This window comes from Crocodylus siamensis, chromosome 3 (assembly GCF_052110815.1).
Source record: "Crocodylus siamensis isolate JL-2025a chromosome 3, ASM5211081v1, whole genome shotgun sequence".
NCBI classification, from domain to species: Eukaryota; Metazoa; Chordata; order Crocodylia; family Crocodylidae; genus Crocodylus; species Crocodylus siamensis.
The window spans coordinates 243,434,111-243,722,468 of record NC_143397.1 but is presented as its reverse complement, the minus strand read 5'-3'; the positions used below and the strand labels follow the sequence as shown (position 1 = coordinate 243,722,468).

At 46.5% G+C, this 288,358-nt stretch overlaps 1 long non-coding RNA gene across 5 annotated transcripts; it reads right to left on the bottom strand.

Annotated features, from left to right (window-relative positions):
• Positions 1 to 56,502: 56,502 nt before the first annotated feature.
• On the bottom strand, positions 56,503 to 277,125 carry LOC149869631 (uncharacterized). Of its 5 annotated transcripts, none has more exons than XR_016441504.1 (7): positions 276,956 to 277,125; positions 217,554 to 217,926; positions 216,672 to 216,763; positions 121,486 to 121,788; positions 119,160 to 119,286; positions 94,799 to 95,314; positions 56,503 to 65,140 (listed from the first exon to the last, which is right to left on the bottom strand). It is a non-coding gene; the product is annotated as an uncharacterized LOC149869631 (long non-coding RNA). The 5 variants fall into 5 exon arrangements; XR_016441501.1 differs by lacking the exon at positions 119,160 to 119,286 and adding an exon at positions 140,967 to 141,092 and having other exon boundaries at positions 56,504 to 65,140; XR_016441500.1 differs by lacking the exon at positions 119,160 to 119,286 and having other exon boundaries at positions 56,504 to 65,140.
• Positions 277,126 to 288,358: the final 11,233 nt, after the last annotated feature.

Below are 288,358 nucleotides of genomic sequence, written 5' to 3'. Positions count from 1 at the left end.
TCTCATAGTACTTAGGGTCCGAAGGGACTTAAACAGATCATCAGGTCCAACCCCCAGACCTGGGCAGGAACAGGTGCTGGGATCTTATAACCCCAGCCAAATATCTATCCAGCCTCATCTTGACTCTTGAGTTCAAGTATCCACATTATTTATTTGCGTTTTCATAGCATTTAGTAGCCTCAGTCATCAACCTGGATGTTGACAGTGTACAAACACAGAACAACGTGCCCCAAACTGTTAACAATCTCAGTATATTCATATGCCAATTCCTTTGTCACTCAGGATCTATATAAGTATCATCTGGATCTGCCTCTGCTTAGCAGTCCATTCTCCCAAGAATTCCTTTATCTGGCTTTTACTTCTATGGTAGCTACTTCCTCCATGACTTCTCCTTTGTTTTTTTTGCCAAAGCCTAGTTGGAAAGGATGACCATTCAATACCTGAACTGGTTTAGGATTGTTACTGGGACATCCTTCTCATTTTCCCCTGCCATGAAATAAACTATACTGCATTTTTAAGGCAATTGCTGTTTTAACAAAAGTATTATGAAAAGAAGTTTTCCATTTGCCTTTGTTGCATGCAGGTCTTATTATTAATCCTGGACTTCAGGGATCCATTTTTCTTTCTGATATTTGTTTTTTTGACCTACATCAAGCAGGTATCCAATTTACACCTGAGTAATTACTGCACATTAACGCACGTGCCTTAATGAGCTTTAACACCTATACATGTACACACCAGCCTATTCCCACTTACTGCACAGTAAATTTAAGCCAGCATAAACGCATGTGTAGACATGCCCAGCAATTAAGTTTTACTGTAAACACTGCCCCTTCCCACTTCAAAGCTCTTCACACTGATGAAACTTTGCAACATTTCCAAGAGGTGGGTAAGAAAGATTCCAGTATTACAGAGGAAGAAAGAAAGGCAGAGAGGACAAATAGCTTGATTAAGGTTTCTGACACCAGCAGTGCCAGATGAGTGAAATCAAGATGTACCTGTCTCCTATTCCTGTGAGTCTATGGAAAACTAAAGGAGTTTAGCTGACATATGAGTGAAAATGACTCACATAAACTCATTTTTCAACAACACTTAACACCCACTGCAGACAAAGATAGTTGTTATCATTTTCAACTCATGTACATTAGCTAAGACGCAAGGATTTTTGGGGGGTGATATCTTTTGTTGGACCAGCTGTATCATTGAAAAGCTCTTGGGTTCTTCTCAACCTGAGAAAGGGTACTGTGGCACCCAAAACCTATCTGTGTCCTTCCCAACTATACTGTTGGTCTACTAAGGGATCTACCTCACAAAAAATCCTTGCCCCTTATATTTTTCCTGGACCACACCAGCCCAACACTACCACATACATTAGCTAACACATTTGCTAAATGCATTTTCCTTTCCTAGTTCAGAAATGCTCGCTCAACCCAGAGCGCCTTCCTTCTCCCCAAGTAAAACCCGTCCTTGACAAGTTATTGCTAAATAGATGTTTCTGTTTTGATACATGGTGTCTGTTCATCAACTCACAATACACACATACAGCATAATTTATAATGTGCTCTTAGGTCACATATAGTTTAGCTCTTTGTCCTTTAAGAAAGTTGAAATTGGTTTATACTGAAATTTAAATCTGATTGGGAAAAGACTATCTATATCTATAGATATCTATCTATCTATCTATATATAAAGATAGATACATATACATATATCGTCTATATATATATATAGAGAGAGAGAGAGAGACTATATATGCACACATACTCTAAACCATAGTACATTAAGAGAGCATTAAACTGCCTTTAATTAGGGAACTTGGATTGTGAATCAGTATTATCCTGTGGCTAGTCAGGCTGCATAGATTATAGCTGGAAGTCAGTATCCTCTCACAATTCTTTTTCCCTTCTCTTTCTTTTTTTTTTTCCTTCCAGATATTTGGTGGTGTCAGTTGTTTGGATTGGCATAAACCTAGAGTAACATAATGGTGACTCAGGCCTTGTTTTTGAGGCCTATATTCATCTGGGATAGTGGTCCCCAATCTTTGCTGTCCCCACGTGTCAAATCCCATACATTTCCTGAGACTTCAAGCAACATCTGTCTCCCAAGCAACATGCTTCCCTTGAGCCAGAGTTGAATTCTGATCAACCACATACACTGTAAGGAGTGTCCTTGCCACCTAATTATTGCCTATTTTGAGCCAGAGTTAGGGACTCCTGCTCCAGCATTTTGTATTACAATTTATGCCTCTACACAGCAAGTATTAAAGCAATACCCAAAGTCAGACTGCTTTTGCTCTGCTTATTTGCAATGGGTGTGTAAATGGCTATGCAAGGCAAAAGACAACAAATCAGACCTATGACACCACCTATGTGAAGAGTCCTAGGGAGAAATATAGTTTTCTTTTTTGACCATTCTTCTAAATATTTGTGAGTCACTTTGAAAGCAGAAGTTGTCATTTCAACTGTGAATGGAAAGAAGAACAAGCTGGTTGGTATTAATACAAAGACTCAGTATCTCCATTTGGGATAGAGATTTGATACAGACTGTAGCGTAACATGCTGATTTCTTTTTTTACGAACAAATGCATGAGAGATGCATGCAGTTCTCACACATGTCTCAAAAGCCAGATAGCTGGTTATAAGAGCAACTAGCCCACTGCATAAAATGTAAAGAGGAAGGAAAGGTTCATCTTGAGATGCAATGACATCAAGAGAGATTCTGCAGCGACTGAAGAAGCAGTGATGGTTGTTAATGAGAGAAGAGGAGTCATGATCTTTCAAATTATGCTGGGAAATCAGACAGGTTCTCAAGCTACTGAATGTGACAGACTGCATTTGAAGAAAGTAACGGTACATCCACTAGGACCTAAAAAAACAAATAAGTAAAACAAAGTTGGACAACTCTGTGTTTAGAAGTGAGAAAAGCCTAGTGGAAAGGTTGAACCATTTTACTTCATCTCATCTCTATCTGACTTCCAGGATAAAGGATACCCTTACAGGGGTTGCATAGGTTTCTGGTATGATCTGGAAAGATGCTAATAATCTGGATTCCTCTTTTAGGATGAACCATATAAGGACAAAACTAGAAGTTTATCAGGGGTGACCACCAGTATCTGGGGGAACGTTTGTTTTCCAGAGCGCCCCAAAGGATGACAAGGTCAAATGGTTATAAACTCCTGCAAGACCGTTTCAGGCTGGACATAAGGAAGAATTTCTTTATTGTCTGAGCCCCCAAGGTCTCGAACAGCCTGCCATCAGAGGTGGCTCAAGCACCTACATTGAACACCTTCAAGAGCAAATTGGATGCTATGACCCCAGCTGACTTCCTGCCTTTTGGGCAGGGACTGGACTCGATGATCTTTTGATCCCTTCCAGCCGTAACGTCTATGAATCTATGAAATCCATGAAACAGTAATCTTTTTTCTTCCAAAATTTGAGATTTCAAATTTTCTCATTCCACATCAGGATAAACCTGAGATCTTCTGAAGTTTTTCACAAGAAGAGAGAGACCAACCACCTCAAAATAGCCAATAATTAGGTGGCAAGGACACTTCTTACACTGTATGTGGTTGGCCAAAATTCAAATCTCTGCCTAAGTCAGGCCAGTGACCTACGCCTCTATCTCCCACATTTGGCAGTTAAAAAGCACGACCTCAAAATTAAAGATTCATGGATTTGGTAGTACTACAATTGGAACCAATGGGAGACTGGGAACTTCATGGAGTGAAGAAAGGTGGTGCAGGTGGAATCTTGTGAGATATATTTGGATCGGTCAACAAATAGCATCCAACCAAAAGCACGCCAAACACATAGCGTTCAAAGAAGATGAGGGACAACTGGCTGAGCAGATGGAGAAGTGAACGGGAAGGGATGCACAGGCACATGAGGTATGTTTAGCAGAACAACAGAGATACAAGTTAAAGAGCCGTTAAAATAAGGCAGATAAGGAAAGGATGTGAAACAGTTATGAAACAGGACTCACGCTGGAAGGGCACAGTTAGGAGGTGACTCAGGGAAAGGTCAGAGGCTCTCAGCTGTAAACAGATTTCATAGATATTAAATAAATGCCAGATAGTTCCAACAGAAAATAAGGAACTAGTAATGGTGAGAGGAGATGCACACAAGAGAGGCAGGTTTCAACATTGTGGCCATAACCAAATCAAAGGGAGGAAGTGAAAAACTAAAGAAGATACATGTTTAGGGAGAATGAATGCAAACCAGAGAAAAGCAGGGGTATAGTTAAAGCCATGTTCCGGTTGAGATTTTAGCCCAGCAAAATTCATAGTTAAAATTTTTGCAGGAACAGCTGGCCTCATTGAGACTACAGAACATGACATATATACCATCTTGGCAGTCAGCAAATAATAAAGCCAGACTCTTCCGCCTTCAGGACTTGCCTGCTCGCAGCATTTGAACAGAGATGTCTGTATGGGTAAAAAATGGACTTGTATCCATGCAAGCACCTTTATTTCAGTGTAGCTGTAGCCAAACTAGAGGGTTGCATCAGATACAGCAATTCTGAAGGGTTTTATCTGTTCATCACCTAAGTACACCCCAGCCCTAAGAGCTGCAGTCTCAGCAACTTGGCCTACTGAGCCAGATCCCTTAGTAAGTGGCTTAAAAGGGACCCAGATCCTCTTTGGATCAGGCACAGATGGGAGCATCTGAAGCACACGCATAACAGTGGGAAACATTTGGGCCCTGCACCTGTTTTGTAAAGCATGCTGTCTGCAATGCTAAGACTGCTCCAACTGGGCTCATAGCAGTAAAATATAACTTGAATTAGTCTGGTTATTAATAGAGCTAATATCAGTTCAGCACAAACAGCTTCAGCCTGCACTGGGTTAGTGTCAATGGGCACAGACAGTTGAACAACAACACCGCATTAATGTGTACCAACAGCTTTTCAAAATCTCCCAGTATTCACTGCTTCTGGGAGCTGTGCCAGGAACCATGGGATACTTCCCCAGAGGGTATTGCAACTAGAAGGGTTTAATATAGAAGCAGACCCAGATTGCTACAGTTCACAACATGAGTCAGCCTAGCGAATACCATCCTGTCCTGAACCATCGTGTACCAGCTCCTAAATTGACACAACGCTTGATCTTAACAAACCTGTCACAAATCATTAACAGCGAGCAATGTAATATGCCAGTTAGCAAATACTTATCGTACCAATGTTAGCTAACCAGAAAGGAGTCCCAGCTTGGAAAATGTTGACGACATGAATCCTCAGCTTGGGAATGCTGCTTAGTAAATCAGGCTTTATTTCTTATTAAGACTGACAGCCTTACACACCGAGGGTGTAAATCAGCAGAGTCCCACTGATTTCAACAGAATGACAGAAATTGACCCCACTTGAAGATCTGCTGCCCAACAGGAAAGTACTGAAATTCAAGTTATAATCACCATTCTAATAAAGCAACATGGCCTGATGTGTGAGGAATAAGTAACGTTTGTGACAAGCCAATTGAGAAATGCACCACCAGCTAATTAATCTTATCTTAGAGCAGGGGAGGGCAACTTATTCATTAGCAAAGGGATGGAAGAAAACACTATTTATTATAGAATCACAGAAGGGCTGGAGGGTCCCTCTAGTCCAAGTCCTTGCTCAAGGCAGGATCATCGCTGTCTAAACCATTCCAGTCAAGTGTTTGTCTAGCTTGTTGGATGGATGCGGTTGATTATTTTATTTTATTTTTTTGTAACAAGACGACACGGTTGGCTCAAATTCAGCTCATTGTCCATTGTAACCCCCAGGTCCTTTCTGCAGTACTGCAGTTTAGCCAGTCATTCCCCAGTATTTGTGCATGCAATTATTCTGTCTCAAGTGCAGGATTTTATATTTGCCCTTACCAAATTTAATTTAATTAATTTGGACCATATCTCTCATTTCTCCTACCTTTCAGGCTCCTTCTGACTTATAAAACTGTACATCTGTTCCCTCCGTTCTGTCCCCAGAAACCCAGCTACCCTTCCCATAGCAGTTTATCATCCTACTAACCTCTTTCAACACACTTAATTTTTCTGCACCAGAAAAAATTATCCAAGTTCTTGAACCACTTTTCTTCTTTAATTCCAATTGGTTGCTTTATCTCCTGATCTGTGAAAGTTGAGACCGTGCATTTATTTTTATCCCACCTTAGGTAGTTACAGATGACATCCCACTAAAATCCCAGTCATAATCCAATTATTCAGATGTCTGTCATTCCAAATTCTCCCACAACCCTCATTTCAATTAAAAACCCGCACAGAGATTTACCCTTTCTATGTTGAATTAGGAAACAGCTTTGTCTTTTTTTATCACAGGCATTTTTCAGAAAAGTGGATCTTGGTGGAAAGGGAAAGACTCTCTAGCAGTGGTTTTCAACCCATGGTCCACAGACCCATGGGGGTTTGCAGACTATGTCTGAGGGGTCCACAAAAGATGACTATGATCGAACAAAAGTATGCGAATACCCACATTTACAGTTCCTAGGGGGTCCGCACCTGCATTCAAACTTTGTTAGGGGTCCACAAATGACAAAAGGTTGAAAACCGCTGGTCTATAGGAGTAGTGGTTTCTGTTTCTATCAAAACGTCAAATGTGCCAAGTAGGGAAAAAGCACAAGGCTGATTAATCTAAAGAGTTCGGGGAACCAGCTGATGGATTGCCCACCCTCAGCGGGCTTTGTGACTACCTGACGTCCCCATTGCAGAACGAAGGACTCCATCGACCCCCACAAAGGAGTGGTCCCGTGTTCCACCCAAGCAGGGTGTCCTGGTTGAAAAGCCTGACCCTGCAGCCTCTGCTGGGATGAAAAGCCAGAGTGATGCTGATGCGATTATTCGTATAGGTGAAGCACTGCAGAATTTAACCCTAGAACTGCACCGTTTGACAGGAGAGCATTTCCCCTCTGTTTTTCATTGCTTTTAAAATGCAGGAGAGCTTCAGAGCTACAGCAATTATTGTTAAGGAAAGCAGGACATAAAATAAAGTGTTATGGCCTTTAAAAGAGCTGGATCTGCTTTACCTTTCAAGAGTAGGGCATAAAATTCTCCATGCAAATGAATAAATATAAATGCAAATATAACGTATGCCAGCAAAAGCTGTTTTTCTCCGTGTGCAAAGGAGGCATTAATGATACTTATGCTCCTCCCACGTAAATCCTGCTCGGTATTTTGGGAGGCTTTGGAGCAGTGGTTGAGGGTGTAATCCATTTATTTACTTTCCAAGTGGGAGGCAGGAGGGAGTGGCCTCATTTGTATGTGGCTTATGATCTGACAGGGATATATTCCATACCCTCAGTTTGTTTCAATGGTAATCAGTTTTTCTCCTGGTAATGGAAGGACCATGGCCTAAAAGGCTTACCCCTAGTCCTCTACTCAACTTCCCTTGTTGAGGTAGATATGAAGGGGCAGTTAAATGTCCTCGGCAAACAAAAGCTAGCATGCAGGTACAAGACACATACACGCCTGTGTTTACTCAGTGATACAGAGGGCAGCTGAAAGGCAGAAATTCCTAGTTTAGACCCTAGTCATGCTGTGAACTCCCATGAGGGAAGATCTGCATGAATCTCCAGCCAATGGTGCTCCAGGCAGGTGCCAGAGTCTTTATGGTTTGAGCTCACTGTAGGATTGTGGCCTTTGTTAATACTACAATTGCCTGGGGAAGTGTTTGATTCAGTTTGCTAGAGTTGAGACAGCATCAGAATAAAAGCATCAAGCATCCAGTTAGGTTTAGCTATGCATTACAATGAGATCGTTGGATTTTAGCAAGAAAAGAACATGGAACTGATCAAGTTGTGGAAAGGAGAGAGAGAACGGAGGAAAGAAATAAGAGCTAAAAGAGTGTGTGCTCATGGATTCTGCATGTTATGTCCAATGAACTAATACCAGGAGGATACATACAATGAACAATGAAGCAACAGGAGCAACAAAGCTACGTGAAGTATAAAGGTCTATCAGGTACACCAGAGCGACAGGATTTAACGACAGGCACCAAGTGATAAAACAAAAAGGCAAAACAAAACTTTGGTGAAGTTATTTTACAAAACAACACCATCCAAGAGAAGCCAAGAGTTCAACATAGGAGACAAGGTAAACCATGCAAAGGATAGCACACGTGCTTTATTAGCAGAAGAGGGAGGTGTTAACAAAAGTTACCGATGGACCTAAATTTAAAGACTATAATTTTGTTGCGGTGCTGACCATGGAAGCAGATATTTTCCAAAGGTCAGAAAGGTCAGAAAAGACGAGAACAAAAAATCAAATTCACCAGGGACTCAAATCAAGCAATGGACTTCATGCCAGTATTTTGAAGAGTGGAAAAGTCTCTATGAAAAGGCTTGAGAAAAAGAATAGGTCAGAAAAGAGCCTGGCTTCTAAAAGTTGTGACGGCCTTGACTTCAGCAAAAAAACACCAGATACAACAACCTGAAGCCATATAAGGCTGACGTTTAACAAAGCATTATAAAAGGGACTTTCTAGAAAGGGAGATGGCAGAGTTGGAAACCACAGGCAGTTTACTGACACTTCAGGGAAACTATACATTATTAAACAAGACTTTTGTGGAGAAGACAGAAAGGTGTATGGATGTAAACGCTTGTCTTTGTAAAAGGCAATGTATCAGGTGCCGACAAACATGACAGTTTGTTGCATGATCTGACACTGAACGCACTCTAGTTGTGCACTGACAGAAGTGCATAGCTGCAGAGTGCTTTAAAAATGTCCGATCACTCAAAAAATCTGAACCCTCATTGTATGAGCGTTCAGATGAAGGCACTCCAAAGCGGAGCACCTTTGTCTATCGGCATGGCAGGGAGCAGGACTCAGCTGATGCAGCCAAGCCCCACTCCCCATGCTGTCTTAGTAATGGGAAGTGGGGAAGGGAGCAGAGGGAGCTTGTTTTGGGGGTTGCCCAGCCAGTGCTGGAGGGTGGGGTGGGTGGGTTGGAGCCCCCCCACACCTCAGGGGGTTTCCAATCCACCCACCCTCCAGTGCTGGCTGGGCAACCCCCAGAATGAGCTCCCTCTGCTCCTTTCCCTCCCCCCATACTGAAAACAGTACCAGGGCTTGGAGAGGGGAGGGGTATTGCTAGGGGAGAATGGCAGCAAAGATGCAGCTGCTGTAAGCTGAAGTTCATCTCCCAACCCCCAGGACCCAACAGCAAATGTCTGTTGGATCATAAGGATAGCTGTAAATCATGGCACTTCCTGTGAAGTGCCATGACTTACAGTGTGGAGCTGCAATTCTGTCTGCATCCAGTAAGGGCAATAGAGAAGCCCCACAAAGATTAGTAATTATTTTCTGAAATGTACCTAGCAACCCATCAGGTTTGCTGATATGCTAAGCCTGTGGGGAAACCATGCAGAGGTACAGGATGATACTACCATATTAACAATACTATAGCAAAACAAGACTATGACATATAAATATAGACTTTTCACCTAAAGGATATTATTTATGGCAGACCGCCTGTGCCTTCTCAGACCATCACTGAATGTAGCGGGCTCCACCAAGCTAGACAGGAAAAGGCTGTCACTGTCTCTCAAAGAAGCATGTAGTGGATAGTTGCATAGCCAGTCAATGGTAAATGCTAACCAGAACAGAGATGAAGAGGTTGGAGGAGTAATAAGGAAAGCTCTCACAGAACTTCCAGCAGATTTTAAGCAAGTAGTACAGGAATATTATTCACTGGCAAGCTATGGAGTCCAAGGATCACTATGATTACCTAGTGTGACTTCATGCGTACCAAAGCCCATGGAGTCTCATGCTACATCAGACTCTTTAATTCTGGCTAGGTTTGAGCATCTGTTTTAGAAAGACATCCAACTTTGACTTGGGGGCTCCAAGGATATAACTTCAGAACACAAAGCAGTGTCAAGTAGAAAAGCTCTAAATGGCTGGGGACACAAGGCATGCCTCCATAAGTTGTCCAATTGTTAATTTCACTCACTATAAAAAAGAAAATAAGGCAATAAATAGGGCACAAGTTGTTTAGTGTGAGTGAAGCCCCATATGCCTTTGTCTGCTAGACTGAAGAGGTTCCACACTGTTATAGATCTTCGAACCATGGTGTCTCATCTTAATTCCCTTTTCCCAAGTCCTAGTAAAGGGGATAGTCAAGGACAGGATCAACATGGCTTCAGCTACCAGTAATCAAGACCATACAAGAATCTGTAATTCAACCTATGTATACACTCAACGAGTCACTTTGCTCTTTTCCTGCTTTCTTTCTCCTGGACTTCCAAAAAAAGTGAGGAATGGTAGAAAGAAAGAGAATGAAAGACAGCATTTTTTCTCATTGGCAGGGCCAGATTAACGCATGGGCAAACTAGGCACATGCGTAGGCCCCTAAGTGAAGAAGGAACCCAGTTGTGCTTATTTTACATATTATAATTATTGAGTGAAAAGGGTAATATAAATATACATTATTAAGTAGGGACCTGTGAGTTTGTTTGCCTAGGGCCCACTAAAGAGTTAATCTGGCTCTGCTCATTGTGGAAAATTAGGAGGAGAAAAGAATATGACAAAGAAATGGCCTGCTATTTATTTACCCTTGTAGCACTTCCCTGCCTAATAGCACAAAGCCGTTCAAATGCACTGGAAAATGTGGGCCCCAATAAAAAAAAACCTGTGAAGTCAGGCAACAAGCAGTCGATGTTCCATTACCACATGATCCTCCTTCAGGTTACAGAAGAAAATGGCTAAAAGTCATATGATGCTTACGCAGAACCTTCTGGAGATGCCTGGTTTTATTTTTGTTACAAGCAAATATTGTCCTGGTTGCAAAACATTTATTGCCAGAAAATACATTTGTCCATTTTCACAGAGGAAAAAGATTAAATGACTAAGCTGGAAAATTCAACTTAGCATCAGCTGACCTGTACATTTTATTTTCTATTGATCGACCTTTGCTCTGCAGCATTCCTTCTCCCCATCTAAAGAACTGAAGCAGAGTCTAGCATTTCTTAGAACTGAGTATGTTGTCAATGATAATCACAGACTCGTGGAAATGTAGGCCTGGAAAGGTATCTCAGGAGGCCATCTATTTTAATGCATCCCCCCTCAACCCTGTTGTGAAGCAGAATCGAGTCTATTTAGGCCACCCCAAACAATTCCCAATAATATATACCTCAAAGGTCTCTTGATCCTGAGCAACTATTACAAAGGCATGTGGAAGGGTTGTGAAAACAGAGCCTGGATAATGCACATTTTAAAGCCATTCTGCTTTTCAAGAGTTGTAGCAACTGCATAGTAGATTCTACGTCTTAGGGACTATTCTCAGCTCTTCCAGATGATCAGCTCCAGAGGCCCAGAAGGAAAAAGAAAATGACTGTGCTTCACTAGTGCGGATGCCTCCAGTATGTGCTAGCTTCCCACAGGCATACAGCAATCATAACCTATCCTTCTTTCCTTCTAGTTCAGCAGTCCTGAGTTCAAGTGCCCCTACTCAAACTCAGGCAATATCTCATCCTATTCTCCACCCCATAAAAAAGCCATCACACTTTTTTGTACTCTTATTGTTATGACTTGGCTCTTGACCATTTTTGCCACTTCACTCTGGTTCAGTATAACTTAAGTAGGGTAAAGTGGTCACAAAACTAATACTTCACATCAGACACATCAGGGAGCAGACAGAATAACCTTTCCATTCAGTAGTTTCTAAAACTTCCTGAAGAACACAGGGCTTTCCTGTGATCATAAACTAATGCTATTTTAATTTCCTCATTTGTATTCAGTTATTCCTTTTGCTCTGGGAAGGTTGCCAGCTGAAGCACTGAATACTTAGTGGGGTAATTAGAGAACGAAGCAACACCAAGAAGAAAAGAAATAAACAAAAAAAGAAGTCTTTATAGAACATGTAGAAGGATAAAGTTGAAGAGCAAGGGCAGGGACTCATGTGCACCCAATAAAAATCCCACACCCTTTGTGATCTATCTCTACCAAACTGACACCCCCTGTCAAAAGAACTCACTTCTCCTGATAAGTTGGAGAAAGGTTTGTTTGTGGAGTGGGCGGGATGGACTCATGACCTGTTTGCTGAAGCAACAAAGGCTCTTCAAAAAAGAAAAAAAGAAGAAAAAAAAAGCCAATGTCTGATAGGTTTTGGCCATCAGCAAACAACCTGTTCAAAATAAGCAAATAACCAGAAATCTCCATCAATGAGCTGCCAACTCAGAGTTCCTTTTGGTCCTGGGTAACAACTCCTGCCCCCCTGTCTCCACATTTCTTTCCAAGGCTCAGTGTCCTTTTTTCCCCAACAAGCCTTCCAATATTCCAGTCATTTGTACTATTTTTACTTTCATTGACATCTCACTGTCATTATTGCTACGTGCAATCTCCTGGATGCCATTTTTAAACACTAGCTTTAGAACTGTGAAGTGATGAGTCATCTCTAGCAACCCTGGCCCAGACCCTCAAGGATGCCTACCTCCTGTTGAAGTCATTGGGAAATCAGTGGGGCGGACACCTAGAGCCCTTTGGGAATCTGGGCCTCATATTTGAAACAGGCTAGGTTTCACATATGCTTTTATACCAATAGTATGGCCAGCAAAGACTGCCTTTTCACCAAAAACTAAGAAAGGTTTCCTCTGAGGAATGGAGGTTTCAGATTGAACTGGAACTCAATACAGCCAAGATGATCAACAATGGCAGAGATTTACTACCTATACTATAGTATAGGTAGTAATAGTCAGTCTATATAAAATTTATTTAATAATCAATACCTAATCATCTACGCTTTTATACATTGGTCATCGCTGTACTGAAGGCCTACCTCGGCCCAATTCCCAGACACTAGTATCTATAGTACAAAGCCACTACAGTGGCCTGATCTAGGCACTGCTGAAATCACCACTAGCCTTCCCATGAAGTCCACTGTGTCCTGATTGTCTTTTGGTCATCTCAGCAGGAATGCAATAGGTATGAACAACCCTCCCACATCTATAGGTGAGAGTTGAAGCCTATTGGCAGGACACAGAAGGAAGAACCCTGCACATATATTTCCCATTTTTATCCATCAAAGAAATACAGGACCAGATTTGGTCTCCAGGGTCACAGAAACACGGGGTCATCTGCAGCCCTACTGGAACTTCTTTTTGGTTTGGTGCTATGAGACATGACGGTTTTACCCTACAGAGAATGAGCCCTCATCCTTTTGTAATAATGAATGGTATGTTTGATATGGAAAAAAATAGGTAGGACCTCTTTTTTTTTTTTTACTTTGAAATTCACGTGTGAATTTTCAGCGCCATACCAAGCACTGCTGAGAGGCTGTCAGCTGAAACAAAAGGCTAGAGCACTAGGACAGCTTTCTAAATGGGACACGTCTTACTAAAGGGGTGTGCCTCAGCTCTGGTCTTGCCATACAACAACAGGGCAGAGAAGGGGAGTCTTAATTAAGGCCAACTCTACATGCCCTTAGTATCTTCACCAGTTCTACCTTCCAAATGGGACTAGAGGAAGGCTTAACTGAGACCCTGTGGGTCAAGCTCCAAGGAGGGTGGGGGAGAGGGATGTGGTGGTAGGGGTTTACTGCAGGCCAACACATCAGGAGGAAGAGCTGGATCTGGAATTCTCCAGGCAGCTGGGGGAGGCCGTGCGTGCAAAGGATGTTGTGGTCATGGGTGATATGAACTACCCTGACATCAACTGGGAGGAGCAGTTGGCCAGGTCTAGCCACTCACAAAGGTTCCTGGCATGCGTACAGGACCTACCAGGAGGTACTTGTCCCCACTAGGGGAAATGCCATAGTGGATCTGGTGTTAGCCTCTGGGGATGACCTGGTGGGGGAGGTGCTAGTACAAGGGAGGCTAGGGGACAGTGATCATGAAATGATCCAGTTTGCTATTCAGAGAAAGGTGGGGAGGGTAACTAGCACAGCGCAAGGGTAACTAGCACAGCGCAAATGCTTGACTTTAGGAAAGCCAACTTCGATGTGCTCAGGGCAGTAGTCAGGGAGGCACTTGGAGCCCAGGGGGTAGCTAGTATGGGGGTCCAGGAAAGGAGGTCCTTCCTCAAGGAGGCTATCCTTGGGGCACAGCAGGACGTAATTCCTCTGCGCAGGAAGGTGGGAAAAGGGTCCAAGAAACCTTTATGGCTGAGTGTGGATATCCAGGCTGGCCTAAGGGCAAAGAAAAAAGCATACTGGCGATGGAAGCAGGGGGCAGGGACAAAGGAGGAGTACACCTCCCTGGCCTGAGCTTGTAGGGATTTGGTGAGGAAGGCTAAAGCAGCACTAAAGCAAGTCCCCTGACTGTTAGTTCAGACCTAGTTAAGGATTATCTGGAAGGCTTAGAGGTGTCCAAGTCGGTGGGCCTGGATGACCTTCATCCGTGGGTGCTGAGGGAATTGGCTGGTGTCATTGCAGAGCCATTGGCATGGCTGTTTAAGGACTCCTGGTGCTTGGGCCAAGTCCCTGAGGACTGGAAAAGGGCCAGTGTGATCCCTATTTTCAAGAAGGGGAGGAAGGAAGAGCCTGGCAACTACAGGCCAGTCAGCTTCACCTCTATCCTGGGGAAGGTCTTTGAAAAAATTATCAAGGGCCACATTTGTGAGAGCCCTGCAGGGGAAGTGATGTTGAGGGGTAACCAGCGTGCGTTCGTGCAGGGCCGATCCTGCCTGACTAACCTGGTCTCTTTCTATGACCAGGTAACAAAGAGCTTAGATGTGAAGGAGGAAGTCGATGTCATCTTCTTGGACTTCCAGGAGGTCTTCGACACAGTGTCCCACCCAATTCTGGTGGGCAAGCTGAGGGACTGCAGCATTGATGAATGCACTGTCACATGGGTGGCAAACTGGCTCCAGGGGCGCACCCAGAGGGTGGTGGTGGACGGGTCGATGTCGACCTGGGGGGGTGTGGGCAGCGGAGCCCCCCAGGGCTCGGTCCTTGGGCTGGTGCTGTTCAATATCTTCATTAGCGACCTGGACGAGGGTGTGGAGAGCACCCTGTTCAAGTTCACTGATGACACCAAGCTGCGGGGTAAAGTGAATACACCGGCAGGCAGGGACTGCATCCAGGCAGACCTGGATAGGTTGGAGAAGTGGGCGGATCTGAACAGGATGCGGTTCAACAAGGACAAGTGCAGGGTGCTGCACCTGGGGAGAGGGAACCAGCATGATGGTTATAGGCTAGGGGCTGACCCTCTCGGCAGCACAGAGGCAGAGAGAGATCTTGGAGTCAGGATTGACTCCAGGACAAATATGAGTTGCCAATGTGAATGAAGCAATAGGCAGAGCCAACCGCACCTTGTCATGCATCAACAGGGGCATCACTAACAGGTCCAGAGAGGTCTTGCTCCCCCTCTATGCGGTGCTGGTCAGGCCGCAGCTGGAGTCCTGTGTCCAGTTCTGGGCGCTGCACTTCAAGAGGGACGTGGAGAACCTGGAGAGGGTCCAGAGGAGGCCACTCGTATGGTTGGGGGCCTCTGTGGCCAGCCCTATGAGGAGAGGCTGAGGGACCTGAATCTCTTCAGTCTCCGCAAGAGGAGACTGAGGGGGGACCTTGTGGCTGCCTACAACCTTATCAGGGGCCACCAGCAGGGACGTGGGGAAAGTCTGTTCACCAGGGCCCCCCTTGGAGTCACCAGGAACAATGGCCACAAGCTGAGGGAGGATAGGTTTAGGTTAGATATTAGGAAGAACTACTTCACGGTAAGGGTGGCCAGAGCCTGGAATAGGCTTCCCAGAGAAGTGGTGCTCTCACCTTCCCTGGAGATCGTCAAGAGGAGACTGGACAGGCACCTGGCTGCGGTCTTATGACCTTTCCCGCCCCCAGTGCTCCTTCCTGCCCATGGCAGGGGGTCGGACTAGATGATCTGTTTAGGTCCCTTCCCACTCAGTGATTCTATGATCAAACAGACCAGCAACTTGCAACCAACCTTACTGTCAGCAAAAGCAGTTTTAGTCTTATGAATAACATCCAAAGTAAAGCCCAGATCCAATTCCACCTACCAGAAATTCACCCATAGCTGCTCATGAAAAAAAAAAATCCCATCTCACCTCTGGCTGGTTATCCCAGGATTGTTCTCCAGCCTTGAATGTTTCTGTCCTGTCGGGATACAACTGACGCAGACAGCAAACTGACAGCAGCAGTGATTTCAGTGTAAAGTAAAGTGGGGAAGAAAAGGAGAGCCCAGCTGCCCTTTAGCCCTAAAGCCTAGTGATAAGTGCCCAGGAAGCAGAAGACTTCACTTGAAGCCCCTTCCATTTGAGAAGATTTGAATCTGCATTTTCCTGAAAAGTACTGTCACCATCAGGGTGTAGGCTGAAGCTGGCCCGCTGGGCAACCAGAAGTGACAGACTCACAAGGCCTGAACAAGAGGGAACATGTCTTCAGCCTAGTGAGATGGGCATCCCCTGCAAGGGAGGGTGGCAGCTTGCATCCCGAGTCCTGCTCCTAATGCTGCCTGTGCATTTTGCCTTGAAGAGTCACTGTATTAAATGACTTCCAAGCCTTCAAAGCACAGGTTTGGCCACAGTGTTTTAAAGCAATTCAAGTGCACACCCTAACCAGATTGCAGGTTTTCATTCTTTTGTCTTTCCTGCCTCCAGCTCACTCCCTAAAATTATCTCACAATCTCTCAAAGTGCTCTTAAAGCAGTGCATTTATAGACGCGCCACGGTCAATCTGCTCATACAGTTCCATTTCCTTTGTTTGCTTCGCCCCATCCATAAATCGTTTTGCATTAATTTAAATCTCTTCCCCTTTGGTACTAACCTTTAGTGTTATCTCAGAACTAAGAATGCAATCAGAAACAGACCTAAAATGGGATGTGAATGGTATACATCGCCATAGTTTAGTGAAGCAATGCTGTATAACATCAGTGGAAGCCCAGACCCAGGACAGTCTAGTTTGTTTTTGAATAAATAAAGTGATCAGAAAGACCAAACAGTTTCATCCCTTCCCTCCTAATGACACACTTTTCTGCAAATCTGATCAGCCTATATCTCAAGATCTCTCTGCATGGCACAAGCCAGCATGATGCAGAAATGCTTAAATTACTCTGCATCTCTGCTAGATTAACTCAAGCCAAAACTGTATTAAAACAGTGATACCACAGCTAGAATGGGTGTCTCTACACCACACTTCAGAAAGGCACACCCTCAGTCTCCTAATCTATGAAATGGGAATAAACCTGATTCATCAATGGCTATTGTGCAAGTTAATTCCTATGTGCATTCAGTGCTCTGTGAAGAGAGGAATCCCTGCTCAAGAATGAAGCCATGCTATCATCACAAGCTCTTGACCTGGATTTTTAAGCCTTTTAGCTCTGCTGCTCATTCCCATTGTGGCAGACTTTTCATTTGCAGAACCAACTGAGTGGTTTCCCAACAAAAGTGCCAGTACATTTGCTATGCAAAAAAGCCACCACATATGCTGTTACTATGGCAGGGTTTACAGACATTAATTGCCTCCCCTATTTGATCTGCCTGTATTGTATGGCTGTTTTAGAGGCATTTCCCAATTTTATCCAAACCGTCTTCCATCCTCTATACCCAGAAGGCTTCTCAAGCATGCCTTCCTGCAGGAATGTAACAAAAGCCCCAGGGCAGACAGGCAGGCATAGACATTCCCGGAAAACAGTTTTCTACTATTTGATCTTGCACTTCTGACTTCCACAATCCACCTTCTGTGCTCCCCAGCAGGGTGCCAAAGTCACAACCATATACAATGCATTGTTCTCCCAAGCACAGCTCTGCCCTGGCAAATGGCACGTCCATCTGTTAGAAATGGTATTTCGCTCCCACTTTTTCTTCCTCATTCAAGCCAGTCCTTGCAAATTTATTCCCCTTTTACAGCTTATTCCTTTCTCCGCTTCAGTCTGGTCGCATTGTTATTGCCTTTATTGTGAATTTAAGTTATGAGCTCCTTGGGCTAACACCACATTTTTGTGGAACCTATCAAATGCCATGCACTCTTTTGTCATATCATTAACAATTTCACCTCCATCATTTCCACTCAGATGGACTAAGAGACAGATCCTTAGCGGCTGTAAGTGAATAGAGCTCTCCTATGCAGCATTAATCCACTCCACAGAGGCTGCCAATCTGACTCTGAATAGTTGGCCCTCTTCTCCACTGATTTACACCAGACTGGCATAAATGTGTCAATACAAGTTACTGCAGATTCTTCCCTTATCACTTCAATCCCTTTTAAGCACCACTGTGCAATATAGTTAGGTGCTGTTAAGCAGTTGCCTCATTGTCACTCCAGAGCTGGCTGCATTTCTCTGGTGGGTGAGCGTAGCAGGGCACTAAGGTGCCTGCTACTGACAAACAGCAATATGGGCTCAGCTGCCAGTCACCAGGGCAGCACAGGTGTGGGTTGCTGAGACAACCAGTCTGGTCAGCTGACCAGAAGGGGGCAGGGCCTGGCCTATATAAACAGCCTAGGCGGAGACCAGAGCCAGTTCCCCTCTGGCAGTGAGGAAGGTGGAGCTCTGTTGGAGCAAGCAGGGCAAGTAGAGCAGAGCAGCCTCATGGTCTGAGTGGTTTCTGCACGAGGACACTGGGTGGAGGAGACCCTAGTAGGGATATGAAGGAAGGTTAGCCAGTCTGGCTTGGAATTTATGTTGGAACGCAGGAGCGGTAGTTTTCTGTTTTGTTGTTGTGTAACACCGGAGGACCGGATGAGGCTGTAGGGGTGGAGGAGGCCTCATAGGAGCTCCCCAGTAGTGTAGGGGTTCCCGGCGCTGGAGAGGGCGCTGCATATTGGGGTGTCCCGGCCCCAGTGTGGGCGCAGGCGAGAAGCCCCAGTGGGGCGTAGGACCTGAGAACGGGGTCTGCGGGCCAGGCATGGCTACGGCCACCTGAGCCTCGACTGCAGGGGATTGCGAGGCAAGGCCCCAGTGCGAGCTACGGGAGCCGCGGGGAGATGGGCCCCAGTGCGGGCTATGGGAGCCACGGGAGAAGCCAGGAGGCACCCGCAAGGGCACAGGCAGGCAACAGAGACGAGTCCAGGGACCCGTGAGGGCACGGGGACTGTGGGACTCACATGCAGCCCTAGAGGTTAGAGTGCACCAGGCAACTAGACAGAGCCAAGATGCATCAAGGCACTGTGCCAAGGAGGGTTAGAAAGGCAGCCTCCCTTTAACATATTACCATCAAAGACATGGCGGGCGAGATAGTGAGGGTGCATTAAACCCAATTTGGCACGGTAGGTAGGGGGCACTAGGGGAGTTCACGGCACCCCTAGGTCGCGCCCTGTCACAGTGAGGTGATTCTTGGGGAATGCTTTGAATCTCTCTCTGCAAAGAGACTTATGAGCCTGCACAGTGCAGATTGGAGACTGTTAGCACCACTCAGATTCATATCACTTTTAAAAATACATGTATTTCAGCTCTGCTACCTGGTTCTCCTAAGTGAGTCCACGGCAGGAATTTATACACAAATGTAATGGAGCATGCCTTCCTTCAGAAACTTGCCCCAAAATATACACAGCAGTGCCTGCTAGTCTGACAGTATTAGGTACTCACTGGGCACATCTACATGAGATACTACATCACCATAGCAACCTGCTATGGTGGCATAGTGCCAGTGGGCAAAAACTGTGATGCTGCAGCTACGTCACCATAGTGATGTACTCCCTCACTGTAGCGCAAAGCTACAGCAATGTAGTGGCTAAAAATAATTGTGCATTGCCGGCATGGCACTGTAACAGCTGTTACTGCACCGTCCTTTAGTCCTTCTTAAAGGAAGTGCTAAATGACAGCACAGTAACAAAGGAGCCATAGGGGCATATGTAGATGTGTCCACTGATTCATCACCACTTTGGGTGGTACTTTGTCTTCTTGGTTAATCATAAATATCCATAGTATTGTGCTACTTGTGTGAAGTTTTACTCATCCTATGCATGACCCCCCTTACGCTAAAAATCAGGTTACTATCTATTTCAGGAAACTCACGTCTGATTTCAGAAGGCCTATGTCTACCCAATGTATATCTGGAGGCCATGCCCTTGGTGTAAATAACACTAAGCCACCCAGCCACAGTATCTGATGGGCTTTGTCTTCATTGCCTAAACTGATAGTGTTTGTAGAGAGGAATAACTAATGCACATTATCTCTCTTCTTGTAAAATCTAATGAAGACCTTGGAACTTGGTATCTGCTCAGATTTTACAAGGAGGCACCTGACACGAATTAGGTATTTGCTGTAAAACAAACATGACTTTCTTGCAGCAGTCAGAGCCTTTGGGTTTCTCCAGTTTGCTGCCATAGGGCTACACAGTAGGGTTTAAAAGGTGACTTTTTATCACATGTTACAATCCTAACGATGAGAAGACATCGTTCGGTTGTCACATATGTTAGCACGTCAAACAGAGCCTATAGTTCACCTCAAACTGCTAACACATGAAAACTACCATTGGTTTTCATAGGATTTTGCTCGCTGTTCTTCATCATGTCTTAGCTCACCTATGGCAAGAATTTTTTGTACACAGTATAGACAAGCCTACAGGAATGTCCTGCTGTATGCTTTGCCTGTGTCTGAATGAACCAAGAACAGCTTAAATAGCTGCATTAAAGAGTCCATACCTGGGTGCCATAAGCAAATGAAAAGCTCACCAGGGCAGTTTTTCCCTATCCTGAAGGTTGGTGTGACCAGAGAGAGGGAGTCATGCTCATTCATTGCTTGGCCGTACCTACAATTCTTTCTATTTCACCATAAGGGAGGAAGGAGGACCCAGGAAACGATAGGCCCGTTAGTCTTACCTCGATCCTGGGCAAGCTTTTTGACAGAATTATCCTGGTGCATGTCCACAAGGGGCCAGCAGGGGAGATTATGCTTAGGGGCAACCAACATGGGTTCATTAGAGGCAGGTCCTGTCAGACCAACCTGGTGGCCTTCTATGACCAGGTCACAAAATCCTTAGACACCAGGGTAGCAGTGGAGGTAGTCTTTCTGGACTTTAGGAAGGCCTTCAACACTGTCTCTCACCCCATTCTCATTAAAAACTTAGGGGTCTGTGACATCAACACCTACACAGTCAGATGGGTCACTAGTTGGCTGGAGGGCCGTACCCAGAGAGTGGTGGCAGATGAGTCATTTTCGACCTGGAGGGATGTGGGCAGTGGGGTCCTCCAGGGCTTGGTCCTCGGGCCTGCACTGTTCAATGTCTTCATCAGCGACTTGGACAGGGGGGTAAAAAGCACCCTGTTCAAATTCACAGATGACACTAAGATATGGGGGGATGTGGACATGCTAGAAGGGAAGAATAGGCTACAATCGGACCTAGACAGGTTACAGAGGTGGGCAGATGAGAATAGGATGGGATTCAACACTAAGAAGTGCAAGGTGCTGCACCTGGGGCGGGAGAACCAGCAGCAGACCTACAGGCTGGGGAACTCCCTTCTCGTCAGTGCAGGGGCAGAGAAGGATCTTGGAGTCATTACTGATGCCAAAATGAACATGGACCAACAGTGTGGGGAGGTGGTCAGGAAGGCCAACCGCACCTTGTCATGCATGTCAGGCAGGTCCAAGGAGGTGATCCTCCCCCTCTATACGACACTGGTCAGGCCACAGCTGGAGTACTGCATCCAGTTCTGGGTGCCATATTTCAAGAGGGATGCGGACAACATGGAGAGGGTCCAGAGGAGGCCACTTGCATGATCAGGGGGCAGCAGGGCAGGCCCTATGAGGAGAGGCTACGGGACCTGAACCTGTTCAGCTTCCACAAGAGAAGGCTGAGGGGGGATCTAGTGACCTGGTACAAACTAGTCAGAGGGGACCAGCAGGCACTGGGGGAGTCCCTGTTCCCCTGAGCGCTACCAGGAATGACTAGAAATAAAGGTCACAAGCTGGCAGAGGGTAGATTCAGACTAGACATCAGGAGGCGCTACTTCACGGTCAGGGCGGCTAGGAACTGGAACCAACTTCCAAGAGAAGTGATGCTGGCTCCTACCCTGGGGGTCTTTAAGAGGAGGCTGGATGAACACTCTCCTGCCATGGCAAGGGGTCAGACTTGATGATCTGCTCAGGTCCCTTCCGACCCTACTAACTATGAAACTATAATGCAGGTTAACAATGGCTCATCTCACACAAAGTAGTCAAGACAGTACGTGTGTGTGTGCGTGTGTGTGTGCGTGTGTGTGAGATCCCTTTACAATCAGGTCTATCACCACCTGGACACGGGAGACGTGGTAGACGTTATATACCTAGACTTCCAAAAGGCGTTTGATGTAGTATCCCACATATCCTTGTGGGAAAACTGGAAGATTGCAGACTCAACTGCTCAACAGTGATCAGGTGGAAAATTGGCTGCATGGTTTGACCTAAAGAGTTCTCATGAACAGATCTGTGTCATCCTGGCACGAAGTGGCCAGTGGTGTCCCACAGGGGTCCATGCTTGGACCGGTGCTTTTCAATATCTTTATCAATGATTTGGATGGGGGACTGAAAAGCTCACTGGCCAAGTTTGCAGATGCCACCAAGTTATGGGGCAGTGTGGTCACGCCAGATGATAGGTTGCACACACAGGAGGACCTGGACAAGTTCAAGACTTGAGCAAACTGGAACCAGATGAAGTTTAACACTTCCACGTGTAAGGTGCTCCATCTGGGCCCAAACAACCCTCAACATACATATAGGATTGGTGGTGACAGCTTGACTTGCACCACAGCCGAAAGAGACCTAGGGGTAATGCTTGACCATCGTATGAATATGAGGCATCAATGCGGGGCGGTGGTCAGCAGGGCAAACAACACGCTGCCATACATCAACCGATGTATCTCATGAAAAACTAAGGAAGTGATACTCCTTCTCTACTCAGCGCTGGTGAGACTGCAGTTGGAGTACTGCATCTAGTTCTGGGCGCTGCATTTCAATAAGGATGTAGAAAAGCTTGAGAGGGTCCAGAAAAGAGCAACCTGTGTGATCTGGGACTTGCAAGGCAAGTCATACGAGCACAGGCTGAGGGACCTGGGCCTCTTTAGCCTAAAGAAAAGAAGGTTAAGAGGGGACTTGATAGTGGCTTACTGCTACATCAGAGGAACACACCAGGAGCTTTGTGAACAACTGTTCACTAGGGCACCCCTGGGGAAGACCAGGACTGATGGATATAAACTCCTGGAAGGCCACTTCAGGCTTAATACCAGGAAAAACTCCTTCACAATCAGGGTGTCCAGACTGTGGAATAAGCTCCCTCCAGAGGTGGTGCAGTCACCTACCCTGGAGGTTTTCAAAAGAAGACTAGACAGTCACCTCGCTGGGGTCACCTAACCCCAGTTGTATTCCTGCCTAGTGGAGGGGCTGGACCCGATGACCTGCAAGGTCCCTTCCAGCCCCTATCTATCTATCTACACACACATCAGTCTATATCCCAGTTATGAATGCTGGGTAATGTTATTAAATGTCCTCAAAATCTCATGTTGCAATGTGTAGTGAGTTCAAGGACTGACAGTAGCCCTGACATCACTTCAGAGAGGACTTAAGATAATAGAGGGCCGGTGCATAGTCAGACTAAGGGAAATTTAGGAGTACATAAACTCTGAGTAAGAGACCGGAAAAGAGCAGCTTAATATGCATGCAGCTGGAATATTTTACCAGGACTGTAAGGTCTGGCATCATCTGAAACTTTGCTGGCATAGCAGTACACTGATATAGCATGTAACAATGAGTGAACCAGACTTATTAAAACAAGCCCTTTAAAGGACTGCTGGTGGAAAATTAGTAAATTTTTAAAACCCTGTTTTCACCAACTTGAAATATGGTTTTTCCGATCCTATCTGCAGTTTTGTATAAACAGGACGTTCTGCGAGTGCCTGTTTGTACTGGAATGGGTGTTTGGAATGCCTGAACGATGGGGACCTGATATAACTTACCATTTCAAGTGAAGACGCTACAATGAAGTAACCTATGTCACTTTCATAAAGCGCTAAATTACCATGATTAGCTTCCACTTACCACAGCGCGTGCGCGCACACACACTCGGTTATCATGGAACAACTGATGCACACCCAGAAAAAATGGATCTTTGTAAGTACCGATAGAAAAATGAGTGCTCATATTAGATACTAATAAAGATCATATTAGATAAACTTAATTCAGTTTAGTAAGTAGAATGAGATTTAGCAGTAGAAGTTTTTTTTCCCCAGGTTTATGCCAGTAAAGCTATACTGGTGCGAGATAGTCAATATAACTAAAGTACTTATTATAGGATAACTATTCTAGGTTATACCAGAGTTCAACAATTTTTCCTTCTACACAACAGGCCACAACCCTGTTCCGCTCATTATGTGGAAAAGGTTAACATTGAAAGACAACGTTGCTTTAAAGTATTTGTCTGATTTTAAAAAATGCCATTTGCTTGTTGCAGCAAAAAACAGTCTTCTTCTGTCAAGGTAGAAGAAATTCCCCCTTTAGCAATGAAGACATAGCTTTAAGGAGTTATCTCCAGGACCACCAAACATCTTTGCTAGAGGTGATCATGAACAAATGGTTGAAGGCTCTGATTGTACCCAGTAGGTACTTAGATGAATAAACCTAGTATGAATTAAACTCATTTCTTCCACTCCTGTTGACCAACAAAGAAAGTGCCACCACAGACAAGTTACTGGCAGCCACTGGCATTTTAAAACCAGGGTGGATGACCTCTCTTGGCACTAGGCCCACTGCCTCCCCCATTTGCGATGGGCAATAACATTCAACGCTCAGGCCAAACCAGTGCGCTTTGTGTGGGTTAAAGAAGTTGTCAAACAAAACCAAAGATCTGCCCTTCATGCTTTGAGAGCTAAATAAATATTTGTTCAGTATAAGAATCTCCTTAATACAAATGCGTGAAGGTGGAGAGATTCCTAAAGCTCTCTAAAGCCGCATCCTGAGACCCGCTCTGTAGTAAGTGTCCTTACTCAATAGGCCCCAAACCCACAGCCATCCCAGACCAGGTCCTCTGCTTCTCCTGTACATGCAGTTGGGCACCCCTCCACCCAAGGCTCATGAGTGAAACTGGGCAAACCTTTTCAGCCCAGCCTTTTTTTTTAATCAAAAAATGGTATTTTAAGGTTACCAAAACCTTTTGGCTAGGGACAGACATTGAACATAAACTGGTTTAAGTAATCAGGAACTGGTTTAAACCTGTAATAAAACATACGTTTAGCGCACATAAACCAGTTTCAAAATGGCTGAAACTGGTTTAAGGTAAACCTGGTTGAATGTAGTATCAGACTTAAGTGACTTGGGTCAAACTGGTTTATGCAATGTCTGTCCCAGACCCCCTTCCTGCTTTAAGTTAAACCAGAGTCCCCCAGCATCCCACATGCTTTGTAGGCCTGGACTGGGCTGGGCTATGCTCTCTGCTCCAAAGAACAGGCTCCCCTCTGCTCCCTAGCTAGAGCTCCAGCAGAGACTGCAGGCACAGCAGAGTCTGCCTAGCTTTCCCCTGCCCCCCCCCACTTGCTTTTCAAGCAGGAAATCCCATCCTCCCTCCCTCCCATCTCCCCCAGCCCCCAGCCCCATGGATGCTAGGCATGTGGTATGCAAGCTAATGCTGAGGGGTGGGTGTGTGTGCATCCAAAGGCAGACAGAAAGTGTCAGCTTAGGGCTTTTTGGAGCTAATCAACAGATCAGCTTGTCCCTCCATTCCTTCCTGGAAAAAGCTGTTTAAGAAGAGCTTGAACTAATGAGAGAGGCTTTTGTTTTGTTGATGGGTTATCAGCTCCCTGCTGACTCCCTTGCCTGTCAGGTTTGCAGACAGTATGAAGAAGCAGGGAGAGGGAAAAATGTGGGATGGTGCAGGCAGGGCAGGGGTTTATATCCCTCCCTAATCAGGACTTGCCCATACCCCTCCTCAGCTCAGCCTTGTGGTAGGGAAGAGAGGGCTGCTATAGCACCCCCTGGAAATGTGCCTGCATTTCCTCCATCCAGAAGAAATGTTGATGCAGTTGCAAACTGATTCAATCTCAGCAGGTTAGACTAACTTGCAAAGATTGAATCAATTCATGCTCAGGCTTTTTGAATGTCTATCCCTAGCCCTGGTGACCCAGGGCTGATTGTCACTGAACTGTGCTGTCTGAAAAAGAAAAGCCCAAAATACTGAAATATTTTGCATCACCATCTCAAAATGTTGCATTATGGTAGTTTTGATTGTTTGAAATGACCTTTTGCTAAAACATGGACTTTGATTGTATTTAAAAAGTCACAAAAATATTCCAAAAAAAGCAAATGGAAGGAAATGCCTGGATGTCTTGTTTGAGGCAAAATATTTCTTTTCTTTTCTTTTTTGATTCACCAAAATATTCTAGAAATGTTTAGAGTCAACTCAAAACAAAATATTAATGTGATTTTTGAGAGGACAATCAGACCGCCCAAAGATCCATCGTGCAGGTCTTCTCACAAACAGTCTGACACTAAACTGAAACCTGGATTCCTCTTCATGGCTCCTCCCAGGCTTCCTCAGGCCCTAAACAGCCTGCGCTTCCCCTAAAGTTCCCACCTCTCTCCCCAGCTCTTCATACACTTCCCTCCTTCATTTAGGCTATTCAGCCATAGGTGCCATTCCACATCCTGTCCCTTGCTCACTCTCTAATTAAGCTCTCCCAAATATTTTATGATGAGAGACTGAGCAGTCACTGCCAGTCCAGGTTTACTTGCCCAGAAGAACGTCCTATCCAGCAACTACTATTTCTAACCAGAAAAAAACCCAACTACCTGTATACCCTTTCATTTCCTAGAATTCCTTGCTACTTCCCTAATTCCCCTACTTTCCTAAAACCAGAAACATGTTATGTTGGGCCTATAGCTTCCCTCAAAGTAACAGCACCATTTTATAATAGCATAGACGTGTCCCGAGCAGAATTATACAGCAACAGCCAAAAGTACCTGCACCAGCCTGAAGCTCTCCAAACTCCTACCTCTGCTATCAGCCTAGCACATAAAACCATAGGAGGCAAAAAGTGTGCCAGAAAGTGGCCAGAAAGCCGTGGAAACTACTGAAAGGAAGTTCTTCAAGCAGATTTGCCAACATGCATGGCAAGAGAGATGGATTAATGTGTTACAGAGTTTCACAGAGAGAACAAATACAAGCCAAATAATATTAACTCTCTTTAAATGCTTGTTAAAAAAAATGCACAGCATGAAATACATTCAAGCTGATGACCTTTCCCAGCTAGAAAATAAAAGGGAATATTTTACCATCATTATTTTAATTATTACTAGTACTAGGAAGATGTGTTGAGTCAACCACTTTGTATGTTGTTTTGTGTCACTTCTGGTGACAAAAAGGTTTGTTCTTTAAGTAAGGGTATTTAAAGGGCATTTTCAGCCATTGGGATGGGTGCGTGTACGTCACACCCAAATTATAGAGAGGGTAACTACAGCCCTAAGAAGATCTTACATTTTAGTAGAGAGAGGTTGTTAGCTGTCTTAGAAATAAGACAGAAGGCAGGGCATGGTAGCACCTAATAGACTGATTAATTTAGAGATGCATAAGCCTCATCATAGGCAACAGCTCACTTCATCAATTTTATCTGCTGCATCTCTGAGTTAGTCTAAGGTGCAACTCTACCCTCCCTTCTGTCTTATATTTAAGTAAGTGCCTCAGATGGAGAACAGAGTATATTACCCTTTAAAAAAAAGTTTAAGATAACATTTGTAGCTGACTAGAGAACATGAGGGCACAAGTGCGTACTACATTAGTTGGTGAGCCAATTCCAGACAACAGAATATAAAATTACTGCACCCGTATTTCCTGGTGACATTTTCCACACACTGAAAACACTAACGCGTGGTGATCTAAATCCCAAGGAACTGGGTAAATAATGGGGAGTGGATCAGACTACAAGATTTGGATTATAAATATTCTAATGTTAATGGGTATTTATCTCCCATTATAAAAATAGGGGCTCTTGGGTCTGGACACCACAAAATTTGGCGGTGTTCATACTCGGGGGTTTTGGTTGGGGCTCATCTCCAGTAGCGCTAGCCCATCTTCAGCAAACGAGGAAACTGAAACAGAGCAATGCATTCACTTTCCAAAAGCTAAGGAGGGAACAAGGATCAAGTCTCAGCTCATAATCCTCTGCTATATCTATTAAGCCGTGCATCTTTTCTGCTCTTAACTAGTGTATCTGTAAAAACCAATATCAGAGAAGAGCTGGTACAGCAAGCAAACATGCTTAGCTGGCCTACCCAGCAAAAAAAAAAAAAAAAATCCACTAAGAAAAGGGCTGTGTGGTACATGCAGAGATTTAGTCTAATGGCAGCTTCTGAAGCTTATAGTCATGGGACTGCTGTGTGCAACAAGTGTTTGAAGTTGCTTAACTTTCATTACATCTCTGCTCTGATTTAATTAGTAAACATCTTCAAAGGGAAACGAGTGACTGCACAGACAAAGTACACAAACACTGCTGCTCTCCCATGAGTAAATAAATGGTTAAAGGGCAATATTCTGACTGTATGAAACTTTGGGGCCAGTCTACCTGGAGCGCAGAACCCAACAGGACAATCATTTGCATCGCTAAGTTATTTCCGTGCTTATCTTCATGCATTTCAGAAGGGCCGCTGTAGTCGGGGCCGCTGTAGTCGGCTCCACTCAAATAAGCATTCTTATTCTGAAGAAGCGCCTCTACAGATTCACACAGAAACACATTCCTGCATCACAGCTGAACTAGTTATTTCACTTCATTTCCCCACATAAGCAAGCTATTTGTCATTGCTTAACATGGACTTCTGAATACCAGTGCCTCACAGCTTATTAAGTAGTCCTGAATGCTTTTATACTGCTTCAGAGTGCAGAATGTCTACATCTACTTGTGAGCAGTGAATTTGGGGAAGAGGGTTTGATTACCTATAATATATGCCTCGATTCTGCATACGGCTTTGTGCTGGGAGAAGCTCCTTGCCAGCTTAGAGCTGCTGATGAAAAGTTTTTGAATGGCCACTTGACTTGCATAGACCTCATCACAGGAGCAGAGCCTTCGGCCCAGATTTTTACCAATAGCTTTCAAATCTGGCCCAGAAAAACACAACCACATTGTTCAATTCCTGATTATCATTCTGATCACAGTACCGGTGTGTATTTCATTTAAAATAAAGGAATTCTGTTTTTATTATTAGTTCCAATGGTATCCATGTTTTTTGTTGCACCGTGTTTTGCGACAAAAAAAACATAACAGTCAGATCTTTCCCTGAAGATCTTGGCTGTGGGTATGAACAGGCTTTCATTCCTAGTGTGGACATTTTTGAGAAATGTCCACTACTAGAAATCTTTCCAGGAGTGGGATCAACTGCCCTCTCCCTTCCCTGCGCCTCCTCTCTTTTTCCGCAGATGGGGGCGACTCCTGTCTGGAGAAGGAGTGAGGAGCAGCGGTCCTGGAGGGGGGAAGACTCCCCACGCGGCTCCACAGCAGTCCCACTTCAGTTGGAAAAGCTGGGTAGGTGCATCTGTAATGCAATTTTCAAATAAACTTAAAGATCCATCAGATCTGCACATAGACCATTCAAGCAACCACAAGACATTTCAGGATCTCTCAAATAGGGATGATTTGCAAATTAATCATCCCCCATGAAGACAATGTTAGTAGACAAAAAATAGAATAATAGAAATCCAAATACCTCTTCTTTTTCTGGTCTGACTTTCAAACTCTGTTTTACATGAACTTGAACCACATTGCTGGTGCGTGATCTGGAGGCTGGTTATTAGGACTGTAATTAAACATCACTCCCACATCTGGTCTTTTTTTTTTTCCAAGAAGAGGAGACAGAGGGCAGACATTTTATGATAAAAAGTATTATAAGAAATAAACTTTCCCAGAAAGTTTAATATTTTTTCATGCTGTCTGGTTCTTCAATGAACAGTTAATAATTGAGAGGGGGTGGGGATGTTTAACTTACTCCTTCCAGAACAAAACTCCCTCCTCTGCAAAATCTAGGTTTTAAACATCAAAACATGAAAATATTTTGAAAACTGAAAAGTTTGGAAGCTTTATTTTTTTCTGTGAAACATTAAAACACTTCAATGAAAATAAGATGGATATATAATGTGCATGTGTGTATTACACACAAATACGTGTGTGTGTGTGTGTGTGTGTTGTGTGTTCATTAAGTTTTTTAGCATAGGGTCAGGATCACAAATGCAATTCATGAAATCACTCAGCAGCAAGCGGAAAATGTTTTCTGAGTTGGAAAATCAGATTGAACGATGTATTCTGGAAGATGGCGATTATGCTGAGGTCTAGAAATTTGAGCCATATTGTGTTAAAACAATGAATTATGCTTTCGATCAATGTTTACAGTTTGCTTCTATCATGCATACATCCAAAGCTATTAAAGTTTACAAGTGCACAAGGATGTTATAAACACCCTGTGTATATATCCATATCTATCTATAGATATAAGTAGAAATAAAAACATAGCTATATAGACATAGATATATAATATTAAAGGATTTTTTGGTAGGAAGCCCTTACCACTTCCCTAACTGCTCTATTCTTTCTCTTGACCATACTGTATTTCTCTAACATACTGAGCAGAGCCCAAGAACAGCGCTGATGTACAAGAATAATAAAGTCGGAGTAATAAAGTTGGTGGATATACAAGTTAGCTCTTGGGTCTCTGAATGGAAGAACCAATAACTTTAGGCCAACATGAACTTCCCTACAATATTATTTTGTTTAAGAGTTAATAACCTGCTTTCAGAATGTAAAAAGGGCTAGCAACCAGTTCAGCCTAGAACAAAAGCTTTGCTATTTACTCTGCTTTATAAAAGGGGTCTCCTGTCTCTATAACTAACTCTCGGCTCCATTTGCTGGGGAAGCAGGCAGGTGTAAAAGAAGTTCATGTTTAACCTTGCTGGGTTTGAAAGCTGGGTCCTGAAGTTTATCAGCTCACAGGGCCGTGAAGGGAGGAGGAAAGGCAGAGAATGGGATTGAGTCAAAGCCTTACTTAGAGTTAGCACAGTCCACTGGCGCTAATAAACAAACATTGCCAGACATCAAAAGGAAGTAAGTAAATCTGGGAAGGTTTAGTCCAAACAATGGAAGGGCAAACTAAGCGAGTTGGGGTGGGCAGCTCTGCTGGTGACATTGAGATGTTAACCTTTGCTTAGAGCCACTTGGCATGGCAGAAAATAAACTTGCTTAAACCACCAAATTTTCCCTACTTTCTATCCATAATCATAATTCAGCCTGGCTACCCTCCGAATTTCACCCAGACTTGCATAAAACTCAGCCTACACTCACCAGATTTGCAGAGACGGATAAACATAACACAAGTTTCACTGAAATCCCAACTCCAGCAAATCTCACGCAGCCCTTATGCAGGAAATGGACTATGGCGTCTCATGCTAGGGGCCATGAAATACGACTCTTCACTACTAGATTTCTGGTAGGTCCTATACTTCCCATGGATCCACACTGCACCGAGAGCCTGACTGCGGCACATGATGCCTTTGTCCCTTACAGGCTTCAGCGCCGGCTAGGGGGTGGGAGCCAAACTTTTTGTCACCTGTCCACAAATCAGTGCCCCACACTCTCTGAGCGCCGTTCCAAGACCTTTCATCTGTCTGGCTGGCTTCTCTGCTTCCTGCTGCCTGCCCTGTCTAATGCTATTTTGCCTGTCCTGTCCCCTCCCTGGTCTGCTGCGTGCCAAACCCAGGGGCTGCCCATGCCATTTGTGGCACACATACCACAGGTTGCCCACTCCTGAGCTAGAGCAACCCGTGTGCGTGGGATCCCTGCGGGTTATCTAGCTCTCACTGAAGTCCATGCTGTTGTGTCTTCCCTGCACCGACTGCAATAGCTCCCACTACCTTTAGGAAGCAAAAGCCTGGCAAGCAAAAATCACGCTTGCTGTTTCAAGACATTTAGATCAGCCCCGTTCCCTTTCTTGTCAGAGACACTGCAGTTTTTTCCACTATTGGTAGTGCTGCAGTACTGCCCAGAAACTGCAACCTAGACCAAGGTCCCGTTGTGTTTGGCACCATACATCCACCCAGTCACACTGTTTCTTCCCAGATGAACTGGCAGCCTACTCTTCACAGGGGCAAAAGGAAGGAAACCTCTATTTTACCTGAACTGAAACACAGAGGGATTCAGTGAATAGTGCAGAATCGCACAGGAGATCCCTTCGCAGGAGCTCTGCAGTTGAGCCAGATCTCTCAAGCCCTGTGCCTTAGACACAAATCTTTTCTTCTTCCCTGTAATAACTTAAGCATCCTTCTTTGGATGACTCAAAAGCAGCGTCTCCTCAGGGTAGCAGCACATTTTAGGGTAGAAAATGGAAAGAAAGGAAAAGAACTGGAAGGATCATGGAGGACCCCAAAAAACACATCACACGGAGCGATTCCTAGACACAAGGTCACAACCAATTTCAATGGGCAAGTTCTGTAGGTCATTGTTACATAACTGCCCATACATCCCTGCCCTCTACCCCCCCGCCTCCAGCCTCAGCATTTTTTTCCCCTTTAACAGCTACCTACGTTCCTCTATTGAAGCTGCAAGAGCACATTTTGTTCCTGTAGTCCTTTTAAAAAGTGATATGTTTAAAAAAAAAAAGTGATATGTTTTGAAAAAAAAAAAAAGCAATGTGTTTTAAAAAAATGGAGGTTTGCAATGCATTATGTATGATGCTGTTTAAATTCACACCTCCACAAATGCGGAACAGATAACTGAAAAGAACTATAAACTGAGCCAAAACTAAAGCTCATATCTTTCCAGAAAGCCAGGGCTGGCAGATCTGTAAGAGCCTGCTTTCTGCAGCAGTGCAGGTTGTTTCTGGGCTAGGATGAAGACTAGCGAGCCAAGAAGGCCTCAGTGCTCTGTGATTATAAACCTATTTTTCCTTTTTGTTATTCCTGCTCTGTTTGGCATCTCATCAACTCCCATCTGCTGCTAAGAATGGGGAGACAGAATGTGTTATCTGAAATGAAATGGAGATTCGATCCAAATACCAAATTTCCTGGGGTTTGTTTGCTGAAAGAACGGCAGACTGCTTTGAATGGTGTCACCTTGCTGCTCTGCAAATCACGTTCTGCAGCATCCCCCTGTAAGGCAAGGTGATGTGACAGGCACAACGCTGTGCCAGTGCTGCCTTGATTTGGACTGTGCGCCTATTCTTATTTCAAGTAGTCTTCTGCCACATCAATGGGGCTGTCTCCCATTCAGTTAATATAATGGTCTAGCAGGGCTCTCTGAATGTGTTGCCCTGCTGACAGTAGAAAACGAGAACCCGGAAGTCACTTTGTAGCTTTTTTGGTAAATAGCTCATACTTATTTAACTCATTTTCTTATTTAGCCTAGGGATTTTTTGCATCAACTTAAACACTGCTCATCTCTGACTAAGGAGTATGATTAACTGCCATTCTTAAAGTAGAAAAGGACTGTAGAGAGCTGTATCAGGATCTAGACGTGGTTTAAGGTGGGACATTCAGTCATGCTAAAAGGCAGAATCTGATACAAGCTTTGTATTGGACATCGCTGAATTTTTGCTAGCAATTTAGAGAGATTTCATCATCAAATGGCAAATCTCCGAAAATGTACTGTTTAAGAGGATAGAATAGTATCCTCTTCCCCATCAAAAAACCCAGCCATTGAAAGAGAAACTTCTGCTGCCTTAGGAAAAAATACTCCAAGAAAGACTATTTTTATTGTCTCTTGCCCATATATGAATCAATACCATTCCCCTTCCTGTTCTGGATCAAAACTAAAACCAGATGCTAGGTGTGAATCCAGGAAACCCAATGCAGAACATGCACACGTTGACATTTCTTGGACATTCAGGTTGGAACGTCTTATTTTCTGGGCTATTTGTTTCTATAACACCTCTGAGCATTTGAGGACAGTATTCAAGACATCATAGCTCAACTGCCCCAAGCAAGGCCAGAACTGGTGAGTCCACAAAACTATACGAGCACGGACAACCAGGATAGAGGAGCAAGTGCTGGGGCAAGCCCAGAGCAGCTACACGAGCTTCAGACTGGAGCATGCCAGAGGACTTTCATAGGCAGGGTATGCTGGGCCCCACCACTGCAGTGGTATAGAAAAACCCTTATCAAAGTGTCTACATGGGCATTCAAGACACTTGCTTTAAAGAGGTAGGCTTTAAAGACTTCCTCTTTGCTAGGAGTGTTCACTTCTCCCTTTCACCTACAAACAAACTCATTTTCCATAATGTGTGTGCTTTCCTCCCCCAGTTTGTCACTTGTTCTTCCCCAAATAAGTGACAATAACCCCTAAACTGAACTCAGCATAGCAGACAGTGCTGAGGAAACCAAAAAATTCTGGGTCCTTTCCTTTTAAGGGACACACTATTTCTGTCATTGAACCCAACATAGTTTCCTTCAATGTAATGTCATAAAGCTGACTCACATTCAGTTTGTCATTTGCTAAAATCCCCTGTTCCACCATCCATCATACTCTTATTATCTAAGCGGCCTTGTCCCGTTTCCTCTTTGTGGGGAGACAGGCATATCTATTTAAACAGTTTTACAATAGCAATCAGTTGTGTAACAAATTTAGCATGACCAGTCTAGAAGGTATTCATAATTATTATTTAAATTGCTGAACTCAAAGAGGTGGTCAAAACCTTTCTGAAATTCAAAATTTGAGTAATATTTCATTTAGGAAGGGAGATTTAAAAAAATAAAATAAAATCACTGAAATTTTTCCTATCCAACTCCAGCACCTGCCAATGTCACAAAATACAGGGAGACACAGCTACGGGGTGACAATCTAACTCTTCAGAAATAAGCCAAAATAGGAGAAGACGAACATGCTGCTCTTATACATTTGTATTTTAATATAGCCAGTGGCTCCAGTCAAAAATCAGGGCCTCAGCATACTAGATATCACAATTACTAATATAACTACTAATATAACCTCCCAGAAGTTTATGGCATGTGAGCACAGTGACTGGAGCGTTGATGAGGTCAGGTATTCCTAGCTCCATAATGGCATTTGGAGTGTGCATCTTTTGAGCCTGAGCCAATACTCATGCAAGTCAAGGAAAAGATTCCCACTAACATCTGGGAGTATTGGGTCAGGTTCTTAGACCACAGAGCTATTTGACAGCTGCAGTGGGTTGCTGTGGATGCATTTACACATGCAATTAATTCAGAGCAATATACTCCAGTTAAGTTTGAGCTGGAGAAAGCTACTCTCCGGTGCAGCATCTACATGTGTACCCAAGACAGCAGCAATTTGAGTCAGGGCAGAGCAATTTATATCAGGGCTGGTCAGCCCTGGGCTCTGGGTGGTGGTGTTGGGTGGCAGAAGGGCTGGCTGGGGTGTGAGGGTGCTAAAAGTTCAGGGTCGTATGGCTAGGAGGCAGGCAGGAGTCTGGCCCTCAGCTGTCTGGGAGCAATTTATGCCCACAGTCAGTGTCTACATGTGCGTTTAATCACAGTAAATGACCCCCATGTAAGATAGTACTGTCCCTACTACCTTACTGTGACATAAATTAATTTACTGCGTTCTGAGGCTGTCTCATGTGTAGACAGTGACGCTTTATGCTGCAGCTAATTAGTCTACTCTGCAGTAAAGCACATGTGTAGACACAGCCAGTGTGTAGCTGGCTTTATTGGTACTTAATTACAGCAGAGACTGCAAACATGGGTCCCTAAGAAGTCGGTGCAATTATAAATATAGCATTTGCCTTTCTACAGTGATGACAAAAGTCGTAGAGCAGGGGTGGGCAATTATTTTGGGTGGAGGGCTGCTTACTGAGTTTTGGCAAGCCATTAAGGGCCGCATGACAGGCAGGCCAGGGCAGATAAATATTCATTTTTTAGGAACCCTGCGGGCCAGATAGAATAGCCTGTCAGGCCACACCTGGCCCCCGGGCTGCATTTTGCCCACCCCTGTGGTAGAAACATTTTCTCCCTATCTGCAACTATATTTGGGGAGACAGTGCTTGTAGATTATGGTGTTCCTTGTTAAATAATGAAAGACTCTAACCTCCCAAGTGTACTAGTTATTGAAATTGGTTTGGTGAAAAAAAGCTGTAACTAGGAGCCACCAAAAGGCAAAACTTGTTCTTCATTATGCCTTTCTACTTGAGATGAGTAACTCTCCAAAAAGTCCATCTGAGACAGAGCATCCACATATTGATCTAGAGACATCTGATTTGTCAGACTTCATGAGATCATCTTGCAAATCTTTCAAGAATAAGCTAATCTGATGCCGTCTATTTTCAGATGCTTTGTAATTTTAGGAGGAAATGAACGTGACACTCCCGAGGAATGTGATCCAAACTCCACTGAAAGCAGTGGAAAGAGTCCCATTTGTTCCGGTAGACTTTGGACCAGGCCCTGGGCATCTGTAGTCTAAAGAAAATAAAAGCAGCACAGTGAGCATAAAGCTATTTTTGAGCCACTGTCACATGCATAAACAAGTCTGAATGCAATGAAGCTAAGGGAAGGCTGGGTAATAAAGGTATTTCCAGAAGATTTCCTTACAAGCTTGCCTTTGTTCTTCTGATTTACTGACTTTGGGCTGATAGCCATGTCCTTGCTAGAAAAAGTATACCCTGCAGCCCTAGGCTGCTATCTGAGGCAAGGGGAGCTTTGGAAATAAGACTAACCACTTTAGCCAAAGCAAGAGCAGGCACTTAGCACACTGGTAGGCACCAAGACTGGATCTTACTGGGCAATACAGGAGACTGTGATACTTCACAAACACAGAGGGGCTGAGCTTGGTCATAATACCTGAAGGGGAAGAATTGTGTGGGACACCAAGATGCTCCACGACACGGTGCTGATGATTCAGGAGGTATATTGTTTCATCATCCAGAAAGATGCAATACCTGAATACGATCCGAGGGGAATCAGTGGTCTGCTGCAAGTACTGCATGTTCACGAAAGATTGCATTAGATTATTAATAAAAATGTGGGATGTAAAGGCCTGAATCTCTGTATCAGTCTGAAGCAGCGCCGTAAGTTTTACTGGGGGCCCTGAGGAGTCATGAATTTTCAGGCCAGAAGAAGACATTTTGATCAATTAATCTGCCTTCTTGCATAATACCAGCATAGACTTCTACCTGCTCTTTCTACTAAATCAGAAAAAGTTGCTCAAAATAACAATAAAAATGCTATAATTACAATGTGGAGCAACAGCCAGAAGTAAAGAAGGATTTTCATTGGAAAAAATGAATGTGAGTCTTTAAAGAAAAAAGAAAAAAAAGCAGAAGAATCAGCTTTAGGATCAGCCCCTCTGTGACTCTTCTCTTGACTAATGTTGCTCTCGTACTTGGGACATAAGTCTGCACTGAATAGTCTAAAATGTTTCTGTTTAGCATAGAGCTCTTTTTTTCCCCTACTCTTGCCCAAGAACCACAAAAAATATTTTCCTGGAATGGCCAGTTCCAGTATAACTATAAATTAAAGACAAACTATCCCTATACTGAGGCCCTGTTCAAGAGCCACATCGAAATATGTGTCTCCCCCACATTTAAAAAGTGCACATATGCCTCATGCTAAGAAAAACTGAGATCTGTAAGCAGCTGTGTGTTTTGTGTTTCACTGAAAAAACAGGTTTCGTCTGTGGCTTCTGAGAGGTGGTCTTCTCTAAACAAGGGAACATACTTTCCCAGGAAGAGGAGGAGACTGGTCCTGGAAAGCTCTGGTGGTGAATTAATTACCCTGCTTTCTAGTTTAAGAGGAATGTTGTGCTGGTTCAGGCGCTAAACGATAAAGGGAAATACAGATTGACCCTGATAGCAACGCTGGTTTCTTGCACACGCTTTTCATCTTTAAAACCTGAAATGATGCTGGCTGGGAAGAAAAACATTTCCAAGGGGGTAGCCAAGGCCTTACACTCATCCTCCCATAGAGGCATGAGCCTGCCATTTATCATATTACTGTTTTTTCTCTAAACCTGGAGGTGTACAGTGCAAGTCTGCTAAGAAAGCAATGTAGACAGCTTAGACAGCAGGGGCCAGATCCTACTCCAGCTAAGTGGCACATAAGCCTCTAAATGCAATCCTATTCCACTCTGCTTGAGTCCTAGAAAAAATGTTGTAATGCACGTTCACTTTAGCCTTAAGACTAAATTACAAAAAATGTCAAGGAAAAGGAGGACCCAGTTTCCAGGGATACGTGCCCAGGTACCACTTAGATGTCTAACGCGTGAAATCATTGAGGCCCTTGGGCACCAGGCTGGATCCTAAGTCAAGGGGAGATTTTCCCATTGGTTCAATAGGGCCAGGGTCTCACTCTGGGCTAAAAGGGTGGCCAACTCATTTTCATTGTAGACTCAGTCTAGATTTGGAACTAAGCTCCTCCACACACCAAAGCCTTCATTTGCAAAGGATGATTTTCCCCAATTACGCTGAAGCAATGTACTTGGAACCGCAGGGAGAGGCTATTCGTTGTTTAACCTTAAGCACTGACTACAGTAACGTTCAGTATTAGAGCCTGATTTTGTACCTACAAAAAGGCATGTACCAGTGAAAGAAAGGAAGTGCTACACTAGGAAACTAAAAAGACTGGCATTTTCCTTCCCTTTGATCTCCCCAATCTATGTTTTCTTATGTCATTTGCAGGGTGGAAAAAAATAAGATTATTTTATTTTATTTTTCAAATCAGGAAAACAATGTTGTTATTGGAATCTGGATAACGGTAGAGCTCAAACGCTCAGGAAAGCTCTTTCCACCCTGTCTGAGCAAAGTCTACCAACTGATACCTCCTCTCTTTTCTTTTTAGCTCATTGTCATGACTGGCAAGGCATCCACATCATCCGTGGCTTCAGCACTGCCTGGGATTAAAAGAAACCATAGAAAAGTAGGGCTGGAAGGGACCAGAGGTCACCTAGTCCAACCCCCTGCCTGAGGCAGGATCATCCCTACCCAAACCATCCTATACAAATCCATTGTCTGACCTCTAAGCAAAACTATGCAGTCAACCCTGACACAACCACACGACATAACACCCTAACCTGCTACAGGTAAAGCAGGCGACCACAGTGGCCAACATCCTGCGGCTGCAAAGGTAATTACAATACACTTAAGAGACCCAAGGAAAAGGGCTATTCCCAAACATTTTGTAGGCAGCCTCAAAGGCTTAGGCGTGAGATTAGGAGTTCATAGCTCAAAATGGTCTTCTGCAGTTTGGTTTGCCCTCCCCACACTAGAGCAGAAATCACTGCTGAGATATCTTAAGACACCATGCTACACTACCTTGAGCATTAGAGACTTGGGGCTTGTCACCTCAGATCCACATGCTCTCTTGTTTCCCAAAGGCCTGAAAGACACCCCGCTGACCTCAGTCCATTGCAGCATGACAGCAGAGAATGATCCTGGACAAAGTATGTTTTACGGAGGGCTGAAAGGAATCAGGCTACGCCATTATCTACCCATCTGTAGACATGTCACAACATAAAAATCCATCTGCTCAGGGAAGGACAAGAGCTGCCATGATGCAGCAGCCAAATTGATATTTTCAGAAGTCTATTGCAGCTTCTGAATGTGAGTCACACTAAAGCCCCTCTATGCAATGGTGGCAGGGAGAATCATGATTATATTATAGCCACTTTGAAGCCCTCTTACACTGGCAGGGAATGGGGTTAATGGAGCGCTCAGTTCATCAGGTTTACCAACACGAATCCCATTGCTCCTCAAGGCTAAGGACAGACATTACATATAAACTAATTTAAGTGATCAGGAATCGGTTTAAACCTGTAATAGAACAGACATTCAGTGCACATCAACCAGTCTGAAAATGGCTGAAACAGGTGTGAGATAAACCTGGTTGAATATAGTATTAGACTTAATGGATTTGGGTCAAACTGGCTTATGCAATGTCTGTCCCGCACCCCTTCCTGGTTTAAGTTAAATCAGAGGCCCCCAGCATCCCGGCATGCTCTCTGAACTGGGTGCCCCCCCTGCCCTCTGCTTGCTGGCTGGAGCTCCAGCACAGCCTTTCAAGCACAGCAGGGTCTGTCTGGCTTCCCTGTGCCCCCCACCCTCCCCACCACTCACTGCTTAAGCAGGTATCCCTTCCTCCTCTCTCCCACAGCATGGACTATAGCCAGCATGTGGTATGCTACCTAATGCTGAGAGGTGTCTGTGTAAGGCAAACAGGACAGTATCCGCTTAGGGCTTTTTGGAGCTAATCAACAGGACATCAACAATGTCCCTCCATTCCTTTTTTAGAAAAAGCTGTTTAAGAAGAGATTGAGCTAATGAGCGAGACTTTGTTTTCCGATGAGTTGCTAAATGCTAATGACAGAGCTGATAAATGCTGTTATCAAGAAGCAGGGTGGGGGGAACCCCTCCCTAATCAGAGCATCTGCTGGGGCCTGGCCCTTCCCTGCCTCAGATCAGCACTGTGAAGGGGAGGGAGGGCTGCTGTAGCACCCCCCTCCCCCCCCAGCTTCTAGCCTGAGCCACTGGAGGCATGTGCCTGCATTTTTTCAGTCCAGAGGGGATGTCTGTATGGTTACAAACTGATTCAGCCTAGGCAGGTTATACTAACCTGCAAAGATTTAATCAATTCAGGCTCAGGCTTTTTGAATGTCTGTCCCTAGCCCAAATGTACAGGCAAGATGAGGACATGTTTGTATCCAGGGAGCAGTACCACTTCTTCTACTGCTACAGACTTATAATGGCACTTCAGAGAATCCTATGTGGTTTCCACACCGAAGAACCCAGCTGCACACTAAATTTACGCTCAGTTGTTTTGATAATGCCATGGCCGTTCATAGAAAGGACAAAAAACTGTGTTATAATCACATTACTGAGTCAAGCAACAGCTCTGATCTTTAGAGAATGTTAATCTTGCTACTGATCTATTTTCCATTATTGCTATGTGCACAACCAAGACCAAAATGGGGCACAACATGGAGAGGTTATTTTGGCCTACATGTTAAAAAGTGAGTTGAGCTGCTTGAGTTGAGGCACATCAGAGGCCTGCTAAGTACCTATTCTTTGTGGGGGGGTGGGGGAAATCAGTCCCTTTAAAGGTGTCTCAAGCCGGGCCTCTCCAAAAGTGATGAATCACATTTAAAAATGTAGGCTGTACATCAATCTGATTGATTTCCCCACCCTAGTATATACCCTGCTTTAGATAGAAACCTTTGTAGAAGCTTCACAACATCCTGAGAGGGAGGATAAATGTTACTATCCTTAAGTAATGCAGGTTATCCTCCAAAGCACAAAAAATTCCAATCATTTGCTCAAGTTTACATAGGAAGTCAGCCTTTGAGCTGAGGACAGGACCCAGAAGAGCTGGCTCTCAGTCCAGTGCTCTGACCACTGAACACAGCTCTGGCCTGTGAGACCCTTTTTCTCCGAGCATTACCAGATTCCTGTACGTGTTTGCAAACCACTACTTACATATTTTAAAAAGTTACCACATAGCCCCAGACTGGAAGCGACTGGCTAATTCTGTACGCATTTTTTAAAGCCATTATGGAAGTCCTCCCATTCTGGGGACATACTGATTGAGACTCCCAGCACACGTAAGTAGCATTGCTTAATCCCAGCTCTGTATTTAAGACATACACATAAACACAAGCACACATACACACATGTACATGTGAGCTAAGTCAACATACCTGCATTGTTGTGAAGCCAAACTCCACATTTTCAAAGCATCAGGCTTCCTGAAGGGGCTGTAAGTCCCAAGTGATGCTCAGACCTCCCAGCATGAGAGCCTGAGGCTGCTAGGCTGTTTTGTGGCCACATGAATTTTGCCAGCTGATTTCCAAGCCGCTTGGTTGCAATGAGTGCTTTTATACATCCTGTTTAGCCTCTTCCTTTCTTCTGGCATCACTAACCCAAGGACAGGATCTGGAAGAATGCAAACCTTGAGGGGGGTTTTTTCCCCTCAAATAATTGAAACATGTTTGATTGGGGCAATTTGGGGTATTTGTTTCTATCCTTGATTGTACATTTTAGCACAAACACCCTGTAAGCCACTAGTCAGATCCACCAGCAACGCAGTCCAAATACAGTTCAGATACTTGAGTCAAGTTCCATATCCCTTCCCTCAGGGGTGATATGATTAAATCACTAGAGATGGAAAAGGCTCAAAGTAATGCAAAATGCTTAGGAACAGAGCTCTTCCTGCTACCTTGGGAAGAGGGAAGGAAAGAACAACCCGTTTCCACACATTGATCTCTTCCTAGCTCCTTTGGTCTGTTCCCACCCAAGGGCAGGAAGATTTATATCTAGTTACATGGTCATTTCTGGTCATTCGCCCTAAACCTACAGCACCCAGTTTTAAAGGGCCATAGTAGGATCTCTAGGATTCACACATGAGCTCCACAACCAAGATAGCATGAGTGCTTTAGCCACATAAATTATAGGTTCCTCAAGGGTGCTGCCTTGTACTTTAGTGGAAGTAGTTCACAGGATATGGCCTGGATATGGAGGAATAGCTGCAAGGGGACTTGCATAGAAACCACTGTACAGCAGGAAATTAATAGCCCTGGTTATAGCCAGGACATCAGTAGAACGTATTCTAGATTTTCAACTAAGCTCAAGGGAGTTAGGTGCCACTGAAGGGCAGTCAGTTTGCTCAGACATACCCCAAAGCACTGTATTCAGCATGCAGAGCCACTTCCATTGAAAAACAATCACTAGTCTGGTGATATAATCAGCCACCTGTCAGACAGTAGCTCAGGAGTTAAAACATTTGCTAAGAAAATGGGAGCTTTGGGTTCTAGGTCCTCCTCAACCTAAGGAGATGCAGACTGTCTCCTGCTTTCTGGGCTAGTGCTTGTACCACTAGGCTATTACACATCAGGAAGGCAGCAAACCCACCAGGACATGCATCAGTCCATTTAAGTCTTAAGTTTAGGCAGGTGTTGAAGCTGGTGAATTCCGGGCTTCACATGGGCACCTGACTCAGGGCTGCAAGAGAGTCCCCAAGTCCTGCTGAGAGGCAGGATTTCAGAATTTCCTATTGGCTGGCATCTCCCCAGCCAGCTTATTCAGTCCCATTCCTTGGCACTTAACTCTCACCATGCAAAGCAGGAGTGGCTAACGTATGGCACATGTTCCATAAGTGGCACAGTCAGCCTCCCTGTATGGCACCCAGCAGGCTGGGGAGGGGACAGGCAACTTGGTGACTGAAAAGGCAGGGAGCAGAAAGGAGAGCAGCAGATCAGGCAGGAGAAGGGGTTGAAATGGCACTCGAGGAGGATGCAGGCCCAATTTGTGGCATGTCTGCCAAAGAGTTTGGCCCCCCCACTGATTAAAGCAAAGGGAACTAAGGCTCCTAACTTGAGTTTCTAGACTGCAGTTGGCTCTGGACTCCTATAAATTACTCCCTTAACAATGACATAACAAAGTCCCTTTTAGATCTGGCCTTGGGGTTTTAGACCTCCATGAAGGATATCAGTCATTACAGACAGAGTGTCTTAATCCTTAGATATATCTGGGTACCTATCTTTCATTGATTTTAGTGGGATCTAGGCACCCAAATACCTTTTAGGACCTTGGTCTGTACCTGATGAACATGGCTGTACCCATGTCTCTTACGAAAGGGGCTTTCCCTGGTTTGCTACAGTGGGTGAATTCCAATATGGCCTCTTCCACCTGTGTTCGACGACAGTTCAGAAGTCATCTGTACGAGGGTATAAAACTAAAGAAGCCATGCATAAATGCTTGTCTATGGAATTAGCTGCTGCAGGAGACTTTGGAGCATGGCTGGAAAGACCAGGTAATGTGAAAGTCATGCATGCTAAGACAAGCCACCGTCACGCTTCAGAGTGGCAAGCCATGGGGTCAAGAATGCATTCCTTCCCTTCCACTTAGAGCATCATGGGTAAAGCATGAGGTCTTTGTTCAGTGCAGGAGGCAGGGCACCAGGCAGGATAGATCAGCAGTCAAATCAAGTACAGTAAACCCAATGCTTATAACTGTGATCCAGAAAGCCCTAAACATACGTCTCTGTTAAGGTCTTGTTTCTACCCTGCTACACAATTTATTTGCATTACAGCAGGAGAAGCGTGATGGAGACATATCCCTGAAGGACACCAATTATGGGCTGGGACTGACTGCAATTTATCATCATGCTGGAAGTGTTTATGAATTAGTCTCCACATACACTAGTTTATTTAGAGATAATTCGCGTCGCCATAAGTGTGAACAGGGCCTTTCATTTAGAACCTGCGAGCAGCTTGCTCTGCCAGACTCAGTGAAAGCTTGTGGGGAGCAGTGATAAAGTGCTTCAAGAAAACAGCACTCCAAACAGTTCTATCAAAGCAATGCCAATATAGAGCCAGTCCTAGAAGGAAAAACTCATTACCAAATAGCAGTCACTTTTTGCCTGGCCAAAAACAGATATTATACAGTTTTTAAACCTGACCAACTGTTAAAATATACACATGCAATACTGATTATAGATAAATAAATGACATGTTCAGCAGACTACTGCTTTCCATTAACCTTAGCCTGTCCAGAAATGGGTAATCTCCTTCTTGCCTCCACCCCTCGCCCAAAAAATGCTCCTGAAAATTTCTTGGACTTTATATTGACATAGAATCACTGAACTGAAGAAGTGCAGAGCTCCACACCTCTTTGTGTGACCCAACTGATTCATTCATCAGTTAGGACTTGGGAAGAACAGTACAGTAGAAAATGTGGGTCTAGTCCATTTGCTGTTAGAGCATTAATAGTCATGTAATGTGATTTGATGACAGTCTAATTACAATCAAACTTTGATTTGTGGCAATAGGACAGAGTCCCCAGCCTACAGTGCACGTGAATCAGTGCACTGCATAGTAACAACATCACGAGTCTACTAGAGAAATTCCTCAGGCTTCTTGCAGCATCTTGCCCAAAGTTTGTCAGCAGTCCCCAGAGTCCATGAGTCTACTACAACTGGCAGCTAGGAAAGTTGGTCCTTTAGCTCAAAGCAGCAGAGGGTCATGCTTTGGTAATGAAAGACTCCCAGATTCAATCCCCAGTAATAACGATATGTGCAGTGTGCTCTGTATTTGCAATATATCCATAGAGAAATGACATTATTTAGGTCAGAAAAGGTCTAGGCTGGTAAGCTAGAAATATCCTGCCAGGAGTGAAAAAATATACACACACCAGTGTTATCAGAGCATCTTAAACGTGCTACCTATAAAACTAAGTCAGCTTACAAGCAAGCACGTCTTGCACAACCTTCAGGCTGGAGTGAACTCTATGAACTGAGGAAGTAAACAAGATTTCAAATTATGCTAGCTATTCAGCAGGAACTGAACAGCACTAAGACAATCTCCTGATACTAGGCATTACTTCAATTGAGAGCTTTAGTCCTTGCCATTGAAGCCTAAGCAACAACCTTTATGGCATGGTCTGGCTTCTAGGCACTATCCTCCTTTCCACGTGCATCTTAAGCCAAGGAGTACTTCCTGGTAATGAAAGCCAGTGGCTACCAGGGCACTGGTACAAAACTGGTGGTGATCTCTGAGGACCATTTATTTCATGCCATTTTTTTCTTTTATTATTATGTTACCCCTACACAGCAGTAGAACTTGTTTAGTCCTGCCCCACAAATAAGGATGTCCCCTTTGGCAAAGCCTTCCCTACCTTTGCAATAGGCTTGTCACAAGAGACCCTCACATTCTTGCCCAGTTTCCCAGTGTTGCCCGTACCTGTGCATCTAACACAAGGCCAATTTGTTCTATGGAGGTTTTTTCTATAGCCTTTGTCCAGCAGTACATTAGGCAGTATGATTAATGTGAGTCGCAGGTTCTTTGTTCTCTCATCCTGTCCCCAGGGGACAAGAGGTATTTTGTTTGTGCAAGAATCTTTATTCTGCTATTTTCCTATATTTAGCTTAAAGAAGGCCAGGAAAGAAAAGTGCATTGCAGCTGGAGCAGAAGCAATCAGCTTGGGGATCACCCCTACTCCCTGGGAAAATGCAACCCAGAGGCTTAGACTAATTACTGCCTCCTGCACAGATGACCTTTCCTTTTCTTGTTGTTTCTTGATACCTCAGAAGCAAACCTGCTGAACATGGTCCTCATCCCAGATCATTGGGTGGCCTTCTAGATACTCACTGGACCCTGAACCTGAAGTACCTTGAAGAAAGGGACCAAGAGCTTGAAGTTGGATAGTCTATGAGAAGAGTGGCAAGTGGTCGACAGGTATAATGAGCCGTGCTCCTGGGCGGTGCAGGGAACGTGCTTCACTACGTACTGTTGACACCACGCTCACATTGTCGTGGGCCAGCAGAGAGATGGCAAAGGTGCGAATAGCTAACATCGTATCATTGTCCCCCAGGAAGGAACAGCCTCCCTCTCAGCTAACCACAGATGATACAAAGTGTTACTCTCTGATGCTGCAATGCGGGAGCCTTGTGCCAATTCCAAGAAAACTCCAAAGCTACCGACTCACTTGTGCAAACATAGGTGTGTACCTTCCACCAAGAGACCGCACCGACGCAGCAAATACTTTCCTCCACCCACCAATATAACCTTTGTCTTGTTTGGGTTTAACTTTAACCTGCTGTTCTTCAATGAGCTGATTATTGCCTCTGGTGAATGTGAAAGCTGCGCGGTCCATGAAAAGGCATTGCTGCTTCAACAGTACAAAGCAGGCCTTGGAAACAGAGCAGTATTTATCTCTCCTAAGTTACAGAGTGGCTCCTTACTCAGCAATAGGAGAGTGTCTCACACAAATCCCATCTGGACTCCCATTAGGCAAACTGCTAAAACTTTACATCCCAGCCAAATATGTGCTAAAAACAGGCTGTTCCCACAAACTTCGGATGCTGGCTGAAAATCCCATCGGCTTCGTGGCTTCCTCTTGCAGTGGGTGACTGGGCTAAAGCTAGCAGAGTAAAGGAGGGAATCTGAGGAGGAACAAGAGAGGAAACCTGAACCAATCTGCTCTCCAGCTCCAACTCCTGCTCCTCCGCATCCTCTCTAGCCATTCTGCATTGTGGTGACAGCATGTCTTGACATGAATAGGACCAATCCTGTCCTGGGCCACCTTTCCCTCATCGTCTGCTTCCCCATGCCTGCAGACACGCTCCAACCCGGGAGCACAGTGATGAGGCTGCTCTGGGCTCATCCTCAGCAGCTGCTCTCAGACATACTAAGACCAAAGCCTTGAGAGCATCCTCACCAGCTGCCTTTCAAGTCTGGAGCTTGCTTGCAGGCGCCGGAAGGTGTGACAAGCTTGGGCACTTCTTGGCTGAGATATGTCACCGCAGCGCTGTAAATCAGCGATTCTGAACCAGGGCACCCTGGGGTGCCACGAAATCTCTAGAAGGTGCAGGCAAAGCGCGAGGAGATAAGCAGACAAGTACAAGGCCAGGCTGTTCTCCTGCCCCCACTGTCCAACCCCTCTGCAAGGAGGCAGGCACTGCATCTAGAGAGTTTGAGAGTCACTAGTGTAGACAAGCTCCTAGGCACCCCGCAGGCCCATCCCTGCCAGAGGAAGGGCTTGAGAGGAAGGGAAATGGGAGTACAGTTGTACCAGGGCCCCAGGCTCTTGTGGGCTCCAAAAATATGATCATGGGTGTACTGGGCCCCAAGTTTTCTCTCAAAGGCCTCGCTCAGAAAAAGGCCTGTGCCCCAAGACAGTGATGGGCCTCAGACTCATTTTCCACCTTTTACCTCGTAGCAGATGGGTTAAGACTCTCTAGCCATTGTTGACCCACTAGGAGTTAAGACTGCCCTTACACAGATGTGGGGGGATTGAAGGACCCAGCTTCAGAAGAAGTAGAGATGAGACTCCTATAGTACCTGGGAAAAGGTGAGGTGCTTGCTGGGTGAGGTATGACTTGTTTCATCCAGAAGCATTTATCCATCCTGTCCCACATTGCCCACACTTGTCCCTTCCACAGCCACCTATCAACCTTCTCGAGCTCCAGAAACAAGCTGTCCCCAGTAGGTTAAAAGCCCTCTGTATTGACGAGTGACTTACGGGTTTATCGAGTAATAAAGACTGCACTTTGCAGAGAGATTGCACTGTGAGATTTTTGGCAGGCATCCCTTCAGGCTCACCATCCCACTTCACAACAATGAGCTTTTTCCCTGTTAGGAACCATACAGAGATTAGTGCGATAAAAGAGGGTGTATTTATCAACTGCATTAAAGCTTTCCTGTCCTGCACATGGAGGCTGGAGAAAACACGAGTCGAAAGGTGAGCAGTGGCACCAGGAGATATCCAGGAAGCAGAAGCAAAAGCAAGCTGGGTGGCAAGGGGTCAGGAGCTGAATCAGCTAGGCCTGAAATCAGAGCAGGAGCTAGTGGGGGTGGTGGGAGGGCAGTGAAGCACTGCAGGTCTCACCTAGGGTGAACTACTAGCATACCAGTTTGGAAACTCTTACATCACGTAAGGCATGCCCCAAATACATTTGAAAGATTGCAGTCGTTAAAGCAGTAGTTCCCAATCTGTGGTCCATGGAGAGCGATCTGACCATACAATTCCTTCTTTCCAGCTGCTAAATTGCCTTAAAAGAGAGACTGAAATTTTCACAGCAGCTTCATTTATCTTAAGCAAACCAAACGCACGAGGTGACGAAATGCAATCAGAGCAGCAGTCCCTGTGTTATTTATTGGGATATTAATTTCTATTTATTTCATCCCACTCACCCATTTCCAGTCTTTAATCTGTCACAGCTGTCAGTGCTGACAATGAACAATGGTACCGTAGGAGTTGCTGGGCGGAGAAAGTTGGAAATTTCAGTAGCTGCTCAGGGAACTGGATACATTTTAAACACCTGGTGGACATTGGAGGCAGTTTGAAAAGGTAGGACAAATACGGCAGCTGCACAATTTTGCTGAAAAAAAAAATCAGCAAAGAGTTACTGATATTGGAAATTTAATTGTCCGTGTTATAGTTTAGAGCTAACTCTGAATTTAGCAGAAGACAAGTCGTTCTTATCTCTCAGAGCTATTGTTTCAGGCTGCTTACAGAAAGACACTGTCTTGGCATGGGCCGCTAATGTTGTCGCCGTAAAGACTACAAACATTAAAAAAATAGCTTAGGTTTGGTTGCTTAACTGCCCATCCTGGGCAAGCTTTGTCACTTGGAGACAGGTTCCTAGCTGCAGCTGTGCAAAATGAATGCCATGTGATGACGAATGGAAAAAGAGGCGATTCTCTGGCCTGAGAAGGCCAAGCGGTACCATCTCTTTGCTAAAGAAACAGTGACTCTTAGGAAACCCCCATCCAAAAGCTGAAGCAAGTCAAGTGATAGTATATTAAAAACAGCAATACAATGGACACCCCTTTCCAGTTTTGTTGCAACACCAACATATTCATCCAGCATTTAAGTCTACTTCCATTCTCTATAGAGCGGGACAAGAAACAGCTTCCCCATACAGTGAAAATTTTCAAGATTTGAAATGTTTTTCCCATCTCGACAGGAAATGGAGCTTTTTGAAGGTTTTCTACAGAAAAAAAATGGAGATCACAGGAAATCAAGTCTATAGCTCAGTGCTTGTCTCACTCCCTAGCAATGTGGGAGACCTAGAGGTAGCCGAGCAATCCTATTTAGAACGTATTTGATGCAAATTCCAGAAGCAACCCAGGGGCAGAAACCAGAACTGCAGCTGCCTTCTCTCCCAGGGAATCGTTCTCCTCACCAGGCTACAGTCAGGCCTCCTCTTGCTCGCTCTCTCACTGGCCCCATGGCTTGAATTCTTTCCTGCACAATGGCCAACCTCCAATACGAGTCTAGCCCATAGGATCACGGTTCAGTAACTTTCCTGGGAAATAACAGATGTGGGTTTGTGTCCACTTGGGCTGAGAAGGGCCTAGAACCAAGTCTCCCTCTTTCTGAAGCGGGGCGGGCAATTATTTCGGGCGGAGGGCCGCTTACTGTGTTTTGGCAAGCCATCAAGGGCCGAATGACAGGCAGCCCAGGGGCAGATGAATATTTCAAAAATGTTTAGGGGTCCTGCAATTCAGATAGAATGGCCTGGCGGGCCGCATCCGGCCCACGGGCCACATTTTGCCCACCCCTGCTCTGATGGGTGAAGTTACACACTACGCTTAGACCATACTAAATTTGCAGAACGTTAAGCAGTGTTAAAGTTAGAAGATGCTGTGAATCGTTGCATGGTAAAGGTTAATACCATTTCTTGCCTGCGCAGCTCTGACTTGCCACCACAGGGTTGGCAAGCATTGGAGTAGTTAGGAGCCAGGACACCTGGGCTCTATCCCTGCTCTGGGGTGGGGGTTGGAGCAGGGCATCCTGGGATGTTGGAGGACTACTAACAGCTCATTTCATCTCTGTGGAGCAGACTGATGTTACCCTAACATGGGCTAGGTAGCATAGCCCAGAGTTAACCCTTGTCTAAAGTGGCGTAACTGAGATGTGCAAAGGCACTTAGCATGCGTTAACAAGGGGACACTCGCATATTATTAAGTGCACTTAGTATGATTTAAGTGTAGCATGATTTCAGCACTCTAACTCCTAGGCTGTTGTGTAAAAAAGTAGTGACTGCCCCATCTGCAAGTTTTCAGTGTGAGTGGCAATGGCTGCCAACCTCCATGCCGTCACGTGGTGATAGGAATACTTGGCACTTATGCACAAATGCCTAGTGTGTGAATTTTGATGGTCTCAGGTAGAATATAAAAGCCAAAAAGCTCAGGTCAGCCAAGATGGGAGCCGTTCTGGGCATACACTGTAGCTGACTTCTAGGCATGTAAATTGGTTTTCCACAGGAAGCTAAGCATCTAGGCCATGGGTGGCCAACCTGCGGCACAAATGCCACATGTAACATGAGCAGCCTCTACGTGTGGCATGAAGCAGACTGGGGGGAACAGGCAGTGCAGTGGCAGACAGGGCAGAAAGCAGAGGAGCAGAAGGGGTAGAGAGCACAAGGCTGGAAGCAGAAGGCAGAGCAACAGATTGGGCAGCGGCCTGGCGTGGCACTCGGGGGGAGCTAGACGAATCTGTGGCACATCTGCCAAAAAGTTTGCCCCAATTGATCTAGGCAAGTCTTGGGCATCCAAGCAGATTAGGTAAAATGTGTATATAATCACCCTCTTGAATGTGGGCATGTAGATGTTGCCTTGGTCCCATTTCTGGCATCTAAGGTCCTTTGCAAATCTTCCCCTGAAATATTCAGTAGCCAGGGTCTCAGGACACTCCTCTAGGATGTAGAAAGCTAAGGCTTAAGTCCTTAAAGCAGGAAGACCAGGGAGTTGGGACTCCCATTTTCCAAGTAAGAACCTTAATTCCTACACTAGTGGATGTCCTGGCTGGAGCCCTCTCAATTGGACCAGGAGCACCGTTAAAGCAAAGAAACTTTTCCTGACGAAAATTTTCTCTTCTTTTTGAGTTCTCTCCTTATAAGTGGTGAGACTAGCAGTGCGACATAAAATGAGGTATTGAATTTGCTTGTTTCTTCATGCATTACATGGAGAACAACTAACAGGTAACTGGGAATAAAGGGCCTGCTACACAGATAATGCAGAACGGTACAGGATTTTTGACAAACCACTGCAACTGCAGAGCAACAGTAAGTTTAACTTGGGAGCACTGGGTCACACATATACTCACTCAACTTGCCACAGCTCATCTGTTGGACTCCAGGTGTCAAAACGCTCCCAGATCAATACAGCGTATTTTGGCACACAACTGAACATGCTGTGGGATTTTTTCCTTTAAAGCAGAGAACACTTCCTGCAATCTCAGTGGATGAGATAATTGAAATCATTTCCAGCAATAAAAGCAAGGGGGACATCAGATTGTGTAATACAGGAATATTTCAGACTGAAATGAGAGATAGTTTAGCTTTAAGAGAGTTTTTAAGATAGTTAGATCTTTAAGAGAGGCTTTTAAGATGAGGCCCCTTGTAGAGGTCACTTCCAAAGCCAGAGATAAGGCTGCCAGTCACAGACATGCTGGCACACCTGTACATTTACAAGGTTTTATAATTTTTCAGCAATTGTTTGCTTTGGAAATATTATTGCAGCCACTTTTACTATCCACATTTGGCCGTTTAATCTCCTGGTAATCATCCTGCAAATGTTTTCTTTAAAATTAATAAGGCTGACTACAAACACTTTTGACTTCCAGAATAAGAGGATGGTTCAAAGAATTAAACTCTGGAGACCGAGATGAAAAATTATATTGTAGTCAGACCTCTCCACCCCCATTCTGGGTTTTTGTTTTTTTTTTTGGTTTATTCAACTTTACACATTGTTCACTTTCGCTGTTAGGCAATTGGGATGCATTTGTACAGCAAGACAGATTCCAACAGGTTCAGTTCTGGATCAAAGAGCACTATAGACATTACTCACTAGTGCATATAATCATTTTCAATTGCAAAGGATGTTTATATAGGTGCCCTGGCCTACAAACATCAAGTCATTTTATTCAGATGTTGACAGAACAGAAATCAAATCAGTTGGGTTTTTCTGCTTGTTTGATTTAATAGCAGTTCTGTCACCTGGAGGACAGGCAGACATTTTCCAATGTAGACATTAATTGCAAACTGTTAATACTCTTGATACACAAATGCCATATTAAGTTTTATTCATTGCTTTGTGCCCACTGAGGGAAATCTATTCCAAGAACATTAACTGAATCAAACTTAATTCTGGCAAAGACTGGCACAAGGCAAAATATTCCACAGCACTTTGAATGACCTGGGAGTCCAAAAGGTTCATATGAAGGCCCTTCTGAAAACATTACTCTAAGCCACATACCCAAAGTTACTGAATGATGCACGGAAAAGTCAGGCGCCCTGTCCTCACTCCCGCTTCCTGTCCACATGGCAAGATTTTTTCGTAGCACCTGACCAAGCAGGCTGTTGCCTATGAAAGCTAAAGGAGCCTATTTCTCTGAAGGAGTTAGTCTCTAAGGTGCCACTCTGCCCTGCTTTCTGCCTGATGTCATTCTAACATAGCTAATTACCTCTGCCGTTTTAGAACAAGGCAATGGCCAATCAGACCAGATACCTGCAGTGATGGTCTTATGTAATTGCACATGGCAGGAGGTGCGATTGTGGGACTGTGCACCGGATCCCATCGCACCTTATTACCGGTGTGAGGGGAGCCCACTCCTGAGCTCCCCCTGCACTGGCAAGGAGCAGGCTCCCATGGCTGAGAGCCTCATGCAACCCAGTTGAGGGACTCCTAGCTGTGCAGGCACCCCATGCACCCCTGGGGTGCAGGTATCGCTGCAGCAATCTCCCTGCCCCGGGGCTGCATCAAACACTTGGGGTGGGAGGATCACCCCTCTGGCAATCTGCCTTGCCTGGGGTATGTGAAACCCTTGGGGGCAGAGGATGGCCTTAGGGTGATCCCCCCGCCCTTGGGATATGGGAAGCCCATGGGGTGCGGAGATCACTGGGAAGCATGCTGCAGGGCCTAGCTGAGGGGTGCTATCCAGGCCCAGAGTCCACAGCTGCTGGGGTTGAGGGTCCCAAGCAATTGTGGGACTCAAGGTCATGGCTGGGAGCCATCAGCTACAAGGGAGACCCTGCTACACATGCAACTTAAAGCCAGACAGCAGCAACCAGCTATAAAGTACATACACATTTTTGAGGTCCAGCTTTATAGCTGATTCCAGTTTTTATGTGATAGCTACTTTGCACGTGTAGCTGGTCTCAAGTAATGGGTAGAGGGGGTGGAAGAGGCTCCCTGTGTATGATCACCACTCGCTGGGAGCTTGCTTTCACAGCAACAGCAATTTCTCACCAAGCACCAGCAGAAAAACAGCAGCGTTGTTACTGTGTCAAAGAAAGCTGATGAATAGATAAGGCTGCCTCTGCTCTCTTTAGTAAAACACCCCGACTTAGGAAAGAAAAAATAATTATGCCAAAGGTCAGCCTGTTCCAGGGCAGCTTGTTCCTGCTTTGAAGAGAAGTAACTAGTTGTACGTTAAAAAAAAAAAAAAAAAATCAATTAAAAAAACCCCGAACCCCCCCCCCCCACACATAGCTGTTACACCTGACAGACTCGCACAGATAAGAGCCAGCAGCGGAGAGGCACAAAGGGGGTTTGCGACCTCGCATGACCTCCCTTGAACCTCAGCCAAATTTTCTGCCAATCTCCTCCTACTGTTCCTTGCTCTGCTGCCTCGTGGCTGAAGCAATCTGCATGCATTTTAGCTCTCGCCTTGAACACCACGCAGCATTTCATGGCCCAGCGTGCGGAAGCAGGTCTCTGGGAGCGTTGGCCATCTCCACAGAGGCATGGTTCTCTTCTCCCGTACCCGGCCACCCTTCATGTCCGTGGGATTTCTGCTAGGGTAGGAAAGGGAGAATTGTTTTAAGTAGTGAGGTGGTGGCCTGGAAGTTGAGATATTTGGCCATAAACTTCCTGCATGATCTTGGTCAAGTCCTCCGAGGTCAGACCGGGGGCGACTTGGGCACGGGGACGCTGAACAGCACCCAGCACACTCAGCTTTCGAGTGCCTGGCTTCTGGAGTGCAATTCATCGCCCCAGCTCAACGCCCCAGTGTCCTACGCAACGCAAAAGGAGAATCAATCACCTAGGAGCGGGCCACACAGCAGCCTGCACACTGGACAGGGAAGCACCAAAACTAGCCAACAGAAATACAGAGGACAGGGGGCCAGGGTCCTAAATCCTGCCTTTCTCCTTGAACGAGGGAAGACAGGTGAGATAGATCCATAGCCCCAAACCACTTACTGGACCTGGGCATCTAATTGGTCTCTTTGGGTACACACATGCAACTCATTTTCCTTCTTAAACATAGCGGGAGGAAGAGGAGAGGTGAGGCTACTACCAACACCACCTGCTGTAGAGGAGCACTGCAGGTAGAGCACCCACTCAGGATGTGGGAGTCCCGGGATAAATGCCCTCGCAAACCCACGTTGCCCACAAGAGTATCCAAACCAAATGAGTTTAGGCAGGACGGGGGGTGGGGGGGAAGCCTGAGCAAAAGGGAGCAAGCCATTCACATGGCTGCCATGTTTTGTGCTCAACGCAATGCTGCCTAACCCATACTGACATGCTTAATGCACACCTCTTCAGGCAGGGCCTCCAAGGGGACTTGGATGCAGCGATACCTAGTCTGTGCATCCCCAGCACGAGACAGGCGCCCGCAGGGCTAGTTGGGAGTCTTGTGGGAATCGTACGCTTGGACTTCAGGGCTGAGGCCCACTTCGAGGGTGGAAGTCCTTGAGTAGATCTGGTCCTTCCATTTCTTTAGGCCAAGTTCAGATCTTGATCTAACGCTGAGACTCTGCCTACTTCACAGGTGCTACACACTGGAGACTCGGAGGTGTTCAGACATTCATACCAGCGAGAGAGAACTGGCCCACAAATACTGAGGAAAAAGAGGGCAGGACCCTTTTTCCAGGAGGAAAGAAACAACCCAATCTTTTAACCGTTCTAGTCTCCGGCTAACGACATCCCCAGGGAAGATTTCTGAGGCTGAAACAAGGAGTGAATCATTCCAGCCTCCTGACAAAGAGAAAAGGGAGGTGTGCTGTACAATGAACTGCGAGCGGTGCTTGCCAGCTCTAAGACTGAAACGAGGTGTGCCAAAGCCACCACAATGCTCCCTGCTGATGGGGACGAGGAAAAGTTGCCAAAGCAACTACAATGGAGCAAGTCCAGCTGCAGCAGAGAAAGTGCCAGGGCTTAAATAGGATATTACGTACACATTTGCACACACTAAATGCAGGGCGGTGGGTGGGGAGGAGGGGAACTGCTACTGATTTTAGATTTTAAGATCCTTAGGGCAGGAATGGTTTGTCTTGTAATGTCATGTTCCAAGGCTATCGAGGGTGCTAATTAAATCTCCGTACAATATACTCTCAAACATGACCTGAAAAGGCTGGTTTTAAGGTTGCAGAATCAAGGGCTCAGTTCCAGAACCAAGGATGCCTTTTGAAGGGGAAAACTTCACCTGAAATGTTTTAAGTTATAAGTAGCTGAAACCAAGATCTTAAATTGGGAACTGCCAGGCAATCAGCAATACGGTCTAGCTGGGCATGGGCAAACAAGTCAGAGCGAGCTAAGGGGACTTACTGCACCTCACCTGCGCCATAGTAAATTATATGTGCCCACTCTTATCCTAAAGTAAGTGAAAGCTAAACTGCAGTAAGTTATCCTCCTTCGTTCAGGACTTAGTTACCATGAGATAGTTACCAGTTGATGCAGGCTAAGCATGGGCACACCTTCAGTGACCGCAGAGAAGCTGATGTAGGCTAATTCCCCATCCTCTTTTAACTCGCTAACTTGTACAGTACATTTGTCCATATACTTATGCCTGCTGAGAAGCTGGACTTCAATTAGAAAAAAAATCCATCAACTTCAACAGAAGTATATTGAGTCTAAGTAAATACAGTGCTGTTCTCTTGCAGGCTGTTTTTGTGATTTTTAAAAACTTTTACGTATATGAAGCAGAGGATATGTCTCTTCAAAAAACATTCGGAGAGAGAGGCAGAGAAAGAGAGATCGGAGCTGCTATGTAGAAGTGTAGAAGACAATGGCACAGCAGACCCCTAAGTGCGTTGGGATTCTTCAAATGGCACCAACATTATCTGCAGAGAACAGCAGAAATCAGAGACCAGACACAGCCCTCCAGCATCCCTAAATCTACATCCCCTCCCAGCACAGACCTGCTTTTTGTGGCACATTTACTGGTATTCTAGCCCAGTTTTCAAAAGTTTAAGTAATGGCACTTACGCCATGTCAGCAAGGTTTCCATTTCATGTAAGTGAGGTTACAGTATCGTTTTAGGGCTGGCTAAAAATTAGAAGTTCAACATTTTCCATGGAATCTTCTGATTTGTGTACCTAATGACTTGCAGTGAAAAACTTTTATCTGAAGTCAATTCGATTCAATTCAAAACAAAAAAATTCTTTGTTCTAATCCAAACAAGTTTTGACATTTTTTTCTGCTTTTTTCCCCTCCACTTTGCATTGATTCATCAGAAAGATTCAAGTAATGTGAGAAATTACGCAGAGACAGGATTTTTTTTTTAATCATTTGGGCAAAATGCATTTAGTCCTGTCAAAAGGATGATGAAATTAAGGGTAAATTATATCCCTCCCCCCACATCCCAAAGAAACAATATTCTCCTAAAGATGCTGTAGTAACTCATAATACACATTTTATGGAAGGCCCGAGAAACATGCACATTTGTTCAAGTTTATAATCACATTGTTTTCCTTTAAGTGAAAAGTGTCATCCATCAGCTAGTGACAAATAATGCAAAGTGAATTGTACCTTGACTATTCCTACAAATTAAAAGAGAAAAGCATAAAATCATGGTCTCTGGGTGATGTGGAAAAACAAATCACCACAGCTGGTTCGTAATTTTGTTATACCATTTTGTAATTTTGTGGCAATGCATCAGGGCAATCTGCCCCACAAAGAGAATTACAATATGGCCTGTGCATGCCAGTAAATGCCAGGCATGGCAAGTACTCATGCTACATGTTTGGCTCAGTGCTATTGCCAAATGCAGCTCTTACAGATTTAGATCACTGGGGGACTGTTTGAATGCATATTCTGGGGGGAAGTTTGACACTTTGGTTTAAAAAAAAATCAGGATACAGTGGGAACTACCACTGCAGATTTTGGCTTGTATACATCTACCTGCTCACAAAAGGAAGGAGGTATCTGTTATCTGGATACAGTGTTTATGGCACATATAGTCCCTCTGATCGTCTTATGCCCTGCGGAGACAAATCCTCAGCTGTTGTAAATTGGTGTAGCTCCTTATGGTCAACAGAGCCAATTTCTATCAGCTGAGAACCTGGCCCTCAGTTTCTTTTACCTAGACTCAAAGATGTATTAACAGGAGTGCCACTTGAAAAATCACGGGAAGTGATTCTTCTCTGTTCAACCTGTGCCCAGTTCTGGACCCGCCCTTCAAGAGTTCAGTTCAGAGCAACAATTATTAGGGGCCCGAGAAGCAAGAGTTATGAGGAGCGGCTGAAAATACTAGGGTTATTTAGTCTGGAGAAGACAAGACTGCAGGAGAAGTTGATAACAGTCTTAAGTACCTGAAGGGTAACTACAGAGAGAACAGATTTCATAGACATCAGGGCTGGAAGGGACCTCAGAAGATCATTGAGTCCAGCCCCCCGCCCAAAGGGCAGGAAGTCAGCTGGGGTCACAGGATCCCAGCAAGATAAGCATCCAATTTATTCTTGAAGGTGTTCAATGTAGGTGTTTGAACCACCTCCGCTGGCAGACTGTTCCAGACCTTGGGGGCTCGGACAGTAAAGAAATTCTTCCTTATGTCCAGCCTGAAACGGTCTTGCAGGAGTTTGTGACCGTTCGACCTCGTCATCCCTTGGGGCGCTCTGGTGAACAGACGTTCCCCCAGATCCTGGTGGTCACCCTTGATAAACTGAGATAGGCTTTTCTTTGTGGTAGTACAGAATAGGACTAGGAGCAAAGGACTCCAGATGCAACAGAGGATATTTAGGTTGGAGATTAGGAGGAACTTTCTGACCATGAGGGTGGTCAAAGTCATTGGAACAGGCTACCTAGGAAACTGGAATCTCCATCTTTGGTATTTTCAAGAGCAAGTTGGATAGACACTTGGAAGGGATGATTTAGTTAGGGATGATCCTGCACTGAGCAGGGGGTTGGATTAGATGACTTTGTGAAGTCCCTTCTGGCCCTACTTTCCTATGATCCTAATCTCCCCACCACTCCTCCCAATTCTATGGGATGCTTAGGATAAAGGAGACATAGATACGGTCATGAACTAGTATGAAATTTCTTTCTGGGTTTCACTGCTACTAGTCTTGAGTCATTTAAGCTATGTCTACACTAGGTCATTCAGCAAGATATTGCCAAAGTTGCTAGCACCTGTTCAATGCCCTTTAATAGCAGAGAATATAGCTGCTGCTCTTTTGTGCATTGCAGGGACCCATTATGGGCTCAAGCTCCCACATTTCTCATGCCAGTAAAACCAAACTAATGTTAAGAAAGGTTTACAAAGTCTTCCTCATGGAGACAAAGTTGAGGTGTGTTGGGGGCAGGGGAAGGTTGCGTGTGAAGGAAAGGAATAACATACAGTGGGGTGTTAAGGATAAAAACTCATTATCCAACCAAATGCATTGATCAAAAAGGACTTTGAAAGGCATTTTCTGTTGGTGCTCCACTTTCCCCTTCTTCATCTGGATCAATGGAAGAAAACTATTTTTAAGGTTTTCAAGTGCAGGACAGAATCTCACTTTTTTTCTGAATGTCACTTTGCTGCAGAGAAATAATGTGGCAGCATGCAAAAGTACCATTTGGAACCAGTTTAAACCTACAGACCTTCCATGACATCAAGACACTTTGCAAAAAAACTGCCTAGGTCTATAAAGAAGGCATAAAAATTGCCAGAGTCTCTGCCAATCTGATTTGTGAAAAATTCATTTCCAGCAATCACCATGTGAGCAAGATGCACTAGAAGTGGTCAGACATCCAAGAGAAAGGATCCTTTACATAATTTAGCAGCTCCAGTCCACCTTTCCCTCCTCAGTTGTGGCCAATCTCAGATACTTCAGAAGAAGGTGAAGTCCCCTTTCCCGGCTTCTGCAGTATGATGTTTGATAATAGTCATTGTCCTAATGCAGAAGAGCATGTATTAGGGATACACTGAAAGCAGTGTACACAACCCTGCTGTCCCAGAAACTAGATTACCCACATTTTAAAGAAAGCTACTTAATGTCTCATGTCAAAGACTCCAAGCTATAGTAAGGCCATCACCTTCCCTGCTAAGCTGTTCCAATATTTCATTCTTTCGCTTCCAGGAAACTGCATCTTCTTTCAAGGTCAAATTAAACATATAACATCAGCTTCCAGCTGTTAGATCTCATGCCCTTTCTGCAAGACTGAACAACCTTCCACTACCTCCCAACCACCTATGCCCAGAGATCAATTCACCTCTCAGCCTACTTTGTGATAAACTCAACAGTTGAGCTGTTTAACCTTGCTCTCCAGGCCATGGATTAATTTTCCAGCTGTCCTCTCAACTCCTTGTAGTGTTTCCACAGTCTTGGAGAAGGTATCAGAGTTCGACAGAGTACTCTTGTAGTGGCCTTACCTATGGTGCATTCAGAAGTACGGCTATGTCCTTACTTTTGCTTGTTTTTCCCCCATGTAACACACCCCAGAATTGCAATGATCTTTTCCCCCTGGAATTGCACCGTAAAATGGCTATCTACAGTCTTCTTCCACGTCACTGATTTCCGAAACAGTCTCTTCCAGCCTACATACATAATCTACATCCTTGGTTCCCAGATGAATTATTTTGCACTTGGCTGGATTAAAACACATGTGGTTGCAACTGTGACCATTCAACCATATGATTCCATTCATTCTGTAATAGTAACTTGTCCTCACAATACACTGTGCCGGAGTGGTTTAGCTTACATCCTCACTACAAAGGATCCTATCATCCAGACAGGCCAATGGGCTTGGGTTTAAAGAACCACCAAACACTGGTTTCAGCTCTTTATAGATGGAGAGGAAATTATTAGGAATGACTCCTCAGATAGATCTGCAGTAAAGTTATGCCCCAAGTGAGTTACACTGCTTAAAGTTATTGGCTGAACTAGTAGAACAAAGGATTGGGGAAGGGGTCAGACTGGAGCCATTAGCTGCATAAGCAGGGAAAAATGAGCTGTAACTAGTTAGTACTCATTTCTGTGCACTTGTGACTTTCACAATCACTTCAGGCTGCACATCTGAGAGAAAGGAGCCACTGTTACATGATTTTCTCTCATTCTCTGAAATTAGTCCACTATTAAATAGATACTCAAGAATTTTCCATTGCTACAGAAAAACTAGAGTTTGTTTTGTTCAGGAAGTTGGTTTTTTTTTTTTAAATGTATACAGGCAAGTAGCTTTCTCACTGTCCTTTCTAGTTTCCCGTGGCTATGGGTTTGGCAGTCTCTGGATGAAGCTTATGGGCAGTAACAAGGGCAGATATAGATGTGCTTCACTGTGATATCACATGGTATTCAATTCCCTATGGCAGCTTGGCAGGCAGTCATCAGTTAACCTGTGGTGATGAGTTGGCCCTTAGATTTCTTTAGAATCAGGACTGGCATGAGGCAGCTCAATTCCTGTGGTTGTGGGAGACCCCTAAAAAAATAAAAGTCAAGGTGGAGTTGCTTTTGCCACCCATATTGACATTTGCACACCAGGTCCGATTTTCACTCAGTGGCATCATGAAAGGACAACAGAAGAATGGATCGGTTCTGCTGGTCTCACTCTCCCAAGACAAATCTTTCTCGAAGCTCTGAAAGCAGACCAGGCTCAGAAGATGAATCACCATTTTGTACATTTTTTAAGCCAAAAGGAACCACTGAAATCATCTCGTCTGACCTCCTGCATAATAAACAGATGGCAGAATTTCCCCAGCAATTTCTGCATCAAGCTTAAAAATTTGTGGAGCCAAGAGGAAGTGTCAGAACACTCTCTAGCCTGGATGTGACAACTCCAAAAGGTTTAATAAGATGCTAGTCACCCCTGTTCAGCAGGGGCTTGTTATTCCATAGGTTTTCAGTATCTCTTTATGGCTGCATGCAGCCTGCCCTTTTGTTTCCTCAGTCCACACAAGCACTCTCTCTAATTTAGGCCTTTCAGAAAACAAACAAAAGTAGAGAAAATGGAGATCTCAAGCAACAAACATTAGACAAGGACATGTCAACAAAAAGGATAACGAAATACCTCCAAGTAACCTTTTGTTATAGCCATATAATTGAAATCTGACATTAAAATGCAATTCAAGGTCCACTTGTTTTGTCACATGCGATAAAACTAGGGAAAAATTATCTTGGTTAGAAACAACAATTCTCCAAACGGCAAACATTATTCTATACAGACAGAGATTCTGGGCTGCAAACAAAATCTTTTCTAGCACTTGAAAAGCATGACAGTTCTCCGCTGATAAACACTTCCAGCACAGGAACCTTGCAAGGCCAAACCAACATGTTCTTCAAAACCATTCATCAGAAGCTGTGTTCATTTGAAAACTTTTCTCTGCTGCTTATATCACACGTGAGTTCAGCTTTTCATGAGATGTCGTGACAAGTCTAACAAAACCAGTGTGCTACTTGTTGTGGGTTAGGTATACACTGAGCCTCCAACTAATGCTATTCCTTCTTGAACTCTCAAGTCAACTGAGGTCTTGTCCAAATCTATAGGTTCTTGTGTCACAGTGGTGTCAGGTAGGTTTAGGAAAGGCTCCTTCTTCTGGCCAAGCTGTGTCTATATCAAGGGTGCCCACCATTGTAGCTACAAGAGCAGCAGCAACCCCATAAATGTAGGCTATGGGCTCAGTGACAGGCCTGGGAAAAAAAGATGTCCTTGTCCACAGGCTATAACGGTCTGGCAATGGCGCTACATGCAAGTTCTTCCACTTCTACACTGCTCCACCAGAAGGCATCACCCTCTAAGACGGGAAGGGAGTTTGGCTTTTGTGTTAGCAGTCTTTTTCCTTGCATTTTGTTCCTGCAGCACATGAGAATCTATAGGTAACTGCATTCATGGGTAGCGAACCCCAGCCAGAGAGTTCATTTCAAGAGTTTCTTTCAGTGCTGCTGTCAGACTGACATTCTCTTGCTCTTTGTTCACTGTATTACACTCACTGCTAAGCTTTAGCTAGATTTCATCCTAAAGAAGAAATCTCCAAGAAAATCCCTAGTGTGAGGCTCAAAGAAATTCCAAGAAGCACGGATACAGCCCTTACCAAAGAAAAGGTGGTCTGGTTGTTATGTCTCTCAGCGCCACTCTTGGGGAACTCAGTCTTAGGGTTTTGTTCTACTACAGAGAGCTTGCGTCTCATCTGCAGGCCAGTCAAAGGTGTACAGGGTAGCTGGTGTAGATGTACTTGAGCTCTCCTAAAACTAGGTAGTTCAGTTATCACTAGCATTGTAGTAGTGGCAGCGTCCAAACCATCCTGAGAACCCACTTTAATATACTGTATACTCATCCTCACAGGATTTTCTTCAACTTAACTACAGTTTTTTTAAACCAGGGAAAAATGTGTCAACACAAATCCTTGGATTCTACAGGCTCTTCAGCAAGGACCCTGCACTGGGCATGGGGTGCAGGTACTATCCCTGTCAAATCCCTGGCATCTCGCTTCTCTTGATCTGTAGCCCCAGAACTGTAGCACCTGTGGTATATTCCTACTGCAACCTCCAGTGTGCAACATGCTTTCTGAGGCTCTGACTTTTAAAGAATCAGGCCACTCAAATTAATGCCTTACCTCGTGCAAATAAATACAACCGTTAACATAATGCAGTTGACTGCGAGCAAGCACTGTGCATGAGCATGAAGCCCCATACTTTCTATTCTTGACACTGAAATCAACTGGTAGCCCTCCCTGACTTTTTAACTGGAAAAGCAGTTGGTTTGCTTTCTGCATTTCTTTCAGCCCAGACCATCACCTGCCTGCTTTCACTTCCCATGTCTCATAGACCAGCACGATGTTGTCATCACGTGATTGGGCACCATCCCAGGTGTCATCTGGATAAAAACGCTGGGCCCCTCCTCTCAGCTCCACTGAAAAACCTTTTAACTAGCAAGAACCAGTTTGAGGAAGAAAGTGGAAACTGGCCAATGCATTGTGCAAACAGAAACTGGTCATCCTTGATAGGAACAGTCATGGTTTGTCTGGAATATGCAAAACCACAAAGGAACCATTTTGGTTCCTATTAGTCTTCATGGAAGTCTCTTTCCTGTTTTTAAACAAAACTAACATTGGTCTTGGCCACTTGACAACATCCCTTTAAGACTGTCTTTCACTGAAAAATGCAACTTTATCAGTTGAACCCCAGATGTGTTTGTGAATTTGACTGTTGCATCCTTTTCCTTTGAACTCCCCAACCGTTACATACACAGCCCCCCAACTGGTCAAGCCAGTTTCCTCCTCGATGGGCTTTGTTCCCAGGTTCTGGGAAGATAAAAGCCATAACAGGCCTGCTGTCCCACCTACCCACTTAGACTGATAATTGCAGTAGAAAAATGATTATCAAGCTTAGCCAGAGCAACCACAGTGCTATTCAACAGGGGCCACATGACGGTGTATCTTTAGATGCACATTAGAACATTTTCTGTGCCTTGGTGATCTGGTATTGCCCCTATCCTGTCCACTCCTTCCTTTTGGCCTTGTCTGTGTTAGTCTTTTTGTCTTAATGTTTTTTACTATTCCTACTACCAATGGTAGTAAGAAAGGGAGCCTAGTGAAAGAAGGGCTCTGGGTGGCCAGTGGAATTTTAGACACCCTGTGGTCCAAGCCTACTCTATGCAGGGTTAGATGACAAATAAGCCAGGGGGTGGTCTACGTTGGCAGTCGCTTCCAGAAGGAAAAGTCACAGTGGATACAGCTTTTGCTTCATCCCCTTCATGATGGCAGTTTCACAAAAGGAGCAGAAAACAGACCCTATGATCATTAGACCAAGCCTCCACATGAACTTGCATTGGTTTAGCTGAATGAAGTCTCCATGTTAGTTAAATCAGTGGAACTCAGTGCTGAAGCCCTTCTATCCAAGGGGAAAGATGGCAGTGGCACCTCCTCCGGTACTCCAATAAGCACCAAATCTTGCTCCCCCTGAGGTCACTGACATCAAGGGAAACCGGTTTGGTTTTCAAAGTAAACAACCGCAGATGGAAAGGTTTTGCTTTTGCTTGACCTCCCTTACAGTCCTCTCGAGCAGGCTTCCTTTTCTTCCTGCTTCTCTACCTTTGCAAGCCTTCTGAAGTCTTTTGTCTGGGAAGCTAGACAAATCACCACTAGGAAGAAATCGCACTACGTACGGCAGGCTCAAGCTATCATTGGAGAGCATACCAAATCCAGGGCAGATGGGGTCACGGAAGGTTACTGACTGGAGTGTGCACCATTTTTTACTTTTTATGATAGGAGTCCCTGACTGTGGAGCTAGATCATAAGTCATAAGTACCACGAATTTGAGAAACGCCGAAGGAACAATCAGCAGCACTCACTATTGTAAAAATGAGACTGAATTCAACTTCCATGCACAGCAGAGACAGAAAAAGGTTTATCTGAAAGATGCTCAAGTTACTGGTAGACAAAAATGGCCTCAGTGGTCTTGGTCTGCGCAGTGCTGCTTCTATTGCAGCTCCCTTACTTTGCACACAAAGCTTAAAATAGGAGGTAACAGGTGTCAAGGGGAAAAAAAAAGAAGTTGTGAAGGGTTTTTAGCAGTCAGTGGTGGAATGGGTTTCAGTGCCGTGCAATGTGCTGAAATGCAGCACTCTTCATTGAGCCAATATGCTGCAATATATTAACATTCTTCATTATTTCCATTGCCTTGCATCATACTTCAGTATCTGATGCAGATCGCATGGATTCCCATGGTTTGGAAGCCTGAAATTGAAAGGAAAAACAAGCAGGTGATTATATTTGCATTTGAGATTCACAATTAATAAACCAAACCCCAAATCAGTTGGCAGGAGGTAGAATAGTAAAAAAGGAAAACTGCCAACTTGGAATGCAAATTGTGGCCCAACAACTATCATAAGCAGCAGATAAGATCCTTAATATTAAATGAAGTTAGTCGAAACAAATTTTTCACTGGTTTCCAAGGTATTGACATCACACATTTGACAGCAAGTTGAGTAGAATCAGATCCTCATTTGCTGAAAAGAACCTTATCAATATTAATAGACCAAAAGGAAAAAAAAAACATTTTTCAAGGACCTTCCTTTAAAAAACCCCCCCTGTAATATCAAAGGTGCTCTGTCAAGAACTGGAATGTCTTGGACATTATGCAGTTTTTAAACTGACTAATTTTACCACAGCTCTTGTATCTGAAAACTACATTTTTTCTAATACGTAGTAATTGGTTTAATATGATACACATGGTTACACAGAAACTAACTTCCTCTCCAGTGCCAGGCCTGATAGGAATGCTTGTGTTAATGCTTTGGACTTTCCATTGCATAGCATAATCTTTGCACCGTATTATAAAATCTTTGCACTTCCCAAACATGAACTATTACGACCCCACTGCAAAGTGCAGTAGAAAGTCGTTTCCCTGTGTAACTTCTGGTGTTTGGCACAACTTAAGTTCCTCACATTACTTTTTCAACATTCAATCTTTTTCCCTTTGCAAGATTTTCCACTGATCCCCTTAGGACAGGGGTGGGCAAAATGTGGCACGGGGGCAGATGCGGCCCGCCAGGCCATTCTATCCGGCTTGCGGGGCCCCTAAAAAATTTAGAAAATTAATATTTATCTGCCCTGGCTGCCTATCATGTGGCCCTCGGCTTGCTGAAACTCAGTAAGTGGCCCTCCGCCTGAAATAATTGCCCACCCCTGCCTCAGGATGAGAGCAGGCCTTTTATCAAACAAGGCTTAAGCCATGTTCTACTGAAAGAGACCTCTCCTCTCATGGGAAATATCCAGTTTTTTCTGGAGGTAAGGTGTCATTCCCATGCAAAAAGAAGACACAGGCAAAGGCCAACACCACAGTTGAATTGTCTAGGCTAGCTTCCTATCTCCAAGCTTCAGCTGATGCTAGGGGCTTCAGAAAAAAGTAGGAGAACTGCATGGAGAGCATATGGAAATGGAGCATATGGAATGGCCAGTTGGATGGAGAAAAAGACCTGCGTATGACACCCATGACCAGGGCCCAATTGTAAGCAGCCATGCCACTGACAGCAAAAGAAATATTAAAACTCTGTTTCTTGTTCCCCTTCCCTTTCCCTCTGTCTGCTCTCACACTGCAAGCTCCTCAGGGTAAGTAAGGTAAGAGACTGCTGGAAAGGTCATCACTACTACTACTGGGGGCAGTGCTGGGGCGTGGAAATCAATCCCTCAGATAAGTCCATCTGCAGTGCAGATGGGATCCCTTGTTCCTCATTTTTTCCCCTTCCCCTCTCCACAAGTGCCATTAAAAGCTGAGGGTAATAGGTTTTGGAATTGCCTAAGTGATAAAAGAACCTAAGCTCTGAACCTTCCTCCCAAGGGACTGAAGCATTTCCAAAAATGCGAGCCCAATGCTCTACGCTGCCAAAAAAAGAACAGATGGAGAGAGTAAGAGCAAAGCAGAATCCCCGCTGCAGTGCAGGCAGCAGGTCCTCTCCCATTTCCCGAGCCCTGCTTCTACAAAAGATGCTTGAGCAACATATTTCATCCCAGTCAAAATAATGTGATTATGCGGCCAAGAGAGACAGGAAATGACCAACAGTCACAACTAAGAGGATGGAAACTGACATGATATTTTTAAGCCTTGCAAAGTTGTTCCCCTTAAAAGTGTCCGTGTCAACAACGAACCGATTGCCACATGAGCTCAAGTGGGGGGGGCAGAGCAGAGAATGGGAAAGGGGGGTTGGTGATTTGCCCCCAGCCATGCAGCAGGGTAGTAGCAAAGCTGGGATTTGAAGGTATGTATCGGGACTAACCTCTTTGCTTCAGTGCGCTGAAGGAGACAGCTTTGTAGCACTGAGCATGAACCGTGTTTCTCCTTTCAGGCCATACCGTGACAGTGCCAAGGCTCTTCGTTGAGAGCCAGCTCACGTGTTTTTAGAAAGCGTTAAACTAGATGCACGCTAGAAGAATTTGGCTCGCTCCTACCCTGGGGGTCTTCACAAGGAGGCTAGATAATCACCTAGCCGGGGTCGTCTGACCCTGGTGCTCTTTCCTGCCATGGCAGGGGGTCAGACTTGATGATCTGCTCAGGTCCCTTCTGACCCTACCAACTATGAAGCTATGTTTTAAAATACTAGTTTACATGTTGACAGACGTGAGCCCCAGACATGTTCACAGGCCTTGGACAATTCTAAGGGCTAGTGTACATATTGTTTTTCTATGACTAACTCTTTGATTTAACATAGTTAAGGTAGTACCTTAGTGTGAACAAGCGGATGCCTTTATACAGTGTATTCATAGATTTTTAAGACCAGAAGGGATCGTTAGATTATTGTGCATGAACTCCTATACAACACAGGAAGCAGAATCTCACCCAGTGACTCCCAATATGGAGCCCAATAACTTGCATTTGCCTAAATTTGTGCAACTGCGTCCACGTTAAGGGTTTTGCCAACCTAACCATAGAAAGCGGCGGGGGGAGAAACCCTACACACAGCCCTGACCAAAATAGCTTATTCAGTACAAAAGGGCTGTAGATCAGGCCTTCATGTGCATTTGGAAAAAATATATTTGGAAATGTTGTTTTTCCCCTGCCCCTCTTGGTGATACTTTAAAACACTGCCTATAGGAGATGAAGGAAGTTTTTTGTCTGGGAAGCAATCAAGACTGTGTAGAAAAGAGTAGAGTAGAATCGGGGCAAATAATTACCCAAGCAGCAGCAGCTACAATATGTTAACTCACTAGATCAGTCTGAAACAGAGCACAGTCCATGGAAAACGTGAAAAGAAGACTGTTCAGGAAAAATCTGTGGAGGCCTTATGTGAAACAGCCTTTTGGAGTCAAAACAAGGACAGACTTCGCACAGCCCTCGTCATTTTTAGAAAATAATTCACACCAAACTCCCCTCATCTCCTTCCCTTGGTGCACTGGACTGTACACGGCAGGGGCAAAGGCAGTTACTCAAAACCGAACACTGACTGATTTTGTCCCTGTTACGGCACCACCGATGGTGTGCGACATCACACAGCAAGCACGTGGGCTGCAGAAGGACAGAATGGGGTGCGCAGAGGACGGAGCAATCCCAAGGTTCACACTGCTTCGTTTTCATAGTATTCAGTTTTAGGGTGGCTTCTTTTTTTAACCTTGCTTTTAGTCTGGGCATTTCAGAGGCCTAAGGGAATTAGGTGCAAATTTCTCTGGGCACTGTGAATTCCCTTAGCCAAAGAAAAGGGGGGGAAGGAGGCAGGGACTTTCAAACAGTACAGCAAGGAAGGTGTGAGAATATCTTGTTGCACAGTGGATTTACAATGGGAACACAACCTGCCCTGAAGGCTGGCACTGCCTCCTTCATGGACCCCTGGCAAATTACTGTGAGCACTTCTGTTTTTCTGGTGACCCAAACACACCGAGCTGTAAATCAGCACAGACCGAGTAGAATGACGAGACTCGGATGAAGGTCCTGAATTGGGCTTTCTGATTCGGCAGCCGGGCTTCAGAAATGAGGAATAGATTTCATAGATTTCAAAGACATCAGGGCTGGAAGGGACCTCGGGAGATCATCGAGTTCAGCCCCCTGCCCAAAGGGCAGGAAGTCAGCTGCGGTCATAGGATCCCAGCAAGATAAGCATCCAATTTACTCTTGAAGGTGTTCAATGTAGGTGTTTGAACCACCTCCGCTGGCAGACTGTTCCAGACCTTGGGGGCTCGGACAGTAAAGAAATTCTTCCTTATGTCCAGCCTCAAACGGTCTTGCAGGAGTTTGTGACCGTTCGACCTCGTCATCCCTTGGGGCGCTCTGGTGAACAGACGTTCCCCCAGATCCTGGTGTTCACCCCTGATAAACTTATAGGTGGCCATCAGATCACTCCTGACCCTGCACTTTTCCAGGCTAAAGAGTCCCATGGCTTTCAGCCTGTCATCGTAAGATCTGTTTTCCTGACCTCTGACCATGCACGTGGCTCTCCTCTGGACTCTCTCAAGCTTCTCCACATCCTTTTTGAATTGTGGAGCCCAAAACTGGACGCAGCACTCCAGCTGCGGCCTCACCAAGGCCGAGTACAAGGGGAGAATGATGTCCCGGGATTTGCTCGAGAAGTATCTATGGATGCAAGCCAGCGTTTTGGTCGCTTTACTTGCCGCAGCATCGCATTGGAGGCTCATGTTCATCTTGCGGTCAATGATGACCCCCAAGTCTCTTTCTTCTGTAGTGCTAACCAATGTAGCACTGCCGAGCCTATAAGGGTGCTGCAGGTTTTTCCTCCCAAGGTGGAGAACCTTGCATTTATCAGTGTTAAACACCATGAGGTTCTCATCTGCCCATTTATTGAGCCTGTCCAGGTCAGCCTGGATCACCCGCCTATCTTCTGGTGTGGATGCTTTGCCCCAAAGTTTGGTGTCATTGGCGAACTTGGCCAGTCCACTCCTGACTCCAGTGTCCACATCATTAATGAAGATGTTGAACAGTACGGGTCCCAGGACAGAGCCTTGAGGGACCCCACTGGTCACAGGGCACCACGATGAGTGACTGCCATCAATTACAACCCTCTGGGTCTGACCACGGAGCCAATTTCCCAGCCAGCGGATCGTGGTGGAGCCAAGGCCACAACTGGCCAGTTTGGCCAAGAGGTGATCATGGGATACCAGATCAAAAGCTTTTTTGAAGTCAAGATATATGACATCAACCTCTTCTCCCTTGTCCAGGTGATAGGTCACCTGGTCATAGAAGGAAATGAGATTGGTCAAACAAGACCTACCCGCAACAAACCCGTGCTGGCTGTCCCTTAGGATGTTAGCCTGGGCCAGTCCCTCAAGGATGGCCTCCTTAATAAACTTTTCTAGGATCTTCCCCAGGATAGAAGTCAGGCTAATGGGCCTGTAGTTAGCCGGATCCACTCTCCTCCCTTTCTTGAAGATCGGCACCACATTGGCCTTCTTCCAGTCTTCGGGCACTACACCAGAGCGCCAGGAGTTTTCAAAGATCCATGCCAGGGGCTGGGCTATGACGCTCGCCAGCTCCTTGAGTACCCTGGGGTGCAGATTGTCAGGGCCAGCTGACTTGAAGGTATCCAGCTTCTCAAGGTGTTCCTTCACGAGGTCAGCATTTATGGAGGGTAAGGGATCCCCATCACCCGGATCTCCCTGTCCCATAGCAGGCATGGGCATCCCGTGTGACTGATGAAAGACTGACGCAAAGTACCTATTTAATAGGTTGGCTTTTTCCTGGGCGTCAGTTGTCAGTTGCCCCATCTGGTTTCGCAGGGGTCCAACATTGCCCTTGCTTTTCCTCCGGCTCCCCACATATCTGAAAAAGGTCTTTTTGTTGTCCTTGATGCCTGAAGCTAGTTGGAGTTCAGTTGCAGCCTTGGCTTTCCTGGTTTGCTCCCTGCAGGACCGGACCAGCGCGGAGTAATCCTCCTTGCAGGTGAATCCCGTCCTCCATCCTTTGTAGGCTTTCCTTTTTAGCCACAGGAGGTCCGCTAGGTCCCTGGAGAGCCAGGGGGGCTGCTGTGCCTTCTTGCTGCCTTTCCTCCGTGTTGGGATAGATTTAGCTTGTGCACTGAGGATCGCTTCCTTGAGAAGCAACCACTCTTCTTGAACTCCCATCTCCCTGGGGTCACGGTCCCTGAGGGCCTGACCGACAAGCCTCTTGAGCTTGTCAAAGTTGGCTTTTCTGAAGTCAAGGACTTCTGTGTTGCTGACTGACTTGCCAGCTTTACGGTGGATGGTGAAGGTGATCAGCTCGTGGTCGCTGTCACCCAGCTTCCCATCGATCACTAGGTCGCCGATTAGGTTGTCCCCCGTAGCCAGTTCCAGGTCGAGCAGCGCTTTGCCTCTCATTGGCCCACAGACTTCTTGAGTCAGGTAGAGGCCATCCACGCATGAGAGAAAGCTTTGCGACCACTCGGATTTTGCCGAGTGATCTTCCCACGAGATGTCCGGGTAATTGAAGTCACCCATGACAAGGAAGGTCCTGGAGCAAGCGGCTTCAGTCAGTTCCTGGGCGAACTCCTGGTCAAGCTCGGGACTTTGAGTGGGAGGTCTGTAGTAGACTCCCACCGTTGTGTCCCCTGTGCCGTATTCCCCACGAATTTTTACCCAGAGGGTCTCTAGCTGTCCATGCCAGTCGCCAACATCAGCTTGCAGGAACACGTAGCTTTCCTTCACATAGAGAGCTACACCCCCGCCCCTTTTGTCAACACGATCCCTCCTGTACAGGATACAGCCCTCTATACCCGTGGTCCAGTCATGGGTGGAGTCCCACAGGTCTCCGTTATCCCAGTGATGTCATATTTCTTTGCACTGAGCAGGAGGACGAGCTCGTCCTGCTTGTTGCCCAGGCTCCTGGCATTAGTGTACAGGCAGGCAAGTGTGCCCTTAGGGGCTCTTGCCTTGCCCACAGATTGTGCCAGGGCTGGGGCAGGGGTGGGCTCCCTTAAGTGCCTTGGCCTGCTGGCTTTGCAAGGGTCACTCAGCAGGCCAGCAGTGGCAGTCGTCCCCCCATCCCCCAGCGGGCTTAGTTTAAAGCCCGGTGGAGCAGGTCAGCCAGCCTGGCTGAGAAGAGCCTCCTCCCCAGGGGAGAGAGGTGGAGGCCATCTCTTCCCAGCAGCTCGCTGCCTCTCTCGCCAAAGAGCAGGCTGTGGTCATGGAAGCCAAAGCCTTCCCGATGACACCAGCGCCGCAGTCTTTGGTTGACTGCGTGGATCCTCCTCTCTCTGCTCAGCCCGTAGCTCGAGACTGGGAGGATGGACGAAAACACCACCTGAGCTCCCAGACCCCCTAAACCCCGCTCCCAAATCCCTGTAGCGCCTTATGACCTGGCTGGGGGTGCTCCGAGCCGTGTCATTGGTGCCCACGTGAATAAGGAGCATGGGGTAGTGGTCTGTGGGCCGGAGGAGCTGTGGGATCCTCTCCGCATTGTCTCGGATGTGGGCCCCCGGGAAGCAGCAGACTTCCCGGGCTAAGGGGTCGGGGCAGCAGATTGCCCCCTCAGTGCCCCGCAGGATGGAGTCTCCCACAACAAACACCTTTCGCTTCATCTTGGGGAGAGCGGGGCCAGTAGCCGCGGTTGAGCCTGGGTTGCCTGCGGGAGCCGGGAACTGAGCAGGCTCTGCCGGGGCTGCAAGAGGTGCGAACCTGTTGCTAACCTCCGGCGAGGTGCGGCAGGCCTTGGGGCCCTTGACCACCTTGGTCCATGCCCCTGACTGGGCAGAGCGGGAGGTCCGAGAGTCCTCCTTAGTCGCGGAGGGAGACGGAGCTCTCCCCTGCGGCTCCCGGGGGAGAAGGGCCTGACAGTAGGAGTCGATCTCCTGCTCGCAGTCCCTGATGGCACGCAGTCTCTGGTGGCCTGGAGCTCCTCCAGCTGGTGCGCCAGCGACCCCAGTAGGGAGCAGACCCCGCAAGGGGAGGGGGCCATGCTCCCTGGCCCCAGAGCCTGAAAAAGGGACAGGCAGCCCCCGCAGCCAAGAGCCAGGGGCTCCGTCTGCATGGAGCCCGGGACCATGGGCTCCACCTGGGTGGCCGTCTCTGAGGTGCCCGATGGGGGGGGCCGCAGACCCCGAGGGAACCCTCGGGGTGCGGCGCGTGCCCATCCGTGTCATGCCTCTCGTAGACTGGCCTCTCTGTTTTGGGAGAAGGCAGACCCTTACCCAAAGGTTCTCTAGCCCCTATATTGTGAAGGCTGGGCATTTGCAACTTAGGTCAGCCTTCCCCAGCAAACCTTTAGCAGGCCACTACTACCCTCCAAGGGGGAAGCAATGACCTCTAGCAAAAAAGGACTAGGACGGTGGGTTCCAAACCCAGGGTTTGCAAGCCACAGGTTGTCCACAGGACACTCAGGTGTTGCTTTTGAAATTAAACAATTAAAAGTGAGGAGGACAGCGAGAGGATAGGCTGATGTTGCCCGCAGCCACTTACTGGCTTGGCTCTATTGCTGCCCAGGGGTCAGCAAAGGCCAAGGACTACTGCTCTAGGGTTTCTAAGCAAAGCCCTCATGTGCAGAGAATTGAGCAAGAAAAATCAGAAATACTAGTCCTGCCTGGTGAAGGAGCTACACAGTTAAGGCCTTTTCTGCAGAGGAAAAGTTTACAAGCTGTACCAGCAAAAACCCCCATGGAGACACTCCGAAGTAAGACTTACTACAGGTTACCTCAAACCTCTTCCCAAGAGGCCTAAACTAAACGAACACAAGGTCTACATGCTAGACAACTCATATCCATGCAAGGCAGAGCTTCTGTAACTTGAACTCTATTCATACCTTCATTTATATACCCCCAAAAGGCCCTTGTTAAGCAAGAGCAAACCTGCACAGAACACAAGTATGATGCACCATTACAAACTTTATATACAGCTGGCATGCTCTACCATTAGTTCTTGGGGAGAGGAAATGGGCTGTAATGGATAGTGCTGAGGCCTGGGAGATGGAAGGGATAGGTCTTTTAAACTGATCTGCTTGCAGTCTATTGAAACAGTCTATTCAACACTGACAAGTGCAAGGTGCTGCACCTGGGGAGGAACAACCGGCACCATACCTACAGGTTGGGGACTCCCTTCTCATCAGTACAGAGGCGGAAAAGGATCTTGGAGTCATCACTGACTCCAAGATGAACATGGGCCGGCAGTGTGGGGAGGCAGTCAGGAAGGCCAACCGCACCTTGTCATGCATCCACAGATGCATCTCGAGCAGGTCAAGGGAGGTGATCCTCCCCCTCTATGCGGCACTGGTCAGGCCGCAGTTGGAGTACTGCGTCCAGTTCTGGGTGCCGCACTTCAGGAGGGATGTGGACAACATGGAGAGGGTCCAGAGGAGGCCACCCGCATGATCGGGGGCAGCAGGGCAGGGAGAGGTGACAGGACCTGAACCTGTTCAGCCTCCACAAGAGAAGGCTGAGGGGGGATCTAGTGGCCTGTTATAAACTAGTCAGAGGGGACCAGCAGGCATTGGGGAAGTCCCTGTTCCCCTGAGCACTACCAAGAGTGACCAGGAATAACGGTCACAAGCTGGCAGAGGGTAGATTCAGACTAGACATCAGGAGGCACTACTTCACTGTCAGGGTGGCTAGGGTCTGGAACCAGCTTCCAAGAGAAGTGATGCTAGCTCCTACCCTGAGGGTCTTTAAGAGGAGGCTGGATGCACACCTAGCTGGGGTCGTTTGACCCCAGTACTCTTTCCTGCCATGGCAGGGGGTTGGACTTGATGATCTACTCAGGTCCCTTCCAACCCTAGAAACTATGAAAAGGCCTGGGGCGCAGTGCCTCAGTTCCCCCATCTGTAGCATTATGATAGTCTATAGAGCTAAGTATTGTACTTCATGTTTTGGAGTAGCCTGAGGTTGTGATAAGAAGGCAGGGAAAGGATGCAAAGAGCCCTAAAGGTGAAATCAAATAGGGTTGATATAATGCAGAGGGCACAAGGGAAAGTGGATGAGATGCTGCAGCATTTGGGAGACTGTGTGGGAGTAAAGTGAGACCAGGGAAGACAGTGCCCGTAAGAAGGCTCCCAAGGAATGGCCTGTACAAAAATGTCCTCATTACGGGATTTATGCTGCCTCTATTGTCATTGTTCCAGCCACTTCTGCAACCTTTAATATAACACCACCTATTATTTAAAATTGCCCAAGACTTCCCATTGTCAAACCCAATGTTCAGATTTTTTATAAACTTCAACCAAACGTTTAACTATTTGGGCAGAAATTTTCCATGGCAGCCAGCTGCCTCAAGCTAAATTCTGGAGAAAAATTTCCGCCAAAAGAGTCTGGCTACTTTTGAGGGGAGGGGGAACAAAAACAACAGTACTTTGTTCTTGTCAGAAATTTCTATCTAGATCGACTTCGGAGAACCTGACTTTATAGATATAAAAGTGTTGTTGTCCGAGTTTAAGAGCAGCAGTCATAGCAGCATATGATCATTGCCACCCCCATGTTATAGATATGGAACTAAAGAGACTCGGAGGCAGATCCTGTTCCACCTAGAAGGTGCCTAAATACGATCCCATCCCACCCTACTCAAGTCCCTGAAATACTATTAAGGCAAAAGGTGGGTGGATCCTCCTCCTTCTTGCATTTTGTACTTTACTTAGTCTTACAGCTAATGTCAGGCCGTGTTACAAAAGTTGACACATTTAAGGATTTCCAGAGACCTGAGCAGAGTAGAATAGCATCACACTTATGCAACTAAGAGGTGCAAAAAGATGCGTGCCCAACAGACTGACTCAAGGTGGGAAGCACAGCAGGAAACTGAGTCGAGTCCAAGCTCCAGGCTAGTATCTTAAACACAGGCCCATTCTTCCCCTCCTTACACTTCCTGGACCTTCCCTCTCTCCCCATTCCTGGGCTCACCTAAAGAGGGATTCCAGTTCCCAAGAGACACCCAAGCTCCCTTCTTCCTCAGAGCTGCTCTACAACTCCAGTCCTGCCTCCACTTTCCATTTTCCCACACTTCTGTGTATAAAAAGAGGCAAGACTGAACACCTGCGGTAAGACAGGGCATGGCACATGAAATGATCAAGAGAAGGAGCACTAGTCTAGAGCCACTCCAAGCAGCAGGCCTGTCCGGGCCAGGACACAGGCCCTTGGCTTTCGCAGACCTCCTGGATGCTTGCCTTAAGCTGAATCAGCCAGTTCCTGGGTGACAGGCATCATAGAATAGGTCACTTTCCTGAAGAGCAATGAATAATATCTTGTTCAAGGCTGGGCGCAGGCTGCTGCTAAAACAAATCAAATCTGTTTCCAACCTGCGCGTCTCATACATTAGATGAAATATTCATTGCTTTCCATATTCGCCCACATTTGCAAATGATCTGGCCTGCACCATAAACGAAACCCCTGTGAAAACACTCTGCGGGGCGGGACTCTCAGACCGTTTGTAACGGAGCCCTTCTAGAGAAAAATAGGACGTTATCACGGTTACTGCTGCCCCAATACAATTAGTCATACCTGATAGTGAGATGTCCTTTCCAGGGCAAAGCTGTTTTTTTTTTTTTTTTTTTTTTTTACAGCCTTGTCAACACACAAAGTCAAAATGAAAAAACACTTTAATATCAACAACCAGCTTGAAAGCTGAACCACAAAACCTCGAGACATCCCTAAAAATGTAGGAAGGTCCCTCTTCCTCTAACATAGATAGCAATGCTGCTTCTAAAGGGCTTTATGTAATCTGCCTGGCCTGAAGAGAAAGCATTTCTGCTTCTGATAAAGCAGGGGCAAAACTCCAGGGAAGACAGAACTTCTTTTCCTGGAGTTTCTCGCTCTTCCTCACTTGTTTAAAGCCACCCGTTGCCATCTTTGAGGAGGAGTGTTGAGGGTGACGCAGGTATAAAGGCTAAGAACAGCAGGAAGGGGATGACCCAGTGGTTACAGTGAGTACCGAGACTAGAGAAACCTTACATGTAGTGCCCTGATCTGCTATCAACTTAGATAAGTACCTCTGTGCCTTGATTGCCACAGTGTAAAATGGGAATACTGCCACTCCCTCCCCCCCCATATGTAAATCCATTAGGAGTTTTTCCACTTTGTAAATGCATTTGGAATTTGATCAGGAGGTTGAGGTAATCAGCTCGGCTTTTGGGCTAAGATCATGTATGGGGTAAGTGCCTTACATCAAGGAACTGCTTGCAGGTTTCCCGGCTCTGTGTTGCCATCTCCCAAAGGACCAGCTGGGCAGTCCTTGTGTAGCTTTCCTCCAAGAACTACAAGAAGCTTGGCCCTCATTGCCATAGTTAAGCAAAAAACTAATGGTTTCTAGGCCTGAAGAGCTGGACTCCTTTTATTAGAGGGAGACATTGGGTTGACTTACATGTACTAGGCTGTACAACAGGGGCCATTAACAGTTGCTCATACCTAGCCTATTCAACACAGTTATATGCGAGGTAATGACCATGTTTTCTTGGCTGTTCCCGCAACCAACAGTTTTTCCCTTTGCAGGAATCAGACTGCCGAAGGGAATATTGACAATGTGAACTTCAGAGGATCCTCATAAGACAGCTGCCTGCCTTGTCTCAGCCCCAGGCAGGAACTCAGCGGAGCCAACACAGTTGGAAGGAAGGAAATGGCGCTTTCCTTTCCTTTCCTTTCCCTCTGGCCTGATTTTGGTTCCCCGGCAGCTCCTGAAAGCAGAGGGAGAGATTTGCCCATGGGGAAGAAACTTCAGAGGAGCAGGCAACATACTGAGTTTTAGGAAACAGGAAAGAGCTGCCAAACAAACAAAACTCCCACAGGCACTTTCATATCATACCCTTCCTCAGGCTGGTACACGGTCCCAGAGGTGAACACACAATCCAAGGGGTGTTTTAACATCTCATATTTTTCCAGGACAGCACACTACTCCCTTTTCTGTATTGAAACTCTTTGTGCGTGAGAAATGCCTCTGCCATTAATACCCAAACTGCACACAGGATTTTTGTTACAGCAGCCTGACCCTTATACTCGCAGTCGGGTTATCCTTCTCTGTGGCCTGCTACTGAAATATCAGCAGTTGAGTCAGCGTGCTCTCATTTATGGCTAGTACAACAAAGCAGGAGACTCATTTCTGAAACAGCCAATGTACTGCCCAGGCGCAAAAAATATGTACACGCTCCCCCTCACCACGGTCATCTGGTCAATCAAGTTAACACAAGAGAAACGGGTTTTACTACTGTACATTTGGCAAGAAGCTACATAAAGCAACAAGAGAACTTTTCTAATCCACCCAATAGATTTTAACCACGTTTTGGCTGGAGCTTTGACTACAGCACGGCATTAGGAGACGAGGTGGCTGGATGTTGCTGCCGGCTCATGGCATAATGCTGCACCCATTACTCAAAACCTCATGAACCTAACCTGCCGATAATGGGCATCGCATCTGCTTGATGTGGAAGATGTGATCTTTAACATCCACAAAGTGCTCTTGGAGGAAAAGGCCTGGGGCTCAGTGAACTTTACATATACCCCCCAAATCTTATTTTCTTTTGTCTATTACGGAATTAAAACAAATGTTTTTTTATTTTGAATATTACAGACTGTAATATACAAAATAGCCCAGGAGACAACGGGAGAATCGGGCTGAAGGGAAGACAATGAGATTATTTTGGGCAGTGCTTTTGCTGTTTATAATTCTTTCCTAATCTAAATTGCACTGAAGCCAGGTCCTATACTCTGGTAAACTGTGACTAGCTACTATTTATATTACAGTCAGACCTAGCCGAGACTGGTGCTCAGCACCATGCCAAGGCATAACACAGAAGTCCCCATCCCGAAGAGCTCACAATCTAAACAGACAAGGCAGTAAAGGGGAAACAGAGGCACAGAGACGAGAGATTTGCCCCAGGACAACAGAGTAGGCCACTGGTAGAGCTGATAAATGCACCCAGTTCTTCTGGAACTTGGCCCAACGACTCGATCACTGGATCACACTGTAGCAAAGGGTAAATTGTACGGTTAATACTTAAAATGGTGCTTCTGTGCATGGGGCGGGCAGCGGCGATGGACTGGGAAAGGTTGCTAAGGGGGGCTATGGGGAATTTGGGGGTGGCCATAGCGCCACCCCCCCCCCCAAGCCCTCCCCTAGCACTGCCCCTGCTGGCAGGGCACAGAGTTGCTCTGGAGCCTGGCTGGGATCCTGCAACAGTGACACGTGATCCAGAGCTGGGGCAGAGCTAGGATTATTAGGCCCTACTCTATGGGTACAGTATTTGGGCCTATTGCAGTAGAAGCCAGATGTGGATCTTCAGGAAGGGTTGGAATCCACTTAGATTGCAGAGGGTTCCCGAAACGAGGACAAGCTGTTTTTACTTCAAAGGGCCTTGCTTCTCTGATCAGATGGAGCTCATCAGAGATCCCACACAGCTGGTTGGAGAAGCAGCACCCTTTGAAATAAAAGCCCCAATCACCAGCTGGAGCACCTCAAGTGATCCCAGGAAGCTTGTGCAGCAGCCCTGGATATCCCCAGCTACTTCGCAAAAACTTCATCTTCCCAGGGGGGCTGAGGAAGATTAGGAACCTAACCATACAAGGTGTTATGGTTCTACCATAGTATAGAGTACGGCAATACTTAAAGCTTAAAAAATAGTGTGACAGCAGGGAAAGGAAGAAAGTCACAGCCAGCCGGCAAGATGAGCCCTTTCTCAATACAAACTAGCTGACATAGTACAACACACAGATCTATGCATCTGTGCAAGGTGAAATGTGACTGTAGGGCTCCTGAATGGCTCCCTTTTATCACAGGAGGGAAATCTCCTTTTAAGGAACAGAGTAAAAGCAGGGAAAACGCTCCCAGTGAGACCAAGAAATGCAGCAGAGCGTCTAGGCAAGAAGACCATTACACTGCGATCTCTTCAGATCTGACAAAAGTAGGTCAATCTTTCTGCTTTGCCGAGTCCTTTGGCAGATTGATGCAGCTCGCCGCCACCACCCACAACTTCTCACGTGTGCTTTGCAGCAGATGCGACGTTCAAAAGTTAACGAATTCAATACAGCTAATTAAATCCACCTTGGCACCCATTCAAAAAAGCATCTTGCCTTTTTGTGTTCCCTCTCTCCCCGCTGCCACGTGATGTGCAAGAGGAGATGGGAGGGAGGTTGCAAGAGACTGGGAAGGGGGAGGGGGAGGGCTGCTTTTTATCTCTTTTCTTTCCAGTTCCAATTCCCATCATCACAGAGATGCTTTTCTTTCTTGCGGGAATGTGACAAGTCCACGTGGCCTTTTCCATGTTTATATTCCACCCCCCTAACAAAACACCGTTTTCTGTTTCCTTGCAGGCTTCGTAAACAGAGTTAAACACGAGTCAATGGGCCTCTGGATCCCGTGTTAACATGTGCCGTTCCGAATGAGTGCTTGGCAAGGACGGGTTTGTAAACAGCTTCCCCCCTCCATCTCCTCCCCCTACCTGTAGCATCCCTTCCTCTCGACTCTGCATTTAGATGGCCTACCCTGGACATGGCAGCTCTTCACTGGGGCTAGATCCGATTTAGGGTGCTGGCATGATTCCCTCGAACCACAAAAGCACTAAAACCCATGCATAACTGTATGTACACGAGGACCCTGTAACAAAGTGGCCTTATCCCCTGAAGAGGAAGCAGCTAGCCTGGCTGAGGGGCTGCAGCTGTGCGGCGGCTAATGAGGGAGGGGATTGCTGGGAATCAAAAACCCCAGCAGGCAAAACCAGAGGGAGTGTGGAGGAGAAACACCAGAGACAGGAGACTTCTGGGCTATGAGGTGGGCAAGCCTGCAGTGGGAAGGCTGAAGCCACAGCAGACCCCTCCCAGTGTCCAGGATAATAAGGTTTCTTTGATTATGTGCCTTATTTTGTTAAAAGACTATATTACTGGGGTATGCACAGAGATGGGAGCAAAGGCCAGCAGGCTTAAAAGACTGGATATTGCTGAGGCTTGCTGCCAGACACTTGGGGTTGGGGGGGGGAGGAGGGACAAAAGGCTGAGTGGGGTCATCTGATCCCAGTGGTCTTTCCTGTCCAAGTGCAGGGGGACTGGACCCGATGCTCTGTAAGTTCCCTTCCAGCCCCTAAAAACTATGAAATGATGAAGAGGCCATGGTGGCAACCTGCTACAGACCCCCACTGCTTTCACTGAGATCACCTGGGAACTTAAGGTGATCTGAGTAGAAGGGTCTTGCGGCCCTCACTGTGAAGATCTGGTTCCTAAGGTCCAGTATAAGTGTAATTTGTTTTAGCTTCAAGCCACTGGTTCCTTGTCCTGCCTTCTCTTAAAGAGTTTCCTTCTTCCATTTGTACTTTTGATCTGAAGGTGAGATTGGAGGATCATAGAAAGGAACGCCGGGAGATCATCTAGCACAGCCTGCTGAGCCGAGGGAGGATCAAGTCCTAGGCCATTCCTGACAGATGCGTCTCATGCTCCGGAAGCCCTCCAGTGAAGCAGATCCCATACTCAGCACCTTATTCCAGGGCCTCACTGTTTCCTTCCTCTATGAGTTGAGGGTCAACTCACCCTTCCTCTTTTCTACACTATGAACCAATCCCTACCAAGAACCCCTGTTTGTGGCAGCAAGATTTCTGACTGAGCAAGGACAAATAGGTAGTCCTGGCACAGCACATCCATCAAATCCTCCACTACAGCTATCAGTTCTGCTCACCTTTTCATGTTAGCTTTTCTAAACCCATCTGGGATTGGGGAACCAGAACTGCACAGCATATTCCAGGTTATTCCACTACATCAAGTTTATGCTTTAAGCAATCTTTCCTCCCTAGTTTCACAGGCAAGGCCTCCTACAGATGCATCCCAGAGCAGTGGTTCTAGACATGCTGGCACTGCACATTGCAAACTCGTATGTCATTTGTTACTGGCTACCACCTCTAAGTCATCCTTGGTCTTTCTGCTTGTACTTGGCCACCTCTGACACAAATCCTCAGAAATTATTCAAGATGCACTAAAAATAATCACATATCAATTCTTCACTGCCCAAAGCTGATGTATGGCTGTGAAACAGCTGCCTTGTTTCCACATTAGCAGTGGTACATTTCAAGTAGGGCTTGAAATTATTCTTCTCTATCCCAGCATTGCAGCTGAAAGGAAGATGCTACAGTTCAGACTGAGAAGACTGCTTCATGCTAAAACCGTTATCATGCCATTCTCCAAAACCTGAAAATATTTTGTGCTGTGCTTTGGATTCCTTCAGAATAAAAGGCAGAGTTAGGCTGTAAAGCATCTTTATTACCCATGGTAGAGGATGCTACAAGACGTTTTGGCTGCTTACAGACATTAAAACAAACAAATAAAAAATCACCCAACACTTTACTTTAAACTCAGCACGCTCCTGTGCTGAGCCCAGCATATGCCCAGAAGAGGCATCATGTTAGTTGGAACCAGCTCGCCCAATATCTTCATAGATTGGGTGCTTTAGTGGGGTCTTTTTGGCACTTTTATTTCATAGGTGAGTGAATCAGACTTAGATAAAAGCACCAAAAAGCCACACTGAAGTGCCTGTTCTATACAGATACTATGGAGCTAGGTTGAACTAACACACTGCTGCTTCTTCCAGTAAAGCATGTTTTTAATTTTGGGGGTTTTTTTAATGTCTGTAAGCATCCTTTAACGAAGACAGCAATTTCTCTGCAATCAAAAATGCAAATGGTATTGCACCAAGACACATTATGCTGTGTTACATGGAGCTGGGATTCCTGTCCCATCCCATATCCCCCGCCCTTATTTTATTCTGTTTGAGTCATGAAGACCCTCAGGCTGCTACCAGATAAATGTATAGGACTGTAGCATGCAGAAGAAAGAATCAGAACTGCAAATAAAATGCTTGCTTATGGCCAGAGGCCCTTGCTTGTGTAAATCAGGCACAGCCCTACTGATGTCACTGGATCTAAGCTAGTTCACAGCACCGGATCCAGTCTGTCAAGAGTGGAACAGAACTACCTCTAGTATCACTACTGATTACTTGTGCCAAATCCAAGCCCCAAGGTGCAAGGTGCTGCACAAACAGAGTAAGAGACTGCTGAGAGGTAGCCTTGGGCAAGGCTCCATAATGTTTTACTAGCAGAGGTGGGAGTAGAATTGAATCGTTTGAACTCCCTCAGTAATGCGACACAGAGCATGATGATGCCTGATCAGAGCTAGCCTCATGGTAAGAGCAGGATTCAGTAGGGTTGAAGTTAATTCTGGCCCTTACCGGTGACATCCTTTGTGACCTGGGGTCCTGTATCCCTTTGAGCCAAAAGGGGTGAGGATGGATAATATTACCCACTTGACCACAAAAGAGTGATAGGAGGCTAAACTGCTGACCACTTGTGAAGGGCTCAGATACTACACCCCACAGAGAAACCTATATATGATTCAACTGGACCAGGACCAATGCTTAAGACTCATTCAATACTGAAAGCATTAGTGCTGATTTAGTGACACATCCCTAGCTGTGTCAGTCATTTCAGGCCATAACAGGATACCAGTCTTAATCACTGTCTCATTCTTTATATTCCAGTTTGGGTTCTGTTCTTCTCACAGCGTGTGTGTCAGATAACTAACTGCTGTGACAATGGTTTCTAGTTCTAGAGCCTCTTGAAACAGCAGTCTCTTAAAAACATGCTGGTGTAGGAGAAACCAGCCAGGGAGAGGGACCAATATTTTGATTTACCAGCATTAAGAATAACTGCTTTATCACACAACAAAGCTGAGGGGCCTAAACCCCCTGCTGCACAGGACAGTTGTGTCGATCTCTGATGGCTCGCCTGCCTTGAATTATCGTGGGTAACTCAAGCTGAAGGGTGACTTTGGTCCCGTTCATAGATTGAATATGACATGTCCTGGACCTGGGGCTCCTGCAAGCTTCACTCTGTGCCAGTACACTAACTATGCCATATTGGCTTGACTTCAGTGAAGCCATTAAGCACACAATACCCCCAACACAAGGTTTTAATGCCCTTCCCTCCATCCCCTTCAACATGGGACACAATATCCAGCTCACTTACATGCCCCACCCTTTGTTCATGGCTGATCTATGATCCAATGCTATATTCGGAGCACAGCCCAGTGTGATGCAGTGCTGCTCACCCTGCCATGGCCAATGCAGGATTCCCCTTGTGCAGGGGGAAACTGCTGCTTTCCAAATCACACAGGTGGCAGAGCCAGCTCATGCACCAGCCACGGCCCCACCTGCAGCAGAAGGTTGCATCACCGGAAAGGCAGGGCTGAGAGGATGGAGGAAGCAGAAGTTGGGTTCTGTAAGGTCACAAAGTCAAGTGTTAATGCATCAGCAGGTCACCTTGGTTTAAGCAGCGCTACTGCAACCCACCCATCGGGGCCGGAACTGCACTCCACTAAATGAAACCAGGCTGGACAGGAGTAACTAGCTAACTCTTGCCACCTGACTCTCTAGTAGCATCCACTTGCATCAGGACCTTTTCTCAACACGTCCAAAGCCACCCAGCTAAGCACAGCTATGCACCCAGCCAACACCTCTGGAGCATCCTGCCAAAATGAGGTATGGCTGGGATTGCAGTGCTCAGACATGCTTCCTTCTTGCTGGCTGACAGTAACCAGGAAATAGCAGCCTCCCTCAAACCAAATTAACTTGGGGAGTACTAGGAAAAGAGACATGGGAATTTCTTAATATGACCACCAAGTCCCAGAATTTCACTAGGTTCCCACAATGCACTGCTAGAAAAACTTGCCACTTGGCTCTGGGAACCATAGATTTCATAAACATTAGGGCTGGAAGGGACCTCGGGAGATCATCGAGTCCAGCCCCCGTCCCAAGGGCAGGAAGTCAGCTGGGGTCATAGGATCCCAGCAAGATAAGCATCCAATTCGCTTTTGAAGGTGTTCAGTGTAGGTGCTTGAACCACCTCCGATGGCAGACTGTTCCAGACCTTGGGGGCTCAGACAGTAAAGGACTTCCATGTTGCTGACTGACTTGCCAGCTTTATGGCAGATGGTGAAGGTGATCAGCTCATGGTTGCTGTCACCCAGCTTCCCATCGACCACTAGGTCACCGATTAGGTCATCCGCAGTAGCCAGTACCAGGTTGAGCAGCGCTTGCCTCTTGTTGGCCCATAGACTTCTTGAGTCAGGTAGAGGCCATCCACGCATGAGAGAAAGCTTTGTGACCGCTCGGATTTTGCTGAGTGATCCTCCCACGAGATGTCCGGGGAATTGAAGTCACCCATGACAACCAAGGTCCTGTAGCAAGCGGCCTCACCCAGTTCCCAGGCGAACTCCTGGTCAAGCTCAGGACTTTGGGTGGGAGGTCTGTAGTAGACTCCCACCGTTGTGTCCCCTGTGCCGTGTTCCCTACGGATTTTAACCCAGAGGGTCTCCAGTCATCCACCCTCGTCACCAATATCAGCTTGCAGGGACATGTAGCTTTCCTTAACTTAGAGAGCTACACCCCCACCCCTTTTGTCTGCACAATCCCTCCTGTACAGGGTATAGCCATCTATACCTGAGGTCCAGTCATGGGTGGAGTCCCACCAGGTCTCCGTTATCCCTATGACGTTGTAATTATTTGCATTGAGCAGGAGGATGAGCTCCTCCTGCTTATTCCCCAAGCTCCTGGCATTAGTGTACAGGCAGGCAAGTGTCCCCTTGGGGGCTCTTGCCTTGCCCACAGATTGTACCAGGGCTGGGGCAGGGGTGGGCTCCCTTAAGTGCTTCTGCCCGCTGGCTTTGCAAGGGCCGTTCAGCGGGCCAGCAGGGGCAGTCGTCCCCCCATCCCCCAGTGGGCTTAGTTTAAAGCCTGGTGGAGCAGGTCAGCCAGCCTGGCTGAGAAGAGCCTCCTCCCCAGGGGAGAGAGGTGGAGGCCATCTCTTCCCAGCAGCTCGCTGCCTCTCTCGCCAAAGAGCGGGCTGTGGTCATGGAAGCCAAAGCCTTCCCGATGACACCAGCGCCGCAGTCTTTGGTTGACTACGTGGATCCTCCTCTCCCTCCTCAGCCCATAGCCCGAGACTGGGAGGGTCAATGAGAACATCTCCTGTGCCCCCAGACCCTTTAGCCCCGCTCCCAAATCCCTGTAGTGCCTCACGACCCGGCTGGGAGCGCTCCGAGCCGGGTCATTGGTGCCCACGTGAATAAGGAGCACGGGGTAGTGGTCTGTGGGCCGGAGGAGCTGCGGGATCTTCTCTGCAGTGCCCCGGATGCGGGCCCCTGGGAAGCAGCAGACTTCCCAGGCTAAGGGGTCGGGGCGGCAGCTTGCCCCCGCAGGATGGAGTCTCCCACAACAAACACCTTACGTTTCGTCTTGGGGAGAGCGGGGGCGGTAGCTGCAGTTGAGCCTGGGTTGCCTGCGGGAGCCGGCAACTCAGCAGGCTCTGCTGGAGCAGCACGAGGTGCGAACCTGTTGCTAAGCTCCGGCAGGGCAGGGCCTTGACCACCTTGGTCCATGCCCCTGACTGGACAGAGCGGGTGGTCCCGGAGTCCTCCCTTGTCCTGGAGGGAGATGGTGGTCTACCCTCCGCCTCCCGGGGGCGAAGGGCCTGGCAGTAGGAGTCGATCTCCTGCTCACAGTCCCTGATGGCGCGCAGTCTCTGGACTGTGGCCTGGAGCTCCTCCAGCTGGCGCGCCAGAGACCCCAGTAGGGAGCAGACCCCGCAAGGGGAGGTGGCCATGCTCCCGGGCCCCAGAGCCTGAAAAAAGGGACAGGCGGCCCCCGCAGCCGAGAGCCAGGGGCTCTGTCTGCGTGGAGCCTGGGACCACGGGCTCCGTCTGCGTGGCCGTCTCTGAGGTGCTGGGTGGGTGGGGGAGCTGCAGAGCCTGAGGGGACCCTCGGGGTGCGACACGTGCCCATCCGTGTCATGCCTCTGGTAGGCTGGCTATGGGTGGGGCTGTCTACTCTGAGGGGTTCACAGGCAGGGCCTCGGGCCCTCCCGCGCATCCTCCTGCACGAGCTCACGCGCTGGCCGGCAAGCGCGCCTGTTTGCTCAGCCCGGTCGCGCGGCTCCCTGGGGGGCTGGGCCAAGTAGGGGCCTGGGCAGGCCCTGACCCGGCCCGGCTCCCACACCCCTCACCATGCACTGGGGCAAATCGACCCCGAATGCTTTGAGGGGTTGGTGGGGGGAGCGGAGCTAGATGGACACAACGGATCACGAGGGAGGAAGCTGAAGAACGGCCGGTCGCAGTGGTGGGGATGCCCTGTCCTGCCCAGTGTACCTAAACCTGTAGATAAAAGAAAACCCTCTTTTAGAAAAAAACTCTCTCATGTGGACAAGGCCTTCAGCAAGAGGTATAAAATACAGCAACTCCTCAGCAGTTTTGATCCATGCAGATTAGAGTGATGCAACCAGGCCTCTCTAGCTTTTGCTCAGATGAATAAAATAACCTCACAATTTGCTAACTATCATCTCTGACCTAGTGTTGGAGTTTGGCTGAATTTCTGCACGGAATTATTAGTCAGCCCTCACGATCCCTATTAATGCACGCGTGTGCAGGCGGTTACGCCCATTTAACCAGATTGTGTTTAAACACACAGACACTCCACTTTCAGAACAGAACTTGAGACGTTAAAACAGCAAAAGAAAGATCACATGCTGCTCTCCCTCTGCCGTGGACTCAAAGCAAACGACTTAACATTTCCTGCTCGGAACCATATTCGTCCTTTGCAAAAGGAGGAACTTGCCAAGGTGATGGGGAGTGTCAGCCCTTATCTACAGCAGGTATTTTAATTAACTGGACCCCTGAGTCAAGCAAGACACGTGCCCACACAACACTTTCCCAATGGCTGGGCACTACAGGTCTGAGTTTTGCCAGTGGTGAAGCAGCCTCAGGGCACTGCCGTGCTGCATGCATCTGTACTGGAACAAGCCTCCAGTCCACTGCCAGCCTCCCCCCGCCCCTTTCAGCTTTGCAGGCTGAACACTCCCGGGATTTCTCCAAGCGCAGCAGCAAGGTGGCAGGCCTGCTCTCGCTTCTTCATTGGTATTCCTGGCATGAAGCAAGCTTGACAGCACGTTACTAGAAGTGTAAAAATACACACTTTACTACTTTAATAGTAGCAGCTCAAAGCCCACTGGCATCCTCACTCGAATACTACACAAGGGACCAGCCAGCGTAGGCAAGCTTCTTCCTAGGATGGCCTGGTATGTGCCAGGTGGAAACAGGGAGGAGAAAGCAAGGTTTTAAAAGCAAGATGGGAGGGTGATGCTGGGTCCTTAATTGCTGAAGCCAAACCTGGGTAAAACACACCCCACTCTCCTTGAGGCAGGGGTACCCAACCTGCAGCATGAGTGCCACAAGTGGCAGAGGTGGCTTGTGTGTGTGGCAGGTGGGAGACTGGGGAGGGGGCAGCCAGCACATGGCAGACAGGGTGTGGAACAGAAAGCAGAGCATCAGATTAGGCAGGGAGTACAAAGTAGGACGCAGAGCAGGGAGGTGAAAGCTGAGCAGTAGAATGGGTAAGGGAAAGGGATTGACTCGGGAAGGGTGACGGGTGAATTTGTGGCACAGGTGCCAAAAAGCTTGGCCCCCACTGCCTTAAACCACTACTTCCAGTTCTTTACGATGATGCTTTTTACTGCAGCCTGAATTCTCCTTCTCCATGATGCTCTTCCCACCCCCCAGCCCACAACAGTTCCTCCTCCCCAAACTTCAGCATTTGCAAAGTGAGGGGCCACCAGGGGATTTCATGCTTAGGGGCAACCAGCACAGGTTCATCAGTGGCAGGTCCTGTCAGACTAACCCGGTGGCCTTCTATGATCAGATCACCAGATCATTAGACGCAGGGGTAGCAGTGGACATAGTCTTCCTGGACTTTCGGAAGGCCTTTGACACTGTCTCTCACCCTGTTCTCATTAAGAAACTGGGGGACTGTGGTGTTGACATCCACACAGTCAAATGGGTCACCAACTGGCTGGAGGGCCGCACCCAAAGGGTGGTTGTGGATGGGTCATTTTCATCCTGGAGGGATGTGGGCAGTGGGGTCCCGCAGGGCTCGGCCCTTGGGCCTGCACTGTTCAACATCTTCATCAGTGACTTGGACGAGGGGGTAAAAAGCGCCCTCTTCAAATTTGCTGATGACACTAAGATGTGGGGGGACGTGGGCACGCTAGAAGGAAGCAACAGGATACAATCAGACGTAGACAGGTTACAGGGGTGGGCGGATAAGAATAGGATGGGTTTCAACACAGACAAATGCAAAGTGATGCACCTGGGGAGGAACAACCAGCACCATACCTACAGGTTGAACTCCCCTCTTGTCAGCACAGAGGCGGAGAAGGATCTTGGAGTCATCATTGACTCCAAGATGAACATGGGCCGGCAGTGTGGGGGTGCAGTCAGGAAGGCCAACCGCACCTTGTCGTGCATCCACAGATGCATCTCGAGCTGGTGCAAGGAGATGATCCTCCCCCTCTATGCGGCACTGGTCAGGCCGCGGCTGGAGTACTGCGTCCAGTTCTGGGTGCCGCACTTCAGGAGAGAAGGGGGAACAGGAACTTCCCCAGTGCCTGTTCCCCCCGTGCACCGCCAGGAGTGACCAGGAATAATGGTCACAAGCTGGCAGAGGGTAGGTTTAGGTTAGATATCAGGAGGCGCGACTTCACGGTCAGGGCGGCTAGGATCTGGAACCAGCTTCCAAGAGAAGTGGTGCTGGCCCCTACCCTGGGGGTCTTTAAAAGGAGGTTAGATGAACACCTTGCTGGGGTTGTTTGATCCCCGTACTCTTTCCTGCCTTGGCAGGGGATCAGACTCGATGATCTACTCAGGTCCCTTCCGACCCTAGAAACTATGAAACCAAGTCAGAGCATGGGGAAAGAAACCAATCCTGACACCCTGAAGCAAATTGAAAGAAGACTTTTTCATTCAAGCACACACTGCACAGCAGCCCCTGCAGCTCCCGCCACTCTCTGGTGCCAGCCGCAGATTTATTCAATTATGAGCAGATTAAAATGACTGCATTTGTACACCGTAATTGGCAATCGCTCCTCGGATAAAGGGCTGCTGGACACTTCGGGGTTATGGTGACATCAAAATAACAATGATGCTCTGAACTGGGCACTGCTTCTCTCCCATAGTACAGCCAAAGCCTAGTGATGTGCAGATCCCAGGAAGGGAGCCAGAGAAATCTTCGCTAATGCTGGAACACAGGACAAAGCTGCAGAGGCGGCAGCCATTAAATGCCCCTTTTCTGACGCAATAAAAGCCCTGGGCTTCGTCCCACAAACCCAGGAAGCCAGGATTACTTTTACAACAAAGGTCGGGAGGGCGGAAGCACCTCAAAACTTAGCCCTCACTGCCTGGCCTCTGACTCTTGGCTCTGTGCGTCCACTTAAAAGGAGTGCTGTCGTGCTGTACAGCAGGGAAGCAGCGGCACGCTCCCATGAGCAGAACCACTCGAGACCACACTGTTCAATCCCTCAGAAAAGCTCTTTTTTTTTATTGCCCAAGTATAGATCATGATCTAGATTCATGACGAAATACAAGAGTCTTCAAAGTGGCGGGGGATTTCCCCTGGGAGCAGTTTCTGTGCAAAGTTGACTGTCCCAACTTGCGACTTAAGAGGGACTGAGATGCTAACATAGCCCTTATGCAGCAGAGGAGAGGTTCTTTGGACTTGTTTTATAGACAAGGGGTTGCCTTTGAGGTGCCTCACCTACACACAACGCCCATGGACCCAAGCCTGGTGGTGCTTTAGACCCTGCATTGCTTCACCTGTTTCACCTCCTGTGTCCTGTGATTTGCTCACTGGCTAGGAGCAAGCCAGTTTACCTCCCAAGCTCCTGTCTCTGACTGCACCCTACACCATATGAGAGCAAACCCTTACATGCATTTGGAAGATGTTGGGAGAAAATGCCCTGAATATAAGAAATACCACTCCACCATGAGCAGAGTTTTGTTCCCAAAAAGGGAGATGGGCAAGGCTCCCCATAAAGTCCACTAGGAGTTTTGCTATCACTAATGATTTTAGGTGGTGGGTGCTCACCTACTAGGATGATGGGTGGCAGGGTAAAACCTGACTACAGGGGCCTGGCAGGAGGATGCCTCTGTTGGTCTCAGCAGCAGGAAGGCGTTTACAAGTGTGCAAGGTGTGCTGGGAGACTGTTGCTTCCTTTGATCAGAATAAACTTGAGATATTCCTTCCTGACTTGTCACTCAAGGTTTTACCCCTCAGCAGTTGTTTCAGACGGACATGATTAAACATACATGCTTCAATTATAAACTCTGCTTCTCACCGCACAAGCTGCTTTCTATTGGCTATTCTGTATTTGCTACAGCCCACCAGATATAATCAGACCTCCACGCAGTTCCCATATAGCACAATATCCCCAGACAATTTAAAACACTCAAGGTCTGTTTATTAGAAAATTATTTAGATTCATTCAACCAGACCATGGAAACGGCATTTCTCCTAAGACCCAAGAACCGTTGACAAGATTTTAAGGGCCAACCCCCGAAACAAACAACCTTCACCATAAGGAGCAGTTACTCACTAAACCTTAGAGCGCTTCCCTGCAAATTGCCCCAAGCAACACTCCTTCCACAAAAGCCCCATGGCCAGATGATCCTTGTAGCATGCCCTGAGGGGTAAACTTGAACACAGGTACCATGCACGTGTAAGGGATGCAGTTCCTCCAGGTGATGAAAAGGTTTCTAAATTAAACACTGTTGAACAGGCAATTGCTTCCTCTTTTACCCAGGCTGGTTTTAACAGTTGCGCAGAGCTGCCCAATTCTAAGCTGTATTAACTTTGTTCCTAAACACTCAGGATTGCTTAAAGGGAACACAGGGGGTCCTCCTGAAAGGGCCTTGAGCATGCAGGGCCCAGTTTTTTGGGATGTACACATTTATACGGTAGGAATCGAAAAGCGTGTAGGCTCCAAATCTCTGGGATTTGGTTCACACCAAGCCAGGTCCCAGCTTTGTTCACTTCGGTGAAACAATCCTATGTCACGACATGCGCAGAAATTATACTGCTGAGCATCTTTGGCAGAGAATATCATGAAAAATGCAAGGGAAGAAAGCTTGAAAAGGGGAGAAATAAGGTAAAGGGAAGGGGCTCCAAAGATGCAAAGACGAAGTGAACCAGAGGTTCCTAGGGAAGGAGGGAGGAAGGAAAGAGATTTAAAAAATTGATATGGCTGCTTAATAGCCTTCCTTCTTCCAAAACCCTGAACTGCAGAGACCCTCTGGCTGTGAAATGAGCTGAGGAAGATGAGATCGGCTGGTGCGGCCTGAGCAGACAAGATGGAAGTAGGTGGTACGTGAGGGGCTCAGGGAGCAAGTTTACAGAAAACTTGCAGAATCACAAGGGGTGCTCCCCAAATCCAGTTCTGCGAAGGCTTTTGGAAGGAAAAGCTGGCCAGCTTTGCAACTTCGAGCAGCCACAAAGGGCAAGAGAGGATACTGCTCCTCCCTATACTCATTTCAACTGAAACGTGTAACTCTGTATAAACCTGGTGGCCTGGAACTGCTCTGGGATATGAGATCCTCCCTGCCAAATGCTAAAGGGACTGTCACCTAATTCACCACGCCTTCCACACCCAGCTTTTGCCACGGTACCTCTGAACCATTTGGCAACTTGGTGCAGGAACACCTTCCTCATCACCATCCTGGCACAACGTGACCCTGTGACACTGCCAGGGGCTGTGGGCTGCTCCTATGGCTGTTGAGCATCACACTGAGCCATTCAATTGGCAACCTGGCCTAGCCACAGACGTCTTTTCTTTATTTCAGTACCTCAGATTTCCCAGTGCCGAAATGCATCCAGGGGAGAACACCTGCAAAATACTGAGATGCTAGGAGAAAAATTATACTGCTAAACACCCATTGTAATTGCTGCTAAAAAGTATTAGCCTCTGATAGGAGCAGGATATTGCCATGACTGCTCTGAAAGGGAGGTAAAAATTTGCAAGAGTGCCTTGGGGGAATGAAGTCCCAGTCTCCAAAGGGCTTATGTGATTTAGGTGCCTACGTCCCTTCTGAACATGGGACTTTTTTGCAAAATTTTACCCTGAGTCCTGTAGGACAGCTTGCATGACCTTACAAGCATACTCCCCAGACTCATTCAGACTTTTCATGGTCCTGCAGCTGCCCACAAAGAAACCGCAGAAAGGAGAAAAAAAAAACCCTGCTAAAAAAAAGGCATCTGACCTTGTCCATCCTTTTAATGAACTTTTCAAAATGAGAGAGAGACAGAGAGAGAATGTGCGCAAGTGAGCGCTCATTCGAATGGGGTAAAAATATTTAGGGAAGTTATTATGCTTCTCGGAAACTTCATGAGTCTATTATTTACAGGCCAGAGCAATCTGTAGAAAAGTCTGCAGCTAACAGGTTCAGCCCACAAGAGCATGTAAATGCTAACTTACTAATAATGGCCTCTGTGGCTGGAAAGCCCCTTTGATCAGCCACCTCAAATGCAGAGCTGTGCTGGGCAGCCAGGCAGCGTGCCTGAGCTGCACGGTTGACTAAATATTACAGAGACAGAGCACAGGGAAAACACCAGAATGTGACTTCTGAGGTGTAATTCTCCATGCAGCGACAAATATACAGCAGATACCTGGAGGAAGAAGGCTGGGATTTCCACTGAGTGACGGCAAAAAGACTTCAGCAGCTCTGAAACGCTCACCTCCAATGTCACCCGAGCAGGAGACACACCATCTTAGAAAGTCTTCTCATAAAACTCCTGAAGCCACAGCCCTCCATTCACTGGCTGGGGCAATAAGATGTGGTTGACCAGGAAGCCGAATGACTTCTGAAGGGCAATGTCAGGATGTGACTTCAAGCATTTTTGTGGCAAGATTAATCAGTCTCAGCTGAGTTGCTGGTAGAGATGGCAACGCCTAAACCCAGAAGGTTTTAAAGGCAATTCCACCATTGGCAAACGGTGCAGCCATGATCACCAGCTCATGAGACAAGCCACATTTTCCAACACATTTCTGCACTGGCCTGCTTCACAACAAAGGAAGTATATCACAGGCGTACATCAGCATGGGGAGCATTTGTTCAACAGGGGAGAACCAGAAATAATGGTCACAAGCTGAGTGAGGATCACTTCAGACTAGATAGAGGGAAAAGCTTCTTTACAAGTTGAGTACCGAGGGTCTGGAACAGGCTCCCTGCAGAGGTGGTACTGTCACTCACCCTGGCAATCTTCAAAAAGCATCTTGACACCCATCTTGCTGGGGTCATCTGACCCCAACGGTCCTTCCTGCCCAACTACAGGGGGGCTGGACCCAGTGATCTGTAAGGTCCCTTCCAGCACCTGACAACTATAAAACTACGAAGAGTCATCTCTGTAGCACGGGAGAGACCTCAGGGTTTGACCTTTATTCCTCAGTGGTGCTAATGCTCTGAACCAACATTGTTCAGAGATATGACGAAGTTCCTAACTACACTACAACAGGTACCAGGGCGAGAGCAGACCCCCTGCATAGTTCTACCCATCACACCACAAAATGAAAAGTACAAACCAAACGGCTCATGTCGCCCTTCTCTCCTAAAGGCGGCACACAACTCCATCCACCGCTCCCTACCCACACACACCCGTCCGTGGTCACCATCCACTGCAGGACACAAGACAAAACTGCTCTTCCTGATTTACTGAAAGTCCGTAACTTGCTCCAGCGTCTTTAAAGCCCTTCACTCCCTCACAGCTCTCTTTGCTCATTTACAGTCTGTCGCTAGTCTGAACCTTCTCATAACTTGGCCACTGGCAATGCCTTTGCAACCCCAGCCAATTCACAGGTGTCCTTTATTTCTGCAATTCAGTTCTTCACCTTCTTGCAATTCCCTCCTAAAAACAGACTGTCCTGCCTTGCCTTTGCTTCGGCATTATGACTACTACTTATTTCTATCTGGGATAATGCTTTTGAGGCCCTGATGATGCTATGAGCTGTATAGAACAGATTAGATGGGCAATAATATCCACAAACACTATAGGTAAAATCTGTTTCCCATTGTAGTCAATGGAAGTTTTGCCTTGACTTCACTGAGGTTAATTTTTTATTTCTATGATGTTGAATTATGTAAGTTCTGTGCAAAACATCAGTCCTCTTACCTGCTCTTGCACTCCGGGCTGCTGGTCCCAAGACAGAAATCAGATGCTGGAAAAAGATAAAAAAAACCCAGAAAACAGGAAAGCCACTAACTGCATAGTTAAAAAACATCTAGGCAATACAAACAACTATCAAATATCTTGTTGGTCTAATAAAAGATATCACCTCTGCCCCGGGAGTTTTGTCTGTCTAGGTAATTAATACACATGATCTTAGTAACTTTGCAGAAACTAAATAATCATCACTGTACCGCCTCTTCGGTCTGGCAATGTGTCTGCATTACTGTTTAGGTGAATGAACCGCAAGCAAGGGATTGTGCTGTTCATGAAAACAGAGCAAGTCAGAGGAACAGTGAGGTGTCAAAGGCAGGAAAAAAGACTCCCAGTTTTGTGTGTCAGCTACTGGACTGCTATCTTTTTATAAAGGCCGTCTCTATCAATACTATGACAATGTGAGTCACTGTAATACTTATCTAATGGTGGCTGGATGTTCTCATGGTTCATATTTTCCAGGAAGATCTGTTAAAACAGAAAAAAAAAAAAGAAGGAAAAAACGTTAACAAAGAATTTTTAAAAATCGCAGCGGTACCCGGGCCAGTAACAATGCATCAAATCAGTAGGTTAAGAAACACAGCAATTGCAGCTACAGGTAGAGAATGGACTGGAAAATAATTCTACTCTTTCTGGGGGGAAAACAATACAAACCAGGGAAACATTCAAGCAGAAGCCAGCTTCAAGAGGATCGGCCACTCTGTGTCCCACTACCTAATGCTCACTCCAGACTCGTGCTAGCAAAGATGGTAAACTAGAGCAAACAATTGCATATGGGGTTATGATTTTGGGATTCTGGCTCATGGATTTATTCCACTAATAGTACTGTCTTTTTCTGGTTTCTACTTGTTTGGTGTTATTGCTGTGTCAGTGCTTAGCAATGCGCATGAATGTACATAGTTTAATCAATAGTAGAGAGCTTGCAGTCCCCATATGCCACATATGCGTTTGCACAGAAATGCATGCATGCACAAACTCCAATATTACAGCAATATAACCAAAACCAAGATAGAGAGAGAAACTATAGCACTATCCTGTTTTGACTCTCCATTAAATAATCCGTTCGTTATACCCCACTTCTGAACAGTTACTTGTATGGTTCAGATTAAGATCTGGACATTTCCCCCACATCAAGGAACTGACTCACTGACTAAGGACCAACTGATTTTACTGCAGTGGGATCAACTCGTGATGTTTACTGAAGACGATGGCTGCAATGTCAAAGAGAGTTTGAAAGAGCTAAGCATGTTTAGCAAGCAGAAAAGGTGATTAAACGGGGTATATGGTAGCAGTCTTCAAAAATTTGGAGAGCTGCTGGAAAGAAGGAGGAAAATGACTTTTCTCCTTTGTTGAAGAGGGCAGAACACGTAGTGATGGCTTTAAACTGCGGCAACGTACATTTAGATCAGACATCAGGAACATCTTCCTTAAGCAGTGAGGCAGTGGAGCAGACTGTCTAAGGAAACTGTAAAATTTAGGGGGAGGCGGAGAGGAGAGGTGAGGGGTTTGTTTGGGGTGTGCTGAAGCTCCCGCTGGGGCTTAAAAACCCAGAGGTTCCTAACTGGGGGATCTTGCTTCTCTGCTTAGACCGAGACTGGTCACATCTGGAAGGAGGAAGACTTTTACTCTACAGTCAGACCAGTGCAGACTGCAGGGGTGTTCACCTTGTGCAGCAGAAGGCATGCTTACCTTGCTGGGACCTATGACCCCAGCTGACTTCCTGCCCCTGGGCCAGGGGGCTGGACTCGATGATCTTCCGAGGTCCCTCCCAGCCCTAATGTCTATGAAGTCTGTGAAATCCTTTTCCTTGGGTCTCTCAATCATATTTTTACAACCATTTCCTGTCCTTGCAGAGAAAGGATGCTGACAGTGCCCTCCTTCCTCTGGCTTTACGTGTGGCAAGTTAAAGGGTGTTTTTGATGTTTCGGGCATTACGTCTTGGAGTTGTGTGTGAGGGTTGTTCTTGAAGTTTTGAACAATAGGATAGTTAATTCCAATTTGTCAGGGTAGTTCAGACAGGGACAACCCTGGCTTGAGCAGGGGGTTGGGACGAGGGGACCTCCAGAGGTCCCTCGCAACTCAATTTTTCTATGATCCGAGGTCACCCAGCAGATGTCGTATTAAAATCAATTCTAGTCCATTTGGATTCTTGTGCTGTGCCCGGTAGATTTGGGCAGTGACACAAACATACTCTCCTTTGCATATAATGCTCCTGGGACTTTGGCAGGTAGAATGAGCAAGACAGAAACACCCCAGAGAGAGCCCAGCCCACCCGGTGAAGTAGGAGAGAGTATTTTGTATATATGGAGAGCGCCCGATCCTGAACGGCTCTCTTAATTCCAGACTGCACCAGCTTGCAGCATCAACATCTCACTAAGACACTGGGCTAAAATCCAACCCTTGCACATTTCACCATGGTTATAGAAACCGCATAGTAAATACAACGTATAAACACCAACCCCAACCAAAACAGATAAACTGCAAATATACTGCTGTGTGGGTACCAGGTGGCCTCAAAGCCCTGGTCTTGCAGGGACCACCACAATTAAAACAAAATGCCACCACCTTGGGAAGAACAGCAGCTGTGTCAGGCCTTCTGCCCCCACCCACAGGTCTTTAAAGGCTGACTGTTACAGAGATGGTCAACTCATCACTGAAAGACCTAGCCAACATTAGCAAAAAGCCGTCAGATAACCACAGGTACCCTTCCTCCTTCTTACCAGAGATTGTATTCCCAAACTACTTAACATTTGCTTTTTCACAGAGCAGCTTTTTACAGATTGGTTTCTTCTCTACCTTGGAGAACTCATAACAGCTTCAGCTTTTTCTTTGCCTGATGAAGGCCACGTGACCCCGAAAGCTTGCAAAGAACATTTTTTTAAGAACATTTTTTTTGCAACTATTTAGTTGGCCTAATAAAAGATACCACCTCTACCCAAAGAGTTTTGTCTGCCAATTCAACAAAAACATTTAAAGCAAATTCTTAACTGCGGGTAAAGAGGAATCCCACTGATGTTCAGGAAAGTATGGAAACTTGACAGATTCACAGAGGCAAACTGCTCTTTTACACTGGCATCATCCCACTGGTATGACCCTCTTTACCAAGATAAATGTGTTTGGAGCAGCCTTGCTTATTGCTCTTCCCAATAGAGATAAGGCCTTTTACACAAGCAAAGCAGCATCTGCATTAGGGATCTGCATTTGGTTTGTTTAAAAATATTGCTTACAAAAACCCATAACTCATTAATATTAGATATTAAATAACAGATTTAAAAAAATTGTGTGGGGACTAGGGCTATGACATATACTTCACTTCAAGCACAAATTTCAGTTCCACAGAACTCAACTGCTTTGTTGGACGGGGCTGGGATTACTGCAATAGAGTAAGTATTTTTGTACAATCAGAGGTTATACCAAGACCCCTTACAGGTTTCTTTTGCTCCTAGTCCTTGCTGTTAGCTCAAGGCATAGAAGACTGGGAAAAAATGAAGCCTAGGTCCACAACATCGTTAAGGCACTGAGTCAGGTTCTTACCAGGCAAGGTTATTTTCTGAAGCCCTAATAGCAGCCAACACTGCCGTTATAATTATTTGGAGATAACAAGAACTTTCTCACATGCAATGATGTGATCTTTCCATTCACCGATTAGCTGCGTTTAGGCAAAATCAGCTGAGCCATACAATTGATGGGGCAAAACCTCTTAGAGAACTTTCTTACCAGTGAATTCTTAAATGAGGGGGTGGGGGAAACACCCCAAGGGTTCCCAAGGGGCTGAGTCATAGCCCAGGCCTCTCTTGGAGTTTTTTCTCTGAAATCTCCAAACACCTCCGCAATTTCACACTACAAAAAGGAAGAGAAAAGCCCAGGTATGAATCACATGTTCTGCGTACTCGCTCAGCCCCAAAAATGTTTCACAGTCACTGAACCATTTCTGCACATGCTGTTAAAATATACCAAAAAAAAAACAAACTTCCCAGCCTGAAGGATGGCAGCCTTCATTTCTGGGTGGGCTGAAGACAGCTCAGTCACTTGCTCTATCCCCAAGACCCAAACCAGGTGTGAAGATTGACAAGACCCAAACCAGGTGTGAAGATTGACAAGACCCAAACCAGGTGTGAAGATTGACAAGATGTGCGGCAAAGCTTCTGTATAGCCCTTTCCAACCTCACAGTGAAGAGCCCCGAAAAGCAAAGAGCGTTCATACAGAGCAAGAGCAGCGAATCCCTGCACTGCAACAACCACCACCTTCATCCCTGAAGGTTGGTCTCACAGCATAAGGAGGACAGATCAACTGCGTATTCAACCAGAAAACGAAGTCCAATGGAAACCGAAGCTGTGACTGGCTGTGGAGACCAGTCCCAAATCAAATGCCCCAGCATAGCGCATGGTGCCTTTGGGATGGTCCTGCAGCTTCATCAGTGGGGACAGGACTAAAGACCTTCAACACCCAACCCAAAGACCTTCAGCACCTGAACCAAAGGAAAAATGCCTCTACATGTGAGTGCGTGCATGTCCTCCTCTATTAATGAATGCACAACTGAGGGCCAACAAAAAATTGTGGCTATTTAAAAAATAAAGAGCCTACTACTCGCTCAAGCCTTGGGAACCACATATTGGGAAGAGGAGGGTCTAAGTCCCATCCCTGAATTTCTTAGTGTCTACAAGGTTTAAGTGACAACCGTTCAGCTTCAAAATGGCCTCTTACTTATCACCATATTATGAGATAAGACCTGGAAAAAATGCCTTGGTAATCATTAACACTTAAACCTGAGCACTTCCTTGGTCTCTCTGTACTATGTTATGTAAGAGAACTTAAGGGGAGTAAATTTAGGTTTACACACTACTTAAATCCCATTTCAGATTAGTATTAAGTTGGATTTAAAATAATTTAGATTAATGATCTGGTGATGGTGAGCTCCCCTTCCAATAAATTTGGGATTCTGACCCCCAACTGTGCGGCGCTTGTTTCTTTATTACTGCTACTTTCACAGATGTTGAGTTCAGCAAACCAAACAATCATCTGGTCTAAAGTCCTGCATAACACTAACCACAGAATCACAGCCACTAATGCCTGCATCCAACTTGTTAACTTGTGATCACACAAGAGCACCTGTCTGAGACAGAGACCCAGCCTGGAAAAAGAAGCCACGCCTACACAAGAGGTTGACGGCGCAATTACCTGATACTACTGTCAGTAGCGTCACGTGGCAGCAACCGTGACACAACGCTACTGTGTAATATTAAGCTGCTGAGCAGCAGCATCACAAAAAATGCATTTGTCAGCACTACTGTGCAGCAGCTTGGGTTACTGTGCAGTTATTTAGTACTTGTACTTTTATACAAGAACTAAGCAAGTACTAAATGACTGTGCAGCACCGACTGTATAATCAGTGTATTGTGTAGATGCGGCCACACAGTGATTAATTTATACATGCAAATCAGACGAAAGGCCAAGTGACCCTTCCTGGGATCAGGGGTTCCAAGGTGTATAAGCCTATTACATGCTGGGCTCAGACTACTAAACCACCTTCCTGGTCACTTGGCCAGCATCTCAGAAAAATCCTAGTATCTTTAATGAGGGCAGAACTCCCCTCTCTGAACATAAGCCTATCAAATCAAACAGAAAGCTGTTCCTTTCCTTCCTTCACAAATCCTCTTTTACAAAACTATAGGGCTAGAAGGGACATCCTGACTCACTGAGTGAGTCCCTCAGGGCTGGTAGCCTAAGAAATTTTTTTTTACGGACAATCTGAAAGCTTTTTACTGATAGCCTTTTTTTTCTTTCTTTCTTTTTTTTTTTTTTTTTTTAAACTGACATGTTTTTACTGATATATTGTACATAACGTAAATGTGACTCCTCTGCCAGGACCTGTCCTGCTGCCAGACCTGAGTTAGAGGAGCTAGGTTCAAATTTAGGGGTTTAACATCAACTGTAGCAAAAAGAAAAAGCTTGGTTGTCAGTAAAAAGTTTGCAGTAAAAATATTTTAAGTTGGGTTGACTGTAGTGATGGCTTTACACTGTGCTGCCCCTCCCTCCTACCAGGGCTCTCTTTCTTACCTCCACTCTGATGCCCCCAAGTTCAACCTGCACTATACTGCTCCCTATCCCACCCACCCAGCCTTCTGCTGCTAGCTCAACTCTCTGCTTTCTTGGCATGGACCCCCAAAGAAGTTTACCTGAGATGCAACAGGTTTACAGGCATCCTGGGATGCAACAGCAACAGCACATGGCTGAGAAGGCTCCCTGAAGGGTTCTGCGCTCTTGCTTGGACATCAGGTAGGATTGCAATGCTGTCAGAGCTTCAATCGAGCGGCAGCTGCTTAGTGCTTTTACTGATGGCTAAAGTTTTGAGTTTTTTAATGGACTTTACTGATAGTTTTTTTTAGCTTGATTTTTTTTATTGACAAAATTACTGACAGTTGGCAACCCTGAGCACCCTGTTTCAGCAGGTTACTCCTCTCTTCCAATTATTTTCAGAAACTGATCACACTGCATCTCCAAGTGTTTAGGGCTTTTGTCCCCATGACTGATGGGAAAGCTGATCCTGAAACAAACTTCTTTTGTGGTTAAATATCTTGTAACTTCCAGCTTCACTCTATTTGTGTCTGACGTGTGTGTTCTTGTGATGATCATTGTCCTTCAGCTTAAAATAGCTCATTTTCCCTCCTTAATGTTTACCATTCCCCCTATTGAAAGAAGGAGTCATACCTACTCCCTCTCAACTTTTGTTTTCTTAGGCTAAAAAACACACATTCTTGTGACTCTCTTCTCCATTCCCCTGATCATCCAGTAGCCCTTTCCAGCATCCGCTCCAGGTTGAATTCACTGGTCCGATTAGAACCATACAGTTTATTCCAGCTGAGGTCTCCCAGTACTCTATGCATTTATTTACTTTTTTGTGCAATTCACATGCTGTCTTTCCCCAAAAAAGCTCAGGGTAACTTACGGCAAAAGAGATAGAGCAACTTAAAAGGGCAATTAGAATAAATAAAAAACATAATAAAGCAGAGACCCACTAAACAATATCCCAGTCTAATCTGGTTGCTAAACATCTCCCCAAACAGAAAGGTCTCATCACACTTCTGAAAGATGTCCAGGCTCGGGCTCTGCTGGGGTTCAAGAGGGCCAAAACTCCAGAGCTGAGGAATGATGGATGAGAATGACATTCCACACCAGGTGGTCTTGGCATCGTGATATTGCAGGAGGTTGCTGATCTTAGGGATCATGTTCAGGCATACAGGAAAAAGACAGTCCGTTAGGAAGTTAGGTACCAGGACATTTAGGGCTTTACAGATCAAAACTAGCACTGAGAATGGTACCCAGAAAGCTCTACCAGAAGCCCCCACAGACACTGGAGGACTGGACTTATGTGCTCCTGGTGGCCCATCCCTGTTGGAAAGCAAGCCACCACGTTTTCCACCAGCTGCAGCCTCCAAACAGTTTTAAAGGACAGCTTTATGTATAACACATTACAGTACTTTAGCTTTGAGATTAGGAAGGCTCAGGATCCTGAGGAAAGGAAGGATGGAGAGCAGCAGAATAAGGACCCTGGACTTCAGAAAAGCAGACTTTGGCTTGCTCAGGAACTCATGGGCAGGATCCCCTGAGAAGCCAGTCTGAGGGGAAGAGGAGTCCAGGAGAGCTGGCTGTACTTTAAAGAAACCTTACTGAGAGTGCAGGAACAAACCATCCTGATGCATAGGAAGACTAGCAAGTATAGCAGAAGACCAGCTTGGCTTAACCGGGAACTCTTCAGTAAACAAAATCACAAAAAGGAAGCTTACAGGAAGTAGAAACTTGGACAAATAACGAGGGAAGGAATATAAGAGCATTGCTTGGCCATGTAGGGATGAAGTCAGGAAGGGCAAAGCACAATTGGAGCTGCAGCAAGCTAGAAATGTGAAGGGTACCAGGAAGGGTTTCTACAAGTATGTCAGTGGCAAAAGGAGGATCAGGGAAAGTGTGGGTCCCTTACTAAATGGGGGAAGCACCCTAGTGACAGAAGATGTGGAAAAGGCTGAAATGCTCAATGCCTTTTTTGCCTCAGTCTTCACAAGCAAGGTCAGCTCCAAGACTACTGCACCTGGCAGCACAGTTTAGGGAGGAGGTGAGCAGCCCTCAGTGGTGAAATAACAGGTTAGGGATTACTTAGAAAAGCTGGATGTGTACAAGTCCATGGGGCCAGATGGGATGCATCCAAGGGTGCTAAGGGAGTTGGCTGACATGACTGCAAAGCCATTGGCCATCATCTCTGAAAACTCATGGTGATCGTGAGAGGTCCTGGATAATTGGAAAAGGGCAAAAATAGTGCCCATATTTAAGAAAGGGAAAAAGGAGGATCCAGGGAACTACAGACCAGTCAGTCTCACCTCAGCCCCTGGAAAAATAAAGGAGCAGTTCCTCAAGGAATCCATTTCTAAGCAATTGGAGGAGATGAAGGTGATTAGTAACAGTCAGCATGGATTCACCAGGGACAAGTCATGCCTGATCAACATGAAAGCCTTTTATGATGAGATGACTAGCTCTGGGGATCCGGGGAGACCACTGGATGTGGTGTAGCTTGATTTTATCAAGGCTTTTGATACCACCTCCCAAAGCATTCTGTCAGGCACGCTAAGGAAGTACAGGCTGAATGAATGGACTGTAAGATAGACTGAAAACTGGAACATTGGATTTAGAGAGTAATAATCAGTGGCTCAATGTCTAGTTGGCAGCCGGTATCAAGTGGAGTGCCCCAGGGGTCGGTCCTTGGGCTGGTTTTGTTCAATGTCTTCATCAATGACCGGGAAGATGGCAAGGAGTGCACCCTCAGCAGGTTTGCAGATGACACCAAGCTGGGGGGAGCAGTAGATACGCTGGAGAGTAGGGCTAGGATTCAGAGCGACTTAGACAATTGGAGGATTGAACTAAAAGAAATCTCATGAGGTTCAACAAGGACAAGTGCAAAGTCCAGCACTTAGGACAGAACAATCCCATGCAGGCTGGGGGTGACTGGCTGGGCAGCAGCTCTGCAGAAAAGGACCTGGGGGTTACAGTGGACAATAAGTTGAATATGAGCCAGCAGAGTGCCCTTGTTGCCAAGAAGGCAATTCAGCACTGGTAAAGCCACATCTGGAGCACTGTTCAGTTTTGGGCCCCCGCTATAGAAATGGTGTGGACAAATTGGAGAGAGTCCAGCAGAGGGCAACAAAAATGGTAACGCGGCTGGGAGACATGACTTATGAGGAGAGGCTGAGGGAATTGGGCTTATTTAGTGTAGAGAAGACTGAGAGGGAACTGAATAGCAGCCTTCAACTACCTGAAGGGGGGTTCAAAAGAGGATGGAACTAGACTGTTCTCAGTGGTGGCTTTTGAACAGAACAAGGAGCAATGGTCTCAAGTTGCAGCAAGAGAAGTTTAGGTTAGATATTAGGAAGAATTTTGTCCCTAGGAGGGTAAGAAAACACTGGAGGAGGTTACCTAGAGAAGTGGTGAAAGCTCCATCCTTGGAGGTTTTCAAAACCCAGCTAGAAAACACTTTGGTTGGGATGATCTAGTTGGGGATGGTCCTGCTTTGAACAGGGGGTTGGACTAGATGTGAGGTCCAATAACCCTCACTTTATAAGATTCTGATTCCTCAACCACAAACCCTTTCTCTGCAGCAAAAGTCACAGTCCCCGAGCTGTGCTGGACATGGGCAATTTTGTCTGCACAGTACGTGGCAAACTAATCACAGAGGACTAAAGTTGACTTAGTTTCTGGGCAGAGGCAAGGTGGATCAACCAGGCCATTCGCCATCCAGAGCAGTTCTGCCAGATGACATTGAAGATGCAATGGCAGTGAAGAAGAAAATCTTCTACTACAGTGGCACCACCCTGTCTTTCTCTCTCCTGGAAATGGTCCTTCTGATGGGATCATATTTGCCTTTTTTCACTCTTGTAGAGTTTTTACTGGACTTCTCTTTTGAAACACAACAGCAAAGGGGCATGTTTTGATTCCTAAAAATAGCTATCAGTAGAAATTGTACGGAGCAAGAACAGCTCCATCCTACTACGAAGATGCAAATAAAGGCTGAATTTGAACTGAATTAACCACAACAGTAATCTTAACGCTGACATCTGCAAGTACTATGTATATTTAGACACGTAAGATGGGATGCTAGCAAAATGAAGAAACCTAGCTTGTCAATTATAGATTTTTAATTGAAAATGAAAACTTCCAGGGAGAACCTTCTTTCAAACCTGTGGTTGCTATAGACATAATTCAGCAGAGCCATTAGGTGAAGGTGAGTCTGCCAACTAAGGGAGAATTTACAGTTATGCATCTTGAGCAGAAATCTATGGACATCTCTACCCTTTTTCATCAGAATAATAAATGGACAGAGTAGACATTTTACATCAAGGACCACGCATCTGGATGATGAAGCAAGCGTAAACAACAGTCAAATATACCAGGCCAGATTCTGACTCAAGTTGTACTTATGAGGGCAAAGCATAGTTGAAATCAATGGAAGTTTGGTCCTAACAGTGTCAGAATATATATAACTACAGAGATAGTATCTCAGTATTAATATATGCAGCCATAAATTACATTTTCAACATAAGCAATATGTGGATGGGGCAGTGGGGGCACAGGCCCCCCCCCCCCGGATTTCTGCTCCAGTGGTGGGATGTGGGCGTGTAGCCTGGCTAGAACCACTGCCCAGTAGCAGTGGGGGCAGTGGCATGGAGCTGTGCCCCCTCCTCTTCCCTCCCCCCCCAGACTATCAATGCTTACATGTCATCTATGATTTGCTGGTTTGGGTACTGAGAGATTTTCTCTCTCTCTCTTTTTTCTATATTTGTTTTCACTGTGTACACACACACACACACACACACACACACACACACACACACACACACGAGTTTGTGCTGCAGTTCACTGAACTAGCACCAGGCATGTACAGTAGATGGATATCTATGTTCATACCAACTGAGATTGTATCTAGCATGCAAATGCTCACAGCAGAACATTGCACACATACTGAGCATTCAAAGCAGACCCTGCCAGTTCTCTTATTTTAAAAGCACACAGGTAGGCTTAGGAATTAATAACTTTTTTGAGCGCTCAGGTTTCAAAGTGGGGTGCCTGTAGTGATGGCCCTATGCCTCCTGATATGTACACCTGGATCTTCACAGCCTGTGAAGCATCTACAGTCCAACTCAAGTCAAGCGGGAGTTACGGTCGTTCAGACTCTCTGAAGCGCAGGCCAGTTATTGGGGTGGCTACACATAGACTTGTCTCTTTAATCTTATGCACTTCTGTCTGACCACTGAGGTTAAGACAGCCAAATGTACTCCTCTCAGGCCTGACGTGGAAACATAATGTAATCAGACATACGCAAGGCACGTTTTATCTTGGTAGAGCATTTGACAATTTTCAACAGTAACTCCCTAAGTACGGTTAGCTCTGGGACACATTACAGCTGCAATGTAGTGCTGTCACACAGGAAGTGAAGACCACCTTCTATCCAACTGGAAGTGCAGGGCACATGGAGGCTGGCATGCTGTAATCCCCTAGAGAAGACACAGAAGGTCTTGCCCCAAAGTTGAACTACTCTCCTCCTTCCAAAATAAGCCACTTTTAGTCTTGCAACCTCTTCTAGGTGCCCAGCTTCAAAAGCACTGCTCCAAAGATATCATCAGATCTCTACAGTAGCTGCTAATTCTAGTGTATTTATATACCGGGGTGTAAATATAGCCATGGCCCAGATGTTTGCAGCCATTAATTAAATTTCCGGCTTTGGGTAACAAGAGATGCTATCTCTATTAGAAAGCAGCAGCCTTGACTCAGCACATGGAGAGAGAGGAGACTCTGTTTGTTCATTTTCCTCAAAGGTCAGTAAAGTACCACCCCGGAAATGTTCTGTACTGTAACGCCTACTTTGGTAACCAGGGTGTACAGCAGTAACAAGCTATATTTATGTAGTTGCCTCATTAGCAAGGACAAATACATTTGATGGGTCACAAACTGAAAGTGCCATCTGATGTTTTCTTCAGCGAGTAGGTGACAAACCCAAAGAACTGTGGCACTGAGCTCCAGGGGTTAACATCTCTGTTCGGGAGACTACATCATTCAACACCAGGGAAAACTGTCTGGAGGGTTTAACGCTGGTTATTTCTCAAACAGCCAATAACAAGCTAATGTAAGTAACTTGTGGACCACATAGACTGCAGTTTGGTGGTTAAATCACAGGACTGGGAGCCAGGAACTCTTTCTAGCTTTGAGCTCTGCAACAGGCTTCCTGTGCGACCATGGGTGAGTCTTCTGAGCTTTTTGTGCATCAGCTTCCCCGCCCTCCACCAGCATAAATCGGGGATAACAACAAGCATCACATCTGCTAGTGTCTCAAGTACCCTGAGATCTGCTGCTCTAGGCAAATAGGAACTGTTACCGAATTGGTTTCAGCTACTTCCTCTCTGACAACAATTTCATGCCCTTTATGTGGCAACTCAGGTGACAATTCCCATAGAGTTGCAACATTTACCTTCAACAGCTGAGTTCACACCTCATTAATCAGCCAAACAGTCCGTGATCAAAGAAACAAACCCTAGGAAGTAAGCTTCCAGTTTGCTGATCTTCAACCAAGCAGAACAAGCTCCCTTACAAGAAGACTCTTAAAACAGCATGAGTTTGGAGGCAGAAAGAACACAATATGGGTGAAAAGCCTGACTCGTTCATTAAGTACAAGCATTTACCCATTTCAAAATCTTGTGATTTATATTTGCTTAGTGAGTGGGGAGCCCAGGATTTTTAAAGACATTGTAAAAGCCCCTTCCTCCCAGCCCAGCCTCACCTGTCACCTTTCAGTAACGCTGACATGATGAAAGTGAAAAACAGCCCCTTTTGGCTTTCCATCTTTGTGCTAATGGGACTACGCCACTGGATGGCATCTGCTGAATGCCGTCAAGATCCTCCTTTATCAGACAGCAACTAAATACTCAGTCCACAGGAAGCTATACTGGCTCAGATGGAAAAGAAAGACACGCACTCTATTCCTCTAATATCTGGTAGTCTTCCTCATCTAGGATGCCGTGGGTAGGCCTCCAACTTTGGAACAACTGCATATCCTGCAGGACAGGGATTAGAATCGACCTAACCAAAGTCACCATTGGATTAGAAATGGCAGTGCTGGTTTTTAATATCTTCACCTATCACCAACTTCCGGTGACACTATTTTATTCTGAAATGTTTTGCTATTTCAGGACCAGATCTTACAACTAATTCACAGAAAAGGACCCACTAAGTCAAAGCTGCTCTCAAGACCAAGACACAGAGATTCCAGTAATGGCCCTCATTCTTTTTTTCCTTCATGCAACAGGGCTGTTTCTCCCAGCACAGTAAAAGGGTATTTATCAGAGAAACTCTGCCAATGGACATGAAATCTCTGCTCAGAAAGACTTATTGCTTCATTATTCCAAATGTGGGTTTCTTGTGGGGAGGGTCTGCATGGGGAAACACAGGGAGAAAGTAGATGTGATGGTCCATTATCCATAATTCAGCTACTGATCGCTGGAGGGTGTAAATCCACAGTTAGACAAAGGTCTTTGAGTAAATGTGATATCTTCTATTACACCAACTAAACAGTTGGAAAAACTGTTCTTTGCAAGCTTTCGGGCATAAATCCAGTCACTTTCTTGGAGGTACTCCGGATTTCCGCTGGCATCCCTGAAAGCTCAGAATCTGACCGGGGGTGTTTTGTCATCAAGAAAAAAATTGGTAGTTGAAAAGTGGTAGAAAAGACATACAAGCCACAAACCATACTGGTTTCAACACAAACAAACAGGGAAGGTTTCTTTAGCAATTTTATGGTGGCACTAATCAGATAAGAGGGCCATTTCTGCTGCACTGTGAAAACAGTTGCAGTCACATAACCCAACTCCGAAGTGCTTGTTGGCCATAACTGTCAAGTTACCCTGATCTCAGGGTGCTTGGGTTCCTACATTTAATCTCTTTCCCATTGTCATAATAAAAGCTAATGAGCACAAGCAGCAGGGCCTAAAAAAAGTGACAGATGCCAGTTAAACAACTAAGCAGCTACTCAGACCCCAGTAAGATGCTTTCCACAAGCCATGGGCAGGGGCCCAAAAGCAGTTCTGGAGAGCTGCAGGGAACAGAAAGAAAGAAAGAAGATAAGACTCTCTATTTTAATCCTCACCCCTGCAGCTGTACAGAATGACTATACCCCTACTGCCAGCAGCATTATCGAAGAGGCTGCTGCAATGAGAATCTGAGAAGTTGTGAAACTAAACAGGACAGGACACCGCACACCCATCAATTATGTGCACAAGTCTTACTGGATCTGAAACCCCTACTTAGTCAGAAGCTTACTGTACGAGCTCTTGTGGCTCATTTAAACTCTCCAGGCCCCAGAAAGGGAGCAGACATTTCCTTTCTCTTACCTTTAGCTGGCTTTACATAGTTAAACTGGACCATCTTTAAGGCAGAGTCTGTCTCCCGAGATGCGTGCGGACAGTGGCCAGCACAATGAGTGTTCAGTGCTGGTAAGGACAAGGCCAGGGGTGGCCAACCCACACCATGTGTGCCCCAAGAGGCATGGGCAACCTGTGTGTGGGGCACATCACTGATTGGGGAGGGGGCAGCCAGAACAATGCAGGTATAGTAGGGAACAGAAAGCAGAGCAGCAGATCAGGCAAGGGAAGGTGATCAGGGTGACACTCAGGGAGGGCATGGGGCTTAATTTGTAGCACACCTGCCAAAAAGGGCAGCCCCCACTGGGACAGCACAAGCTGCTGCAATATAAAACCCAAGAGCTTTGCTTCAAGTGAGAAGGCAGAGGTTTGCCTGCCTGGCGCAAAGTATTTAGTGACTTGTAACTTTTTCACGTTTGTGACCCCGAACGGTCCAAAATACCCCTCAAAACACTAAAAGTTGTCATACTTTTTGGTATGAAAACCTCCCTTGGGGGTTAGAGAGTGCATCTGTGTAAAAGCAGAATTTGCTTGTTAAAATGATCCTAATATGAAATCATCAAGTAGCAAGAGAGAAAGTGCTCCTTTTACCCTTTTTCTCAAAAGGGATTTTATTCCTTAAACCCAAAAGGGAAGTTAAAATTAAATTAAGGGGAATTAAGCTAGATGTCAGGAAACGTTCACACAGACTCATGCATCTTCCTTCTCAGGAAAAGTTTTCCCAAGGGAACGTGGAGGGGGGAAGCTCTGTTGCTTGAAACTTTTAAAGCAAGTCGAACAAAGCACTAGGAAGTAGCAGTGTCTCGACTAATCCGGCGTTGGCAGGCACACTGAAGAGCTGATCCAGCTGATCCAACGGGTCTTTGCCAGCTTTAGGTTAACTGATTTTGCTGGCCTACACCCCACACCCACCCATCCCCAAGTAAAAGCTTGCAAAACAGTGGAGGAACGTACCAGAGAGTAGAAAAGGGAGCGCAGGTAGCCCGTCAGTGTAAAGTAAGAGGCAGGGGACGTTGCTGTCCCAAAGAGCAAGGAGAGTCTGTGGTCTGAGAGAAGGGGGGACTGGCTCAAGGCCGGTTGGTATTACTGTGCTAACTACATTTTAAAACAGCAGCTTGATACTTTTGGTTCTTCATCTTTCAGGGGTATATAAACCACTTCAGCAAAATGTTGGCAGACCCCTCTGACAATGGAGCTAACAACCCTTATACAAATAGCGCAGGAAGGAACCGTAACACTACAGCTTACAGTAGCGAGACTTGACTGCAGCTTTTTTAAATGTTTCTAGAGAAGCCTTGCGTGTTATTTTAAGTATGGGGAAAAAACCAAGATAGCAGAGAAAGGAGCCAGGACCACTGCCTTAGATATAGGCAAAGGTCCAAGTTAAAAACACAACACACTAAATCCCCCACGTACTCTTCTATGCCACAAGAAGATTTTTAAAAAGCACCACGCGCATGCACGCAGAAAACTAACTGCCTATTTAAATGTGCTCTGACCAAACAGAGCGACAGACACCGAGGAAAAAACCTCAAGGAGAGTGAAGCCAGCAAATGTCATTTTCCCACATCATTACTCTGAGCTCCACCTCTCATATGTCAGGGATATCTGAGACCTGCAGTTCAGGGAGCGTCCCGAGGAAGCATTTCCATAGGTTTGTGGGCATTTGCAAATGCTTTAGAAGAGTCAGCTAATCATCAAGTTTCAGACTGTGGTCCCTACTGATCGCAAAAACCTGCAATGGCCCAAAGATGAGAGTAAATTTTTACCTACTCCCCTGCCAGCGTGCCTTAGTCCAGCCTGGGAGCATCCACCTACACAGAGGAGAAGAGTTCAGTCTTCACACCGATCCATTCCTTGATTTCTCAGACTCACAGGTACTGCCAACAAATGTGTCCGCACCACAAAGCTACCATTTCTTTAACTACTGAATCAGATGACTACATTACTGCATAACGTAACTAAATAGCAAATACTAAGAGCTTTGCAATCATCAGCCACAACCAACAGAACCTGGACTTTCCAGCATGATCTTCCTGAGAACGAACCATCTCCCAAATGTAAAGGCACAGACAGATGTACACAACTAGGGACCTACCCAAATCAAGGAGGTAGACGGCCGATTTTGTGGGTAGATCGCGGAGCCGGCCACCATTTTTGCAGCTTAATGCAGCAGAGCCTCCCCACCCCCCATGCCTCTGACTGGCTGAGGGCCCCCCCCTCCCGGCATCATAAGCTCGCAAAACATTTTAGTAAGTTTTTATTTTCTGTGGATTTTGCGGACATTGCTCAATTGCACGATTTCTGTGAAATGACAATTTGAGTCAGTCCCTTCGAGTAGGCAGTCGAAAGATATTGCTAGAGCTACCGATGCAACTGCCTCTGTATGATCCAGTATAGATGCAGGTATATTTTATTTGCTTTTAAAGAGGGACGGAAGCTGTAATCATCCCAACTTTCACCCTGGAAGAAACCAGGGTTTATAACCTACCCTTTTCCACAGTTGGCTTATATCAGAAAGGAGTTGCTGACCCCCAGGACCATAACGGAAAAGGGTAGGGAGAGAGAAAAGCCAGAGAGAGGAGGCATTAATAAGCTAACTCTGAAATGAGAAAGTTTGGGAGGCTCAGACTCCCATCCAGCCACATGAGGTCCTGCTGGCTCGGTGCCCAGGATGCACAAACACCATGAAGGAACAGGTATCATGTTATCTACTTGGTTGAATGCACAATGCACCTCAGCTGCCCCCTTACCAGATCCACATTTTTAAGCTCTTCCCCCTGCACAGACAGGCCATGATTGTGTTTCAATCCTTGTTAATTATTTACACCAGATATAAGGAACTAGAGATGGAAAAAGATGCACAAGCGCGTCCCCTGGGGAAAAGTGGTGGGTTGCTCCCTGCATTACATTGTCAAGCCATGGGTCTCCATCTTCCCTCTGCGGGAAACTCTCTCTCAGTGCCTTCATCAGAAGGAAGCTCTCCCGTTAAGTATCACTTAAGTATGAGCTGTTTTTTCCCCCTACCCTTTGTTCCTGGGTACACTCATGGGATCTGTACTCCATGTAGTCATATACTATTCATCAGGACCAGTAACATTATATCATCAGTACACTAGCTTTCAAAAAATCTTGAAAAAGTGACCAGTAATTTGAGGTGCTGTACTGGAGACACTGTAAAAGCTTTCAATATCCAAGGGATGAATGATCAGTGCTTCTGGAAACCAGGCTCCCCGAAAAATCATTGGCCATTTTTGGACATCTTGACCAGTTTGCACCCTGGATGCCTCCCTTCAGTCCACGAGTGAACTGTACATACATCTTCAGCACAGGAATAGACTCACCTCTAGACTAATCGCTACTTTGCAAGTAAAAACAACAACAAAAATCCCCCCAAACCCCTAAGTTCAACAAAGCCTCATCATCCTGTAGGAACCCAGACAGAGGCAGTTCATAGTCTTGGAGAGCCCTTACCTCTCCATATCCAGTGAAACTGGGGAAACATGAAACAAAAATCTACTCATAGCACAGAAGGGTACATGTATGCACCCACTCCCAGTAACTGAGTTACAGGGGAAAGAGAAAATGTCAACCTCTGGGGTGCAGAGTAGCGCAATATGTGGCTAAAGAGTTTATAATTTGTGCATCCCTTTCCCTGGATTACACCACTCACCAGTTCTTCCCTCCACTACACACAGCTTCACGAAGAGGTCAGACTATTACCGCCACTCAACTCTCCGGCTCCTTTAAGAGCTACTGACTTGATTCAATTGTGGCTTATGGCTCAGAGTCACAAAAGCATCTACCTTCAATCAGGGAAGCCCTTAAACATGTGCTGAAGCTGCTGAAGTGCAAGTGTAAACCCCATTGCATGAACTCCATTGAATTCTAGTCACTTGGTCACAAACTTGGAGCTAAGCAGTTTAAGTACCATATTTTCTCACATGCAACACGTACTGTCCCCCCCATAAACAGGGTTTTAACCTGGGAAGCTTTTAAGTGCATTGTAAGTGGGAAAGTGGTTTCCTTCGCTGGAAAAAAGCAAGCCTGGAGACCCTGTGCATGCCATGCAGCTGCCAAAGTGGCAGAGTCCCATGTTAACCCTCTTATAGCTACAACTATGAGTTAGCGTACCGTAGCTTGTACCCAACACAGTGAGGTATCAGTAGTGCTTTGATGAGGCTTGAGGTGTGGAAACAACACTTTATTTACAGGAACTTGTATAAAGAATTGCTTACAGTAAAGAACTAAGAGTCTTGCTACTGCCCTTGCAAAGCACAGAATAAGACCTCCTGGAAACAGACACCGAGTACGGACTTGACACTTTTACCAGTACAGGTGATTAGAAATCGGTCTATATCCATAACAGTACAGAAGTTTGGCACATAAAACCGGGTTATACCTGTAACAGAACAGAAGTCCAGCACACAGACTGGTTTAAAAGTGGCAAAACCTAGTCTAAGATTCCCCCACCCCCCAAGAGCAAAAGTGTGTTGTGTTCACTACAGATCTAAACTATGCTGCCTACAGAAAACCACGCAACTTAGATCGATTCTGCCTTGGGCTTTTTAAACATACATACCTAGCCAGAGTGTCCAGGAAGTGGGTTATCCCAGGAGACAGTCTGGGTCAGGCACCAGGGGACTTCTCGGTGCCACACTTCTTTGACACTCTACGTTTCCAGGAAGGCTTATTTTAGGTCATAGTTGGCAGGACTCTGGTATAATCCTTTTTCCATATTTTGCCTTCCATGAACAAGGCAGGTGTTTTATTTGAGAATGTGATGTATACAAGATAATACAATAATTAACATGCGATCTTCCTTCAAGAAACTGAATAAAAAGGGCTGGGAAGCTTAATTACACACCAGCTGGCAATTAAGCACTAATGACTGTGTAACAGATGACAGATGACCAGCAGGGAAAATGCAACGGGCTTAGGCACAGACAAGGTCTGAGAGGCATCACCTGGCCATTAACCTCCAGCAAACACCTTGCACCAAAATAGTTACTGGCATGTACACATGCTTATCATGCAAAAACAGGCCAGAAAGGCTGTGGGTTCTTTGGCTCTGCATTTTCAGAGTGCCAAAACAGGAGAAGTGCAGAGTTTTCCTTCTCCTTTTTACTGCAGGAAGAGCTGCTTTGGTGGAAATTTCCTGCCTAGCTCAGGGGGATGCTGTAAGCGATGGATGGAAAGGGTACTGGGGACAAGGGACGGAGATGAGTGGAGTGATGAAGCCCTAGAAATACCATTGGAGCACCAGCTGGTCTCCTGTTGCCCGAGGTCTGAGGACAGTTTACCCTGCAATGACAAGGACTTTACTGCATTGTCCAGCCTGGGAGTTGTCCGAATCCCAGCCATCAGCCAGTGCAAATGTCTAGTGCAGACATAATAAAGCACCACTGGTAGAGCCTCAACACTGCTTGGAGTCGGTCTAAACTGCACACTTGGCCACTGATATCTGCACCGGGTTCCAGCCAAGGCATACGGGCTTGGAAAAGGGTTTGAGGTGCCCCTGCCCACGCCCACGAGCGAAAAACTTGTGAGCCAAGGGAATCGGCTCCAGACATCAGCTGCCGCAGCTCATCTTATGAACAGGCAGTCTGTAAAATGACTTGAAAAAGAACATGGTGGGTTTCACTTTTATTGTGTCCCCAGGCCCTCCAGAGAAAAATCAGCCATGTTTTTTTCTACCTGGCAGCCCTGCAAACTCAACCAGGGAATCAGAACTCAAGGGGCTTTTCTGCTCAGGCCTCAGTGTGAAAAGCAAGTGCCACAAGTCTGTAAGGGTCAGTTAAGTCAGGATGATGTGCAGCGATTTGGAAACTACAAAATACCTGGCTTTCAAGATCAGGACAGAGAGGGCACGTGATTGCCACTTAAGAGGGAAAATCCTGTTTTTTTCTGTACACTGAGAAAAACTGCTTCAGAAAGAGCATGAGAGCAAGACCCTTAGCTGCTGTATGCTGCCACGGCTCCATCTCAACTAAAATATTCATGCCAACTTCTGCCAGATGAAGATCTAGCTCAAAACACGGATGTTCACCAAGCTTTGTTCTTGCGATGTTCACCTACACGCAAGGTTGGTTATTCCACGACGGGACATGCCCCTGACAATGAGACACAGAAAATTAGGGTTAAAAGAGACCTCAGGAGGTCATCTAGTCCAACCCCCTGCTCAAAGCAGGACTATTGCCAAATACATCATCCTACCGAGGCTGCATCTAGCTGGGTCTTAAAAACCTCCAGGGACAAAGGTTTACTGCAGGTTTACTCCACAAAGTCTCCGGGTAGCCTGCTTCTGTGCTTTACTACCCCCCTTGTAAGAAAGTTTTTCCTACTGAGCATGCAGGTCTGCAGCTGCCAGGGAATAGTGTTACTTCAAGGGGCCAGCATACAACTAGTTTGAACCCCAACTATGGAGTGGCTTCCAACACTAAGGGGACTTTTAGAGCCATTTGTGCCTCCCCCTCCCTCCTCCTCCATCGGAGCATTACATCAGGGGATACAGGCCTGGCCAGCTGCGTAATGCGGCTATTGATCAAGCAATGGAGCGCAGCCAGGTGGTGACTGAATGGCTGGGGTTCATCAGCAAGGTTTGATAGTGCTGGGAACAGATGCTGCAGTGACTCAGAGCTGTCATATGATGTCAGTGCTGAGTGAAGAAACACTACATCAGGGGGAAAAGAGAGGTCACAAACAGGTGTCCATGCGGTCACACTCTCTTGCACTTCCCCTACTGCTACATGGTAAGGGAACCCCTGCTGAAGAAGGGAAGAAAGCTCTGCAGAAAGCTCACAGAGGGTGCCCTGGTATAGTAGAAGGTAAGAGAAACCCTCATGAAGAAGGGCAGGCTACAAGTCCCCGGCCAGAGTCCCAAGAAGACTCCAGGTGGATAAGGATAAAGATACTTCCTCTGAACTGGTAACCCATGCTGGCACTAGCCTCCCAATGAAGGAATATTTCCTGACTCCAAGGGTTTTAGGAGATGCTGCTTGAGAACAAGTCGCCTACCACACACATTCATCCCAGGAAGCCAAGTTAAGGAAAGGGCAACAACAACAAAAAAAGGGCAAAAAATTAGCAAGACACTGAACAAGGCAGAGAAGCCTATTTTTAGTGTGCACTACAATGCAGCTTTAGCCTGCAGCCCTACCACCAAGGGCTGCTCGACTGTCAGAGCTGCAAGAAGTGATGGTTGCACAGGTAGCACGCTGCCATCTGCCTTAGAGCTGGAGCCCTCGGCACGGTGCCCACCCAGCCGTTGTGTGCAACCTGGCAGAAAGCAGAAGCAACACCAAGGCCCCCAATCCCGTGACTACTCTGTGGGATGCTGCCTCAACAGGACTTTTAACTGTGCCGTCCTGACCAAATTCTTCCTGGCCTAACAGCCTTCTGCCCACCTTAAATCCACTCTGTTGGACAGTTGATTGCTTCCTTGTGTTTAGTGGTTAGTGCTGTTCACCCGCTGCCACGTCCTACTCCAGGGGTGCATGCACTTCAGGTGACTTTCCTCTAATAGCTGCACAGAAATATGAAAAAATGCACTAGGCCCCTTGCACACGAAAGGGGCTGTACGGGGATGGAAGGTGTCGTTTTTATGGAAACTCGGCACAGTCCTTAGGGTCAGCGCTAGAATGAATGAATTTGCCACTCAAGAATTAGTCTCTTGAGAAGGAAGCCACAAATGAACAGTTGCCCTCTCCAAACACGTGTCATGGACATTTTGGTGGACACCATCCTTCAGCTGATTTCACTTTCTAACCCTCAATCTTTCTGTTGCCCTGCCTGCCCTCGCAGAAAGGGCCTAGCTGGAGAAAAGGAGGGGTCCTTATCACATACAAGGAGGCCACAACATTCCTGATCACAGCAGGAACATGGGGTGCTGAACACGGCTTGTCCCTGGCCCTTCAATCCCAGACAAATTGGGACCAGCATTGACAGAAAGTCAATCCAGCAAAGCAGAGCAACTTTCTCTCTGCATATAGCCTGGAAGGATCCTTGGGGAGGACCAGGATGGACCGCGAGGAGTTTTGTGGAGAAGAGGAACCAAAAAAGGAGAGTGCCTTTGTGACAAGGGAGAAGAAAACAAAAGCAGCAGAAAGACAAACGGGGAACATTTGGGAATCCACAATCCTCGATCTTTGTAGAGACTCAGAGGTCTCCACTAGACCGATAAGTGTTCTCGCCTAAGCCACGGGTCAGCAACCTATGGCCTGTAGGCCTGATTTGGCCTGCCAAGCACATTTCACTTGGCTTGCAAAGCTCAGATATGAGCGGCATTTCAAAGGTGGAACAATTTGGCAGCATTTTGATGGGGGGGAAGGGAAAGGAGCGACAGGGGGTTATTGTGTGGCATTGCATGCAAACTGGCAGAAATTTGGTACTGAGGATGGCATGCACATTGACAGCAATTTGGCACTGAGGAGAAGTGGCAGGGGCAATGGCAACAGGCAGGTCAGAAGTGCCGGCTCACCTTGGACCCAGCCGTGTTATTACAGCCCACCGTTCTGAAAGCTTGCTGACCCCTGGCCTAAGTCACAGGCCTGTCTGTTGTGGTTAAATTAGCACCACTGCTTTGCTTCTTTCTTTTCACTTCTATCCCTGTAGCCCCCAACAGCTACTGCAAATCCTCCTATTGTCCTCTTTTCACAATAACCTGACGCCAGCTCTAGTGACCTACAGGCACAACCTGTCCACTGTCAGTGCTGCGCAGCCCTGTAACTCTGTATACAGAAGAATGGTGGGTGCTGGGGCCTCTCTGATTCAGCAAAGCCCTTGATAAGAAATGTCATCCTTCATTGAGTAATTTTAGCTGGGCAGATAAGAATCTCTATCAAGCTCAAACATATGGCGAGCTGCAGAGCATGCAGCAAACGAGCAGGGTAATTTATTTGCTTGTGCTAAGAGCACTCCAGGCCCCAGAAAAGCTGATTCAATGAAATAATAAGAGCCATATTATACTCTGTTCTTGTCTGGAGGCCTGGCATGGGCTCATGATGGCAACCATGCAAGGGGATTTGTTCAGACTCAGCTGCCTGCCCTTTAAACATAAAGCCACCCCTGAGACAATCGTAACCACGTGAACAAGAACTACCAAACCTTACTCCTATAAGACACATTATTATTTAGTAATTAACCAATATGCCCCAGTTTTACAGCTCTTTCACCCACAGGTCTGACTGGCCTTTATAAAAAAGTTGGGTAAGTGTTAATTCTTATCCTATTTATTGAGGAGGGCACTGAAGCAATGACAAGTTCAGGCCACAAACTGGCAGCAGAAACAGGGAGACCTCTCCAGTCTCTGAGACCTGGGCCCTAACCATGGGACCAGTTTAAAATTAAGCTTTGACAATATAATTTAGCCCTTAGCGTAATTTTCAATGCCGCGTATAACTCAGCACCCATGATTCAACTGAATCAGGCTAATCCAGGTAAACCCAGTACAAAGCCAAATGCCCCATGCCTTTGAAATTAAGGAGGCTACTCACAGTAAGATATAGTTTAAGGCAAGTCAGGGGGACAGCACCTGGTCTACAGTGGCCACACAACCACAGTCACGAGAAGCCCTTAAGAAATCTCATTCTCTTCTTTTTAATAAGCATGCCCATCATGTAAAATGTCCAAGTGGCTTCTTCCGCAAGCAGGGGAAGCTCACACCCAGGCTTAAAGATGGCGTGTCAAGTTTCATTATGAAATGGAGATTTATGACCAAATTGTTTAGCTTTGAAGAAAGTGAGACTTACAAGGAGCTAGTTTTGGAAACAGGATACAGGGCACAAGGCCTTTCATCTCTCAGGTTCAAGCCTAGCGCAGAAGAACAGGAACATTTTTTTTAAATGCTTCTTTTACTACTCACTGTAGTGAAGGAAATTCATCATCAGAGCTTATTTCTTGGTGGAGTGGTTATCTTGACATGGCAACATCTTCTGAAGTAATTGGGACCCTTGTTGGAAGTCTCAGTAGATAAGCCAGACTGAGCCAGACTCCAGGTCACAGGTGAGATATCAGGACAAAGGGGAACAGGGAAACCTCACATTAGACCAGTTCTGTGAAGGAGAGGGCTGTCAACTTGGTATCTCTCCCCAGTGCTAAATTCACTATAAGAGCAGAAGAAAAGAGGGGCTTGCAATGGAGACTTTCAGTGCAATGGAGACTGAACAGTGCTCCTAGAGTGACAGGACAATGGGACGCAGGTTGGACCTTTTTCGGTTGACATGGGATTTCCAGGAGGTTCTTTGTACTCTTCACTAGCCAGGCTGCCTTACTTCTGGCTTTGTTTCCCTTTCTCTTCCAGACTCCCACTCGTTCAGGCACAGTCTTCAGGACCCCAACGATTCCCCACCTATTCCTGGAGACTTGCATGGGGCAAAACATACCTGAGACCCATGCAAAGATTCCCTAGGCTCCCAACCCCCCCTGCTCAATTCAGAGTGAGGATGCATGCACATTTGTGAGAGAAAGCAATAGTGACTGCAGATGGAGGGAAGTTTTAAAAAAATCAGTATGATCATTTCTTCTTGCTACCAGCACCTTAGATTAAACCAAGATGAGAAATGCAATCATCTGCCTGGGGCAGCCATGTGCATCTCTCCTCTCACAGCTTTGGGCAATGCTCTGGAAGAACCAGTTTCATTTTTGCTGCTCAGAGCAGTTTGAAAAGAGCACCTGTCCAAGGCAACCAGCACGTTGTAAAGGCCAACAATGCAGGAATATTTTTCATAAGAATCGCCATGGACTGGTCAGGCCATAGCTCCATCTTGCCCAATCTGCTGTGTCGCACAGTGGCAGAGAACGGATGCTGAAAGGGAGATCAAACTGGGAATGAGCAGGGTTTTTCCCATTGTCCCTCTCTCACTTGCAGCCTCCAGCATTTAAGGTCTAGGACATTCTAGAGGCTGCCTCCCTAACTCCCATGCTTAATAGCTACTGATGTCCTTTCCTCCATGAATTTGTCCAATCCCTTTTTTTCAATCTAACCCAACTATCAGCTTCCTCAATATCTGGTAGCAATGAGTGCCACAAGGTGTGAAAAAGAACTTCCTTTTGTTGGCTTAAGCTTACTACCTACTAGCTTCATTTTTTGATCCCTAATTCTTGTACTGAGAAAGGAAATAATAAATTCCTATTGAATTTCTCATCACCATTTGGTATCTTGTAAACCCTTATGTCCCTCCTCGAGCATCTCTTGACTAAATTGAATAGTTTAGTTTCTCCTCATATGGAAGCATGGTACCACTAATTATCATAGTTGCCCTTCTCTGGATCTTCTATAGTTCGTCTATGCCAGGGTGGGCAAAACGGCAGATCCAGCCGGCAGCCAGACTATTTCCCAGCAGCCCTTACTGGCACCACTGTGGCCAGTTTCCAAGGAGATCCCAGCAGCGGTGGTCCCCTGGCAGCGCAGGGGCAGGCTTTGCATGCAGACCGGCCCCGGCAGCACTGGGTGCTGACAGGGCACACGGTTGGGCAGGGAGCTGGTCCACGGCCAAGGCTGGGATCTTCCAGTGGTGACCGCATGGTCCAGAGCCAGGGCATGTGCCATGATCCGCTGGGTGCATGCCTCTGCCTGGGGCATGTGGGCAGCAGATTGCAGCTCTATCCCAGGTCCAAACCATGCTGCCACTGCTGTAAGATCCCATCCCTGGCCGCAGAGCAGCTCCCTGCCCTGGAGTGATGCAGACAGGGGCTGCTGGGAAATGGAGTCCACTGCGGGCTTGATCCGGCCTTGTTGGCCAGACTTTGCCTGCTCCTGATCTATATCCTTTTGGATGTGTGGGGACCAGAACTGGGCACAGTAGTTAAGGCGCGGATGTATCATGAATTTATAAAGGGGCATAATGATACTTTCCCTCCCATCTGTCCCCATCTCCCCCTTATTAGCATAATACAATCACAGAGTCTATTCTGTTGGTATTCAGCTTGGTAAGATATTATTTCTCCAAGGCTTAAATCCATAGACAAATCTGACCGGGGAATATGATCCCCTGACCGATTTTTGCAGAAGTTGTGCTAGAATATCTGCTGTCCCTGGGGAATTCTCAGGTGGACAATCTTCTAATTCGAAGTACAGCCGGCAAACAAGGAAACCCAAGGGAGCCTAGAGGAAGTAAGAAAGCCACTCAAACGTAAACCACACCTCGGTGCACATCCCAGTTTGATGCTTTAGGATTTGGTTTTCTTACCTGCAGATCCTTGGTGTGTAGCATCATCCTCCCCCTCAGAGAGGGCAGGAGACTTCTTTGGACCATAACCTGCCACGTCCTCTTCTCTTGGCTCAGCGTATTCCAATGTCACTGCATCTTTCACAACAGCAGTAGCCACTCTATTTGGTAGCGCTCAGCTCCATCTTTTTTCCTTTTGCAAAACTTCGGGATGCAGAATTCAAAATCCATCTCGTCTCCAAAATCCAACATCCTTTTGAAAGTCCAGAATAGATGAGAGAAAAGCAGAGGCCACAATAACTTTGCCATCAGTCACCAAATCACCTATGAAGAAAATACAACAGATTTGGAGCGTTAGCTGGATGGACCACCCCGTCTTTTGCCTCTGCATATCATCATTTGTAATAAAGAGTTTGACATTTTCAAAGGAGAACAACATTTAGCTCTTTCTTCCAGAGGTGATCTTGTATTACAGGAAGCAAAACTTCGCTCCTGTCTGCACAGTCAGCTGAGAGAAGATGCAGCTACAATAAACACAGGGTTGAGAAATGGTTCCATCATCCTACGAGAGATTTCAAAATTAGGAAAAATGTTCCCATTCCAAATTGGGATTAAAAAAACCCAAAAACCTCAATATTTTAATAAATATCCGCACAATCCAGGCAAACAAAGCTCACCAGGACTGGATAATTCAAAATATTTTGTATTGAAATGTTTCACTTGGATTTTTACCTTTTAATGCCTGTACTTGTAACTTACATTTCAAAACAAAAAGACTATTTCAAGCCAAATATGTTGAAATGAGACCTACGGACAATTTCTAAATTACACACACGCATTGGGCTCTGGACTTGACAAGGCAATGGGATCGGCTTGAAACAAGTCCCCGCAGGAATGGATGACGTGTAATATTGGCATAGTGCAATTATGGATGGCATCTGTACAGTAAAAAAAGAAAAAGCAGGCAGAAGTTTGAAGCTGTCATCAAGCCTGACTTTCCTTTTGCTGGCAACCCCTGCAGGGGTTTCCTCGAATAGAGCCCAACCTGCCAGCTGTTCCCCAGGAGCCCGAAGGAGCCGCCTCTGCGGAGGGACCACGCCAGGCACATGAGGGCCTTGCTGGCTCTGCTTTCAGGACAACTATCTTCACTCCCTGCCCCTACCATTGTAACGCAAACCTTGCACAGAGCTGCTCTCCCTGGCAGCTGGGTTTCTCCTGCTTCTGCAAGCAAATCTCCTCTCCTTTGAGATGGCCGTGAAACTGCATCGCCTCGATCAGGTTTAAGAGCTCCCACCCTCCGAATCAAGACGGGCATGTTTAGAAAGAACGACGCGGAGAAACAGCGATGCCGTCACATTACGCAGGTAGCAGAAAACCTGCCACTGGCTGATCTCCCCCTCATCCTCAACAAGGCATTTTTCAGGTCTTATCAAGTAATGGCCATTTTGAAGGTTAACAGTTATCTGTTGAACTCCAGACACTGAGCATTTCAGGGACAGGACTCATGCCCTTCTCTTCCTAATTAATGGTCTCCAAGATTTGAACCAGTAGCAGGCGCTTTTCTTTTTTCTTTCTTTTTTAAACAACTACAGTTTGTGGGACCTCATTCTTGCATTCCCTAAGAGAGAAGGTCCATATGAAGTTGCTGAGAATATTTCAACACATATAAATTGGGTTTCTGTATTTCAATTACACTAATCCATGGTGAAGTGATAGGCTCGCAGTTAAGGCAAAAGCCATGGTCTTCAACCTCAAGAAAAGACACACACTGGTGGAATGAAGGTACAGAAACTCCAGTGCACAAATATATTTGCCAAATTGCTATTACTGCTAGGCTTATGGGCCATCCTCACTGGTGAGCACATCTGAAGCAAGACTATAGCCAGGGAAGTTACTAAAGAGACATGATGCCGCTACCGCAGATACAAAGTTAGGAAAATAAGTTCCCAGTGTTTTAGCAATACAAAGTTTTTTGGCTTTATAACTGAACTGTCCTGAAGCTGATCTTTCTTTGGAGGAACACTGCACATTGGCAATCATGGCAAAGGGATTATGTGGACAAGTTGGAGAGGGTCCAGTGGATGGCAACAAAACGGTTTGGGGGCTGGGGCACATGACTTATGAGGAGAGGCTGGGGGAACTGGGTTTATTTAATCTACAGAAGAGAAGACTGAGGAGGGATTTAACAGCAGCCTTTAACTACCTGAAGGGAGGCTGCAAAGAGGATGGAGCTGGACTGTTCTCAGTGGTGACAGATGACAGAACAAGGAGGAACGGTCTCAAGTTGCAGCAAGGGAAGTTTAAGTTGGATATTAGGAAAAACTCTCTCACTAGGAGGCTGGTGAAGTACTGGAACAGGTTACCCAGAGAGGTCGCAGAATCGCCACCCTTGGCTAGACAAAGCCCTGGCTGGGATGATGGAGTTGGGGCTGGTCCTGCTTTGAGCAGGGAGTTGGACTAGATGTGACCTTCTGAGATCCCTTCCAATCCTAATTTTCAATGATTCTGCAATTATCAATGTTGTGTTACAGTAGTAAATTGCAACATAAAATAAAGAGCATCACGGCTTCCTGGGAATAAATGAAAGAACAGGAACATCCCTCACCGCTCCCTACACACCTCTATCCACAACCCGGGGAGCTCAGCCTAGCCTCAGACTGGGGCAGCTCTGATTCAAACACAGGAATTATCTGTCTACTCTAAGGTACTGCAGCCACAAAACTACAAGAAAGGCTAAACTACAAACCCACAGAGTGGAGCGAGTTTAAACTGGATGAGTACGATATGCAAGAGAGCAAGCCAAGATCTGGTCAGCTGGACAAGGGGAAGCATTCAGATTGCATATACACCATGCCTGGATTTGACACAAGTGGATGCATCCAAATGATGCTACTACTGGTTTCCTATAAACCTATATCCCACATCCAGCATTACCACTAGCCCGGTTGTTCATTCAACAGTCCAAGTAGCCGTATGTCCAGAACGAACACACGGGCTGCAAGGATGCCCTCATTAGGGAAGTTTCTCCTGTTCCAGGTACTTCGGTGTACAACGGTGACCTAGCAGGTGCAAGGGGAAAGCAGCAGCAATAACAGCCACGGGCAATCTGTGTCACTGGATGGCGTCAAAAAACCCAAATTCCTCAGATTCAAAACCTCATCTCTCCCACTCATGACACAGACACACGTGCTCACACTGAAACATAGCACAAACGGAGGGACACGAATCATTAAAATCAGAAACAAGCTCAACTCACAGCTTGCTCAAGTCGATAAAAAAAGCCAGGACAGACCCCAAACCCTAGAATCTCTCTAAAAAATAATCAGAGAGTAAAGAGAAGAGAAGCGCGCAGAGTCCGGGGAGGGGTAAATGGGATGCGTGGAAACGTTCCAAGCCCAAGAGAACTGGGGGACTCGTTCTGATGAAGATTTGGTGGTCACAGGCACTAGTCAGCTGTGCTAAAAGGCTTAATACAACAGTTGGCTGTTTAAAATAAGGGAAGGTCAAGCAGGAGTACAGGGAGGTTATGTTGCCTCTGTATCTGGCACCCATACAAACACTACAGAGCACTGCTACTGGCTTGGACGCCCACCCACACTTGAACGACAACTGCTAGGGTTGAGAGAAAAAAAGGGAGAATGACTAACTGATTGGAAAACAGACTTGATAAGAGGAAGCCCTAAGGAGCTCCATCTGTTTCGCTTGTCAAGACAAGGGTAAAGGATGAGTGGATCACATTTTACACGGCCTTCGATAACAAGCTGCTATCTGGTAAGAGAGGGCTCTTCAGTCCAGCAAACAAAGGTACAGCAAATCCAGTGGCTGGAATCTGATGCTAGATAAATTCAGGCCAGAAATTTAGGCACAATAAAAAAAGCAAGTTCACTATTGGGGTTTACCAAGGACTGCTGTGGAGGCTCCATCACTGGCAATTGTGAAATCAAGTCTGGATGTCATCTCCCCCCAACCTCCTCCTAAAACAGATGCTTTGGTTCAAATGCAACCACTGACCTTAAAGCAGGCATTAAGGCTTGGAAGGGCAACGGTGAGACCAGACAGTCAAAACGGCTTAACAACCTATTAAAGCAGTATAAATAACAAATAAATACATTAACTATAAGAGGCAAAGGGCCTGATGTGCTCTCCCTCTCCAACTTATACAGATTTCCTCAGCAGTTATAGGATCTTAGGATCAGCCCTCTCTTTTTCTGTTGTTGAAACAGTAAGTCATTGGGTCAGATCCTGCTTTGATATGTGCCAGGGTTGCTCCATTCCAGTGAAGAAAGCCAGGCCAATTTCCGCTGCTTCGTGGTCTGGCCCAAGCACTGGCAATGTTTGTTGGATGGCAGAAAGCAGAGACTGGTAAAAAATAAAAACAAAGTGGAAAAACAAGAAAGTGCCAGTTTCTTTTTTCAGGGCAGGGGAGTTTTTTGGGGGTGGATAGAAAGGGAAAAGCTGTATTTCATAGCTGGAGAGATTTCCTGTGGGCTGCTTTCCTAGCTAGTCATTACATGAGAAATAAGGAAGATAGCCAAGGTGATAGGGTGACTGCTTTGTTCTGGAGCTGGCGAGGTGTCCCTTTAATGGTCACTAGAAAAGGGTCTAATTTAATATTTGTGGCTTTTCTTGAAAACCATCTAGGTTACCAAAAATAGATGTCTAAAATCTATATTAAACAAAAACAAATCCCCTTTCCCAGATGCTTATGTTATAAATCCCAGGCACAGAGAACAATCCCACAGTCCTGCCGGGTTCAAAGTTAAAAAAAACTTCTGCACGTTTTATACTGCAGTATGTAAGCATGCAGATGTTTATTAAAGCAGTCATCCCGTTAAGACTGCCAACAGCAGTGGAAATTAGTGGGGATTGACTGTGCCTGTAATGGTTGCTTAGTTCCCATTCTTTCACATTTTCCATTGGTTATTTCTAATTTTTCAGGCAAGGGTGGTATTTTATTTTTTGTCCGTTTAAGTACATTTTTCTAAGTACGGTTCAAAAGCACAGCTGTCCCCGTGACTGAGAGGCAGGGTAGCCAAATGGATAATGCACTGTGACCATCCACTGGAAGCAGAAAAGCTGGGTTATTCGTGGCTCTGCTACCACTTTGTTGTAGGCCTTGGTCATGTCACTCACCATACTCTGTGTTCAAGATCTCCACTGGTCAGAGGGGGATGCTGTTTCTCTACAATAAAATCAGTTACTGATTGTGTCGTGCTCCAGGACTGTGTGCGTCAGCATCACAGACTCTACCACTTGAAATGTTTGAATGCCAAAAGCAGGTTACTGCTGCATCAAGTGCAGGAATAACAGGGTACTCAATCTGTGGCTCATGTTATGCAGCAGGTCAGACTACATAGTCCTAATGGTCCTTCTTGGCCATAAAATAGTGGTTACTTAGGACTCCTCAGTTTAATTTAGTTTTTATCTACAGCAGCACAGACCTGGAGACGTTGCAGAGAAGCTAAAGGAGCAATGGCAGAGGCAAGGGATCAAAACCGGGGGGGGGGGGAGGGAGGGGGGTGTTTGCAATGGCGACTGTCCAAAACAAGCCAATTAGTTCCCGCTGATCCACACACTTCAACATTAGATTTACCTTTAAATTCATATTAGCATCTTGAAGTCACACAGCTTAAAGGATATGATCCTGAGTAGTTACAAAATCTCTGATACCTGACATCAGAGGGGCTCCAACTATTTTATTCCTGAAAATTACCTCTGACCCATGTATGGCCTTTCTGACTGCAAGAGGTTGGGGAGAAAAAAAAGGGCTAATTAACTTATCTGAGAAATGGAGCAAAGCCAGAACTCTCCCCAGTGGCAACTATAACAAAGCGAGACTAAAATAAAATAATCACAATATCCCTAGATGCTATAAGTAGTACTGGCTCCGAGCCACCTTAGGATTCAAATGGTGCAGAAGAGCATTTAGACTGAATTATGACTTTCTTCCAAACAGGAGATGTGCCCACTTTTGGATATGCCAGGGCCGCAGGGCCATGTCATCTGGTTCAGGGGGCTCCCCAAGGGTCCAGAAATCTGGCAGTAGGGGTTGCAGTGTTAACTGTTGCTTCCATTCTGCCAATTTTCAGGACCCATGGGCCAGATGACATGGCCCTGTACCCTAGGTCACACCAGTGAACAGCTGGATCTGGGTGCACAAGGTCAGGTCAGTGCTGGACTGAACCCATTTGCCAACCTTGCATGCGATGTGGTCCGTGGATCAACCCTGCAGTGCTCATCCAGCCCCCAGGGCCAGAAAGTTGGGCGCCACTGGGTTATACTTACAATTGTCTGCCAGTTGAACAACGCTGAGACAGGTATATCTGCATGCCCCTTATTGGGGTGCAGCCTCCGTCCGGCTAGCAAAAGAGCATTCTGCCCAAATAACGATGTCGGATAACAGTGAGATTTTATGCTTACAACTTAGGCGTAGATCAAACCTTGAATATTTTGAAAGGGAGCGAAGTTGTTTTTAGCCTGTCATTTCAGCAAACAAAAGTTTCTGAACTATTCAAACCACGTAGGTACAAAGCGGACACTCAAGTATACTTATGTGTGTGTATATCTTGTCCTCATGAAGAAACACCATTTTTTTTCAGGTTTTCCACAACATGGAAGTCACCAAACAGCACAAGAGTCTAGTCCATACAATCTCACCTGTGCCAACGTTGCCAACTAAAGTGACTCTCTCAAGAACTGGTGCGCATCTTAAGACCCCAGCTCCTAGACTTGTGAATAAATGAGAATTTATGCTTTTATTTAAAGGGATTTCTAGCCCTGGGGTTAGAGGAAGGTTGGAAAATGTGACCCAAGTGCACACCAACTCTCTAAAGCCACAACATACAAAAAAAATCCAAACTATATTTAAATAATATAATTTCAAATTTCCCACACACATATGTGTGTATGTATGCGTGTGTGTGTGTGTATGCAGATATATACATACACACACAATTTTGGGGACCATGATTTTTCCAGAGTTGGAATAGTGCTGTATCTTTCACATCTCCAACAGACGCAACGAAGCGATGGAGGTTCTTCAAGTCTACTTGGCTTCACTCAGACCCTGTCAAGCACAAATAGACCGAAGAAGGAAGGACCCAGTCAAATCTCTCTACTTTAAATGTAAATCCCCAAAACCCCTCTAAAATACCCAGCTGAAGTTTCATGACACCTCCCACAGCCTATGACAAACTCCTGGCTGATGCATACAGATATTTTTGCTCAAAATCATCAGCCTGACATGTGAGGAATCAGGTCACGCTGGTAGGCAACGCTGCACACCTCCAACCACAGCCATCAGCACAGTGCAATCTGCTTTGCGTTCATATTACTTCGATTTGCAACAAAGCACAACTTTAGCCCTCATGAGAAGGGAACAGCCCCATTAATTGAGATGGGGACATGACAACAGTCAGTAAAAGTACATCTTAGGGAGCACCAGCACAGTCTAGCAAACATCTCTTAGAGGGTGCAGTACAGACAAGGTCTGCACGGTGCCCACCTACAGAAAGGTGAAGGTTTCCCTTGCAGATGCCGTATGAGCAGTAGAAAAATCTGAGCATGAGCACGAGTCACTGACAAACCTCATCCTGATTTGTTCAAGCAGGTCACACAAATCCTCACTGGTCTTGCTATATTTTTCTCCTTCGCTTTTTCCTATCAACAGCCTCCCAAGGCAGATTTTCTCTTGTGCTGTGCTAGGAACCACTTAAGCTTCAATTGATCGGGAAGTCAAGGGGCTGCTGAATAAAAGGCCTTTGTGTGCTGTACCATCCAAAGCAGCCCTAGGAAACGAGGCCCCATGCTGCACGCTTGGAGGTGAACACACCAGCTGTTCGACTTTCTTTGCACCAAGGTCATCTTCCCTTTGTGGAGAACACCGTACCGCTCCGCTCTTTGTGACGGGAAGCTTATATACTAGCAATGACGGCTCCAGGGGAGTCCGTAGAGGGGGATAATGATACCGCTGGAAAGGGGGAGCACCCACACTGGCACAGCGTCCCCAGAGGGGTCGTTTTCTATCAGCTCCTCTTCCCCTGCTACTTGCACACATTAGTGCCTGGCAGGGGAAAAGTCACTGAAATTTTAAGCAGGAAAAAAAAATGCCAAAGTGAAAACAATTATTACGCTGCCTTCTAAAGCCCACCTCCACCTAGCTCCTACCTTCCCTTCCGCTTTCTTCTTCCCACCCTCATTTCGGTTCCACAACCTGACTGCCCCTGTAACTTCTCCACGCAGCCCTTCACGTGGAAAAGTTGCCATGCCCCAGGTCAGCCAGCGTCCACTTACATTCAAACAAGTGGTCTCGGTACTGGCATCAGTCGGATGGAGAGATCTCACTAAACCCTCCAGGTGAAAATCCAGGAGCTGCTGCTGCTCCCCAAGCAGGTGGGAGCGTGGAGTTAAGAGCAGGCGCCTGCTGTGGCTGCAAGGAACCAGATGTGCACGTTGTGGGCAGCTGCGGGTAGAAAATGAATGGGAGCTTGTGGTGGAGGTGATGAGTCTGAGTACAATTGTGTTGGGCAGTTAGGAATGAGGACCGATTTTAAAGCCAGATGGGACCATTAGATCATCTAGTCAGATTTTTGCACATCACAGACCACCCAATGTTAGCCCGTCTGCCCTGTACTAAGCTCAGTAACTTGTGTTGGACTAAAACCTGTTTTTCAGAAGGGCAGGTGGGCTTGATTTACAGACTTCAAAAGATGGTGAATCCACCACTCAACCTGGCAGCTGTTCCAGGGGTTAATCACCCTTGCTGCCCTACTTCTCATCCAAATTTATCTTGCTTCCTGTTACATAACTGCTCCTCACTAAAGGTACCTCAACTGTTGATTTCCTTGAAGGGTAGGAACTGCCCTGAAGCATGTTTACCTTTCTCACTGTGGGGTAATCCCTGACTTTTCTAATAAAAAAGCAGCAACGACAGAAGCCACATTTAAATGGCACAGGAGACGCATACAACTTGCAAGCCATGATTTGACGTGTGCTAGAACAAGGGGTCCCGACGTTGGCTGGATCCTCTACGTGCTTTGTAATACAAATCATAATTTTGATTCATAATTTGTACTCACAGTGACCATTTCCTGTTGCTAAATCATCAATCCACGCAGCAAGGAGAGGGGTGCAGTCATTGCCTTGGCTACATTTCAGGAACTATTTTTGCTTTCACTAGCAGCACCATACCTAGACTCCTGGCAGTCCTGGGTGAACTTTTAGTATTGGGCCCCCACTTCACCAAAGATGATAATAATAATGATAATAATAATAATAATAATAATGACCCTTTTCAGTCCCCCTTTCTGTCTGGGCCCCAGGCAGCTGCCCTGTTTGCCCATGGCTGCATCAGGCCTTGCTGGTAGGCAACCTGAAGGTGCAGGCACTTGGACCCTCATGTGAATAATAAGGATGACAACCAGTAAGAGCACTGTGTATCCAGCAAGGCAGGAGGCTGCTGTTGATTCAACTTGTCTGATGTTTTTGTCTGGTGTGGAGCTGAGGGGTACTGTTTTCGCACACGGTGCCATACATTTAGCGTGCTCCTTAAACTGCAGTTCCCAGGAAGTTTGACACCAGAGTAATTAGTGTGCATGGACTTATTTGTACAGTGATAACTGCAGGAAAGTATCAAGGCTGGAAAAACAAGCACATTATTCATTTGAACTTCATCCCCCAGCCCTGGCCTGATATTGCACTATTTACACTGCATGTGTGTTTGTGTCTATTTTCAGCTTCCAATTCACACACGCCTATATATATATATTTTTTTTTTCTTTTTACTACTCTTATGTAAACTGGAGCTTAATCTACATTCACTCAACGGACAGCAGTTAACTGTAGCCCAGAAATAGATCTATAAATAAATAAAATGTGAGGTTTTCTTTAATTAGAGTCTTTCAGACTTAGAAACAAAACAGATGTTTCTGGACCTGTTTAAACTCCGTACCGACGTAGCAAAATTCCAGCCTTGGAAAGTACACAGGAAGAGGGCGCTGGAAGAGAAGGTAGCCTCTGGCTTAGGCTCTGGAGCAGGATTTGGGATCCCTAGTTTCAATTCCCAGCCCTAGCACAATGAGCTTGGGTGACCTTCCACAGGCCATCGAGGGCCCGTTTCTTAGTGCAAAGCAGATATACACGCATCACGACTAGCCAGGTGAGAATCCCCCCTTGCAAGCTGTGCATGGAGAATAATATTTAATTGTACAGGTTATTACTACAAGATCGAGACAAGAAGGCAGCAGGTTACAGGAGACTGAGAGGGGTGGCCTGGCATCCAGACTTCCAGAGCTCCGTTGAGAAATCAGGTGTGCCTAGTGCCAACCCAATGCTCTATCCACTGGACCATCCTGCCTTTTCAAAACAAGATCAGTAGCTATTGAGCATGGGAGCACACCCTAAATGCTGGAGGCTACAAGTGGGGGAGGAACAGCAGAAAAAACGCTGGTCACACTTTCCCTTTCAGCATCCACTCTGCCCCTGCATGACACAGGAACTGGGCTAGACGGACCGACGGTCTGACCCAGTAAATGGCAGGTCTTATATTCTTAAGATTATGCTGCTTACATGTATGAGCAAGCTACATCAAACAGGCACCTGAACAATGCTTGTGGTTTTTCACTTGGCATTTCTATCAGCATGCTTTGCATTGCAACCCAAGAAAACTCATTAGAACAAAGATGAAGAAGGAAAGAAAAATAAAGCGGTTACCGACATTACACCGAGAGAAGCATTCAGTTTCTGCACAACCTTTTGGTGTAGCTCAAGCTGAAATACAAGCTACTAATTCAGTTTTTCTCCTGTGCAATTCAAAACCAGCTCCCCCCACAAGCCCTCTCCGTTTATGGGCTCTTTCAGCCTTTGTTTCTGATTTACTGTGTTATTACTTCTGGCTCCCTTCACACTGCAAAGGGTTAAGTGACCTTTCCTCTCTTCCCTGGATGCAAGTCAATGCACAACAAGAAAGCCTTCGTCTCCATGAAAAACTGCTTGAAAGCGGGTCAGTGACCCAGGCACAGGCTTAGGTTTCGGGTCATGAAATCCCTGCTCATGACCATCACTCTCGTTAATACACACATTTGCGGCAAGTCATCACACATTAGGAGAAACGGTCCCCGTTGTACAGCAAAAACACCTCTTTACATGATTGAGCAGCTGCTTTTAAAAATTATGCGCCTTGGATCAGAATAGCAGTGACTGGTGGTACCCATGACTGGTGACCCCCCAGGTGAGCACTGATGGGGATCCGACGCTGCTCAAATGGGGGCCATTCAAAATGATATGCGCTTAAAAGAAATAATAAATGGGTGCAGCAACAACCCTTTGTTTGATTCACTCTCAGCTTCTGCAGGCATCAAACCATGAAAACCTGACAAGGAAACTGTTTATAAAGCCCTGTGAACCTGCACAGATGCATGCCACGTTGCAAGCCAGAATCAAAGCTCTCTGGACAGTACAGAGGCACGCTCTTCGATAGATAGCTCGGGGACAGAGCAGGTTTGGAGCTGCTACGCTCCACCTGGGAGATTCATTCTGGGTAAAGAACATCATGTCACCTTCAGCTCCAGAGAAGTTTCCAAGTTCTTTTGCTAGCGATGGTGTTGGCAAGTGACCAACCACCGTAGTATGTACTATACACCAGCATAACTTTGCATATTCAGCCTTTGGTACCATTAAGCTGAGACCTGCACGTAACAGGAAGGCTGGTGCCCACTGGATAGGAATACAAGTCGCACAAAATTGGGCTGCTGAGTATTAGGGCTAGGGACAAAAATTACACGTAAACCAACATCAGCAACTGGAAGCCACTTCAGATCTGTAACACAACCCAAGTTCAGTGCACATAAACCACTTTCAGTTCAGTGGCCAAAACCAGTTTAAGATAAACCTGGATGGATGGACAGTCAGTGTCCCAGGATGCTTTGCACCTCCTCTGCAAACCTGCCCTAGCAAGGTGGTCGGGCTAGGCTCAGTCCATGCTGTCTGCTCCAGCCAAGCAGGGAGATGTGCTCTAGCACTCCCCACCTTCTGGTCTGGGCCAGCGCAGGGAGGTGGCTGCATTTCTGGAATCAAAAGTGAATGCCTCTTCCCTTCCTTATCAGTTCAATCTATGCAGTTTAGACTAGCCTAGAAAGATTGAATCAATTCAGCCTCAAACTTTTTGACTGTCTGTACTTAGCCTAGATGTTAGCTAATCACAGACTGGAGGGTGAGAAAAGGCCACTGGGACATCCTATCTGACCCATAGCGTTCTGTTAAGCTGCTCTATCATTCCCAGTGCGGTCCTATCTAACTGACTGTGAACTGATTCAATATACGATAACGGGGAGAACAAGCAAGAAAAACTGGAAAATGCCTCTGTGTTTTGTTAATAATGTTGCTACATGAGCTCTGGAGAACCTAGATAAAAATCACAAAGGAAGTAAAGTCCAATAGACAGGTGTTTGTAGTCCAGACCTCCTCAGTTCGTACTATAAACTAAATACTTACAGAGTAACAAGCATTCAAAGTCGAGCTTCAACTTTAGCGTGGGCATGGCTGGTTACTGAAATCCATGGCACTAAAAGCCACCTTTGCTACCTAGGGCATCTCACAGTAAATCTATTTTATCTAGCTTGAGTCCCAGAAAACCAGTTCACACCCCCACTTTTGTAACGTGCCATCATCTCAGGCTTAAGACTATGTCATATGAAAGTGACAGACAGGAAGAGGAACCACTCACGTTTTGCATTACGAGTTGTTCAGGGATGTGAGATCAGGCCTCCAGTGAATGACAGTTATTATAAATAAACGGGTATAATAACATCGTCGCAACAAGCAGTGAGAGTTGAAGACTTGCCCAGCAAGTCATGCTAGGGGAAATCAGGAAGGCAGCTAAGGTTTACTGCATATCACTTTCAATGCGTCAAACTTGTTACAAGTATGATTCAGTGATGTTACCTGAACGCGTGCCTTTATTTTTAATGACTCATCTCACTTCAGGTATGCCAAAGTGGGGCTCAATTCTGCTCTTGCCCAGAAAAAAGAATGATCAAATGAAAATAAAAACCCATCAGATTACTGCTCTGCTCTGAGAGCAACTGGATATAAAAACAGAAGGCAAACTCCAGCAAGATATTTCTTACTGCTGCGATAAACAGAACACGACAAATGGCTAAGCTGCCGCGCTTGCTAGAGACACAGCAACCGGGAGCTAAAATATTACCCAAGGACAGGACTGTTGTACTAACTGCACTGACCATTAAGCAAGGATGCAGAAACACGACGCTGGATTCCTGCCAGTCAAGCCATCTTGCCCACAGTGACTCATCTGGGATAAATACGTGTATTTATTTTATGATTTGCTGAAAGAATTTATGTTATGTCCTAAAAATGCAAGGACGGCCTTCAATATGCAGAAAGGCACTTCCTGTGGATGGATGGGAACAATGTGCCTCACAGCTGAATCAGGCTTAGAAAGTAAAGCAATTTCACTGGCAAAGAATGCGAGTGGAGGCAGCAGGTCTGGTAGCGGAATAAGTGATTAGCGTAAATCAGTAACTTCCCTTTCAAAAAGAGTCCGACAGGCATCCCTGGCAGAGTGGAGCTGGCTTGTTATATGGACACACACAGAGCGCAATATTTAAACAGGTTCCTGGGGCTTGGCTGGATGCAAGACAGGCAAAGAAAAGGCACTAAATGGGGACTGCATGCAATTTGTTTTTAATAAAACAATACTGCTTCGGTTCGATGTACGTTATCCTGCAAGAAACATTCAGGGGGTGACGCTTGTTCTGGGTTCCCCCCACCCCCCAACCTCTTGTCCACAAACACGTGTGCGTCCATCTGTCCTCTAACTCCCACCAAGCACTGGCCTTAGCCTACACATCGTGAGCAAAAGTGGTTCAGGGGTGGTGGACCGCTACTCTCCAACACAGGGCAGAAAAAGAGGGGAAATAACAGGTCTTCCTCTGCCAGCCATAGAGAACAGGCAAGCAGCAGGCAGGCGTAAAACACACAGAACCGCAGTGTGGTGTTCGCCAGGAAATCCTGTAGGCTCTGGGACTTCCCAGTGGCAAAGCGTCTCCGCAAGTTCTCCTTGATCAGGGCTGTGCAACAGGAGCGCGGTACCCTAACACTGAGCCCTTGTGCAGGTTTAATGGGTGCATCTGCCCGACTCCTGTTCAACAGCAAACACTGCAACACGCAATGGGACCCAAGTCGCCTAACGCACAGCCCAGCCACGTTAGGAGTCAGAGCAAGGGCCTGTGATGGACAGCTGCTGATATGGATATTTGGTCCAGTGACCCTAAAAGCCTGGGGATCGCTAGCACATGGGCTCCTTTTGTCGTCTTCCAACAACCTTTGTGGCCTGGCTTCCAGCAACAAAACCTCCACCTCCCATTGACTTCACGGCAGTAGGGAGGCCCAACAGCCTGCAAAAATCAGAAGCCCCACTGACTTAGGTACTAGGTTACTGGTTTAGAGGTACTCAGATTTGAACCCGGTGACAGAAATGGGAGTAGCGCTCCAGCATCTCAACACCCGTCCTGCACGCTAGCCACTAGGCTGCATCACATAGCAGAAAAGAAACCAGCTGAAGTATCTGCTGGCAGAAGCGCTCCCCGTGATCCCAAGGATGGTGTAGTGGCTATGGCACTGAACTTGGGCTCAGGAGACTTGGGTTCAACTCCCCACAGGTTTCCAGTTTAATTCAGCGCCCTCTTGCCTTGGCTCTCCAACAGCAAGAACGGGAATACAACTTCCTTTTCCCACATGGATAACACGGGCGTAAGATCGCGATTGCGAGATCAGCTGCCTCGGTTGGTGCTTCCACAGAACGCCAGCCAGGCTGTTTTCTAAATGCCAGCCACACTTCAGGCAGCATAGGGACTAAAATCCTTTCCCTCCCAACTTCCCAAATAAAGAAGCCCTCTCCCAAGGGAGTCTAACCCAGTGATTCTCAACCAGGATGCCATGGCACCCTGGGGTGCCTTGAGATCTTTTCAAGGGTGCCTGCCACAGGGTGCTCCACAACATTAGCACTGTTAGGTTTGCAAACGTTGTTCACAAGGTAAAACCACAGATCTCAAATAGAAATCCACAGCTACAGAGTCTGAGTTCTTTGCAACAGCTCTATTATTTTTGTGTAATCAAAAAAAAAAAGAAAAAACTAAGAGCTGCCATTCTCTGAGGGGTACCACGCTACCAATGGACGCCAGGTGTCTAAAACTGTTGAGAACCACTGGTCTAACCTGAATGGCCAAACACAGGAAAAAGGGCCCCACCGGTTCAAAGGAATGCCACTGTGTTGGAACATGGGCTTAATTATAATAGGTTAATCATCACTCAGCCTAAACCAGCACTATCAGTCCATCAGGGTTAAGCCAGGGAGAACAAGCCCAAAGGAAGAAAATCACATCTCTGCCCTACTTTTCTAACACCCTCATTACATACAGAGTGAAGCTTCAGGACTCATCCCGTCTGGAGCACACATCCTTTTAAAGTAGAGTCCTCCCCTAATTTATGCAAATATAACCTGTAGTCACACCCATTCCAGGCAGGGCTCTGACTCTCCAGACAAAAAATTAAAAAAAAAAAAAAAAATGAAGGACTTGGAAAGTTTAGAAGAAAAACAGAACTGAAGAAGTGGTAAGAATTCAAAAGAAAGAAAAGGCAAGGAAAAACAGAAGTGAAATGCAATATTTATGGTTCGGGGACTGCAGGAAGGCTGCTGGAAAGGCCAAGGCAGAGATGGAGCTAGCGACCAGAATTAAGCATAATAAGAAGTCCTTTTTCAAATACATAGGAAGTAATAAGGCGGCACAGGGTAACGCGGGGCCCCTACGGGATAGGTTTGGCAATCTGGTGATCGTGGCAAACAAAAAAGCTGACCTCTTTAACGAACTCTTTGCCTCCATAGTCCTGAACAGGGACCGGGACATCTCCGTCACTAGAGCTGCGGGTGGACCCAGAGCGGTCCCTGACTGCCAAGCCTAGGGTCAGGGACGACGTATCTAGGGAACTTTTGCAGGGGCTGGACATATTTAAAATCAGTAGGTCCAGATGCTCTTCACCCAAGGGTGCTGAGGGAATTGGTGGGGGTCATAGTGGGGCCCTGTCACAGCTCTATGACCACTCGTGGGGCACTGGCCAGGTACCAGAGGATTGGACAAGGACCAAAGCTGTCCCCATTTACAAGAAGAGGAGAAAAGAGGACCCCAGCAATTATAAGCCAGTCAGTCTTACCTCGGTCCTTGGGAAGACCTTTGAGAAAATCACCGAGGAGCACATCTGCAAGGGCCCAGCAGGGGAGGTAATGCTCAGGGGCAACCAACACCGGTTCATTGAGGGCAGGTCCTGCCCGACTAACCTGGTTTCTTTTTATGATCAGGTCACAAAGTCCCTGGACAAGGGAGTCAGGGTGGATGTCATCTTCCTGGACTTTAAGAAGGCCTTTGACACTTGTTTCCCACCCCATTCTCTTAAAAAAACTTGGTGACTGCGGCACTACATGGTCAGCTGGGTGGCAAATCGGCTGAATGTTCGCACACCAGAGGGTGGTGGTGGACGGGTCGTTTTCGACCTAGAGGGATGTAGGCAGTGGAGTCCCCCAGGGCTCGGTCCTGGGACCTGTACTGTTCAACATATCTATCAGCGATCTGGATGTGGGTGTGGAAAGCACACTGTCCAAATCCACTGACGACACCAAGTTGTGGGGCAAGGTGGGCAGGCTGGAGGGGAGGGACAGAATCCAGCTAGATCTGGACATGTTACAGAGGTGGGCGGTTGAGAATAGGATGGGATTCAATGCAGACAAGTGCAAGGTGCTGCATCTAGGGAGAAGGAACCTGCAACACGCCTATAGGCTGGGGAACACCCTTCTTGTCAACACGGTGGCAAAAAAGGGATCTCGGAGTCATTGTTGACTCCAGGATGGACATGAGCCACCAATGCAAGGAAGCAGTCAGGAAGGCTAACCGCACCTTGCTGCGCATCTACAGATGCATCTCGAGCAGGTCCAAGGAGGTGATCCTCCCCCTCTATTGCAGCACTGGTCAGGCCGCAGCTGGAGTACTGCGTCCAGTTCTGGGCGCCACACTTCAGAAGGGATGTGGCTAGCACTGAGATGGTACCAGAGGAGGCCACTCACATGGTCACAGGGCAGCAGGGCAGGCCCTACGAAGAGAGGCTAAAGGGCCTGAACCTATTCAGCCTCCACAAGAGAAGGCTATGGGGGGGATCTGGTGGCTACTTACGAACTTACCAGGGGGACCAGCGGGAATTGGCAGCAGCTCTGTTCCCCTGGGCACCACCTGGCGTTATTAGGAATAATGGCCACAAATTGTTAGAGAGAAGATTCAGGCTGGACTTCAGGAGACATTAGTGTATGGTTAGGGCTGCCAGGCTCTGGAATGGCCTCCCAAGGGAGGTGGTGCTCTCTCCTACCTTGGGGGTCTTCAAGAGGAGGCTGGACAGATATTTGGCTGGGGTGATAAGATCCCAGCACCGCTCCTGCATGGCACAGGGGGCCGGACCTGATGATCTATTTAGGTCCCTCCCGACCCTAAATACATTACATTACATGTTCTCCCCTTCTGCAGCTAGCTGAGCCCTTAGCACATCCAATCTTCATCTGCAACAGGTGCCAGCACCCACCTTGCAGACAAAACACAACTCATTAAGTAAGAACAGCTTTTTCCCTGACAGGCATTTTCCAGAGCAATGCAGTGAATGTGCCCACACAGAAAGATGAGCTCATCCAGCCAAAGCAAGATCCCAAGCTAGGTAATAAATATCCCTGCACACAGCTGCCAAATTGTAGAGTCACCAGAGCAGGTCTCAACCTGGAAGCTCAGTTGAGCACCTGTGGCTGGGTGCAGCAGAGCTCCTCTTTTTAACAGCCCTGGCCTAGTCTAGGTCATTAACAATGGGTACGTTTGGCTCTGGAGTGGCAGCATGACGGCTCTGCCAGAGCACAAAGCCGGCTTCAGCTGAAAGTTGCAGAGGTAGTTTCAATGCCTGACAACAGTGCTTCTACTAAAGGAGCAGATCATATGATTGTGAGCTGGACCATGCTGTCAGTGCTGAGCTATTTAGGCTAAAAATAAATAAAGCTGACAATTTGCCTTCTTTTTTTTGTTTGTTTCCTTTAGAGCTATGGGATCTGTACCTTCACTGCCACAATTGTTATCACGATCTGGAGAGTAACAGCGTTTTTCCTGGCGAACGGTCTCAAACTGCTTCTTTCCCAGCAAGCTCCTCCTCCAATTGAGGGACTGCATAAAGGGACAGTTGTTCTAAAGGGTTACTTGGGTGCAGGAATTGGGACCCAAAGTAAACAAGGCGCACGTGGACGGACAAGTAAGAATGGTTTTAAGCTGTCTGGGATGGGGCTGCGGGCGGTATGAATGCACAAGGAGACAATCTCAGTCTGAAAGAGGTTATAATCTGATTAATACTAATAGTACTTTTATTAGGCTAATGTCTAAAGGCCCGGTTAGGATCAAGGCCTTGTATAAACACAGGGACGGTCACCACGCCTACTTCACAGCATTTATAAGGGGCGATGGGATCAAAAAGGCCTTTGGTTCAAATCATATCACGCTCATCTGACATTGTAGGCTCTGTGGAGCAGGTATCATAACCAGCCAGATGTGTATATGGTGCCCTGATCCTGATAACAATTGCACATAGCCTCCTAGCTCTTTTTGTCTTCTGACCTTGAAGCATTTTACAGAAGTAAATATTACATGGGGAAGCTGAGGCAAAGTAAGGGGAAGCAATTTGTCCACATTCAGGCAGAAAAACTAGTGGCAAAGCAGAATGCAAGGCCCGCTCTTCTGAGTCCGAGTCCAGTGTTGTGTCCCATAGCCTTCCCTGGCACAACCAACAGGGCTGAGAGGCTATGGGCATGTGAACCAAGGGCACCTGGTATAGCGCTGTATTTCCCAAAATGTCAGCTGTGATGACCGGTCCAGCACAAAGGACTAGTCAGGGCACAGAATCACGGATGGGACCTCATGGGTCGTTTAGTCCAACCCCCTGCAGAGATGCAGGATTTGGCATTCCTAAACTGTCCCAGAAGATGCTTATGCAGACTCTTTTAAAAACCTCCAATAAAGGAGTTCCCAAAACTTCCCCAGTTTGCTCACTGCCTTACCGTTCTCACAGGAGGGGACGTTCAACCTAGATCTGCCCTGCTGTAGTTTAAACCCATTCCCTAATGTCCAGCCCTCCGCGGTGAGACAACAGTTGTCCCTCTTTTATGGCAACCATTCAAATAATTTGCAAACTGTGGAATAGTGGTCAGTCTGGTTTCTCCCTGTGCTATGCGATGGGGCTGAAAGAAGCATAATTGTTCTTCATTTTCCTGTGGTGGGTTCATCTTTTAAAATATGAGATGTTCTGAATAGAGCCAGGGCTCTGGAAAGAGGACATCCGTGTTGTACTTTATGCTCCCCCGAAAGTGCTGGATGCTCTTTGCCAGAGTTTCCCTACGAATGAAAGAACAATTTACATACCTGTGCAAGGCACTTCGAAATGGAGCCATCTAAGTTGCCAGCTTCTTTTCCCTGCCACAATGGCTCTGATCCAGAGCAGACCTCCTGCTGGAGGATCAGCATCACGGGTCGCTACTTTGCACACTCCTAGCAATACGAAGGCAGGAGGTTAATTATATTAAAGCTTATATAATTTAGGGCTTATGCTTCCAGGAGCAGAAAAGAACAATTCTCCTCCCTGCACCCTTCATGGGTATTACAGAACTGCTAGGTGTCTCCCATTAAAGTGCCAGAGACTGGCACTGCTAGAAGCCACATGCCAGTTAGTTGGGGTGATCATCTGAACTGGAAGGTAATTCGTATCCTTCCCGTTCACAGGGTGGACTATATTCACCATTAACTGGAGGACAGTTCCCAAAATTATTAAACCTAAAACTCTAAAACTGCATATACATTAATACCTTGTGGGTGTCCATCTTTCCCATTCATTTCACACCAAATGCAAATGACAATCCATGTGACTGTGTTAAATTTATGAGGGATTTTGTGTTTAAAGGAGACATTTTGTCAAAATACAACACAAAAAAGCCCCAACAAAAAGCAACAGGAAAATTGATGAATCGCCTCCCATCAATGGTACGTCTGCAGTCCTCAATACTGCAGTATCTTTATACTTCCCAGGTCCCTTAATGCAGTGTTTCTCAGTCTGTGGCTTATGAACCCAAAGTGGGTCGCAAGAATAATTGAGAGGGTCACGAACAAACTTTGAAAATGGACTTCTCCTTCAAAGGAGAAAAATGTGGGAAACAGTGGCTTTTCCTTGCAGGCTGGCAGAGTTACACTGGGGCAGCGGATCGGCAGCGAGGGGCACTGGGTCAGGACTAGCCATCGATGTTTACCAATGGATTCTGGTACAAAAAGGATGAGAAGCACTGGCTTAGTGTATTAATGTGCACAGCACCTCTCTGAGGCAAGGCAGTACTAGTGTTCCCATTTCACATTAGCCCCAAGACTTACAGGACATTTTTGTACAACCTTTAGGTTATACGCAACTTCTACGGGGGACTGATTTTTACTTGGAACCTGCTTAGTCATTTAGGGCACTTCCACACATACGAGGAACCTGCTCCGAAGCGCTGGAAACCCAGTGCATCGGAGCAGACTCAATCGAGTTTGCTGGAGCACATAAACTGACACGCTCGTGCAGCCTCGTGCATCACGTGCATCAGGGGCACAGCGTGGCCGGCACCGAGAACACGGCAACAGTGCACTTTGAACCAAGACGCGTTTGATGCGATTTAGTTCAGAGCACACTGCCGCCATTTCTCAGCACGGAGGTGCGCTGCGCCACTGATACATGAGCTTCTGATGTGGTGCCGGGCACTTTTAATAAGTGCGGCTCACTAATTAAAAGCGCCCAATATCACATCGGGAGCACATGTAAAAACACCCTTAGAGTTTCTAGAGAAGGATCAGAGAGAGAGGGAGTAAGTGAGTGTGTGCATGTGTGTGCACATGTGCGTGTGAAAAAGCAAACAGCCCCTGCTCACTAAAGAGCTTTTCCACCATTGATTATAAGAGGGAGCGGGAACCTTCCCACTGAAAATTGACAGCATTAATCTTGGTGCAAAACTGAACAATCTCTCCCTGCCCTGTACCCGTCTCGTTTATCAGAGCATTAACTCTTCATGGCAGAGACTGCCTGCACCTCTGTGCTTGTGTAGCCCCTAGCACACCGGGACCCTATTCTCAGTCAGCTGCATATCAAAGGGAATTACTAACAAAGCATGCTGTATGGCAGGGTTATACACCTTGAAAAGCAGAATCCTGAAAAGGATGCCATAACACCAGCTTAAATAAGGCATCCCAAACAACTGTCTGGCTTTTCAACTGTGCTGGCTCCTCCTAAAACATTTACATGGCTAAGAGTAGGGCCTACCCAACTGACTAATTCCTCCTGGCAAACCCTCTAGCACGCAACTCTTTGTGCACACGGTTACTGCATGACATCCTCATCAATCACAACACAGACCTTGTGATACCGGTTTCCTAAACTTCCCAGGCCCTTTCACTTCATGCAAAACCAAAGTCACGGAGTTGAAAACAGCAAGGGCAGCAGCTGCCACAAGTGGTCTGAAAACACAGAATGCAGCATTCTTCTCCTGGGAACGTACAGCAGGAAAACCAAAAAGCCGATTTTACTGCATCTTTCAAATTCTTAACAAGCCAAAAAAAGACTTTTTTTTTTTTTTAAATGCTTAAAGCACCACGCCTGTTTAGATCAACTTTTAAGTGCCAGAACATCGTTGCATATGACTGGGAATGGTTAACCAAAGCCACCAAAGCAATGCAGCGAGTAGAAAAACCACCCCACTAGGATAGATGGATGGTGGCTGGCCCCTAGCAGACCAAGTAAGGAACAGCCTACACCCCTCCCCACGACAGTAACCACAGGGCGACAGTGGAACAGGAATGGATAAGGGCAAATGCTCACAATTAGAAATGTAAAGGTCCCACTAACACGGAACTTGCCAACGCACGTAATCCTAAATTAAGGGTGCTTTTGACAGCAGCTGCTGGGAGGGATGAGCTACAATGCATTTTCTTTCCCTCCCTCCCCAGAAGTGAGCGTCCAGGAAGAGCAGCACACCATCTCTTAGTAAGCTGCTCAGCCCTACGCTCCCCAAGGCAGATAGAGCCTGGGAACCAGGGAGTGCCTGCAGGTAGGGCCTCGCTTGGTTGCTTTCCAAGAAAGGGGGAAAGCAGAGCTCCAAACTAAATTGACGGCCTCATCTTTTCCACCGTGTTGCTGGCTCCGGCGTTCCTCCTCAGTGCTGCCATGCACATCTGCACTCTGAGGGCAGGCCTGGCACAGATCCAAACAGACAAGTCAAGATGTGTAATTATCATCAAAGCGGAGCAGGCTCGAGCAGGGCAAAGAGGAGATGCCGAGCAATGATACAAATGCACCAACTGCCACTTGCATTCCTGTGTTCCTTCGCTGCCGTGCTGCGAATAAACCCTCACATATGCTACATGCTGGGCAGTTGGGATTCAGCTCCACACACATGTGCATCTGCTAAACTTACACCTCCACAGGCAGAACCCCGGGATGGTAGTAAGCCAGGAGCTGACATTTCTCAAAGTCAGGCATGTGCAACTGGGCAGAGATGCTTGTGCATGCCTCATTTATGCATGATGGGGTGCGTGTGTGCACGCACACAGATATGCATGCAAAGATGCTGTGTAATGAATGTATACAGCCAGGTAGGTACCCAAGTAGCTGCACATGTGTGCAAGGAAATATAAAATGTTTTTATACTCTACATATAGTGAATCTACTTAAACTACATGTACACAGACATCTAAACACACACACGAGAGAGAGCGAGAGAGAGTGATGCACGCACCAACCCCTAACCACAAGGTTTAACAGCTCTTCCGAAGTGCCCAGTTGTATTTATCCTGATTAGTTGCCACCCCTTTAAGCCCTGCCGCCAGCAAATCCTTCTTGTTCCCTCCAATGGGCTCTCTGGAAGGGCCCCTTCGCTTCTCCATCTGCACCTTATCTCTGGGTCATTTTACCCAAAACCACAAATTTACTCATCAGCCCTCCCATCTGCATCTTCTCTCTTAAGTAACCTCACCCTAAACCACAAATTCAGCTTTCTCCCTCCTCCGATGACTCACAGGTCTACCTCTTCAATCCCAGTGGCAAACCACCTGGAGTAAAATCTCAACCTCTCCTTCTGCCATCTCCATGCGGACGACTAGCTGTCACCTTAAGAAACCCAGGGGTACAACAAAGCTTGTAATCTCGTGCCCACAATGCCCTCCAACCACCTCGCTTCCAACTTACCTGGTCTGCTGCCTTGGATCAAGTCACTTTTCTCTTTGCACCTGTCCACTAACTTCCCTTTAATCCTACATCAAACAAAAGCTGCTTGTTTTCACCTTCAAAGCTCTTACCGTCCCCCAACTTCACTTCTCCTTCTCTGCCAGAGTGGCTCACTTCCATCTCTGACTGGCCCACAAAGCCTGTAACCATTATCAGCTTTTTCGATTTTCAAACCAGTGACTTCATGCCCTCTCCCACCCCACTTCATGCCCTCCCATGGGAAGAGCTCCACATGAACACTTACGAGGCTGCGGCATTATCAAATCCCTCTAAAACTCTCCTTAGACATGGTAACTGCTGACAAAAACGGCAATGGCTAAGGTGCTGAGACTGCACTATAACAAAGTGACCAGTACCTGTTTCACTGTTTCTTTCTACCCCCTCAGCTGTCTGCATCCATCTCTTTTCTCTTGTCCTTTAAACCTAATTAGAAGTTCTTTGGGAATAGAAAGGATATTTTTTACACAGTCCCTAGACATGAGTGGGGCCCTACTCCATGACTGGAGCTGAAGAGCTCTCCAGTAATACAAACAGGCAGAAATGTATTCACATTGCAGATACAGTGTCTATCTGGTTTAGAAAATTCACAAAATGGTATATACCAGAGGTAGGCAACCCCCAGCATGGGTGCCCAAGCATGGCATTTTGCCTGGCACGCACCCCTTGGGGCAGATGTGGGGAAGGGGCCGAGGCTCTGCTGCTACAACAAGGGTCAGCCCCTGGCAGCGCCCCCACCGTCTACCCCGGCACACCAACAACTTACAGGTTGAGGTTGTGGATATTTTGGCACTCTGCCCAAAAAACTGCAGACCCCAGGTATAATGGGTCTTCATAAAGACCTTGTGCACTTTTTAAATTTTAGTAACTTAGGTTGTAGGTATGATAGAAGCGACCGGCATTTAAAAGCAAATTTATTCACGTTTTAGAACAACTAGAGTATGCAATGCCAGGCTTCATAAGTAATAATGAATTTATTCTTGAATAAGATGGAGGTCCGTGCCACTATGCTCTGACAATTCCTAAATGATGGTTTCCCAGGGAAGTGCATAGGCAGAGGCGGACAGATTGCTTGGCCACCTCGTTCACCTGGCCTGCTGCTGCTGGACTTCTTTTTATGGGGACTTGTTAAAAGTGTAGTTTACCTGTCAAAACCACGTTCTTTGGTGTAACTTAGGGCTAGGATCACCAATGCAATCACTGCACTAACTCAAGAGCAACTGGGAAAAGTTTTCAAGGAGTTGGAAGATCAGATTGAGCACTGTATCATGATGGATGGTGGTTATGTTGAAGTCTAGCATTGTGTACTCTACTTGTACTAAAACATTAATAAATTTGCTTTTAAATGCCGTTTACAGATTGTTTCTATCATACCTACAACTTAAGTTATTAAAGTTTAAAAGTGCACAAGGACTTTATACCAAATGGTTCACGGGGCTTTTGTTACACTGAGGTGTGGTCAGAAAAAACACACTTCATATGACGGTATTTCATGCTGCAGGTAGAAGAAAGCCCACACGAACAGAAACTGTGTCCCTTCACGATGCATACAGAACGGAAAGGCCTGGACGAGCTGGAGGCTTTAATTAAACTTGTGAGGGCGTAACAACGGACTCCAGGCAGAACCTGTATCCACACACGAGACAGGTAACGCGTGGATCTTCACTGTATAAACAACACTGTGTTTTAACTTCTTTGAAGAAAAAGCATGAGAGCCGGTCAGCTGGTGCCCTGCTCTTTCTGGCACGCTATGCAGAACAACTAACCGTGCCTGTGCCACCAGCTCAGCCAACCTGGTAGCTAAACAGGCACCATCCAGGATTTCAAACCCAACATGCCCACTCAAAAAAATACTCACAGACCCCTTTGGCCCTTCAGCTGCTGGTGCTCGTTGAGGACCCGATTAACGTAAAACTGGTGGTTTTCCAGAATGCTCCAATGCAAATGCAGAGGGAGATCCTCGTTCCACCCAACTCAACTCTCTTCCTTGGATCTATCAAGTGTCTTCTAACGACTTGTGCAGCAGCACGACATAGGCCACTGTGGTCCCCCGGCTTTACCTGCGGCAGGTTAGGGTGTTGCGTCCTGAAGCTGCAGCAGGGCTGACTGTGTAGTTTTCCTGTTAGCTTAGACAATAGATTTGTATAGGTTGCTTTGGATAGCGATGATCCTGCCTCCAGCAGCGAGCTGGATTAGATGACTTTCTAATGTCCCTTCCAACCCTACCGTTCTATGAGCTCAACCAGGATTTTGTCTGACTTCTTTGGAGCCAGTAACAGACGTGATGCATGTAAGGACAGGTTAGGGTGAGGGCTGTACAGGACATTAGAGGATGTTCAAGCGTGCAGGGGCAGAAATGCTGAGCTGCAGGAGCTGTAAACCCCTCCGCTAAGTGTGTCAGTGTTTACACTGAATGCAGTTCGACCTGTAGTGCATGTAGGTCTTGGATAGTTACATTTAGACCTTGGTTAAGGTAGATCTTGGGATTTTTTTTTCCCCACCAATGAAGGTATTGAGAAGGCTTCACATGGAGAAATCTTGAAAGGGTCCACACGAATGATGAAGGGCCTGGAGGACAAATCTTATGAGGAAAGACTAAGGGATCTGAGACTGTTCAGCCTGGGGAAAAGAAGACTACAGGGGGATTTGGTGGCCGTCTATAAGTATGTAAGGGGTGAATATCAGGAGCTCGGAGAAAAACCGTTCAGTAGGGCATCCCAGGGGAGGACAAGGACCAATGGCCATAAACTGTTAGAGGACGGTTTCAGGTTGGATTGAAGGAAGAACTTCTTTACGGTCAGGGTGACCAGAACCTGGACTAGGCTTGGGAGCCTTCAACAGGAGAACGGACAGACACCTTGCTGGGATCATTTGATTTCAGCCGTATTCCCTTCCAGCCCTTAACTTCTATGAGCCGATGTAGCCACTGTCATTTTAAACAACGTGTCATCTGAAAGAGGCCTAGATGAGATAGTCATCAAAATACATGGGGCCAATCTCCCCTGGACCTGACACCCACTGCTCCCAGTGGTGGTAATAGCATTGAGCAGGGTAACAGCACTGATACTGCTGTGCAAATAACTGCCTTGTCCTGTAGAAGGGAACTTTTCAAAATGCATCCATCTTGGGAAAGTTAGTGAGATGCTTTTCAGCATCCTTGGTGGTGGGAAGCAGCCGTGGCTGGGTGCATCACTGAGGCTGAAGGGAATACACACTATCCTAACAGCCAGGCTTGAGAGTGTAGCAGCTGAAGCACAAAGGGGAGTGTTATGTGAGCAGATGCTGTGAAGGGAGATAGGTCTGGTTGACTGAAATGGACTGTCCTTTTAAGAAAAGGAGAAACACCGACTGATCGGAGCTGGCTGAGCTCTGGCTTCTCCCGACAGAGGGGTAGCAAATCTGTCCTGAAAGAGGATGCCCTCATTTTAATAACTTTTCTCTCAACCAGAGAAACATGCATCCTGTTCTGAGCACAGCCGGGAAAAGGAAGTAAAACGCAAGCGAGTTGGATCCACCCAGAAGCGCCAAAGGAGGTGGACTCCATCTGCGGCAAGAGCAGCTCCGAGGTCTGAACAGCCCCGGTAAGAGTGTGGTGGATCCCGGGGAGGCCGGAGGTTCAAGTGCAGATGTCAAGAACTGGGCATTAAGACCTGAAACAGAGTGGAAGTGCCCTGGGGCGGCTGGGGTTTATTTTTTCTGACGGTTACTGTTTTCTGAAGTTTTAATTTATTGTTATTCATTTGCTGTTGTAGTAAAAAGATATATTTTGGATATTTGCTTTATTCGTTATAGGCCCCTGAGGCCCGTTCAATGCCACGCACCCCACACTAGATATTACTGTTTTTTATACATATATATTAATGAACCCAGAGGGGTTGTGCCATTAAGACTGCATTATCCTTGCACAGGTTTCTCATATATAAAGACCCTACACATGATGGCTACCTCCTTCCAGCTGGAAAAAGCGGCTTTGGAAGTGTGCCAGCACCAGGATGGCATTTGCTCCAGCCGGCTAAGTGGGCTAGCTCTGCAGCAGACAGGACTCGAGGCTGCCTCTCTCATCACTCCACGTGAAAGTGGCCTCATGCATTCCACCTGTATCAGCTCGGCCTGCCTTGGCTGTCTCACTGAATGATGAAAATCCAATAGCTACCCAAGACCCGCGTGCTTCAGCACAAAAGGATATGCACACACAGCAATTTTTCCTTTCCTTGCTCATCCTTTATTTGAACTTGGTCTCAACTGACAGAGAAAAAGAGAAAACCAGGCTTAAGCCACAGACTTCTTATAAGACCTTGGAACTGAGCGGAAGTCCTTTTAACGCCTCTTCTCTCCTCCCCTGGCTCTGACCCACATATTTGCAGATTCAGTATTGATTTGCTCCATGCCGAGTGGGACTTTTCACTGTGGTTTCACTGCAGTAAGTGTGCTCTGCCTTGTCAGAAGTGGATATTAAAATTGACAGTAGCGCTGCATGAAAGCAGGCCCAGGCATTTTCATCCCCCCCTTGCCCCAAGACCACCTCTTTGGGCAAGAGCCAGGGATTAGCACGATTTAATCATCCAACCTTCAGGTAACCTTCTGCTAGTATTTTTGATCGTGGCTTCTCTGAAGAGCATACAAATAAAACCCCATCCTGCCAGAGACGGTGAAATTCTGCTCCGTTGAACACAAACAGGCATTTACCTTTTATTAAAGTGGCTATATTTCCCTGTTCCTCATCACACTGATTATAGCCACCATGCTTTTGTATAGCCAGCACCAATATGTCTACCAATAACACCAAGAGCCAGATGACCACTTTCTGACTCCAGTTAAAAGCTGAAGCAGGCATGTTGCATGCTGCTAAAAATGAGTGCCCCATGCTCCAACCACCCTCTGAAACCAAAATGTCCACGGATATTTGTGATTAGATCTGCCCCGTGTAAGTATAACACAGTTATACAAGCATGGAAGAGCCTTTAATGCGCACCAATGCCAAGGGTTCGCCCATAACAGTGAGTTTCAGCAAGGACAAATAACGAAAACTGCCAAATGACGGCACCTTACATTTACACACTGCTTTCCTGCTAAGAGAACCAGCATGTGACAAATTACCATGAAGCAAATGTGGCCATCCCCGAGGTGGAACGGTTTAAAACAAGGCATGACAGCCATTCACAAAAAACTGCTTACCCAACTAAAATGCTACAAGGCAAATGGTTGGTAGGAAATTCAGCCGAAAACTCAGTGAAAACACTTAGACTTCACAAAGAACTGCCATAAGGACAAGGCAGATCCAACCCCGCTGCATTCAGGGGCTAATCTCTCAGGAGCTTGTAAAAGGGGGGCCTCAAATTGTACCACCAACACCAACACCACCTGAACTTGCCTGACAGCCCTCCAGTCCAAGAGACAAACAGGCTCAATCCTGCCTAACCTGTGAGAAACACAGCTTGAGTGACTCAGTAACTGGATGAGTAAATGCAGAAGGAAGTGCATTTCCATGAGTAACGAATAATTAAAGAACTAACTACATCTTGAAATAAAAGTGGATTTACATTATATCAGACTTTCTTCTTTTTGTTGAACAGAATTTGTACCTTCGATTGTGCACAGCTATGGTTTCAGTTAAAACTAATTATAGCTACTTCAAATGTCTCCCACTGGAAATTTAAGGGAAGTCACAGCCTCTTCATACCAACGATACTTTGTGGCTTTACAGTCTTTAAAACAAGCCAATTATCTGAAATTATAAACCAATTGAAATGCACCAATTATCTGTCCTTCCTCAAAGCAGAGCTTTTCTTCAAGAAGTCCGTTCACAAAAATCAGAAAGGTTTCAACCCCCCCCCCCCCCCGCAAAGGATTCGTTTTGTAAACCTGCAGATGGGCCAGATAAAATGTAATCCATTTCTTGGTGCTTTCACTGACAACTCCCAACATGTGAAGCAACAGGCAAAAAAATATGAGATTTGCATAATGGGCTTGCTTTCTTTCCAAAAAACTGATTATAGTTTCAATCCTAAATCAGATGCAAATTTTTACAACTGAAGGGAATAGTTCTGGTTTCAACTGGAGGGATTTTCTTTTTTTGTTTGCTTGCCAGGACATTAATGGGATGATCAGTCCTGATGTATACATTCATTTGAGATTTTGTTAAGGATTCCCATCAACTTGCAGCAAGGGGTTAAAACTCCTCTCAAGTATTACACATGCCCTCAAATTTCCCTGCCAACGGTTCTCACCTTAAACACATTTACTTTTCATTTTTTTCTATTCCGTTTCCGTGTGAAAGATCCACACAAAGAAAAAAAAAAGGTACTAACTGACGCAAAGGGAAAGCTAAAACTGAGTATACAAGAGACACTAAAAACTGCACAAAGCAAACAAACTGGGAAAACAAATACAGAAAACTCATTCTCCATCTCTGTCCTCTTTCACAGTCAAGTAACTATATGAATAGGCAGAAACATGACCAAGTTGCTCTTCTATGATGCATTCAGTACCGATCACTGCTGTAGGATCCTACGTTAGACCCCATTCCTGAATATCTTCTTGACATGGTAGCTTCCACTCACGACAATGGAACGACTTTGGCAAGTAAGGCATGAAGGAGAAAGATCACAGTGTACAAAAAATATGATTCGTGGCATATCTCAGTCTGTTCAAGAGAAAGCGCATGCGCAATAGAAATGTAGTCCATAAAACTAAGACGCAGTGAAGGACAGAACCCCCAGAGTCTCCGACTGCCAAAAGCAAGCATCAAACCAGGCCTCCGATCAGTACTGAGAAACAGAAAGGCATCAGCACAGAAATGGAGATGGTTTAACAGGGGCAGGCAGTGCTACAGAGGCTTTAATCAGAGATGCGGAGCAAAAAGGGGAAAAGGTCAAGAACCTAGGTCTTCGGGCAAACTGGTTTCCAAGTCGGGCAGACAAGGCCAGAAGAGAAGGCTGGAACTTGAGGACATTCCTCTTGCCCAAGAAGCAGCACGCCTGTCTGCCTGACATGGCTAAAAGCGGAGAAGCCACACGTGTGTTTAGTAAGGATGGGCAGAGAAAGTGGATGCTGAGATGAATCACTCAAGATACTGGATGATGCATGCTGGCAGATATTGTCAGCATGAAAATGGGAACTGGTGCTGCAGCTGTTTGTTCTCCAGTCTCCACAGGGCTGTGCCTGGCGTTCAACGAAAAGAAAAATCCTTTGTTATTTATGTTGCAGCAGTGCCCCACAAGCTCTAGGTGCTCCAAAAAAAAGATAAAGGTACCTCATCCCATCCCATCCCAGCTCCAGCTCCTGGCTGCCTTCCACCCACTCAGCTGCACACAGGTGGAGTGGGTGGAAGGCAGCTGGAGCTGCAGCCCAGCGCACTGGCGCAGGAGCCGCCCAGCTACAGCTTCTCCCTGCCTGCAGTGGTGCAGCAGAGGTGGAAAGAGGAGGAGGAGGAACCACTGGAGGTGGGAAGAGCTGAGCAGTACCTGGGCAGCTGCGGCCATGCCAGGAAGCTGTATGCATTGGCCAGGCAGGGCTGGGGCCAGAGGGCAGGAGTGCAGTGCAGTCTGCCCTGGGTGGGAATGGACAACGCTCAGGCCCATGTGAAGCACTGCCGGGGCACCTGCGGGCCACTTGGGGGTGGTGGGGGGTGAAGACGGCATCTGCATCCACACTGCCTGGGTGAGCTCTGCTGCTCATGCCCCTTCTCCCCCCTTTCCCCACCTCAGCTAGCTCTCAGGACCTAAAGCACAGCAGCCCTCCCCAACGTGCACATCAACCCCCACCACACCCAATATACAAGAGTAAGACTTCATTTTGAACTATTATGCAATTACCTCTATATATGCTACTCAACACCCCCGCCCCCCTTTAAATCAGAACAATTATTTTTTAAATAAAATTAAAATATTGAAACAGAGAAAATTAGGGCTGGAAGGGACCTCAGGAGCTCATCCAGTCCAACCCCCTGCTCAAAGCAGGACCAGCCCCAACTAGATCACCCCACCCAAATTTAATTTGTAGGTCTTAAATGCAACCCTGTTGTAAATCACCTGACTTCATGGGACTACTACTGTAGATATTTCATTTTTAGCATATCATTTGGGTTTTTTTAATATATACTTTATTAAAATGATATTTTCTAAAAGTTTCTGTGTGTATAGCCCTCAACAACTCACCAAAACACATTAAGTGGTGCATCAGCTGAAATAATCGCCCACCCCTGAACTACAGTAACAGTTAGAAAAGAGCAGAGGGCCAAGAATTAAGTTGTGTGGGAGTCTCTGGCAGTCTCGCTGCTACTGAGTAGACATCATCAAATACCTGGAAAGAGAGGTAGGTGGATTCTGTAGGAGCAAATTATGGTCGCGGGGAATCAAGACAACCTGGACCCACAGTCTGAACTGCTGTTTATGCGTGGGACACTGCAAAATCTGGTCACTCATTCTTTATATGTTATTTTCTTAAATGTGCTGTGAAATTTGCATACAATAACGTGACTTTAGGAGCACTGCGCATGAAAAGGATACAAAATCTGAGATGAAAAGGGAACAAGAGAGCTATGAAAACACCCTGCACAGAAAAAAAGAAATTCTACCTTCTAATTAAATGCGATTTCAAAGAAGGAAAGAGAAAAGGCACAGCTATTACAATTGGTTTCGAACCCAGAGCTGCAAAAAGTGATGGATGCAAAGAAATTGCAAGGGTGAAAACTCTATCACTTTTCATATTGTCCAAGGTTGTATAATAAAAAAACCCCCTAAAGCCTTTAGTTGCAAAGACAGAACACCCCCAAAAGACCCAATGTTACGTCACTGCTAGCCCAGCCTTACAGAAAAATGCACTTAACAGTAAAAAAAATAACAACTCCACCCTACTTTTTGCTTATTATTTTTCAGTGAAATACCGACTTCAAAGACTAGCTGAGGCTATTTGCATGCTAATATTAGACTGCCGCTGCTAAATAAGAAATAAATGCTCTGCTGGAGTTCTGTATACCCACCCGTCCCCTCCCTGCTTCCACCCTCCTTTCCATCATGCATTTGCCCTCAGCATTTGCATCTCTTGTGATAGTCTTGCTCAAATTGAACAACTTCATGAACAAGTTTTCTCTCTCTCATGCATTTATGACACAGGTCTTTGAATCTCCCATCTCTTTCTTCCCTTCTCCTTTCCTTGTAGCAACTGCAAGGCCACTGGTAGAACGAGTTCATTTTTGAAAATGTTTTAAATCTGATTTGGGAAAAGATGCATCTTCAACGTTTGCCTCCAGTTTTCAGCTAATTATATAGCGCACAGCCATGGCGGTTCATTTTGGTGCTGCATTCACCACAAAAACCTGTGTCCTGGACCAGATGACATGAACTGCATCTTACCAGACTCCATGCTGAAGTACTCAGGATCTGTTTGATACTATACACAGGCCATGATACTTCACTGGTTGGCTTCTCATCTAAGATTTGAATCACTACAGTTTGAGTCCCTGCTCCACCAGACTTCTTTGCAGCACTGGGCAAACCACTCATTTTTTTCTGTGCTTCAGCTCTCCATCTGTAATGCTGGCTGTGATATCACTCCTATCCCTCACGGGGGTGTTGGGAAGATAAAATAGGTTAAAGACTGTGAGACACCACAGTATGATTGTGGGAGCGATGTTAGTGCCCAAGACGGACACACAAAGGAAGCTCCAACATGATGCAAAAGACTGGAACTAAGCCATGGGGCCGGTCTGACGAAATATGAAAAAAAAAGCTAGCGAGGGCAAAGGTTGTTCCCTAGAGAGTATATTAAATTGGGTTACTGGTTTTCTTTTACATGTTTCTGCACCAATTCAAATCCTTCTGATAGTGGGAAAGCCAAAGTGTAATACTAACTCTGGGGGCAGTCGTCCATGCTGCTGCGTCCCTGGGCTTTGGCTAGCAGTGAAAAAAGGATGCTATTAGTCACAACGTGCCTCTTCTACCTTGGCTGAGACATCACTTAATGTTGGCAAAGTTTCACCTGGGACTTCGGGGCAATTGCTGGTGTCACTCACAGGCACGCATCCCTGTCCAGCAAGGAAGGGTGAAGACCACAGCCCATGGACCACTCCAGTTTTAACCCCTTCACAACCTCACTGATGTGCCTGAATGCGTTTCCCCACAAATTCCCCCACCTTGCGTGGGTACTCCCTAGGCAAATGATACCAACTAAAAATCCTCAAATATTTTAAGCAAAAGCAGGTAGTAGAGTTACAACTATTCTGATTTTATAAAGGAGGAGACTGAAGCAGTGTGTTAGAGGTATACAACTATAATTTAAATTTTACAAGATTTCACAACTATAATCTAAACTTCACTGCAGTTTCCCCCCGCTCTCGTCAGGTGTTCCCTCTAACCCTCTGGGCACCTACACGTAGAAATCTCTTGGCTGAGCAGGGCCGTCAACCTGAGTTAGCTGATCTGGGCTACAGGCAAACATAGGGGTGAGACTTTTAATTCAGGTTGGAGCCCACCTGCTTTGCCACGGAGATGTGCCAATAGTCTCTCCAACGCCATTCCACAATTCCCATTCGTGTGCCCAGATGGACAGTCAAGTTTGTCCACAACTCACTGGCCCAGCGTAGCTTAGCTGATTACAGAACAGAGCGATGGGATGTACTCAGGGCAGCTCTCGCAACAGATGTGGCTAAGCACAGCATCAACAAGGGCTCTGTAATTTGGGTATAGCTCTGCAGTGATTGCTCTCAAACTAACCTAACCCGGATACCAGATTAATGGCTGCAGGAAAGCTGTACCCTAGTGACTTGCCCATTGCTGACCAGTACTTAAGAGAAAAAAAGAAACTGCATCCCCTACACAAAGTCCTGTGCTGTTTCCACTGGATGATACTGGATCCTAGCAAGGAAGATAAATTGAAGAGTTTGAGGAGAAGTCGAGTAATCCTCCCATTTTCACGGCTATAATTTTTGAATAAGTCTTTATAAGAAGCAATGTAGAGAAATGTTGAGATGCATCCAATTGTCTCACCAACTTGCAGTAGTAAATCCTCTGTACAATGCAGAGAGCTTTGCCAAGCTAACAGGGCATTCTGGAAGTAATGGAGAGAGAAAAAAAACAAAGCCTTACACTGCTGAAAAGCAACGCGAGCCAAAAAAATCTCTGAGAATCAACTCCAGCCTTTTTTTTTTTTTTTTTTTTTTTAAAAGAAGGCCATTTGATAACATTCAAGATACAGCCACCCCTGAACAGTTCAGTGAAACACTTTGATGCCTTTTTTTCGAAAGGTAAAACACTATTTGCTTTATTAACAGCAAGCAATAAATTGACAAAAACGGCTGAATTTTAACCCATCCTGCGAAGCAGCATTTCTCTGCGTACTCAACACAGGGAACTCCTGCTGGTGCAGCAAGATGGGCAGAGGTGTGCCTAGGCAGAGATGATGGCACTTTATCCTGGACGTGGGTAAGAGAACTACACAGAAATTAACTTCCCTCTTATCTAGGAGTTTTGGCCAGTGGGCTCCTGGGTTTTTACAGGCAATTTGCTTGCACCAATCTCTTTAAGGCAGTCTCATGCACAGAGTAGCCTTACAAACTTCACTGTGGGTGGACACAACCAGCCTCAGCCTGGAAATATGTTCCAGGTCCACAGTGTTGCTATAATTGCTGCAACCACTGCGATCCGGGTTATGGCCAGGGATTAAAGCCACGACCTGAATTGAGAGGATGAGCCATTACACAACCAAGCAAAAGGCTGAAGTCTTCCAGTGGGTGTAGCAGACAAGCGCTCCCTGCGGTTACGCAGCACAGAGGGTTCGGGGGCGAGTTGCACAAGAGTTTGTTTACTTTTGAACAAACGTGTTGAAAACGGAGGGGAAGCGTGCCTTCAAAACGTTCCCTCTGAAATCAAGCATTACACCGCCTGCAAGGAACCACTGGGAGGGAGGCGGTAGAGCCAAAATATAGTCACGTCAGAAATATAGTGCCGAAACATCAGTTCTGCAAGGTATGAGCCAGAGAGACAACATGGTAACACAGGGCACGTCCAGACGAGCGCGGACTTGCAGGATGTGGCGCCGTGCACCACGCACGTGGGTGTATAATTTTACCCCAGGAGGTGCAGATCACTGTCAGATGCAGATAAGCAAGCACACCGTAGCCCCAGACCCAACCGTCTCCAAGGAAAGGGGTGTCTATATTAACTGCTGCAGTCTGGGAGCCCCCCCGGTCTCCTACCTAAGACTTCCCAAAGGTGTTAAAACAAAACTACCCTGAGAGTTCATCGTCTCTGAAGCCTGAAGTGCCAGACAGCAGATGCCAAGACATTTGTGGCTCAACTGCCAGCGTTTGTTCATGCCAAGAGGCCTTTATCTATGAAAAGTCCACAGAGCTGGCCTTGAAGGACCAAAGACAAGAGCATCCCTCCCCTCTGAATAACCAAATCAGACCCTGGAGCATTTAAAGACCTAAATCTTCCAAAGGGGTGAGGCCGGGCTTTGGAGCAAGGGGAAGTGCATCTCCCCTTCCCTGAAAGGGAGGGAAAGCATCTTGCTCTCTGCTGAATGTCCTCTACATCTGCACCCCCGTCCGCAGCTGGGGTAAAGCAAGGCAGAAGAGTCTGCAGCGGGAACAGCAGAGAAGCCGGAGTCTGACTGGGGAGCTTAAGGGGCTCCAAATTTCCCACCAGCAGGTGGTGCCACAGTACCTAATGGGAGAAGGAGTCTCAGCCGGGAGTCCTTCGAATGCCTCCTCTACGGGGGATCTGTCCTGACGTCACTTCCAGACCAATTAATACAGGTCCCAACATTGCATGAAATTATTCTTTCATGTGCCTTTCAATCCTCGACAATGCAAGACATTGCATCAGGCATTTCAACATCTTCAGGAGGGAAAAAAGACCCAGCGCTCCTATTTATGTTTTCATTTCAGTGGAGATCCTCCACCCTGGTCAAGCCTAAACGGCTTTTGTAACCATGCAGTGAGCACACGGCTGCTTTATTTCAAGCAGTCAGCTGAAGGCAAGCAGCAGGCATGATCTTCTCGCACGCCCTTCTTCATTCCTCCTCTTCCTGTAGGTACAACAGTGCTGCCAACGTTATAGGAACAGGAGCCTGCTAGTCCCTGCCCACTGCTATATCCCCAGTAATGCCAATTCTCATGAAAAACTCATGAAACTCCTGATTTCCGAGTCAAATTAATTCTGACTCATGATCTCATGAGAGACAGATCAAATCTTGGGATTTTTTTTTCTGGCGCATGTAGAGAGCGCCAAGCTGGTAAGACCGTGGAGGGGAAGGGGAAGGGGCAGGGGCAAGTCGGGGCAGCTCAATGCCCCCCCAGTGAGGGAGGGGCAGGGGTCAATGGGGTGCCAAGACAAGTCATGCAACAGAGCCACGGGTGGCTGTGTACGTGCACGCATCTGTCCCTCACTCCCAAGCCACTGCCCCCCCAGCCCTGCTGCTGCCCCTCACTCCTGACCCACAGCACCCTGCATCCTGCCAGGGCGTGCAGGGACCCCCGCTCCGCAAGCTCCAAACCTCACACATACATCTACCGCCTCCTATGCACCCACACCTCAAAAATAGCATCTCATGATTTACATTCCAAATCTCTTGATTTTTAAGAGTTTGTCTCATGATTTTTGACATGGTGGGATTGGTAATACTGTATCCCATCACCAGTCAGTGAGAAAACCTGTGAGAAGAGCCACTAAACCAGTCAGAGTTATTGCTCCTATTCTGATCTGCTTTATTCCACCAGCTGCTATAAAGCCACGCCACAATATTCAGTGATGAAATCAAGACAAACTCTCACCCAGCTCTCTATGAGCAAAATGTCCCCAGGTGGCTAATTCAGTGGGACCAGCCATCATCATTATTAAAGACCGTCTTTCTTTTAGGAGAGGGTTTTGCATGTTACAAATAAAACCCAGAGGCCTCTCCTAGCAGCACAGACACAAATTTTCAAAGCTGATGGAGTTAAGAGCTGACTTGGTTTAAAAAGAATGAAGGTCATCCAGATTCTAAAAACCCTTGTGCCTTTGAAGGTTACCAGTCCAGAAATTAAGACAAACTAGACCACAAAACAGCCCACCCATTAGGATGACAAACCCAAAATGACAAAATGCATAAGCCCCTCTTGTCCCTCTGTAGCTAACCCCCGAGCTGTGTGCACTCTGTGATGACATTATGCAACTGCACTGGGGAAGAAGGAAATGAAAAGAAGCCATATGGGTTACTCCAAAAATGCAAGTTAGGCAGTAAGCAAGACTTCAAAAGGTGATGAAGCAAACTAGAGAGCTTATTTCCATATAGAAATTGCCCCACTTTTCCTAGCTTGACACTTTCTCTTAATTGGGACCCTGTTATACCAATATAAATGTGTTCGGACAGGTATAGCTAATTCCCACCTGAAGGCGAATATGTTTTACAAGGAAAAAGCATCTTTCCAGTGATACTACTGTATCCACAGTAGGTGCTGTACCAGGTGTGACAAAAACTGGGGAAAAAAATTTCCACCCCAAGGAATACAATTTTATTATAAACATGCCTCAACCAAGTCCCAGACAAGCAAAACACTAATGCTGAAAAGCAGAAAGCAGATGTTTCAGGGTGTCCCTTGAAGTACCCCTTTGGTTCCCAAATGCCAACGGGCAATGACAAAGATGTCATGACAAAGTTGAGTCAAGCAGCCTTCCACATTTACCAACTTCTTCCAGCAGTCAAATCTCACCTGACAGCTTATAAGAGCAGACAATCCAACTTCTGCATAGCTGCCTGGCTGGAAACAACCCATGCAGGAATCTGAACACAGCTACACAGCCACTTGCATTTCCTCTCATTGCTCTTCTGTGAAAACTTTGGTTACAGTGAGATCCTGAAACTGAATTAGCCTAACAAGGAGGGACAGACTGTTGCAGAGACCAAGGTGACATATAAATGTTAGATTGGGCTTATTAATTATACATATTCCTAAAACCAGGTCGACACATAAAAGTTGTGCTGGAATAGCTGGGTCACTCAGGAGGCTGGACTGCTGCTTCCAACACTTCTATGCTGGCAAAAGCTTTACTACAGTGGCAGACACAAGAGCGTAAAACACACGTGTGCGCCGAGAGGCTGAGCACCCACCCCTCTAATTAAGCCCATGGACACCTCAGGAGCTTAACGCTTCTTTCATATATGTCCTCAAATGTCTTCTGACCAGCGACCCACTGTAAGATCAGACAGAAATCCAGTTAATCTCCTGCACTGGGTTCCCAGGTTGCTAGGTCCTTGAAAGACTTCTTTAAAGGCATGTCTCTGGGGCTCCTGAATCTCAGGTACATGCTGAACAGGGCAGCGTGGAGCTTTAGCATGAAGACAAAAGTAGATGGTTATACAAACGCCTCTGAAGTGATTCATAAAATGAGCCAGCCATGGCCATACAGGAGCCCGTACGTCTCCGCTCCTGCCCTGGGGGAGACTGCTGTGACTTGCAGAAGAAGTGGCATAGGAGAGTGTACGGAGTTTAAAATGGAGGGTTCATTTTGAATGAAGGCAAAGGCCCCTCATCATGATTGCATAAAAAGTGCCAGTGCTTTGCCCCATCAAGAACCCTTTGACTACAGACTTCAAAAAATCTGCCTCAATGATAACTAGGAGCTTGCTGACATAATTACACCTGCAGGTAAGCCTTCAAAACTTGCTGTGAGAGACACTCTTACTGTAAAAAAAATCAACCAAGCTAAAAAAGCACTCCTTACTCCACAATAAAATGTCCACACAGCTAGTTATACTGAGATCCTCTAGCAATGTAATTATGGTGGTAAATGTCCCCATTCAGATAAGTCTCAGGATGCCCCTAAGGGCTGGGATTCAGACTAGTTTTACAGTGTGTCACTTAAACCTACTCACCTGTCTAAAAACTATGACTACTTCATACTTGGATTATCATACCTGGAAAATCATACTTGGATTTTAGCTGTGTTGGCTCCCACGGGCTAGTTATCACACGCCTAAAAATGCATATGCATATAGCATTTATTCCTAGTAAAAACCAGGCTTGGGAAGTTGTTTGAGGTGCCCAGGTTCCCAATCTCTTTCCTAAGCTACACATATCTTTTGCACACAGGAACAACTCAATCCCAGTTACTATTCCACAAGGCTTTCCTGCTTGTTTTGTCCATTGTGTTTGCAGGCCCTCCAAATAGGAAATGCTGCAGGACTTTTGAGTTCCTTCCTTGTAAACCCCTAAATACTACCCAGCAATGATGGCCCATTACAGTGCAGCTGTGATGGGGTTTCACATTATGACAGGACACAAGAGCTCCATCAGCACAGCCAGGGACAAATTCTCATTTACACTGAAGCCCCTTGGTGCCACTTTGTCAATGCAGCAGCACTGTAAAGCACTGCAAAGTAGGTGCAAATGCTAAAGGCATTTTATCTCTATGAAACAAGAACAGAGCCTTCAAAAGTCGGGGAGGGGGAAAGCGGGAGAGGGAGAGACTGGAAAATAAGTGAGTAACTTGCTATTGCTAAAGCCAGCCTAGCACTGAATCTCCCTTGTTTTTATGGATCCAGTTTTTCCTACCTCTCTATCCAGTACTCTTTAACTCAGACTTTGACTTTGCTCCAAAAACATACTGGCACTGTCGCTCTCTTTCTGTTCTATATAGTCCTTATCAGTCGGACTTCCTATCAGCATCTCGGGCACACAGCCATCATCTCCATCCTCACCTTGATCCTGCCCCGCAGGAAATCTTTATCCCCTAATCGCATCCCATCTGGACTACTGCTACATTCCCTTCTTTTACAACCTTATTAAAAATCCACACTTCCTGCAGTATCAAAGAGGGAGGGTCCGAACGTGGTGTCCAGCTGCAGGCTTCGGCCCTACCCACCCCCCGCCAGCCACAGGAGCATGGAGAGGACACTGCTGGGAAGGGCCACCCAGAAACCAAGCTCACAGGAGCGAGGACAAGCAGCTGCCGAAGAGATCTTTGGACACTGCTAGAGCCCTTCGTGCCTGGTGGCCCTTTACTCAGTTTATATTCTGGATGTTTTGTCCTGTGCACTGGGAGCTTTTTTGCTCCAAGTCCCTCCCCCGTTAGACTGACAGTCTGTTCACTTCAGCCTCACTCCAGGCTCCTTTTCTCCCAGCCTCCCCCTCCATAATCCTCTTACCCTTTCCTCTACTCCCAAATAGCCAACTATCTCCCAAGAAAACTCCACCCCAAAAAGTGTCAGAGACCAATAAATTCTCCCAAGTGCACCCTGTCAGTATATTCCACCCTGCCACTAACATCTTGCCTCTTTTCTCAATTTGGACTGTACATCCCGCAAAACCAGGACAATCTCTAAACGAAGAACCCCCCTCACCCCCACAGTGAGGCACTGATTTCAGGGACCCCAGACACTGACAAAATACCAGTGTATTTATTTACACACACACACACACACACACACACACACACTCTTGCTGTGTGAAACAAGACCACAGTCTTCTTAGTACTCCACTCTCCATCCCCAAAATCTCTAGTTTCCCGTTAGGTTTCAAGCTCTCACCCTGCATTTTTCTAATCTATTCAATCCCCCATCATTAGCCCACTCCTGCTGGCCATAGCTCAGCCTCTTCCAATCCTATTAGCAGGAGTTCACCTCATGCCTATGAATCTTTCTCCATGGGAGCCCTCAAGACTTCCCCTCTCTCATTGCTCCTTTCTGACCCAACGTAGCTACCCAAGCCTATCCCCCACCCGACCCTCTTTATGTACAGTTTGGCAATATTAGCAAATAATATGGCTCACATGAAACAGGGTTTTCCTTTGGCTTTAGCTCACAAATGCTCATCGGGAAAAGGAACAAAAACACGCACTGCACCTCCTTCCAGGGTGCTGGGTAAAACCATTGCTCCAGGCACTCCGAGAATCTGGGGCTGGGCAGGCACGTAGGACCAGGTTTGTGTGGCTCAGACAAGAATGCATACAAGCACACAAAACCAAAACACACTCCGTTGTTAGGCTGTAAAAATGATGTAAAGATAATCCTTCAGCTGTTTGGTGGAAGGGATCTGAAAGGCTATTTAAAATCTTACTTGGAGGTGGAAGGAAGTGAAGTCTCCAATGCTCTCCAGAGAGGTGCTTTACAAAAGGGCTCTAACCTGCCCTGGACACACCTAGCAGCAGCCTTGTGCGGTAGGTCACTTATGTTCTTGGTCCTTGATCAAGAGCCATCTTTGCATTAAAAGCAGTAATGATTGCACAAATGAGTAGCACACATAAACACACACACACACACACGCACGCAAATAAGACTGGTGTGGGGGCAAGGGGCAGACTGCTTATTTGAGAAGGTTACGGGCTATGAGATCATGGAAAGCTATTTTGAATTGTAACAGTCATATTTTAAAATGGGGATATGCTCCTGGCCTGGAGCCACCCACTACAACTACGAACTCGTAAGTTAAGCTCAAGTCTCCCTGTCCCCCAGCGGGCTACCGCCACTGCTGGCCGCCTGAGCAACCCTTGCAAAGCCAGCAGGCACTTAAGGGAGCCCACCCCTGCCCCAGCCCTGGAGCGAGCTGTAGGCACAGCAAGGGCCCCCCAAAGGGACACTTGCATACCTGTACACAAATGCCAGAAGCTTGGGAAGTAAAGAGGAGGAACTTGTCCTCCTGCTTAACACAAATAATTATGATGTCATGGGGATAACGGAGACCTGGTGGGATTCCACCCATGACGGGGCCACGGGTAGAGACGGCTATACCCTGTACAGGAGGGATCGAGTGGACAAAAGGGACAGGCACGTAGCTCTCTATGTCAAGGAAAGCTACATGTCCCTGCAAGCTGACACTGGCACCCAGGGTGGATGACTGCAGACCCTCTGGGTTACAAGCCACAGCACAGGGGACACAATGGTAGGAGTCTACTAGAGACCCCCGACCCAGGATCAAGATCTTGACCAGGAGTTTGCCAGGGAATTGGATGAAGCCGCACGCTCCCGGTGCATGGCTGTCATGGGAGACTTCAACTACCCAGACATCTTGTGGCAAGAGCGCTCGGGCAAATCTGAGTGGTCACAAAGCTTTCTCTCATGTGGATGAGCTCTATCTGATGCAGGAAGTCTATGGGCTGATGAGAAGCAAAGCGCTGCTCAACCTGGTACTGGCAACAGGGGATGACCTAATCAGCGACCTAATGATTGATGGGAAGCTGGGTGACAGCAACCACGAGCTGATCACCTTCACCATCTGCTGTAAAGCTGGTAAGTCAGTCAGCAATACAGAAGTCCTCAACTTCAGGAAAGCCGACTTTGACAAGCAAAGGAGGCTTGTCAGTGAGGCCCTAAAGGGCCGCAACCCAAAAAGGAGGGGAGTTCAGGACGAGTGGTTGCTCCTCAAGGGAGCAATCCTGGATGCACGAGCAAAGTCTATCCCATCTCAGAGGAAAGGTAGCAAAAGGGCACAGCAGCCCCCTTGGCTCTCCGGGGAACTGGCGGACCACTTGCGTCTAAAAAGAAAGACCTACAAAGGATGGAGGATGGGACCCACCTCCAAGGAGGAATACTCTGCACTGATCTGGACCTGCAGACAGTGAACCAGGAAAGCCAAAGCTGCAATTGAACTCCAACTAGCTACAAATATCAAGGACAATAAAAAGTCCTTTTTTAGATATGTGCAGAGCCGGAGGAAAAGCAAGGGCAACACTGGACCTCTGCTGAACCAGATGGGGCAACTGACAACCGATGCCCAGGAAAAAGCCAACTTGCTAAATGAGTACTTTGCATCGGTTTTTCACCAGTTCCATGAGACACCCCTCCCATTACAGAACATGGAGGCCTGGGTGAGACTCCTTACCCTCCATCAATGCTGATCTCATGAAGAAACACCTTGACAGGCTGGACACCTTCAAGTCACCTGGCCCTGACGGTTTACACCCCAGGGTACTCAAGGAGCTGGTTAGCATCATAGCCAGCCCCTGGTGCAGATCTTCAAGAACTCCTGGCGCTCTGGTGAACTGCCCGAAGACTGGAAGGCCAGGGTGGTGCCGATCTTCAAGAAAGGGAGGAAAGTGGATCCAGCAAACTACAGGCCCATCAGCCTGACCTCTATTCCAGGGAACGTCTTAGAAAAGATTATCAAAGAAGCCATTCTTAACAGACTGGCCGATGGCAACACCCTGAGGGATAGCCAGCATGGGTTTGTTGTGGGTAGGTCTTGCTTGACCCATCTCATTTCTTTTTATGACCAGGTGACCTATCACCTAGACCAGTGGTCTCCAAAGTGGGGTGTGCACACCCCAGAGGGTGCGCAAGACAATCCATTGGGTTGCGGGAAGAAAATATTAGAATTTGTATTTATATAGATAGGAGTGCGCAATCAAAAAAGTTTGGAGACCACTGAGCTAGACAAAGGAAGAAGAGACTGATGTCATGTATCTTGACTTTAAAAAAGCCTTCGATCTGGTATCCCATGATCACCTCTTGGCAAAACTGACCAACTGCGGCCTCGGCCTCACCACGATCTGCTGGCTGGGGAACTGGCTCCGCAGCAGGACCCAGAGAGGGGTAGTTGACAGAAGTCAATTGTCATGGTGCCCTGTGACCAGTGGGGTCCCTCAGGGCTCTGTCCTGGGGCCTATACTATTTAATATCTTCATTAACGACATAGACATTGGTGTCAGCAGCGGTGATGTAGACACTGGTGTCGATGATCTTCCGAGGTCTCTTCCAGCCCTGGTGTCTATGAATCTATGCTTTTGGGAGTTCTCCAAGGAAACCCAGGAACTGCAGGCATAAAAAGCATTTCTACACATGCAAGCACAGCAGCACCGGGTTCTTTGAAAAGCACCCGGTGCTGCATTGCTTGCAATTGTGTAAGTGGTGAAATGCTCGTCAGCGCTGAGAAAATGGGGGTGGTGCACTTTTGAACCAAAACACAGAGAAGGTGGTTTTGTTCAAAAGCGCACCACCACCACCATTTTCTATGCATTTAACCATTTGTATGACTGCAAGCGGCACCGTGTCATTCACATCAGCTCCTGTCACAGAGTCTGCTCCAAAGCAGTGGATCTCCAGTGCATCGCGGGACAAAAAGGTACGTGTATAAAAGCTCTAAGGTTCCACAGTAGATAGCCTTTCTTTTGCATCAGTGCTGAAGCAAAGATCCAGAGTGTTACTAAGGCACACTGCTCTTGAACCATCATTTGAAACAGCAAATCATTTAACAGATGTCAGCCCAAGTGTCGCAAGCACATTCTTACCATGGACAATTCTACTTTGCCAATTCTACTTTTACCATGAACTTGTACCTCAGATGCGTGTGCATGCAAATATGCATGTGTGGAATTCTTCTGGAAAAGAAGCACTTTGAGATCCTTCTGACAAAGAACGGTCCTCAATGAACACACTGTAAGCTGGATGATACCAATGATGTGTTTAGGGCCAATAGTGAATCAGGAGCTTCACAATCAAAATTGCTGCACACAATGGCTTTGTATCTACATCAACACAGTGACAGGACAAAGGAAGGAGATGCAAGATGGTATATTTGAATACAGTAGCTTAGGATGCTCCTAAGTGGAGCTGAAATTGGGCGGGGGGGAGAGGAGGGGACAGAATTTGGGGTTAAGATTCAGTGTTTTAGCCAACATTTTTTGAAGAGAACAATAAACCTGAAAAGTAAAACACAGGTCCCAGTATAGCATCCCCAACTCAGATTACAGCAAAAAGTTTTCATAACTTTCCCATTCATTTCTCTCCCGGATTATTTAGTCACCAGCACAATGGATGAATTACACATGCAATGTAACTCAATGCTCTTCTGCCCCAGAGGAGCTTAACCGGCTGCTTGAAGTGAAGTGCTAACCTTGATTATTCTAGCCCCTGTGAGAAACCACAACAAAGCCCTCAAGTGAAATTGTCCTAAATCTCTCCTGGGGATTTTGGTTTCAAACCAATGTGGGCGCTGTTTGAAGCTCTGTGAAAAGAGCATCTTAAATCAAAAGGTATGAGGTGGAGTATGCCAGGAAACATGGTTTCCAAGCCTATCTCAAGAAACTCACCCAAAGTGATCCACGCATATTCACTTATCCCTGGAAGGCTCCAACCTTCTGAACTGCCAGCCACAGCAAGGACCAGCAACACCTATAGTGCCCATACATGGCTCTGAGTACTACAGCATCCAAGCACCTAAAGCCTTTAAGCTAGGTACTGATGGTCAAAAAAGCCGGAAGCTGAATCAATTCACTCTTTGCAGGTTAGTCTAAACTTCAGAAATTAAACTGAAACAGAAGTAAACAGACATTTACCTCTGATTCAGGAAATGCAGCCACATGCCTGCACTGGCCCAGGCCAGAAGCTAGGGGGGTGTTAGAGCACGGCTCTCTGGCTGTGTTCACTTCCTCTTCCTGCTGCCCCCAAAGTCTCTGGGATTTGCAGGCCAGAATTACAGCAGTAGGACTCTGCAGGGTTGCTCATCATTGCCTCTTCCTGCTTCCAGGTGCCTCTGGGATTTGTAGTCCAGTTGCAGCCAACAGTAACTTTGAGCACGAGAAGGGGTGTTTATCTCCCCTCCCTGGCCCCACACCCCAGCTGGGGTTTGCTTGGGGGAGGAGGGACAGCCCCCCTCCCCCGCAAACTGGGCTGTATCCCCAGCCCCAACCCCCTTGTCAGCCAGCCCTCACTGCCCCAGTGAGGGAACAGAGGGGTGGGGCCAGCCCTGCTCTCTGGAGCAGATAGCACAGCCCAGCCCAGGGCTGAAAAGCATGCTGGGATGCTGGGGGACTCTGATTTAACTGGAACCAGGAAGGGGTCTGGGACAGAAGTTCCATAAATCAATTTGACCCAAATCAGTTAAGTCTGATACTACATTCAACCAGGTTTATCTTAAACCAGTTTCAGCCATTTTGCAACTGGTTTATGTGCACTGAGCTTCTGTTCTGTTACAGGTTTAAATCAGTTTCTGATCACTTAAACCAGTCCGTATGCAATTTCTGTCCGTAGCCTTAATGGTTTAATCCTCACAGCAGCACTCTGCAGTAGGGCAGTGCTATTATTCAGATTCTACAGATGGGGAACTGAGGCACAAAATAACAAAAGGCTAAGATTTCAGAAGTACTTAGGTGACTTTAGAGTCTGCATCCCATTGAAAGTCAGCACTAAATGATAAAAGTTACTTTGGTAAAAGACTGATAGCCATGATATAATTCTATGGCACCCTCAAAACTCCCTGCCATGGTCAGCAGGAAGGACTTCTATTTCACTTCAGTTCATAGTCAGACTCAATGGACCAGAAGAGACCTGTAAAATCAAGACTGGTCCCCTGACATCGGGAGGTTAAAGAGCTCAAACTAGCTCAACGAGGTTCAGCAGCTCCTTTGTGCTTGTTTGGAAGAACAGCCCAGCCTCTGGAGTCGCTCCTTCCCCCACAGCTGAACCTGCACCTATTTTCTGTTAGCCAGTAGAAGGGGAGAGAAGTCCCCATTATCTTTGGGAACAGGGCTGACAAGTGCAGGTGGTAATGCAGTCCTGCTTAAACAACAGAGAAAAGGCAAGGCCACTTGGCATTGTTTCTGCTTCATGTACTTTCCCACTTATCCATCTATAATATTTTAACCTCCCTTCCATAAAGGCACATTGTGTCTTAAAGGCTTTGAAATTAGATATTCTTCTGCTAGCCTCTTCATGTGGACTCACATCCTCAGCTTCAAACAAACATGCCACTTTCTTAAGGTTTTCTCAGCTGATACTGATCTGATTGCAGATTGCAATAGAGCAGGCAGTTATTACACCGGGTCACAGTTAAGTAACATTCCTTCCAAACTACTCATACATCCATACATCACGCCCAGTTTTACCATCTAATCCCTCTGTCTTCTCCCCCTGCATTTCAGTCCCCTGTTGGTTCCCAACACACACACAAATGATGCAAAGGATAGACTTGGTTGGCTATGGAAAGGCCCAAAACCCCAGGTGATGGTGTCTCAACCTTCTGACCCCATGGACTGCATTAGTACAGCGAGGGCTGGTCCACAGGAAGGGGTTGGTCCGTGGGCCGGATCCAGCATGGGGTCAGCATGTGGAATCTATCTGCACATGTGATCCAGCGTGCCAGGTCCAGTCGCAAAGCAGCCCTGTATACCAGCCTGACACATCAGATTTAGCCGTAGTTTGAGCCCAAGTGCCAGCATGAAGGGCCACGTTGTCTGGTCCACGGGGCTAACCACAGGTCTGGAAATCTGTCAGCAAGGGAGCAGTGGCAGCATTAAATGCCATGCCTCTTGGGGCAATTGTCACTACCATCTCTTTCTTCCGTGCTGACAAATTTTCAGGGCCCATGGAGCTGGATGACATGGTCTCATATGCTTTATTCAGCCAACAGGCCAGAGGTCAAATACCCTTATGTAACAGAGCACCCACCCCAAATCTCACCATAAACACTGCACATTTATGTGTGCAAACGTGCACACACGTTTCAATTCTCTCCCTCTTAACTCCCGCTAACTAAATTCCCTTGATCACTCCAATCATATAACTGAAAAATAGATCCCATGGCCACACATCACAATCAACCATACGTACTTCAATGCCAGCATCCGCATGGACATATATACACAATGCAATACACAAAAACCCAACAACAACAACAAAATCACACAAACCAATTGTGAACATATAATCCAAAAAACTGGTAGGTTATTGGTTGTTCCAGATGAATGTACTGAGTGGGATGTTGCATCTATTTCCTTTTTGTTTAGGGTTTCTTCTGGTGGGATATAAAGCCCAGCAACCTTGTCTGAAACTCTCTGGAGGTGTGTAAACACACCCACACCCCAGCTCCCACCCACTTCTGAATTAAATTCCATGTCTTGTTTTATGCAAATGATTCCTTCTGACCTAAAAATCTATAATTGGCTGGCTTATGAGAGATCTATATGCATTAGTTCCCAACTTTGCATTCATTTATGTAAAATACATGCATGACAATTAGAGGTGCAATGACACATCAGTCCCAAATCGTATCAGCACCAATGTATGAAAAACTGACATTACAGCAATTGGCCTTTTTTGGCTGATGTGGCTGATAATGTCATTGATACATGCTCCATGAAGGCGCACAGCCCCAGCACAGCAAGCAGGCAGCCAGGAGCGCGTCCCGGCAGCGCAGAGAGTAGCGTCTGGCTGATAAGCCTGCTGTAGGGGAAGGGGTGTGGGGGGGCAGACTGAGGCCCCCGCAGTCAGGAAGGGAGTGGGGTGGGGCAGGGGCAGGCATTGCAGAGCCAGGGCAGGGTACAGGACAGAGCCATGAGCAGCTCATGCAGGGGACATGGGGCGGATCATGCTGCTACACACACTCCAAGAGGGCATGGGGGGTGTGCGCCTCTGGATCTGTGAGTGGGGCAAGGGCGGGCTGCCGCTGTGGGCTGGGGGCCTGTCCTCGCTATGCAGAGATCTGGGGGCACACCCCCCCCATGCCCTCCTGGGATGCGCGTAGCAGTGGAATCTGCCCCTCGCACAAGCCACTCGCAGCTCCATCCCATGCCCCACCCCAGCTGTACAGCACCTGCCCCAGCCCCATTCCCTGCCTGACCATGGGGATCTTGATCTGCCCCTCCCCACCATGCCCTTCCTTCTCCCTGCCCCTTCCCCCACAATAGACTTACCAGCCGGATGCTGCTTTCCATGCTGCCAGGCTGTGTATCGGAAATTGGATCGGAATCAGCCGATACGGCTCATTAAAAATCAGCTATCAGTATCAGCCAAAAAATTCTCTACTGGTGCTCCCCTAATGACAATAGCATGTATTTTTAAACATACACATGCATGTGTGTCTGCGTGCACACAAAAAGGTCAGCCTTACTTAAGAAAAGTAAGCATCCCTGAAGTGAGAGGTATAACAAAGACTTTTATCGTCTACCCTTGCACATGAAGTGGGAAAGGAAAATTTCTGGCCTTCAAAACACAAAAACAAAGGAACAAATTTAAAAGAAACAACCCACTCAGTGAGAAGACAGTTAATCTATAGCAGCGGTTCCTAACCTTTTTAGACTTACAGCATCTCTTGGAAAATGCCAGCTCTTAGTTTTCACTCACTTTTTCATGAAAGAAAAATAATGGAGAAACTCCTCTGTTGCGAAGAACTTAGAAAGACCACAGCAGCTCAGAATGTTTTAAACCAGTGGTTTTCAAACTTTTTCATTTACAGACCCCTAAATTTTTTTTTAATGGAGATGAGGACCCCTTTGAATTGTAAGTTCAGGTATTCACATACTTTTGATTGATCAGAGTCATCTTTCGTGGACTCCTCAGTCTGCAGACCCCCAGGGGTCCACACACAAAGGTTGAAAATCACTTTTTAAACACTGGATTCCTATTTGAAATCTCTGAATTTATCTTGTGAATCATGTTTGCACACCTAACAAAGCTAACATTGTGTGGCACCCCATAGCACCCTAAAGAGAATCTCCCGGCACCCTGATTGAGAATTGATGATATATAGCAATCACCTCAGAAACGTTCAACACTTCAATCCTTATGCAACCCTAACAAAACTCTCAATGAGCTGGAACGGAGGGTTAGGGTAATCACAAGGTACATAGTGATAAAACAGCAGGAAGAGCAAGTACAACTATTTGTGATCCAAGTGTCAGATGAATAAGCATTCTGCAAGGGGTACGTGCCTGTCAAAGCCACAGTTTAAAAAGATCTTCATTAAGCACACAGCTGATGGGTGGCATGCTTTCAAGACACAGGCAGATTAATGGACAGGCCAGCTGGGCACAAGCCCAGAGGCCTCTACCACTTCAGCACCCTGGGATCCGTCATCACCAGGGAAGTGAAAGCTGCAGTTTTAAATTCGACGCCCATTTTTCTCTCCCCATGGCTTTCGCATTTGCTTACCTGGGGCCCCTCCACCAATGGGGCTGGGGGCAGGGCCAGGTGGCATTGTGCCTGGGTGGGAGAGGGCCGAGCCAGGAGTGCTCCGCTGGACCGCATCTGTGCAGGTGGTGGTGCCGGGAGGGCCTTGGGGGCTATAGCCCCCAAAGGTCATCTTAGCCCCCCTACAGCAATCCCTCCCAGTCCCACCACACCCATTGCCACTGTGTGATCGAGAGTGGGAGAGGTCCTCTGGGGGGAAACTGTGTGTGTGTGTCTGTCTGTCTGTGTATGCGTCTCCATCTGTCTGTGTGTATGCACGTGCATCTGTCTGTGTGCGTCTATTCATGTGTAGAAAGTGACAGTAGAGTGTGCGCGCCTGTCTCTGCACGCCTGTGTGTGCTTGTGTGTACGTACGTTCAGCCACAGTGGGGATGGGGAGCAGGGAGAAGAGGCAGGCATGTGCCCCGCAGCCAGCACTAAGAAGGGAAGGGGCCCCTCTCCCCACCCTGCAGCCCAGCTCCCATGGCAGGAGGGGACCTCCAATTCTGTGCTTGCTCAGGGACACAGTACACCTTAATTTGCCTCTGTTTCAAGAGCATCACAACCATGGAAGCATCAGCAAAACACTAGTCTCTTTTTGTCCCTCATTCCATTTCACGTGACAACATTTTGGTTGCCCTGTCCCACTCCAGGTGGGGAGGTATCTGCAAACACGCTAACTGTACCTCCTTTTTTAACTTCTCCGCTATCTTCCGTCCAGATGCAGAGAGCTGCATACCAGCCTAATGCAAACCAAGGTCTGCTCTACATGTAAGGTTTGCACTAGGGCTGTGCAGACGTCAGCTTATCTGCCAAGCAGCAGATCCATCAACCACACTGCTTTGCCTCTACTGCCCAACCTGGAGGATCTGAGCATCCAGCCTCCATCAAGAACCCAGACAATACAAGCCCCAAATTTTAGTCCAGCCCCTTTTGATTTGTTTAATGAACGCCTTATTATGCATCACTTAGCTGCTCCTGCCTACTTGGATTTAATCCTTTTTTGCCTCTGCCTGAAGTAATCTGGTTCAAATGAGTTGGTTTTGGTGTTGGACACAAAAGCCTTTTCTCAGGCATTTCAGAGAGATTGGCCTACAATATGCAAATACTAGGGGAAAGGTAAACTTATTAAGTGGCAGAGAGGAACAGTCAGATGGTTTCTTTTGTCTCGCAGGTAAAATTTGCATTCTTATTCTCTGCCTTTAAGGGGACTCTTCTTTGACAGGACACCTGCTCTCAGCTGTTGGAAAAACAGATGGAAATAACCTAATAACCTACCCCAATCCATGGCTCCCTTCCAACTTTCAAGCATTGTCATTGTGCTTTGCAAAATTCCACCAAGCATACACAGAGCAATCAATTCATTTTATTGTCATCATAATTAACATGGAAGAGGTGCCCAAGCCAATCCTGTACCAAGGCTGGTGAACTGTCATGGAGATTCTGCGACTGTGCCAGAAATTCACTGTTAGATGGCAGCCCAAGGAAGTAAAACATCATTTGGAGAGAGAAAGGAGACCTCAGCAAGACTCTTGGTCCTCCCGGATTGAGTGCTGCAGTTGCAAACCCCAAATAAATTTGAAAATACCAAATGCATGTTCTGACTTCAATCCCAGAGAACCTAATGAATGTTTAATTGAGACTTCCAATATTCCTGCGAGTAACTGTACTGGGCTCATCCTACACACCAGAAAATAGATGCATACCAGGGATATAGGACTTTCCCAAATTCAGAGATCTAGTGACAGAACTTCAACAAGAAGTCATGAGTTGAGACTCCTAGGCCCCTGGTCCAATTCCCTCTTCTTCTAGGACACAGCAACACCTACAAGGCCCAGAGAGAGGAGACAAGAAGAGAGATATGGCAAAGGAATCCAGCTCCTCTTGTGAGTGAGCATCATCTTAAAAAGCACGCTGGGCTAGCAGGGACTAGACAGAAACATGCATCAGTGTTTAAGCATCACACCTCAGCAGTAGTATCAGTGTAAGCAAGTCACATGGCCTCTCTGTGCCTCAGTTTCTCTAGATGTAAAAGGAAGAGAATTGCTTCTCTGTGGTGAGGATGCTGCGCTGATCACTAATGTCAAAAAAACCAAGCAGTCATGTACAATCTGAAGCTTACAACTAAAGCAGTGGCTGCCAGCCTTGAAAGACTCAACAGCTCCCTCATTAGACTCAAGGCACGCCTCAGAAAAGTGCCAGCTCTTTGCTTTCATTCATTTTTTGTCTGTGGAGAAATAATGGTGCAATTCTTCTGCTGCACGAGCTCAGGAAAACCACACCAGGTCAGAATGCTTTGGACAAGATAGAGTCCAATTTGAAAGCTCTGGCTTTCTTGTGTGAATAATGTGTAGGTGTTTGCATACCTACCAGGGCAAATATTGTGCAGTACCCTTAAAAGGATCTCTTGGCACCCCAGGGTGCTGCGACATGCTAGTTGAGAATCACTGAACTGAAGAAATCAAAAGATGCTAGTGGGCACCATTCACCAAACATGACAATGATGAGGGCAAACTGTCCACTTCAAACTCTTTCTTCTTTGCAGAGAGGTAACAATCCCAACCAGAACTGCTCTCAGACCACTGCCAGAAATAGCTCTAGTGAGGATCTTTGCCTGGTGCATCCTGACCACAGCAGCTAAGAAACTGTGATAAGACTAGGGCGCAGATGGGCCGGGTCTGGTTTGAAGCACACATTCTTGCTCCCTTAATCCTCAATTTAAAAAACAAACAAACAAACAAAACACACACACACACACACTAACACTTCACAAAGGACTCTGGCCCATTACAGCTCCTTTCACTCATCTGCCACTAAATGTAGTAAGATGCCAACAAGTGCCCATTTCTGTTTGAAGCTCAATGATGCTAGCCACTTCCAGAAAGCACAGGTCCAAACTGCAGGTTTCTGTAGATGCAAATCTCAACCACAATGGTTTTATCTCAGTTCCTGTATAGATACCCCTGGTATTACTCATTTGTACTAGGAATAGCAAAAGGAGGGATTGAGACAGACAGAGAGAGAGAAAAGGTACAGGGGCTTTCTCATTGCCATAGCTTCATATCACAACAGGGCCGAGAAACTCTGATCCTGGATCCTGTCTGCGCTAGACACTGTGGGCTCTTGAGCGAGTGGAGTGTGCTAGTGTAGACTCGTGTCTCTTGCAGGAAGACAAGAAGGATGGGAATGGAGAGGAGCAACCCAGGGGTGAGAAGTGGTGGGAATTACCAGGTGCCCCTGGGCAGCAAGGCATCTGTTGGAGAAGCCAATTAATAAGGTCCAGAGGTGCAGGTCTCTGGCTCTTTCACAAGAGGAAGCTTACCTATGTAGACCACTAAACTGCAACTCTTGGCTCTGCCTTCCTCACTTCTGATGTCCTGTCACTCAAATGCTCCATGACACATGTAGTTAAAGGGAAAACACTTGAAAGTCGGTATTCAAATAAGAAAAGTTGGAGTTTCTATAGAAGAGCTCTATGCAGGCGGGGGGGGCTTATATCCCAGATATCAGGGCCCAAGCCTGGCACCCATTTCCCAAGATGAACCCATGGGGTTGAATTTCTTTCCTTCCTCCCTTTTCACAGAAATGTGACATTGTTTCTGAAGGGTTGAGAGCTGTTGGTAAAGTCCTACCCACACCACAGAAACATCTTCATTTCCAGAACGCTTCAAAACAAAGGTGTCAGATGAAGTAGTCAGATTAAACAGTTTCTCCAGCCCCCAGGTTGTGTCATTTTTGAACAGTCACCCAGAGGCAGCTTGGGGCAACCAAAAAGTTAGTTGGTAGAAATCCCCCAGCTGAATTGGATTTCATTGCATAGATGGGAAAAGGTGGACCCGCCACCCAACCTCAGAACGTAAATGGGTGGCACCGTTTCCTGCAGACTCGAGTGCACTTTCTGCACGGCTGCACTTTCCTCACTGATCCACTTTTCTTAACTAGGAAACATTTTGGTAGGTGATGCAAACCAGTATCTGCAGCACAGCGGCCTATCGTGATATTGCGGTACACTTTAAAGAGTCTGGGAAAAATTTAAAAAATAAATAAATAAAAGATCACCACCCACAACTTCCCACTAATAGCACAGTGAGGACAAAGGCTTTTCCTGGCAGTGAACGCAAGCATCAACTTCTACTCCTCCAACAAAGAAAAGCAAAGCAAACCAAATACATGGCGTCTCTGTGCTCTCTTATCTGTAGATCTTTTAAGAGCATTTTAACAACCCTTGCAGCAAGAAGACAGACAGCCCTCATCCTCCTGCTTTGTCTGTGGCAAGTTAAGGTGCTTTTGGAGTCTTTGGGCAATATGCCTTGTCTTCTAGCAAGCTGACCTCCCCCACAAGCAGCCCTCAAAGGTCACAAGTTTCAGTAATTCAGCTACTCCAGTATTATTAACTCCAAGAGTTAAAAAATTATGAAGTACCCGCTCAAAGAAACCAAAACTCGTAAGACTGGCTTAAAAACACAGGATAAATACATATTAAGTCCTCGTTGTTATCTGCAGGTCTGTTAAACCCATCCAGCACCGTGGCATCCCACCGAGCAGCCCTGTGTACTGGCTTCCAGCCTCACTGGGCAATGCGGAGCGTACCTGTGCCATGGGCAGCGTGCATGGGTGGTCCAGCCCTGCGTGCCACGGGCAACACACTGTGCCTTGGGGGCTCACTGTGCATGTGGCTCTTGGGGCAACACAGGGTGTGCACTGACTGTGGCATGCAGGCTGGACCTGGCACTATACGCAGCACAAGGTCCAGGGTGCAGGTTGCATTGCATGTGACATCCTGAACCAACTCCCCCTGATGCCTGCAGTGTACACAGCACAGGGACCAAGGAGAAGGCGGGGACAGCAGCCATCTTTCAAACCTATCAAGTCTTACCCCTGAAGAGAAGAGAATACATATGACCATGTACAACATGATGAGAATAACCCAAGCGGGAGATGGAAAGGACATAGAAAGGAGCAGGGATGCCGACAGCTGAAAGCAGCATTGCTGTTCTCAATGCAGCACAGTGGACATGGGCAGCTATTAAAAAAGTGCTCTTTATTAATCTGACCCATTTTGAACAGGGAGGGAAGGAGTACCCACTCTAATTACAAATTAGCAGCTTTCCAGGTTACACCCACGCTGCGATTGCACAGCAGTTATTATTCTGTTTTTTTTATTTGATTTGGAATTAAATTGCCAAACGGTGGCTCATCAGGCTGCCTCTTCTTTCTGAGCAGCCAAGTATGGAAAGAAACAAAGGCGCATAGTAAAGCTAGTTGGAAACGAGAGCTTCCTGCATCATGGAAAATTTCTATTTTCAAATGTTCATAAAAGTCCCTGAAAAACCATGAAGTTTTCAGTTCGATGAAAAGTCAGAGCTTTCCCCGAGAGGCAGATACTACATGGAAAGTCTAAAACCCCATCATCTTCCCAGTTAAAACAGCAAATCCCTGCCTGGCTAGAGTAGAAACATTCATCTTCCAGTCCAGTCCGAATAAGGTCTCAACATTTCTTGGCTTTACACACTCTTCACCAGCCAGGTTTCCAAGCCCCCTCTCTCACTCTGATTTGGGGATTGGCATCCTCCAGCCCGCAGGTCAAATCCAGCTCACAGAGCCAGGATAGCAGCAGTGATTTGGTGGCATTCAACAACTGGGGAAGTGCATCAGCGGTGAACATCAGAAGTGGGTTGGCAGCACTTGTCTGCGGAGGAACGCATGGCATAGGGTGGCAAGCAGTAGGTGGTGACAGCAGGGGCTGGGTCAGAGGCAGCAAGCCATCCTAGGTAGAGCTCCATTAAATTCTGCCTGCAGCTACTCAAAGGTTGCCGACCCCTGCTCTAATCCCTCCATTTCAGGCTCTCCTCTCTCCCTTTTTATGGTCCAACTCCATCCATCCTTCTCACACAGAAATGGCAAAGACAGCACTGAGACTTCTGCAAACAGGGCACTGGCAAGGTGAGGCCTTCTGCATGGCTCTCCCACACCAACTCTCTAATACCAGTGCCATTATTGTCACAATGCTGCACAAATCCCTGTGTCAAAACAATTCCTGGTGGTAGTGGGTCACATGGCTTTTTTCTTATCATGTAACAACACAACGTGGCCACATAGGGGACACCCCATCCCCATTTTTGCTATTGGTACAGACTCACCGACAGCTAGCTGCTTTAGTCTACTTTCTCCCCCTCTTCCCTCCCTCCCTTTCAGTCTCTTCCTCCTTTCTCCCCTGCTAACTCTTTGCACAACTCAGGTGATGAGGCCATATCATCCTTTCTGTGCTGCAGTAAATCACAGCTTTTTTGGCAGCATCAGTTTGAAACAGGCTCCTGTAACGGGACCTTCATTAGTATCAAAGTGCCCTTAGCACAAGGTGCCATCAAACCAGCCGACAGTTTCACAGCATGCTCCTCAGCGCCGGGGACTTCAAGATAATGCGAGACTGTGAAGTGGGGGCTGAAAGTCCTCCTCCGCTCAGTCCTGTCGCCCTTTTCCTCCCCTCTCAAGCAAGCAATTCAAAGGAGCTAGTCCACCTTAAATCCTCAGATGCTTTCAACAACTGGACCAGGATGAATGATCTGCGTTCTTCAGCACCACGTTAAAAAAAACCAAAACAACCCCTGCAAAAAACCCCCAGATCCATCATATCAGCCCTTAAAATACCATCCATGCCAGCATTTTCAAGTCCAGTCTGACTCTAAGAATCTACCCAGGACCGTCGGAGATGCTGAGCAGCTGTAGCTCCCACTGAAATCAACGGTTATTCTGAAAAAAAAAAAAAAATCAGGCCGCTTACACCCAAATAGAAAATCAAAGAGTTTTGACCTCAGGCAACTTGAATTCAAAAAAATAAATAAAGAAGACGCTGGTCTTTGACTAAAGGCTGCTTTGCTCATCCAGACCATGCCGACTAATTGGAGAAACTGCACGTGACAATTTTTAATGCAGGCTCGAGTGGACTAGTCGACAAAGGGCAACGATAAAATGTGGCAGGACAAATGGATTGAAAACGCTAGTTAATGCTACATTGCAACGAACGGGGGACAGGCCCCTGAAAACGGAGGGCTGACGAAGAGATCCTCTCAACCTCCAGGATTAAAACAAAGCCTGCTTCCGGCAGCTCATGCTAAAGGCCAACATGGAGGAACGAGCGTCACGAAGCAGCCTTTCTGGGCCTCCTTTAAAACGTGCCGAGCACCTGCCCCCTTCATTCGTCTTCAATGGGACTTCCAAAACTTCAGCACCTCCGAAAAAATCCGGGCATGTGATTTCTGGGGGGGGCGGGGAGCAAGTTCCATAGATAAAGCCGTAATTATCCAAGCAAGATGACGAGTCTGATGACATACGAACATGAGCCAGAAATCTTCCCTGGCACACAGGACCACGTATTAGACAGAACAAGCTTTTGAGGAAACGAAGAGCGCGGCCCTTAACAGCGCACGAGCAGCTGAACTAGTACTGCTCTCACAAAGCATTTCACCGGCACACCGGAAAGCCAGGCTTTCTTTCAGTAAAAGCGGGTATCAAAACACTCCAACATCCATGAGAAGGAGTAAAGAGCTGGAGATGTACGCTTATAAGAAAAGATGAAAAAGAACCAACTGTGTCTAACTCAGCTGAGCTGTGACTAAGACGAGGCATGACAAAAGTCTCCAGGCATCTGGCTGAAGGGAGCTGCCCAGAATTAGATATTCTGGATGTATAAAATACTTTCTGAAAACAAGGTCTATTAATGGTCTCTCAAGAGATACAAGGGACAAGGCCCATTTGCTGACACATTTAAAACTAGTTGCTAGAACATCTAGTCCCTGGGCCAAATCTCAGATTGGCCCGAAGGGAATACGGGTTGGACTTTTTCAACTCTAATGCTTACGCTAACATATGCAAACATACGATAGTCTAAGGAACGGTCATCGACACAAGGGACTGATGACATTTATTTCCATTCCCTTCAAGAAATCGTAATATAAACAATGCAACGCAGTACAAACAAACCCCACGTCTTGCAACAAAACCACTCATCGTTCCCTGGAGAGCACTGCCAAACAGCACAGCCTGCCAACCTACAACAGGCAGGCAGGCGGAGGTGCTCAATGGCTTTCACAAAGTTTTGTGCTTTTGCTCCACAGTCTCCTTACATGTCCCCAGCACCCTTTCAAAACAAGTGGGTCTGCAGAGTCCTTATGCGTCGTCTACTGGTTTCCCCAATACTGAACCACCACAAAAGCCTTTTTAGGTCCAACAGCTTCTGCAGCAGCAAAGACCCGATAAAGCCAGGGACACTCCACTGCTGGCAGGATAAGCCAGGGCCACCCAGATCCATGGGAAGCAGCTGGGACCTGATAAAAGCAAGAATATATGGAGCAGCCAGCTAGCACCATGGGCTGCTCAGAGGTCAGTGGGCTGGACTTGCTGATAGCATCACTTCACTGAAGTCACAGGAGTTATGCCAACACATCTGACGAAAAATAGGGTGACAATGATTACCAGGCTTGCATTTTGGAAAGCTAACATCTGGGCCTGCCGAGTAAGAGCGATTGTGGCCGGTAGAGGAAAGTGGCAAGTGAAACTCCCGAGTCAAGCAATAAATCTGTCACGTTCCAACAGTGAACCCAGAACCCAACGAGCCTTTGAAGAGTAAGAACTCAACCTCCTGCCTTTGGTTTCCCAAAACCCCACAGACCTAATCAAACCCAAATCAGGGTTTTTTTCCATAGATCTAAAAGTAATACCGACTACGGCCTTTAACGTCCTTTTCAAAGTTCAGGCTTTTCTCTAACAAATGCTGAAAGAATGAGCAGAGCAGCACAGGTAAGGAAAAAGCTAGCAGTAGCAATATTACCTCCCGAACAAGCATGCGAGTATCCTTGCACCAGAGACATATCGCATATCAGACAAATGAAGTCCAAGCCACCACAATACCAGCAAGGCTACAGTGCTCTGTCCGCAGCCACCTGATAGCCCAGCTAGCATCGCCCTGGGTATTCCCACGGAAAACTTGGTACTTTCGAAGAAGGGAACTGAAGCTGCCATATCATTTCACTAAGGAACATGGGTTCTTCACGGCTTTAACTTCCTGGTTTTCTGCGACCAAACTTGAGAGGCTTGATCGTGTTACCTGTGAAAGTAACGGGCAACCACAAACCCATTAACAAGCCAGCTCCTCTCTCGTGTTGACTCTCAGGCCAATGCCAGTAGCAAACAATCTGATCCCAGAGACCTTTTGCTGATACAAGTTTAATTAAATTAACCTCATCTGTAGTACAGCACGTGGCAGCTGATGTAAATCAGTTCCAGAGGGCGAGATGTCCCACAAGTGGCACTTGGCTTACCCAGCTCAGCACACAGCTGGACAAGCAACTTGGTGCCTCGAAGAAGCTACCTAAGACCCGCTTGACTTGCCACCCGATAGACTTGCAAGTGTTCAATTGATTCAACCTTTTATTCATGTTCTTAACTATGGTAAAAAAGTAGTTTGCACATCTGTCTGCTGCACTGTGAGGGAACTAGGTGCTGTTTATGGGATTTTGTGCTCTAGAAATCCTGGCTCAGAAGGGGGGCCATTAAGACTGTTCACAGGCTTCACAAATGGAGATTCATAGTTTCATAGTTTGTAGGGTGGGAAGGGACCTGAGCAGATCATCTAGTCCGACCCCCTGCCGTGGTAGGAAAGAGTACTGGGGTCAAACGACCCCAGCAACGTGTTCATCCAACCTCCTCATAAAGACCCCCAGGGTAGGGGCCAGCACCACTTCTCTTGGAAGCTGGTTCCAGACCCTAGCCGCCCTGACCGTGAAGTCGCGCCTCCTGATATCTAACCTAAACCTACCCTCTGCCAGATTATTCCTGCTCACTCCTGGGAGTGCTCGGGGAAACAGTGACTTCCCCAGTGCCTGCTGATCCCCCCTGACTAGTTTATAACAGGCCACTAGATCCCCCCTCAGCCTTCTCTTGTGGAGGCTGAACAGGTTCAGGTCCCGCAGCCTCTCCTCGTAGGGCCTGCCCTGCTGCCCCCTGATCATGCAAGTGGCCTCCTCTGGACCCTCTCCATGCTGTCGACATCCCTCTTGAAGTGTGGCGCCCAGAACTGGAAGCAGTACTCCAGCCGCGGCCTGACCAGCACTGCATAGAGGGGGAAGATCACCTCCTTGGATCTGCTCGAGATGCATCTGTGGATGCATGACAAGGTGTGGTTGGCCTTCCTGACTGCCTCTCCACACTGCCAGCCCATGTTCATCTTGGAGCCAATGATGACCCCCAGATCTTTTTCCGCCTCCGTGCTGACAAGAGGGAAGTTCCCCAACCTGTAGGTATGGTGCTGGTTGTTCCTCCCCACGTGCATCACCTTGCACTTGTCTGTGTTGAAACCCATCCTATTCTCGTCCGCCCACCCCTGCCTGTAACCTGTCTAGGTCCGATTGTAGCCTGTTGCATCCTTCCAGTGTGCCCACGTCCCCCCACATCTTAGTGTCATCAGCAAATTTGAAGAGGGCGCTTTTTACCCCCTTGTCCAAATCGCTGATGAAGATGTTGAACAGTGCGGGCCCAAGGACCGAGCCCTGCGGGACCCCACTGCCCACGTCCTTCCAGGTTGAGACGGACCCATCCACTGACACCCTCTGGATGCGGCCCTCCAGCCAGCTGGCGACCCATTTGACTGTGTGGGTGTCTACACCACAGCCCCCCAGTTTCTTAATGAGAACAGGGTGTGAGACGGTGTCAAAAGCCTTCCGGAAGCCCAGGAAGACGATGTCCACTGCTACCCCTGCATCTAATGATCTGGTGATCTGATCGTAAAAGGCCACCAGGTTAGTCTGACAGGACCTGCCACTGATGAACCCATGTTGGTTGCCCCTAAGCATGCCGTCTCCTGCTGGCCCCTCCTGGATGTGTGCCAGCATAATTTTCTCAAACAGCTTGCCTAGGATCGAGGTGAGACTAACCGGCCTATAGTTTCCCGTGTCCTCCTTCCTGCCCTTTTTGAAGATGGGGACCACGTTGGCCCTCTTCCAGTCCTCCGGTACCTCACCAGAGCACCACGAGTGCTCGTAAAGCCGTGCCAGGGGTCCTGCAATGACCTCGGCCAGTTCCTTTAGAACTCTAGGGTGGAGATCACCCGGGCCGGCTGACTTGAATACGTCCAACCCCTCCAGAAGCTCCCTGACTAAATCCTCGCTAACCCGTGGCCCAGGTGTGCCTCCCGAGGGGGGCCCAGCAGGGAGGTGGCTGTTCTGGTCCCTACTTAGGAGGACGGAGGCAAAGAAATAGTTAAACATGTTAGCTTTGCTGTCTGGTGTGACGACCAAGTTACCCATGTTGTCCTGCAAGGGCCCCACATTACCCGGGACCTTCTTTTTACCCCCTACGTATTTAAAAAAAGCCTTCTTATTGTCCTTAATCTGGGAAGCTAGTCCCAGTTCCATCTCTGCCTTGGCCTTCCTAACTACCCGCCTACATCCCCGAGCAACTACAGAATAGCCCTCCCTGGTGATGACCCCTTCTTTCCACTGGGTATAAGCCTCCTTTTTAGCAAAGAGACATTCCCAGATGCTTTTGGTGAGCCACAGAGGCTTGTGCCCTCTCCTGCTCCCTTTGATCCTCGTTGGGATTACCTTCCTTTGGGCTTGGAGGATCGTCTCCTTGAGGAGCGACCACTCTCCTTGGACACCTGGCTCCCCTCCTCCCCGGGACTGGGATGGTGAATTCCATTAAAATCTTTTACTCCATCATGATCCATGCAAGACTAACAGTCATCAGGGCAAAAGGAATAATAATAGTCATCAAAGAAAAGGAGCATCAAATGCACTGAAAGCTTGACCCTCCCCCTGTCCATCCATCGTCCATCCCCGCTGCGCCATCTCTGTACATTATCCCTGCCAGCTTCTATTTAAAGCATACTGTCACCAGAGACCAAACCATCGTTGCTGCACCCGCTCTAGGAAAAGACCGCCCATTTCTGGTTGTGCTCATTCAGTGCCTTTTGCTACAAATCTAGGTTTTTTCACTGTGTTGATTACTGTCGGATCAGAGCACTTATTTTGCATGCGTGCTCAAGAACCCATCACTGTGGGTCACTGAAGCACGTGTGCAAGTCTAAGCATATGAACATCCTCAGGCTGTGAACAGATGCAGCAATGAACCACTTTAAGTGCATGTGAAGGGGGTGGAAGGGAGGCCTTCTGCTCCCCATTGAGAGCACTCATGGGCTGAACCCATTTAATTGTTTTGCCTGTCTGCTCTGATACAGATACAGCAGACCTGAAACACTAACTGTAAACCTGAATGAAAAAGGTTTTAAGAGTTGCAATAATTTAGTTTCCACTTAGCTGGAAATACAGCGAACACAAACAGTCAGGAAACTCTGCTATCAAGGGCTAGGATTTTAAAGCACTCTTTGTCTACCAGTGATGTCCATGGGACTGACTTGCTCACATGCCTGAAGTCAGGCAGGCACACACTGCTGAGTCAGGGCCTCAGACTATGAAAAGCACATCCTATTGCCCACAATCAAATTCACATAGACATATCTGACCTCTTCAAACTGAAGGAATCAACACCTTAATCAAGCAGCAGCAGGGGCAGCTCACTTGGTATGCAGGTTTGAGGGTGAGCTATTTGGGTTGAGGCTCCTTACCTTATCTCCTCAAACAAATCCCCACCTCCCCAACAAAAAATCAGTTCCCTCATCTGTCATTTTTCTCTCTCACAGCTGTCTGCGCTCAGGCCACAACTGAAGGTTTAATCTGCTCAGGTGCGCTAGAAAAATTACCTATAGGAGCCTCAGTCCACTGCCCCTCTCTCTTTTTCCAAGTTGGCCGATGAAACCCAACACAGACACCTTGTGCATCAAGGGTTTGTTTCTCAGCATTGGAAGGATGCTTCAAAGGCAAACAAGAAACTGTGTCATTACATACTGTCAACGCAGAATGGCCTACAAGGAAGTCAAATACTGCTCTTCTCTTCTGCTTTACAGTGGAGCCAAAAAGTAAGGCCAGCCATGGAGCCCTACTTTCACGGCACAGCTACAGCTGCCTCCCTGGGTGATGAAAAATATGTCTTGATTTCTTTGACACGGAAAGGCTTTTTTGTCATCCCAGACAAAATACTGTTGTAAAAGGACCCCTGTTCCTATCCAGTATGGCGATGGCAATATCCCTCAATTCCTGTCAAATAATATCAGGTATTTTAGGCTTGATGTACATGACAGTCAATTCTCATCACAAACCCAATGGCAACTTCTCTCTTCCAGTAAAACAAGGCTCTGGATATCACTGGAACTATCTTAGAGAGATGCATTCTGCCCCAAGGGCAAAGACAGGGGCATACAGTACAGATGCTGATAGACACTGGAAAAAGAAGATCCATCCTTGAACCAGACAGAAGATGACCAAGGAGCAGCAAAATGCAGGAAGGCGCATTGAGCCTGGACACAAATCAAAAGGTAAAATTAATATACGCCAGGTAGCTATCTATCTCCACCATGGGAATCAATTTGTCTGGCCATCCAAGACTACAAAGGGAGCTCTGCTTTCCCCAGGCATTCCCACTCCCTCCTGTCCCAGAAGCAACCCTCTCCCTGAGTATCTGTTCAATAAAGAGGAGATTGGGGTCAGCCCAGGTTGTGCCTCTGCACCTTGTAACCAGAAGGAAACCTCAACACCAAGCTAAGGAATACAAGGTATTTTCCCCACGAGGGTCTGAGATACCGTGCTCACAAACAGGATGTCTTGCCCTGGTTTTAAACCTGAGAAGAAGCAGATCTAAGGCCAACACACAGTAGCATGGGGATCTCAGTCAACAGGCCCCACCAGTCAGTAACGTTCTTGTTGGCAGCAATTTTAAGAGGAAGCTTTCCAAATGCCCATTCATTGGTCACCACTGGGATCCCTGCTCTCTCCCAATTACCATAATTGTTATTTTGTTTTTTGGGGGTCTGAAAACATGCCAGGGAGGAATATATCCTGTCTGGACAGCAGCCTGCAGGGATTTGGCAGGCAGTGCTGTGAAGTTGAGCATCCCGCTCAGCCTGTTCATGCTGAGGAGACAACAGAGACTTGCACCCAGCAAATGCCACTTTGTGAGCGCACCCCACTCGATTCAACCTAGGTACTGCAATGATGCTGATCCACCAGCAATACGGCTGCTCTAGCTTGCCTTGGGTCTAGTGGCTTGCAATGCAGAAAGTCAGAAATGGATTCAAGAAGGAAGTGTAGTTCACCAGGCCAGCAAGCGAGAGTGCCGCGCTGTGGAGTTGGCTCAGACGCTAACCTGCCACGCAGCTGCGGACAAGCACCAAGCACTTCCATTTGTCTGTGCTTTCACCTCCCCACCTATAAAACGGGGATAATGCACTTACTCTCCTTTGCAGACTTGCGTGGGGAGGGCTGCATAAGAGACGAGTGTTGTTATTAGCATGGAAAGGGTTACGCAGCAAGATTTCTGCTTTCCTAACAGTGTAGTAAGGGTGATGCAGCAGCATCTCGGTGTTGGGAGGGAACACACACACACACACACACACACACACGCACACACGCCTTTCCTTTGGAAAAGATTCAGGATGACTACATTTTTACTGTAAGTGTTTAGTAACTCTAGAAGTCCACAGCCCTCCTGGGTCCCACTAAGAGCTGAGACACAGAAATGACCAATTATAACAAATGCTTCATGCACAACTGAAAAAGGAAAGCCAGAAAACTTGTACCTGGGGGGGGGGGGGGCGTACAAATTCACTTGCGTTTCCCATTTAACAGAGACTGGCCGCTATTTATTTAACAATTTAAGAGTGTTATTTTAGCCTTCCAGTTCGGTGTGTGTTCAGAGGCTGTTCTGGGACGCCAGCCAACGCTGATTAAGGCAACTCAGAATAAAGAGAGGAGGCGGCAAGCGGGCAACGATTCTCTGGGAAGGGGTGGCGCGAGCTCTGGGCAGACACAGCTAAAAGGCTTACCTGTAGCTCCAAGCGCCACAGCCGATGGGAGTCAAGTGGGAAAGGGTTGGGGGTGGGAGGGCAGCATACGGGAGGCCTTCTGACAAAGCAAAGCAAGCCGACCTTCCCTGCTATTGGGCAATCGGAGCAGAGAACAAGGACTGACGTAGGCTTGTTCGATGTTTACTGGCAAAGGTTCCTTGCTGCTTTCTGTGTTGTTGCTCCGTCCAAGGCAAACAGCACACCGGCAGCGCACAATTTCTCTCAGGAGATAGATAAGGAGGTGGGAAAACAAAGTGACAACCTATAAGCCCTGTCAGCGCAGCCATCTGTCAAGCCCTTTTGATTTTGGGTGCCATCCTACTACTCCTCCGCACTTGCGTCAGGGCTTCTGGCGAGCAGATCCCAGGCAGCAGCATTTGCAAAGCAACATCCCTACCCACCTGCCTCTGCTCTGCTCTGCTCTGCTCTGCAGGGTGCGGTTACAGACAGGTATCCTCCGGGGGGCATTCCTCTTCTTCTGCACTGGGCAAGAACAAAAACTGCACGGAAAAGTCTTCTGGTCCTCTCCTTCCTGGCAAGCTGTTTCCATTGCTCTAACTGTATCCTGGCTGCTCTTCCTTATGTACAGATTGTACCCCCAACTATGATGCTCTGCACAACAACACTGCAACCGCCTGCCTCGCTGCACCCAGGTCACAGAACAGAAATAACTAGCTGCAGGTGAAAACAAGCCCACCTGCTAGCTAAACTTCCCCATAGTGGAGGTGTCCCAGTGGGGACTGAACAGCAATGGCCTAAATTCCCCGGATGAGGAAACTCTCCGGGACAACTACATGAACACTAAAGTAAGGCACATCCATCAAGACAGGGGTACCCTTTGGAAAAGTCAATTTTCTCATTCCTCTCCCCACCACATGCTCAAAGTTGAGCACAGAGTTCCAATTAGAGTCCCCCACCTAAATCATACCCATTTTACAGATGCATAGACAGAGACTGTGTCACACATGTCATTGCAGAGCCCCTACTAGAAGCAAGGAGCCCTCAAAGACTGCCAGTCCCCTGCACTAGACCTCTTCTGTAGGTTACAACCTCTGCGGGCTTTGGGCCAGGACTCTGTCAAATAACTCCGGGAAAAATTCCCAGACTAATGATGACATACCGGATCATTCACCCAAAGATGACAAGGAGCCCAGAGCAAAGATCCCACTTCTTACTTTCTTTCCTTCCCAGGACATTTTTTTTTTTTAGTGAAACGAAGCCAAGGAGTTGATACTGCCAGAAGCCACCTCATCAGGTACCAGGAGGCCAAGAGCCAGGGATCCAATCCTGGAAGGCTGAGAAAATCCTCTGTGTGCCTGGCACTTATCTCTTCGAAAGTAAGCAGAGGCAAAACAAGTCATGGTTGGCACTGGGGAAACTGTCACAGAAATATGGATTTGTAAAAGGACTTGAGGCAGGATGACACATGCAATAGATCATACACTTGGCCTAGGTAAACTCTGCAACTGCCAAGAAAGAAACAGATGCCATGGCCATCGTAAAGCAGTCAGATGCTCCGACAACTCTCACTAGGTGACAATCCGAGACGCTCTCCCAGGCGCCCCCGTCTTACAGCACTGCCAGGGTTCAAGCCCAGGGCCTGAGCAAGAAGCCCGAGTGCACCGATTTGCCACGTGAGAGAAGCTTCTCTCCGTGACGTTTTGGACGACGCGGTACAAACAGATGAGGTCAGGGTTGAAGGCGAGTATCATGCATTCTGCAGATAGTAGACAGTTGTTTCTTCTCTCAGAAGGAATCCCTCCTGCACACTCCCAAATGCTGTGGTTTAGATGCAGATTTTTCTGGGGTTTTTTTTGTTTTTTTTTAGGTTAAATGAGCTCAAACAGTGCAATATGAAGGATTTATCTTTTTCAGTTATAGAAAGACAGTATAAATATGGCCAGATCCTTACCTGCCTTACTATAACTCAGAGGTCACAGGCAGTATTGGTCCTATCAGCCAAGTTCTCTGCACATCTTATAGATATTTTCTCCCTCCTCCACTCCCTTTGCGTGCTGACTTCCTACTTGCTTTTAATGCAGAGACATTTTATAACCCCTCAATTCCTTCACTCATGCCTGGGCTGATATATATATCAGTTACTCCCCCCCATTAGGTTTTCCAGTTTTCAAAAGGCTACTTTTCCCCCTTAATGATGCCTAGAAAATCCTCTGACACTTGGGAATAACTTGGACGCTGTTCAAAAATCATCACTTCCAATGAGACAGAAATGCTGAGTGCAATGGCTCCCAAGGATGACCCATTACTATTAATGTAATTACTACTAGGTACCACTACTAATGCTGCTAAGTGCCACTGCTGAGAAGGGTAACACTGTGAAAAGTTACCTGCCACCACATTTAGCGTGTTTGGGCGGTGACCTTTTTTTCAGCTGAGACAGTGACTGGTCATCACATGAGAGAGATGCCAGTTTATCTGCTATCACAAGATCCCTCCCTCTACTCATGTAAAGGCACAAACTCTTTCTTACGCTAACAATGATATCCACTATCTGGTTTGTAACTTGTGGCATGAGAGCTGCCTTGCAACCGCTGCCTGGTTGCATTGAGAAATACTGATTTGCAAACAGAGAGAGATGCTTCTTATTGGTTATTTAATAAAGACTTGATTCTCAGTGCAAAACAGTCTAAGGGAGCCTCCACTTTTTTGGTTTGAGTCTATGAGAATAAGCCTTACCACTGAAGTTTCCATAGATGCAAAGGAGCAATTTGGCTACAGGATCAGGATCAACAGGTGACAGATATGCGTAGTACGTCACCCAAGTATCATTCTGGTCACAAAAGTTATTTCCCAGTGCTGGCATCCAGGATTGTCACATTTGCTGTCCGACTTGAAGGATGGCTGGCAGCAACATGCTAAGGGATTCTCTTCTCGGCAGCAAAGAAGAGGGAAATAACTGTTATACGCCAACCCTCAGCGCATCCCATGCAAAAAAAAGCACCTCACAATCACCAGCAGTGGTTCTTTAGCTTCTGTAAAGGTATGGAGCCATTGCATAGTGTTAACAGGCTGTTATAGGACTTCCCTGCAAGAGTAGCGGGTGTCACGTGTAGGGGAGGAGAGACTCTAAATGAAACACAAAGGAGCTGATCCAGACCAGAACCAAGCCCCCCGGGACCCCTCCCATTGGCTTCTAGGAGCTGTAGAATAAGGCCAAAGACAGAAAGACCCACGAGACTGTATCCGACTCTGCACAGAGCTGCTTTAGAAAAGATTTAAAGGGTGGGGATCCACAGAACAGTATAACCCAAAGATAGAAGCCGACACATAAAGGAAAAATCCGCTGCTAGCAAAGTCATCCATAAAGCAGACGCCTGCAAGAGCAAGGGAAAAAGAGCCATTTGTGGACAAAACCCCATGGCAGTTACAGCCATTCTGATTCCCTAAAATACCCAACCGACTCAGCAGGCAGGTTTGCCAAGAGGGAAGACAACCTCCCCCCATCCAGAGGGATTCCTCAAATTCCTTAAGGCTGAAAGCAAACCTCTCACTAAACTCTGCAGCAAGAAACGGGGCCAGGAGACTGCAGAGGGGGCACCTGGACTGGTGGCAGCAGCACGGCTTTAGGATCGGCCAGGCTCCTCGTGGGGTCAAAAGCAGCAGGTGCGTTGGGATTACCAGATTGTATCACTGCATCTCTGAGCAAGAAGTTTCCTTTTCCACAGGGGACTGCAATGTCAACAGGCACAATGTGGTAACCTTATTTAACCCTGCTGCTGAAGGTTCATGGGGCTAAGGAGGTCTGTGCCTTAAGGTCAGCTGCATGCAAACACCCCTTGGGAATGCAGGGCGCTGGTGGCGCCGACATCTTTTGTGCATCTGAGCGAGATGGGATAAACAGTTCCTATATCAGCAGCCCAGGTTGTAAATAAGATGCACTTTTCAAGGCTAAACACTGGTCTCTTCAGCCTATGCAGTCAGCCACTGTTTGCCCCCTCATTTATTTCACATGCATTTGCAGCTTTTCAATTACTTAGTCAAGCACGGTATAATCTGCGCTGAAAATCCTTGGTTTTCAATGCATGCTTTAATGGCAGAACTCATTTCCCATGGCTGTAATTTGGTTTTGAAGGGACAGGTGCATTGTGGAAGGTATACAACATAAAATTAGAAGGAGCTAATCAGAAATGAGAGCCTTTTGACAAGTATATCTGACATCGCGAGGGGACAAATGTGAACCACGCTTATTGTGACACACTTTTAAAGGGGAGACGCAACAGCAGACAAAACACAGAGGTAGTGAGGGAGGCACCGTCCACCTCTGCACACATGCATTGGATGATAAAACACACCGAGATAAAAGGCCACCTTGGTGTTTTCAAAATGTGGGAGTCTCGAGTCAGGCCTGGCCACAGCTGAGCAAATTTTTACCTGCCTATTTAAAACCTGGCTACTGTCGGAAATGGTTGGCTTCAAAAGAGGTGACAAATGTTGAGTCTTCTCTCATAGTGGGGAGGTTGAAAGCACCCCTGGGGAGTGGAAAGCCCACGGAAATTCAATATGCACTGCTGAAAACCCTGAGCCAAAATGTTTAAGTGGAGCACCTCAAGACATACGGTTATCGGGCATTGCTCCAGCCATCCTCTTGCCTTTGCCAACTGTGGGTCTCCCCCGGGCCCACAGGAAGTATCCTGTTCCTTCACCTGCCTCAGTCCTCACACAGCTGGTCCTCGATTACATCTGGAGATGCGCTCTCAGCCAAGATCTTCAGGACTCCACTTCCAGCACTTAACACCACTCGGATACTTGGCTGGAAAGGCTCACCTGGCCTTTCCAGCCAAAAGAAATTTGAGCAACAATTTCTCTCAACATTTTGTGCAAGCCTGGGTATAGTTATCTGGAAACGCCGGTAACCCTCTGAATGCTCCCTTTCTAGTGCTGCTGGACAAAATCTTCTTCCCCCTTTGTCAGGCCACCTATGTAAAACTCTCGCGTACTGCAATACTGCCTTGCTTGCTACCTGCCGCCTCCAGCCATCTCAGCTGCTAGCTCTGTCCTCTCCCTGTCGCACTCGGACCTCTCACTATTACGTACATACTGAACAAGAACTGCACTGCCACTCGCGGTACACTGGGGGACTTCTTTGTCAGCACAGGTAAGCATCTTTTTTTCATTAATTTTTTTTTGGCAGGGGGGAGTGGCAGTATTAATATCTACCAAAATCTCATCTGTAAGATCCTTGGGCAGGGACTACGTCTGCTTTTTCCACTGGAAAGCATCACTGAACACCACTGTGTTCAGCTCTTATGCAAGGCTAAATAGCAACAAGACATGAGCTTATAGTAGGAAAAAAAATCTGTCCTGGAAAAGGTCAGGCCTATCCCATAGGTCTTGATGTGCATGATCTCCCTGTCGAGATCCTTTTATGCTCTCCTACAGCTTTCAAAGGCAGCGCGCACTGCGATAGCTTTGGTGTGCTCTTTGTATATTCTCACTAAGCAATGTTAGCGCACCCTTTCTTTCTGGGCTAACGCCTTGCTTTCCCCTCAGGGCTCCAGTTAGAAGTTGCCAAAGGGCAGGGTAAGCACCGCACTTACACCTCATGCTTTTCATTAAATGCTAAGTATCAACTCCAATCACTGCAGCTTTCACAGCCAAGGAGGATTTCCACTGGCCACAACAAAGAGTTAGCCCTAGAATAAATACTATTACTGTCGGAAGGAGGTTACTAGAGTAAACATTCAAGGTTCAGAGAGACGGGAGGAAATGGTCTGCTTGCAACGCAGCAAGGCATGTCCAATGGGCGGTCAACTGAACCACTTCAATCCCAGAACGGCAAGCGCAGCGCAGCACTCTGGACACCTGTGCTCCAAAAAGCTGCCGAGAGTCCCAGAGGATTTGGAGATTCAGCCTAAGCCTTGCAGAAGAGGACAGCAGTCAGGGGATACCAGAATTTGGAAAGAAACAGCAAAGATGCCTGGCTGGAAGGGACCCCACATGACCCTCCAGACCAGGAGTGGCCAACCTGTGTCATGGGTGTCACAAGTGGCACGGGGCAGCCTTTGTGTATAGCAGGAGATCAGGAAGGGGCCAGGCAGCACATTGGCAGATAGGGCAGGGAACAGGTAGGGCAGAGAAAATAAATCAGCAAACTGGACAGGAAACGCAGCGAAGGAAGCAGTAAGCAGAGCAGATGATCAGGCAGAGGAAGAAGATGGAGTGGAACTTGGGGAGGGTGCAAGGCTGATTTGTTTCTTGCCTACCTAAAAGGCAGGCAATGCTCTAGGCCAGCGTTCCTCAACCCATGGGTTGCAAGAATATTTCGAAGGGCCATAAGCCGTGGCAGACCAGAGGAGCAGTGTGAAGGCGCCTGCCCCTTCCAGTGGGGAAAGGGAGCAGGGGAGAGTTGCATGGCTGGGCTGGTGACACCAGGGCTGGTACCCGTGCTTGCAGGGGCAGGATGGCCAGGAGACGCTGCTCAGGGGGTGGGAGGGGCTGTGACCAGGCTGCCTGGCACAGCAGCCCCACCCCAGGGCAGGCGGGTGCCACAGGCCTCTCCTCCCCCCTCCAGCCCACGGCACAACTGGACTCACTCCACTACTGCCCACATGAGCCAGACCAAGGGCCATCAGAGCCACCGTGCACTGGCCTGAGCAGGAAGGGGGCAGCTGGGGGACCCTCCAGTGGGGCTCGGGGGAGCAAAGGGCTGTGGGTCAGAAGTGAGGGATACCAGCACAGCCCAAGTGGGCAGGGGACTGGGGGTCGGGCACTGGCAGGGCTGGGGGGTGTGCATTGGGACAGGCCATGGATCTTTGCAAATAGGTCCCAGTAGGAAAAAGGTTGAGAACCACTGCTCTGGGCAATCCACCCTTTTTCCAAGGCAGGATCAAGTGTACGTAAGCACACGCTACATCCTTCCTGAAGTTCACTGCCCAAAACTAACCTGTGTACTCCAAATGGAGGCTTCCACCTGTCAGGTGAGGAATAATTACTTCTGTGCCTTAAAGACCACTCTTGAGATTTGCCATTGTTTGCAAAAGTATTGCACGGGTAATTCAGTCTGTGATCAACTATAGCCACCAGACCCTTTTATGCTGTGCTGCTCCCCATCTTCCCATTTATCTTCTTTTTTAGTGCAGGACTTTGCATTAGTCTTTACCAAATTTCATCTCATTGATTTTGGACGATTTTCCCAACCTGATCTTATCCTCCAAAATGTTTGTGATCCACCCATCTTAGTGTCATCCACAATTTTTTTTACAAGTGTACTCACTGCTCCATCAAACTTGTTCATGAAAATATTAAATAAACCTGGACCCAGGATAGGTACTTATGAAATCCCACTTCAAAAGCCCTCTCAGTGCGACACAAAACCACTGGTAACTACGCTGCAGGCCATTTTGCAAGCAGTTAGGCAACTATTTTATGAGTTCATCTAGAGCAGCAGTTCCCAATCAGTGGTACGCAGACAACCTGCCAGTGGTATGTTAACAGACTTATTATAATTACTTTATTTCACAAAAATTTGCTGGTGGTACTTAAGATTGTATCATTTTAAACTGGTGGTGTGCAATCTGTCAGAGTTTGGGAACCGTTGATCTAGGCCATACTTCTCTGATCTGGGCATGTCGACATGAGTCAGTTTTAAAAAAAAAAGTCGAGCCCTGATCTCCTCCAGGGCAGTACCGTTTCAAAGGAAATTATATTGGTTTGAAGTGATTTGTTCGTACCAAGCTTCCGCTGTATATTATCACCTTATCTGCAAGTGCTTATAAACCAGTCATTTATTAATCTGTTCCAGTATCTTTTGCAGTACCAAGGTTAAGCTAATTAGCCTACATTCCCCGTGTCCTGTTGTCTTCTTTCCACTCCCTGCCCCCTTCCTTAACAGCAGATCCTTGCTTGCCCTACTTCAATCCTTTGCTCCAACCCCAATTTTCCACAAGTTATCTTTGAGAGCTGCTAAACGTTCAGAAGCTGCTTCTGCTAACTCTTCAATGATTACTCAGTGAATTAGAAAGGACACAGTGAGGTGATAAAGACAAATTTGCACTCTTGCTGGCCCTACTGTAAATAAATAGCAAACAGAAGGGGTCCGTCTTCAGGGCCAACAACCTGACTTCTTCTGGGAGCGGGGGAAAAAGATTAGCAGGTGAATGGATGGAAACTGCTTCGGCTTCCTGTCATCTGAATAAAATGGAGGCATGTACAGGGTGAGCAGCAAACATCCACATGTGAACTATTTTTTTCATTTGATTTGTCTCCGGAAGACCAAAGTTCACAAAGATAAAGATCTGTTGCCTCTTATGGATGCGTCTTGGCATCCTTCCTCAGGTGGCCCAGGAGAAAAACCTGCTTCTTTGGAAGGCGTCATCAGACTCGGTCATCATTGCGATGAGAGACCCGGAAACGCAACAATTCTTAGAAATGTTTAGTGAGAAAAAGAAAGGGAGAAAAAAGAAGCAACAACTAATGGTACTCAGCCAAGGAAGACTGGCATGGTTAGAGGGAAGGAACGAGATGAAGCCGAGAACCCTAATAACTCTCCAGGGACCTTTTCTGCAACACTTGGTTTGCTCCTAAGTGGTCCGATTTGGCTAAGAGGAGCCAGAGGACACGTGTGTCATGCAGACCACGTAGAGGGCAAAAGGCAATATAGATGCACAACACCCTACATAGCTGCTAACTGGGATGTGAAGGGTTGAAACATTTCAGACCTTGTTCCTATGTTGAAGACTAGATCTTTTTCCGGACAAATGCATTTTGCAGTTGTTTACAGCTGTCTTAAGCCTTGGTTTCTTACAAAATCTTGGCTATAGCCATGAAAAAAAAGAAAAAAAAGAAAAAAAAAAAATCAGACTAATGCTAATGAAAATGACCATATTTTTCCTCAATCTTATCACCTCCCATTCATTTTCACCAATCAGTTTATGATAGTGGAAGTCAATGGTGCACAACATTTAAGCAAGGGTATACTCTCTCGTTGATATTTCACTCTGTTGGACCCATGCCCTAGGAGCTTATAAATAAAATCCAAAGTCCCAAAGTATTCACAATAGTCTAACAAACAAGAGCCTTTAAATTTTAAAACCCAAACATGGTCTCTGTTTTTTAAAAACATTGTATTTTATGGAGTCATGGTTCCAAAAGATACCAGAGGAATTTGAAGGAAATTAAAATAAAATAGAGGAAGTATGGGGAGAAAGCAGAATAACACTTCAACATTTTTTCCAGAGGAAACGAATAATCACTTGTTATTAAGTGATAAATCACAGGCCCCAAGAAATGGCATTGTCTGTGATCTATTTTTAATTAGAAAACGCCCAGGCTGCTGGCACTGAGGTCTGCTAGAACGGCTGGACATTTGGATGAGATGGCGCTCTGAAGAAAGGTGGTGGTCACAGACCATTGTAATTTTTTTTATCTGCCACCAAATCAGACCAAATTAGCGCAGAAAGCAGTGCAGAGCAGTGCATTGGGACGCACGCTTGTGCACAAATGCTCGCACTAGATTTGCCTTACAATCAAGGGCTGCTGTATAAACATTACATAGGGAGACAAATATATGGGCTGGAGATCCAGAGAGAAAAAAAATGAGGAAGTAAGTGCTGTTGCTCTAGGACTATTTCTGATTTTTTTAATGCAAGGAAGGTATACCAAAAAGTAGCTCAGTTTTCAGGCAAGTGCATTTGCCAGGGCAATGTTGTTACATATAGCCCTCAGAAAGCACATCTGTGACAGTGACCCAAAAGGGAGGAATAGGTCCATCACCACACTGCATCTTTCAAGTGCAACTGCTGCACATGGGCTTCTGGTGAACAACACACCTGGGAAATAGCAAAGCATCTCCGAGATGTATCCAAAAATTCCCTGCCACCTTTCCCTGGGGCCCTCGTTCAGAAAGGGCATTTTCAAGGAGCCTACAGACACCGCTCTGTCACTGCAGCAGCTCCAGCTCAGGCTGATACACATGATGCACAGCACTTCAATGGCATAGTTAAATCCATTTTATTTCAAGAGCAACAAACCTTGGGTTCCTAAGACAAAGCAACGCCGGCCTTCGAAATGAGCAGCAAGTCAGCACGTGAGAGCAGAGGGATTGGCAGGTGCGAAGGAGGGAGGAAAGCACAAAAAAAAAAAAAAGATAAGCCACACCAACAAGGTCAGGAACACTTATTTGGCAAGCACCAGCACCCCTTTTCCAGGGAAGCAAATCAGCCGGAGAACATCCCACTCATCCGGGACCAGCCCTGTGATGTGCATCAGACTAGCATTGCTTAGCGAAGCAGCAAAAGGACTAATCTGCTTCCACTAGCATTCCTGGGATGGATAGGCAAGGGCAGGGCAGGGCCGTGTAGATAATCTCTGCATACCTCTCAGCCTCCTAACGCGGGAATGCATGATGCAAGCCAGTGCACAAGATGCACACCACCTCCGGGGCTTTCTCATGCACAAGGGAGGAGGGAAAAGACAGAGAGAATTTGTAATACCATTACATAATAAATCTGTCTGGACTGACCATTTGGTGATTCTGGTTCCTGTGGACTTACTAGCGAGAAACCACATGTCCTGCCTGGATGCTGAAAACCCTTTGAGGTTCATCTGTGCTAACAGGACACTTTTATCAGTAGGAAGCGAGAGAGCTGTTTAATGACACCTGATGTCAAACCCGATGGAGACTAAAGCACAGTGCAAGCCCAAGTGTCCCCTTACTGGAGAGGCGTCCAAGCTGGAAATTTCAGCCACACAACCAAATTCCTCTAAAAACTCAGAGATGTTCTGAATAGTTTAGCTTCAGGCCCATCTCTAATCATTAACTGTGCTAATCTATAAATCTCTCATTTAAGTCACACTCAGACCATAGTTATACTCCCCCACATAAATGAACTTTTTAACTAAGGTTGGAGTTCACAAGAAAGTGGGAGCAGATTGCTGACCCAGACAGCGCCTTCAGCTTAAAGTGCATGAGACCAAGAGCTCATACAATATGCTGTCCCTCATTTTGGTAACTTATTACATTGCAGTTCAGCACCTTAATTTAACTTTTGCTGAGCTGAGGGGGGAGACTTATTATCCCATTGCTCAACTCACACAATGCTCTTTCAAAACACGAGATTTTTAATAATAAAAAAACTTCATCGTTCTGACTTTAACTATAAACATACATAATACATAAGGGCCTGTGTGCAGTTCACAGTTCTACAACATTATTTGAAAACATTTATTTGAAAAAGTCTCTTATAATATATCAATATGCTGGTCTCGTTTATTGTATGCCATTATGCAATGAAGCGTAAAAATGTATTAATCATGGCCTTCAAAAACGCAGGCATCTCTTCTGAGGTTTAAAGTAACCATTTGGAAGGAAAACTTCCAGGAGCCAGGGGGACTGACAACACTGGAGACTAAAGTCCATCTTCTCAAAGGCCAAGTGTATCCCAGTATATCCCTTGGACAGCTGCCTCAAACCTAAATTAAAATATTTTATTCTTCATGGTTGTCTAGGGCTTGTGTCAAGGAGCAAGAACTAGATTTGGTAGAAAAATCAGAAGACAGATAATAATAATTAAAAATACAACAAAGAGACTTCATTGAGTCTATGTCGCAAAACTGACGTTCCCTTTAGGTATCAATTCAATCCTTACTCAAGTTTTTGCAGAAACAGACAGCTGAGATTTCAGCCCCATCTCCCACTTCCGGGATATGCAGGAGCTGGCAGTCGATCATTCAGTAAGCAGCTTTCCTCCAGCATAAAGCACCTCATTGAAAATGTGAGCCCTAGCTGGGGGATGCCTGCTCCGGCACAGACAGACAAGTGAAACTCCTGAGAGCTCAAAAGTACGTATCTGCTACACACTCACACACAGTTCTACACTCAAAACATACTACCACACACACACACACACATAATAGTGGACATGTATATAAGTATATACACATATGTATGCATTATTAATTTGTATCACGGAATTTGATTTTTTTCCCCCTCCTCTAAAGGTGCTGCAGCCAAATGCTATGAGGGACAACTTTTCTCCACCCAATTTACCCCATGAAATCACCAATATTTAGGGTGGAGAGGGAGAGGATGCCTTCTGCCAAAGAAAGTCATGCAGCAAAAATGGGCTGTTTTCCATGTTAGAAGTTTTCATAGCGATTTACAAAGCAAAATACTGCAAGATCCCCTTGGCTGGAAGGCGCTACAGACATGTAAGATTTCAAATCAATTAAAACCCTCCTTTTAAATTCAGCGTGGCAGTCAAAGAAAGCATTTACAGGGAGAAAACCTCAAGCCTGCGGCCGCGTCCAAACCAAACAGGACTGCTCTCTCGGAGGCTCAGAAAGCGGTTTCCATGAGTTGGCACCCAAGGAATTTCTTGTTTATCTTAGGAGTCCCTCCACCCCGCTTGCTTTGCTGTGGCCCCCCATTAATCTTCCCCTCGCATTGGGGGGAGGCGAGGACACGCTGCGCATGAAGCGGCGAAGCAGCAGTTTGCTGGGCCCGTTCCCAGAACATCGTGCAGCTGTCAGGCAGCCCACAACGCTACAGGTTGTGACAGCCTCGAGCAAAATGATGTAAGCAGTCAGGATGAGGAGGAAAAAGCCTGAGAAAAGCATGCAAAATATTTGGTTGCAAGCCCTCTTCCTTCTCTAGCCATGAACCGCAAACCTGCCTTTTTTTTTCTCCTTAAGTTATGCAGCTTAAGATAAGACTAATCAAATTGCATGTCTCAGACCACAGGACGATAGCCAAGGGGGTCAAACAAGGAATTTGCCCAACTGGCTATTCACTACATGATACAGTTAGCTAAAGTTGGTGTAACCAGCTTTTCCCCTTGCTCCAAGAGTCAGGGAAAGCAGTCCCTGCTGCTGGGAAAGCAATCCACCCTGATGCGTCAGTCTGATCCTCCCCCACGAGGCCTTTTCTGAGTGGGTTTCTTCTGTCTATAGAAAAACACTTCATCACTGAGAAATGCCTAGTTTCTAGTCAGGCCCTTCAAGGTAGCTAGCCTTGCATACTCAGGGCTGGGCCAACAGTGATTAAACCGAGGCAAGCTGGCAGGGATTCTCCAGAACAAAGCAGCCTCAGGGGCAATGGCCAGGAAAAGACAGGTATTCGTTCACTTTATCATTTTAGAAAGGAGAGAGGGAGAGAAGCAGGGGTTCGGCAAGGATCACTTTTCATCAATGATCCCAAACCAGCATGCAGCAAAGGTCCTTCCTCCTATGAAGAGCATTCATATCCAACTCTTCTTTGGTACCTCTGTGGCCCTTTATACTGTGGTACCTGAGCACCTTGCAGTCTTTAGCCTGGCAGTAAACCTGTGGGGATAAGGACCGACCGACTATTATCCCGCATTAGTGACCCAAAAAGGCTAGCTCAGGAACATCTGCGCTGCTAGCAGAAATCTTGCAGAAACACAAGGCACATCCAACCCAACTTCTTGGTAACAAGTTCAGCTAGCAAGAGCAATGTAACCCTGATCACATGAGCTTCAGGGGTAGCATACAAGCCCACCGAGGGTCCTAGGTGCTTACATGGTGGGCTGAGTCCTGGCCTGTAGTTCTGGTGTGGAAAAATGTTGGGGCAGGCTTAGTGTGAGCATGCTTTGCTGCAAAGCGTTGCTATTCATTTCATGATCAGGACACCTATGTGCCTTTTTCACCCCACGGCTGGACCTGGCACTGGACCTCTGAGACTGTTGGTGGTGGTGTGTGGTGTCCTTCACTATTAACGTTGCTTCGGCTAGGGCACGCTGCTATGTTTAGTCTTCCCAGCCCCGCTCACGTGCAAGACCTCAGAGACTGTTCTCTGATCATCTCCCCATGACACGATGTTTAGTTTTGTTGAGTGAAGTGTTTCGTCCCTGCCTGAATTACTATAGGTTTGTAACAGTAATATTGCAACTATGGTTGACTGTGCCCAAGGAGTGAGGCTCTGAGAAAAGTTGGGGGACAGAAAAGGGCAGCTCCAGGGAGGACAGAGAGCTGGAGAAAAGGTTGTGCCGCAAATCACTGGGGAAGCCAGGGACAGGCAAGGGCTAGGGTCTTGAATGCTGGCAGCCTGCCCCTCAAGGAGCCATGCCAGGGCTGGCTTTAGGGTGTCCTTGGGGAGAGGGAGACTGAATAAGGCTTCTTCTTGGGGGGTCCTGTGGCCGGGGCATACTTCGTGACACTAGCTCCCACTGAGGTCTGTGCTACTTAAGTTCAAGTAAGTCTCTAAAAACATACATCAAGCAAGCAAGTCCTGACTGCAGGAGAATTATTCAAAACCCGTGCATCAGCCCAGCTCCTCCAGCTGATCCAAAGACATCCTCCAATAGCTCACTCCGACAGTTGTGAACTTTAAATTTATAGCGTCTCCTGCACCAACCAGTTCCCAAACAGTGGGAGCTAAATATTTATAAAACAGGCTCTGTTTATTTAAATTTGCAGTCTGCACATGTGAAGCCCGACGTGCTGAAATCCTGAAATGACAGCTGATTACAGAACATGGCATGAACATGCAGGATGGCATTTCATCCACCAGGCATTTCGCCTGGACACTTCGCGCTGTTGGTGGTGGTGTGTGGTGTCCTTCACTATTAACGTTGCTTCGGCTAGGGCACGCTGCTATGTTTAGTCTTCCCAGCCCCGCTCACGTGCAAGACAAGAGTGCCTATTTACCAACAGCACCAAAAGCCTCAGAGTCTGGTTTCAAGAAAGCAACCTGTAAACAGAGCTGGTGATTGTGGCATGGACAGGATGCGCTTTGAGGATGGCTTTGCTAGCAAGTCTTGTTTAAGCCTTCTCTGTAGGAACCGACTCCTTCATTGCAGGCATATACACTGCCTGGATAAGAGCAGCACAAAAGTGGTTTCATTCTGGCATCAAAACATTACCTTTAATGGTTCTCTCCCGAGGCTCAGATCCTGCAGCATGGTGCTTACCTGTGTCTATCATAGGATCAGGGACCACAACACGAGGGGCAGCCCCCCTATTTCTGCACCGAGACCCTCATGATCTTTAATGCATTTATCTCACAGTCTCTCAGTGAAGAAGAGCATTGCTATTTTCCCCATTTTACAGATCAGCAACTGAAAAACTACAAAGCTAAGGCCCAAAGTCTTAGAAGTAGGCACTAATCTGCTCAGCAACGGACAGCTTATGTGACTCAGGTCTCAGGTTTACAGATAAGAATTGCCACTTACTGGGTCAGACCAGTATCCTGTCCAGCATCCTGTGTCTCTTGGTGGCAAAGAACGGATGCTGAAAGGGAGAGTGAACAAGGTATGACCAAGTTATTTCCCACCCCCTTCCTCTTTCACTTGCAACCTCCCAAAATTTAAGGTTTGAAATACCCAAAGTTAAGCCAGCTTTCTCACTCCTTCCTAGCAAGAGGCAGGTAAGCCAAGGTCCATTCAGTATATAATGGCTCTTTGCTTGAGGCTATCAAAACTAAAGCCAACTATGTATGTACACATTAAAACATGACTAGATCTGTCAGGCATCTTTCAAGACAAAGTGATGTACTACAGTACAGAAGAGTTAATAGCAAGCAACCTTTTCAACTACAGTCTGTCCCCCCCACTTTAAATTTCTCAATTGGACCTACTGTACAGAGCAATGATGCCACAGCTGCAAACTCACTTCACTTTAAGATTATTTCCAACCCCGTTGCATTATGCAAACAACCTAATTCAACAGGCTTGCCTTATATGTACAGCTGAAATATGGAAGTTTAAAGGGGTTTGTATAGTTTCACACTTGCCAATAAAGTGCATACTACGGTAGGTGGGCGAGTGGTAAAGAAAATAGCCATGATACTCTGATAATCTGGCACTATATAGTTTGGCGCTCTGGGCCTTCTTACAGTAACACTAAGCCTTGCAAGACTACTACAGAAGCATCTGCACTACTGCAGTTACCTACTGCATGCGGCTATGAAGCAAGAGGGAACTGGATGGAGAGCAAGACACAAAATAAAACCCAGATACTGCATGTATCACTTGATTTATCAAGTCAAACTAAAAAAAATCTCTCCATGTTCTGCCTTTCCTCAAGGTATGACACAGAAGACATTATCTATCCATTTGGGGTTCCTGGGTTGGAGGTGCATACCTCCCATTCCCCAACGCAGCAAGAAGCATTCATAAACCTTTGTCTGAGGGCCCTAAAAAGCAGGCCAGGCCAAGTCAAACTGAGATCCAGCTATCCAGTATATATGAGAAATGATTGATTTTATGCCTCAGCACCAAGTGGTATCAAACTCAAGTCTGCACGCTGCTGTATCAGTTATGCAAATAACCATGATATCGAAATGTGTGCATATGACTGCATACCCTTTTCTCATGTAGGCTTAAAGAAGTGCATGCACATGTACACACACACACACACACACACTTACACACACAGAGCACATGTTTAATTGGTTTCTGAAACAGGGTTCTTTCTATGAATATACATGGCTGTGCCCACACAACAAAGCAAAGCAATGCCAACATAAAAGATTAAAGAGAACATTAAATCATGTAGGAGGTTGGAAATAATGGCAACAGCTTTCATCAGTAAAACCCAAATTACCCACTCTGCACAGAGCCTCTCATCTCCTACAGAGCAAACAAAGCTACTTATTAGAGAGATGCCTTCACCATAATCTGACTTTAACAGAAACAAGAAAAGCCAGCGCTGCTTTCAAATGTTTTATTTTTCTGGCTCTCCGGGGATAGATCAATTGTCGGAAACACATGCCTTGCTATAAAGAAGGGGAAAAAAAAACCAAAAACCCACAAATAATTGAGCTGAATGACCATCTGCCGGAGAATGCTGAGTAATAGGATATAGCGATAATTCTGCCTAGGCCCACTGAACTGACTGCTGCTTTTCATGTCGGCCACTGTCTGGAACGCTGCTCTGCCAAAAGACGGCCTTAACCAGAAGTACGACTGCACGACTGTATGACCAATAAGCCTTCAAAACCACAGCTGACTACCCTCCAGCATCATCCATGTAGTTAACTCTATAAGGGATCCGTCTTCTACACAGACACGACCAACGTGAAAAATACAACTAATATTTTACTGGAGCAACAAAAGAGAGACTCCTCTATTCATTCGGATACTAAAAACTACATGGGGTTCCTCCAGACCAAAGTGCTAAATCCAGCTATCCTTTACACAAATTGGAAGATATGAAGCAATCACTGATAACAGGAGCTATAACAGCACGTTGTATTAAAGGACTCCGTCAATATGAGATGGCTCAGTAATAGGAGAGAAGACAGGTTAGGGGGAGATGGAAAGGTCAGCGACTCTTCATGCAGCGGTCACAGGAAGGCTGGGGAGAGAGAAGCAATCTTGGCTCCGGCTCTCTGCTGTCACCTGTGCAATACAGTCCTAAGAGCAATTTTCTGTTGTAGCAAAGGGACTAGTGAATGAAAGAGGAATAATAAATAGTCAAATGTTATAATACCCGCACATTTAAGTGGCACTCCTCATCAACAGAGTGCTTCAGAGAATTAGCTTTCACATCTCCATAACATCCTGGGAAAGTAAACAGTATCACAGCGACTATGAACACGTAGATAGCACTGGTTTTCTAACAGGATTTGAAAGTCTGTGATTATCAGAGGTGTGGAGCACTCCCCAAGCCAAATTCAAGCCAGGCTAGCTAGTCACTCACCTCTGGGCCCTGTGTCCCTACAAAACAGGGTTACCATACATCCAGGTTTTCCAGACACGTCCTCTTTTTGGGTCCTCCCATCTGCGTCCCAGCAGTTTTTAAAAATATCAGCAAACGTCTGGGATTTTGCTCTGCCTCTGCTTTCCTGGCACTTCCCATGGGCTCGCCCCGGGAAGGAGCTGCTTCGGGTCAGGAGTGCAGGGTACTGTGCGTAAGGGAGCGAGGGGCAGGGCATGGACATATCACTGCCCCCCCAATAGTATACCCCCTTCCCCTCCTCCCTGCTCTCTCCTCCCCCCAACAGGTGTCCTCTTTTTTGAGAGTGGAAATATGGTAACCCTACTACAAGAGAAACAAGAGTCTACCAAGCTAAGAAGGCGGCAGAAAGCCACCAGCTACTTAGCAATATGCCTACTTTGATTGTGCCCACTTCTCTAAGTTGGTATCCAAACCAAAACAGCTCTTCCCTATGTGAACAAAAAGTGTTATCCTATTTGTCTGCTTTTGTAGGCGCATTGAGGACACGAATTAACTAACTTACACTTAAAAGGAACTTGGAAGCTGGCAAGGATACAGTGCGATGATCCTCTCTCAGCCCACTCAAATTTTCAAAACCAGATACAGAATGATCTCTATATGTAGTGCCCGGTAACACTGAGAGTCAAAGCCAGTTAGTCTGGAAAAGCTATTGAATTTTAACAGAGACATAAATTCCATTGGAGTCACAACTTTTTTCTTTTTTTTCCCTTCCTTGCCTGCACTTTAACAAACTACAAATTCCAAAGAAGTGAAGAAAGAGAAACTGAGGATGATATGAATAAATTCCAGAGAGTTTTCAGCATTATTTTAACTAAAAAGGAATTTCCTTTCTAGTCATCCAAAGACAAAGTAGCCTAACTCCTGTGTGTTACAAGTGTGTAATGCTCATCTGTGGGATTTCTTTTTCTGGCACCGTGCCTCTTTAATAATGCAAAATTTAAAAAGCTTACTATTGATAAGCAGAACACACATTAGGGATTGAGAAAGCTAACTAGGAACCAGGTCAGAAAGAGTAAGGGTTTGTCTTCACAGGAAAGCTGTTACAAACCAAGCCAGGGTGTGAATCTGAAGTGCAGTTAGCATTCCTCACCATCTTCCACGGTGGACACACTTACTTAGCTTTTTTGGGATTTAGCGCAGGGCTGTTCAAGCAGCCCCAGCAGCTGCCTCTCCCACTGCCACGTGGCAGGGGTGGGTCTGTGCGCCACCTACACATCCTGGGGGGTGGGATGTGCTGCCACTATAGACCACATACGAGGGGGGAGAAAGGAGCTATCCCCACAGCATGTGGCCCATGCTGTATGGCATCACCAACGGCAGCCCCTGACCATAAAGATGGGCAGCCCTGATTTAGTGTAAACCACTTCCATAGTAGACTGAATTACACCACATTCATTCAAAAGGCACTCTTCCTGCATGGTTGTGCCCCTGGAAAGCTGGTGGGGATGGTTATTCTGGGTTATTTTCGTCTGCAGACCGCCCTGCCAATGCACTAGGATTTGAGAAGCGTTATTGCACGGCTTCCGCTTTGTGGCCTATGCAACTAGGTCAACCACAGTTACCAGGTCAACCACCAGTCAACCCCCCCCATCGATTTTGGGACTGCTTTTAAGGAACTCCTGCAGCACCTGGGCCCTGCCATACAATGGATTGGCATCAGTCACTGACAACTGACAGAGAGCAGATTTAGGCTAGACATCAGACACAAGAGATCCAGGTTTGCCAGAAAGTGCCTGTGGTCGATTAAGGACAACTCCTGTCTGCGATCTCACATGCATGGAGCAAAACTGAAGTCAGAGTCACAAGGAGGGCGAGGGCGAGGGCAGGGACCCATGGAAGAGCAGAGGCTCACAGGCACTTGCAGAACCAGGGCCATGACCCAACTGCCAAACCGTGCAGTGGGAATAGCAATTGCCCCCTTTCCGTCTTGTCCATAGTGACTTCAGGGTCCTTCAGGCTGAGATTCCTACTACGCATCGGTAAAGAAACCCGGCACAAGGGGATTCCTTCAGAAGACTCAGTGCCCTAATTTTCACCCGGTGATGCTTATGTTACAGCCGTAAAACCGAAGGAATCAGCAATTGGTTTCTTCTTACGTCTTTCCAAATTAGACCTGGCTGAACAACAAGGATTCCAGTAGGTGAAACATGTAGGGGCGTCTTTATTTTTTATTCTGGTTTTAATCCAGTAGGGTTTTTACACGTATGGTATTTTTAAAGCTTTCCACAAACTGGAAGTTCTGAGACTCACATTTTGGTTTCACTGACGCTAGAAAACAGGGTTTCTGAAACAAAAAATGTGCTTCCCCGGCCCTGCAGCTGCTCTGGGAAACCGCATTCTTGTCTAAATTCCCAGTTACTATTAGCAGCTGTGAAAAATCAAGAATGCCAAATTTCACTTGATCCGCTATGGGATTCCCAGGCAGCCCCAACATGCCACTGTAGGGCTTCCAGGCTCTAGGTCTTGGAAATGCAGCAGGGACCCTAGAAGCTCAGGTTCCCAGGGACACAGACTGCCCCAGGGCAAAGGACCCAGTTTCCAGCATCCCCAGCCAACAGGCAACCTGCCTGGATGGGCCTGTCCCAGAGCTGCACACCCTGGAGGCACTTGGTTGCCAGCTCTGAAGCAACCCTGCATGTCTGCTCCAAGACCACAAACCCTGGAGCATGACCAGGTCCTTTTGGTAACCATGGCCAACATGCTCCTACGCACCAATCCGCCTACATAAAATGGTAGAGTTTGTAGAGTAACTCCCAGTAAGCTGGCCTTTACAACTCTGAATAGCTGACAAACAGTAACCTGAAGCAAATCCTATACTCTCTTATTCTACATTCAACCACAGCTTGCTGCTTTTTAAACCTGAAGCAGTAGAGTATTTCTGTCTAGCTCCAGAAGGAAACAGCACAGATGGTATTTCTCAGCGCATCAAGAGAATATCTGCTGTAGATTTCACAAAATAATGTTACTAATCATCTCCATTTTATTTTATATGAGCAGTGCTATACAAATGTGGTCCACAATACCAGTGTCCTCCCTAGTTAGTAATTTTATTGTGCAACGGGTATTGTTGGTCGTGTTTATCTGCCACTTGAAATCAGCCGCTAAACTAATTAGAAGATAATCCGCCTTCAAATCTCAAAGGCTTCAAAACTGTATCCAGTGCACCCAGAAGAGAGACTTTAGTACATTTCAAAATCCAATCCCTGTATTAGAAGGCCTCTTGGGAGGCTTCTGACATGCTTGGCACGTCAGCCAAATCAACAACACAACTTTTATATTTTAATGACATGGGACAATTTCATTAAGAATTCCGATATATTAAGCCCCACTACTCTTTTTGGCAGACTAAAGCACAAGAATATAGATGATCAATACCTAAAACGCTGTAGAGTCCTTCAAATTAATATAGTGATTCAAGAGTTTGGCAGATACTGCTGCATGCAGCAGTAATAGATCTTCTTATATTATCTTACTTTCAGTATCATATTATTTCTACATTATCCTCTTAAAAAGACAACTCAAAAAAGAGATATAGTCCATCACACCACTAAGCCATAGCAGGTGCAGTTTCACATAACAAAGGCAAATGCCATATATTTAAAAAAAAAAAAAAGGTGGGGAGGGGGAGAAGAATTATACTTTAAAAGCAGCTACAAAGAGACTTTAAGTCGATATGAGGCACAGAATGACATCTTGAATCAATAAGTAGTTGAGCGTTCAGCACATGCTGGTCTCATTACTAAAGGACTTTTCTAAGTCCCTCTTGCTAGACCAGAAATTTGATCTTGTGTATGTACCAGTACAGGTCAATATACTACTTGGTCTCAGACCTCTGCAAAAAACAGGGAGGGTAGGCACAAGGTGTAGTAGCATTTGGGTTACTCGTCAGCAAGAATTCAGCAGAGCAGTGTAATGGAGAAAGCATTGCAAAATGGGTAAACAGATGAGAACAGTATACAAGAAGTAAAAGATTGAGAGTGTTTCCATATTACACAACTTTTCATTTCTAGGGACCAAGGAGGTCAGAAGTCTGGCTCAGGTGCACAACCTCCCTTCTGGCCTAGCTGGACTCTCAGGATCTCACCAGTGCTGGATACTTCTGAGCAGCCCAGTTACATAAGTTATATAATATACTAATTTCTATTCTTCAGTGTCCTGGAGTTTTCTTGCGAGGATGGCAGAAGGAATGCCAAGCTCAAGAGCCATCCATCTCATCAGTGGACAACAGCAAAGGTGGTCAAGGGGAACTCTGGCATGCAGCTACTATTGGTAAGGAAGGCACTAGGGGAGGAGTGACTGCAGAGATCACTGGCTCAAAAGGCCTGGGTCTGGACGGCAGAGCGTGCTAGACTGCAGTATGACGCACGTAATGTTTGACTAAGAATAAAATAATTCCGCAACCCACGTTCTCACTGCTTTAATTGCGCTGCTTTCGTGTAAGCAGCAGCACAGGAATCATTAGGAGTTGAATGAAGAGACGGACAATGAAGGAGGATGGAGGGAAATGGAGGGAAAGATAAAGTATGTGCCAGAGGGGGAAGAAGACCAGAGACTCAAAGGAGACCTAGCTCAGCAATCCCCTAAGAGCTTTCTGAAATACCTCCCCGTCGCATCACTTGGAAGGCTACAGTCAAACACAGACTAGTCTAGAGAGCTCTTGCAGACCTGTGCAAGAGATACTACAATGCACTCAACGTATCAAAGTATCCAAAAGGAAGTAAGCAGTAAAGAAAGCTGTGCCAGATCCACCTGACTCAACGGCACTAGCTGCTAGTGCTGCCGAATGAGTCCAAAGGAAATTAGAAGCTAGTCTGCCCTGAACCAAAGAACAGATTAGCACCTCTTGGGTGCCTCCCATATGAACAGACTATTCACATACCAATCAACTCCTACAAGGACAGGGAAAAATAATAATTTCTTGCCTTAGGACCACGTCATCGGATCTTTCCAAATTCAGGGTATTTTTTTATGCATGTGTACAGGAGGGTGGGGTGGGGGAGCCAAGAAGGTAAGAGGTCCACAGAAAGACCTGCACTAAACACTCCAAAAGTTAGGCGCTGATTTTAGGTACCTAACCTGAGATCTCTTTAAAGTAGGGGCTTGGTTTTCAGAGAGGGAGGGATCAGTCTTTAATTTAGACCCAAGGAAGGTGTCAGAGGGGCTGTCAGAAACGGACTGACGCAAACTCCATTTAGGACTTGGCTTTTGACAGCTTTCAGAGCACTTTAGACAAATTTTTGTAGAAGAATGAACCCTCATCTAGCCTGGGAAAGCATCTCTAGATTAAACTGTCTTCTTTTCCCATATTTAAATAGACCCAACATACAAAGAACGTAAGACTCCATAAGAGAGTTACCATTGTCAAATTTATTCTTTAACAGCTTGGGAGTTTGATCTTCTACATGAAAGCTTTACAAAAATGCAGCTCCCTGTATCTGTTGTCAGCTGAAGAAAGATTTGAAAAGCTTGTCATTTCAGTGTTTGTCTGTACTGGGTACTAAAAGATTCCTCTCTAAATGGTTAGTCATCACTGGAACATCTCTGCAATGTGCAGACAATGTTGTTCACCTCCATGCAATCATGTGTAAATCTGACCTAGCACATACATGGCTTTATATATTGTTGCCATAATCCCAAAATCAATTATGTGCTTTTGAAACCATGGGACACAGACACAGACAGACGCACACAAAGAGCCTAACCAGAGTGGGTTTTCATTAACAGCATGTCACAATTCAATACACTCAAATGTAAGGTTATGGAGCAGAAGCAAATGCTTACAATGGGAAAGAACTGTACTAAACGCATACAGCCTATCATCCTCCGTTTGTAACGCATCTCCCTCTGGGCACCATCCACATATGACATTGCTCTCACCCTCAGCTAGAAAAGTTAGGATTAAAAGTCTTGCCAGCACAGCCAACAAGCGGTGAGATTTTTCTGATATCACTGTGCTAACAAAAACCTGAGTATTGCTTCAATCATAACAGCAAACAAATCCTTCCAATAGGACATCCTAGTTTTATTCAGGGAAGTGGCATAAGCACTACTGGCATATATAGCTACAGCTATGCACCAGTACTGCTTATATCACTTCCCTGAATAAAACTAGGATGTCCTGTTGGAAGGACTTGTTTGCTGTTATGATTGAGGCGATACTCGGGCTATAGCTATATAGAGAGACTATACATATACATATACAAGACTAACCTCATCTCTGAAAATGCTTGCTGGTATCCATCCATCCATTAGGGTTGTGTGAAATTTCGCCAGCCGTTTCATTTCAACACTGTTTCGAACAATTTCAAAGTCAAAACAGCAAAATCAAAACAAAACAAAGGCCCTCGAAATAGCCTCAAAACAAAAAAAGGCTGGTCAAAATGTTTCAACTTTCGAAACATTTCTATCATAGGCTTGTCGTAGCCTATGAAGTCTACCTGAGCTGACTTCCCATCCCCAGTGCAGAGACAGCAAGGCAGCCCACCTGGGCTGCGTCCTCGTCCCCCACACTAGATCGTGCCGGGGGCTGGGGGCAGCCCAGCTGGGCTGTTTTCCCGTCCCCCGTCCTAGATCAGCGCAATCTAGCACAGGCGGGGGACGCAGCCAGCTGATCTGACTCCCCATCCCCAGCAAAACTTGAAACAGCATCAAAACAGACTTTCTATTTAAATGGAACAAAACAGCTATTTCGACTCAAAATGAAATTCGAGACGAAACACTGTTCCATCGAACTGTTGAAACTCAAGGCAAAACGGAACAGTGCCATTTTGCACAGCCCTACTATCTATCGCTACCTATATAGCTGGTACACCTATACCAGCAAGCATTTTCAGAGACACTGTTAGTCTTTTGGCTCTCCTCAGCACACATTCACTGTTTTTGTATCTCACTGAAAACATAACTTAAGAGCACTAGTGAGGCTGCTCTAACTTACAGTGGTGCCAGACTTGGCAAAGTGGCAACACAGAAGTTGATGCAAGTCAGAAGCAGCAAAACTGAGAACAAGTCTACTTCAATGCAGAAGTCACCACAACTCAGAATGGGGAGCTGTAACCATCTACCCAGAATACAATAAAGATACAGAGGCAAGCATGTATACAACAGTAATTAAACTTTGCCTGACTTTTTAACCAAGATTAGCAGTGACGCCAAATTGTCAATGCGTCAAACGAGTGAGGCAAGCTTTGTGGTGCTGACTAGGGGGTTAGGACAGGAGTGGCCAACCTGCGGCAGACATGCCACAAGTGACACAGGCAATCTTTGTGTGTGGCACGCAGCAAACAGAAGAGCAGAAAGGCAGCACAGCATCAGATAGGGCAGGAAGCAAAAAGCAGAGCAGCAGATTGGGTAGGGAGTACAGGGCAGGGAGCAGAAAGCAGAGCAAGAGAGCAGGCAGCCGGAGGAGATCAGAGTGGCACTCACGGAGTGTTGCAGGGCTAATTTATGTCATGCCTGCCAAAAAGGCCGACCTCCACTGGATTAGATGACACCAAACTGCATTTCCACTTGTAACCCAAGCTGTCCAGGTGAGTGTTTAAGGCCTCTAATTAAGTTCTTCTTTGGTCACCCTAGGGGAGTAACACTTCCTACTGAACAGCTCCTCAGGAGAACAAAAAAAGAAAGCCAATTCCTCTGCCATATATGCTACAATGGGCCTTTTCAGAAGCTGGACAATGGCGAGTACAGAGTTGTTCTGGAATCTCTTTATCAAATTACTCACCGCAAAAAGGGAAAGGACTTCCGATATCTCTAGTAAAGTGTTTGCTTAAGTCATATCGGTAAGAAAAAAAAATTCCTGCCTCCATTGACCCTTTCCTTCTTAGAAGCCTTTGCAATTGCTATGAGACTACCATTCGTGGGAATGTTGTGTTCCTTTTTCATGCAAGATAAGAATCAAGCTCTTCTGACAAATCTCCGCTCTCAGGACTTTCCTCTCCTTGAAATGTTATTTCAGATTAAAGCAGGGCACAAGTTTAAAGCACAATAACGACTCTAGAAGAACTCCCGGTATAAAACAACTCATTGTATTAGTTTATAATGGGGCATGAGCTCTAAACTCAAGGACAGTGTCCAAGACAGAGCAAAATATTCACGATGTTACCCACACTCTTAGATTTTGGATTGCCTAAAAATTTAAACACAAGCAAGGAGCAGAGCAAAGCAAAGCAAAGCAGGAGAGGTCCCTAAGAGCCAGGCTGATCTCAACCTTGTGTTGAGGCTGAGCTAAGGTCAGGGTAGCTCTGACCTTGCTCTTGAGGGACTATTTATTGGCTGAGCTAGTAGGTGCTCAGCATACTCTGGCCATGAAGTGCAACCTGAAGGATTGTGAAGGAAGTAGAGGCCCAGGCTAACTTGGCTCTACCACTGACAAGGACCCTGCCTACAGGAGGGAGACAACCAGGTCTTTTTGTGCTCCTTTTGCATCATCACCTAAGTGACACAGCTCTCCAAACACGTTTCACAAATCTCCTGAGCCAAGTGAGTTTCATACCAGATCTGGACAAAAGAGTCAGAGATCTGCATGGGAAATCTGGGCAGTTTTGACTGGGTTCAGGGGGCTAGGAGACTGAGGAGGGTGGGAACACACACATATAAATCATATAACAGTATCACCCTCGAGAGAGACAGACAGACCCACACACACAAGTATGATCTTAGGAGGAGGCTGAAGCCATTTCACTGGGGTCACAGCATGAGGCAGTAGTAGATGCATGCTATGGTTACTATATGCCTCGGTTTTCTTAAACATGTCTTCTTTTTGGACCCTCCCATTTCCATCCAATTTTCTGAAATATCAGCAAATGTCTAGGACGTTTCTCTGCCTCCGTTTTCCTGGCTTGCCCCAGCAAGGAGCTGCTTGGGGCTGGGGTGGGAGGGAAGTCAATTTGAGGCAGGGGGCATCACATTGTCTGTGTGCCAACCTGGCAGGAGCAGGCAGGTAAGTCGGTGGGGGGGGTGGAGGGCCAGGGGTTGCAGGGTGAGTGTGTACATGCACATATGAATACCCGTCCATGCTGGGGTTGCAGCAGGGCAGAGGCAGGGGAGGTGCCTGCCCCTCCAGTGGGGGAGGCGGTAGGTTCTTTGGGGGCAGCAGGGCTGGGGGACTGTGGGTCAGGAGCATGGGGCAAAGGCAGTGCCAGGGGCCTGTGGGTCAGGAGTGAGGGGTTTCAGCAGGGACGGGGGTGCTGCAGGTTGGGAGTGAGGGACATCAGCATGGTTGAGGGGCAGGGTAATGTAGGTTGGGAGTGAAAGGCAGCAGCAGGGCTGAGGGGTATATCAGTGTCTCGCCCCGTCCTCCCCCATACGTGTCCTCTTTTCTGAAACTGGAAATATGGTAACCTACCATGCAGAAGACCTGTATTCTAATATCCACTGCTACCCCTATCCTTTAAACCAGGGGTGACCAATTATTTGGGCTGGAGAGCCACTTAGGGAGTTCTGGCAAGCTCTTATGGGCTGGGTCAGCTTCCTTCCCCTTCTGCCCCCTCCCAACAGCTCAGCAAAACTCCCTAAGTGGCGCTGCTCTGCACTAAGTGGGCAGTTCGGACAGGGCTGAGTAGGCGGAGAACAACATCCAGGGGTGGGACAGGAGGGCGGGGCCACGATCCACTTCTCACATGCCCCTGCAATGGGCAGCTGTTCTGCAGGCAGGGGCATGCAGGGAGCAGATCATGGCTCTGCCCCAGCTGCAGCCCTGCACTGTTACTACCCTGTAGTCCTGGTGTCTCCATGGAGGTCAGCTGGGACCCATACTTGCAGGGAGTGCAGCAAGGTGGACAGGATGGGGCATGGCGGGGGGAGGGAGTCCCATCCAGGAGGGGCCGGGATCTTGGGGCAGTGACAGTACGGGGTGGGGGCCTGGGGCAGAGCCACAGTCCGCTCCCCCCATGCCCCAGCCCACAGAGACAGTACCATCACCTGGATGCTCAGGCAGCAGATTGCAGTTCTGCCCTGGGCCCCAGCCCTGCACTGTCACCACCCTGTGATCCCACTCCTGAGTACCCATCCCACTCCGAGACGCTGCTCCCTGCCCACCTGCAGCCCCATCCCATCCATCCAACTGCAAATCGTGCCCATGCAGGTCCCAGTCTCGGTGGCAGGTGTGGGGTAGACAGGCCAGGGTGCCCGAGCAGCAGGGCTGGGGCTGGCAGCAGCCAGAAGGACCTGCTGCCGCTGCGGCTGCTGGGAAGCAAATTCAGCCGCCACACCACCCTAGCCCTGATGTGCACCTGGGGCAGTGGGACCGGCCGCACACACCACAGCCCAGGCTGCCTCTTGTGCCTGGACCAGGTGGGACCAAGGAACCCACTGCAGACTAGACAAAATCCGTTGGTGGGCTGGATCCGGCCCATGGGCCGTATTTTGCCAGCCCTGCATTAAAAGATGCTATACGGAAGTGCTCTTGCTTCACTTGAGAAAAAATACATCTCTCAATTTTCAGGGCAACACCAAGTTTTTTGTGCTGGACAGCAGAATGCTCCATGGGGAAAGACAATTCAGTGGGTTTAAGACAAATGCTAAGTGGCCAGGTACAAAGACTGCCGAATGCGTAGTTCCTGTTAGCTGAAATACAGAAGTGCTAAGCATAAGCACAGGGTCCAATTTCAGCTCCAGGACGTTTTGCCCAGTGACATCAAATCTTCAGAGCGTTGCCAACGCACCCGCATCGCTCTGCCAGTCCTTGTGGTTATCTCCCTTTGGATCTCAGTAAGTCTGTTGTGCAACTAATCTAGTCCTCTGTTATGTGATGGAAGTTTGTTTCCATGACTAACAAGGGCTTTTTGCACAGATCTTCCCTCTTGATCTGACTCCTGACCTTCAATAAATCTACAAAGATGACCTATGAACTGCTATTACATTTACTACAGATGCACCGCTGAGTTGGTATTAAGCACAAGATTTCCTTATTCATAATAAAAAAAATATATATTTTGTTCTAAATCCTTGTTCATGGGGGGAAGGCGGGAAGGGGGCAGAATTGACCTACAAAAGACATTTAAAATCAAACTTTAGTTGACTGATGGGTATTTCCCTCCCCCTCACACACCTCTACCCCCTTTAGTCTGATATAACTGTGCTTACAAAGCAAAATAATGAAATCTCAGACTTCTTTAATGCTTCACAAAATGCCTGTGGGAATGCAGAATAAATTTCCAGCTAAACATGTGCAGTGGGTTTTTTTTCTCTTTAAGTGCCTCCTGTTATTAAATCAGAAGACCAGAGGCCAGATTAAGCAAGCTACATTTTTTTCCTTCTCATTCATTAAAATATATTAATACTTATATTAAAATAATTTTTGTGGCAATACATAGCAAAATGGCTTGTGTGGAAACCAACAGGACAATTTACTTACTATTCAAAGCAGTTACCTATAAACATTAAAATTCATTAATTAGCACTAGAACCACCCATCATTTCGTTCTAAATTTAGATAAGAATCATTTTCATTTAAAACTTCAAAATTAGATCCCCTTTTTTCTAGATAAATCACCTTCTAAAGGATTCTGTATTTTTTTCTAATACATTTAAATTAAGAGGTGGCCGACTGGATAAAAACACTCTAATCATCCCCTTTAAAATTAAATAACCAAGCTCGATCAGTAGATTTATAAAGCATGTCTGATACAGGTTATAAATATACTGGATACTCGGATGACTGGCTAGAGGGGAGACAGCAGGAGGAATAATTAGCAATGGATAGGAGCTACATCATCTCTTTCTTCAGACTCTATGATCAGGATAAATATTCAAACTTCTCAACTATGTATGCAGATAACGTTCTTTGGGTAAATATGATAGCTTTTATCAGATCAACTAAATAGCTGGAAAAATTGTTCTTTTCAAGCTTTTGGGTACAAACACCCTTTTTCAGGCAGAGGGAGAGCCTGAAGAAGGGTGTTTGCACCCAAAAGCTTGCAAAGAACAATTTTTCCAACTACTCAGTTGGTCTAATAAAAGCTATCACATTTACCCAAAGGACCCTGTCTGCCTATGTCCTTAGACCAGGGGCGAGCAAAACGCAGCCCGTGGGCTAGATGTGGCCCGCCAAGCCTTTCTATCCGGCCCACGGGGCCCCTAAAAAATTTAGAAAATTAATATTTATCTGCCCCTGGCTGCATGTTACACAGCCCTTGATGGCTTGCCAAAAAACTCAGTAAGCTACCCTCCACCCAAAATAATTGCCCACCCTGTCTTAGACCAACACGGCTACAACCAACATCCCCAAAACTATGTATGCACACACCCTACTGTAATCCCCACATACAATTATACCATATAAATTAATTTGCATATGCATACATGAATAGAGACATGTTGAAAACAACGCTGAGTACACGCTTGAGTCAATATCTCCATTACTTACCTTGATACCTTTTGAGGCTCGTCCATTTCTAGACTTATACTGACTATGATTACAGGGGGGTTCAGGAACACGGCAATTAGAGTAGAAGCCACCTGTGTGGGGAGGAGGGGAAGACACTGGATTTGTTGCATCTCCTTAGCACAAATGTCACCAAGCTCTCCATGGAGGTGAATGAAGGCAGGCCATGCTTCTTAAGAGCTCCCCTTTTGAGTCTGCCTGCATGTATAGTGACTTTACAAGAGCATATTCTTGCAAGCAGAACAAAATGCTAATATTTTCATTGTAAAAATAAAATTAAGTTCTACAGAAAACCACAGGGATATTTAAAACTCCATGAAAACCCTACAGCCTCAAACTCCAGGTGTCAGATGAGCTTGCAGGTGTTCTGCGCCCATTAAATCTTTTGACTGGGCCTTTGAGTCGACTGGGAGTCAAAAGCCACTGGTAGTCTAGAGATGGCATTGATCATGGCTCCCTGCAGTAAGCTGCTTATAGCAGTCCTGCACACTACTACATTCCCCCTCCCACAACCACCCAGAAGAAAAAAAGCGGCTGCACTTCTTTAATGGGAGGCACTTCTTTAAGGGCACCGGCAGCTTGCAAAACACTGGATTCCTTTAGGATACAAGGCACCTTCTGTAAATGCAAGATTACTACTGTAATTAACTCTGTAAAAAAAAGTGAAAAAGACAACCTCAAACAAATCTGCATTTCAAGATATTTGCTCTCTCCTTGAATAAGAAAAGATAACCCTCAAACAAAGGCCAAACAGTTGGACAGGCTGAACTGAACCCATAGCAGATAAGGGCGAGAAGCAAATTGTTAAGAGTCCAAACATCAGGAAATGCAACCGGGCAGTGAACTAGGAAGCCACACACTTACCTGCCACAGAGAGTGATCCTGTGCTTGAAGATGTGCAAGTAAGGGGGCCTGGAAAATATCTCCCGAATACAACAACAGTTTCTCCTCCCTGTGAAACGTAACAGAAGGTATTCCAGTAAAAATGACAAAATTTCCAACGACATATAATCCTCAGAGAATGGAGACACCCCATCCACTTTGGCAGCAAAAGAAGAAGAAAAAAAAAGGAGCTACATCTGCTTTTCCAAGATGTTCCATCCATAGCTGATCTTCGACAGAGGTGATGGTGCTTCTGTAAATCCAGCGATCCTGGAAACCCTTGACGGCTGGGTGGGCTAGAACACATGGCTCCTCATGGCTTTTGCTAGACCAGTCGAGGAATCAGATCCCAGTCCTTGAAAAAGAGCAGAAACAAAGAGACTGTTACATGGGAGATGGGCAGAGAGGGAAGGAAAAAGCAGCAACTCTTCACGCTACACTTCCTACACATTCCAGACTAAGAGACTTACACCCGCACAATTTGGTACCTTTCAATTTGCATCTGCAGGTTACTAAGAAACTAAAGAGTACTTTTTAAAACAAAAGCTGTCTAGTCCACATATTTGCACACCTGCTTTACAAAGCTTACCAATTTGTGAATTCACAAATCCCCTTTGAAGAGTCAACTGTTTAAAATCCTCACTTGCAGCAAGTAACAAACATAGAAAAAAAAATGATAAATAAAAGAGGGCCACAGCTCAAAACAACTCTTCATCTACTGGTCACATACTTGTAAAAGATATGGAAGGATTTTATTTGATCATGTTAAAAAAAGAAAAAAAATGTGGGAGTGGGGAAAGGACTTTTTCAATCCCCTGGCCAGAGGTGACAAGGAAGGAAAAGGATACAGATAGAAAAGAAGTGCCTGTTCATGACTGCATGCGTTCATGTCTTGATGAGAAACTGTTTAAATACTGCTCCCACACAAGTGCACAGTTGAAAAATGTGGGCCAAAAATCGTGCACGAGATATTTGTGGAAAGGCAGTTTATGCACATCAGCTATACCTCCATTCTCCTCTTAATTCTTGGCTAAAATAGACCTAGTTGCATATCAGATTCCATTACCTGTGCCCATATGGCATAGCGGCACCACTGATGTATATGGGCCCAGTCAGGTACCCAGGGGAAGGCGTCTACATGTTGCCATACAGCAAAGGTGCTACAGCACCGTGCTTTAGTACGACTTTTTGGAAGTACCACAGCACAGCGCAGTACAGGCAGTTACTGCGCCACATGTACAATGCAGAGTTAGAGTTCACCGCTACATCACCGCAGTGGCAAGCTATACCTGGGGGGCACACCGCTACAGCGACATAGCTGGCGATCACACGCAGACGCATGTTTTTGCTATGTCGCTGTAGCACACCATACAGCAATGGAGGGTGACATGTAGACATGCCAGGTATTCATGGTCCAGTATGTGTAGCAGTATTGGAATCCAGCCCTTTATCAATAACAAATTTAACACCTAGAAAATGCAGATAAAAGCCTTTTAAAAGATACCAAAAAACCCGTCTCACAGGTGTACAGCCAGTTGCATAGTATGGGTAACTACAGCAGAGCAATTTGGGAAAAGAAACCCAAACAACTTAGTGTGGGATTGCTTTGTAGCTCATCTTTATTAAAAGGTAACAAAGATCAGTTGACAGATCGAAGATTTTTTTTTTTTAATTTAGCCAGCACAGGGAGACGGTACCATTCCACAATCATTTAAATAAATAATATCAGTATGAGCACACAAGATTAAATACCGCAGGGTCAAACACGGTGTGAGAGAACCATTTATTTTGTTAATCGCGTCAATAGAACCTTACGCGCCCTTGCACAACCGAAATGTCATTAGATAAAAAAACCCAGAAAATTTCACGTGAATGACTAATGCAAGTACAAAAAGAACAAATTCTTGTCATCACTGTTCTCAAGGCTTCTCTTTAAAGGCCTTAGTTCAAGGAAGTACATGTTCAACTGTAAGAATGTGCTTAACTCCCACCGACTTTGATGGGGCGTGACCACGTTCTGGGCAGAAAATCATGAATCTCAGCTCAGCTATACTGAGCCACAAACACTGCTGCTTAGGATAGGCTCTTTAAATCAGGGAGAGGTAACACAAGGTAAAACCATAGTGAAGACAAGTCCGATTTGAAGTATACATCTAAGTTAGCAGGTCAGGTTAAACACTCAGCTTCTCCACTGTCTTTTATCTTACACTTTCTTTCCATAGTCCTGGAAGGGCTGATCCGAAGCTCGCTGCAGCCAAGGAGAGTCTTTTCACTTGCTTCAAATAAGACTCTGAAGCCTGTGAAATTATCCAACTTTCTAACTTGTATCTATAGTGATGGCTATACAGCAGTTAAAATCCCTGCTGAATCACATTTCTTTTTGTAAAAAAGTCTAGGAGGCTTTTGCTAACAGTGTCCACATCAGCAAATTACCTGCAAGACACGAGAATATAAAACATGCAAGTCTGTGTCACCACAAAAATTAGATGCGAGAAAACTCATCTAAAACTCATGAACCTTCAATTCAAAGTTACTTATTATAACCTTGGATGTCTCCATGACTCAACAAAACCAAGTATAAACTAGCACCATTGGCTGCTGGACCAACAATCCCCTGATAAAAGACCTCTCTCAGCACCCGTCTCCCTAGGGACCTTACAGAAATCTCCAACCATATACAACCAGAGCTGGGAAGGGAGTGCATATTGACAGCCAAGTCCCAGCACTTCCCCAGCATTTACTCTTTCACCATCCAGACTCAACATTTTTCCAACACAAGCCAAGTTGGTTTTTCCAAGTCATCCCTTCTTACTTTTGCTATCGCAAGCCTCATGCACAAACCGTTCTCACCAGCTCGGCTTTTATTTCTATTTTTCTTGACTAGCTCTTATCCTGTACAGTACTCCAGACATGATACCCGTGCTCCAGGCATGATAGCTACCCCACCATCTTTCTTCGCTCTGTAATGCTCGGTTTTGTACCCTGTATCAGCAGCTTCAGCATGCAATCATTTCAGTTGCTGCTTACCTGACAACCCATTCAACTCACCTGCCAGTACAGTTAGTGGAAGGACTGTGCTTAATCTGTCTACCGCATCACCTGTCTTGGCCCTTTCTTTTTACTGCCCAGCCTTCTGTCCCATAGTAGCTCTTTATCCATTGCTGTATCACCCTACCCTACTGCTTTCTTCCTGCGCACTAAAATTAGGCATGAAGATTACATGTTACTCCCAATCGTCTCTTCCTCATTTGCCAACTGAGCGGTGAGACTGAACGTGGCGGAGATGGACACGATCAGTCTCTAACACACAGTGTTGGTGTGCAGCACATTTCTTGGCACGGCAGAATGAAGAAATAGGGATGGGAATGATGGTTACAAGTTCATAACGAGGGTGACAGTCCACAGCTTTATTTCACATGGCTGAATAAGGTCAAATGCCTGTATTGCATCGACGGGGCATAGTTACACATGTGAGAAAACGTGCTGAACAGCACATACACACCACCTCTGAACTTCAAGCAGTCAAAACAACCTGTGAATTCAAGCCTTAGATTTCAAGGGCAACCTGCGAGTCATGTGAGAAAAAAGGAAAACAATGAGAAGTTCAGCATGCTACATACTTGAGTGGCTAAGACCATCCAGATGATTTATTACAGCATGGACCAAAGTTAAGACTGAGTCACTGCTAATTAGGTAAGAAATTCAAAGAGAGGACACAGGAGAAGGAAAGCCTGGCCTGTTAAATATTCACTGGTAGAGTCCCAAGTGCAGCGATTAGGTTTTATAGCAGAGGGTTGCTTTTCCAGTTCAGCATGTACATCACAACCCAACCGCGTGAGTCTAGAGCAGCGGTTCTCAACCATCTTTGTACCAGGACCCATTTGTAAACTTTGATGGCCCGCCGGCCGTGCCAGTGCCAGTGCCCCTCGTTCCCGACCCACAGCCCCCTGGGGCCATGCTGGCGACCCTCACTCCCACTCAGGCATAGCAGACAGGGTCTTTGCCCCACAGCTTTTCCACTCCCCATTCCCACATGTCACCTTCTGTCCCCTCAGCTGAGACTGCAAACAGACAAAGAGAGTAAGTATCAAAAGAATCACTCAGGCAGACCTTGAACTCAAATGCACCTTCCGTGAAGAACAAAGATGTTTCATAAAATTCAAGAGCAACCAAAAACCCCTTCCTTGATTTTTTTTTTCTTATTCCTTTCTTGCATTCAGACCTGCAGATTTCATTGCAGCTTATTCAACACCAACTGTTCCCACCTCTCACAGAATATGGAACGAGTGCTCAACACCGCGCTAGCGCAGGCAAGCCGGAGAGCGAACCTAACCAGACCATTTTCACTGCCTACGCTGCAACACAGAGACAATAAGCCTTATTACAGTGCAAAAGCACTTAGATTTCTTAAATCATATTTGTTTTAATAACAGAATCTGAATTGGTCATTTAAGCAAGGAAATGAGTTACATAAAACATGATTTATAACCACAGCCTTTTCATATCTTGAAGAGATTTGAACCAAAAGAAACAACGCTAAGTACTAAGCAGGTTTCAGCTCTGAGCATTTACTCGCTCTCGTATTGTTTTTGAAGTATATTTAAACAAAGTTATGCCCAGTCTGCCCTGGCTGGCATAGCTGTGTTAGCAGAAACACTGTAAAACAGTTTCCTAATAGGGGATAAACTGTAGCATGTATGGGGCCAGAGGAAACTATTCCACAGTAAATATTAATTCATCTTTGGGTGCTATTCAAAACAAGAGCACTGCTCTGCTTGGTGTGCATGCACGTGTGCACACAGATCCATGTGCATGCAAAACAGGGAGAAAGGGTGATTTGTAGAACAAAACGTTGTGTTACTTGCAAACCAATACTTGCCCCAAGACACAAATACACACCATGCTGAGCGACTGCTGTATTTACTCACACCCAAGATGTGACTTTTCTTCTCCCGTCCCCTCCCACATCAGCATGGGGGGGAGGGGAGAGCCTAGTCCTGGACTGGAGTACAGCCGGAGGAAGCGGCAGCTCAGCTCCACTCCCTGCCACAGGCCAGGATGGCTGGTTTGGTGAGGGAAGTGGCACGAGGCCACAGGCAGCACAGGAGAGAGTGCAGGGTGTGTGGGAGAGGGCACCTGAAGTTTGCCCTGCTATGCCTGCACCTCCCCAACACCTGCATCCCCCAGCCCTTGCCACCCCCCACCTTTTGACCTCCTCCCCCAGCCACAGAGCTGCCCCCCCCTACCAACCCTACTTGCTGCAGCAGAAGGTACAGGGGAAGGGCAGGGATGGGGGCAGACTTGGGGTTGGGGGACAAACACAGGCACATGGCAGGGGAAAGTAGGGACACGGGACTGGGCCCTGGCCCCTCACCCTCTGCCTTCCCTACCACAACAGTAAAAGGGGATAAATTTAAGATGACTTTCCACTAATTAGATGCTATGCACATAAATTTATAACACATTTAGAATTAGATTCTATAAATGGAAAATACTACCGAGTCTAAGGATTCGGGGAAATGCCTTAAATCAGAAGTAGTCTTAGATTTGGGTAAATACGAGAATGACATACAACTACTGTACTGAGAAATACTGAGTTTCCTAATGTGGAAAGAGCACAGGCCAGCATCACTTCCACCTCAGACAGTCATACTGTTTTATCTGTGCCAGAACTAGTCTGTACTCTCCAGCACAGGAGCTATATCCAACTGGTTAGTGAAGTGCCAAGAAAAATGAAGTTTCTCAATAAATAACAGGTATATTCACGTGCAGTTTGTGCTTAAACAACATCACAGTTCCCAGACCACCTGGGACAAGGCCCCTGGAAAGCCTCAAATCATTACTTTAAGCTAAAGCTGCTGCTTCCCCTATAGCTTTAACTTGGGCCTCTCCAGGGCATAATGGAGAGGAATATAACTGTGTTGTAGATCCCCAAATGCTCTAGTGAAGATAAGGCAAACAAGGTTCCTTGGGCAAAGCTGATATCCTTTATTAGACTAACTCAAATAGTTGGAAAAATTCTTCCTTGCAAGCTTTGGGGCACAAACACCCTTCGTCAGGCTGAGGAAGCATCTGCAGGTGGTATGCGCTCTTCCTGGATGGAATAAATAGTAAAGAAGCCAGAGGGCTGCTAGTACGCATGCAAGAAAGTCAGTCAGTGACAATGTAAATAGGAGTCAATGGGTGAGAGAGTGACTGGGGTGGGGAAAGAGGGGAATGACTGCCGCTGGTAAATAGTGGAAAGGTACCTGGGGAGTCAGATGTTAGGCAGGTTGTGTGTCATAAATCCAATGTCTATATCTAGTCCATGATTTTTTTTGTATCCAGTAGGTTGATGAAGAGAAGTTCGTAGGCTCATCCGTGAAAGGCGTTTTGTAAATTCCCTTTGAGGATTAGAACTGAGAGACTGGAGAAGAAGTGGTCGTCTTGTGAGAAATGTGCTCCCACAGGTAACTGGGTATTCTTGTCTTTAATAGATTTCCGGTGCACAGTTGTCACTTGATCTCTCCTACAGATTTTCCATCAGGGTATTTGGTGCATTGGATGAGATGTATTGCATTTCTGTAGGTGCAGCTATAAGATCCAGGAATGGTGATGGTTCTGTTGTGGGGTGTAGTAACTGTTGGGGTGGTGGAGATGCATTGGAAAGTATTACATTTCTTGTCCTGGTGGCATGGTCTGGATCCACTCTGTGTGCTTTGGGCTGTAGGAAGTTTGCTTCTAGTGATGAGGTTAGCCAGGTTCAGTGCTTGTTTAAAGGCTAGGATGGGTGGTTCTGGGAAGATCTCTCTAAGAATTGGGTCTTCTTCTAGTACGGGTTATAATTGTTTGAGGATTTTCCATATAGGTTCCAGGGAAGGGTGATATGTCATAACCAGTGGCGTGTGATTCATGGGGGTTTTCCTTCTGTACTGCAACAACTCTCCATGTGGTATCCAGGTGGCTCTGTCAAAAGTGTGATCTGTCTCCCTGGAGGAGTGTCCTTTTTGAGTGAAAGCATTTTTGAGATTTGTGAGGTACCAATCATGGGTGTTCTCAGTGCAAATTTGGTGGTATCGGAGGGCTGGGCTGTACTTTACAGCTTTCTTAGCGTGTTAGGGTGATTGCTAGTTCTGTGCAGCTAGGTATGTATGTGCAGTTAAGCACGTATGTTGCCCCGTGGGTTTCTTGTATATCATGGTCTGTACTTTACCACTGCGAGAGGAACAAGTCTGCATACTTACTGCAAAGATGTAATCTGTGGGTCCCCTCTAAGTCAGCAGAGAACATTTCCTGCCCCACTCTCTGCCTGTGGGTGTGGTTTCCAACCTAAAAGTCAAATCAGGAAAACACTGATCCCAGAGCTAATCTTGGAAAGGGAAGAGCAGTCCCTTCAAGCAGAGGAAACGCTTTCTAAACCAGTAATCTAAATCAGTAATGCAGTCAGGAGAAGCAACCTCCACCCCTTAATTTGAGCACCTCAAAGACCTTGCAGACCTTTGCGTCAAAATGTCCAAAAGGCTCCTCATCTACTGTCACAGGGAAGCGAGCTCTCTGTTGCTTTTGGTGACTGTCACGAAGAAGAGAGTTCTCTTGCTTTCAGTGCAGGCAACGAGCTTACAAGTCTTGGGAGTGACCGGTGCAGGTCTCCACTCCCATTCACAAATACACAGCAACCTGCTGTGCAACTGAAACCACTGCCAATGCTGGAAAGCACTCTCAGGTTTTGGGCTATCTTCAGCACAGGTATTCTTTTGGTCTTCATCCCCATTCCCACTTCAAGCAAAAAGGTGAAGCCTGGCTTTGGTGAAAGTCATGCAGAGGGTACATCCAGGATGTCACCCAAGAGGGCCAGTGCCAGCCAGCGTCTCCTCAAGTGAAACAGTTCCTGTGACTCGCAACACTCTGGAGGACAGTCCACTTCCAGGGAATAGCTAAGAAACTAAGAATACTACCTGGCACCTGGGCCTAGGGCACAACCCAAGCAAACCAGATGAGCCTTGTGGAAGTTGCCAGGCATTAAATCCTGCCCCACGAGCCCAAAAGCAGCACTGGAGTCACCCCTTGACCACTCAACCCTATACAGAAGAGGATGAATAGTGGTGCTCTAGTCATAAAGCCATTGGCATGGCTTTTGCATGACCTAAGTCATTGTGGGCCGCGCTATGCAGCACACTGAGGAGGACATGGTTGCCTGGAACAGACCGCTCCACCCATTCACACAGCCACACGCGTAGTGTCAGCCCATGAAGATTCAAGCTGCATCTGGTGCTTTTCATGCCTCTTCCACAGGCCCCAAGAGAGGAGGAACAGGCCAAGGGGCTGTAACAGATTCTACATTGCAATCAGGTGAAGTAAATGGAAAGACTTGATGCAAACCTTACTGCTTTCGGTCCTTCTCAGAAACAAATCAATCAGGCTGTTTATTTTAGTACCAGCAAGAGTCAGCAAATGCTTATTGTAACGCTTCTGGAAAGATGCCAGGGGGAGCAGTGCTAACAGCAGGAAGAACGGAGGTGAGGTGTGCTACAGTTAGCTGGTAGACCTCTCCAGGGCCAACCCAGACAAAATTTGCTCCACTTCAATTACACTGCTATAAGTAAAAAAAAGAACAACCCTTCTACATTGGGTATGAAGTGGCACTGGTATTTCCCTGAAGGAAAGGGAACGAATTGGACTAAACCCAGCATAACTATATCAGTATTGTTATACTGGTAGAACTGGTAAAGCTTTCCCCATCTCGCTACGTCTTTGTTTAAATCAACAGAAAGGCCATGTTTAGACATGGCCTGAGGCTTCACCCTTTATAACAATCATCCTGTACTCCCACAGTAAGGTCCAGAACTAGTGCCCATGGACTGCACATCACACAAGCTAGTTGAATACGAATCCCAAAATAGTTAAACCGGAAAGAGTTCCCATATTGCCTTTTTATGCACTATGTCCTTAATAAGAAAGAAGAGCCAGCCCCACCCCCATAACACACACACACACACACACACACACACACCAATTCCCCGAACTGCTTCAGCACAGCAATGCCAAGAAACATTATGCAATCTTCACCCCAGGTGGCTCTGACAAGTCATGTACCAATTAGGACATGTGGGACTCCTCTCCTATCCCACAGGGTGTGAAAGGAGCATGGTAAGGTTACTGCTTGGACTTCAAGCCAAGTGTGACAGTACACAGAGAAAATAATTATCACTGAATTTCAATCCAGGTCTCAGTTGAGCCAGCCACCAAGAACGAAGCTTCAAAGCGGCCAAACATTACAGCTTGAAATCCACCATCTGTAGAAGTGACAGGCAGAACCAACGACAAAATGACGAATGTCCTCCCAACTGCACTTTGCCTCCCCCCAGGTTCCTTTTCTTTGCCTCTGGTCAGTCTACGTCCCTAATGTATAGACATCTAACCATGGCTTCCCTTCACCTTAGGCAGGCATTCCCCCCCCCACAAAAAAAACAACTAAACCAGGTCCTATATTTCATCCACCCCACCCTCTGGCCCCCAGATGCTTAAGTTAGGCACATGCTAAAGCAAGTAAATTGTGGCAGTAATTCCAATGCTTAAAGTTAAGCATCTGCAGAGATGGATCAGAAAGTCCTCACCCCCACATGCCATATACAGCCTCATCCTGAGAAGAGTTGAGCAACCTTTTTTTTCCTAAGGAAAAAAAAGACCTACCTATGTTCAGATTCCTGCCAAAACACTATTTCTTTGAGACCTAATAAACAGTAATCCAAGGCAGCCTAAGGCAACCACCTCAATTCTTTCTTACGTATTTATAAAGTCTTGAGGAGTCCTGGAGTTTGTCTACCTACCAGCTACACAGTCTCTGTTTTCTTTTGAGCCACCTGTGCTCAAAACAGAGACGCACACACCTGCCGGTACCCCTAAATCTGCTCAGGCTATTCCAACACCCTTTAGTGCTTACTAACTTCATGCCAGAGACACCAAAACCTAGTAGTCCTTCTCTGAGGCAATATCCTTGTCTAATCACCCCGTGCTAGCTAAGTGGGAGCAGCTAACATCTTAAATCACAGTTTCTCCCATCTGCACTACATACTGGTAGAACAGGGGACAGAAATGTCCTTGCCACGTATGGGCTTTCCATCTAAAATGATGGCACTCAACACAGCCCTTTAACTCTTTTCACCTTTACACCTTTCTATTTTTACTTTGCTTGAGTCATGACAGGGCTTCATCTGGGAACAAAAGGTCTGGATGTAAATGAACCAACATTATATATATCCTACAAAAACCTGCCATTGTAGAAAAGATCTACAGCTGCTTCCCGGGGTGTGCATGGGCCATCACCTTCATCCCAGGCCCCAGTCAAAGGGATAAAAGATTAAACCAGGACAAAGCCACTGGGAGGAAAGAGGAGCAACAGCTTGTTTCAGCCAAAAGGTACCTAGGCAAAGCCCAGGTATTTTTTACCTACTATGCAAATACATTAACATCAAAAGGAAATGCTACTTACCACTACTCTGCAGACACTTACAAAGCTTAGCTGACTGGCAACTGCCTTTAAGCATATGAGTTGCCTTCAAGCACCACCTAACAGCTCATGGAGCACTTTGAAAAGCAGGCTGCTCAGAGACCAAGGGAACCCTCAGCTCCGCGCCATTGCCATTCAGATCCACGCCAGTGCCAGTCTCTGCATGAGAATAGGATCCTCCCTCCTTAACTCCCCAGTTCCTGCTGCCCATTCTGATGAGTGAAATCCTAGCTTCACTGAAGTGAAGGGAAGTTCTGCCATTGACTTCAAATGGGGCCAGGATTTCACTCTAGGCATCATAATTGTCTACTGGAAGGAGGGTGGTGAATGGGAGGTATTGCTTTCATGCACATATTCTACCAGTATCACTAAGAATAGGAATACACTCCTACTGGCTACTACGGAGCAAAGTTCTTCACCTTTCTAGATCCTCCCAGACTCTCCACAACTGTGACAAATCCCAAACTGGTAAAAGGAAAAGCTTTTTCAACACAATGCACAGTTTAATTGTGTAAATATGCAGTTAAAACCAGGAGAAGCCAGACAACTATATGCATATAGAGATCATCATGCAGGGTCGTTAATTAATAGTAACAGAGTGTGGAAGGGTTATTAAATCTTATGCTTCTAACACCAACTCTAAAGAGAGAGAAGGGTCAGATCTGCCTATTTCTGCCTACTGAAGGGATGCAATAAGCATCTGGTACCAGCCTTTTTTGAAGGCAGAAGACAGGCTAAAGAATTAAAACAGACTTGAATCTGATCTGACAAGGCTGTTCAAAAAGTCCCCCAAGTACCAGATCCTGTTCTAACCTACCGTGTTGCATGGTTGCAAGAGCTGGTCTAGTAATCCTGGCCCAACCCAAATTCAACTATGGTTTAACATGCCTGGGAGCCGGCCGAAGACATGGAAAGCCTCTGCTGTTCTAGAAGGGGAGAAGTCTTGGCATCTAACAACAGTAACTTTCAGTGCCAGTACCATCACATAAACCAGTTACTGAGATTCACTGGTGTCAAGCACAATTAATGCACCTATTCCTGTATAGGAACTCTTTTGACAAGGAACACGGATTATCTCAGCAATTAAACTACCAGGAAATGCTGTACATATGGTTGCCTATCATCACCCAGTGGTAATTTAGTCACACACATACTTAAGATTTGAATGCAATGACCTGCTTGATCTAGTCCCTTGCCAAAACCTTGCTTATCAAATCCCTGCAGTCAACTGTAGTTTTGCTCAAGTGAGGATATTTATAGGGACTGGAAGGTTCCTGGGGTGATAAAGGAAGGTGGTCTCATGATTAAAGCACTAGGGGAGGCCTTAAGAGATCTGGGTTTAAGTCCCTGCTCGAACATGTAGCCCCTATCACTTTGAACAGATCACATTGCCTCTCTGTGCTGCAAACCTTCACCTTAACAAGGGGGGGCTGCAAGGGTAAATACATAAAAGTGTGCGGTATTCCAGGAATACTATAATTAGGGTCATACCAGTACTTTCAAAACCTACTACAGACCTAAAACAAACTCCTAAAATCAGGCCTCTTAAAGGGCTAGAACACGGAGTCCTTCCTCCCTGGCCTCGGGGGACACTCATGGGAGCTGCCTGACCAAGCTGCATACTCTAAGCTTTTAATAGCGTCCAAGAGCTGTCCGCTTGTGCTCGCTAACCTGGTCCACAACCAGCTCGCTCACCTTTCCCCTACATTCCCCAAGCTGCTTTGGACAAAGATTAACTAGAAAACAGCGCCCTGTCACAGCTGCCTGCCCAAAAGGTGCCCAGGCTTGCTCTTCCAAGCCTAAATTTGCTAGCAGAGGACAAAATGAGTGACACGTGAAGACTGAAGGGGTTACTGGAGCCCAAATGTTCTCCTGAGCCAGGAGTGATCGGAGCAGGAGGCTGTCAAGATGAGAGATCCCCTTCGGGGCAGCTCTTGCTTTCCTGGAAGCAACAGAGCGCTTGTCCTCAAGGCAGCTGCAATGAGCGGAGAGGCCAGGGAACGGGGTATTGCTGGCAGGCAGCGTGCTCTCAGGGATGCAATTCAGAACAGCACTGGCCTGCAGAACATTTTGCTACCTGTGGGCAGTGCCTCCACTACAGGGCTTCCCCACTATTAACCAGCCCCCTGAGGCATTAAGCACAGGTACCTAAGCCTGCACGGTGTAGAGCTGGTGGAAAGAGCCTGGCCTGCAACTTGGGGTCTTGTATCAGCAATGACAACAGGTTGAAAACTCCAGGGTATTCTCCCCCAGTGTCCAACCTGCTCAGAGCCAGCTACAAGTCTGATGGGATTTCCCAGAGCACATCATCCTTTGACATCCTAACGTAAGCTTTTTCTGAGCCAAAGGGAAATTTCCTCTTCTCCCTTTTTGTCAAGTTGTTCCATTAATTTTATCCATCCCAGAGCAGAACAATATGCACCAAACCCAGCAGTACAGTATCGATTCGGCGTCGGAAGGGACCTCAGTGGGTCATCTAAGTCCAACCCCCTGCCCCTGGCAGGCAGGAAAAGAGTCACCAACCCTGGCTGCTTATTTGCTAACCCCTTAGCCTGATTAATCAAGGTGTTAATGCAAACCATAAATATTGATACAATTTTCTTTGCTAATATTTTAAAGCCTAAAAACCCATGCAGCCCCTGTTAAATTCAGGTCTACAGCATCCTTATGAACCCAGATGTACGACCCATTGACAACACGGCACTCGGATGTCAACAACTCTCTTGCTTCATCCATAACACCTGTTATTTCTATAAGCACGTTTCCTTGGAAGATCAAGAAGTGTTTTGCAAACAATTAAGCCTCACAAGTGCCACAGTCTGGAAGTATCCTTTTTCATAAGGTGAAGTGAGGCAGGAAAGGGAAAGAGGTTGCACAGCAAGACCGTGACAGCGGAGGGATTAGAAGTCCTGCAGGGGCCCTGTCTCCTGCTCCCTCAAGTATCTCCTGGAAAGGCTGGGAGTGTCCTCACAAGCGTCAGTCCCCTTCCCGTTTGCAGGTGGCGCGTGCTGAGGGTGAAGCCAACAAAAAGACCCTGAACGCCCACGCTTGGGCATCACAGATGCAAGGAAGAGCCGAGGCATTTCAGACCCAAGGCTACTCTTTTTCAAGTTTGTATTTTTAGGATGCCTGGCATCTCAAGCCTTTTAAACTCTTGAAAAGGTTCCACTAATATTGAAATACTTTTTTAAAAAACCCAACACTTCCTTCCGCAACCACCTCCACTCCTTAATTGAAGATAAGGAAAAAACCCCCTCACACGTCATCTTTCCCACTAGTTCTGATGAAATTCCCAGAAATCGCATTGGTTATAAAATTGCTAAAAATCATTATTCCAGTGAGCCTCTTTCTAAAAGAGAAGAGGTACTCACTCCACAGCAGATGTGGCCTTTCCCAACACCTGGGCAAATGAAAATGTACCATATCAGTATCCAGATATGCCAAAACCAGCCTGTCCTTTCCACATACCAAGGGCAGTCACACTGGGCTTCTGACCTTGGATTATACAATGCCTAGTGAAGCCATTAGATATTACTCTCACTGAAACAAATGGGAGTCAAGTTTGCACTTCTAAGAACAAGAAGATTCAAGTCTCCAGCCAATGTTTTTACATAGCTGTCTACCTACATACACCCTGTTGACCACTCACGTTAGAGATCAACAGATAGTTGCAGACACCAAGTGGGGATTTGTAGCACCTACCATCTGAGCACGCAAATTCCTTTTGTACGCCTACAAATGCAGTTTACTTGCATTGTTCTCCGCTTTATTTTGCCAGCTATTACTCTGGGACTGACCTGCACACAGCTTTTGTACTTGTATAACTGCTGGTGAAAGCTGCAATTTTAGCAAGTCGTGGTTCTGTTGGTAAACCTGCACCCACGGGTGCAAGCCACATCAGTATAAAGCCATCTTACACCATTACTAAATATATTCCCTTTCCCATAGGAGTGTTTCTTCTCATTGCTGATCGAAACAAAACCAGTCAGTGCTCCCACCACTGAGAAAGTGTGCCCGCAAAGTGTTTTTGACAGGCCGCAGAGAGGCTAAAACAACTCTTTTCTAGTCTGCAGTAGCGATGCAGCAGCAATGAAGCAGAAGGAGGCAGCGTAATGGGCACATTGAGTGCCACCTGTAGGACATTACAAAATTAGAAGCCTTATGGGCCTTCATCGTCTTAAGATCGTTTCCTGTCATCATGTTCCTAGATCTGCCTCCGCAAAAACAGTCCTTGAAGCATCCCACAATGCCGTGGCTTTCAGAAGCCATAAGCTGCTGTAACTGGTTTGGCCGCATTCACACGGATGCCTTCAGGCACAGGAGGCAGCAGAGCCAAGCCTCTGCAGCAAGCTGAACTAACCTGGGAAAACTCAAACCCTCCAGGGCACGTGGTGTGAAGCGAGTCTCCAAGAAACAGAACAGTGGGTCAGCTTTGAACTGTAGGAGCACAGGCCTTGGCAAAGGGGCTCAAATCCACAGCCCGGCTAGCCCAGCATCCAAGCTCTCGCAGCAGACGGTACTGGGACTTTCAGAGAAGGTATACGATAGCAAGCCAACGTTAGATAATCCACGTGCCCACGTTCAATTTCATCCTGATCTGTAATACCTAGATTGACTTAAACCCTGAAACACAAGGTAATCTGTCTGCCAAGCAACGCACAGCATGCTTCTGACCCTAAACATACGCCCCCCTTTCTCTCGCCCCTTCCCCTCTTCCTCCCAATCCTTCTGAATCTCAGAATCATAGAAAATTAGGTTTGGAAGGGACCTCACGAGGCCTAGACCAACCCCCGGCTCATCTTGCCAAGCTCCATGGCCTCACTGCACATCAGCTGGTGGCCGGGGTCAGCGTCACTGATGCTGCTTCTCAGGAACTGACCTTCCCCCGGATGCTGATGGTCACTATTACTCAGCATCGCAGGGAACAGCACTTGTCAGACTGGTGCCCACAAGTTACGTGATCCCTTTGTATTGACCGAGCTCAAAGGCCAACAGGAACAGAGCCCAACTGCTGACCTGGGGAGCAGCAGAAAGATGAATGCAGGAGCACGGTGCATTAACTAGTCTTTCCTATTTCAATCCCCGGGTTCTCATATGATTAATACCAGGGCGTAGGTTCAGCTGGCACAGAGGCATGCTACAGCAGTGTCTTCGCTGATGCTGCCAGCTCATCTTTAGCACTTTAGCTGAAATGCGAAAAGAAGGAAGGGAGCGGGAGAAAGATACCATCAATCTCTATTGGAAACAGTTGCAAAGACACCTTCCAATATGAGAAGGGAGTATTAAAACTGACACAGAGATGTCGCAGAGAGCCTGGAACAGCAGCCCGGGGAGGGGCGCGCTTCCCCGTAATCTAATCAGCATTCCCAGGGATGAGGATGTAAACACCAAGTTTCTTTACTTTGCTGCTTAGGGGAAGAGAGTAACTCGATTTATACTGCAAGTGGCTGACATTCGAGAGGCACCACCTATTTGTTTTCTCACCAGCAGAGCCAGGGCCACATCTAGGCAATCTTTTCACAACCCCAGGCACCAGAGCACTACTTTGGGCTGTAGACAAGGGCACCAAGCCAGGTTAGATCGCAGAGTGGTAAAAAGGGGGCAGTGCAACAGCAGGGAATGTTATGCAAGAGCTCAAGGTTAAGGAGCTGCAAGCATCCTCATTTTACACTTCAGCAGTGCCAGCAGCGTTTCTATGTGCCCTGGCGCGCACTGCATACATTTACAAGGAAGAACGCCAGTGACTCATTAAATTAGTTCCTGCAGCACCTTGGGATTTCACAGGTTGCTCTTGCTGACAAGGGCTTCTCTCCATGGGAACTTTCATCTTCCACACCGAGCCAAACGGGTATCGCAACCTACTTAAAAAGAACACGCACACCTTACAACACGCTACGTCTCGTCAGTCCGTTTGCCAGCACACGAATTGCTGCGATCTGTGATAAGCTATTGTACTGTCATAATCACCTCCCACCTTTTCACTTCCCATATTTAAAACAGCCACAATTCTGCTTAGTGCCCTAAACATCAGTGTCCTTCCCCCTTCTTTTATCCTCCAAAAGTACAGGGCAAAGGGGGAAAGAAAGATATGTCTGTCCACTTTGCATTCATGTTTCACTTCTCAGGCCTTGGGGACTTGTGCACTTCTAGCCAAGCAGTGAATCTGAGCAAGAACAAACCCTCCATGCGGACTACTTACACAGTCTACCAAGGTTTCAAGCCACGGTAAAGCTGTACCAAAGCAAAAAGCAGCTCTGTCTGTCTACATCAGAGGTCGGCAACATTTTGGGGCAGACCGCTAAACCTGCAACCTCGACTTGGAAGATATCAGTGCCAGGGGCAGACGACAGGAGAACTGCAAGGGGCATGCACCTTGTTGCAGCAGCCCAGCCCTGGCCCCTCCCCTGAGTGCCAAGCAAAATACCTTTGCATGCCATGCTTTAGCATGTGTGCCAGGGGTTGCCTACCCCTGGTCTAGGTTCTGGCTGTGCACTGATGGCTCGAGCTGGGGTAAGCGTGCAGAAGGAAACTCCGAATTCAGGTGAAAAGTGGTACTGTACAAGCAGAAAACTTCTGCTGAACCCACTAAGTTAATGCAAATACTTTGACCAATGTTAATGAAGCATCTGCAAGCCTGCTGCAAATGAAGAGAGAGAATTGCACTTTGACACACAGCAAAAGACATCTCAAAGTAAGATCTCTGGGATGAAGAGGATGACAGGAACTAAATCCTCCTAGTTCCATCTTCCTTAGTCACTACTAAAAAGAAGTTAATGATATTATTATATTACATTACTACATCCCTGGGTTGCCAAACATTCAAGTCAGAGTCACGTGATCTGAAAGAACACCAAATGGTTGTCCTTCTAAATGGATGTGATGTTCCTGCTGACGTTGTTTGCATGCTCAGCTTTGCAGCCCGGTTCGGTTTCATCAGAGCCTGGTTCGCCTGCAAATTCTGACAATGACTTCAAATGGTTCCGGATCAAACCTTATGTTCCTCCAAGCAGACAGGCTCAGCTGGAAGGGAACCAGCATTATGCTGATTTTCCTCCCCTCAAGCGCGCTGGCCACTTCTCAAGGACAGGGAAGGGACGGACAGCAGCACGTTATAGTCGACTGCAGGACGACTGGGTGCCAAGAGCATGATGCTGCTATGAAGGAGGCAAATGTAATCCTAGGATGCATCAACCAAGGTATTTACCAACAGAGAGAGGGAAGTGTGGGCTTGCCCCACTCCCAGTGGTGGGGCAGGAAGCTGAAGCCAAAGGAGCAGGTTGGAGCCTGGAGACTCCAGCAGCAGCAGGAGAGCAATCAGGTGGCAGCAATGTCCAGCCTAGGAGCCCAGGGGCCACAGCTTGATCAGTCCTGGTTCAGCTAAACCAAATCAAAGACTGAGATATAACTCTTCTTTGCGAAGACACTGATGGATAGGGAGAGCAAACACCAGGGAGGGAATAAAAGAACTATTTAATGCAAAGGACACATGAACAAATGGATACCACAAGGATGCTGCTGGATTCCTGGTTCTTTCCCGACTCATGTAGTCTCTGTGCCCAGAGCACATGAATAAAATGTATGCTAAAAATTCGGTTTCTGCCTATCACAGAAGCAGTTCTGAAACAGGCTTCCAACAGTAAGTTTGGGACAAAATGTCTCAGCATTTTTAGAAACGGCACTTGATAAATTATGGTCCAGATTACCATATTTTCTCACATACAACAAACCTCCAAGTAAAACAAGCCCCTTGCTTTTGGAAGGGTGGAAAAAAGATTTTTTTTCAGAGTCATGGCCAATTCCTAGACTCATGGTTCGAGACCCCAGTGCACCTGGCTTTCAACCTACCAGTGCATGGGGTTCCCAGGATTATGATCTCAGGCTTCCCCCAGCAGTAGAAAGGACACAACTGAGATCCAATCCCTGATCCCCCCCCACCCAAAAAAAAAAAAAAAATCACACTTCCTGCCATGCATGTGTAGGGTGGCAGGAGTCACAATCTTTGGGATCAGGACTCAGACCCTGGAGCACGGCTTTGCTGCGAGGACACTTGCACCAAGGCACGGCCACCTTAGGTGCTAAAACCTGGGTGCCAATCCCCAGGTTAACAACATAACGAAGACATCCCCTTTGAAGAGCTATATTGTTACAGTTCAGCTTTGAGTATAGATATATCTCAGTCTCCCTCCAGCAGAAAAAGGGTAATCTTAGTCACCTACAGCCTTGTGCTAAGGAGGTTTAGTTAATGTTTATACTACCCTTTGAAAATAAGGAGTGCTATGCAAAAAGTATTATGAAAATATTAACAAGTATAGGAAGTGCTGAAACCCTTTTAAAACATTATCAGAAGCCTGTTCTCATTCTGTCAGTTTTGCAGGAAGACTGTGACTCTCCACCCGAGCTGCTGCACCGGTCCCACCTGCTTTGTTCAGCTTTTCAACCCTGTTACATGGCACAGCTGCTCCAGGTTACCCAAAATCAGCTTTTAGGTCAATTTAGTAAAAATGGAGGCAAAAGACTGCGGAGACTGATTATGACTTGCAACTGACTTAAGACAGACTGGGAACAGGTTTCAGTGACTGAAACAAGTCATTCTTAAAACCAGCGTAAGAACATCTATACAAGGATCTGCATTGGTTTAACTAAAGTCATTTAAAAAAAAAAAAAAAAAAAGCCACACACTAGTGCAGGAGTGTCAGACTCACCCTGTGCCCCCAGCCGGATCCAAACCGCAAGGCTCCATGCTGGCCACATGCAGCCAAGGGCACCAGGAAGCAACAGTGTGCAGCCGCAGCACACATGGCAGTGGCTGCAGCCCCCGTGTTGGAGCTGCCACCGCTGCGTGCTCTATACTGTGGCGGCAGCTCCAGCCCCAGCACAAGAAATGCGGCAGGGGAGCCTGCACTGCATGCTCCAATGCTGCCGCTGCCACTACTACCATCATGCTCTGCTACCTGTGTGCCCTGCTGCCCCCGCATGCCCATGTCCTGCTCATATAGTCTAGTGGGCCTGGCAAACTGGCTCGACAGACTGGATCCAGGCTGCCGGCTATATGGTTAAAACACTCCTGCCCTAATGCAAAAAGATGACACTTTCTCATGTAGGCAAGCACTCCAATATCTACGGTCCTGGATTCATAACACATTTACCTGGTGTAACCCACCTTTATGCTGATACAAAGAAGTCCTAGATATTGTGCACCTGCTCTTATGCTCATATAAACAGGGTCCAGGATAGAGTTACCCCAGGAAAAACAGCAGTAAATAAAACAAACAAACAAACAAAAAAATCCACTAGCATGTGCATCATACATCTGCGATTACCTGGGATAGTTATTTTGTGTTCTCCATCCCATACTGGCAAGGCACTATTAACATGTATGACAGCACCTATGTCAAGATAACTGGTCACTGGTCTGCTCCAGATCCCACTATCACTTAGAGGGGCACAAAATGAATGTAAATCCCAATGGCATTAATGGATCTCATGCTCATCTGTACCATTTCCACTCTTGCTCTCCATCCTCAAAATCATAAGCTGAATAAATATTTATACAGAGCTAAAAAAGAATACATCACACCCCAGCCAAGATAACTATGCTGATAAACCACTAATTCAAATGCAGCGACACAATCAAAAGTAACCCCTTTTGCTGATGTAGCTTACTCCACAGGGACCTGGTTTGTACAACAGTGCAAGCCAGCCCTTAGTACAGTGCTTCTCAACCTTTTCCAACTCTGGGCACTGCTTGGAAAATGCAGCTTTTACTTACTTTCAGCTCTTAGCTTCCACTTACTTTGTGACTACAGAAAAACAAGAGAAATTCTTCTGTTGCACAGAACTCAGAAAGCCCACAACAGGTCAGCAAGTTTGGGACACTAGGGGTTCCTATTTGAAGTCTCTGGGTTCATCCTGTGAACCATGTAGTTGTTTGCATGTTTAATGGCGATAGTATTGCATGGCACATGCAGGAACTCACAGCACCTGCAGGAGTTGTGGAGCCCTGGCTGAGAATCGCTGCCCTAGGAAATGGGTGGTAGAGAGAGGACAAACTCAGGGGCTCCCAAACCTTTGTTTACATTGCACATATCCTCTCCCCAGAGAAAATATTCTTATTCCATCACAAGCATCTGCAATAATAAAAAGAATTAAGACTATTCCGAGGCAAGGACAGCTTCATATTTTGATGAAAGTCTTGCCCATTGAAGGCAAGAACTGAATCTTGCATCAAATTTCTAAAATCTTGCATCTAATTGAAACCTGCATGTAATTTCCTGTTAAGCATATTTATGTGCACGCGTGTGAGTTAACTGCATACATTTTCAGGAGTATACAACCGCCTATAAGCAACAGGAATACTTTGGAAGATGATTTAAAAGAAACACAAAACCAACAACAGTACCTCCAAGTGATATCAGTGCTGTTACATTACCACTTGGTTACATCACTCAGGAAATTAATCTAATCAGCTAAAACAACAATAAACAGTCAAAAGCTGGCTCTGAAGGGAGAAACTGGCATTTCCGAGCAGAGCAGCTTTGCCACAAACCACAGCACAATTTAACTCTCTAGGAACACTGGGGGTGCCCAACATGAAAGCTTCGGGAACTAAAAAGCAGTCAGTGAAGTATGCAACTTCAGCCCGTTGGGATGGCTGTATGCAGTGGTTCTCAGCCTTGCTAGACTCAAGGCACCCCTCCACAGCATTTGTGAATTGAGTGGTCCCCCATTTCAAAAACAAATGCATTGCAGGGGTTTACCTTCTTGCAGAGGAGGAAGGGAAGTAGAGTTGCCTTATGAACCAACTGAATCAGAAATAAATAAGCTGGTGCTTTGTCTACAAATATCCAATACATGCACACACCTATGCATACAACACACACACACACACTCCCCCCACTCCTGCAAATAACCATCGATTCTGGGCACATAGGCTAAGATGCCTTTGGGACTGATCAGAGGAGCACTCACTGCAGACCGAAATAAAAAAAATATAATAATGATGCAGAGCAGCTCAGGAACAGCCAATGTGTCGAGAAAAATGGAAAGAGGCAAAACTTAGCCACCATTTTTGTAGATCTGGGGCTTCGCCTCGTGTGCTCGTGGGGACAAATCCTCAACAAAAGAAAACACGTTTAGCTCAGCTGAAGTCAATGTGTCTACACGGTTTCACACCATCAGTGTTTGGCCCTCAGATGCAAGGATTGAAATGAAGACTTCATGCTTCCCCTCCTTCGTAAAGCACTGAGATTCCCAGAGAAATAAAAATGTTACACATTAGTATTTTTCCCTCTTATTGACCATGACGAGGACAAAGCTAGACAAGCACAGGTAGGATTTTTTCCTCCCTATGTGTAAACTATCTCCAAGCCACGTAAATCCATCCATCAAAAAAGACGCAAGTAAAATCACCAGCTAAGTACTAAGCCTGCGTAGAGTTAGTTATGAACACATCTGCCGCATGGACTTGTGGCCCTTAGGCTCCTGGCAAATTGTCAGCATGGGTCTCATCGTCAGACTATTTGGGCACCTGTTTCGGGAGAGATTCCTCCCAACCAGAACAATTCGTGGAGCTAGGATTAGGTTCAATGGAATGAAGAATGTAGGTGGAAAAGAATGAATAACTCCACGCTCCGATAACAAGAGGAAAAGGGGGGCACAGGGGAAAGAGCTACATTTTTCATTAATGAAACAGCCTAGAAAGGGTTTGCTGCTTAGCAGGCATTAGTCAGTTCAGAGAATAAAAGAGCAAACAAATATGTTCTGTACTATCAAGGATTATGACTCAGAGCTTTTTCCTGTGATTCACTTTGGAACCAGCTGAGAGGCTGGAGCAGTCACAGCACTGATTCAGGGCAGTTTAATTTTTTCGGGTTCTCTCCAAAAACCCAAGGGCATTTTGCCATAACACCAAGAATTAAACTCTCTCCTTTTCCTCGGGTGAATACAAATCACGCAGCAAAGACCAGTGTCTGCCTGTGTGGGGTCACACACCCAGATTCAAGTCGTCCACAAGCTCCTAGAACCCCGTGGGAACCATGGGACCGACCATCCACAGCTCCAACACAAACACAAGGCAAAGCAAAACCCAAAGCCCCCCAGCAATGAGATCACATAAGAAGGGAGATGACTACAAGGCTATTAATAGAGTAAGAGACACCTGCTAACTATGGCATGGGAAGTAAGAAGCAGATGAGAGGGGGTAAGAGGCTGGGAGCAGATGCAAATTAACCAGAAAAGGTTAAGAATTCCTTCAATTCCTGCAATTTAGTGAGTGACTAGGAGGGGATTTTGGTCTCCAAGGCTGTCAATTCAGAGCACGTCTCCAAGATAATATTACACTATGTGGATATCTCCCACTGCCCTTTCTCCCTATCCCTAAAGGAAGCTGCAAAGAATTCACTGACCCATTTGTCCTGTCCATGCCTTTTCTGGGGCCCCACATCACTAGTCTCCAATGCTAGGGACAGAAGTTACGCAAAGAACTGGTTTAAGTGATCAGAAACTGGTTTAAACCTGTAACAGAAGTTCAGTGCACATAAACCAGTTTCAAAATGGCTGAAACTGGTTTAAGATGAACCTGGTTGAATGTAGTATCAGACCTAAGGATTTAGGTCAAACCAGTTAATGAAACTTCAGTCCCAGACCCCATCCTGATTCAAGTTAAATCAGAGTCCCCCAGCAATCCCAGCATGCTTTGCAGCCCCGGGCAGTGCTATGCTGTCTGCTCCAGAGAGCAGGGCTGGCCCTGCCCCTCTTCTCCCTCGCAGGAGCAGAGGGCCGACTCACTGCCTCTCCCCCGCACCCACCAAGGAAACCCCGGCTGGGGACTGGGGCCAAGAAGGGAGTTAAATTCACTTTCCTGTAAGTACGGAGCTGCCCTGCCCTGCAGGCTTACTTAATGCTGGCTGCAGCTGTGGACTACAAATCCCAGAGGTACCTGGAAGCAAGAAGAGGAAGTGGCAAGCAACCCTGCAGAGTCCTGCTGCTTTGATGCTAGACTGCAAACCCCAGAGGCAGCAAGAAGAGGAAGCAAACACACCGCCGAGGTTGTGTTTATAATTTTCAGTTTATAGTTTTTCAGAGGACTATTCTTGATCAAGCTTTTATGAATTCAGTGCTACTATCCGCCTCCCCACCCCACGCTGGCAGAGCAGGGCTGGGACCTGGTCACACTCCCTCTGCTCCAGCAGGGAGGAAGAAAAGCCTTGGAGTGGCTGGCAGGCATGCTCTAGCATCCCCCAGCTTCTGGTTTGAGCCAATGTAGGCATGGGGCTGCATTTCCTGATTCAAAAGTAAACGCGTGTTCATTTCTTATTGGTTCAAGCTTTGCAGCTTAGATTAGCCTAGAGACTGAATCAATTCAGCCTCAGGCTTTTTGAATGTCTGTACTTAGCCCTAGATTGCAATTTCTTTGCATCACCTAGATACCACTTCAATACAGCATGTCACCTGTTGTCACATGACATTTTTCTCCAGCTCATCACTTTACTGTTTATTTTCCTACAACTGAGCAGGGTCCCAACTGGATAAGGTAATTAAGGATATGCTTGGAGCCGGACATGCATTTAAGATTCTTCACTCAACGGAGCCCTATCTGGTGAGGCTCGTTCCCAGTTACCCAGTATAACAGGTTTTTGTGGCACTCTCTCTTTTTCAAGAGAGAAATCCATATATCCCCCTGGAAGCAACATAGCGCACTCCCACACAAGCTATTGAGGAGATTTCCAGAAGCAGAAGGCTGGGACTGCATAGGATGTCCACCTCGAGAGATGTACAAACAGACCTTACCCTGGCTCCTCTCTTGATGCTAATGATACCAAATGCTGAAGAACTCTTCAGAGGGAAGGACAGGACAGGAAGACTCTCCCCTTTCCTCCACACAGGAACAAGATGTCCTTGAAGCTACCAGAAATCTTGCCAGGCCTCCTGTAATTTGTAAAGCAAAAGGGATTTGCAGAATAAGCCACTGTAAAACCAGGAGGAGATTTTAGGTGTACTAGAAAAATTCAAGGACTCGGACCCTATTATGCTAGGTGCTGTGCAAACACAGAATGGACAGTTAGTCCCTGATGGATTTTAAACAAACATTTTTGCTGCATTAAAGATATCAATGAAGTGGATTTCCTGCCAGATTTAAACCAGGAATAAGGCTTTAAATAAGGTCTATGCAGCTAAAAGAAACAGAAGAAAGACTATAAATAAAATGGTTGCCAGCTACCATCAGGCACTGTACTGCGCTGTGCAACTAAGGGGGACTGTGCTCGTCTACAACAACACAGCCTTCTGCCTTGCACCTTTGCCAGGACAGCTAAGCCAGCAGCCCTCCCACTGCAGACACAGCACATGCCACCCAAAAAGCGCTACAGGATCTCTACGAAAAACAAAAAGAAGCCAACTAAAGCACTCTTCTGTGGACACAGCTGTATCCTAGGAGTTTGGTAAAACTGCGTCAGCTAGTGGGTATAATTTTATTCTTGCTGCACCCTTTGCTAACAACTACGCTACAAAGTTTTGCTGGTGCAGACCCAGCCTCACTAGACATGACAATGGTCTGAAGTCCAGTCATGACTGAAGACCCAATACAAGACTAAATGCAGGCCCAATTTTAAGGAAAGGGCTTCCAAAACGAGCAACGGTCTCAGAGACACGATGCTAGGACTCGAGCACAGGAGTGGAAAGAAATAGCTCTAGGGCTTTCTATCCCAGCCAGAGACACTGCAACATTTCCCCACTGGCAAATGGGAAAAAGTCACAAAAGATTAAAAGGAGGGTCATTTATACCAAGGCTCTGGCCTGTGGTATTATCAGTTCTGCTTTATTCCACTCTCACAAATAAATGAGCGCCAGGTTCAACCCCCATTTGGCTTCTAAATTAGCCTATGGCTGGGAGCAGTCATTAGTGATTCCACTGTCCCACAAAGGTTCAAGATCATGGAGAAGCATTACTTATCTCCCAGAGGAAGCTCACTCAGCTCTCTGTGCAAGAGAAGAATGGAAAGACAGACCGAGTCCGAGAGAGATGAGGTAGGAATCCAGCACCTTATTCTGCCGCAGGCATCCAGCAGGAAACCGTGCAAGAGTACAGAATTAGAAAGCAGGCAACAAAGTTCATGCCTTGCTCGGCTTCTACCAGAGAGATTTTATTCTAAAAACAGAGACTCATTTCCCCCTGACAAATACGATGAGGAAGGGAGGAAAGATCATACCTAAATTGCTCTCTCCAGGTTGATGGATACTCCTGCCGTGCAGCTGTCAGGAACAAGAGGAAGTCCATCATCCCAAGTACAACCGAGCATTCCTCTGCAGCTTACATTCAACCCACCTAATGGGAAGATCCCGCCCTGCAACTCTCAGGGGTGAGCATTTGTCTCAATTCCAGGAAAGCCAGCTAAAGGCAGGATCCGAATTGGAGAAACAGACAACAGGCATCCCTGGGAGATCTGCAGCAACCTTCAAATGTATTTGATTCACAAAGACTGCAGAACATCCTGGGAAGCCAGGTCCCACCTGAAAGGAAATGTCACCTGCCGCTGATCTGTTAGCTCAATTAAAACTACACTGCTTTGCCCATTTTACAGCAACAAACGGGGCGGGGGGGGGGGGGGGGGAGAAATCAGTGATGAAAACAAGCCGATTTTATTTTTAAACTGCATTTATTTTATAAAAAGTGTATTTGATTTTTTAAAAATCAAATACAAGTCTAATAGAGCCTTTGACATTTTAAGGCATAAATGGTGTAAAATTATTTACATGATTTTAATGAAACCTAAAAGAAGTCTGTCATACCATTACACTCTCCTCAAATTTCATTAAGTTAAAGTGGTCCTTCTATTTTACTATATAATTAAGAGAAATTCTTTAACTGTTGAGGTCAGCTCATGCTCTATAAATAGGTTGAAATATCACATGTAACACTAAGTATCTCTGTTTTCAGTGCCTTACAATAGAGGGAATACATTTTGCAAATTGAATCACTTTTTCAGTTTCTGCTATACAGAAAAAAGACTTAAATATTTCTGGTTTCAATTATTAAACCAGTGTGCAGACAATACCTTCTTCACTTGGGTAAGTTCTTTCAAAGTTGAAAGGTGAATTGGAAGTTGAGAAAGCAGGAAGTTTTGTTTTCCTCTTCCAATCTACAACTCATACACAGCTGAGAAATATTCAGAAGTATTTAGCTATCTGAAGATGAAGACAAACGTCTGGTAGGATTTTCAGAAATACACCTGAACAATCATGTAACTAAAAGTCGTTAAATCAGACACAAGTCTCAACAAGAGAGATTTAAGTTGGATACTAGGAAGAAGTAGGGTAACCAAAACTGGAATGTTAGGGGTGCACCAATAAAGATTTTCTTGGCAAATACTGACAGCCAATTATTAACCAGCTATACTGGCCGATACCAATAGCCAATTTACAGAAATGCAGCCTGGCAGCTTGGAGAGCAGCCTCCTACCAGTAAGTCTTGTGGGGGGAGCGGCGGGGGGCACAGATCGAGGCCTCCCACAGTGAGGGAGACAGTGCCAAGCCAGGGTGGTGAATGCAACCTTTGGGTGGGAAGGACGGAGCTACAAACAGCTCATCCAGAGGGCACGGAGGGTAGGAAGGGGGGTGTTCCCTGCCATGGCGCAAACCCCTGGGAGAGGCATGGGGAGCATGTTCCCCCCCTTGGATTTGTGCGCGAGGCGAGGGCAGGCTGCCCACTGTGGGCTTGGGAACAGGGGCTAGACCAGCCTCTTCCCAGTGGGGATGCTTGGCTGGGGCTGCACTCAGGGTGGGCAGGGGTGGTTATGGAGGGAGGGGCTACAGGGAATTTTGGGGTGCCCACTGCCCCCCAGGCCACCCCTAGCACCGCCCCTGCTTGGGGCACTCAGCCCTGATGCCTTTCCGTCAGGAGCCCCGAGCTGGACACTCGCCTCCTGCCCACCCCTCTGCAGGGGGCTTCCAAAAAAAGGCAGCAGAGTCCCCAAGCAGGGGCAGCATTAAGGAAGGCTTGGGGGGCCTATGGTCAAACACAAAATTCCCTGTAGAGCACCCCTCCCAGCACCATCGCTGCCTGCCCAACGCAGCTGAGCCCATCCTATCCCTGCCCATCTCAAGCGCAGCCCCAGCCCACCCCACCAGAAAGAGGCTGGCGCCACCCCTGGCCCTAAGCCCACAGCAGGCAACCCACCCTCGTCCTGCACGCAAATCCACAGCCCTCCCTCCCCACACCCTCTGGACAAGCTGCCCATGGCTCTGTCCTCTCCGTCCTGGAGTCCCATTCACTGCCCTGGCTGGGCAGGCACTGCCCTGCTCCACTCCCTCCCTCACCGTGGGGGCCTCAATCTGCTCCCCTCCCCTGACTTACCAGCAGGATGCTGCTCTCCAAGCTGCCAGGCTGCATTTCTGGCCGCGTGCATGCTGCAGCAGCTGTGTACATGCATACAGCATTTACTGGTGACATTACTGGCCAAAAGCAGCCAATTGCCGATGATGTTCATTTTCCTGTTATTGGTACTGATCTGATATGCAACCAATATATCGGTTTTCAAGTGTGATTGAGACAAATGTCTATCTGCAGGGACGATCTTACCCTAAGCAAGTACTAAACTAAATTATCAATGGGAGCTAAAATCAATGGCACTTAAACCTACTCCAATATTTTCATGCAGAACTAAGCAGCTATCTGCATCTTCAGGCACATCTGAAAATCCATCAATTAACCAACCATATTTTAACGCTTTCTTTTGACTAACTTATTTTTCCCTCATGTTTCCAGACCATTAAAGAGTATTTGCAGTTAAATAAAACTCTGAGTTAGAAAGTAATAAAATCACTTGTACATGTTTAATTGAATCTCAGTTTCTATCCAAATGCAGTTTAATGTAAATCCCAAGCACAATTCATCATCTCCTGAGTAAGCTACTCACTGTTTCTTAATCTCATTCTTCACAGATAGCCAGGACATATTTTGGGCTGTAAGTGTTGCTGGTAAGCTTATAGCCATTTATCTTGGAGACAGGCTTGTTCCTTGCTCTTCACATGGGTTTCCTTAAGTGCTAGGGCATCGATTGAATTTTTCTTCAGCATCTTACCCAGATAGCCACGTTTGGCCCTCGAGACCCTCAACATTCAGTTGGCAGACCCATGTCCCAGGGCCTAATCTTCTGAATAAAGGACCCTTAAAGGGGCTTTTTTGATTTCTATGGTTGTTGCTCCATCGACCAGGAGGCCATTGGGTGTTCGGTTGCCATTGTGAAGACATCAGCTGTGGATTTTCCCATTTTGGATTTCCACATAGCAGGGTAGGTCTCGAGCAGCCTGTCATCGTCTACTGGTGCTGGCCAATACTGCTCCTCCATACATTCACTGCCTCAGAGCTACATACAGAGAGGTCGTGCACATGAATGACAACCCAAACCTCTCCGCTCGTAGCGATTTAGAGAGCCTCCCAAGCTCACTGGTTGGTCTCCCAGAAACCTTTGTTGACACATGCACAAGCCCTTGTAGGCCATAACAGTGCTGCAGCTTGGAAGAAAGGGTGCAATGAAACCATCACTCAGAATAAACATCTAATTTCCAACCCAACAATAAAACCTCCTGGTTTTGACCTTCCGTGAAAAACATGGAAGGCTCTAAACTGGATCCAAACTGGGTATGGCTGCTCCAGTCACTTAAAGCACAAATGGTATATTAGGAGTTCTGCAAAACATGACTGCGGTAATCCTATAAACCACATAACACTCTGCCCTCGATACAAGTTCAACGGTAACATTGCAGAGATGCATTCCCTTTCCTCAAGAGCATTAGACTGGTTAACTAACCTGAAACTGGAATCATAATTGTTGCTCTAAGGCAGTCATACAGAAGGAAAAGTTGACTGTTTCCTAACATAATAAAAATTCAGCAATCTGACTAAATACATTTTACACTATACAGATGCTTAAATAAATGAGAGAGAATTCATCCTCCTAGTTAGCAAAAATTTCCATGAAATTTCATCTAAAGGCTGTATTTGATTGCAAATCATCATGTTTTAATGGCAATGCCATGTAATAAGAACAAACACAGCTTTAGGAAAATTAGTGCAATGCAGATACAAAACAAAATGAAAAAAACAACTGATTTAAATCACGATTAAACTGGATAATTTAGCCCACTGAGTAAAATCAATCCATCCTAATGTCACCCCTAAAGACAGCTTCCTCTCTGTATGCCGTTTAGGGGGCACAAACAAACGCAAGTTCGCTGTGGCTCGAGTGCATTGCTATTTTGACACTCAGGATATATAGGAAAGGTATGGGCCACTCGGAAGTACTGTACAGAGAACCTCTAGTGAGACTCCCCACAAAATCGGAGCAAAATAGTGTCATTTACTTTAATTTTATGCTTTTACCTTATGTGCATCAGTAAAAACCTACACAGAAATCCTCTTGGGGGGTAAACCACTATGAGAAGGGGAGAAAACCCATACCTCTCCAGTCACTTGGCCTGTTGCCATATTCAGATAAACAAACCGGATTTCTTTACAGCCTAAATGGCAAGTAAGAATTTTGATTTCATTCCACAATATACGGGCTGTTCTTGCTTTAACCTCCTCCAAAAGAGGGGGGAAGTCACACTTGAGATTGGGCAAGTCATTTTCCTGCTAGAGCAGAAAGGGAGGGTTTCTTCCAGGATTAGAAAACCCTTTAATCCTCTCAAGAGATTGGACAAGTTCTCCACACACGGACCGTCAAAAACCTTGAAACAAAATGATAGAACTCAAGCTCCTAAGCCTGAAAACACTTAAGAGTCAGATCCTACTCCAACTTTTAAGCACTTCAGGGCTGGGTGCCCAAGTGTAATGCTATTCCATCCTGTTCAAGTCCCTGAAAATCCATTAATGCAGCTGCTTTTACAATGCACCAACATCCAAGCCTTGAGATTAAGTCACAAAAGGGCAGCAACCCATCTACCTTGTGTGAACCAGCGGTGCTCAACCTCCGATCTGGCCAGCAGAGCCATGTGATCCAGCCCACACATCCAGAAATTTGGCAGCGGGGAAGCACTGGCAGTGTTAATTGCTCCACCTCTGCTGCCAAGTTTCCAGACCCATGGGGAGTCCTACAAGCTAGATAATATAGCCCTACATGTTAGAACAGGGGTGGGCAAAACATGGCCCGCAGGCTGAATTCGGCCCACCGAGGGGTTTTGTCCAGCCCACGGCAGGTCCCACACAGCTTATGGGCAAGGGGCAGCTCGGGCCGTGGTGTGCCCAGGCGCGCAGCAGGGCTGGGGCAATGCGGATGCTGGACTCTACTTCTCAGCAGCCTCAGCCACATCTCCTTCAAGCTGCTGCTGTTGGACTGAGCCCCACTACCCAGGCACCCTGGCCCGCCACACTGCACCCACCACTGGGAGTAGGACCCATGTAGGGCCCTGGGCAGGTGGGGAGCTGCATCCGGGCTGGGACCTTGGGATGGCGACAGTGTGGGGCTGGGGCTGAGGGTAGGGCCATGATCCACTCCCCACACGTCCCTGCCTGCAAAACCAGAGACCGTCGCAGGGGCATGCCGGCAGTGGATCACGCCTCAGCTCCAAGTCCCACACTGTCATCACCCCATGACCCTTCCCTGTGATCCCAGCCTCACCCACCCATCCTGCTCCCAAACACTGCTCCCCTGCCTACCCCGGCCCCATCCCACATAGGGAGCTTTGGTGAATTTTTCCGCCCCGGTCGGGTGCTGACCTGGCCCGTGACACCTTGGGAAAACTCATTATGTGGCCCATGAGCCCAAATTGCCCATTGTTAGAAGGTGCTAGCATGCAGTTTCTCCATGACCGGATCTAGGAGCACAGGATCAGGCTGCATGCAGAGACCCAAGGGCTAGGTCTTACTCCACCCACTAGGTGAAAGCAATTTGGCTCCATCTGCCCTGCTAGCAAATCCATTACCCTTAGCAAGATCTCCTGGAAAGGGGCCCCCAGCTTAGAAGCACAATTTTCAAAATATTTAGATCTTTCTAAATATACTTCCCCAGTGCACATGTGCTAATAATAGTGCAGATTAATCAGTCTAAGAGCACTGTCTATCCCTTGACAACCCCCAAGTAAACTATACTAACATGGGAGGCAGTGAGCGATATTCTGCAGAAAGATCAACACTGGCTCCATGAAGACGAGCAAAGGGAGGGGACAGAAATAAAGCTCTCTTACCTATTTACGAGCATGAATTACAGATTACTCCAGATGTATGCCTTCCCATTAATGATGAATATTGTGATTCTATTATATAATGGAGCGGAAAAGCAGCACGCAAACACACTGCTTAATCATTCAAAAGGTATCATCAATAATGAACTAAAATCTTCACCGCTTTTCTCCTCCTCCAGGGTCATTGTAAAAAGGCAGAGGCAAAAAAAGAAAAGAAAAAGAAAAGCTCAGGCCCTTGGATACAACAGTCAAGAAAGTTGCCTAAGTACCTGAAAAGACAGACAGACAATTGGAAATGATGGCATACACTTAAAAACCAGATCTCAAAATGCCAGTGAAATCAGCATTCATGGTTTATAATGGTATTATTGCCTCCACCCTCACTCGAGAGAAGAGAGAAATCTAAAACATTAAGGTATATGGCTCCGAGCTGGCACGAGCTGGAGTTAAGCACATTAGAATTTTTTTTGGAAGGCAAGGAGGGAGATGCCAAAAGGAGAGAAGTTTCTTTCTTTGGCCTATATGTGCATAAACCCCATGCAAAGAATTTAAAAAATAGGCCTCGTCTCCTAGAAAGGTGTGCCACTTTGAACTCGACAGGTAAAATTTAAACAGTGCCATCTACTCATAAGGCTGTAGCCGTGTTAACATAAAAGATGCTTTCTACCAAGATAGCTTTCCTCAAGTGGAAAGGAGAATGGTTATAAGTGTAAGTCACATATACAGCGGTTAAAAAGCATGCATGCTAATTGTACCTCTACAACCATATCAGCAAAAAATCACACCCTCCTCCCCAAATCAGAACAGTTAAACCAGTACAGCTATCATGTACATACCAGGCCTCTGATGATGTTCAACAAAAAACAGACACCTTCAGGCCTTTCTTTACCCATCACTCTCCGCCAAGCATTTAAATGGGAAGTAAACAACTAGACTACACGCCCTCTGAATATACAGTGCTAAACCACAAGTCCCTGTTCAGGTACAGGCAGGGGAAAAGACCAAGGAGTCATTAAATTTAGACCAACAGCACTACATGTTTGTAAGAGCAAGTGTCAGTGCACAAAGGCAGGCCTAACTTTGTCACTCGTGCAATAACACCTACTCAGTGGCAGGTGCTTCCCAAACCCTTGCTCAGGAAGGCATTTGCTCCAGGGGAGGCCCAATCTAAGAATAAGGGTGTTGTGTTCAAGCCAGGAAGAGAATTAAGCCATTATTCCTTTCCATTTGCAGTGCCCTCACCATCACCCCTGCTTTTACCTGTGACGTGTTGCAGGATGTTCCTGGTGTTTCGCTGTGAGTCCCTTGTAGTGAGACTCTGAAAGGGTGATTTGGGGGCTTCCTGAAATGGTTGCCTGCAAATGCAGAAGCCTGGACTGAACTGCCTCGGAGTCCCCTTCCAATACTGTATTCCTATGAGGATGGGTAGTCTCCCCCCACCCCAGCCTTATTGTTTAATTCTCTTCCTGACTTGAATACACCCTTGGGTGTTTAGAAGGGATTTAAATACAGCCAGGGTAGGGACCTTCCTGAGAAGCTCGGGGAAGCTGTAACATGCACAGGGGGACAGAAGAGGTGTCTCGGTCCTAGGAGATAATGCCGGGGGGAGAATGATCATTCAGCTTTACACCCATTGGATTTTTGAGGCAGCAAGATCAGTAAATGAGTTCAGACAGTGCTAAGCCTCACCTCTGTAATGATGCCCGCTAAGACATCCCTGGGTAATGTCCAGATGCACGGTGCCCTGTCACTTCTGCCCACTGAGTAAATCAGATCAGCTTTCCTGCTTCCTCTGCTCTCCCACACATTGATCTCTTCTACCCACCTGCCATCTCTTCCCTCAGGCAGGGACTCTCGCTGGTTTATTTCCTACCACAATAGATTCAAATAATTCCCCAATCAGGGCCTCTTAGGTATTACTGAACAAGGAAATCAGAAAGAGTGAGAACAAAGGATGAACAGAGTGGGATTTATCTAAAGAGCAAGGGAGGAGATGCAGAAAGTTAAAACTGCCGGAGGCCGGCAAGGGGAAAGGAAGAGGAAGAGAACTTGCACCCCGAGCAGAACACCACGCCGCCGATAGGCGATTTTATTTTCAAGCAGCATCCTACCTACAAACGAGGAAAGAGGCAATGTAAAACTTGGACAGGGTGCACTGATCGTTTCAACTGATGCACTGGCAGCTCTAAAAAAACAAAAAAAAGGGGGCGAAGGGAGCAGAGCTGAAGGATCCAAGTTTAAGCCCATACAGAAAACTAAAGCTGCAATGTCTCATTGGAAGGAAACGCAGACCTGAGCCTGTGCCAACAGTTCTGCCAGGGCTTGGGTGGAATAAAAGGTCTGTGCCACAATGTGTATTGTTCCAATACTTCTCTGTCCCCTGTGCAGACTCTCTTCCGATTCAGTTCCAGAATCTGGAGCTATTTTAAGCAACTCTTGGGGGAAAAAACCAAAACAAAGCAGGATTTTAATACTTGTTTGGATTGCTTATGAATTTTTTCCAGTGAAACAAAGCTTTAAAAACTGTGACTCAACATGACTTTACAATGGGCGGTGACTATCACTAGGACCAGAATATCCTCTTACTAGAAAAATGTTCTCTTTCCTTTCCTGCCCTGCATGAGGTGGTATAACATTTGACAGCTCATTTAGTTTCATGCAGACAATAAGGGATCTTTGTAAGGTGCAGTGGGGAAGATTTTCAACTGCTTATTTGCAACATAGCATTCAGGAAAACAAGCCAAAATGAGATGATCCTTATTTCTGTAACTACGGTGGATCCCAGAGGCGCAGGTCAAAGGTTTAGGACCTCGCTGGGCTACACAGCACAGGAAAATACAGAAGAGCCGCCGTCCTGAGCAGATTTCCATACAACAAGGGGGACTGCACTCTTTTTCTATAAAAGACAACTGGAACGAGGAAGCAGACAACCGTGACTCCTTTAAACTGAGGTAATCCCTGCGGGTGACATTTTTACTATGGTCTAAGGGTACCAATCTCACTGAAGATGATCCCTCACCCTTTTTAAAAACAGATGCATTTATATTGGTATAGTCATCTTATAGTCAACTAGTCAAACAATGGGAGAACGAACAGGCAGACCAAAATTAATGAACATCCCAAGTTCACGCAGCACATCAGAGGAAAAAAAATACAGCTGATCTCCCGAGTCCTAGCCCAGTGCACTGAAAGAAAGGCTGTTTTCAGGTTTCCAAGAAAACTATCATGGGAATAAACGTGAAACTACTGAACCCCAGAATGGTGCCAGTTTCTCCCAGTACCCCACTAACAGCCCCACTTTTGCAGTCTTGTCCACACAACAGCACTCAATCACTTCTGTGCAAAATCATTTGCAAAAAGTGATCGGGTGCCTTGCCACTTCCCAGTTCCAGATGCAAAAAACAAGCCTCACATTAGGCTGCCTTCCATTGCTCCAGGTGAAATTGCTCTCTAATACCTCAGAGCATAGGATCACAGAAAAGTAAGGCTGGAAGGTCTGGAAGTCATCTAGTCCAGTCCCCTGCTTAAGGCAGGACCACCTCTGATTAAACCATCCCAGAAAGAAAGGGCTGGCTATGTTAACCTGAAGTCAGACAGAAGGCAGGGCAGAAATGCACCTTATTGACTAAATCAGCATTTGATGAAGGCCGCTCTCTGCTTATGAAAACTTGTGCTAAACTATGCCAGCCAAGTCTCGGTCACATCTGCTTTTAAAAAGCAGGGCAGGCTGCGGTGATGGAAGGGGGCTACTGCCACCCCAATATTCACCATAGCCCTCCCCAGCCTGCCCCCTCCAGCGCCACCACTGAGAGGCCCAGTGCCACTGCCGCCCCCACCTGTAGCCAGGCTAGGCTCTGGGCAGCTGCAGCGGGCAGGCTGCAAACAGCTGCACGGGGCTCCGCATGCCTCCGAGCAGAGAGCAGGGAGGGTCGCACTGCCTCAGACCCCATCCCCACTCTCCGCTCCGGGGCGCCCGTGCAGTCGCTGCCGACACGAGAGCTGATGCCAGGACTGCAGAGCCCGGCGCAGCTGTTTGCAGCCTGTGCGCTGCCTGCTGCAGCTGCCCAGAGCCCAGGCTGGCTACAAATAGCTGTGCTGAGCTCCAGAGCCCAGCACGAGCTCTGCACCGGCAGCAACTGCATGAGAAGAGAGCGGGAACAGGGTCTGAGGCAGTGCAACCCTCTCCCGCTCTCCGCTCTGAGGCGCGCGTGCAGTCGCTGGTACGAAGCAGAGCCCAGGGCAGCTGTTTGCAGCCTGCCTGCTGCCGCTGCCCAGAGCCCAGGCTGGCTACAGGTCAGCCACCTCCCTGACACTGTCCGCATGCGAAGCTGGAGCCCAGGCCAGCTCTTTGCAGCCTCCTGGCTGCAGCCAGCCCAGGCTCTGGGTACCTGCTGCCAGCCACAGAGTCCAGGCTGCTTGCAACAGGGCTTGCAGCATCCCAGCCGCCTGCTGGGAACAGCCGGGCTCCATGGCTGGCAGCAGCTGCCCGCTTGTCTGTCTCTCTCTCTCGCCCCTTCCTCCTCTCAAAACTATGGCAAAACATTTGACATGCCACACATTGCGCAGTGCTTTAAATTCCCCAGTAATGATTAGGTGTGTTGCACTTTGTGCAGCACCGGGTTCAGCCCTCCTGCCCCTGGGGCAGGGGGCTGGACTCGATGATCTTCTGAGGTCCCTTCAAGCCCTAATGTCTAATAAATCTATTAATCTATACATCCGTGAGAGTTCAAGAACGTCTCATGACTTCCCAGTCACTGAAACTGGAAGAGAGGGTCAGGCTTCAGGAGGAAGATCATTTGGTTTTGCACCAGTTCAGGAAGGCATAGGGCCAGGGCCTGCTCAGTAAAAACAAAATCTGTCCTTCAGCACTGCTTGCTGTAACACTGACTGCTAATGAAACACTGCACCAATACCCAGTGCAGAGGCCTTTATTATGCAGGTCTGGTTTCTAGTTTTTAAGTTACTCTGTTTTTTGTTTTTATTTTATACTTTAAACTACACTGAGCTTTTGTTGCAAAGGGCGACCTCAATTAAATAAACAGAAAACAAATATCACATTACCAATCCCTGCACTGCCAGCTCCTCCATATTTATTCTCTTCATCAGGGAACAGCATCAATTCCCAGGTACTTCAAGCCAAGGGGAAAAAATACCTATTGCAAAAAAGTATGTATTCAAGGATTTATAAGCAACTTCTCTAGCTGCTCTTGTGCCGGCAGAGATTACCTCCAAGCAACATTTGTTTTTAAACCCACGACTGGCTCCTACATAAAACTTTAAACTAGAAATGGAGTAACATTAGGCAAATACTTCTTTAAAGCAGCTGCAATGTACATTTTTGTTGCTCTGTCAAAAAACTCTTAATTTATGTGCTATGCAATAATTATTTTACTAATCACAGGGTGTCCTGTACTTCTTGATCTGAATTATTATTATTATACTTGGCTCAACTGCAAACACGTCTGCCATCCAAACACAGCACACCAAGCAAAAAAAAAAAATCTTTTACTGGTGGTGGCACAAGCTGGTGAATGCCATTCTAGCATATAATTACTTTTAACAGGAAAAAACAACATCTTTTAGTAGGATTTTCCATTTTAAGCTAGAACAAAATCACCACAGAAAGAAAAAAAAAGTTAAGCCAGGCAACCAAACATACTATGCCCTTCTTTCAATTCACCCGCTCAGAGCTATATTTATCACTTAGCCTTAAAGGTAAAAACAAATTTGACTTCGGAAAGCTATTTAACTGCTTAAAAAGCAGACACTCAAGTAGTTTAGGCCACACACTTAGAATATTCATTTTAGTCCTTCTTGCAGTATTTAAGTTAACTGAGTGTTTCTGAATGGTAGGGCATCTGGGAGGCATGCCTCAAGGCACAAGGCTCTGATTGAGGTGGTCAGGAAGTAAAACAGCCCTATGATCACGTTATTCTTTAACTCGCCACATCATAGTCCCTTGCACTTTCCTCTGACATCTGGTGCCAGCCCCATGACAGATAAGATAATGGAGTAATGATGCCAGGGCCCAATGCACTACAGAGAGTCCAATATCCCTAAATCCCAAAGCAGACACCAGCAGTGGTGCAAGCTTCCCCAGCCAGCCCTGATCTTAAAACCACTTGCTTTCAGAGGCAGGTAGTAATATATCTGCATTAACCCACCCGCTATTTATACATATAATCCCTCCTAACACAGTTCGCCAGGTCAGGTCACTTAACCACTCTGAAATCACGTTTAGAAACCACAAAGTACTATAAAGAATTAAACGAAGTTCCCCAGACACTTGAAATATGTGACATTTCCCTTTAAGGCATCGTCCGTGTGCCCCAGCAGCAGCACATGCCAGTTTTGTTTCTATTTTTTTTTTCTACCTTGACCGTGTCTCTTTAAATAGTGATCAGGCTCTGTCTGCCAAGCAGCAGATATCTGCACTACCTCGCATACTCATTACTATCCAAAGTGAAAGTCCACAGCAGGCAGATGTAGTGCCGTTAGTTCACAATTCAACTTAAATGACCTCCATGATTCACTATCTGAAGCAGGCCCGTAGTGGTGCACGCCAACCCTTCCAGACGCAGCTGCCAACCCTGCGAACAGGAGCCTGGAATGAGCAGTCCTTCCCGGCAGAGAGGCAGCCACACTGGGTACTGGGGTTTCTTGGAAAAAGGCTGTGCAGATGAAGCCGTCCAACAAGCTCGCTTGCTGTCCTGAGCGGGAGAGGTGGAGGCAGCCAGGAATAGATCCCATCATGAAATGAGATTGAGCATACTCTTTAATTTCTGCCAGCATTGTGCTTTCTTACTGTAGACCCACCTCTTGCTGTGGCCTGAAGAAGCCAATACTCAGCTTTACAGACTGCAGGTCAAAATTTACAAGGCAGCATCTCAGCTGGTTTCACGGTTCTTATCGGCTCCAGGGAGGTAGCCAGCACTGCATAGGATGCGGTTTCTCTCCATTTCCAACGTGGGAATGAAACACACGGCTCCTTTTTCTGCAGGCATGGGGCTGCTCAGATCAATGCAGCAGCTTTTAAAGCACAAAGGAGCCAATTTACTTAACAGGTAGAACAGCTAGAAAACACTCCCTCTCTGAAACCATGTTAAACCCAGTTGGATCCATGCTGCAATGATTTTACTCAGACTCAGTTTCATATGGGCAACAATGCCAAAGCCAAAACTCCTGTTAGAAATGCGACCTGGCTCTAAACACCAAGCCAGAAAGGGCAGGACTTGCATCGAGCCAGGACACTACTGAAATAGAAGAACGGTGGACCCATACCCATAGGGCGTTAACTGCCCCAGGCTGAAAATCCATGTCTACACAAGGCTGCGTCCTGCCCATTCATCAATGTGAACAGACCCACAAGCACTGGGCCAATTTACCCTCGTTTCTTGGCCCACATTTCAACGCTGATAAGAAGAGCTGGGAAAAACACAAACATACTGGACCTGGGTGAACTGTGATTTGGAGCAGGCCAGGAAGCAGACAAGGCCAGAAACAATACTGCCTTAGAGACAGAGGCAGGGAGAAATGGTCCAGGTACCACTCCTGCTTGCTCACGAAGAAAAGAGGTGCAAAGCTATTCCTGCTCTTGGAGCTTGCATGAGTGACTCTTTGAGCTAGTTTGTACACAGAGATGTACAGACAGATGTACGGGCGAGAGAGAGAAATTGTAAAAAATGTACAGGGCAGAAGAGGGAAAAACTACAGCAGGGAAGGCAGAGACCTGAAAACAATAAGAGACATGTCAAGCAACCCAGAAACACACACACGAGAAACTGGTAAAGGAGACAGAAGTCTAAATGGGAAACATGGCTTTACATAAAACAAACCAAGGCAGAGCAAGTGATACTTGTAAATATGTACCAGTGGGAACACTGATATGTGCCTTATTTACCCACATCACGGACAAACAGCGCAGCTGTGCAACTGGATGGGTCGAACTATGCAAGAACAGGCATCAGCACAGTTATTGGTCACCTGCAGCACAAGGAAAAGGGATCCCCCCCCCCGACACCCTTTTTCTATCATTTTACAATGTTCCCAAATCAGCTTAACCCTATTTAACACATTCTGACACTAAAGGCGGGTGGGGGGGGGCCCTAATTCCATCAGTTTTCAGAACAAAGGACTGAAATCAGTGCAAAAACCTGTGTGCAGATTCAGTCAGCTAACAGGTCTCAGGGAAAGTTTCCAAGCTCTGCTGATAACTGCCTTCACTCTTCCTCTATAAATCCATGCTGCAGTTTCAATGGGTTACATCATCACTTAAGTTCCTTTATTAAACCCCTTACTGTAATGTTGCTGTTAAATTACGGCCAGGCTACAACTCAGAGGAGCCTTCAAGCCAGTTTCTGAAACGTAGATAGTTATGAGCTTTTGGGGTCGCTTGGCATTACAGATGCTGTACAAGTGATGGACAAAAGGGTCTTCCACGTGCGTTTTGTTTTAAATCGTAAACAGAAAGGAAACTTTCTGGAAGAAAAAAGGGGTAACATGTGACAGGAACGAACAGACTTTTGCCCCCTCCCTTTTGTTCTACTACAATGGCTAGATTTTCAATCCAACAATTCAAGAAACAATGACTTGATGGTTCAAGTGCTGGCCTTCGACACAGAAGAACCTGTGCGTGGCTCCCAGCTTCGTCATAGACATCTTGTGCGACTTCAGACAAGTCACTTCATCTCCTTGAACCCCAGCTCCCACTCTGGAAGAGATTACCGGCGTTCCTCTGACTTACGACATAATTGGTTCCTGGAAATCGCATCTCAAGTCAAAAAGTCATAACTTGGAACCAATTTTCCCATAGGAACAATGTTATAAATGGGGGATTGGTTCCTGAACCAAGGTCCAATACCCTATTTTCACCAAAAATACCCCAGAATTTTGTACTCAGTCAATTACAGATGAGCAATGTGGCTACACTGATGTATTTATATTGTAAATAGCAATCGTATTGATTTGGAAGGACTTCTTTGAGGCGACTTTGCTGGACTTTTTGAAGGGTTCCTGGCTGGAGTCTTCTCAGGAGTCTTGGCTGCAGGTTTTTCTGGAGTCTGGTCTGCTTTCTTAAAGAAAGTGTCCAAGGAAGCTTGGACAGATGCTCTCCAGGGAGACAGGGGATGCAGCAAACCTGTTCGCTGGCGTGGCATGGCACTGGATCTCGTAGCTGTTTCCATAATGACAATAACAATGAAGAATCTGCTCAGCTTCTTAATGGTGCATGTCGCAAATATAGGTCTAACTAGGGCTTTGACCTTCACAGGTGGGGAACTGCTGGAAAAAGTGGGTACCAGGAAGAACTGCTGGAGGTCCAAGGAGAAGAGCCTACACATTTTAGTGAGAAGTAGAAGTTAGACCCTACAGAGCAGCTAGGAAAAACCACCAGCCAGGAAGAGGCCTGAATAGGAAGAACAGAGCTACTACCCATCCTTGATTACACCCATGTGCTGGGTCTTCCGTGGGGGCAGCCAAAAAGTGCCCTTTGTTTGCACAAAAGAAGGGAAGAGGAAAGGACCCATCACGAGTCAGGGTGCAGATAAGGTGCAACTCTGGGAGGAGATGCTCTGATCAAACTGGGAAAGCTTGCTTTCTCTCCATCTGACTTGCCAACTTCCAGAATGAACTTTTATGACTTAACCAAGAGGCTTAATTATCATCTCAGTGACACAATCAGGTCTGAGACACAAAGGATTACCAGACAAATGACTATTATGTTACCATAGTGAGCTGCATTACCCAGAGCACCATGGCTTCTTGGCTTAGACAGGGACCCCACTGTTGGACACTGTAAACAGAGCAGAAAGGATGGGCCCTGCCCAGAGAGCTTACAACCGAAGACAAATGATGGACATATGGAATAAAGGGAAGCAACAGGTTGACCAGAGCAGGGACACCAAACATAAAGTCCTCTGGAAGCAAATAAAAAGTATGGCATCCCACAGATCAGCCTAGAGACGGTCTCATCTGAAACCCTCACTCCAGATAGGAGGCCAGGAGGAGTGAGCCACCCAGCATACAGACAGTCGAGACACACCAGTTCCCTGTTCGCAGAATCCCCACTTTAACCACTAATGGGGATGCTATAAAGACCATCTGCTTCCACAACAAAAAATAAGTAACCCACATCAAAATGACCACATCCCCCAGGCCTCTCAGAAAACAACCCCTAATTAACCAGATTATTATGCGTACCATGGTTTTGACTTCTGAGCTCCCCTATGAAAGCATCACTCTTTCAGACCAGCTGACTCCTAAGAAAGAATCCTGTATTAATTACTTCCCACTTGGATCAATAGGTCAGTCCACAGGAGGATAAAAGTTGCAACATATTTTAAAACTTTGAGTTGGAATCTGATGCTAAAATACAGACAACCAGCTTGATTCAGATTTGGGATTTGAACATTTTCATCTCGCAGTAAACCCCCAACCTTGCAGGTGGACAAGCCCATTGTCCCACATTAAGTACCTGTGAATTACCTCAAATAACACCCTGCCTTAGAACAATCTAGGAGTTAAGTGCCATCTAATCCTCCTGTGTAAACGATTGTATCCCTCAAATCCCAAACCAGCATTGCATTAAACTGATTGTCTGCTTTTTTAGCCCAACACAGTAGCTGCCCCACATCAACCAGCTCATGTGGATTTTCAGTATCCAATCTGCCATGGTTTCACTAAGATTAGTTAGCATACTTTATCTTTCGCTGGTATTTCACTTGAAAAATCTGTGAAGTCTCCAGCTACCTGAGTTCAACTTAACTGACACCCAAACCCTGCAAAAGAAACACAGAGGTAAGATACAAGCCAACACAGCTATAACTCTGCCCTCTTTAATACTACTCAATACACCCAGAAAACACACAATGCTCCTACCTGTACCCTGCGCTCTTGCAGATCCGGGTCAGCTACAGGACAGAGTCTAATGTCTTCGCTTTGATAAGGCAGCGACTGACTGCATTCAGGCAAACTGTTCAGAATCAAGTTACCTGCATCTCCTCTAAACACCAACTGAGTTTACCCTTCAGAAATACTCCCATCAGCCCTCTTTACAACACAGATGGAATCCAAACTCATGGCAGAGGTGATATCTTTTATTAAACCAATTTGGGTTTTTTTTACAAAAAAAAAACAAACTTTTTTTGCAAAAATCTAATTGATCTAATAAAAGATATCACCCCTACCACGAGTTTTGACTCCTTTTGCCTCTAGATCAAGACAGCTACAAGCTGGGTACTCTTTATAAGCCATTCGCTTTCACCCACAAGATCTCACTTAGCACTATATGCTGAGCACTATCTACAGCAGTGGTCTCCAAAGTGGGGTGCACACACCCCAGGGGATGCACAAGACACTCCACTGGGGTGCGGAAAGAAAATATTAGAACTTCTATTTCTATTTATATAAAAATACATATATTGGGGGTGCGTGCTCAAAATTTTTTTTTACTGATAGGGATGCGCAATCAAAAAAGTTTGGAGACCACTGATCTACAGCACTACCTTCAGATACCACCTCAACACCGAGAGCCAGAATAATTCTGTGCGCCACTACTGATATAGCCCACAGAGCTGCATGCTAAAATGACACTTCCTGGGCCCCCCACGGTACATGCCCTGGAAAAGACCTGCCTCACAACCTCACTAGTCCCATATTACTACTACAGCTCCGCCATTCTCCTCCAATTAAGTCCCAGACCATCTCATATCACAATCACTACTTTGCCAACCTAACTATACCATTTGATCCAGCTAAAGCCAACATGATGAATGAGGATGGCAGTCCATGCAGATCAGAACTGGCAGCAAACATCAGGAATGAGAGCTGAGTTCAAGTCGTTTTGGCAAGTACCGTAATTCTGTATTTCCTGGGTTTCAGATATTCTGCTGGAAGGACACAAGATACCGCAGACCACCTTAGCTGTGAGAGTTTTTATTCACGAATACATCAAGTACCATGCTCAGCACCACAGCATCCAAGAGCTTTCAATTAACACAGCAAGTGACTTGACTAGTGCCTGTCACACATTACATGTCCTCTCATCCTCTCCACCAAGGGAGAAGAGTGTGCAAGGGAGCATCTCATTTGGTAAGGTGTTATATTGAGGTTCTGTGCATTTATGCTAGAGAAAGCAAAGTCAAACAAACGCATCATGCACCTGGATCAAAAGGTTGGGTGTTAACAGGGTGGTTAGTTCCTATGCGTGTCTCAAAAGTTCTTGATCCAGTATAAATAAGCTTTACCCTAACGAGACAATGCTGCTGCTTGAACACAATGGAGTTACGTTATCAATCCTGGTCTTTATTTCAGAGCCTCAGATATCGTGGGCCCCTGAAGCTAAGCACAAAGACTTTGCACATGATTTGACATTTTAAAGAAAGCCAGGCCAGAGGAGAAGACAGATCTGATGTTCTGAGTAGTCAATATTGCTAAGACAGTCTATACCAGTGGTTTTCAACCTTTTTCCTTTGCAGACGCCCAAAAAATTGCGAATGAAGGTACAGACCCCTTGGGAAATTTTGAATGGAAGTGCAGACCCCTTTGAATTGTAAGTGTGGGTATCAATGCACTTTTGATTGATCATAGTCATCTTCCACAGACCCCTTAGACATAGTCTGCAGACCACCCAGGGATCCACAGACCACAGGTTGAAAACAACTGATCTACACTAATTGGAGTTTCCTGAAAGCTACACACTCCATACGCAGGTAAATCACATTGCTGAAATCTAGACAGGAGGTGGAGGCGGCAAGAAAAGCCAAAGCCAGGAAAGGGCACTGTCTCCTTGGCAACTGGAGATGACAAGAAGTATTATTCACAGCTGCTGCCATATGAGAACTTAGCGCCAGGAGAAATCCAGCAAACTGAAATGACCAATTGCAAGCATGCAACTTTAACCAAAAGGAGGCTGTGCCACAGCTATGGGCTCCTCAAAGTGCATTCTTGTACCCATCAACATCACCTCGGTCTTGCTCAAATTCATCTTTAGTCAAGTGTTGCTCCTCCATGATCTGACAATGACCAAGCCCTGGCATTCTTAGTAGCGGTGCTATGTGTGGTTGTGTGGCAACGGACAGACAGCGAAGCCTCCCATGTGTACTGCTAGCACTCAAATCCATTCTTATAAGACCAGATCATCAGACATATAGATACTAAAGTGCACAAAAGACCAGACCCTTACGCGAGTCCACGAGTGAAGAGTGCAGCAGTGGAAAGGAAACTCACCATGACTACTCACTGGTGCATCCCCCCAGGGCTATCACCCACCGCGCTGCACCCTGGTGACCTCTCTCAGTAAGCCAGGAAGCAGTCCAGCTGCAGCAGAGGAAAGTCAGGAGCACTCCCAGCCTGACTGGTTCTACCACCAAGACCGGCTATAAACAGTAACTGTGCGAGTTCAACCCTAAAGCATGTCACCTATTTAATGAGCATCAAAATCCTTGCCTGTTCTTTCTGAAGAGTCTCAGACTAGCAGAAACTCCCTATGCCTGACAAAGGGTGACTGTGCCCAAAAGCTGGCTACAAACTTTCTTCCAACTACTCAGTTGGTCTAATAAAAAAAGATATCCCCTCTACCCAAAGAACGTGGCCTGCATTTGAAGACATTGGCATTAAGAACACTGCACAGCCTTGCATGCTTTGTCACATCTTAATGAGGCCCAAAATAAAACTCAATCCAGACCTTATAGTGTGCAAGGGAACGTGGAACAACAAAGCACAGGACCAGGAGGCTTGGTGTCCAATCCCATCTCGGATACTATTTTTTCCTCTGACCTGGATGGATTTGATTTAAATCAAACTGATTTAAAATCATGGGTCAGGAAACCTCATTTTTTAAATACTGTTTTCTACAAGAAATGCATTCTTGTTGTTTGACAAAACTTTAATACATATTATTCACAACTCAGAAACAGACATGGGCTTCATTTTTAGAAGGTACACACTATACATTTTAAAGCACTGATTTTGATATTTTTTCAAATGAATGTTGCAGCTACATCAGAAAACTGAATTATGATTTTGTCATTTTATTTACCAAAGCTGACTGAAGCAGATACTTGTGAAGTCCTTGGGAAGTGAACTAATCTCCAGACTTACAAAGTACAGGCACCTGTCACCATAACTGTTACCAGCATCTCATCTATAAAACTTGTTGCATGTGCAGGGTGATGTAAAACTGCTGTTATCCTGTCTACACAAGGGCTCCTAATGTTTCTACCACCAGGGAAGCTGTACCCATACATAAATACCCTGTTAAATTAACAGCCCCATGTAAGTATAGCCTGAGTAACTTCGCTGGTTATTAAACATCTCTGTGCCTCGCTTCCCCCTCCCACCTGTAAAACAGGGATAATGTTTACTTCACAAGGAAATACTGAGAACTAATTAGCTGATGCTCACACAGCACTTTGAAGTGTTTCTTATATAAGCTGTTATCCACTTTCCAGATTCACCTAGAAAAGAATTCATCAAAGGGTAACTGGGGACATCATGCAAAATAAAAGCAACTACCAACCACTCTAGGGAGAGTTTCCAAAGAACCAAAACAAAGTACCAGGAAGTGCCCCAGTTCTGTTGGAAATCCCAGCCCAAACATACAGGTTGGCATAGCATTGGGTAACATGTAATGCCATGTATCGTTAACCTATATGAACAACAGCTGCACTGAGTTCTGCATAGCGCATGCTTCCCTGGAAGGAACAATAATCGCAAACCTGCCCACTCAAATGTATGCCGCCTGCGTAGAGAAAAAGTTAATGGCTTGTGTCATGGGGGGCATAAATCAAAATCCCCTAGTTTTAGACTAAAAATATGGAAGTTACCACTCAAAGAGAAGACAGGAACTCAAAAGAGCAGCTCTCCTAGTTCTTCCAGACCCCAGTAATCTTGGCTCTTCTCTTTGGACAAAGTTCGCAAAACCAACCTCAAGATTAGCAGCTTTAGTCACTGGCTGTCCAACTAAAGATAGCATTTCTTAAATGTTGGCTGCAACTAACTCGCTATCTGCCTTCCACCCAGCCTGACAGACTTCAACTGGACTTACAGGCTCACAGCAACTTTTACTCTTTAATTCGGTGATTCTCAACCACGGTGCCATGGCATCTTGGGGTATCCTGAGATCCCTTCAAGAGTACCACAGGAGCTAGGGACAAAAGTTAGATATAAACCGATTTAAGTCATCAGAAACTGATTTAAACAGAAGTTGACTGCACATAAACAAGTTTCAAAATGGCTGAAACTGACTTAAGATAAACCTGGTCAGACTTTAACTGACTTGGGTCAAACCTGTTTATGAAACTTCTGTCCCAGACCCCTTCCTGGTTCAAGTTAAATCACAGCCCCCCTGCAAGCTTTCCAGCCCTGGGCTGTCTGCTCCAGCAGAGAAGAGCGGGGGAGTGGGGGAGGCAATGACTGCCCCCCACTGCCCCAGGCAGAACCCGGCTAGGGTCTGGGGCCGGGGGGGGCATGTTAAACTTCCCTTTCCCCTAGTAGAGAGCTACTCTGCCCTACTAAAAACTTACTGGCTGTGACTGTGGACTGCAAATCCCAAAGGCACCTGGAAGCAGGAAGAGGAAGTGATGAGCAACCCTGCAGAGTCATGCTACTGTGATTCTGGACTGCAAATCCCAGAGACCTTGGGGACAGCAGGAACAGGAAGCAAACACACAGCCCATGCTGGCTATGTGCCAGAGAGCCACACTGTAGTGGCCCCCCCCTCCGCCCAGTTCCCACTTCCCCTTCAGCTTCTGGCTGGAGCTACTGCAGGCATGTGGTTGCATTTCCTGAATCAAAAGTGAATGTCTGTCCAGTTGTTTCTCAGTTTAATCTCTGCATCTTAGGCTAACCTGCAAGACTGAATCGATTCAGCCTTGGGCTTTTTGACTATCTGTACTTAGCCACAATGTTAGCACTGTTAGGTGTGCAAACATGATTCATAACACGAACCCAGAGATTTCAAAGAGGAATCCATAGTGCCAAAGACAGTCTGACCTGTTGTGATCTTTCCGAGTTCTCTGCAAGAAAAGAATTGCTCTAATAGCTTTCCCTTTTTGACCATGGAAAAATAAGAACTGGCATTTTCCAGGAGGCCCTTGAATCCAATGAGGAATGCCCAAAGTCTAAAAAAGCTGAAAAATGCTGTACCAATTTTTTTTTGCATTACAGTAGTACCCTCAGCTCCCATCTGAAATTGGGCTCCCACTGTTCTAGGTACCGTACAAAAACATGGTAAGAGACAGCCCAGCCTCTGAAGCATCAACAGGCTAACCAGACTAAAAATTAAAAGCACAAGATAAAGAGAGATGTGTAGGAGATGAAATGACATGCCCACGGTCACACAGACAGTCAGTGGGAGAGCCAGGAACAGAACAAACACCCCCAATTCCCATCTTAGGGCCTTCTCTGCTGACCTGACTGCGCTTCAAAGTCTGATGTAGAGCATTTCAAGATAAACACAGATGATGGGGAACATGAAGAAAACGCTGCCCTTAACGTCTCAATAAATCAGCTTATTCAACTGTAAAAAAGGGATAATACCATCAACCTACTTCACAGAGGTACTGTGAATGGAGGACATCAGTAGTTCTACAACCTCAAGAGGCTTACTTAGAAAGTGCTACCAAGTTAGTGTCAACATCACACCGGAGGAGTTAAGCACTCTGAGCTCATCTAAAACACAACACCCACAGGCCATGACTACATGAATTAAAAGGTATAGCATCTCAGTGCAAAACCTTGGCCCTAGTGATGCCAGTAAGAATTTTCCATCTGAACAAAGGCACAATATCGCCCTTTGTGTTAGGAGTGCATCAATAAAGATTTTCTTGGCCGATACCATATTGGCCAATACCAATTTAATAACCAATTTACAGGAATGCAGCCCAGCAGCTTGGAGAGCAGCCTCCTACCGTAAGTCTGTGGGGGGGAAGGGGGTGGTACAGATTGAGATTCCCCCCCCCCAGTGAGGGAGATGCCTAGCTGAGGCAGTGCCTGACCCTGGGACGGAGCCGCAAGCAGTTTGTCCACAGGGTGCGGGGAGGAGGGCAGGAGAGGGCCAACTCCCCACCGCTGCACCCCGTGGAGGTATGGGGGGCATGTGCCTCTCCAGAATTGTGCATGGTTGAGGGTGGATGTGGGCTGCCCACTGTGGGCTCAGGGCCAGGGGCTGCGCCAGCCTCTTCTGGCAGAGGTGCTCAGCCAGACTGCACTGGGGGCAGGTGGGGATGGGGCAGATACAGGGTGGGTTACAGCCACCTCTCCCAGTGCTGCTGGTACCCACCCCTTGCCCCCACCCACCCCGAGCACAATCCGCCCCTCCAAGAAGCTGGCACAACCCCTGGCCCTGAGCCTGCAGCAGGCATCCCACCCTCACTCCGGACACAAATCTGGGGGGGCACATGCCCCCCATGCCTTCCCCAGGGGTGCACACAGCCAATCTTAATATGTTAGCCTTGTCCAAACTAGGACTTTAACATTTTGGCCAACTTTATTGAAACTGCCCTCCCAGTGGAGACAAAGCCAAAATAACTATTCATAAAAGGAAGAACATTCTTCACTGTAACACAAAACTTCTTATCTTATCAACTATTTACCATTGTTTCAGGTTGGCAACTCTGGCATTCATCAGTCATAAGCCTACTCCCCTCCCCTCAACAAACCATAGCTATAAAATATATATATATACTGTATGTTGATTGCTTTTATTTGCCTTCTAATGTCTGAACTTTTGGGGCTCATGTTTTCAAGCATTCCTTTACAAGCAGAAGGAAAAAAGCAAGCTGTAATGTGGGCACCATCACCTGACTCCAAGAGCAGTGGCTTTCAGGAACCAGGCCAACAACAACACTGTTCACATGGCTGCCAAGATGGTCCTTATCCTTGGGCAAGATGCACTGGGGCATTTGTTTTGATGCATCTTAAATCCTGCAGCCCAAAAAGAGGGATTATTTTTCCAAAATAAAGCAGAAATGCAGCATCTAAAATCAGGAGTATTAAAACCACTCTGAGATTTGTTTTCTGTTCTTAAATTAAGCAATATAAACCAATTCCTCCCCTCCCCCCCGGAAATGGACTGATTTTGGCTGCTTGAGCTAAGATGCTATAGAACAGCCAGACTTGCAGACAGCAAGCATCCTGCAAGCCCTTCAAAATATGTCTCATACTAGGAACCCAGACCTCAACAGGCACTTAAGAAAACCTTGGCCTTGCTTATTATAAAGATTCAGGACGGACAACCCAAAGGAAGACAAAGACAGAATCCAGCTGTTCTAGCCTTCTTCCAACCTCAACATTTAGGGTCAGTCTCCTCTGAACACACAAGCAGCAGCTAATTCTTTCCTTAGCTAAGGCAGCTGTTGGAAACTTTGAGTATTTCCAGCATGATATGGAGGGAAAGTGTTTTGTTTTTAAAGCTGCTGCAAAATATATTTTAATATTCTAAATTGCTTTAGATCTATTTACATCATCAAATCTAACAAGAAGATTTTTTTTTAATCTGTAAAGTATCTAGGCTTTCGAAACATTAATAGGCTTAAAGATGAGAAGACATTAATACAGAATTTAAATGTTCTAATTTAAAGTGAAGGTAAAGCAAACAATACTCTGGCTTGCATCCATAGATGCTTCTCAAGCAAATCCCAGGATGTCATCGCCCCATTGTATTCAGCCCTGGTGAGGCTGCAGCTGGAGCGCTATAGCCAATGCTGGGCTCCACAATTCAAAAAAGATGTAGAAAAGCTTGAGAGAGTCCAGAGGAAAGCCACACACACGATCGGGGGCATGAGAATAAGCCTTATAAAGAAAGGCTGAGAGCCATGGGACTCTTCAGCCTGGAGAAGCGCAGGCTCAGGGGTGACCTGGTGGCTGCCTACAAGTATATAAGGGGTGTACATCAAGATCTGGGGGAACACCTGCCATCCCATGGGGCACTCTGGTGAACAAGGTCAAATGGTCACAAACTCCTCCAAAACCGTTTCAGACTGGACACAAGGAAAAACTTCTTTACTGTCAGAGCCCCCAAGCCCTGGAATAGATTCCCTCCAGAGATGGTGCAAGCATCTATTCTGGACTCTTTTGAGAAACATTTGGACACTTACCTTGCTGGGATCCTTTGACCCAGCTGACTTGGGCAGGGGGCTGGACTCGATGATCTTCCGAGGTCCCTTCCAGCCCTAACGTCTATGAAATCTATTAAATAAATAATGGAATCATCCTAAGACATTTAAGTAATGGAACAGCCATAATGCAAAGGACGAAAAGGAGGGGGAGAGAATCTGAAGTTTAAATGCCATAACATCTTAGAAAGCCTGTGGCATACCCAAACTGGGTTAGTTCTAGGTTAGTTGTTCATTAGCAGCTGGTACATATCATCAGGAGAGCATACTGAATCACTCCAACTACAAATAGCACACATGGCAGAGGAGCCTAAACAACTGAGAGCACGTCTCAGAAGATGCAACTTTCTCATGAAATCATGGGGCCTTTATGCAACCAACCAGTGTGCTTGTCAGGAGAAGGAAATGATGGATCATGTCTTGAGATGTCCTGTAGCGCCACAATGCACCCCGCAAGAGCTGGCAACACCAGAAGTAGTGGCCTGTGCAGCATACTGGGAACAGACCATGTGGAAAGGTTAGATTGGAGACACGATGAAGACAATGACTCCAATTTTTCCGCCAGTAAAAAAAAAACCCAAAACAAATAGCCACGTTCTCCTCTCTTTTACATAGCTTCTTAAGTCAGCCTCGTTGCTGTAGCTCGAAGGCTCACTAACAGTCTCTTCCCTGACGTCACATGTAGTTCATCCTGACATCGTCACATGTAGTTCATCCTCTTCCCTGCAGAGTACTGGGTGTATAAGATACAATTTGATGTTCCTGGTAGCTATTGCTTTCAAAAAGATAACCTGCAGCAAGTCTTAAAAAAAGGTTAGAACTTAACAAGTCATCAAATGGCATTACCATCCCCAGTAGCTGCTGCTCTTTTTCAATGTTGCTTCCTTTTTGTTTGCCTTCTGCTTTTTGAACCTCTGTTTTCAAGCCTTCCTTCACAGCCCAGAGAGCTACAAATTTACTGTTTTTAAAAACATGAAGGCTGCTGTCTCTTCAGCCCTACAGCTGGGGCTTAAACAAGTATGAACCCCATGACAAAATACAAAAATAACCTGAGTGGGCAACACCGTGCCTAGCCAAGGCTTTACCACAGACGGCAGCCGTGAACCTCAGCGATTCAGACTCACTGGCTAGAGGAGGACATCAGCTCCTTAAACCAGAAAAGCTGAAAGTGTGAAAAACAACTCCATCACCATCCCCTAAAAATACTCTCCAGCAAAAGTCCAAATAGCCAAACATGGTAATGGAGACAAGAGTCAGAAGATATTTAAAGAGAGCAGGACCGTGTTTCCATTGTGCCCAAAAGCTTGCAAAAAAACGTTTTTCCAACCATTTAGTTGATCTAATAAAAGATGTCACATCTACCCAAAGAACCTCGCCTGTCCATACCACAGAAGAGCTGCAGAACTAACTTTTGAAGGCTATTATGCCCCTCGCAAACACACATACCTGCAGAAAGCAACTGGGACAGAGGGATTTGTCCCTGCCTCTCCCAGTTTGAGGCCTCGTGTACACTAGATAAGTCATGCCCAGACAACAGAGAAAAGCTGTTTTTTCTACCCAGGCCTTTTAACACTCTCCTAACAAACAAAAAACTCTGCAGGAAAAAAATCTTTTAAGTACAGACCACGCAAGTGTTCACCTGTGGGGTGAGGCAATGTGAAAGGGGTCTCTCTGGGTGAACACAAGCGGAGAAGGGGATTGCCTGTGGTCAATGCACAGAGGGGGAGGTGGGGAGAGTCACTAGATCAGAATTTGGACAAAACTGAAACTTACAGCCTCAAACTTGCAGCCTAGATGCTGCCTTAAGGCCATCTTTGCACTCTTCCAGTCTTGGGTTGCTCCAGGGGCTGGATTGTCCCCACTATAGTTTGGACAGTCATGAGGGTCTATCAAAGCTAAAACAGCCCCCCTGGACTGCCACAGCTAAAACAGACCACAGCACTGCCTGGATCCTCCATCTCACCCCAGCCCTGCTCTCCACGTGCCCCGCTGCTCAGATCTCCAAAAGGAGCTTTCTCCATGGTGCTTATGCTAGAGAAATATCCTGCCTCCCTCCCTAAAGAGAGCTTCCCTTTACTGCAATACCACTTTCATCCATCATGAAGAGTCCAGAGCCAGGCTGGGAATCTGACTCTTGGTCTTTCTGACTGCTGGCCTATTTGTTTTACGTCTTGATCAGTCTGCCGTCTCCTTTAAACCACCAGCTCTCCACGACAGGGACCACCTATTCTGGTTTTGTACACCACCTGGCACAGTGAGCCCCCTGTCCCGAATCGGGCTTCTAGGCACCACCGAAGCACCGATCTGTGCAACTGGCCCCTTCCAGAAACAGCACCTTCCAGTTGCAACCCACCCCTCCCTCCTTGATCATCCTGGACCACTCCTCCTGGCACTGTTGTAAAGCCATGAGCTCCTCGAAAGCGTAAGTGCTGCCTCTCTGCAGGGGCTTCTTCCATGGATGCATGGACAAATGAGGCTCTACCTGCTAGGCATAATCAGGCCCCAATTCCCATTGGCATGTAAGGCTTGCAGGAATCAAGGTCAGAGGCCTCCTCCTCATATCAGTGGACTGTCTAGCGAACCGCTATGAACACCATATATCGGAAACCAACCAGTAATTTCCATCCTGTGATACCGCTACTCCTGGATCTTGCTCTGGAGATTGCTCATAGATTCTTAAAGCCATAAAGGATCTCTGACTTATTTAATCTGACCTGCTGTATAACACAGGCCACAGAATTTCACCCAATTACTCCTGCATTGAGCACAGTAGCCTATTTTCTAGAAAAGCACTCGCTTTTAATTGGAAGATGTAAAAAAAATGGAGAATCTAGTATTTACCTTGGTGGTTTGTTCATACAGCTAATCATCCTGCTTAAAAAAAAGGACAATCCATACCTTATTTCTAACCCGAGTTTATCTTCAGCTTCCAGTCCCTGGTTCTTGCTACCCCTTTTACAGTGATTATAAAGCCATTTATTACCTGATATTTTCTTACAGTCTAGATGTCACTTCTGGAACACATCTGTAGAAGCAGAATAGCTTTACACCTAAAGAGTACGTCTACCCTCCAACAGGAGGTGTGACGGCAGCACGGGTAGGCAAACGCCAACCACGTGCACCAATACCACTGAAACTATGAAGACACGGGTTTGAGCGGAGGTGGCTCCAGCTTGCACAAAACTCTTGGCACTTACAGACTTCAGCCTGGGCTCACTGCCTGTGCCACCTCATCTTCCTTGTTCTCGGTCCCCAAAAAATCTTGTCTGTCAACCCAGGCTGGTAGGCATACCTCACTGTTGCTCCGATTTCAGGCCGAGCATCATTTCTGTGGCTTTTTCCAGTGCCGTCTCTGACTTTACCTTTTCCGTTTTTTCTTTTTGAAAGGGTGGACACCAGAACACTGTTGGCAACACTAACGCCATACAGAGAGACAGCGTCAGCTCCCTACCCATATCTTTACATCAAAGGGCATTAGTCCTTTTTTAGCCCACAGCACCACACTGGAAAGTCACATTCTGCCGTCTACAATCCCTAACTCTTTTTTAAGGGTCACTCATTTTCAGGATGGAGCCTTGCCCAAAAAATGGGAGAAAGGAAAGTGAGCCATCTTTGTTTCTAGATCTATAACCTTGCACGTGGCTGTACCCAAATGCTTTTGCTTGAACGGGATTAAGACATAGAAACAATCTGTTCTCATTCTTTAGTTAGCATTACATCTTTGAGTCACAAACAAAATTCTTGGCCTTAGAGATCTGGCAATGGTAGGTTACAATCCAACAAATTTATTTTCCTCTGCCATGGAGGTGGGGGTGTGGAAATCAAATCCCACTAAGCTCTTTCTTAACCAATGGCTGACAATGGTAAAGAGGGAACCAAAAAAAAAATCAAGCAGATCTCACTTCTTGAGAACACTGCACTGAATTTAGAGTACTAATCACTCGAAAAAGCAGTTAATTGCCTCCACCAAACCGGGCAAATACGATAGGTTCATGGTAGAAACTAGATCTCCAAACATAAATTAAACCAAGTGAAACTGCACATCTAAACCTATCTCCTTAGCTAGGCAGCAAAATGACTTCACACACCTCCATACATCAGCAAATAGAGCCTTAAGACAACAAAGACTTATTTCTAAGGTGCGAAGCAGAAGTAAAGAGATAGAAAATAAAGCCCATCAACAAAGTCATGTCCCTCCAAGACCAAATCACCTTTCCCACCACATCTTCTAGGCGTGCGCTGGCTTCCCCGTTGACAATGCACTTTCCTCTCTTCTGTGTTCTGCTTACCTCACACAGAATAAGCTTACCACCTGCTACTTACCCTTTACCTGATGCAAAACAATCAACTTATGTCTCTACAGACCTTTTCCTCACTCGCTCACTGGTGCGCAACTACCACCCCAATTCCTCCACTGGTAACAACAGCAGAGACAACACCATGGGCAAAGGGTACATGTAGGCTAGAGGTAACTCAATCATATGTTATGTATTAGGTGTTATTTAACTGCTGCAAACAGAATACAGTGTGAAGACGCATTAAAACATAACTCACAAGTAGTGGAACTATAGTCAGGCACCACATCCACACTAATGCCACATTAATGACATCAGAATTTGTGGGCACACCTACACGTGCACATTAATGCTTAGCAATAAATACCAATGCATATCATGCCAGAGTTTACTGCTCCCAGGCGCTCCATTTACACGTGCACCCAAACCCAAAGTAGGCTGAGCCAGGTTGGAGCAGTCCTAGCTGGCAGAGGGCACAGAGGGTCAGCCTGCTAGCCCAGAGCTGCTCCAACCCAACTCAATATGCTGTCAAGGAGCAGGCTGGGGCACAAGATTGCTCCAGTGCTGGGCTACCAGCAGGCAGCCCCCACGCTGAAGCACCCTCATGCCCCAGCCAGCCAGGGCAGTGTCTACACATGTTGCTGTGCACAAAAAAAAAACTCCGTTTATTAGTTTCCTGAGGCCTAATGGGGTTGTACATGTAGATGCCGAGACACTTGCTGAGGAATTAACTAGACAACTTTGCAGTAAAGGTCTTGTGTAGATGCACCCAGTGTCTTATGGGAACATTTCCCAGAATTCCTGCCACCACTCCAAACTGCAATGCATTATGGGCGACGAGCGCAAGCAGTCCTGCGAGAGGACTCGTGCACATCCACAGGAACTCCATGAACAAAAAAATAAAGAAACCAAACTCCTAAAATTCCTCCAAACTTCAAAAGCCTCCTCCCAAAATGGCACGGCAGCAGTGTTACTATACCCTGCCTACTAATTCAGAAAACTCTGGTAGACGCCATAACTTAGACGGCTCCAACTTAGCTATACTGGACTCCCACCCTTGCAATTTCTACTGGAAGTGCAACATGGAAAGCTTTATGCAAGAAACTAAAACCGACAAAATAAATAACATACTAAAGCATCGGCTGTACTTGTTAGGACAGTGCTATGACGTGATGGATAAATCAATCGTAACTTTTACAAAACTGCTTCTAGCCACTGCTGCCAGGAATTTCTCAAATGAAGGTAGTGAAATATAGACAGCCAGTCTCAAACACACAGCAACCTTTCTATAGCAGGGTGTCCTGATTACACAGAGAGATAAGGCCCTAATCCTACCAAGACTTGAAGATGCACTGCAGTGAGCAGGCTCAAAGACTTTATTGAACTGAGCCATGCCTAGGCTTAAAAAAAATAAAATAAGAGGCAAGAAAGCAAGAGAATGCCAGCAAACACAGGATTCAGATGTGATACAATCCACAACCATTTTATAAAGCAGTCAGCACCTGAGCAAGGCACATTCAAGTGAGAAGAAGTCACACAAGATGCCAACCTTTTCTATTAAAAGCAGAGACTAGCTCACAGCTGAGTAGGCTCAGATTCAGTCATAATCCCACTCCAAGGGAACATATGGCCACCAACTTCAACTGCAGCATGACTGACCTCCTGATTTTGCTGTAGCCAAGTTTCACAGCCTGTGCTGCTCCGTTGCACAGATGCAGATTTAGAAGAGTACAGCAAATCACGTAGGCCTTGTCTAAAGAGAAAGCTTGTGTATTTGTTAGCTGTATCAGCCTAGCTAAAACACTACAGTCCCTTCAGTGTGGAAGCAGTTATGAAAGATGGTAATTAATTCCTGACCACCTATATGCTAGTGGAAAACACAATAACTGCATTAGCTTAAAAAAAAACTGATAATCAACAAGCCAACAAACTAATGATCTAAAAATCAGGTGTGCACTACATCAGAAATGGAAGGAAAACATACGAAAAGACTGAAGGAAGTAAATGATTGTTTTTTAAATAATGCAAAAATATATGCTTGGGTACCATGGTGGTGGCAGTCACCTAAGAACAGGGTAGATGAGAAAACAAGGTCTCTGGACAGGGATTGTCTTCGAGTCTGTGTGTGCAAGCCCTAGCATAAGAGGGCTTTTCCAGGAGTGACTGCAATATAAAATATCTATATAAATGGTGCACAGGGGAAAATAAAGCTGCACAGGATGTTTTCTAGCAAGCTAATGCAAAACAAAAAAGGAATCATGCCAATAATTTCTATATGTAATTTATAAGAAAACTTCACTCAGTTAAAAGCATATTCATTCATATCAATAAAATGCACCCCCTTTAAGTAAAAATACAAGAGGCAAGGATGCCAGCACGGCTGGGGCATTCACTGCATGAAGAAATATTTGCATGAATTATATACAGAGTACACACAGTAATATTTGCACCTTGGGATGTCTTACAGTATGCTAGCCATTCAAAAGAGTTAGGACTGAAGATGGTTTAAAAGAGTCTATACTAGTGAGCAGGAACTGGCAGACCTCTCTGCTCAGAGCACGTGGCTGGTTATACTTGACCGTAAACACGGACAGGCAGACATGTCTAAACTTGTCTGTATGAACAGGACCCAAAAGGCTTCCCCGGGCCACTCCAACGCCTCGCAGTTTCAGATCCTACTGTCAGCTCTTCTGAGAGTCTTCTCACAATATTTCAGGACAAAATTTCATTTGCCAACTGTGTGGTTTTTTTCTTTTTAAGACTTCACACATGAAACCTCTCAGTGGCACACATGAGCAGGCTCGTGTAAAGCGAGCGGCCTTGTTTATAAAAAAACAAAACACAGTTAGACCCCCTTGACAGCTCAGCTCTGGAGGGGGAAAGACAAGACCCTACAGAAAACGGTCTGTCTCGCTGAGGCAACACAGCATCTCCCTGTCCGTGTCGTGCTGGGGCCTGGTGCCATCGTGCCCAAGGCTGCTCCTGCTCGGCAGGGCCTGGCGCAGCCACGGGGCAGCCCTGCGAGCCGGGCTCTGAAGCGGCCCAGGCAGGGCCCAAAGAGCTGCGAATGCAGAGCTGAACTTTGGCCAGCGCAGGGGGCTCTGCTGCGGGGAGAAAACAAAAGCAAAGCAACAACTCCCTAAACGCAAGCGTGCGCATGCACACACGTGCGCCCATGCCCCCCCACACACACACGGACACACGCGCGCCCCCCACACACAAGTGCACACTTACCTCCTCCCCACCCCCACACGTTGACACGCACACAGACATATGCACACACATACCCCCACACACACTGACATGCACACAACTGCACACCTCTCCCCCACACACACGAGTGCACACGCACCCCCCACACACTGACATGCACACAAGTGCACACATACCTCCCACACTGATGCACACAAATATGCACATCCCCCACCCCCTTGCACACGCACGCACAAGCGCGCACATCCCCCACCCCCACGCACACACAAGCGTGCACATCCCCCACCCCCACACACAAGCGCACACACAAGCGTGCACATCCCCCACCCCCACGCACGCGCACACAAGCGTGCACATCCCCCACCCCCACGCACGCGCACACAAGCGTGCACATCCCCCACCCCCACGCACAAGCACACACATCCTGCACCCCCTTGCACGCACACACACAAGCGTGCACATCCGCCACCCCCACGCACAAGCGCACACACAAGCGTGCACATCCGCCACCCCCACGCACACACACGTGCACCTCCCCCACTCACAAGCGCACACACAAGCGTGCACATCCCCCACCCCCACGCACACACACGTGCACATCCCCCACCCCCACACACATGCACATCCCCCACCCCCACGCACAAGTGCACACACAAGCGCGCACATCCCCCACCCCCACACACAAGTGCGCACACCCCCCACCCCCACTCACAAGCGCGCACACCCCCCCACCCCCACTCACAAGCGCGCACACAAGCGTGCACATCCCCCACCCCCACGCACACACACAAGCGTGCACATCCCCCACCCCCACGCACAAGCACACACACCCTGCACCCCCTTGCACGCACCACACAAGCGTGCACGTCCCCCACGCCCCTTGCGCACACACACGCACGCGCATCCCCCCCACCCCCTGCACGCACGCACAGGCGGGCCCCTCACAAAGGGCCCCCCTGCAGCCCGCACTCGCCCAGTCCCGGATCCAGGAAGGCGAGTGGCCGGGGCCGAGCGGCCCAAGGCCCGAGGCCCGGCCCCGCTCCCCCCGGCTATTTTTCTCCCCCCGCCCCCGCCCGCGGGGCCCCGTCCCCGGCGACTCACGGCGCATCCCGCGGGGTGGGGCGGGGTGGGGTCGGCCGGGCCGGGCCGGGCCCGAGCGCGGCGGCGGCGGCGGCGGCGGCGGCGGGTGCCCATGTGCTCGCGGGAGCACGCGCTCGTGCCGCGCCGCCTCCACCGAACGTCGGGCGGCCCGGGCCCTGTGACGTCACGGCCCCCCGCCGCCGCCGCGCCGCCCCGCCCCGCCCCGCCGCAGGCTCCTCCCGGGACCGCGTGCGCCGCCCCCGGGTCGCGCCACCTCCCTCGCCCCCGGCCCGGCCCGGCCGCAGCGGTCGGCCCCCAGGGGCCACTCGCTCGCTCCCTTGCCCGCTGTAGCCGGCACGGCTCACGGCCACCCGCGGCGGCCACCTCTCGTGGGAGCAGAGGCGACCTTGCCCCTTGTCCGCCTGCCACCGCGCACCAGCCTCCTCCTGGCCCTGCCCAAACCCGCCACCCACCCCCCCGCCCGGCACGGCACGGCACGGCACGGCACGGCACGGGGCGCTGAGCGGGGGCAACGCAGGCAAATGCGGGGCGCTTGCCCCGCCCCCCCCCCCCCCCCGTGTCTCCAGTGCCCGCAGGCTGCTCCGCGGGGGGCTGCCTGGTGCACTCGGCTCCCTGCCCCCTCCCATACCGCTCATTAGCCTGTGACCTCCCCGCTCTTTCTTCATCTGACCCCCAGAATTACTCCATGTGTCCTCAGCGGCTTCCCTTATTAAGGGAGGCTTATGGGCCCGAGCCCGTGATCTTTTGCCACATCAAACAGGCCCCTGTGCAGCACCTCGGGATTATAACGTGGGATTTGAAAATGAAATAAAGTGTGCATTTTTATTTGCCTCCATTCACTGTTTGGTTTTTTTTTTTAAATCTTAACAGGACCATCTGGATGCGTTTTCATTCTCATCCATAAAAGCTAGAAACTTTGGCTTTTAATGACCCTCAGGAACCTGAGGCCAAAAGAAAAAAACCCCAATGTCACAAAACGTGAAAAATCGCAAGAAACAGCAACAATGGAAATATCTACTACAGACCTACGAACTGGAGAAAGCTGGCAGCCCTTCAGCACCTAGATCAGGCTGCTGATTCTCAGCCGGTGTGCCAAGGCACCCTGAGGTGCTCCAAGATCCTTTGAGGGTGCTGCAGGAAGTGTGAGGAGATAAGCGGGCTCTGGCTCCCCCTCCCTGGCTGCTTAGCCCCTGGCCCCTGCAAGCAATATGATAAATAAGCTAGATTTTGTAATGGGAGCTCAGTTCACAGAAACTATGAAGGTTGCCTTAAGTCTTATAAAAGGTTGAGAACCACTGATTTAGACTCGAGGTGCTCAACCTTTTGGCCCCAGAGAGCCCTGCCCCGCCCCCAGCACTGCATGCAGAGGCTGGGTCCTGAAGGCCTAGCAGCACCCCCTCCTGACCCCTGTGCCCCAGGATTGAGGCCCAGGGCCACCCCCTCCTGCCCCCGCCCCTCCCCCCGCCACCATTCCCAGCCAGCCATGAACACTGGGGTCAGGCATCCAATCCAGTGTGCAGGGCCCAGGGATCCTGATGGGTCCAGATATTTGGCAGCAGGGGAGCAGTGGCATCATTCCCCTACTGCCAAGTTTTTGGACCCATGGGGAGACTTGTGGGCCAGATGACACAGCATTGGCCCACAGGCTGAAAGGTGGCCACCCCAATCTAGATCATGTTGCCAATCAGTAAGGCAACATAAAAACCTGTATCTAATACCTGGATCCACTTTGTTCTGTTACCATAAACCCCTGGGATGCTGCAAGCTAAACAGAGAAATGTGGTCACTCTGGTCCCATTACGGAAATCTTGACCTCATGGTCTCCTAGCTGACTAGCTCAGAAATGGCACATAACCAGCTCCTGGAGCTTCCTAAACCCCATTGTTTTGGATCCAGGTCCCCAGCTTACCCTGTCAAAAACCACACACACGGAGAATCATATAAAATAGGGCTGGAGGGGACCTCAGGAGGTCATCTTGCCTAAGCCCTGCCCAGGGCAGGATCATCCCCATCTAACCCATTCACTTCCCTTTGGCAGAAAAATCCTGGATCTGACATGTCCCGCACGAACAACAATGCAAAAGTGCATCTGCTCTGAGGGCATCACCGGTTCCAGACATTTTTGCCTACACGCTTCTAACTTCTTAAGCACAGGTACCCAGTGTAGCCCCTCCAAGTCCGCTAATCCATGATATAACTTGACACACACGTACAACTGAAGATCCAAATATGGGCTTGGATCCAGAAAAATCTCATCCATTTTTAACCTAAGTCTCCCAAGTTTAATCTTCTAGATGCATGGCAGCTGTAGCCATTCTTTTGTATTGGATAACTATGTATCCAGTACAGAGAGAATCTTGGAGATAATTAAAATTAATTTTATTAAGTGGTTGATTAAATGCAATGCTTGTAAAGGGAATGGAAGGTATGTGTTCATGTCCCCTTAGCTGCTCTGAAAATCTCAGTCAAGTACCTGACCTACTAAAAACCTACCAGAGATTCTCAAACTGTGGTCCGCAGACCACCGCTGCTCTGCAAGCTCCACTCAGGTCGTCTGCAGAGAGGTTGCAGAACAATCAAGAATATCTGTACGTGTAAGGCAAGACTACTGATATTAAAATATGAGTTGTGTGCTTTGATTTGTAGAACAAAAAAAAGTTGGAGTGGTCCACCGAGACCCTCAGCAATTTTCAAGTCGTCCATGACAAAAAAAGTTTGCGAACCACTGTTCTAGACCAATTCCAGTATGAAATGTCACTGAATTTACGGTCAATAAAAACAATCGCTGCGCTAGAACACACAGCATTGGATACACGTAGGTGTTTGGGGCTTTCTTTCCATTGAGAAGCATGAGGGCTTACATCTTCCTGATAAAGTAAATCTAAAGGTGTACGGTAAGAATCCCTAGTCTATCCAAGCTGCAGGACTGGGAATGATGAAATGGGGTAGAGGTGGCTTTATAGCATTTCATAGCATTACAGACTTGCTAAAGTGAGCAGGAGGCCAGTCCTCTGCAATGTGATGAGAGTGTGCATTTCCATATGTAATTTCCTAGAATGATAAGACGTCAAGAACCAAATTAAACGGAGTGTGAAAGACTCAGCTGCCTGCCTGTGCTTGTATGTAATCAAGAAAATCCACTCCAAAGTCACTGGAGCTCAGAGCGAGGGCTCAGATTCAATTCCAGAGTGGCTTCAGTTAAGTCCTGTAACTCCTCTAAAATCAATAGGCCTAATTCGGAAGGAATAGGGAAGGAGGACAGTGTTCTTAGGAGACTGCTAAGCATCTTAAATTGATATAAAGGAGCCAAAGATGATATTGCCAGCCCCAAACATTAAAAAGGGAGGCGGGGCAGATTCCTAAAAATCATGATTGGCCCATAAATCATGAGATTTAACAAGCAAGAGTAAACAATGAGTTTGAGCAGTCTGCTGACTTTGTAACCCCCGCTACTACCTGCAATGTCTGCGACAATTCATATTGCTTGTTCATAGTAAACACCGTGCACTGGTCAGCATAGGGAAGTGATTATTCCCCTCTATTCTGCATTGGTGAGACCACATCTGGAGTACTATGTCCAGTTTTGGGCTCCCCGCTATAGAAAGGATATTGACAAATTAGAGAGAGTCCAGAGACTCTACCTGCCCAGTCACACAACAGCTCTACACCCATTAGCAACCAGCTGCATGTCTGCACTTTGCTCCTCAGATCCCCCCTGCAGCTCTGGGATTTCCTCCTTTCCCACTCCTGGGAGAGGGGCAGCTCCAGGAGCTAACTCCCTCTCCCCATCTCCCTCCCTTAAAGCGTTTGTTCTCTGCTTCTCTTTCCCAGTCTTGGTGTTTAAACATTAGATAAAATCTGACCAATTTTTTTGTTACAAATGTCGGGGTGGGAAAGAGGCCGGGGAGGAAGATTAGGAAGCAGAGCGGCTCTGAGCTCTATCTGTTCCAGCTCCTCTCTCCTGTGGTCAGGATGGTGTTGAGCTGTTTCCTCCTCTTTTCAAAAGGTCAAAGATCCACTGGACTAACACAGCTAGACTGGCCCAGCCAATGGCATACAGCAACTGGTTCCCTACCATGACAGACCAGGATCCCACTTACAGTGGGGTCAATCTTGGGTATGAGTATGGAGAATTCATGGCTCTGGCGCCCTAGTGAACTAGTAAGTTTCATCACATCCCTCTTTAGCCCCAAAATATCTGCCTCTGCAGTTAGTATGCCTGCCTGTTCTTTGGAAAGCGGAGAAGGCAGGCGGGCAGAAGAGAGTTATCCCCAGGTGGTCGAACAATCACAGAGCTGGGATGTCTGTGTTCAGTAAGGCCCTGGCTACAAACAGGGCCCAAACTCCATTGTGTGCAACAAACTCCATTACACCCAGCACTGCAAAGTCCTTGTCTGCTCACACAATCTGCACCACTTCAGCTGTGCTCCAGCACTGCAGCAGCTGGAGTTGAGGACAGACTCTGCGTTTGTAGTGTATCAGACTGCGCACTATTGTAGTGTAACCCCTCCCACGTGGACACAAGTAATGCAGTATGAATAGGGTTGGCAGAATTTGATTTTTATTTTTTTAATACTTTCAACAGCTACAAGAAATGTTTACTTTAAAGCATTTATTTAGATTTTTATTGATTTAAATTTTCAGGATTGTGCAAAATTAGGGAAGTGGGGGGCAGACAATTTAGTAATGACAGTATACTGTTAAAAGTGTTATAAAACCACAGGTCAAAATATAAAATAAATATCCATAAATCAATAAAAACACCTGCTTTAAATCATTCTGTTTATTCAGCATGAAAGAGCTCAGCAGGCAGGGAGCAGAAGAGGCGGGCTGTGGGACTCCCAGAGCTCTGGGAACGGGGAGAGGCAGCAGTAGCCACCCCTTTTCCCAGTGGTGGGCAAAATGTGGCCTGGGAGCCGCATGTGGCCCACCAGGCCATTCTATCCAGCCCGCAGGGCCCCTTAAAAATTTAGAAAACTAATATTTATCTGCCATGAGCTGCCTGTCATGCAGCTCTCGATGGCTTGCCAAAACTCAGTAAGCAGCCCTCTGCCCAAAATAATTGCCCACCCCTGCTTAGCACACCTAGCCAGGACAGGGCCCCATGGGAGCATCAAATAGTGTGCTCCCCACTCTGGCCTTTGGGTACAGTTTGTTTAAGTAGCCTGTTATCTCCCTCCAGCCAGCTTCTGCACCTGTGAAGGAGCAGCTCATTGCTTAACATAGGAATCATTAGGCTGCCCACTGTTTTCCTCTTTACACCCTCTGTCCCTCAGTCTCTCTTTCTCCACTGTTCAGTAACAGGGACAAGGGTTCCCCGTTACAGTCTCCTTTCGGATGGAAATATTTTTCTGTCCGTCTGTGAGTGTGAAGTGAAATCACAGTTTGATGATACTTATACATAAAAATCAAATTCTGCCAAGCCTCAGTGTGAATATACTTGTACCATAATAGCCCTATTGGAATGCTAGTAATGTTTATTGGTACCAATACCTTTGTACAAGCTGAACTATATAAGCACAGGGAGGGGTTCAAGAAGTAGAGTTCAACTTTACTGTGTAGACAAGGGCTGGTTAATGTGACTTTAGGGGCTAAAGAGGAGTTGACATATACAGCTTAGACTCCTTCCTAAATATGGCCCCATGAAGATATACCAGGGATGAAAATGGCCCAAGTAGTGTAAAGAAGTTCCAAAGGAGTCATCCTTACAGTGGCCCATGATCTCCTGCCCACACCCCACACTTTGCCCTGGGCTAATTGCATTTGCATGGAATTGCCCTGAGAGATGTGAGACATCTAGGGTGAATACGAGGGACTGGAAAGGACCTCCTGGATCATGGGGTCCTGTTGTTTCCATTGTAGACCTTCCTTTTTTATAAGAACTGACATGCTGGGCCAAACCACCTACCACAGTGCCCTGCTCTGACAGTGGCAAGTAATGGGTGCTTTAGAGGAAGAATATTAAGAATGGGTCTAAATATTACCAAAACCCCATCTTAAAGCCTGTTAGCTTTCCAGTCCCCAAGAATCCTTTCACAAGCCTCTCCCAAGGGGTCCCCCCTCAAAGGTTAGATCCCCTTCTTCTATTTTCAGCCTCAAGCTCTAGACCAATTTACATCCACTTATTCTTGTGTCAGCATTGTCCTCTAGCTTGAAAAGCTCTTCTCCTTCTCTGATATATTCATGGAGAACGTCTCTAGGCTGGAAAAATAAATGGTACAGACAAATGGCAGTTACTGTTATTTATTGTGTAGTCTCCAAACTGTGCTGGGCACCTTAAGTCAGACAAAGGAAGATGCTGCCAGCTCTCAATGACACCTCATCTGTCGACTTTAGTGGGTACAGAATCAAGCCCTAAGACCTATGGACTCTAACTCTAGTGATGGAAAGGAACGCATATATTTTGTGGATTTAATTTCTGTTATTGAAGCTAGCACACACATTCCCATTGACTTCAGTTGGCTTTCGTTATTAGACAAGACACCAAGTGAACAAAAGAGAGGGATTGCAGCCATATAATAGCACCTCAGGACTACACAGAGAAACTGATACCACACTTTAGCAGTGTGATTATATCACAAGGGCTAAATCAGCATCACTCCCCACATGGACAATCCATTTCCAATATATAATTGATCTTATTTTTCAACTCACACATGCAGAAAAACCTTAAGGTTGTGTTACTGTCTATGCTGGTAGTTATTCTGAGAGTGCAGGAGACTGTCAGGGAAAAAAAATGAACCAAATTCTATTTATTGTTCCTATTACCTTAGTGCTTTTCTACCACAAAGCAGTTGTCTCCATTAAAGAGAATCCAGGCTTCCTGTTAAATTGCCTCATATATATATAGAAAGAGAGAGAGAGAGATCTATAGATATCTTTATATCTATCTATCTATAGATGTAGATATAGATATCTATATATATAGCTATAGATAGATCCATCTATATATCTATGCCTCTATCGTTCACTTGGTGTGTCATATATATATATACACACACACACACACACACTATACACACACACTACACACTACACACAATACATACACACACACTATACACACACTACACGCACACTATACATACCCACAACTATACCCACACTATACACATCCACAGTACACACTATACACAGACTATATATATAATTGGCTCCATTTTAAAGAATCTCAGGCTTCCTGTTAAAAAAATAATTCTACCACTCCTGTTTTTAAAGTAGAAACTGGAAATATGCCCTAATGCAACACTGCCTGCCTGAATCTGCAGCAAACCTGACCCATTAGCTCCAAGAGGTGTGAACTGCCCCACTCCAGATTATGAAAGGTCTGGAAGATGAAAACCTTGAATGTGATGCAGTGGAACAGTGGAAAGAAATGAACAGAGAGATGACTACTTTATCAGGTCTATGTTGTATAGGTCGGGTGGGAGGAGAGTGCAGTAAGTGAAGTGCAAAATACCAAAAGTGTGAGCCGGGGGTTAGCTGCCAAGATGGAGAGGAAGGGACAGATTCTGTTGCTACCACAGTGGAAGAAGAAACAGGAATTAGGTTCTGCTGAAGCCAATGGGAACTGAATTGAGAGGGATTTTTTTTTTTAACCAAAAGGAGAAGAGAAAGTAAAAATAATGAGAGAAGTGACAAGCCTGGGAGAGGGTAAGGAAAGTGAAGTTCTCAGCGGGGATACAAAAAGGCAGAAAATGATTAGCACTGCAAAAGAATTTTAGGTCAGTCTCTTGATAATTACCTGGAAGTCAGTGCCATGACACCTGATCTGCTAAGTGAGGAAATACCTGGGAAGTAATGGGAGGTGACTGGACTGCACGTAGGTGGAGATCAGGGATAGGAAGATGAGGGCTCTCTGGGCCCCAGGAAGAAGGTACAAATAAACAACAGTAAAACCAGGTAAGATGTCATGGCCCCACTGTTCGTCCTCATTTTCTGCCTTCCTGTGCCCCGGCTAGCAGATTTCTGAGAAAATACCTGTTGTTTGCAACAGGGCCTAATAGCCAACATGGTCTCATATCAGAGCTTGGCATCTCTAGAAAGTAGGGAAACTTTACATCTTCCTCTATGATCTTACTGCTAAATCACAAAGACAAAACAGTTCAACTGGTCATTCAGTCTTTTGCCTTTGTGATTGTATTAAACATAGCAAACAGGTTGGACCAGCCAATTTGGCAATAAACCACAGCCGTATCCCCGGGGCCTTCTCTCTGTTTAACTTTCCTTCATTTAATTTCACGTATCCACCCATAGCAAATATAAAACAATCTTGTGAATCCTTTTCCAGAGAGGAAGATACCAAGAGCTTTCACAGCTTCGTCCCAGGCCGAGGCCCAGCCAAATTGTACCTTGGGTCAGGGCAGCACATTGCAGTGATGCCGCAGGAAGCAAGTGCAGATCCCCAAAGGACTAAGGCATTAGGAGTGGGACACATTATTATTAAGTTCTCGGTGCACCTAGAGTTCTGGTCATGCCCATACCATGGTCAGTCCCAAGCTGAGTCTGCCTTGGATCCAGAAATTAGCTGTTTCTCTGCTGATGGCTGCTTAAGTCACCAGAAGGCTTCTCAGAGCAAGCTCAGCATATCCCAATGATCCCTGCAAAATGTAGTGGTGTAATTTTCCTTTAAAACACAGCCAGTGGTGGTGTCTCCGCACACCTCCTATATAACAACTGAATAGTTAAAGCACACAACCTGGAAGCAGGAGATCTGGGTTTAATATCTTCTAACTACCAGGCTAGAGGTTATTTTGGGTGGGAGCACTCACCTTTTGAAGCTGTGCCACTGTACAGAAAAGAAGTTAAGCCACTGGGCCAGAGGGGATAAGGGAAAGACAGTGAGAAAGCATTGCTTGTCGGCTTGCATCTAGGGCACTCGCTTGAGAAGGAGGAGTGTTAGGTCTCCACTCCGGACTATTCATGGAGCTTACCCAGGGCCAGTCTGCATCCCTGTTTCCACCTTCACTCCAGAGGAGCAACCACTCTGCACCAAGACTATACCTTGTGCATCATATAAGCCCCACACACCCTCCAACCCTCAGTGCACAAGTGCCACTAAACTGGCTAATGCGTTAGAGGAGAAGACAACGTGCTGGTTACTTCCTGCTCCTGTCCTCCCACAAGAGTGCAGGCACTACTACTTTAGGCCCTACTATTTTAAATATCAATTGCTCACTGAAAAGTCTTATGCATCATTCATTACCTCCCAGTATAGCCATACAAGCTGAGCCACTATTTGCTTGATTATCTACAGCGGGTGTCTACCTAAAACACTCCACTTAAACGGAAGGGAAGCTTGCGTCTGCCACTCACAAACACATTGCCAAATTAATTGCACCCATGACAGATTTCAGTTAAAGACAATGATAAGGCAGGAAAGTGAAACCAAAATAGTTACAGCAATAAATAATCAATATTGCTTTCCCATAACATAACATATATTAACAATTTGTGCCATGCTTTGTATGTACAAAGATCTGAAACACTTTAAAAGCACTAGTCATTAATTGATTCTCACAGTATCCCTAGGAGACACATAAATACTATTGTATCCAGATTACAAAGGCATAAACTGAAGCACAGTGATGTAAAGGATCTTATCCTGGATCTAATAGCGAGTGGCAGAGGCAGGGAGACAGTCTTTTGGCATAGACTAGGTATAATTGAAAATCAGGCCACAGGGATCCTGATTCCTGGTCTTCTGTGCTCAATGCTAGACTTCAGATAAGTTTGTGCAAATTAGTTAGATAACTGCACTTGATGTCTTCTGATTCATGACCTCTAATCACAGTTAAATGGATCAAAACAGAAAGTATGAGAGGAGAACTGCAGGTTCTAAAAATAAAGGCACATTCTTCCCCATCACATGTAATTAGATTTGTTTAAAAAAAAAATCAGTGTGCATTGATCTGTAATTCAAAGTGTATGTTGATAACAAATATTCATGAAAGACATGGTTAAGCAGATACTTGACTAGACTACCAATTAAGTTCCTCAGTAAAAGCTCTCAGTATATTTTCTCCGTGTGCTCTTCAACAGACAGTTTTTAATCCAAAAATCAACACACAGTCTTACTGTTTGAGGTTTGCTAGGATTTCTGTTGAGCATCTGGCTAAGCAGCTACACAGGTGGTGCAGTCGTGTTGATCAAGAGTCTTTGTTAATATCAACATACCATTTCGAACCACACATCTAAGTAAATTGTAGTCAGCTCTGGGAAAAGACTTTTCAGCAGCTAGGAAGAAAGCTTTTTTGTTGTCATGGTGCGTGGCATCATCTCAACAGTGATGTGCAGAAAAAGAGGTGCTTTGTGAAAAGAACATGGCATAAATATAGCATCATTCCAGAGAGCTGACACCTTACAGATGCTGCGAGTCGTTAATTGCCTTCTCCCTGGCATCCGATTTCTCTCCTCCGAATGGAGAAGGAATGTTTAATTTCCGTTCGCAGACCACTCTGTTGAAGTCATGCTGATTCTCCATTTATAATAGTTTGTCTCCGAGCCAAATGATCGTGATACATACACATGAATAAAGATGAGAAAGTCAGATCTGTGGGGTATGTTTTAAAGGGGTGGTGCCAAATTCCAAGGTATATTGAAAGAATGCTGATGTGGCCGGGTGGGAATCTTAGAAGTACTCAGCATTAGTCAGCCTGAGCTCCTGGTGAAGTCTGAGAGCTCCTGAAACTGTTCCCCCAAAACTCAGCACCCAGCAGAGGTAGGACTTACCTAGAAAAGCAGCAGATGGACCACACTTCTTGCTACCCTCCTCCTCATTTTCCCGACCTCCAAGCAATCCACCATTCAGGCCAAAGCCCTTGTTGTTTTAGGTAGCAAACCCAGAATGTTTTGACCCGATTTTTGGAAGTGCTTGGTATCCCCTACTTCCCTTGAAGGCAACAGGAACTGCAGGATGTTAGCACTTTTGGACAATGAGCAATTTCTTTTAATCGCCTTCCACAGCCCGGCCCTTAGCATTGTTGTACTATTATGGTAGCATCCACACCATTTAACTGTACCAGTCTAGTTAAAATGATGCTAGGTGAGAATAAAATCCATGGCCTTATCTACACTTTATATGGCACCCTTTGTGGGCAGATGGACATAGTTGTATCAATGTATGCCCCTAGTGTAGACAGGGAAAAAAATATATGCACATCAGCGTAACTGGTGTCTACTTGAAACAGGAGTAAACTTCACAAAGTGTGAGTTATAGGGATTTGCCTGTCTCCGCTGGGATTCTGCATGAGTGACTACAACAAGGGAAATCTGTGGTGTACAGAGAACCATAGTTTAGCCTTACTTTCCTACTTGTTGAAATTGGTTAAATAAAAGTGGATCAGGCCACCTTGTTAAACTTTGTTTAATTGTGTCAACATTTCAGCTCAAACCAGTTTTAAA